The 243,793-nt window shown below is 38.8% G+C and overlaps 1 protein-coding gene and 1 pseudogene across 5 annotated transcripts; both read right to left on the bottom strand.

Annotated features, from left to right (window-relative positions):
• Window positions 1–1,856: 1,856 nt before the first annotated feature.
• Window positions 1,857–2,850, bottom strand: LOC126069686 (60S ribosomal protein L9-like; annotated as a pseudogene).
• A 121-nt stretch (window positions 2,851–2,971) lies between these two features.
• On the bottom strand, window positions 2,972–204,260 carry PHKA1 (phosphorylase kinase regulatory subunit alpha 1). Of its 5 annotated transcripts, XM_049873293.1 has the most exons (33): window positions 203,780–204,260; window positions 202,356–202,514; window positions 191,654–191,701; window positions 188,748–188,916; window positions 177,419–177,501; window positions 164,547–164,627; window positions 157,225–157,323; window positions 156,183–156,329; window positions 129,772–129,825; window positions 128,499–128,621; window positions 126,811–126,906; window positions 125,791–125,898; window positions 124,684–124,762; window positions 115,021–115,155; window positions 99,557–99,666; window positions 98,441–98,585; window positions 59,797–59,875; window positions 57,621–57,787; window positions 55,664–55,840; window positions 53,671–53,759; window positions 53,083–53,222; window positions 34,015–34,171; window positions 33,464–33,543; window positions 29,082–29,160; window positions 28,814–28,943; window positions 24,086–24,187; window positions 23,059–23,174; window positions 22,900–22,938; window positions 20,598–20,648; window positions 11,773–11,943; window positions 10,249–10,302; window positions 6,706–6,906; window positions 2,972–5,291 (listed from the first exon to the last, which is right to left on the bottom strand). In XM_049873293.1, the coding sequence occupies exons 1-33, from the start codon at window positions 203,855–203,857 to the stop codon at window positions 5,118–5,120; spliced, it is 3,720 nt and encodes a 1,239-aa protein (XP_049729250.1). In that variant the 5' UTR covers window positions 203,858–204,260; the 3' UTR covers window positions 2,972–5,117. The 5 variants fall into 5 exon arrangements, with proteins under 5 accessions (XP_049729250.1, XP_049729251.1, XP_049729253.1 ...); XM_049873294.1 differs by lacking the exon at window positions 20,598–20,648; XM_049873296.1 differs by lacking the exon at window positions 55,664–55,840.
• Between the last annotated feature and the right edge of the window lie 39,533 nt (window positions 204,261–243,793).

Raw genomic sequence — 243,793 nt, 5'->3', positions numbered from 1 at the left:
TTCAAAAGATTAAAATACAGAGCTCTTCAAGAGATCAGGCAAAATGGAGACCAAGCCAAAGAACACACAGACAAAGCAATAGAGGAATTTAGGAAGGCTATGCAAGAGCAAATAGAAACCCTGTTGGCACAGAGGTTAAAAGCTACATTTGCTAGCCAAAAGGTCAGCAGCTCAAATCTACCAGGCGCTCCTTGGAAACCCTATGGAGCAGCTCTACTCTGTCCTATAGGGTTGCTATGAGTTGGAATCGAATCGATGGCAATGAGTTTGGTTTTAAGTTTTTATACAAGAGCAAAATGTCAAATTTAACAGGCTACTAGAATCCATAGAGAGACAGCAAAGAGAAATCCAAAAGACTGACAATAAAATTCAGAATTAGATGACTCAATAGAAAGTCATAGGACCAGAACTGAGGTACTGGAAGTCAGAATTAGTGAGATTGAAGATAAAGTACTTGACACCAATTTATTTGAGGAAAAATCAGATAAAAAAATTAAAAAAATATGAAGAAACCCTAAGAATTATGTGGGCTCTATCAAGAGGAATAACCTGCGAGTGATTGGAGTACCAGAACGGGGAGGGGGGGGGATAACAGAAAATACAGAGAGAATTGTTGAAGATTTGTTTGCAGAAAACTACCCTGATATTGTGAAAGACAAGAAAATTAAAAAAAACCGGAATGGTGGGAGCCAGTGGGTGGGGGTGGTGGTGGGCCAGTGGCTTTCTAGTTGTGGCAATATAGCGGGGTTCTTTGGGAACAGAGGGAGGTGGCATATAGGGATAGATGGGAGAAACAAAAGGGAGAAAAGAGGAAAAAAAAATAAGCCACGTGGAGGGACAGGGCAGGGTGGGCCTGTAGGGAGGGGTGCTCATATTGTGTACCCCAATGGTGGGGGCTGTTGGTATGGTGAAGTTCCTGTTTTACTTACCAGAATATTAAGGGGTGGGAAAGCATGTTTCTCTGCTTACTGGGTGCTCTGTCTCCTGTTGGGAGTTCCGTGAAGTTGCCTTCCTGTTATTCCCTGTCTGGGGTCGTTGCTGGCTGTGTACCAAGATGGTGACACTGTGCCATGTTAGTTGGCAGGGGACCTACACTTTGTATCTCTCCTCATTCTGTGTTTTCCTTCAGTTTCTTCTTCCATTTGATGTTTGATCTAGTTCCTTATCCCTTCATTTGATTCTTAGGGTTCCAGGATTGATGTTTGTATCTGTTATTTAGTTTTTAGCGTCTTTGCTCCAGAGGGATGGCATGGTGCGTCTGTCTAGGGTGCCACGTTTGTGGCGCTTTCTCCATTCCAGGTTTGAAATGCAACTCAGGACCATAGTCTTGGGGACTTCTCCATACTCAATAGGTTGAAATGGGATAATTTTGAGAGTGACCGAGAACGCTATTAATAATTATGTCAGGGCAACAGGCACAAATGGGGACCACATGGAAAACCAGGACCTGAGGTCACTCAAGTTAAACAGGAAATAAAGACTATGTGTGGAGAATACTGTATTTATCTCCACTGCAACGGTATAGGTACTAGGTATTTGGTAAGTGCAAAAAGGGATGGTAGAGGTTTTGTCAGCTGTGGCTAACAATAACTTTTGTCCCAGCAGCTACATAAAATTCCAAGAATATAACAAAACCTAACTTATTAGGATGGAAAGGAGTCCTGGTGGCACAGTGGTTAATCAAAAGGTCAGTGGTTCAAACCCACCAGCTGCTCTGCAGGAGAAATATGTAGCAGTCTGCTTCCATAAGGATTTACAGCCTTGGAAACCATATGGGGCAGATCTACTCTGTCCTATAGGGTCACTATGAGTTGGAATCGACTTCATGGCAATGGGTTTGTTTTGGGTTTACCAGGATGGAACTACGAGGACACTTTTTTTTTGAATAAATGAATTTTATTGCATCTTAAAAATATCACCCGTTAAGTCTTAGGAATCATCCAGCCTCATTTCCGTAGCTGTACAACTCTTAGATCTTACTCGTCAGCCTGTTGAACAGTTCCTTTTTCAGAAACATAGATGCCATCCAAAAATTTTCAGATATCCTTGTTTTTAACTGTCGTGGCTTGTTGAATTAAAGCAGCTGAATTTGATACAAGTTCAATGTCATTTTCTTCAAGAATTAACTCATCCTTCTGGGCTTGAGATACTGAACAAGCAACACCCGACCTCATCCGAACCCTACGGATGTATTTTTCACCCAAGAAGTTTCGGATTTCAACAAGTGACCCACTCTCCTGGATAACAACGTTGATGGGGAAGTGAGCATACACAGACCTCATCTTGTAGCAGAAGCCCAGTGTAACACCCTAGATCACGTTCTGTACATGACTGCAGATAGTGTGAACTGTAGTCAGTTCCTTTCTATTTCCCCACCATTTGTCAACGCGAAGCCTCTTCTTTTTCTTTCCAAGGAGACTGAGTTCTACATTGATGTGATTGAAGTCCCTCCGCAAAGTTCCTCTGGGGCCCTTCACAATAACTGCGCGTCCCTTCAGAGTGATGTCGACATTTTCTGGAATGTTGACAGTCTGGTTGCTGAGAATGGTCTTCATCCTTGCAGTAGATGTGGCAAAGAGGCGAGGACACATTTTAATTCTTGTTTGATAAAGCCTCTCTTGTTATACAAAGGACTTAATGAGTAGTATAAATAAGATTCAGCCAAATATTTATAATACTTAGGAGTAGAAACTGTTAGGTACCCCCCCCAATACTGCAGAAGCACCATTTACACACAATTGAAATGCTGAGTAAAAATCAGTCTTATTCATTCATCAGAACAGGTTACCTAAAAACTTCAGGAATCCTCTTTGAATTTAGTAAGGTATGTACGTGATTGATAAAACTGAATTTTGTGTTAAATACATATTATACATTATGTTATATAACGTATAATACATAATGTTAACATTTTTCTATTTTGACCCAATTAATGAGCTTTGACTATACTGTACAATTAAAGAGTATGTTAAATAAAGCTATAAAATAAACTCCAATCACAAAAACACATATAAAGTTTTGCACATTGTCACCACACAAACTTAATCAGAAATTTTAATTCTTTATTCTATTTTTAAAACATAAGTGCTTCTAACAAAAGTCTAACACATCTTTAGTTAGTATCATGCACTTAAAATGAACAAAATACAAACAGATGTTTTAAAAAGTTGCTTTAAAGATTAAAAATCACTGTATGGGGATCATAGTAATAGACAATTTACTAAACCCAGAAGGGCAGCCATCAGTGTCAGTTCAGGCAAATTAGTGTGGGAGGGAATTGTGGTTTTTACCTGTGGTACTCCAGATGTATTCCCTGTGACTGGGATACACTTGCAGACAGTGAAAAGACAAACATTTTCAGAGAGGTTGTAAATTTTCTTTAAAATTCACCAGAAAACCATGTAATCAGAAAGCTACTCACCGTGTGTTTTCATTTGCTTTAAAAGAGGTATTGAAAAGGTTGGCCATCCTCTCTTTGTTTCCACCATCTGTTTTCTACCACTCTACTATGCTCACTTATTCACATGTATTCATAAGACTGTCACTGGTTCTGTACAAACTGCTTAGAGAGTCCTCCTTCCTTACCCTCCCCATTCCCATTCTTGGAGAGAAACTAGCAAAATCTGAGAGGAAGGAGGGGAGTGAAGTAAGAAGCTGTCTGAGTATAACAGAGAAATTAGCAAACTCTTTGCCCTCAAATTAAGAGGAGAAAAAATTGTGGAGAAACATTCTCCAAACAAGGCTACCTATACATGGGACCAGAAAACAGGACTTAAGATATTATCATATTATTCTTTGTGTGTCAGCCTGAGGCCACAGTCACACAGTCCCCTCACACAACATTCATATTTACATACTTACTCACATTCAAATGTATACACACACATCAAAACTTATGACATTCAGAAAAATTCCCATGTATGCTTAGACACACATGCAAATGCAGGTGTTTACAATAAACAGATATATGCCCACAGATACCAATAGATATAAAATATATATATGTATATATATATATATATAGATGTAAATACTAGAATTAGGAAGTGAAAATATAAGTGAAAGAGTTTGTGACTAGATGGGGGAGGCAAGGAGTTGGAGGGGCTGGATGCTGTAGAAAGTAAGTAGGTGAGTGAGATAGAGAACACAAGAAAGGAGTGTTCAGTAAAGCAGCTATAATCTAGATTGCTGGATTTCTCTTTGCAAGAACCAGAGGCTTCAATTATTCTCTGTGTTTTCTGTATTGGCCCACTCTTTAGAGACAAGGATTAGGTGTACTAGGCTCTCTTCAGGGAATTAATCTACCTCTCATTCCCTCTCTGCTCCCTATGTGTAAGACATTACTCAGGCATCTTCTTTCCCCTTTCTCTCTGGAACTAGGTTCCTGGCTCCATTTCTCTGGGTCATTCTGTATTTTCTGATGCAAATATACTAGCAATCTTCATAATGTGATTTTGTCTTAATACATAAATCCTTAAATAAACACACTGCACTTGCATTTTTTAATATTTCACCAAAGTGAAAGTAGGAATTGTGAGTAGATATAGAGAAGGCAAAAGCAGAGACAATAATTCTACACAGAAACGACTCCATTATTCAGTGTGGGGCAACATGTGAATAAAGAAGGAAACCATGATCCAATACTCTCGTTTCCCAAGAAAAGGCACTGAGAATAGATATTTCCAATTTCCAATTTATAGTGGCATAAAATCCAACATATTAGGGTTTACTCTTTTGAAATAATGTCCCAATGCACCCAGCCCTCATACTCACAATAAAACCACAGAAAAGGAAAACCCAAAATTTAGGAATCAGTTATTACTAATATCTTCTTAACAAATAGGAATTAGAAAACTAAGCTGGTAACAGATCTACAGAGTAAAAACACACACAAACTTCTATGAACCATGAAAGAATTAAGGCCAACAATGAAATGTCTTCTTGAGCATATGCACGCTAGAAGGGAGCCTCCAGGTAAAGTTTTACTTCTTGGGAGGGACGGGATGGAAAGGTGGTAGGGTGGAAGTGATCAGGCAATAACATTTCAGTTCCATGCATAATCAACCGAGGCAGAGACCAACTGTCACAAGGCTCCCAGCAGCCAGGACCCAAAGCCCTCACTGCATTGCACAGATGCTGTGGGGCAGGAACTCCTGCACGTAGGTGGCAGCTGCTTTGGAGAGATAGGTCATGGTGCCAAACCTGCCACTGGGTGCACTGTCATACAGAAGAGTACAGATGCCAGATGCAGGATCCTTTGCCAACATGATATCATCTGCACCGAGGGTTTTCTGTTTGATTTATAAGGATGGGAGAAGACAGGGGAAAGGAAAAATCACTAATCCTATTATTGAATGTCCTGAGTAGGGTAACACAGAACCTCCTCCCCATTACCAACTAGGTGGATCTTAGCCTATTTAGCCAGGGAGGGATAAGAGTTATGCACTAAAGGGTGAATATGAGTTTCCATAAATGTATTTTTCACTAGATCCCAAAATCATACGCAAGTTATTTTTCAACCATTGTTTAGGATTTTTCTCTGTAACAATTAATTTTGAAAGTTAAATGTAATAGTTAATGAAATGATTTCTACCTGTTAAGAGTCAAATGTTAAGACCTACAAATCATCCTAGTGACTTTGGTCTGAATCCTTATAGCACTGCTGATTTCGACATGAATAATTTTATCTTGTATTTGATCATTATTCCTTTCCAAATCAACTTAATTCAAATAGACCATAAGCTTCCCAAGGCTAGAGTGTATGCCTAAAGTGATCATGTTTTCTGATACGTGGACTGACAACAATCCAGAATATTTAAAATTAGGACTGTCCTAGAAAGTCGTGGATACTTTTAATTCCTTTTGCATTCCCACACAGCACCTAACAGAACGAAACACCTATTACATGTTTTGGAGATTTTCCTTTTGACAATAGTGCTCCTCTTCCTCATGGCTCTTTAGTCGATAGTCCCTTCATCTTACGTGCTCCTACTCTAAACCTAGGAAACATTTGGAAAGTTAAAAAAAATAGTTTTTTTTCTTTAATGTAGTTAATTTCCTGAAAGATTTATTTTAAAAAATAAGAAAAATATAGAATTAAAGTTTCATTTTAATATTTTCCTATAAGTAGCAAAAGCAAGAACAAAAAACCAAAGTTCAAACAAATCTTTTTTGTCCTTAATAGTTCAAAAAGGATATGCTACCTAATAGTCTCTTATTAAGTCCTTATAGCTACAAAAAGTAGTGTGATAAGAAATCTGAAATATGGTGAAAAGCGTAAAAGTCTCCTGAGTGCCAGGTACTTTTACCATCCAACACAACCACAAAACACATGGTGGAAGACAGAGGTCCTTTTGCAGTCTACTACTTTTGTAAAGGAAACCCTGGTGGCATAGTGGTTGAGAGCTACATCTGCTAACCAAAAGGTCGGCAGTTCAAATCTACCAGGTGCTCCATGGAAACCCTATGGGGCAGTTCTGCTCTGTCCTATAGGGTCACTGTGAGTCGGAATCGACTTGATGGCAACTGGTTTGTTTTTGTTTTTGGTTTTCTTTTGTAAATAGAGTTCAGATTCACTATAAAGGGTATCCAGGAAAGAGCTATGAGGAAGAGGGCAAAAGAAAGTGTCCTTGGCTTCATGAAGGAGCTCTGAATGCAGTCAGGTTAGTGTCAAATGTTCTTTTAGAAAACAACAGGTTTACATACCTGTTCTTGAAGGAATAAGTCATTGGCAATATGCACTATTTTTTCCACAGCAATGATGCTTCCAATGCTATGAATTTCAATATCTGCCAGCATGGTGAGGACAAGGATGGCTTCAACCAGAAGTTGACGATACTCAGGCTGAGGTACACGATTCAGGACAGACTCCACGTGAACAGAGAATTTAATCTCGCCTGGAGTCATCTGTGATAGAGAAAAAGGAAATAGCTTCCTAAGCGTCCATCATCTAGTAGGCATCAATCGCCTACTCTGAAAGGCACTAAAAATACTGTAGCCAAGAGCAATGCTTCAGCACCCTTCAAAGTAACCGAGTAAGTAAATTGGTTCAATCTTTCTGGATGGCAAACTGGTAATGCATAACTAGAGTCACAAAAATGTCAGTGCTTTCTAATTCATAATCCTATTTCTGGGAATGCTTCCTAAGGAAATGATTCAAATGAGGAAAAAGCTCTACATGCAAGAATGTTTATAGCAGCATTAGTCACAAGTGGAAAACTAGAAGTAACCTAAACATGTGAATGGTTGAGTAAATAATGTCCTATGGTATAGTAACTTCATGAATTTTTATGGAGCCATTTAAAATAATAAATATAATGACTGGATAAAGGAAAAATTTAAGTAGAACTTCAATTTGTATATATTTGATGATCAGAATTATGTAAAACATCTATATAGACTGTGAGATTAAAAATTGTTGTTGTTGTTGTTGTGTGCCGTCAAGTCCATTCCGACTCATAGTGACCCCACAGGGTTTCCAAGGAGGAGCTAGTGGATTTGAACTGCTGACCTTTTTTGGTTAGCAGTCAAGCTCCTAACCACCACACTACCAGGGCTCCAGATTGGCATTAAGGGGATTGAGAAATAATTTTTGTAAAACTGTACTACATATATACTCCAGGGAGGCAATGAGGATTTAGAGTTTGAAGACCTGGGTTCAAGTTCTGTCTTTGGCACTTAGTAGGTCTATGACCTTGGGCAATTTTTTAAAAAATAATTTTTATTGTGCTTTAAGTGAAAGTTTACGAATCAAGTCAGTCTCTCACATAAAAACTTATACACACCTTGCTATATACTCCCAATTACTCTCTCCCTAATGAGACAGCCCGCTTTCTCCCTTCACTCTCTCTTTTCTTGTCCATTTCACCAGCTTCTAACCCCCTCTACCCTCCAGGCAGGAGATGCCAACATAGTCTCAAGTGTCCACCTGATCCAAGAAGCTCACTCCTCACCAGCATCCCTCTGAACCCATTGTCCAGTCCAACCCATGTCTGAAGAGTTGGCTTCGGGAATGGTTCCTGTCCTGGGCCAACAGAAGGTCTGGGGGCCATGACCACTGGGGTCCTTCTAGTCTCAGTCAGACCATTAAGTCTGGTCTTTTTATGAGAATTTGGGGTCTGCATCCCACTGTTCTCCTGCTCCCTCAGGGGTTCTTTGCTGAGTTCCCTGTCAGGGCAGTCATCAGTTGTAGCCAGGCACCATCTAGTTCTTCTGGTCTCAGGATGATAAAGTCTCTGGTTTATGTGGCCCTTTCTGTCTCTTGGGCTCGTAATTACCTTGTGTCCTTGGGGTTCTTCATTCTCCTTTGATTCAGGTGCGTTGAGACCAGTTGATGCATTTTAGATGGCTGCTTGCTAGCGTTTAAGACCCCAGATGACCTTGGGCAATTTTTTTAATCTCTTTATATTTGTTTCCTTACTTGTAAATCGGGAACTACAATCCTATCTTATATAGCTGTGTTGAAGATCAATTAAATAATGTGTGAAAGTGTTTTGAAGACTCTTAAAGGTGCTAACAAGGTATATCTTACTAATTAATTCTATGAACATTTCAATCTAGCTTAAAGGCAAAGAAAAAACAGATAGGGGACACAGTGTTCTTTCTTAGAGAAAAGGCAAGTAGGCAAGAGTGAAGCTCTGAAGCATAGCATTAACTTTCTTTACTCTTCTGCCTTTTTCTGCAACAACTCCAGTGTTTTCTAGAATTTCCTACTGTCCAATATGACTACTCTTAGCTTCTTTGTTGATTTTGAATAAAAGCTATTTCTTCGTCATTTCCACGTGATTTGGGTAAAAAGTGAACTACAGTTAATCCTCATTATTTACGGATTCCGTATTGGTGAATTTGCCTCCTCACTAAAATTTATTTGTAACTCTAAAATCAATACTCACAGTGCTTTTGCAGTCATTCATGGCCAGGTGGAGAGTAGTGAAAAATTTGTGTCACCCGACACACACATTCCCAGCTAAGGTCGAACAAGGTGACACTCTGCCTTCTTGTTTCAGCTCTCATACTGTAAACAAGTGTCCTTTTCATGGTCTATTTATGTCACATTTTTTGAATTTTTTGCTTTTTGTTGGTGATTTTGCTGTTTAAAATGACCCCCAAGCATAGTGCTGAAATGCTGTCTAGCGTTCCTAAGTGCAAGAAGGCTGTGATGTGTGTGCCTTACGGTGAAAATACATGTGTTACATAAACTTTTTTCAGGCATGAGTTATAATGCTCTTGGCCATAAGTTCAGTGTTGACAAATCAACAATATCCATTAAATAAGGTGTCTTTAAAAGAAATACACACAAAAGAAGGTAATGCATTGACAAGCTGATGAAAGTGTTGTGAGCAGACATAAAAGAAGGTAATGCACTGACTAGTTGATGAAAGTGTTGTGACCAGAGGCTTGTAGAAACTAGCATTTCCTCTAGGAACAATGGTTCAGTATTCACTAATACAGTATTTTCAATGAGTGACTTTATAGAGTATAACACCACTCATGATAAGAACTGACTCTATGAATGTATAAAAGTGCCTGATAATCTATGTCTGTGGTTCCTCACAGTGTTTTCCAGCTATGGTTATATATCAGATTCATCTACGGAATTATTAAAAAGTAAAGATGCTCAAGCCCCGTCTATGGAGATTCCAATCCATTAAGTTGGAGATGGGTGCCCATGTTACTCTGACATATAGTTAGAACTAAGGATAGCTGGTTTATGATCTAGGTCTACAAGCATCTTAGTAGAGAAGAATGGGAATGAAAAGGATGAGGGACATGAGTAGTCATTCTTTCTTAGATTTCTATCCTTTCTTCCCTCTCCAGCACTGGCAATACTGACATAAGCCAGCCTAACTTAACCATTATAAGAAACTGCCCTTATATAATTAATGCAGTACATAATTATTCCCTAATATTCCCATTTCTGGAAACCATGGTGAGGTAGTGGTTAAGAGTTTGGCTGCTAACCAAAAGGCCAGCAGTTTGAGTCCCCCAGGCACTCCTTTGAAACCCTATGGGGGCAGTTCTACTCTGTCCTATAGGGTCTCTCTGAGTTGGAATCAACTGGACAGCAATGGGATTTTGGTTTTGGATTCCCATTTCCATTTTTAAAAATCATTACGTCTTTTCTTCAAATGCATTTCATGTTCAGTCGATCTATAAAAACATGTCTCTGTTACTTTGAAAAGGGATCACTGAAATACTTTAGCCAGACAAGCTATCAGCCAAATAAATGTGAAAGACGCAGAATCTTACCTCCCTAGTGGTGGAAGAAGGAAGTACAAAGCCTTCCACAGAAAGTCCATGACACTGCAAAACAGAAAAAACATGTTGTCACCAAAGATATGCTAACAACTGTGAGACTGTAAGGAGACACTAATCTGTGTGTGCTTCGCTGGGTATATGCTGAGTAATCACAGGCCAGTGTGAGGCCTGACAGCCTAAATGTCCTTGCCATGGGGTTGCCATTCCTATGTGCCAAGATGCAGGTTTGGGCTAGGAGGCTCAAGGTTCATCCTATATTTAGGGACTTGGAGTGGGCAAGGAAGATCTACCTTCTAGGACAGGCTAGCTCCAAATATTCAGACTACCTGGGAAGACACCATGTTACATCCCAGAGTCATCACAAATAAGGCTTCAGAAAGATTTTTGGGCTGCAGAAAAAATTCGCAAAATATGCATTTATCAGACTTGTATAGTTACTACATTTTCAAGTAAGTATCCTCCATCAGTACTTCTGATCCCCTTACCCTGTTCTGTTTTTTCCATAGTACTTATCATCTTCTTCAAGATGGTTGCACATCTTGAAGAATGTAATCAGTGTCAATGAATTTTATATGTAGAAATTGTTAATTTGGTATATGTTCTATTGTGTATATTTTTACCACAATTAAAAAAAAAAGAAGTTAGCTGGAAGGAAAGCAAGTCCTAGGTATTCCTTGAAAACCTCGGCAGAGCTGATAGTCTGAGAAATCAACATTCCTCTTCCCAAAAGATCATCTGACTCTGTCCCAGGAAGAATACTGGCATGCTGAGAGACAAAAATAATGGTTTTGAAGTCCTGGAAGAAGTGCTCTTCAGGTACTTATTGAGAGCAATGAAGCAAAAAGTGGAACTAAGAGACTATGAATGAGACCTATGAATGAGCACTACGGCCTTCTCAGCCCTCTAAATCTGTCATTATCATAGTGACGTAAAGTGCCCTTAAAAGTTTTTAGAAAAATAAACTTTTGCAAGAAAAACAAAAATTGGTCACACAAACAGTCTTTGGACTATTAGCATCATTATGATGCTGTATTTATTTAATAGTTTTCATCTAAGAAAATATATAGGTAAAAGTTCCTTACACAAACTCTTCAGATACTGCAGTTGTTTTACCAAAGTCATATTTGGTTATGAGCAGTACGCTGATACAAATAACATTTCCAATCTACAATAGCTATAAAGAAAGGAGGTCTTTAGCACCAAATTCATTCGATCAGTAGCGAATGTAGCACAAAGCCTCGAAATAGAATGTGTCAGCCCAACTATGTCCAACATCAGAGAAGTGATCATTTTAAAAATCTAATTTATAAACAACACTATAGCAACAATAATGGAGAGAAACTAAATTATCAATAATGCTACCATAACAAATTCACTGTTTTGTTTTTTTCTTCTGGGTTTTGTCCCTGTGAGTATATGCCTCTTACACAACTGCTGTCATGTTACGTTTCAGCCATGCAGACTGAGGATTTCAAGAGAGGAAATAAAGAGACATCCACAATATATTATGCTCACCTTCTGCAAAACTTTCCATACTTTTTGATAAAATCCAATTGGAACCCTGTTCAGTGCTCCATCCAGCCTTCTTCGGCGTTGCCACTGACCTTGACGGTTATCTACAGATGTCTGTTGACCATATGTGCTAGGAAAGGACCCACTATTTGAAGTCATAGAGATTCCAGGTGACTTGGAAGAAGAGAGGAAAGAACATAAATCAAACGTTATCTCTGTTCCTCTGATAAAGTAACATATTACAGCGAACAGTAAACACACTTAGATTTATCTATGCAGAATTAAAAACCATATATTATGTGTAACATCCAAGATAAAGACGTTATAGTGAAGCTAGTAGACTTATATGTTGCTAGCAGCAATGTAAATGGGTACAATCCTTTTAGAAAAAATCTGGTGATATGTAATAAGAGCCATGAAAAATATTGATGATGTGGGGGGCTGACACAGAAATTCTACTCTTAGAAATTTATCCTGTGGAAAAAACACAAAGGAAGGAAAAATGTATCTATCTTGAAGATGTTCATTAGAATTATTACAATAATAGAACATTTAGAAACAATCTAAATATCTAAAGATAAGGAGATGGATGTACAAGTAAATTATGATAAAGCAACTTAATACAATTGTATACTGAATAATTTTGAAGGCTTAGACACACGGGAATTTACTAATATAGTATTAAGAAATGACTATTTGGGACAGAGTGTGGGTAAGTTCAAGTCTAAGGGCACTCTCAAAAAAAAAAAAAATGGAAACCTTGGTGGTAAGCAACTCAGAGGAAGCTGGTAGCTCCAGAAAAGCAACAAGCTAAACCTTAGACCAGGTAGAAGTTTAACAGAGTGAATGAGGGAAAGAGACAGCTAAGATGAGCTCACCTGGGGTCAGAACAAGCTTCAAAGACTACCCCTGAAAAGGGGCTTAAATTTAATTGGATCAGGCTGTGGAGAAATTCATGTAAAAAAAAAATAGAGAAACCAGGTGGCAATTACTGGAAGCTAAGAACTGGGTATAATAACAACAGAGGATGACAGCTTAACAAAGACATGAGAGAAAGAGACAATCAAAGAGAGCCCTGCTAAAACCACTGTTATCCTAGAATGATGGTGCACATGCAGAGAGTTATGTCCTCTGAGGAATAACATCAGAGGCTGCACATTGCAGGGAAAATAGACTTCACTGAAATAGTCCAACCAAGTCACTAAACAAATAAACAAGAACAACAATGAGCCACAAAGGTGGGGGAAGTATCCAGAGTTCTTAAAATATATTATTTAAAACGTTCAGTTTTCACTACTGAAAGAAACCGAGAGATCTACATAAATGGAAAAACATACCACGCTCATGGACGGGTAGACTTAGCATTGTGAAAATGTCAATTCTACTCAAAGCAATCTACAAATACAGTGCAATTCCAATCCAAATACCAACAGCATTCTTTAAAGAGATGGAAAAACTAATCATTAACTTTATATGGAAAGGGAAGAAGCCCAGATAAGTAAAGCACCTTTGAAGAAAAAAAATATGGTAGGAGGACTCACACTACCTGATCTCAGAACCTACTATAGAGCTACAGTAGTCAAAACAGCCTGGTACTGGTATAACAATAGACACATTGACCAGTGGAACAGAACTGAGAACCCAGATGTAAATCCATCAACCTATGGTCAACTGACCTTCAACGAAGACCCAAAATCCATCAAATGGGGAAAAGACAGTCTTTTTAACAAATGGTGCTAGCAAAACTGGATATCCATCTGCAAAAAAATGAAACAAGATCCATATCTCACATCATACACAAAAACTAATCCAAAATGGATCAGAGACCTAAATATTAAAAAAAAAAAAAACTATAAAGATCATAGAAGAAAAAATAGGATCAACACTAGAGGCCCTAACCCAAAGCATTAACAGGATACAAACCATAACTAATAATACACAAACACCAGAAGATAAGCTAGATAACTGGGATCTTCTAAAAAATTAAATACTTATGGTCATCAAAAAACTTCACCAAAAGAGTAAAAAGAGAACCTACAGACTGGGAAAAATTTTTGGCTATGACAAATCTGACAAAGGTCTAATCTCTAAAAGCTACAGGAAAATCCAACACTTCTACAACACAAAGACAAATAATCCAATTAAAAAATGGGCAAAGGATCTGAACAGACACTTCACCAAAGAAGACATTCAAGCAGCTTAGAGATAGATGAGGAAATGGTTGTGATCACTAGCCAATAGAGAAATGCAAATCAAAACCACGATGAGACATCACCTCACCCCAACATTACTGACACGAATAAAAAAAAAAAGAAAATAACGAATGCTAGAGAGGTTGCAGGGAGATTGGAAATCTTATGCACTGCTGGTGGGAATGCAAAATGGTACAACCTTTTTGGAAAATGATATGGTGCTTCCTTAAAAAGCTAGAAATAGAAATACCATACAAATATGATCCAACAATCCCACTCCTAGGAATATATCCTAGAGAAATAAGAGCTGTCACATGGACAGACATATGCACACCCATGTTCACTGCAGCATCATTCACAATAGCAAAAAGATGGAAACAACCTAGGTGCCCATCAACAGAAGAATGGACAAACTATGGTACATATACACAATGGAATACTATGCAATGATAAAGAACAATGATGAATCTGTGAAACATCTCACAACATGAATGAATCTGGAGGGCATTATACTGGGTGAAATAAGTCAATCACAAAAGGGCAAATATTGTATGAGGCCACTACCATAAAAACTTATGAAATGGTTTACATACATAAAGAAACAATCTTTGATGGTTATGAGGGAGATGAGAGGTGGGAGAGAAAAACACTAAATAGACAAGTGGTAACTTTGGTGAAGGGTAAGACAGTAGACAGCACTGGGGAAGCCAGCACAACTTGTCCAAGGCAAGATCATGAAAGCTCCATAGACACATCTAAACTTCCTGAGGGAACAAATTACTCAGCTGAGGGCTCTGTGGACCATGGCCTCAGGGAACATCTAGCTCAACTGGCATAACATAGCTTATAAAGAAAATGCTCTATATTCTACTCTGATGAGTAGTGTCTGGAGTCTTAAAAGCTTCTGAGCAGCCATCTAAGATACTCCACTGGACTCATCACATCTGGAGCAAGGGAGAATGAAATCAAAGACACAAGGGAAAGATTAGTCCAAATGACTAATGGACTACAACAACCACAGCCTCCACCAGACTGAGTCCAGCACAACTAGATGGTGCCTGGCTACCACCACTAACTGCACTGATGGGGATCACAATAGAGGGTCGTAGACAGAGCTGGAGAAGAATGTAGAATAAAATTCTAACTCACACACACACACACAAAAAAAACCCTGACTTATTGGTCTGAGAGAGACTAGAGAAACCCTGAGTATGGCCCCTGGACACCCTTACAGCTCAGTAATGAAGTCACTCCTGAGGTTCACCTTCAGCCAAAGATTAAACAGGTCCAAAAAACAAAATGATACTAAATGGGCACACTAACCCAGAGGCAAGGACAAGAAGCCAGGAAATTTTGTAATAGGGAACCCAAGTTCAAGAAGGGCAGAGTGTTGACATGTTGTGGGGTTGGCAACCAGTGTCACAAAACAATATGTATATTAATTGTTTACTGAGAAACTAGCTTGCTCTGTAAACCTTCATCTAAAGTACAATGAAAATAAATAAATAAAATGTTTAGTTTTCAACAGAAAATTATGAGGCATGCAAAGAAACAGAAAAGTGTGGCCCCCAGACAAGAAGATTAACAGGTCAATCTATGAGGAAGACGTAACAATTATAAACATACATGCACCTAAAAACAGAGGCCTGAAATCCATGAAACAGAAACTGACAGAACTGAAGGTAAAAAAACAATTCAACAATGAAAGCTGGAGATTTAAATGCTTTATTTTCAATAATGGATAGACCAATGAGACAGAAGATCAACAAAATATGGAGACACAAACAATGATATAAACAAACTAGACCTAAGAGACACCTAAAGAATATTCCATCCAACAACAGCAGACTATGCATTCTTCACAAGTGTAAATGGAACATTTGCCAGGATAGATTGTATGCTAGGCCAAAACACAAACTTCAATAAATTAGAAAAAAGAATTGAAATCAGGCAAAGTATATTCTCTAACCACATGGAATTAAATTTAACATCAATAACAGTAGGAAATTTGGGGAAAATTAATATGTGGAAATTAAACAACACCTTCCTAAATAACCAATGGGTTAAGGGGAAGAAATCACAAGGAAAATTAGAAAATACTTTGAGAGGAATGAAAATGAAAATATACGAAAATTTATGAGATGCAGCTAAAGTAGTGTTTAGACAGAAATTCATGTTTTAACTGCATATATTTAAAAAAGGAAGACATATCTCAAATCTGTCTTTCACTTTTGAATATAATGTTAGCTAACCTTCTATCTTAAGACAATGGAAAAGGAAGAACAAACAAAACCAAAAGCAATCAGAAGGAAGGACATAATAAAGATTAGAGCAGAAATAAATGAAATAGAGAACAGTAAAATAATAGAGAACAAAGCCAAAATTTGTTCTTTGAAAGTATCAACAACTGGCAATTTGTTAACTAGACTGACCATGGAAAAAAGGGGACTCAAATTTATAAAATCAGGAACGAAAGAGGGGACAACACTTCTGATATTACAGAAATAAAAAGGATTATAAAGAAATAATATGAACAAGTATATGTCAACAAATTACATAACATAGATGAAATGGGAAAAATGCCTAGAAAGCCACAAACTACTGAAACTGACTCAAGAAGAAACAGAAAATTTGAACAGATTTGTAAAAATTAAAAGAACAAATGAGTAATTAAAAAACTTCTTACAAAGAAAAGCCTAAGCACTGGTGGCCTCACTGGCATATTCTACCAAATGTTCAAAGAAGAATTATTACCAGTTCTTCCCAAACTCATTCAAAAATGGAAAAGAAGAAGTAACACTTCCCAACGCATTATATGAAGCCAGTATTATCCTGATACTAAAATCAGACAAAGACATCACAAGAAAACAAAACTACTGACCAATATACGTTAATGACTACAGATACAAAAAGCCTCAATATAATATTAGCAAATGTACCATGTTTTTTATGCAAATAATGTACGCCTTCTACATTTGTTTGCCAGCTGCATCCTGCCCCCCATGATGTATTTTCGTAAGCCCTGCTATGCCAATTTTTTTTTACATGTTTTTGTAAGAAAATTAGCATAGTGCACTTACAGAAATACATAGAGGGGGGAGGGCACAGCTCGGAAACAAACATAGAAGGCACATGTTATTTGTATAAAAATACGGTAATCACGTAACATATAAAAGGGATTATACACTATGACCAAGTAGACTTAATTCCAGGATTGCAAGGCTGTTTTAAGGTCCAAAAATCAATCAATACAATATACCATATCAATAGAATAAAGGAGTAAAATCCCATCATCATCCCAATAAATGCAGAAAATATATTTAGCAAAATAGAACACCCCTTCATGATAAAAACACTCCACAAACTAGGAACAGAAGAGAATTTCCCGAAGCTGATAAAGGCATCTATGAAAAATCCACAGCTAACATTATTCTCAAAAGCGAAAGACTGAAAGCTTTTCATCTAAGATCAGGAGCAGAACTAGGACGCCCAATTTCACCACTGAAAGGATCCCTGGTGGTGCAGTGGTTAAAGTGCTCAGCTGCTAACCAAAAGGTTGATGGTTCCAACCCACCAACCGCTCTGTGAGAGAAAGATGTGGCAATCTGCTTCCATAAAGATTACAGTCTTGGAAACCCTATGGGGCAGTTCTACTTTGTCCTACAGGGTCACTACGAGTCAGAGTTGACAGCAACGGGTTTGTTTTTTGTTTTTGTTTTTTTTGGTATTCAACATTGTACTGGAAGTTGTAGCAAAAGCATTTGGAAACAAAAAGAAAAAAAAGGCATCCAAATTGGAAAGGAAAAACTAAAATTATCTTTCTTCACAGATGACATAATTTTTAGGATAGAAAATCCTAAAGAATCCACTAAACTGTTAAAGCTAATAAATGAGTTCAGCAGAATTGTAGATACAAGATCAATACACAAAAATCAGTTGCTTTTCTATACACTAGCAGTTATCAATCAGAAAAAGAACTTAAGAAAATAATTCTATATACAATAGTATCAAAAGGAATAAAATAAACAGGAATAAATTTAACAAAAGGAGTGTAAAACTTGTACTCTGAAAACTACAAAACATGTTGAAAGACATTAAAGGACCTAAATAAATAGAAATCCCATGTTGATAAATCAGAAGACTTGACATTGTTAAGATGACAATATTACACAAATTGATCTAGAGATTAAATAATATACATATCAAAATTTCAGCTCGTTTCTTTGCAGAAATTGACATGCTGATCCCAACATTCATATGGAAATTCAAGGGACCCACAATAGCTAAAACAATCTTATCTAAAAAGATCAAAATTGTAGGACTGACACTTTCTGGTTTCAAAACTTACCATTAATCTACCATAATCAAGACTGTGTCATAGGTGCATAATGATAGATATACAGATCAATGGAATAGAACTGAGAGTCCAGAAATAAACCCTTATATTTTTGGTCTATTAATTTTTGACAAGGGTGCCAAGAGAGTAAAATGGGGGAAAATAATCTTTTTAACAAATAGTGCTGGGATAACCGGATATCCACACACAAAAGAATTAATATGGACTCCTTCCTCACACCATATCAAGATTAAAAATGGATCAGAGACCTAAATATAAGGAAGTAAAACTATAAAATTCTTAGAAGAAAACAGGTGTAAATCTTCATGACCTTGGATTTGGCAATGGATTCTTAGATATGACACTAAAAGCAGAAGAAACAAAAGAAAAAAAAAATAAATTGGACTTCATCAAAATTAAAAACTTTTATGAATCAAAAGGGCACTATCAAGAAAGTGAAAAGACAACTTACATAATGGTAGACAATATCTGTCAGTCATATACCTGATAAGAGACTTGTATTTAGAATATATAAAGAACTCGTACAACAAAACAATAAAAACACAAATGGCCCAATTAAAAAGTGGGCAAAGGATTTGAATAGACATTTCTCTAGAGAAGATATATATGGTCAATAAGCACATGAAAAAAGATGCTCAACATCATTAGGAACTGCAAATTAAAACCACAATGAGATACTACATCACACCCACTAGGATGGCTATAATAAAAAAGACAGACACTAACAAGTGTTGTCAAGGATGTGGAGAAACTAGAACCCTTATATATTGCCAGTGGGAATATTAAATGGGGCAGCCACTTTGAAAAACAGTTTGGCAGTTCCTCAGAACGTTAAACATACACCCAGAAATTCTACTCCTTGGTATGTACCCAAGAGAAATGAAAACATTTGTCCACACAAAAACTCGTACATGAAGATTCACAGTAGCGTTTTTCATAAAAGCCAAAAAGTGGAAACAATCTAAATGTCCATAAACTAATGAGTGGATAATACATGTACGGAATATATGGAATATTATTCAGCAGTATAAAGAAATGAAGTAATGATACATGCCACAACATAGATGAACCTTGAAAAAATCATGCTAAATGAAGGATGAAGTACATTGGGTAAAGTGGTTATTTGACAGCTTACGGATTCAGAAATATAAAATAAAAAGAATAGAAATACTTTTCTGAGAAAAGAACTGCTCACATTTTAATTTGAATCAAATGTATAAACCACCACGGACTGCTATGTAAAAGAGAAAAGTGCCCCAAAACATTTCTATTGGCAAGTGACTGTCATACTGATCTGCCAAGTAAATGAACTGCTATTTCATTGATCTTCATTACCTTCTTTACCACCAAGACTGTAGGCTGCTAAAGTGAAGTCCACTCAGAAAGGGTATGTATCTGATAGGGTACAACCCAGATTGTGTTCAAAAGCCAAATGTCAATAGTTTTTAGATTCTCTTCTATACCTCTGTACTCTTTTTATTAATGTGGATATGACAGAGTTGACTAAGTCTTATTAATTCATTACAGGGCTATTTTGTTAAGGATAACAGAAATGCCAACATTGTTCCCAATAGCTTTCCACTTTTTTTGTGTGTGTCATCTGGCCTAAATCTGTTCAGCCTGAGAAATCTGAAATCACAGGCTATTTTGAAATTTAATCAAAGATCACTCTTCTCTAAACTATAAGCTCCAAGAGGGCAAGGACCACATTTATTTTGTTCACTATTGTATCTCCAGTGCCTGGCACAAAATGGGCACTCAATATTTACTAAATTAATTAATAATCAAAAGAATAGCTAACCCAGTAGTTTTCAAATTTAAGAACACATAAGAATTATCTAGGAAGCTTATTAAAACACAGATTGTTGGACTCCACCTCAGCCTTCTGATTCAGTAATCCTAGGGTAGGGATCAAGATTTTGCATTTCTAATAAGTTTCCAGGTGACAATGATGCTGCCTAATACAGTGCCTGCTACTAAGTAGGCATGCCATAAAGTATATTAATTGAAAGAATGAATAAACAGGTGCTTAACTGTATGTAATTTTACATTGAATTATGCTTTCTGAAATGAAAAAGAGGTTGGAGTTGAATTCCCCCCCTCCCTTTTCCTGCCTTTTTGGAAAAGATCTCACATCCATGCATTAAGTTGCTTTATACTTATTTTAGTTCTTGATTGACTTCGTTTTCCTTTTCAGTCAATTAGTATATGTCATGATTATATCACAGTATATTCAAAACACTTATGAATGGCATATAATATAAGATGACAACAGTTACCAGAAAAGATGGTGATATCAAATCTATACCCAGGAGATGACCACCATTGGGCTATAAAAAAATGGAGAACATATAATTTTAAAATGGAGTAACGACCATTATTTTAGTTTTTAAAAGTGATTAAAAAAATTTTTTTAAGTGATTAGTAGAGTGAAATTCTGGACTATTCAAGCCAGCATGTTATCATTAAAAAGCTGATGAAAAAGCCTTACTCTACAAGTCTTGGTAAAGGGTAAAATAAATAAAACTACCTGGTGGCAAAACGGTTAAGCGCTTGGCTGCTAACAGAATGGCTGGGAGTTCAAATTCTCCTAGCGGCTTCATTTGAGAAAGACCTGGTGATCTGCTTCAGCAAAGATTACTGTCAAGAAAACCCTATGGGGCAGTTCTACTCTGTCACATGGGGTCACTATGAGTCACAATAGACTCGACAGCACCTAACAACAACAACCGTACCAACATATTTTTCCCCCATAATCAGGAAAGAGCACTGATGAATGATAGAGAAAAGGGCTTAGAACCACACAAAATACAGATAAGCAGGTAAAGATGGAAATCAATATTAGAAATATAAAGTAAGGGAAATTTAGGGCTCTTAATTCTCTAAATTATAATCCAATTGATTTTGGCTCCCTTGAAGACCTATGAGCAGTGGATGTGTAGGGAAAAAAAATGATATAGCAAAGTATGTTGAGGACTAAGGTATGCCTAACCCAAGCCATGGTATTTTCAATCACCTCATATGCATATGAAAACTGGACAATGAATAAGGAAGACTGAAGAAGAATTGATGCCTTTGAATTATGGCGTTGGTGAAGAATATTGAATACACCATGGACTGCCAAAATAATGAACAAATCTGTCTTGGAAATACAGTCAGAATGCTCCTTAGAAGAGAGGATAGTGAGACTTCATCTTCTGTACTTTGGACATGTTATCAGGAGGGACCAGTCCCTGGAGGAGGACATCATACTTGGTAAAGCAGAGGGTCAGCGAAAAAGAGGAAGACCTTCAACAAGAGGGAGTGACACAGTGGCTGCAACGGGCTCAAGCATAGCAAGGATTGTGAGGATGGTGCAGGACAGGGCAGAGTTTTGTTCTATGGTACACAGGGTCACTATGAGTGGGAATAGACTGGATGGCACCTAAAAACAACAATTTATCTGGAAACATAGACTTCAAGCTCTAAATATATAATGAGCTTATAAGTAATACTGTGTGACTATAAACAACCATAATATGCTTAGCCAACCACTCTCAACCAAAACTAGGATTGTTTACCAACAATATAAATCAGCTTATTTGTTATTGAATGTAGGCCTTTCCCCTTTCAGATAGGAAAATGTGCAGATTATCTGAATTATCTGAAAAAAAAAAACTGTAAAATGAAAACTTCTCTATTACAGGGAACTTTCTTATTTTATTCCTATTCTTGTCCTTTCATAAATATAATCATGAAAGAGTACTTAAGGAGTGTACTCAAATTCAGTTTATTTCAAATTAAGGTTCAAGCATTGGCTCATTCTCCTCCTAAATGGTTTCTTAAAAAACAAAACATCCATTTTCCTTTCCTCTTCTGTATGTTCATTAATACTATATCATAAGTCTATTCTGAAGGCAGGAGAGAGAGTTTTAAGCTTTTCATAAAAAGTACTATCAGGATAGAGTAAATGAGTACTCCCTCAACTTGAAGATCTTGAAATCATATGATTTCCCAGAGTTTTAAAAGGAGAAATTATGGAATTTCATGTTAACTATTTCTTTGTGTAATGTAACAACTCATCTATTCTCACCTGTAGGGAAAACTCAGTAAGAAGCTACAGTATGGTATTTAGTGACTCCCACCAACACCCAGGCTGATTTAGATGCTTTTCCTATATGTGTCCATAATACCCTTCCTATGCTTCTATCATAAGGGTGATAAAAATCTAATTTTGGGACAATACCTGAAAATAGATGAAAAATAAGGCCCTTGCTTAGTCTTGTGTTCTACTATCTATTTTCAAAACTAAAAAATCTAAGTCTAGTTTCACAAAGAAAATTAATTTCAAAATTACATGTCAATCCTAACAAGAGGAACTCAGGGTTTCACTTTCTTGTTATTAGAAGCAGATTATTTTTCTCCTAAAATTAGCAAAATAATTTGGTCCAGCAAAAGGAAAGCTATCTACAAAATGACTGATATAAAGGAGAATCAAATAAGCTACTTGTTATCTTATTTGCAAAGAGGCCAAGAGTACATGCATGTTATATAGAACTAAAGGGAGCTTAAACTGTGTTAAGGATTTCCTAGTTGTTTCACCTGACTCTCAGTTGAGATAGACAGTCTACGGAATTCCACCTGAAAAACAAATAGTTCAAATTAAACTAGGGATATGAAACCAAAATCCCAACAAAGCCTGATTCCAAAAGAATGTTCTTAAAAGTGATAATTTCCCAGCTAATCCCCCAAGTATCTTACCTGCTTTATCTCACTTTTTAACTGCGTGATCCCAGTTCGTTCAGTTTTGGTTGCTCCAACGGCACCAATCTCATGGATAGAAATAGCAGGGCTGATATTTGAATCAGTGGGGCGAACTATAAGGTGATAGATCAAAGATAAAGGACAGTCAGGTTCAGATTTATCCCCCACCACATTAAAAGAACCTAGATGTATGTCCTTTTATTTTTAACTTAATAAAAACAACAACAAAAGAAAACGGTAACATTGCTATTCAAAGTGTGGTCTGTGGAAAAGGAGCATCAGTGTCACCCGGGAGCTTGTTACTAGAATCTCAGGTCCCTGTCCAGGTCTTGTGAATCAGAATTTTCAGGACTCGAGAAGCACTGCTTTATAACTTTCTTTTACTACTCTAAGGTCTGTCAATGCCGTGCATCCATCTCACATTACATATTTATTTGTCCTAAGCCTAAAAGTTGAGCATGGCAAATAAACTCTTTCCATTTGCTCTGCTGTTCTAGGTACTAGACACAAAATGCCACTCTTTATTCGACTGCCAAAACTTCAAGTGCAGATAGAAGATTAATTTGTGGCAGATTCCCAGATATATTTGAAATTAAAGTTGAAAGACTACATCAGATGTACTACAGCACCTACACACACATTCAACACTGGAAGCACTACTGAATTATTGCCAACTGGAATACAAGAAAGTTTCAGATGTTAAAAGCTATTAGTCTAAAGGGTTTTATGTTGAAATAGTAATATCCTAAAGTGGAGACAAGATAATGAGAGGGAATGGGCAAAACAATCAAAAAAAATTGTAATCAATCCACTTAGTTAATATATCATTAAGGAAAAAGAAATTGAGACATACAGTGGTTTTCAAATTTGTTCCAGAAGACAGCTTTGTTTTTAGCTGTTTTATATATTAGAGTTCTATTTATTTGGGGGTAAAAAAAGTTCCTTTGATAAAAGGAAAACATTTTAAAAACAATGAGACACTTAAACATTCTGAAATGGAAATGCAGTTATTCAGAAGCCTTACCGCTTCGCTCCACGCCAAACTCCTTGCCACTGAGAATGTGATGAAGGAGGCTCTTCATAGCTGAAGGACTGAGATTCATCAGGCCCTCTGTGGCTTCCTCAGCTAGTCAGCAGAGACATTAGGACAGAGGGATTTCTAATTTGCCTGCCATACCCTCCCTACTTTTCCCTATTTCCTTTCTTGCTCAGAATTTCTGAGTCCCCTGACTGCAAGAATAGAATTACAAAATAAACTTCTAGCATCATACTGCTTAGGCATTCATACTGCAATGAATTCTTAATTATTTCAGCACTGATTACCCATTTTATGCATTAACCAGGTCCTGGATTTCTTCTTCAATCCACCCCTCCCCCCCACACACTATTAGGGTAGTCAGTAGTATCTTTATTTGAAGGTGGAAAGAATGAAAGGAGAACAATGGAACTGGAGGCCATTCAGAGAAAGGCAATGAATGTAAAGGCCACTATATGAAGATAGACTAAAATAATTAAACTTCACAGTCTGAAAATATGGAGCTTAAAAGAGAATACATATGAAGCCATGAAATTATGAAGAAAATTGAGACAGGATAACTTGAACTTGTTCATCAACATCAAACATTTAGTAAGAGTTTACAATATGTAGGTCCACCACTTGTCTGTCAGTTTGTCATACTGTGGTGGCTTCTATGTTGCTGTGATGTTGGAAGGAAGCTATACCACCGGTATTTCAAATACCAGCAGGGTCACCCACGGTGGACAGGTTTCAGTGGAGCTTCTAGACTAAGACAGACTACAAAGAAGGACTTGACGATCTGAAAGAATTGGCCAGTGAACATCTTATGGATAGCAGTGGAAAATTTTCTAAGATGAGTCCCTCAGGTTGGAAGGCACTCAAAATATGACTGGGGAAGAGCTGCGTTCTCAAAGTTGAGTCGACCTTAATGATGTGGATGGAGTCAAGCTTTTGGGACCTTCGTTTGCTGAGGTGGCACTACTCAAAATAAGAAACAGCTGCAAACATCCATTTGCAGAACGTGGAATGCACAAAGTATGAATTCAAGAAAATTGAAAGTCATCAAAAATGAAATGGAATGCATAAAGATTGATATCCTAGGCACTGGTGAGCTGAAATGGACTGCTATTGGTCATTTTGAATTGGACAATCATATGTTTTACAATGCCGGGAATGACAAATTGAAAAGGAACAGTGTCGCATTCATCATCAAAAAGAACATTTCAAGATCTATGCTGAAATACAACGCTGTCAGTGATAGCCTAATAGCCATACGCCTACAAGGAAGACCAGTTAATATATGACTAATATTCAAATTTACGCATCAACCATTAAGGTCAAAGATGAAGAAATCGAAAATTTTTACCAACTTCTGTAGCCTGAAATTGATCAAATGTGCAATCAAGATGCACTGATAATTACTGGTGACTGGAATGCAAAAGTCAGAAACGAAGAAGGATCAATAGTTGGGAAATACAGCCTTGGTAATAGAAATGATGTCAGAGATTGCATGATAGAATTTTGCAAGACCAGTGACTTCTTCATTGCAAATACCTTTTTTCAACAACACAAATGGTAACTATACATGTGGACCTCATCAGATGGAATTCACAGGAATCAAACCAGCTACATCTGTGGAAGGAGACAATGGAAAAGCCCAATATCAACAGTTAGAACAAGGCCAGGGGCCAACTGTGGAACAGACCATCAATTGCTCATATGCAATTTCAAGCTGAGGCTGAAGGAAATTACAGCAAGTGCAGGAAACCAAAGGACGACCTTGAGTACATTCCACCTGAATTTAGAGACCATCTCAAGAATAGATTTGACACATTGATCACTAATGACTGAAGATCAGATGAGCTGTGGAATGACATCAAGGAACTCAATACATGAAGAAAACAAAAGGTCATTAAAAGGACAGGAAAGAAAAGGCCAAAATGGATGTCAGAAGAGACTCTGAAACTTGCTGTTGACTGTAGATTAGCTGAAGAGAACTGAGGAAATAATGAGGTAAAAGAGCTGAACACAAGATTTCAAAGGGTGACTCAAGAGGACAAAGTATTAAAATTAAATGTACAAAGACCTGGAGTTAGAAAACCAAAAAGGAAGAACATGCTCGGTGTTTCTCAAGCTGAAGGAACTGAAGAAACAATTCAAGGCTCAAGTTGCAATACTGAAGGATTCTATGAGGAATATATTAAATGATGCAGGAAGCATCAAAAGCAGATGGAAGGAATACACAGAGTCACTGTACCAAAAAGAACTGGCTGACATTCAACCCTTTTAGGAGGTAGCATATGATCAAGAACAGATGGTACTGAAGGAGGGAGTCCAAGTTGTGCTGAAGGCACTGGTGAAAAACAAGGCTCCAGGAATTGACGGAATAACAATTGAGATGTTTCAACAAAGGAATGCAGTGCTGGAAGTGCTTACTTGTCTATGCCAAGAAATTTGGAAGACAGCTACATGGCCAAACGATTGGAAGAGTCCCATATATATGCCCATTCCAAAGAAAGGTGAATCAACTGAATGTGGAAATTATCGAACAATATCATTAATATTGCACACAAGTAAACTTTTGCTGAACAGAATTCAAAAATAGTCGTAGCAGTACATTGACAGGGAACTGCCAGAAGTTCAGGGCAAATTCAGAAGAGGACGTGGAACCAGGAATATTACTGCTGATGTCAGATGGATCCTGGCTGAAAGCAGAGAACACCAGAAAGATATTTACCTGTGCTTTATTGACTACATAAAGGCATTTGACTATATGGATCATAACAAATTATGGATAACATTACAAAAAATGAGAATTCCAGAACACTTAATTCTGCTCATGAGGGGCCTGTACATAGACAAAGGGGTAGACTTTTGAACAGAACACAGGAATACTGCTCAGAAGGAAGTGAGGAGAACTATTAACACTGGAGAAGGCGCAGATGGTGAGAAACAGCAGCAGACGACTGGCAGCAGCAGTGAACCAGCAGCAACAGAACCAGGAGACCAGTGCCAGACAGTGCTGGAGCCGAACCACGGAGCGAGAGAGTTGAGTGCCTGTGGGCAGGAGGCTTCCTGGTGGAGTGGGGTGCCTCTGGGCACTTATCTGTGGAGCTATAGAGCTTTGGAACACTTGCCCCAGCAGGGCAGAAGCAGGTGTGAGGCCTGAGGGCTGAGAGGCCAAGGAACCAGCAAGCAGAAGCTGAAGAGACAAGAAATACAGGAAGCCAAGCTGCCTTAGTCTCGAGAGAGAAAAGAGCAGAGAGACATGGGGATTATGCCACCAAGAAAGCCGCACTGGGAGCAGAGCGTGTCCTTTGGACCTGGGGTCCCTGTGCCTGAGAAGCTCCTCAGCCAGGGGAAGATGGATGACAAGGAATCTTCCTTCAGAGCCAACAGAAAGAGAAAGCCGTCCCCTGGAGCTGACATCCTGAATTTGGACTTGTAACCTACTAGGCTGTGAGAGAGAATAAATTTCTCTTTGTTAAAGCCATCCACTTGTGGTATTTCTGTTATAGCAGCATTAGATAACCAAGATGTCTGGCATATAGTAGGTATAATAAAATTGTTAGCTCTCTTCCTTAAAAGGGGTATTTACAATGTGAATTATCTTACAAACCAATATATTTAGCTACTTGTTAAATTAAAAGCCTTTTGGGGAAAATTTAACTGAAACAACGGTAAAACTGAGTTTTGCAGCTGCGATTTTATTTTTCTATGCCATCTCTATCTCTATTATTTTGCCACAATTGTTGAAATCAAACAAGCACTTCATAATTATCTACATCGATGGAAAGAGAAAAAAAAGAGTCATGCCCTGAGGTTCCTTATTTCCCCTCTCACACATTATGTTTCTGCTCTGCAGCTTCCATGTTGCTGTTGTTACTAGCTGCTGCCAAGTTGGCCCCCAACTTATGGTGACCCCATGCACAATGGAATGAAATGCTGGCTGGTCCTGTGCCATCCCCATGTTCGGCTGCAGATCAGGCCATTGTGAGCCGTAGGGTTTCAACGGCTTATTTTCAGAAGTAGATTGCCAGGCCTTTCTTCCTAGACTGTCTTAGTCTGGAAGCACCTCTGAAACCTGTTCAGCATCACAGCAACACGCAAGCCTCCACAGACTGATGTGTGGTGGCTGCACTTGAGGTACATTGGCCAGGAATTGAACCCAGGTCTCCCACGTGGAAGGTGAGAATTCTACCACTGCACCACCAATGGCCCCTGAAGGATCCATAGGCCTTAACGATTTTTCTAACTAAAACTGCTATCTAACTATAGTTAATTTCAGAGAGTCCTGTCAGAAAATATTGATAGAAATATTGTCTTCTTTTATTTGACCAAGATGTTAACTAGTCAGAATACTGACACTATGATGAACTGAGCTGTGGTGTCCACTGCCTGAATCCAACCCAGTCTGTCACAGTCAAATACTATGTACTCTCCAGATCACTCTAGGAGTTAGGAGGAAATGTGGTTAGCCAAGAGCAGTTAGGTAAGTAGAATTTGAAGTACAGAGGTGGGATTTTGAAGTTTTAGAACTAATATATAAATTTGTCATCATATCAGTCCCTTGACCTGTTTAAATAGTGATGGCCTAACACGGGAATAAGATTGCTATATGAAGCTTCTGAGTTACTGATAAAAATGTTTTAGCCTTCTTTTCCTCCTGACCTAAAATTACATAAACATACCTTAAAAGTGGATTCTGCCTAAAATGGTTACTGAATTGAATACCTGAGCATCGAAGGGAGTGGGCTAGTTCTGTTGCCATAACTTGTATGATCAGACCAATTCGAAGTCGAAACATTTCAGCAAAGAGGCCAGGCTGAGTTCGCATATACATGGCTAGATATACCATTATTTCCTGTACACAGAATGGATACAGAAAAATTACGACACATATGTAACAATGCCTATTTTGTGGTCTTAGGAAATGGTCAGATCAACTGAAAACAAACTTTAAAACATCCATCGCCAGATTAGGTTTTGCAACTCTGCTTACCTGTGTAAGGATCGACATGCTTATGTCCCCTTCGCTGGCTTCATCTATCAGCTGAGTGAGTGCTTCATAGGGCAGAGGTCTGAGGAAGAAGACAGTGAAGAAAGACAAAATTCTGTCACTACCTGAACCTGTTGTTGTTGTTAGGTGCCGTCGAGTTGTTTCAACTCACAGTGACCCTATGTACAACAGAATGGAACACTGCCCGGTCCTGCGCCATCCTCATAATAGCTGTTATGGGCTTGAGCCCATTGTTGCAGCCACTGTGTTAGTCCATCTTGTTGAGGGTCTTCCTGTTTTTGCTCTCTATTTTACCAAGCATGATATCCTTCTCCAGGGACTGATCCCTCCTGATAACATGTCCGAAGTATGTGAGATGAAGTCTTGCCATCCTTGCTTCTAAGGTTGTACTTCTTCTAAGACAGATTTGTTTGTTTTTTTGGCAGTCCATGGTATATTCGACATTCTTCACCAACACCATAACTCAAAGGCGTCAATTCTTCTTCAATCTTCCTTATTTGTTGTCCAGCTTTTGCATGCATATGAGGCGACTAAAAACACCACAGCTTGGGTCAGGCGCACCTTAGTCCTTAAAGTGACATCTTTGCTTTTTAACACTTTAAAGAGGTCTTTTGCAGCAGATACACCCAATTCAATACATAGTTTGATTTCTCGACTGCTGCTTCCATGGGCATTGGTTGTGGATTCAAGCAAAATGAAATCCTTGACAACTTCAATCTTTTCTTTGTTTATCATGATGTTGCTTACTGGTCCAGTTGTGAGGTGTAATCCATATTGAAGGCTATAGTCTTTGATCTTCATCAGTAAGTACTTTAAGTCCTCTTCAGTTTCAGCAAGCAATGTTGTGTCATCTGCATAATGCAGGTTGTTAATGAGTCTACCTCCAATCCTGATGTCCCATTCTTCTTCATATAGTCCAGCTTCTCAGATTACTTGCTCAGCATATAGATTAAATAAGTATGGTGAAATGATACAACCCTGACGCACACCTTTCTTGACTTTAAACCACGAAGTATCCCCTTGTTCTGTTCAAACGACTCCTCTTCATCTATGTACAGGCTCCTCATGAGCACAATTCAGTGTTCTGGAACTCCCTGAACCTAAGTGTACTGAAAAAATGAAAAAAGTTCTTTCCAAGTCCAAGTCACTGCCTCAACATCTCATAAATACCAGTAGCATTCTGGTTCTTCCAGTGTTCAAAAGTTCACAGCCTTACGTAAAATTGCCTCCCCAAATTTCTCTGTCCCATATCAACTGAAGAGAGCTCTTACCTTTTGTCTCCAAACCTGGATTGTCCTTCTCCTTTAAATTTTATTTAAAACTCACCTGTGATGTCCTTCCAGACTAGTCTTTCATGGTTGGTCCTTAATATTTGACAGGTAATTAACTATTATAGCTACAAAGTAATACAGTAATTTTAACCTGTGCCTTTTAGAAGCCATTTTATTACTTTATATTCACATCTTGCAGAGTTATACAGGTAGTACCCAACTTACAACGTATTCGAGTTAAGACAAACCACACTTACAACTGACCTTTTTTTGTACATCTTAGTGTTAGTAATATGTACTACGCACAATGTTGCAGTACATAATTTGCTGAAGTTATCACTCTCAGATGTTCAATTTTATGACTCATGGTTCAAAATATTCAGGGGCTTCAGTTGCTCGAAAACATGGACCCAAATGCTAAAGTTGACAGATTTGGGAAGCAGTAAGATCTTACTGAGAAGCATATGGAGAAAAAAAGAAAAAGACCATATGGACAACTCTCACTAATTTTCTAAGTAGAAACACCATCCCCATTTCCAGGGATAATCCAGATGATCCAGAACCTTCCACAAGTGGAGTTATTACCACAACTGACAAAATGCCATCATCATTCAACTTTAGCATCAAAGTAAACTTTTATGATTTGTGTATTTATGTATGTCTGTATGTATTAAAATATATCTGTAAGTTTATATGTAATACTTCCAACCCCCGAAGACAAATAAAGATCAGATTTATAAAGATACTGATATAAAAAAGGAAAATAATAATGAAAACTAAAAAAAAAGAAAAAAAAAACCAAGGTATTCAACTTGTGTCGGAACTAATTTATGATGGAACCATCAGAATGGAATGCTGTCTTAAATTGAGAACTACATGTATTGATTTTGTATACTTCCATCAGTTTACACACATACAAACACACAGGCACTTTTGACTCTCCTGTTGACACTGGGGGCATGGACCATGTCATCTTCTTCTTTTGGATTGCCCACATTAGTCATAAATTTGGTCTGATTTGTAACAAAAGCTTCTATTTACCAGAAACAAGGTTAGGACTATTTTTCTGAAAGCATAACTGGGACTTCACAGTTCCATGACAGACACATGGAACCTATGAAACATGGTTCTACGATTACTTTTTTTCATGTAATTCAGAGCCCAAAGACATCAAAAATCATGGACACAAACCAGGAAGGAGATGGTATGCAGACATCAACAAAGGTATTCTTGTTCACTTCTTCCTCGTTTAGTCCTAATTATGTTCCATATCTAGAGCATGTTTTGTTTACAAAATAAACTTTTCACTACACTGGCTACAGAAGTATAACTGGTAGGTATGGGAAATGTTTGTTGTCTTGTGATGTTGAGTCGATTTCGATTCATAGTGACCCTACAGGTCAGGGTAAAACTGCCCCATAGGGTTTTTTATGCTGTAATCTTTATGGGAGCAGATCAACAGATCCTTCCTCCTGCCAAATGGCTGGAGGGTTTGAACTGCCAATCTTTTGGTTAGCAACCAAATGCTTAACCATTGTACCACCAGGTTTCTTGGTATGGGAAATAACCTTGTTTTAAATTACTCTTAAGGAAAAAACAGATTTTTCAGATTACTTATGAATGAAGCTAGAATCCCTCAATATTTTTTGGAAATATAGCCTGCTTATAGATTTAAATTTTGGCACTGCCCAAACCCACTACCCACTGCCGTCGAGTGGATTCTGACTCATAGCAACTCTATAGGACAGAGTAGAACTGCCCCACAGAGTTTCCAAGAAGTGCCTGGTGGATTCAAACTGCTGACCACTTGGTTAGCAGCCATAGCACTTAACCACTACGCCACCAGGGTCTCCTTTGGCACTGACATGATATGAAATTAAAAAGATTTAGTGTAGATGAGTTTTATTGGCATGACTAGTGGCAAAAGGAAGACTCGTGTGCAAGAATTAAACTTTCTATTCCAGACTGTCACTCTCTCCCGACTCCAGTCATAGCCTATTCTAGGGCGCTGTTTCCAATTGAAAGCTGTCGCAGAACTGAGACAGTGGCAATCTGATTATACGGTATTCTTGGAGGAATGCTAATTTATTATGTTTTGCCAAGTATCCATCCATTTTTTCCCTTTGACTATGGCTTTCATCCACTTTATTCCTTCTTGAGAAGCATGGAGTTTCATCCTCAGCCCCGTGTTCCAGCTAGACATTTTTATATATCTTCTCTTTCCAGAGTATAGCTGACTTCTAATGGGTGCTAGTTATCAAAACCCATGGAAGCAGCAGTGACGAAATCAAATGACACATTGCATTGGGCAAGTCTGCTGCAAAAGACCCTTTTTAAAGTGTTAAAAAGCAAAGATGTCATCTTGAAGACCCAAGCCATAGTGTTTTCAATCGCCTCATATGCATGCAAAAGCTGGATGATGAGTAAGGAAGACCAAAGAATTGACACCTTTGAATTGTGATGTTGGCGAAGAATATCCAATATACCATAGACTGCCAAAAGAATGAACAAATCTATCTGGGAAGAAGTACAACCAGAATGCTCCTTAGAAGCAGGGATGGTGAGACTGTGTCTCATATACTTTGGACATGTTATCAGGAGGGATCAGTTCCTGGAGAATGACATCATATTTGGTAGAGGGTCAGCAAAAAAGAGGAATACTCTCAACGAGATGGATTGACACAGTGGCTACAACGAGGGTCTCAAGCCTAAGAATTATCATGAGGATGGTGCAGGATTGGGCAGCATTTCTGTTGTACATGGGGTTGCTATGAGTCAGAACCGACTTGATGGCACCTAACAACAACAATAATGCTAGTTGCTCCATTTGTCTTATTTAGTTTCTTGAATGGAAAGTTTGTGAAAGTCAGTTAAGTAAAAAAAAAAAAAATCTGAGTTCCACTCCTTCTGAAATCTGTCTTTCTTCTACTCATGTCCTGTCATTATCAACATTCTCTCTATGAGTGTCTCTGATAGAAGTACACAAATGTAGGAAGTTATTATCCACTGACAGATTAGGGCAAGAGATTTATGGAAAGCTCATCGAGCTCTTTAAAGGAAGCTTGATTGAACCCAATGAAAAACCATACTCACGCAGAGATGGTCTTTTCTCGAGGTTCTGGGGGGAGTCCCACTGTCAAATGTTTCTGGTGAGAGAGAAGGTCTGTGCAGGCCTAAGAAGAGATAGCATAACAATTATCCTTCCCATAACACCTCAGATTCCAATGAAAATTTCTCCTGATTCTCAGCCCAGAAGACTTTGCTCCTCTTCAACTCAATGACACACCAAACTCTCTTCCTAAGGAAATATCATAAAGATTAGAAAAGAAGGATTTCTAGAAGGAACAATGAGGTATTTTTATCTCCTAGGAGGGAGGAACTGTTGCCTAGTGTAAATTCATTCTTAAGACATAGAACTCTTAGAGATCATACACGTCTATACTTCTATAACTTTTATGGCTTGGTAATGTATATTTGCCATTCACAAACAGAAACCTGAGTATCAGAAAATTTATGTGGGAAAGACAACATTTCAAATTATTAGAGGCTGTGGTTGCCTTAAGGAAAACAATATGGAAACCAATTTTTAAAAATCTCCACATTTAGTGGTATACCCAGAAAGCTTAAAGAAGAATTTATAGTACCTCATCCAGGGCTTCCACCTTCTTCCTTAAGATCCCAGAGATGTATCGGATTAGGCCCCAGTGTCGAATTTCTCCAACTTTGCCATATAGTTCAGTAAGAAGCTCTCTGACTGTAGCACTTCTTTCATCATACAATCCAGTATCCCAGTCAGGTCCTCTGAAATTTTACAGACAGGACTGCATTTAATTTTAAGTCTCTACCAACAGTCTTTTATTTCAGTGTCATAATGGATATACTTCCTTTTTTTAAAAATATATCTCTCTCATTAGGAAACAAATGTTATTTACTAAGACTCTTCGTAAAACTATGATGAACAGTCATCCCCGAAAGCCAAATACTTAGACAAGAATAAGTCTTAGTTTCATCTATGCTTTGACAAAATGCATTCCTTTACCCTCTTCACAGGCTTCAACATAGCTGAAATTAAAGACAAAGATTTAATTCAACTACTGAAAGTTTATAAAGTATGCCACACTTAGGGAATTAATGGAGAAATAAGAAGGATATGTGTTTATTTTTACATTAACCAAAACCAAAAACTGAACCCCTTATTGTCAAGTCGATTCTGACTCATAGCGACACTACAGGACACAGTAGAACTACCCCATAGGGTTTCTAAGAAATGCCTTGTGGATTTCAACTGCCAACCTTTTGGTTAGCAGCTAAACTATTAACTACTATGCTACCAGGGTTTCCACATATATATTATTGTTATAAAAATTAGTAGAAGCTAACTATGAAGGTCCATGTAAGATATATAAAGTGCTATGAAATTGGAAATTTAATATATGATAAAGGTAGACTAAACCATCCATTAAATGATGCTAAGATAATCAGACAGCCATCTGAAGAAAAAAGTTGGATCCATGCCTCGCATAGTATAACAGAATTCCAAATATATCAAAAATCTACATGTAAAAGCACTAGGAAAATATATGGGAGAACTAGTTTATAACTTAGGAGGCAGGAAGACTTAACTATGAAACATATACCAGAAGCCATGTACATGTAAAACAGCAACGATAACAAAATTCTTATTGTAAAAATCACTGTAAACAAAGTCATAGGACAAATTACAAACTGGAAAAATATCTGCAATTCATAGGCCAATTTCTTTAATATATTAAAAACTCCAACAAATAGATAAGAAAATTATAAACAACAAAAGAAAATCTGGCAAAAAATACCAATGGCTTTTAAACATAGAAAAAGATGTTTAATCTCATGCATAATAAGAAAAATGAAAATTAACACTACATTGAACTAATATTTTTCATCTATCAGGTTGACAAAAAAAATCCCAAAATTTGATAACGGATACTCTTAATGTATTGCTGGTGGGAGCAAAAATCGGGACAAAATCAGGAAGGTTATTTGGAAATATATTATCAATATTAAAAATGCCTATATTCTTTGACTTAGCAATTCTGCTTCTGGTATATCTCTAGGATAAATTCCTTCCACCATGTGAAATGATGTATTTATGTTATGAAGTTATTTGCTATAGCATTGTTTGTGATAGTGAATGACTAGAAACAACCCAAATGTCCATCAACAGGAGACTGGTTAAATAAATTATGGTACAGTAAAACCTATGAAAGCCAGAACCTGTGTAAGGTGGAAACCTGTCAGAGAAGGAAAACAAATAAATATTTTCCACTAAATCAAGCGATAGAAAAGTGGTAAGACTACACCCTATCAAAGGAGGAACACTTGCGAGACCTGGAAAAACAAGTCAGTCCTACTGAGTTCTGGCTCTCATAGGTTTCACTGTATGTTCAAACAATGGAATGCTGTGCAATCGTTAAGGAAATACGAGGTAGATCTAGAGTGTGGCAGACTGTATTTTCCAAAATGGCTGCAACAATTTTTCATCCAACATGTTCTTCTTATAATGTGGCTTCAATACTCTTCTCATCAAGAGGTAAGGTCTGTGTTCCCTCCCTTGGAACCCAGGCATGCTTCTTATGACTGATGCTATATGATTTCTGAGGTTAGGTCATGTAAAAAAATGTAGCTTCCACCTGGTCCTTTCTTTTCACTGTTGGAACCTAGTCACCAGGCTGTGAGGAGGTGGAAAGACACATGCAGAGGCCATTTGTAGGTGCTCCATACAATAGCCCCAGGGGAGGTCCTAGCCAACAGGCAGCATCAGTCCCCAGACATATAAGTGAGTAAGCCTTGAGATAACCCCAGCCTCAGATACTTGTCTGACTACAACCAAATGAGAAACCTAGCTGAGCCCAGGCAAACCTCAAAACCATAAAAGATAATTTTATTTTTGTTATTTTAAGCCACCGAGTTTTGGGGTGATTTGTTATACGCCAATAAACCAAAACAAAACCTGTTGCCATCAAGTCGATTTTTGACTCACAGTGGCCCTACAGGACAAAGTAGAACTGCCCCATAGGGTTTCCAAGGAGCAGCTGGTAGATTCAACCTGCCAACCTTTTGGTTAGCAGCCATAGCTCATAACCACTGCACCACCACTGCTCCTATACACCAATAGAAAACCAGAATATAAATAGTGATCTTCAAGAAACACAGTCTTAGTAGAAAAACCGTGGTGTGGAGCAGTGTGTATACTATGTTATCATTTGGGCAAATAAGGGTAAAAGTATACACATACATCTGTATTTACCTACATATGCCTAAAATGTCCCTGGAAGGACATACAAAAAAACCAATAGCATTGATTACCCATAAGGAAGGGAACTTGGTATCTGGGGGACAGCTGTGCATGAAAGACTTTTTCACTCTATATCCTTTTGTACTTTAAAAATGTGGAACCATGAGAATGTATTACCTATTCAATATATTAAATTTTAAAAGAACATAAAATAATAAGCGCTAGAGTCATCAATGAATGCAAAACCAGTGGGTGAAAGTTTGAGGAGTAACAGGATATTTACATAGTCTCAAAGTATGTCTACACAAGATACTTTTTAATCACAAAGGGTAAAATAATAACTTTACAGTGGAGGAAATTAGAAGATACTACCTTAACGCAGTGATAAAACCAAGAGACCAAAGTTAACATTACCAGCAATGGGACTAATCAACAGTAGGTGCCTCATGGTACAAAACAAGGAGAACTCAGTATCACTTTGATGGTATTCCTACCAAAAAATCGGTAACTTTAATTATGAGGAAACATGAGACAAAGCAAAAGTGAGTGATATTCTACAAAATAACTGGCCTGTGTTCTTAAAAAATGTCAATAACAAGAAAAATATGATTCAGGAACGGTTCCAGATTAAAGAAGGCTAAAGACACAAGAAATCAATGAAATGCATAGCTTTCGATTTGCTTTTGCTGTAAAGACGTTACTGGGGCAATTAACAAAAATTTCAATAAGATCTGTAGATCATGATCTTTTTTAATTATTATGTTAAAATATATACAACAAACACTTGCCATTTTTAACCATTTTTAAATGTACAATTCAGTGACATTAATTCTATTCACTGTGTTGCACAACCATCACAACTGTCCATTTCCAAATGTTTTTCAACACCCTAACAAGAACTCAGTATCCCTTAAGAAATAACTCCCCATTTCTCCCTCTACCCAGACCATGGTAACCACTAACAACCTACTGCATCTATGAATTTGCCTATTCTAGCTATTTCATATAAATGAGATCACACAATAACTGCCCTTTTGTGTCTGACATATTTCACTAAGTGTACTGTTTCAAGGTTCATCCATGTGATAGCATGTATCAGAACTTCATTTCTCTTTATGGCTGAATAATACTCCATTGTATGGATACTACATTTTGTTTATCCATTCATCTATTGATGACATTTGGATTGTTTCTACTTTTGGCTACTGGGAATAATGCTACAATGAACAATGGTATACAAGTATCTGAGTCCCTGCTTCTAAGTCTCGTGGGTATATACCTAACAGAAAAATTGCTGGATCACATGGTAGCTCCTATATTTAACTTTTTGAGGAATCATCAAACTATTTTCCACAGCAGCTGAACCATTTCACATTCTTGCCAGGAACAGAAGGTTCCAATTTTTCTACATCCTCGCTAACACATGCTATTTTTTATTATCAGAAGAATAGCCATCAGGGATGGCTAAGGTTTTGTGCCAACTTAGCTGGGCCAGGATTCTCAGTGGTTTGGCAGTTATGTAATGATGTAGTCTGGCAGCTATGTAACAATGTATTCTGGCAGTTGTGTAACAATGTAGATATCCTAGCTTGTCATCATGTGACCTCTGGTTCTTGGGACTTGAGCCAGCGGCCTGCTGTATTGCCTGCTTACCTTGGATTCGTCAGCTTCCACAGCCTGTGAGCCAGCAGCCTACCATCTGACCTGCTGTTCTTGGGTTTATCAGCCCCTGCAGCTATGTGACTCAGGAGAAGCCTCCATCCTGATGCCTGACCCACGGACTCGGGACTTGCCAGCCATTACAACTGTGTGAGTCATTTCCTTGAGATAAATCTCTCTCTCGTCTCTCCCTTTATATATACACTTCATTGGTTTTGCTTCCTTAGAGAACTCAGCCTAAGACATTAGGTACCAAAAGTTGTTCTAGAGAAACAAAATTTGTAAAGATGAGTTTTCTAAATTGGTTTTCAAGTCTGGTTAGTCTTAAAGACATTGACGGCTCTGCTTCCAGTAGTGAAGAAAGCATTGCTAATCCATGACACGAGGTAGCAATAGAAATATACAAAATATCATACCAATAAGTAGATCAAGTATTGGTGAGAGATGAGACTCTGGGTGATGCATGTTTGATACTTGCCTACGATTTTTTTCAGAATTAGAAGTATAAGGAAGTTGGTTGGTTGGTCCTACTTACACTAGACAAAGTGGAGAAAGAAAGAGATGTGCTCAGGGCTTCAGAGTCACAGCTCAAGCACTGCATAAACGACCTCAAAGTTGCCACTTGTGCCCTGAAAGAAAGCCTTATTTCTTGTAGTAACAGAGCTGATACTGCCAAAAACCAAACCCAGAGTCTTATCATAAGACTGGCTGAATTACAATGTCAACTGAATTCCCAACCTTGAATAGTGTCTGAAGTTAAAGTGAGGGCATTGATTGGGAAGAAATGGGATCTTGAAACGGGATGGGGACATATGGGCAGATAATCAGGGAGCTAGGGACAGTGGGCCCCTAAATTCTGTTGAATCACTCCTTCCAACAGAACCAGCCTTCTCACTCCCATCTGAAGAGATTACTCTTTGTCTACCAAACCACCCTCCCCAGTAAAATCATTAGTCCCTCCATTCCCATCTGATGAGATTAACTAAGCTGTATCTAAAGAGGCTTTGTCTGAAATATCACCGGTACGGCATCTGAGTCATCACCTGGGCCATCGCCTAAGGCAGATGACTTACAAGACATTGCTGAGTATTCTCAGAACACATTCCCACCACCCATTTTTGCTTCCAGACCTATAACTAGACTTATGTCCCAGTGGACCCCAAAAGGTGAAGTACGAAGTGTGACAAGGAGGAGGAACACTACACTCCCCCAAAAACTGCCTGATCCAGAATAAACTGAATGCTTTGAAGGCCAGCGTAGCAGGGGCAGGGGTTTGGGGACCATGGTTACACGGGACATCTAAGCCAACTGGCAAAATAAAATCTATTAAGAAAACATTCTGCAGCCCACCTTGGAGAGAGGCATCTGGGGTCTTAAACGCTAGCAAGCGCCCATCTAAGATGCATCAATGGGTCTCAACCCACCTGGATCAAAAGAGAATGAAGAACACCAAGGACACAAGGTAATTCGAGCCCAGGAGACAGAAAGGGCCACATAAACCAGAGACTATATCAGCCTGAGACCAGAAGAGCTAGATGGTGCCTGGCTACATCCAATGACTACCCTGGCAGGGAACACAACAGAGAACCCCTGAGGGAGCAGGAGAGCAGTGGGATGTAGACCCCAAATTCTCATAAAAAGACCAGACTTAATGGTCTGACTGAGACTAGAAGGACCCCAGTGGTCATGGCCCCCAGACCTTCTGTTGGCCCAGGACAGGAATCATTCCCAAAGCCAAGTCTTCCAACAGGGATTGGACTGGACAATGGGTTGGAGAGGGATGCTGGTGAGGAGTGAGCTTCTTGGATCAGGTGGACACTTGAGACTATGTTGGCATCTCCCGCCTGGAGGGGAGATGAGAGGGTAGACGGGTTAGAAGCTGGAGAAAGGAACACGAAAACAGAGTGGAGGGAGGGAGCGAGCTGTCTCATTAGGGGGAGAACGATTGGGACTATGTAGCAAGGTGTATATAAGTTTTTGTGTGAGAGACTGACTTGATTTGTAAACTTCCACTTAAAGCACAATGAAAATTAAAAAAAATGCTTGACTTTTCTAATATGTACAAACAGAAACCTGGGGAATATGTGTGGAACAGAAATTAAGGGTGTGGGATAATGGTGCAAGGAACATAAACTTGGATCAGTCTGAGTTTATTGATATGGGCCTGCTTTAAGGACAGATTCTTTATTCAATGTTTCAGCTCAAGAGGTTAGAAAGGCATCTAATAGTTTATTTGGTTGGCTTGCTGAAGCATGTATTAATTGGTGGCCTACACTAAAGCAAGGTGAAGTAGCAGACCTGCGTTGGTATACTGTAGAAGAAGGTATCCAAAGGCTTAAGGAAACTGGCATGTTAGAGTGGATTTATCAGGTAAGACCCACACGTGGAGACAAATTGGCATGAGGAAGAGGTATGTGGATAGACCTCTCTGAATGGGCCAAAGAAGTAAAGATGTTTGCATCTCATGGGAATGCTTACTGAAGGATGACCTCGGCAGAGGAGAACATTAACAATTAAGTGGATAGGATGAAGAGTTCTGTGGAAACCAATCATTCTCCTTCCCCAGCTGCTCCCGTCATTGCCCAATGGGCTTGTGAAAAAGTGGCCATGGTGGCAGAGACAGAGGTTATGCATGGGCTCAGCAACATGGACTTCTATGCACCAAGGCTGATGTGGCTAAAGCCACTGCTGAGTGCCCAACCTGCCAGCAGCAGACTGACACTTAGTCCCTGATATGGCACCATTCCTCATGGTGATCAGCTAGCAACCTGGTGGCAAGTTGATTATATTGGACAGCTTCCATTATGGAAAGGGCAGCATTTTGTTCTTACTGTAATAGACACTCTGGATACACATTTACCTTCCCTGCACCCAATGCTTCTGCCAAAACTGCCATCCGTGTACTTACAGAATGCCTTGTCCATCATCATGGTATTGTACACAGCGTCTCCTCAGGTCAAGGAATTCAATTTACAGTAAATGAAGTGCAGCAATGGGGCCATGCTCATGGAATTCCCTGGTCTTACCATGTTCCCCATCATCCTAAGTAGTTAGCTTGACACAATGATGGGATGGCCTTCTAAAGACACAATTATGACGCCAGCCAGGTGCCAATACCTTGCAAGGTTGGGGCAGTGTTCTCCAGGAGGCTGTATATGCTGTAAACCAGAGTCCAGTACATGGTCCTGTTTCTCCCATAGGCAGGATTCAAGGGTCCAGGAATCAAAGGGTAGAAATGGGACAGGCACCACTCACTATGACCCCTAGTGACCCACTGTCAAAATTTTTGCTTCCTGTCCCCATGACTCTATGTTCTGTGGGTCTAGAGGTCTTAGTTCCAAAAGGAGGAATGCTCTCACCAAGAGACAAAACACTGATTCCAATGAACTGGAAGTTAAGAATGCCACCTGGTCACTTTGGGCTGTTCATATCTCTGGATCAATAGGCAAAGAATAGAGTTACTGTATTGGCTGGTGTGACTGATCCTGATTACCAAGAGGAAATCGGATTGATATTACATAATGGAAGCAAAGAACAGTATGTCTGGAATACAGGATATCCCTTAGGATGTCTCTTAGTACTATCATGCTGTGATTAAAGTCCATGGAAAACTACAGCAACCCAATTTCGACATGACTACTAATGGCCCAGACCCTTCAGGAATGAAGGGTTGAGTTACCCCACCAGACAAAGTACCAAGACTAGCTGAGGTGCTTGCTGAGGGTAAAGGGAATACAGAATGGGTGGTGGAAGAAGGTAGTTGTAAATTCCAGTTATAACCATATGACCAGTTGCAGAAATGAGAACTATAATTGTTATTATTCTTTTCTTCTTTTATTATATTTGTGTGTATGTATACACACACATACACATATGTATATGGCAATTATTTTTGTTTTCTTTCCTTATCCTACCGCTTATAAATATAAGATGTGAATGGGGTAGTGTGTTTTCAGTTGTATGCATGTTAGTTGTATAGTGCTAGGCACAAGTATGACTTCGTAATTGTCTTTATTTAGAGACTGGGTACTGTTTAAGGAGATGTATACAGGTGCCAAGTTGACAAGGGGTAGACTGTGATGGTTAAGGTAGTGTGTCAACTTGGCTAGGTCATGATTCTCAGTGTTTTGGCAGTTATGTAATGACGTAGTTATCCTCTATTTTGTGATACAACATAATCATCTCCATGATATGATCTGATGTGATCAGCCAATCAGCTGTAAGGGAAGTTTCCTCGGGGGGTGTGGCCTGCATCCAATTTACATGGGTGTTCTGGCAAAGCTCGCTGGCTTTTCCTCACTCTGGATCCTGTATCCAGCTCATCATTATCTGACCTCCGGTTCTTGGGTCTTGAGCCAGCAGCCTGCTGTACTGCTTGCTTATCTTGGATTCAGCAGCCTCCACAGCCCATGAGCCAGCAGCCTGCCATCTGACCTGCTGTTCTTGGGTTCATTAGCCCCTGCAGCTATGTGAGTCAGGAGAAGCCTCCAGCCAGATGCCTGACCCACGGACTTGGGACTTGCCAGCCTCTAGAAATATGTGAGCCATTTCCTTGTGATAAATCTCTCTCTGTCTATATATGTGCTTCTCTTGAAAACCCAGCCTAAAACAGTGGTACCTCACTGATTTGCCTTTCCCTAATAACTATTGACGTTGAGTATGTTTTCATGTGCTTATCGGCCATGTATACATTTTCTTTGAAGAAATATCTATTCAAGTCCTTTGCCCATTTTTCAGTTATTTGTCTTTTGTTCAGTTGTCGGAATTCTCTTTATATTCTGGGTATTAAACCCTTGTCAGATATATGTTTACCAAATATTTTCTCCCATTCTGTAGCTTGACTCTTCAACTTTCTTGATAAAGTTCTTTGATACATAAAAGCTTTTAATTTTGATGAAGTCCAATTTATCTATTTTTTCTTTTGTTACTTGTGTTTTTGGTGTCTTATCTGAGAATCCATTGTAAAAAAAAAACAGGGTTTTGAAGCTTTATTCCTATGTTTTCTTCTAAGATTTTTATTGGTTTTAGTTCTTATATTTATGTGATTTTCTCATTTTGAGTTAATTTTCATATATGGTATGAGGTATGGGTATGAGGTATGTGAACTTCATTCCTTTGCATGTGCAGATCCAGTAGTCCCTGCAACATTTATTGAAGAGAGTATTATTTCCCCATTGTCTAAAATCAATTGAACATACATTTTGGGTTTATTTCTGGACTTGCAATTCTGTTCCACTGATCTTTAAGTCTATGATCATATCAGTACCAGACTGTTTTGATTACCATAGCTTTATAGTATGTTTTGCGATTAGGAAGTGTGAGTCTTCCTACTTTGTTTTTCTTATTCAAGATTGCTTTGGCTATTCAAGGCCCCTTGAGATTCAACATGAATTCGAGGACTGCTTTTTCCATTTCTGCAAAAAATGTTGTTGAAATTTTGATAGGGAATGTGTTTATCTACAGACTGTTTTGGGTAGTACTGAAATCTTAACAGCATTGTCTTGCAGTCAACAAACATGGAATGTTCTTCCTTTTATTTAGGTATTCTTTCATTTCTTTCAGCAATGTTTTATACTTTACAGTGCACAAGCCTTTTAGCTTCCTAGTTAAATTTATTCCTAGGTATTTTATTCTTTTAGATGATATTGTAAGTGGAATTACTTTAATTTTCCTTTCAGACTGTTTTCTTTTGGGGCATAGAAATACAACTGATTTTTGTGTGTTGATCTTTACCCTGCAACATTGCTAGAATTCATTTTTCAGCTCCAGTAGCTTTCTAGTGGATCCTTTGGGATTTTCTATACATAGGGTCATGTCATCTGTCTTCCCGAATTGGATGCTTTTTCTTTTCCTTGCCTAATTGGTCTGCCTAGAACTGCCAGTACAATCTTGAATAGCAGTGGTGAAAATGGACATCCCTGTCTTGCTCCTGATCTTAGGGGAAAAGCTTTCAGTTTTCCTCCATTGAGTATGATGTTTTACATGTACCCTTCATCATACTGAGGAATTTTCCTTCTATTACTAGTATGTTGAGTGATTTTATTGTGAAAGGGTGTTAGATTTTATCAAATGCCTTTTCTGCATCAATTGAGATAATCATGTTCTTTTCCTCTGTTGTATTAATGGCGTATTACATTTTCTTATGTTAAACCATTCTTGCATTCCTCGGATAGATCCCACTTGGTCATGGTGTATAATCCTTTTAATATGCTGTTGGATTCTGCTTGCTAGTAATGTAAAAAAATTTTTATTGTGTTTTAGATGAAAGTTTATACAGCAAATTAGGTTCCCATTTAACAATTTTTATACAAATTGTTCCATGACATTGATTACAATTTTCACAATGTGTCAGCATTCTCATTACTTCCATTCTGTTTGGTCTGTTACTATTGATCTAGTTTCCCTTCCCCTCTGTCTCATTTATCTAGTGCTGAAATACCATAAGTGAATGGTTTTAACAAACGGAAATTTATTCTTCCACAGTTTAAGAGGCTAGAAGTCTGAATTCAGGGCACCATCTCTAGGGGAAGGCTCTCTCTGTTGGGTCTGGGGGAAGGCCCTTGGCATCAATCTTCCCCTGGGTCTAGGAGTTTTTCAGCACAGGGACCCCAGATCCAAAGGACACACTCTGCGCCTGGCTTTTTTTTCTTGGTGGCAGGACATCCCTCCCTCTCTGCTCACTGCTCTCTGCTTTTCTCTTTTGTAAGATAAAAGATGATGTAGGCCACACTCCAGGGAAACTCCTCTTATATCAGAGCAGGCTGTGCTGTGAGTAAGTATGTTGCATCCCATCCTAATCCTTATTAACATGACCTAATCCTGCCTCATTAACATGTTGGGCAGCTCACTCCCAAATGGGACCATAACCACAGGCACAGAGGCTATGATTTATAACACATCACAAAATGGATGATAATCAGATCATAAAATGGAGGACAACCACACAACACTGGGAATCTTGGCCTAGCCAAGTTGACACATATTTTGGGGGGACACAATTCAATCCATTACACCCTCCTTGCCTTCTCATCTTTGCTTTTGGGTAAATGTTGACTGTTTGGTCTCATATAGTTGATTAAGGAACACATTACTCATGGGTGATATGTTTACTTTATAAGCCAATCTATTATTTGGCTGAAAGGTAACCCCCAGGAATGGCTTCAGTTCCAAGTTCAAAGGGTATCTTAGTGTGACAGTCTCAGGGGTTCCTCTAGTCTCCATCAGTACAGCAGGTCTGGTCTTTTTTAGGAATTTGAATTTTGTTCTACATTTTTCTCCCATACTATCCAGGACCTTCCAGTGTGTCCCCGGTCAGAACAGTTAGTAGTGGTAGCTGGGCACCACTAGTTCTTCTGGTCCCAGGTAAGAAAGGGCTGTGATTCATGTGGGTTATTAGTCCTGTGGACTAGTTTCTTCTTTGAGTCTTTGGTTTCCTTCATTCTCTTTTGCTCCAGATGAGTAGAGACCAATAGTTGTATCTTAAATGGCCATTTGCTAGTTATTTTTTGAGGATTTTTACACATATATCTTTTTTTTATTCATAAGGGATATTGGACTGTAGTTTTCTTTTCTTGTGGTATCTTTATCTGGCTTTGGTATCCGGGTAATGCTGATCTCACAGGATGAGTTAAGAAGTGCTCCCTCCTCTTCTAATTTTTGAAAAACTCTGAGAAGGATTGGTGTCAATTCTTGTTTAAACTGTGAAGCCATCCTGTCTGGGACTTCTCTTTGTTGGGAGTTTTTAAATTACTGATTCAGTCTCCTTACTTGCTATGGGTCTACTGAAATTTTCATTTTTCTTTGTGAGTCAATTTAGGCAGTTTATGCGTTTCTAGGTATTTGTCCATTTCATCTAGGTTACCAATTTGTTGGTGTACAACTGTTCATAGTATTTTCCTATAATCCATTTTATTTTTGTAGGGTTGGTAGTAATGTTCCTACTTTGATTTCTGATTTTAGTTATTTGCTTCTTCAGGTTTTTTTTTTCTTTGTTAAACTAGCTAAAGGTTTGTTGATATTATTGATCTTTTCAAAGAACCGACTTCTAATTTCACTGATTCTCTCCATTGGTTTTCTAGTCTTTGTTTAATTTATCTCTACTCTGGTCTTTGTTATTTCCTTCCTTCTGGTATGCCTGGGCTTAGTTTGCTCTTAATTTTCTAGTTACTCAAGTTGTAAAGTTATTGATTTGAGATCTTTCTTCTCTTTTAATATAAGATAATAGTATTGTTTCAGTGTTAATTTTCTGTCTTTGGCAATTGCACTGCGCTTATATAAGAGACTTCCTTGTTTTTAGGAAATACACACTGAAGTACTTAGGGGTTGAATGGTATGATGTCTGCAACTTACTCTCAAATGGTTCTGAAAAAATAATATATATTTTACATGAGTGTGTATGTACATTTATGTGTGTGTGTGTGTATATAGAGAGAGACACATACAGTAAATGTATAAGCATCTGAGCAATCTGGGATCTGGGTAAGGGACATCCAGTAATTGTTTTATACCATTAATGCTACTTTTCTTTAAGTCTAAAATTGTCAAAGAAATATGAAAAAAAAAACTTATATATGATCTCAGACTCTGGGAAGATTATTTTTATTCCTATAGATCAGCAAAAGTTTCATGGAGGTGACAGGTGAATTAGGCTGTCTTAGTTTTTGAAAACTGCTGTAACAGAAATGCCATAAGTAGTTGACTTTAAAGGACAGAAATTTATTTTTTCACAGGTCTGGAGGCTAAAAGTCCAAATCAGGTTCTCAGCTTTCCTGATTCCTTCCTTACTAGTAGCCACAGGCATTGTTTCCTTGGTGATTCTCACATGGCATCTATCTTCTTCCATGTGTGCATATCTCTAAGTATCTATGCTCAACTGAATAATGGACCTCAACTGAATAATTGATTATAATACATTAGATTATGTTGCGGAAGATGATTACATTACATTAGATGTAAAGTAATTACATTACATTATATCCTAGCACATGTATACGTGCTAGGATTCCAATACATATTTTGCGGGGGCAAGATTCAATCCATAATGTAGGCCTTGAAGGATAGCTAGAATTTCAACAAGTAGAGATGGTAAAGAAGGGTATTCTAGGCAAAGGGAGTAACATAAACCAAGGTGTGAAGGCAGACATGTATATGCTGTGTTTTGGGTATGATAAGTAGGCTGTTTTGGTCAGAGCAGTCACGCTGTGAGGGCAGAGTAATGGTAGATAAAGGTTCAAAGTCAGATAATAGAGGATGTAGATTGGGCTACTGATTCCCTATGATAGTGGACAGGGAGGATTTGAAGATGATGACGCAGTTTCAAGTCTGGATGACTTAAAATAATGATACCATGAACAGGGTTAGGAACAACAGAAGCAATAGGTTTTTTGTAAACACCATGAATTTGATTTCAGACATTTTGAGTAGGAAGACATGTATAGACGTAAGTTCCTAGTAATATTAAAAACTTAATTAAAAAAAAAATTAAAGATTAAAAGTATTTTTAAATTCTGGAAGGAAGCTAGGTAAGGCTCCTCTAGGCATATGACAGGAAACCAAGAAGCCATAAAGGAAAAAAAAAAATTGAGACTTAGCTATAAAAAACTAAACTTTTGCACAGAAAAGGCATATAAACAAAGTTAAAAAGCAAATTCTTTGGGCAAAATATCTGCAACATATGTTACAAACAAAAGAGTAATACCTAATATCAATAAGAAAAATATAAAAGACCCAGTAGAGAAATAAACAAAGGTTATGAAAGGTTGAAGGTTGAAGGTTCAGAGGCATCTTGAAAGAAAGGCCTCGTGATCAACTTCTAAAAAATCAGCCATCGAAAACCTATGGAGTACAGCTCTACTCTGATAAACACAGGGTCACCATGAATTGGAATAGACTCGATGGCAACTGTTTTTTTTTTACTGGTTTTATGAACAGGAAATTCACAGAAAAAACATTAGTCAAAAAACATGGGAAACCCTACCTCCCATTATTCTACTCTTAAATGCCCAGGAGATTTTGGAGAGAATTGTAAATGTATTAAGACACATGCAGCATGTCACATATAATCTATTCAAGGGGCCTGATAATGCCTGGAGTACTAATTTTAGAGAGATTACGGGGTTCTCTTGGATCTGATGGTGAAGGTGGTATGTATAGGATTAGATGAAAAAACTCACAATGCCAATGGGATACTATGCGTTAGAAGCAGAAGAGTTGGCAGTCAACTGCAGATCATCTGAACAGGTAGAAAAGTATGAGCTTTTCATGTAGAACTCCCCTCTTTTGCCCATCTCAGCTACCCCTCTGAATTTTTGGCTTTCATTCAAGTTATAATCATTCTATTCTTATTCTTCATCTCCTTTCACCTTCTCTACTTTTTTGTTACCCTGCATTTAGCATTTGTGCCTGGCACATAAGTAGCCAACAAATAGTTGTCGAATAGAGTGCCCTGTCTCAGATAAAAGAAAAAAAGTTATCAAAATAAGACCCATGTCTTTTCCACTTCATCATTAAACAGCATAATTTGATGATTTTGGTGTCAGATATATCAAGGTTTTTAGTCACATCTCTTTCCCTCACTGCATGACCTTCAGCAAGTTACTCAACCTTTCCAAGCCTGTTTTCCCCTCTGTAAAAATGTGGGTACCAACTATCTCATAGAAAAGTATAAGGACTAAATGAAAAAAATCCATTCATCTGACCAACCTACATTGAGGAATTACTGTAAATTAAGACTGAGTTATGTTCTGAGGCAACAAAGATAAATAAAACATAGTTACTAGCCTTGAGGTGCTTAGTCTAGTGGAGTAAGATATATACATAAAAAATAATGTGGGTATTGGGGTGTGTACCGGGCGCTATAGAGGGATACCCAAGGAGCAGGAAGTACGGGAGGGAGATGTTTCAGAGATGACTACTTGGAAGATATGTTATGAGCTGAGTCTTCTTGAATGAATACAAGTCAACTGGGTGAAGAAGAGGAGGAAGGGAATTCCATGCAGAGAGAATAGCATGAGCAAAGGCAGAGAAATGAGGAATAGCATAGTGTTGGTGGGGAACTACCAGCACTTTGGTGTTGCTGGAACATCAGTTACAGGACACAGAATGGTGAAAGGTGAATATGGAGGGTAGGGAGGAGCTTTATCATAGAGGTTCTTATAAGTCATAATAAGAATCTTAGACTTTTTCCTCTGGTTAAAGGGAAGCAAATTGAAGAATTTTAGAGAGGAGAGTGACTTGGTAAGAGAGCACATTAAAAATATCATTTTGTAGAATTAGAAGATCATGATTTTGCAAGCCTAATGAAATAGTTGGGCCAGGCAATGATCACCCAGTGGTTGTTAAAATCATCAGGAGGAAAGCTAATGAAGAATTTCATAATGGATAGATCATGCTGACAATACCTGATCAATCTTACCATGACATTTTATCTCTTCATGTGATATAATAGGAAGTACAGAACACCACCCATGAAGTTGTCTGGCCTAAAAAAAAAATAAACCTCAACCTGGATCTACCAAGCCTCTAGATTTAACTACCAATTTATTAGAAATACAAAAAACAAAACCCAAACCCAGTGCCATCGAGTCGATTCCGACTCATAGAAACCCTATAGGACAGAGTAGAACTGCCCCACAGAGTTTCCAAGGAGTGCCTGGCGGATTCGAACTGCTAACCCTTTGGTTCGCAGCCGTAGCACTTAACCACTACACCACCAGGGTTTCCAAGAAATACAAAGGACAGAGAAACATGCTAAACATTATGAGGATGCAATCAACAAAATGCATAACGTAGAAAACTCTATAGGACAAACAGCCAGTTTCTCAATGAATTGCAAAGATTAAAAAAGGTGAAATCTAGAGATTAAAATGGATTTGAGACATAACTAAATGCAATATGTGGACCTTCATTGGATTCTGAATTAACAAATCAACTGTAAAAAATACATTTATGAGACAGTTGGAGAAAACTGAACACTGACTGGATATTTGATGCTATTAAGGACTTACTTTAAAATATTTTAGATACGATAATGGCATTGAGGCTATGTTTTATAGTCCCACATATCCTTGAGGTGCTATTCAATTGTTTTCAGGCAATTTTCTCTCTGTTGTTCAGATTCAGTAATTTCTAATGTTTTATCTTCAGTTCACTGAATCTATCCTTTGTCCTTTACATCATGCCGTTCCATTTTGTTGTTAGGTGCTGTCAAGTGGAAAGTGTTGTTGTTTGGTGCCTTCAAGTCAGTTCCGACTCATGGTGACCCTATACACAACAGAAAGAAACACTGCACAGTCCTGTGCCATCCTCACAATTGTAATGCTTAAGCCCATTGTTGCAGCCACTGTGTCAATACATCTCATTGAGGGTCTTCCTCTTTTGTGCTGACCCTCTACCAAGCATGATGTCCTTGTCCAGGGACTGGTCCCTCCTGATAACACGTCCAAAGTACGTGAGATGAAGTCTCACCATCCTTGCTTCTAAGGAGCATTCTGGGTGTACTTCTTCCAAGGTAGATTTGTTTGTTCCTTGGGTCAGGCACAGTTTCATTCTGGTTACTGTACATTTCAGTTCTAAAATTTCCATTTGGTTCTTCTTTATCTTCTATTTCTTTACTGAGAATGTCCATTTTTTCATTTGTTTAAAGGATGTTCATCATTGCTTGCTGAAGCATTTTTATGGTGGCAACTTTAAAATCCTTGTCAGATAATTCCAACAACTATGTTATCTCAGTATTGGTGTCTATTGATTTTTTTTAAGTTGAAATCTTACCACATAATGCCCAAAATATGTTATCTTTGTGTTGCTGTCTATTGATTTTTTTTTTCTAATTAAAGTTGTAGTCTTACAACATAATACCCCAAAAGTCTAGGATGCCATCACTGATTTTTGATGGCATCCTGGACATTTGGGTATTATATTGTAAGACTATGGATCTTATTTAAATTTTCTGTTTTAGCAGGCCTTTTCTGACACTGCGTCACCGTGGGAAGGGGGATGCCACCACATTACTGCCTGGTGGAAGTCCAAGTTCCCCCTTCAGCCTTCACTGATACATAGGTGGAGGGGTGCCTCATTACTGCTAAACAGGGGTGAAATTTCAGGTTCTCCACTAGGGTTCTGCTGATACTACCCTAGTTGCAGCTATGTGAATCAGAAACCACCCCCAGCCTGACCCATAGACTTGGGACATTCCAGCCTCTACAACTGTGTGAGCCATTTCCTTGACATAAATCTCCCTCTCTCTATATATTTATACACCTTACTAGTTTTGCTTTTCTAGAGAACCCCGCCTAAAACAACTTGGTAGAAAGCTGTATCAATAGTCTTGGTGAGAAACAAAGGCCTGGATGCAGGCAGTAATACTGGAGGGGCAGAAGAGAAATATTTAGAGGTAAAACTGGAAAGACCTGGTGATTAACTGGATGCGGGTGGTAGAGCAGAGGGAAGTGTTAAGGATGATTACTATGTTTCTAGCTTCATAAATAAGTAGGTGTTGGTTCCAACAACAGAGATGGAGAATTTAATGGAGTCTGACTCCGTTTTTTGATGTTTGATTGTTGACATTTCCCAAGTCCCACTACTCCCTTTCCCCTTCAACCCCACATTTGGGCAAGTATTATATAAGTGAGCCAAATAATGGCCTCTTTGTATTGTCCCCAAGTTGTTTACTTGTTCATAGCAAGCTGAGGCCCAAAGAAGCCTACTGGTGCCAAACTGAAATTTGTATATATCCGATTGTTTTAAAATTGCCCAAATCAACAAATTTTTAGCCATTTAGAGCCTACCTACTTTATGTGCTCCAAGAAACTGTGCCCAACATCTGCTAGCCATAGATAAGATAAAGTCCTGTAATTATAAGGACCCTAGGATGCCACTGCCTTCACAGCTTTGTCACTCAGAGACTCCCACCTTGCTGCAGGAGGATATCACTTAGGGACAGGTAAGCTTTTTCCCCTCCCTTCTCCTCTTCCCCAGGGTTTGTTATGCACTCCTCCCCTTATGGTGGCTCCCTGTGATGCTTGTCTCTGGAAGACCACCCCCTCCATGTGGATGTCAATGTGTTGGCTCCAATAAATAGCTTGTCATGCAACACTGCTATCTCTGGTCATATCTTTTTCCTTGATCAGCCCTGAATTTCCTTCAACAGGGTACCTGACAAAAAGGAAGCACTCAAAATTGTTACTTTATTATTCCTATAAGCCTCCATTTTCTTACTTCTTTTGAGTTAAGAAATTCTACCTTTTTATTTGTAGATTTTACTAAATAATGGAGGCTTAATGGGTGGCACAAATGGTTTGTAAGCTCAGCTACTAACCTAAAGCTTGGCAGTTTGAACCTACCCAGTAGCACCACAGACGAAAGGCCTACTGATCTGCTTCTGTAAAGATTACAGCCAAGAAAATCTTATGGAGCAGTTCTATCCTGAAGTACAAAGGGTCACCATGAATTGGAATTGACTGGACGGCAATTTTTTTTTAATAACAATTATAATACTGATAATAATAGTTACCAGTTATTGATCACCTACTATGTGCTAGGTATTATATTAGGGACTTCATAGATACTATACCTTATTTAATCCTTAAAACAATTCTATGAGGTAGGTATAATCCACATTTTATAGATGAGAACAATTAACACTTTGAAGTTACACAGTGAGTAGGTTGCTAAAATGTTTTCAAATTCAGATCTGTGAGACTCCAAAGCTATGCAGTATCTACTATACTTTACTTCCTCTCTATACGAACATTAAAGTAGATTTATAATCTTCACCACTTACTTCATGGTATACAGCATGTAGAGCGAATCAGCTTGCTCCTGTAAACTTGAGCTCTCCTTTAACTGTAAAACCAGTGCTTTAAAGTCCACCTCCCCAAATTGGTCTCTAGGAAGATGTATTTCTACACGAACGGAGGGAACCTTTAGTTTGAGAAAGTAAGAAAAGATATTAAATCTGTAAGTGCTCAGTTTAAAGCCCTAGAGTGAGTCACCTTTTCAACTCCTTTTCCAGAGGAATTCCCTAAAGTTAATAAGAAGCAAAACAAAAATAATTATGTTGTTGCTAGGTGCCATCGAGTCAGTTCTGACCCATAGCGACTTAAGGTGTAACAGAACAAAACGTTGCTAGTCCTGCACCAAAACTATTATACCTTCAAGATTTATGATACATCAATCTAGTTTTCTTCAAGCCTGGCTAGAGAAACCTGCCCACTTTAAAAGTAGACTAAAAAGACCATATAACTTCATCAAGATAACATTTTGCCCTGCACTAGTTACTAACAAAAATCATAATGGCTAGTTCTATTATTTCACATAAGGATGGCAGTTTTGCAAAAAGGTGAGAACAATACCTTTTTTGCAAATTTACCTGGTCCTGTGGAGGATGAGATGAGCCAAGTAAGTTGAGTGAAGGCCGGGAAGCCTGAAATAACTTTGTAGGAAGATACATGTGAACATCTGCAAGAGGTTAACATTTATGAGAAGGTTTAGATAATTGTTAAAATGCACAGTTGATCTCAATAATGACAATTTCCTACTTAAGGCACATATGGGTCAGTTCTTTATAGAACAAGATGAGAAATTTATCCTTTCTTGGTAATATCAAAGAAAAGACATGGATATTAGGTTATTTTAAGGATGTCCAATTAATCAATTTTGAATTGTATGCCTAGAACTTAGCATCAGCTAGACATAAGAAGGAGCGCTTGTAGTGTAGTGGTTAAGTACTTGGCTGCTAATCAGAACCCACTAGCAGTCTGAACCCACCAGTCGCCCCACGGGAGAAAGATGTGGTAGTGCGCTTCCATAAGGATTACAGCCTTGGAAACCCTATGGGGCAGTTACTCTGTCCTATAGGGTCGCTATGAGTTGAGATTAACTTCATGGCAATGTAGGTTTAGACATATATTAAATTCTACTAATGGAGCCCTGGTGGTATAGTGGTTAAGAGCTCAGCTGCTAACCAAAAGGTCAACAGTTCAAATCTACCAGCTGCTCCTTGGAAACCCTATGGGGCAGTTCTACTCTGTCCAATACGGTTGCTATGAGTCAAAATAGACTCAATGACAATGGGTTTGGCTTGGTAGTGCAATCAATAACACAATGGTGCTGTCAGTGATACTTTGATAGAATATCACAAATAAGAGAAAAAGCCCAGTTATGTTTTATATTTTCTGGACTTTCCTAGGAGACTATCTGGCTGCTAGCAGATAGATTTCTCTTGAGAAAAGGTGAATGGATGATCCTACCTCGGGAATCAAATAATGTAGTGGCCAACCAACTATGATAGTCCTAAGATTTTTCCTTACAGTCCATTATTGAAATACTTGCCATGACCTCTAAGATTCCCTCGTCATTTTCACCATTTTACAGATACAGAAAGAGAGTAACAGAGCTCAAATGATTGTTCAAGCAAGTCAGTAGCAGAGCTGGGAATTAAGTTCAAGTTTTATAATTCACGATCTACAGGTATAACTTAATAAAGTTCATCTTTTCACATGCCCTTTCTCAAGGGAGCATACTCAAAGGGTATTCTAAACTTTTCCCTCTTTTAAATGTTAATTTTTTTCCTCAATGCTCATGTTTAATACCTTTGGTTAGTAATGGTCAATAAAGTTTTAGGCAGCAAGAACATGCATCTCAATCATTCTCATCATCTGTAAAATGTTAACATTCAAGTCCTCTAGGTGTGGCCAAGGAGCCCTTCTCTCCCTTCATACGTTACTACCATAAAGGCATTGAACACTCGTAGGAAACATGACTACTCCTGGCAATGTGTAGTAGAAGACATCTTCCACTTCAAATTCTACTGAAGGAAGGTAGTGGTCATGGGGAGGTGAATGGCAAAGTTGTTGAAGAATGAGTACTGTATTTGAAAAACACAGCTGTACATTCCTGGAATAACTGACTGTAAAAGTTATAGCTGGCCTCAGGGAATGGCACGTAGCTTACTTAAGGTATACTATCTCCCTTAAATTGCATGGCTATTTTGCAATAGTTCTGCAATGTTTTCTCTTTAAATAACATTACTTTCAAAGGAGCAATTTTTCCAAAGGAAAAAAAACCTTTCACCATTTTAGTAAAACTGAATGTACTCCATGTCTCTTGTTCTACTCTTCTTACCATGTTACTGGTTAAACCAGATTAAATAGCACTATCCACAGCAAATTATACACAATTCATTCATTAATCTTACAAATATTTATTAAGCATCTAATAGGTTCTAGGTATTGTTCTAGATGCTGGGAATAAATGCAGTGAACAAACCAAAGTTCCTGCTTACACTGCAATTAATGCTCCACCCTCATCCTGGTCTTCATGTTATCCTGTGCCTGACTCCAGTGAGTCATGGTATTACTCACTCTGCACATGCAGCTCCTTGGCCTTGGTCACCAAGGACATTAAGTCGCAGGTTGTTTGCACAGCAGCTCGGAACCGATCTAGCCCTCCCTTCTGTGAGGTAGGGGGTAGTTTAGGATGGGGAGCAGTGTGTGCCAAAAGGTGATCTAAATAACGAGCAACTTCATCACCACAGCGAACTGCAAGGTTAGTGGAGAGGAGGGGAAAAAGAAAAAAAATTTAACATTTTAGTAATTCATAACCTACTCCAGCAAACAGAATGACTGGCTCCTGTGCCCACACTACAGCACCAGAAGAAGGTTGTTTGAAGCTCATGGTTCTGTAATCTCATAGCTTTAAGATTCAGAAACTATAGCCATTTACCAGGACCCACCTGTTCTTCAACTTTGCTGAGACAACGTTAGGGCCCCTCAAAGCAATATGAGCTTACAACAGGGCAGGTGGAGCAAGCATTTCATAACGTGTGCTTGTGTGTGCTTTGTGTATGTGTATTGTGTATGTGACAGTAGTGGCAGCGGCAGTGGCGGTGGTGGAGGAGGCAGAGAACAGGGCCCTTTAAGTCCCACTAATGTGAGAAGACTTTTGTGGGGAGGGGCTGGGGAAGGGCAAAAATCTTTCACCTAATATTGAGCCTAGTTAAAAGCAGATTCCACAAATGTCAGCTACAGTTATAAATGAAAGAACGATCTTCATGTGAGCATGGCATACAAAGGACTACTGGCCACACCCTGGTCTTTTTAGTTACTTCATTTGTTCATTCACCAAATATTTATTGTCTACTATGTGCCAGGTGTTGTACTAGGTGCTGAGGTTTCAGCTGTGAGGAAGATATAGTCCCTATCCTCTTAAGAGACTCTTAAGGCAAAGAAATTGCCTCAAGATACAGGCTAACGGTCAAATACCAAGACAGTGAATGCAAGTAAACCTTGCTTTAGATAACTAGAAGGATAATTCTCTTATTGGCCATACTCTCTTTGGGAGTCAAAGAATTTAATGCTTGTCCTGCCTAGGTCAATATTTTAACATTTTAGGGCAGTATTTCTCAGCCATTTTTAACCCATGCCCCCGAAACGTTTTCTCACTGTATCGTGTTCGTATTCCTAGAAGCACATAAGACTTTGTTTTTCTTTATTTTGTCTAGTTTGTAATACGAAAACAAAATTTGTTGTTGTTGTTAGCTGCTGTTGAGTCGGCCCCCAACTCAGGGCAACCCCATGCACAATAGGATTGGATCATTGTGATCCATAAGGTTTTCACTGACTCATTTTTGGAAGTAGATTTCTAGGCTTTTCTTCATAGTCTTAGTCTGGAAGCACCATTGAAACCTGTCCAGTATCTCATCAACACGCAAACCTCCACTGACAGACAAGTGGTGGCTATGCTTGAGGTGCACTGGACGGGAATCGAACCCAGGTCTTCCACACAGAAAGCGAAAATTCTACTACTGAACTACTACTGTCCTCTATGAAAACTATAGGCATGCTGAATATATTTTTTCAAACTACCCTGAGAGATTCTGATATGCTCCTCTAATATTATATTTAAAAACTCTTTAATGAAATTTTATATTTTTATGCCTTTTAATGTTAAAAAGCAGTACTGCATAATTTTGCTACTACATACTTGATTCCTGATTAAATATCTCTCACTCACAAGTGCTTCCTTATATTTCAAAATCGCAGCCATTTTATATACCCAGGAAAGAAATCTTCCCTAACCTTACTGAGGCACAGCCCAACACCATAACTCTACAATCGCCACAGGGATATTAGACTAGAAACCAAAGGTAAGTAGAGGGGTGAAAAGTGAAGCCAAACAAAAGTAGAAATCTGGGTGTATTAGGTAGGTGTGAGGATGGTACACTGTGAGAATGCTGGCAGTATGAAACATTAAGTAGGATGCTAACAATATTTTGTATTCTTGTCCAGGAAGACCAGTGCCTTTATAAAGCCTCCTTACCATTACTACTTGAATCAAAGCCGTCCATCCAGTCGCCAGATTCCAGCTCATTATAGCTGTCATCATAATCATCACTGTACAGCTTACCCTCAGGCCCAGGGTCCATGAAGCTCAAGTGTGTGCGGCAAGAAGTTGTCAAGAACTCTGACAATTTACCAGTTTGAACCCTGACAATTAAGGGGTAGATAGAAAACAAAATCAGGTGAAATTCTCTTTAAAGCAACACAATATTAGTAATAAGAGGATACTTAGGATGTTTTGTTGGAGGATTACTAATATTTACATACATAAGTGAAATTTTACAGCACTCCAAGGCATCCTGTACAACATAAACGGTTAGGGTACTATGTTATTTAAGGGTCACAATTACGGGTTCAGAATCTACTCTCAAATCAGTTTTGCTCTCTTCCACCACCATTATACTATTTCCTTAACTAGGCCAAACATATAGTTAAAAAAGTCTGCACTGGCTAGAAGAGAAACTAGAAGAGAATGAAGATAAATCATCCCAAGAACATTTTGAAAATAAAAGATGGTAACTGAAAATTTTATCAATAATAGTAGACTGTAAGCCATATCCTCCCCTACTTATAAGGCCAATTACAAAATCTGAAAGTAAAGTCAGTAGTATTGACTTTCTAAAGATGTCAGCTTGAAGAAGTTCCCAATAACCAAATCTTAGATAGCATGAACACTGAAATAAGTAATGACAGATATGGATCATGCTACACTGAATAAAATAAGAGCCCATGAATTCATGCTGATATTAAATCCATGAAATAAAAGTGCAGAAGGGAAAGCTCTTTTTTACAGAAGGATTCCTACTCATAAACACGGACAGGATGACAGAAACACAAAACCACCATTTTATAACACCATTAGGTCATAACTGATTCATTCGAGAATTACCAACAGAAGCTAACCCCATTTGGTGAAAGACTGCTGGGGAAAGGATATGGAGAAATCTGACAGATACAACTTTAACCAAGTGTTCAAGGTTAACATCGCCAATAATGAGGCAAATAGAATACATCTCCTGATACTGAGGACACATCACATAGGTAATATTCCTGCCTAAAACATATTAAAAAAAAAACATATAAAAAATATAGGCTGAACTTAATCATGAGGAAATCATTAGAAAAACTCAAACTGAGGGACATTCTGCAAAATAATTGATTCACATTCTTCAAAATGGTAATGAAAACTGTCATGAAAGAGTAACGAAGGCTGGGTGGGGAACTGTTCTATAAGGATGCCAAAAAGACATGACAACTAAATGCTAATGCATGATCTTTGACTGAATTCTGGATTGGGGGGAAAAAAAACTGTGAAAAACATTATTGGGACAATCGGGTAATTTTGACTATGTACTCTATATTAGATAATAGTATCTCATCTATATTAAATTTCCTGAGTGTGATGATTATACTGTGGTTATATATGAGAATGCCCTTGTTCTTAGAAGGAAGAAACTGAAGTAATTTAAGGTTAAAGAGTTATAACGTCTACAACCAACTCTCACGGTTCAGCAAAAAAGTGTGTATGTGTACATATTATATACAGTGTATATGTATGTGTGTGAGTGCATATGTATGAGAGAGAGGGAGGGGAACAGAAAGTAGGAAGGGAGTAGAGGAGAGAGAGAACACAAAAAATGGAACAAAACATTAACAGGTGAATCTTGAGTAAAGGCATATATGTGCTCATTACAATTGTGCAAATTTCTGTAAGCTTGACATTTTCAAAAATAAAAAAGTTAGGGAAAAAAGAAAAGCAGCTGGAATTGAATATTCTGGTAACATTTTTTTTTTTTTCAAGAGTAAGTTTTCTGGTCCACTGAATTTATGAGGTCTAGTTTTTTTTTTTAGGTAAAGAGCAATCAGCCATTGAAAACCCTATGGAGCACAGTTCTATTCTGACACAAGAGTTGGAATCAACTCAATGGCAACTGGTTTACTGGTTAGGCAAAAAAAAAAAAAAAAAAAAAGGTGGAAAAAAATTCCATCTCCCGTCTGTAACAATTCCTTGATCAAACCTGTCACAGACTGGCTCCTCTGAGTAGGATAGGATTACGTTGTTGACAGATACACAAAAAGGCATCACAAGTCAGCCATTACCATACCCAGCCCAAATTTCATTTTATCTGACTAAAGAGTATATAGAGGTCACTTACCTTGCCCCACCAAAATAGCCATCCTGCATTTTTCGGAGTGCTGCCAGGATAGTTGAATTCAAGCTGGTTCCATCTTCATCTTGAAATGAAGAGAATTATAAAGCTATCTTTGTGGTTTTAACTTTGAAGTAGGAAGAATCTTTCAATAATAATTCAAACCAACATTCTCATGGTGATAGTACCAATGAGTCACACTCCTCATTGACTCCTCATTGACCACCCTGTATTTTAACAATTCCTCTGAGAGCCAACTACATTGCAGGATGGGCAAACAGTAAGCAATGATGACCTTAGTTACTCAAAGGCATGAGGGCCTGATGGTAGCACACTTAATGACTAGTAAATGCAGATAACAATAACAACAGCAACTATTTATTGATTGTATGTGCTAAGCACTGTGCTAAACATTTAACATGCATTTTCTCATCTAGTACACCTTGGTGTGTGTGTAGGCATAAAAACATATGGAAGGCTAAGCAACTATCCTATTTTACATGAAGGGAATCATACTACACATACTCTTTTATGATCCATTTTTTACAATTTTCACTATACCATGAGCCATTTTCCATGCCAGTACATATAGATCTAACTCATCCTTTGTAATAGCTAAAAATGATTCTATGGCAGACATTTAGACAGTTTTTGTATCACAAGCAATACTGTAATGAAGACTGCTGTACCTACATCTTTACATACTAGCTCTATTATTGCCTTAGGATAAATTTCTACAAGCAGAATTGCTAGGACAAATGCAATACTTCCCCCCAAATTTTACAGATTGTTAAATTGCCACCAAAAAGTTATGCCAATTATATGTCCACCAACAATATAGAAAGTGACTAATTTCTCAAACCTCTAACAACACTAGGCATTAACGATCTTTTTAATTTTTGCTAATATGATTGGTAAAAAAAAAATGACACTTTTAATTTTATTACTAATAAGATTAAGCATGTTTTCATGTACCTACAGGCCATTTGGAAACCTTGGTGGTGTAGTGGTTAAGCGCTGCGGCTGCTAACCAAGAGGTCGGCAGTTCAAATCCGCCAGGCACTCCTTGGAAACTCTATGGGGCAGTTCTACTCTGTCCTACAGGGTCACTATGAGTCGGAATCGACTCGACAGCAGTGGGTTTAGTGGTGGGTACAGGCCATTTATATATATCTCTTTCATGAATTGCCTGTACTTTTCCTTTTCTCCCTTTTCCCACTACTTTATCTTTTTTTCAATTGACTTTTAAGAGCTCTTTTTCGCTGTCATGTTGTTGTTGTTAGGTGCCGTCAAGTCGGTTCCACCTCATAGTGACCCTAAAGGACAGAGTAGAACTGTCCCATAGGGTTTCCAAGGAGCAGCTGGTGGGTTTGAACTGCTGACCTTTTGGTTAGCAGTCGAACTCTTAAAACCACTATGCCACCAGGGCTCCGTTCACTGTCATATGTTTGGCAAATACTGTTCCCAGTTTATTATTTGTCTTTCAATTGCATCCATGGTGTGTTTTTCTATAACAGGTTTAAATTTTTATGTTTTTAAATGTGCAACTGTTTTTCTTTTTGTATCTTGCAAAGGACAGCTTTCTTCAACTCAAGATCATAAAAACATTCTCCCATAGTTTGTAATACCTTTATAGATTTCTTTTTATGTTTAGTTCTTTAGTCATTTAGGATTATTTGTACACAAGATGTAAAGTAGGGGGTCTAAACGAATCATTTTCCCAAATGGATTTTATTTACTATTCTTTCCCCTCTATTTGAAATTTCATCTTTATCATTATTTTAATTACTATGGAACTAAGTCCTCAGTTTTCTTTTTCAAAAAATTTGGTTATCCTTGTGCATTTTCTATTCCACGTGAAATTTAGATTCAGCTTGTTCATAAAGCTTCATATTTGTATATTGATTTGCCATTGCACTGAATTGATAGGTAATGATAATGGACATTCTCTCAATATTAACTATTTTCACTTAGGAATATGGTATGCCTCTCTAGTAATTAAAATCTTTTCTATCCTTCCCTAGTTTTATATTTTCCTTCAGTAGTTTATGTACATTTCTCATTAAGCTTATTTTTATATTATTTACTTTTCTAGGAAATTTCTCAATTTTAACTAGATATAAAAAATTATACTTGATATCCTTTTATAATTTTTAAAGTCTCCTCTCTTTATGTTGCTATGTTCCCCTTTCTCATTGCTAGTGTTGTTTTTTATCATCTCTGTTTTTTTCTTCGTAACATTTGCTAGACTTTTGTCTATTGTATTAGTCATTTCAAAGATTCAGTTCTTGGTTTTATTTATCAGCTCAATAATTCCTGATGCTTTTTCTACTTCATTAATGTCTATATTTATATATACTAGTGGATTATTCCTTTTTTGGCTTGATTGTTGTTCTTTTTCTAGCTTCTTGAGTAGAAAACTTAAATTAGCCTATTTTTAAACTTTTTTCTTCATATTTTAATTAAAAAAAATAAAACAATACAGTTAAAATTGATGATCCTTTGTTCCTCTTTCCATTTCTCTCCTCAACAACATATGTCATTAGGGAATTACAAATTAAAACAATGGCTTAGCACTACACACGTATTAAAAAAAAAAACACGTATTAGGATGGGTAAAATCCAAAACACTGGAAGGTGAAGCCAACATGGTGCTATAGACAGAAGCACCATGCTGTCCATCTGCAGCAAAGACCCGAAAAACTAAGTAAAACAGATATAAACATCAGTCTTAGAACTCTAAGCATCTAATGAAGGAATAGAGAACTCAATTAAGTGCTGAATGGAATAAGAAACTGACAGAGAACAGAGAATGAGGAGAACTATGGAGGGGAGATCCCCTACCAGCTAACGTGGCACGGATTTGCCATCTTGGACTATAGCCACCAAGGAATGCAGACAGGGAGTATGGGAAGGGAACTTCATGGAGCTTCCAACAGGGGACAGAGCGTCTGGTAACCAGGGATACACGTTTTCCCACCTCCACCCTTCTTCCCTGTACGAGGCCCCTGCCACTTTCCAAAGGGCCACGGACACTCAGGCAGAGAGATGCCAGCTCACTGTTACATGGATTTGCCATCTTGAACTTCAGTCACCAAGGACCATGGACAGGGAGTATGGCAAGGCAACTTCAAGGAGCTACCAACAGGAGACAGAGCACCCGGTAACCAGGGATACATGCTTTCCCACACCCCCATCCTTCTTCCCTCTATGCTTTAAAAATAGACCACAGTCCTTTGGCCAGAGACACAAGCTCACTGCTGCCTGGGTCTGCGCTACGCCCACTGGCTGCCCCCTTCAATGCCATTTTTATTTTTTGTTTTTGGCTTTTTTTTATTGCTTTTCTTTCTCACTTCCTTTCCTTTCTCCCACTCAGCTAGCCCCGTGTGCTGTCCCCACCCCTTCTTGATAGGCTAGAGGCCGCCAGCACATGGCCTCTCTGGGTCTGTACTACCCCCACCAGCTGGATTGCTCAGTGCCATATGTTTTGGTATGTTTGCTTTGTATTTTTTTTTTTGCTGTTGTTCTTTTTTACTGTTTCTTCTCTCCCTCCTTTTCTTCCTCCCACCCACCTAACCCTGTGCACCACCCCCACCCCTTCTCCATGAGCTGTGCTGCACTGGAGCACTGTTCAGCTGGAGAGTGACTGGCACATGGCCTCCCTGGGTCTGTGCCGTCATCATCAACTGGCTCCCTCAGCACCATTTATTTTTTTTCTTTGCTTTTGTTTTTTGTTTCTTTTTATTTCTTTTCCTCATTTCTTCTCTCTCTCTCTCCCTTCCTTCTTTTCCTTTCTCCCACTCACCTAGCCCTGGGTGTGCTACATCCCTTCCTCGTGGGCTGTGCTGTACCACTCAGCTGGAGAGCCTCTGGCACATGGCCTCCTGGGTCTATGCTGCCCCCAGAGGCTGACTCCTTCAGTGCCATATTTTTTAAAATTTTTCTTTATTTTTCCACCTAGGACCTATGATGCCTCTGTCCCTTCCTGACAGGCTGTGCTGTGCCACCCGGCAAGACAGACATCAGTTTGCTGCCATCCCAATTCTGTCCTACCCCAATGGCCAGCTCTCCCACCACCATACGTATTTACCTATTTATTTTTGGTTGTCATTATTTTCTAAATTTTTTTTCTTCTTTGTTGGATTCTTCTCTCTCCCTTCTTTCCTTTCCTTCTCCCTCCTACCTAGCCCTGTGCACTGCCCACACCTCTTCTCGACAGGCCGAGCAGTATCACACGGCTAGAAAGCCACCGGCAAACAGCCTCACCGGGTCTGCCCTGCCCCCACCTGCCGAATCCTATCACACTGCCATTTTATTTACTTTTTTTCTTTTTCCCTTCATTTTTTTTGTGCTGTTCTTTCTCTCTCTTCTTTCACTCACACACTTAGCTGTGCACATCACATCCTCTCCCTCCCCCCTGGTCTATCTGCACCATGTACCAAGCATTGATCTCCGAGTGTCACCAAGACGGTAGCCTGAACCATTCCCTACAATGCTTCATGACCCCACCTCATCAGCCCTAGTTCATGCCACAAAGTACCCATTCCTGCCCCATACCCTTGCTGGACATGCCCTGTTGCACCATACCTGAGTGACCAGACCTGCCCACCTGGACAACGTGATGAGACATATCATGCCCATAGATGAACACCCAACAAAACACTCCCAGCCTGCCTGCCCTGACATAACCAAATGAAACAAAAGAGTGGGACAAAACAAACAAATCTACAATCCAAAAGCAAAGAAAATAATTTCTAAATGACCCGGAGACAGCAGAAAATACAAAAACATATAAAAAAAACCAGGACAGATGGCTCCAGAAAGCAACCAAAAAAAAAAAAAAAAAAAAAAAAAAAAACCCACCAGATGACCTTCCGGTAAAAGAAAAGGTATTGGAACTACCTGATACGGAATTAAACCCTAACATTCTGGGTTTTCCAATAGATGAAGGAAAATGAAGACAAAAATAAGGAAAAAAATAAACAAAATCACGGAAAATATAGACAAAATTAGGGAAAACACAGACAAAGCAATGGCAGAATTCAGGAAAATAATACAGGACCAAAATGTCAAAATAAATAAACAATTAGAAATCATACAAAAAGAGCAATTAGAAATGCAAAAGATAAACAAGATTTCAGAAATGGACAGTGCAACAGAAGGTTTAGGAACAAATCTGAAACAATGGAAGGCAAGATCAGTGACATTGAATAGAAATACTTGGATATCAGTTGGTTTGAGGAAGAAATCAGAGAAAAGGATGAAGAAACCCTGAGAACGATGTGGGATGCAATCGAAAGCAAAAATTTGTGAGTGGTCGGAGTTCCAGAATAGGGGGAGAAAACAGAAAGCACACAGAGATATCACTGAAGACATGCTAACAGAAAACTTCCCTAACATCATGAAAGATGAAAAGCCACGATTCAAGAAGCTCAACAAATCCCATACAGGATAGACCACAAATGAAAATCACCAAGACATACCATAATCACTCTCACTAAAACCAAAGACAAAGAAAGAATCCTAAGAGCAGCTCAAAAAAACCAAAAAGTCATATACAAACAGGAAACAGTAAGATTAAGCTCTGATTACTCGGCAGAAACCATGCAGGCAAGAAGGCAATGGGATGACATATATAAAATCTTGAAAGAAAAAGAAAAACTCCCAGCAAGAAAAATACATCCTGCAAAACTATCGATCAACTATGATGGAAAAATTATGATATTTCCAGAGGAACAAATTAACAGAATATGTAAAAACCAAAGCCAACTTCCAAGAATTATTAAATGGAGTACTTTGCTTAGAGAACAAACGACGTGAGAGAACAACCTGAATCTAGGACACAAGACAGCATCAGCCAGATACCAACCTAGGGAATGAATTCTCAAGGATAAAACAAAACTAAAAGATATACAACAGGGAACCAGAGAGGTCAATCTGTAAATGACAACACTAGAACTACAAAACAGGGAAAAAAAACTGTAGGCATAGAACTTTCAAACAGAAAGGAAGTTAGGGCAATATCAAGTAATAAAAAACTGGTTGAAGCTTGGAAGATAGGGGTAAATTTCAAGTTAACCACAAAGAAAGTTAACAAACCTACTCATCAAAATAAAGAAGAAAAACATAATATCTCAGTAAACACAAAATCTAACCAAAAAAGGGAAAACAATCTACAAACAAAAGGAATTCAGCACAGAAGAGAAACAAAGAAAACGTCAGCACCACAAAATAAGCACTACAAAATGACATCAATGAACTCATACTTATCAATAATTACGTGGAACGTAAACAGCTTGACTGCACCCATAAAGACACACAGAGTGACAGAACGGATTAAAAAAACAGGGCCTGCCAATACGTTGTCTGCAAGAGACACACCTTAGAAACAAAGACATATATACATTAAAAATCAAAGGACGGAAAAAAATGTATCAAGAAAACATCAACCAAAAAGATCAGGAGTGGCAATACTAATATCAGGTAAAATAGACTTTAAGGTAAAATCCACCATAAAAGACAAGGAAGAACATTATATAATGATTAAAGGGACAGTCCACGATGATGACATAATTATCATAAATATCTATGCACACAAGTCCACGAAAACGAAAGTATGACCTTGAGTATATCTTACCTGTATTTAGAGACCATCTCAAGAATAGATCTGACGCGCTGAACACTAACGGCTGAAGACCAGATGAGTTGTGGAATGACACCAAGGACAGGAAAGAAAGAAAAGACCAAAATGGATGTCAGAGGAGACTCTGAAACTTGCTCTTGAAAGTCGAGAAGCTAAAGCAAAAGGAAGAAATGATGAAGTAAAAGAACTGAAGATTTCAAATGGTGGCTTGAGAAGACAAAGTAAAGTATTCTAATGACGTGCAAAGAGCTGGAGATAGAAAATCAAAAGAGAAGAACATGCTAGGCATTTCTCAAAATGAAAGAACTAAAGAAAAATTCAAGCCTCAAATTGCAATAGTGAAGGATTCTATGGGGAAAATATTAAATGACGCAGGAAGCATCAAAAGAAGATGGAAGGAATACACAGAGTCATTATACCAAAAAGAATTGGTCGATGTTCAACCATTTCAAGAGGTAGCATATGATCAAGAACTGATGGTACTGAAGGAAGAAGTCCAAGCTGCAGTGAAGGCATTGGTGAAAAACAAGTCTCCAGGAATTGAAGGAATATCAACTGAGATGTTTCAACAAACGGATACAGCATTGGAAGTGCTCACTTGTCTATGCTAAGAAATTTGGAAGACAGCTAACTGGCCAACTGACTGCAAGAGAGCCATATTTATGCCTATTCCCAAGAAAGGTGATCCAACTGAATGCAGAAATTATCAAACAATATCACACGTAAGCCAAATTTTCCTGAAGATCACTCAAAAGTAGCCGCAGCAGTATATTGACAGGCAACTGCCAGAAATTCAGGCTGGATTCAGCAGAGAATACCAGAAGGATGTTTACCTGTGTTTTATTGACTATGCAAAGGCATTCAACTGTGTGGATCATAACAAATTATGGATAACACTGTGAAGAATGGAATTCTAGAACACTTAATTGTGCTCATGAGGAACCTGTATGTAGATCAAGAGGCAGTTGTTTGGACAGAACAAGGGGATACTACATGGTTTAAAGTCAGGAAAGGTATGCATCAGGGTTGCATACTTTTACCCTATCTACTTACTCAATCTGTATGCTGAGCAAACAATCCAAGAAGTTGGACTATAGAAGAAGAACAGGGCATCAGGGTTGGAGGAAGACTCATTAACAACCTTCCTTATGGAGATGACACAACCTTGCTTGCTGAAAGTAAAGAAGACTTGAAGCACTTACTGTATGGATTACACCTCAACATAAATAAAACAAAAATCCTCGCAACTGGACCAATGAGCAACATCATGATAAACAGAGAAGAGATTGAAGTTGCCAAGGATTTCATTTTACTTGGATCCACAATCAACACCCACGGAAGCAGCAGCCAAGAAATCAAAAGAAGCATTGCATTGGGTAAGTCTGCTGCAAAGGACCGCTTCAAAGTGTTGAAGAGCAAAGATGTCACCTTGAAGACTTAGGTGTGCCTGACCCAAGCCACGGTATTTTCAATTAGATCATATGCATGCGAAAACTGGATAATGAATAAGGAAGACCAAAGAAGAACTGACACCTTTGAATTGTGGTGTTGGCAAAGAATACTGAATATACCATGAACTGCCAAAAGAATGAACAAATCCGTCTTGGAAGACTAGAATGCTCCTTAGAAGCAAGGATGGTGAGACTGCGTCTTACATACTTTGAATATGTCGTCAGAAGGGATCAGTCCCTGAAGAAGGACATCATGCTTGGTAAAGTAGAGGGTCAGTGGAAAAGAGGAAGACTGTCAAGGAGATGGACTGACACACGGTGGCTGTAACAATGAGCTCAAGCATAACAATGATTGTGAGCATGATGCAGGACTGGGCAGTGTTTTGTTCTGTGGTACATAGGGTCGCTACGAGTTGGAATAGACTCGATGGCACCTAACCACAACAACAATGCACAGAACAATGAACACCAAAACACATAATACAAACTCTAACAGCACTGAAAGGAGAAATTAACAGTTCCACAAAAATAGTAGGAGACTTAAACAACCACTCTCAGTAACGACAGAACATTCAGAAAGAAACTCTGCAAAGATACAGAAGATCTTAAGGCCACAACCAACCATCTTGACCTCATAGACATATATGGAACACTCCACCCAACAAGGGCAAAGTATACATTTTTTTTCCAACGCACATGGAAGATTCTCCAGAATAGACCACATCTTAGATCACAAAGCAACCCTCAAAAAAAAAATGAGATAATATAAAGCATCTTCTCTGATCACAGTGACATAAAGGTAGAAATTAATAACAAGAAGAGCAAGGAAAAAAATTGAATACATGGAAACTCAATAACACCCTGCTTAAAACTCACTGGGTGTCACGGATTCAATTATGTTCCCCCCAAAAATGTGTGTATCAATTTGGCAGGGCCATGATTCCCAGTATTGTGTGGTTGTCCTCCATTTTGTGATTGTAATTTTATATTAAAGAGATTTGGGTGGAATTGCAACACCCTTACTAAGGTCACATCCCTGATCGAATGTAAAGGGAGTTTCCCTGTGGTGTAACCTGCACAGCCTTTTATCTTACAAGAGATAAAAGGAAAGGGAAGGAATCAGAGAGTTGGGGACATCATACTACCAAGAAAGCAGTGCCAGGAGCAGAGTGTGGCCTTTGGACCTGGGGTCCCTGTGCAGAGAAGCTCCTAGTCTGGGGGAAGATTGATGAGAAGGCCGACAGAGAGAGAAAGCCTTCCCCTGGAGTTGATACCCTGAATTTGGACATTTAGTCTACTTTACGGTGAGAACATAAACTTCCCTTTGTTAAAGCCATCCACTTGTGGTATTTCTGTTATAGCAGCACTAGATAACTAAGACACTGGGTAATAGAAGAAATCAAAGATGGAATAAAAAAATTCTTAATCAAAGAAGAATGAAAACACATCATACACAAACCTTTGGGACACAGCAAAGGCATTGCTCAGAGATCAATTTATAGCAACAGACGCACACATAAAAAAGGAAAAAGGGACAAAATCAAAACATTAGCTATGCAACTCAAGCAAAAAGAAAGAGAACAGCAAAAGAAGCCCACAGGCACCAGAAAAAGGAAATAACAAGGATCAGACCCGAAAAAATGAGAATAGAAAAACAACAGAGAGAATCTACAAAACCAAAAGTTGGTTCTTTGAAAGGATCAACAAAATTGACAAAGAATTGGCCAAACTGACAAAAGAAAAACAGGAGAGGAAGCAAATGACCCAATTAGGAAATGAAATGGGGGACATTACAACAGACCCAACTGAAATAAAAAGGATCATAACAGGATACTATGAAAAACTATACTCCAACAAATTTGAAAACCTAGAGGAAATGAACAAACTTCTAGAAACACACTACCTACCCAAACTAACACAAATTGAGGTCAAAAGTCTAAACAGACACATAACAAGAGATGAGATTGACAAGGTAATAAAAAAACTCCCAACAACAAAAAAAAGCCCTGGCTCAGATGACTTCACTGGAGAATTCTACCAAACATTCAAAGAAGAGCTTGCAGCAGAACTACTCAAAATACTTTAGAACATAGAAAAAGAAGAGATACTTCTGAATTCATTCTATGAAGCCAGCACAGCCCTGATACCAAAACCAGGCAAAGACACCACAAAAAAGAAAATTACATACTAGTATCTCTCATGAATACAGATGCAAAAATTCTCAACAAAATTCTAGCCATTGGAATCCAGCACCGTATGAAAAAAATAATACACCATGACCAAGTGGGATTCATTCCAGATATGCAAGGATGATTCAACACTAGAAAATCAATCAATGTAATCCGCTACATAAATAAAAAAGAATCACATGATCATCTCAATTGACTCAAAAAAGGCATTCAACAAAGTCCAACACCCATTCCTGATAAAACCTCTCTAAAAGAAATTCCTCAACATAATAAAGGGCATCTTTTTTTTTTTTATACAGCAGCCAACATCATGTTTAATATTGAGAAGCTAAAAACACTCCCACTAAGAACAGGATCAAGACAAGGGTGCTCTTTAGCACCACTCCTATTTAACATTGTGTTTGAAATCCTATCTAGAGTGATAACGCAAGAATAAGAAAAAAAAGGGCATCCACATTAGTAAGGAAGAAGTAAATGTATCCCTATTTGCGGATGACATGATACCATACGTAGAGAACCCAAAGGACTCCACAAGAAAACTACTGGAGCTATTAGAAACATTCAGCGGAGCTGCTCAATACAAGATAAACATACAAAAATCAGTTGGATTCCTATACACCAATAAAGAGAACTATGAAAAGGGAATCAGGAAAGCAATACCATTTATAACAGCCACTAAAAAAATAAAATAAAATACTTAGGAATAAATCTAACTGGAATGTAAAAGACCTAGTCAAAGAAAACTACAAAACACTACTGCAAGAAACCAAATGAGACCTACATAAGTGGAAAAACATACCATGCTCATGGATAGGTAGACTCAACACTGTGAAAGTGTCAATTCTACCCAATCTACATATACAATGCAATCCTGTTCCAAATGCTAATAGCATTATTTCACGAGACGGAAAAATTAACCATTTACTTTATGTGCAAAGAAAAGAGGCCATGAATAAGTAAAACACTATTGAAAAAGAATAAAGCAGGAAGACTTGCACTACCTCACCTCAGAACCTACTATACAGCTATGGTAGTCAAAACAGCCTGGTACTGGAACAATGCAGACACATTGACCAATGGAACAGAATTGAGAACCCAGATGTAAATCCATCCACCCATGGTCACCTCATCTTCGACAAAGGCCCGTAGTCCATTAAATGAGGAAAAGACAGTCTTTTTAACAAATGATGCTGGAAAAACTGGATGTCCATCTGTAAAAAAATGAAACAGGACCTGTACCTCACACTATAAACAAAAACTAATTCAAAATGGATCAAAGACCTAAATATAAAACCAAAAACTATAAAGATCATAGAAGAAAAAAGAGGGTCAATGCTACAGGCCCTAATACTTGGCATAAATAGGTTACACACTATAACTAGCAATATGCAAACACCAGAAGATAAGCTAGATAACAGGGATCTTCTAAAAATTAAACACTTAAAATGCTCATCAAAAGACTTTACCAAAAGAGTAAGAAGAGAGCCTACAGCCTGGGAAAAAAAGTTTTGGGTATGACAAAGCTGACAAATGTCTAATCTGTAAAATGTGCAGGACAATACAACACCTCTACAACAAAAAGACAATCCAATTAAAAAATGTACAAAGGATATGAACAGACACTTCACCAACGAAGACACTCAGGCAGATAACAGACACATGAGGAAATACTCGCAATCACTAGCCATTAGAGAAATGTAAATCAAAACTACAATAAGATACCATTTCACCCCAACATTACTGGCACGAATCAAAAAAACAGGGAACAACAAATGTTGGAGAGGCTGAAGGGAGCTTGGAATTCTTATGCACTGCTGGTGGGAATGTAAAATGGTACAACCATTTTGGAACATGATATGGCATTTCCTTAGAAAGCTAGAAACAGAAATACCATACAATCCAGCGATCCCACTTCTAGGAATATATCCTAGAGAAATAAGAGCCATCACATGAATAGACATACACACAGCCTTGTTCATTTGGAGCTCCGGTCGGGTAGTGGTTAAGAGCTCAGCTGCTAACCAAAAGGTTGGCAGTTCGAATCCACCAGCCGCTCCTTGGAAACTCTATGGGGCAGTTCTACTCTGTCCTATAAGGTTGCTATGAGTCGGAATTGACTCGATGGCAAAGGAAAAATAAAAAGTTCATTATAACATTAGTCACGATAGCAAAACGATGGAAACAATCTAAGTGCCCATCAACAGATGAATGGATAAACAAAGTATGTTACTGTCATGGATTGAATTATATTCCCCCAAAACTGGGGAATATCAATTGGGAATATCAATTGGGCTAGGCAATGATTTCCAGTATTGTATGATTTTCTTATATGTTGTAAATCCTGCCTCTATGATGTTAATGAGGGAAGATGAGTGGCAGTTGTGTTAGTGAGGCAGGACTCAACTTACAAGACTGGACTGTATCTTGAGGCAATCTCTTGAAATATAAAAGAAAGAAGCAAGCAGAGAGACAGAGGGACTTCATACCACCAAGAAAGCAGTGCCGGGAGCAGAGTGTGTTCCTTAGACTCGGGGTCCCTGCGCTGAGAAGCTCCTAGTCCAGGGGATGACTGATAAGAAGGCCAACAGAGAGAAAAATCCTTCCCCTGGAGCTGACACCCTGAATTTGGACTTTTAGCCTACTTTAATGTGAGAAAATAAATTTCTCTTTGTTAAAGCCATCCACTTGTGGTATTTCTATTACAGCAGCACTAGATGACTAGACAGTTACATACACACAATGGAATACTATGCAACAATAAAGAACAATGATGAATCTGCAAAACATCTCACAACATGGATGAATCTGGAAGGCATTATGTTGAGTGAAATAAGTCAATCACAAAAGGACAAATACTGTATGATACCACTATTACAAACACTCATGAAAAGGTTTTACAGAAAGAAACAATCTTTGATGGTTACTAGGGAGGGGAGTGGTCGGAGAGGAAAGACACTAACTAGACAATAGATAAGTGGTAACTTTGATGAAGGGTAAGACAGTACACAATACTGGGGAAGTCAGCACAACTTCACCAAGACAAGGTCATGGAAGCTTCACAGACACATCCAAACTCTCTGAAGGGCCAAATTACTGGGCTGAGGGCAGGGGATCATGGTTTTGGGGGACATCTAGCTCAATTGGGCATAACATAGTTTATAAACAAAATGTTCTACATCCTACTTTGATGAGTAGTGTCTGGGGTCTTAAAAGCTTGTGAGCGGCCATCTAAGATACTCTACTGGTCCCATCCCATCTGAAGAAAGGGAGAATGAAGAAAACCAAAGACACAAAGGAAAGATTAGTCCAAAGGACTAAGGGATCACAACTACCACAACCTCCAATAGACTGAGTCCAATACAACTAGATGGTGCCCAGCTATCACCACTGAGTGCTCTGATAGCAATCACAATAAAGGGTCCTGGACAGGGCTGGAGAAAAATTTAGAACAAAATTCAAACTCACAAAAAGAGACCAGACTTACTGGTCTGACAGAGACTGGAGAAACCCCAAGAGGATGGCCCCTGGACAGCCTTTTATCCCAGTACTGAAGTCACTCCTGATGTTTACCTTTCTGCCAAATTTAGACAGGCCCATAAAACAAGGCTAAATGGGCACACCAGCCCAAGGGCAAGGATGAGAAGACAGGAGGGGATAGGAAAGCTGGGGAACCCAAGGTGGAGAAGGGGAGAGTGTTGACATGTTGGGTTGGCAACCAATGTTACAAAATAATATGTGTATCATTTAATGAGAAACTAATTTGCTCTGTAATCCTTCATCTAAAGTACAATTAAAAATAATAATAAAATCCAAAACACTGAGAACACCAAATACTGGCACTTATGTGGAACAACAGGAACTCTCAGTCATTGATGGTGGAAATGCACAATGTTATAGCCACTTTGGAATACAGTCTAGTAGTTTCTTACAAAGCTAAGCATTGGCTTCCCATACTACCCAGCAATACTATCTATTCTAGGTATTTCTTCAAATGAGTTGAAACCTATCTCCACATAAAAAGCTAAGATGAATGCTTATAGTGGCTTTATTCATAACTGCAAAAGATTGGAAGAAACCAAGATGCCCTTCCAAAGGTGAATGGATAAACAAACTTTTGTACATCTATTCAGTGATAAAAAGAAATGAGCTACCGGGCTATGAAAAGACACGAAGGAAACTTAAATACATATTGCTAAGTGAAAGAAGCCAGTCTGAAAAGGCTACATACTGTATGAGTCCAAGTATAAAATATTCTGGAAGATGCAAAACTGGGTCTCTGGGTAGTGCAAATGGTTTACACTTGATTGCTAAGTAAAGGTTCGCAGCTCGAACCCACCCATCAAGGTTATGGAACAAAGGCCTGGCAATCTGCTTCTGGAAATATTACAGTCCAGGAAACCCTATGGAGCGGTTCCTCTCTGTAACAATGGGGTTGCCATGAGTCAGAATCGATCTGATGGCAATGGGCTTGCTTTATAGAGACAGTAAAAAAAAAAAAATCAGTGGTTGCCAGTGGTTCATGGGCAGGGTGGAGGAATGAATAGGTGAGGCATCGAGCATTTTCAGGATAGTGAAACTATTTGGTATGATACTGAAATGGTGGAGACATGACATCATAAAAAAAAAATATCGTACATTTGTCAAAACCTGTAGGACTATAAAGCACAGAGTGAACCCTGATGTAAACTATGGACTTCAGTTAACAATAAGGTATCAATATTGGTTCATCAATTGTAACAAATGTACTACTGTGTGCAGGGGGTGGAGGTGAATGGGAATATGGGAACTCTGTACTTTTCGCAAAATTTTTCTGTTAACCTAAAACTGCTCTAAAAATAGTCTATTTAAAAAAATCAATTGGCGTAACTATCTGGGTTTATTTCTGTGTTCTGTATTCTGTTCCATTAATCTGTATGTCTGTTCATCCACAAATACCACAGAGTCTTGATTACTGTAGCTATATAATAAGTCTAGAAATTGGGTAGACTGATTCCTCTCAATTTAATCTTCTTTGACAAAATACTTTTAGCTATTCTAGTTCATTTGTCTTTCCACATAAAGGTTTAAATAAATATGTCTCTATCTACAAAAAATTCTTGTTGGGATTTTGTTATTAATTGCCTTAAACCTATGGAGATTCACATCTTTACTATGTTGTCTTAAAATTCACGAATACCTATTAGGATGACTACATGAATGGTATCTCCATTTATTTAGCTCTGCTTTGATTTCTTTCATCAGTTCTTCCTAGTTTTTAGCATATAAGTCTTGTATTATATTTTTTTAAATTTATACCTCAGTATTTCATTTCCTTTCAGCAATTATAAATTGGAATGAATTTTAAATTTTCATTTCCATGTGTTCATTGCTAGTACATAACAATACAATTTATTTTTGTATGTTAATCTCGTATGTTGTGACTTTGCTGAACTCACTCATTAGTGCTAGGAGTTTTTTTGCAGATTTCTTGAGATTTTCTACTTAGACCACCGTGACATCTGCAAATAGGGACACTTTTACTTCTTCCTCTTTGATCTATATGGCTTTTATTCCCTTTTCTAACCTAATTTTGCTGCCTGGAACTTCTAGAACCTTGTTGAATAAGATTGGTGAGAGCAGAAATCCTTGCTTTGTTCCCAATCTCAGGGGGAAAGGATTCAGTTTTTCACCATTAAGTATGATGTTAGCTGTAGGTTTTTTGTAGATGCTCTTTACGAACTTGAGGGAGTTCTCCTCTATTCCTAGTTTTCTGAGAGTTTTATTATGAATGGGTATTGAATTTATCAAAATTTTTTTCCACATAAATTGATATGATTTTCTTCTTTAGCTTCTTGATATGGTGTAATACATTATTTGATTTTCAAATCTTGAACCAGTCTTTCATCCCTGAATACTACTTGACTATGCTGTGTAGTTCTTTTTGTATATTGTTGGATTTTACTTGCTAATATTTTGTTGAGATTTTTGTGTCTAAATTCATGAGAAATATTGGTCTCTAGTTTTCTTTATTTTGTATTGTCTCTGTCTGGCTTTGGTATCAGGTAATACTGGATATGGGCTGAAAGCAGAGAATATCAGAAAGATGTTTACCTGTGTTTTATTGACTATGCAAAGGCATTTGACTATGTGGATCATAACAAATTATGGATAACATTAGGACAAATGAGAATTCCCGAACACTTAATTATACTCATGCAGAACCTGTACATAAACCAAGAGACAGTTGCTTGAACAGAATAAGCAGATACTGTGTGGTTTAAAATCAGAAAGGTTTGTGTCAGGGTTGTATCCTTTTACCATATGTACTCATTTTTTTTTTCACTCAATTTGTATGCTGGGCAAATAATCCGAGAAGCTGAACTATATGAAGAAAAATAGGCCATCAGGATTGGAGGAAGATGAATTAACCTGTGATAAGCAGGCGACACAACCTTGCTTGCTGAAAGTGAAGAGGACTTGAAGCACTTACTGATGAAGATTGAAGACTACAGCCTTCAGTACAGATTACACCTCAATATGAAGAAAACAAAAATCCTCACAACTGGACCAATAAGCAGCATCATGATAAACAGAAAATATTAAAGTTGTCAAGGATTTCATTTTACTTGGATCTACAATCAATACCCATGGAAGCAGCAGTCAAGAAATCAAACAATGTATTGCATTGGGCAAATCTGCTGCAAAAGACCTCTTTAAAGTGTTAAAAACCAAAGACGTCACTTTGAAAACTAAGGTGCGTTTGAACCAAGCCACGGTATTTTCAGTCGACTCCTATGCATGCAAAAGCTGGACAATGAATAAGGAAGACTGAAGAAGATTTGGTGCATTTGAATTATGGTGTTGGTAAAGAACACTGCATATACCATGGACTGCCACAAGACCAAACAAATCTGTCCTGGAAGATGTATAGCCAGAATGCTCCTTAGAAGCAGGGTTGGTGAGACTTTGTCTCACTTCCATTGGACATGTAATTAAGAGAGACCAGTCCCTGGAGAAGGACATCATACTTGCTAAAGTAGATGGTCAGCAAAAAAAGAGGACGACTTTCAACTAGATGAACTGACACAGTGGCTACAACAATCAGCTTAAACATAGCAATGATTGCGAGGATGGTGCAGGACCAGGCAGCGTTTCGTTGGGTTGTACACAGGGTCGCTATGAGTCAGAAGCGACTCAACAGCACCTAACAACAACGACACTAGCCTCAAAAAAAAAACTTGGTATAAAAACGGCATGGGGGCAGTGTCTGACTTCCTCCAATCCTGCAATGGGGAAGTAGAACCAAGATCAACAGCTCAAGGCTGATTTCCATGAGGCAGAAGTGAGACAAGCCTTCTCTTGCTGTCATCCTTACCAGCTCTGACACCAACCGACCTTCCGACAGCACTCTGTACTTCTCTGCTGGGTTTGATAATTCATTGCAATGGCCACAAAAAACTCGCAGACCATACTCACAATTACGGGGTTTATTAGGGAAGCAACAGGTTACAATTCAGGCTTAGGAACACTCAAGGATACAGTTTTTCCATCGGGACAGCCTCTTCCCAACTGTGCCCGAGGGCATACCTCTCCCTGGCCCTAGCCTTCTCTCTCTGTGGGCTGGGAAGCCCACTGTGTTGTCTTCTGCTGCCAGGTCTCTCCTGTCGCCACTTCTCACCGTCTTCAGGGTTACAGCTTGCTCTCTCTCTTGGTCTCTTGCTTCCAGGAGCATCTCAGCGTAGGAATCCCGGGTCCAAAGGACGTGTTCTCCGCTCCTGGCTGTTCCTCTTTGGTGGTGGTAGGATCCTTCTCTCTGCTCCGGAATTGGCTGTCTTTTAAGGCAAAACTGACCAATCCCCTTGGTGGGCCACAATTACCCTATCACACAGTCCTGCCCAATCACCTGGGTGGGAGTTACAAGACCATGGCTAGAAAGCCCACACAAAAGTAATCAACCACACTGCACATGGGAAGTGCTCCCTCCTCCTGTATTTTCTAGAAAAGATGTGGAATTGGTGTTAATTCTCCTTTAAAGGTTTGGTAAACGTCTATAGTGAAACAATCTGGGCTCGGAGAGTTCTTTGCAGGAGTTTTAAAATTACAAACTCAAGTTCTTTAATAGAGGGCCATATTGGGTGAGTTGTGGTAGTTTTTGCTTTTTGAGGATTTGATCCATTTCATCTAAGTTGTCAAATTTACATGTATAGAGTTTGTAGTGTTCCTTTATTATCCTTTCGATGTCTACAGGTTCAGTGGTGATATCTCCTGTTACATTCCTGATATTGATTATTTCTATGTCCATTCTTTTTTCTTTGTCAACATGTAGAGGTTTGCCAATTTTATTGATATTTTCAAAGAACCAGGTTTTTTGTTTCATTGATTTTTCCGTTTTCAGTTTCATTGATATCTGTTCTCATTTATATTATTTACTTTCTTCTGCTTGCTTTGGGTTTATTTTGCTCTTTTTTTTTTCCAGTTCTTAAGTGGGAACTTATAGATTTGAAACTTTCCTCTTTTCTAACGTAAACATTTACTGCTATAAGTTTCCCTCTCCACACGGCTTTAGCTGCACCCACAGTTTCAATATGTTTTATTTTCATTCAATTCAAGGAGTCCCCCCCACCCCTGGAGACCTTATCTTTGACTCATGGATCATTTAGGAGTTTTTTTTAGTTTCCAAGTGTTTCTATATTTTCCTGTTATCTTTGTTATTAATTTCTACTTTGATCCTATTCTGGTCAGAGAACAACTGGTATAATTTCAATTCTTTTACATTTGATGAGATTTGGGAGGCGGGAGTAGTTGGATGCTTCCGGTGATCGCTCTTATGACAAAGACCCAAAAAAACAAGTGAATCGATTATATATATGGCAAGCTAGGAGCCCTGAACAACAAAGGCAAAGTTAGGAAATTGGACTGAGTAGCAGGGAGAGGGAGAGACAGTTCAGAAGCAGCGAGGAGTTGCCAGGCCTGACTCAGTGGGAACCAGCGGCCCTCAGGCACAATTCCTTGGTGCGACTGTGGTGGGGCTAGCGGTAGCATTTGGGATGTGGTTTCCTCAGGGAGAGACAGTGAGCCGCACAGTCTGCTCGTGCCTCCAGAAGCAGAGAATAACGGCGCTCTCAGCAAAAGCTAAGTCCCTGCATCTAATTTACCATGACCCCAGCTCCCAACCTGGCTTCAGTGGCTGTCGATTTCCCTGGGCCTATGATAGGTCCTGCTGCATGCCCTAAGCCATTCTCCTGGCCCTGGAGAAGGAATAAATTAATAATTGGGGGAAAAGATAATCTGCTGGCTCCCCTAAGCTGGGAACTCAGGGCAGAAGCAGCTCTTGACTAGCAACGAATGGTCTGTGGACTTTGAATATCTTTCACCTCTGCGTGGACCCATTTCAGGAGATTAGGCCCTTGTTACTACAATGGCGTATGTGCTTGAGATCTGACTTCAACTGTTTCAGCTGTGCAGTGGAGAGGCGGGATTTGACATTTGACATCACTTTGCCTATTAAACAGTGTCCTCACTTACCCACATCAGGGGCCTGAGGACTAGTGGCTCCACCCAAGTCACCTAGCCACCTGCGGCAGGGGTCCAAGGATAAGTGGTGTCTCCTAGTCCACACAACCAAAAGCATTGTGCGCCCTAGGGAACAGGGATGCACTTTCCTCACAGACATATTGGGGATGGGTGTCAGTCCCCTGCCTTGCTCAGCTCATGACCCCCTACTGCAGCCATATACCTGTGCCTACACCAATCACCCCTGCTGATCTAAGACTGTAAGTGAGAGCCTGCACCACATACTTGGTGACCGACTACCTGGACACCTGAGCTGAATTCATAAAAGAAAAGTGAATGGACTTCTGGGCTCCTATACCTAGTAACAGATCTAACCACCTGGTGACAAGAAGTTAGAGCTTCAAAGGTGCCAGTAATCAAACTAGCTCATTTGAGCAGCCTTTTTGGGCATGTCAAATCAAAATAAGAAGCTAGGACACAGTAAGCGAACAAAAAATAAATACAATAACTTACTGATTTCTCAGAGACAACGGTCAATATCAAATCACATAAAGAGGCAGACCATGATGGCTTCAGCAAACCCCCAAAACAAAGAATCAAGAAATCTTCTGGAAGAAGAGAACTTCCTGAAATTACCAGAAGTAGAATACAAAAGATTAATACAGAGAACTCTTCAGGAGATCAGACAAAATGTAGAACAAGCCAAGGAACACACAGACAAAGCATTAACGGAACTTAAGAAGATTAGAGAAGAGCATAATGTCAAATTTAATAGGCTGCAAGAATCCACAGACAGACAGCAAACAGAAATCTGGAAGATTAACAATAAAATTTCAGAATCAGACAACTCAATAGAAAGTCATAGGAGCAGGATTGAGGCAATGGAAGTCAGAATTAGTGAGATTGAAGATGAAGCACTTGACCTCAACATATTTGAGGAAAAATCAGATAAAAGAATGCAAAAAAAATGAAGAAACCCTAAGAATTCTGTGGGACTCAATCAAGAGAAATAACCTACAAGTGACTGGAATACCAGAATGGGGGGGAGGGGAATGAAATAAAATACAGAGAGAATAGTTGAAGATTTGTTGGCAGAAAACGTCCCTGGTATCGTGAAAGATGAGAAGATATCTATTCAAGATGCTCATCAAACCCCACGCAAGGTAGATCCCAAAAGAAAGTCACCAACATATATTATAGTCGAACTTGCCAAAACCAAAGATAGAGAATTTTAAGAGCGCCTAGGGATACACGAAAAGTCACCTACAAAGAAGAGTCAATAAGACTAAGCTTGGCCTACTCAGCAGAAACCATGCAGGCAAGAAGGCAATGGGATGACATATATAAAGTCTTGAAGGAAAAAAATTGCCAGCCGAGAATTATATATTCAGCAAAACTGTCTCCCAAATATGAAGGTGAAATTAGTACATTTCCAGACAAACAGAAGTTTAGGGAATTGGCAAAAATAAACCAACATTACAAGAAATACCAAACGGAGTCCGCCAGTTAGAAAATCAATAACATCAGATAACAACTGAAGGCTAGAACACAGGACAGAGCAATCAGGTATCAACCCAGGCATGGAAATCACAAAAATAAATCAAAGCTAAAATGCTCAAAACAGGGCAACAAAGACATCATTAAGTAAAATATGACAACATTAAAACAAAAAAGAGGGACTAAAAAATGTAGTCATAGATCTTTCATATGGAGAGAAAGTTAAGGCAATATAAAGTAATAAAAGGTTGTTTTAAACTTAGAAAAATAGGGGTAAATATTAAGGTAACCACAAAGGAAACTAACAATCCTACATATCAAAATAAAGAACAAGCAAAACAGACTCAGCAAACACAAAATCAACAACAATGAAAAAGAGGAAAAGAAAATATAAAAAGAAAACAACTCAGCACAGGAAATTGAGTGGAAAAAGAAACTGAAAAACACACACACACACATCAAAATGACCACACGAAACTCATACCTATCCATAATTACACTAATGTAAATGGATTAAATGCATCAATAAAGAGACAAAGAGTGGCAGAATGGATTAAAAAAAAAAGACCCATCTATATGCTGCCTACCAGAGACACACCTTAGACTTAAAGACACAAACAACCTAAAACTCAAAGGATGGAAAAAAAATATATCAAGCAAACAACAATCAAAAAAGAGCAGGAGTGGCAACATTAATTTCTGACAAAATAGACTTTAAAGCAAAATCCACCACAAAGGATAAGGATGGACACTATATAATGGTTAAAGAGTCAATATACCAGGAGGATATAACCATAATAAATATTCACATACCCAAAAACAGGGTTCCAAAATACATAAACTAACACTAAAAGCATTGAAAAGAGAAACAGACAGCTACACAATAGTAGTAAGAGACTTCAACACACCATTTTCAGTGAAAGACAGAACATCCAGAACACGGAAGATTTAAATGCCACAATCAACCAACTTGATCTCATAGACATATACAGAACACTCCAACCAACAGCCGCCGAGCATACTTTCTTTTTCAACACACATGGAACATTCTCCAGAACAGATCACATATTAGGCCATAAAGTAAGCCTTAACAGAATCTAAAGCATCAAAATACTACAAAGCATCTTTTCTGACCATAAAGCCATAAAAGTAGAAAATGATAACAGAAAAGGCAAGGAAAAAAATCAAATACATGGAAGCTGAAGAACACCTTGTTTAAAAACTACAGGGTTATATATAGAAGAAATTAAGGACAGAGTAAAGAAATTCATAAAATCAAATGAGAATGAAAACACTTCCTTCCAGAACCTTTGGGTCACAGGAAAAGCAATGCTCAGAGGTCAATTTATAACAATAAATGCACACATCCAAAGAAAAGAAAGGACTGAAATCAAAGAATTATCCTAAAACTCAAATAGAAAGAGAGCAGCAAAAGAAGCCCTTAAGCACCAAAAAAAGCGAATAATAAAAATTAGAGCAGAATTAAATGAAATACGGAACCAAAAAAAAAATTGAGTTAACAAGACCAACAGCTGGTTCTTTAAAAAGATCAACAAAATCGATAAACCATTGGCCAAACTGACAAAAGAAAAACAGCACAGGAAGCAAATAACCCGAATGAAAAACGAAATGGGTGATATCACAACAGACCCAACTGAAATTAAAAGAATCACAACAGAATACTATGAAAAACTGTACTCTAACAAATTTGAAAACCTAGAGGATTTGGACAAATTTCTAGAAATTCACTACCTACCTGAACTAACACAAACAGAGGTAGAATGACTAAATAAACCTGTAACAAAAGAAGAGATTGAGAAGGTAACTTAAAAACTCCCAGAAACAACAACAAAAAGCCCTGGACCTGATGGCTTCACTGGAGAATTCTACCAACTTTCAGACAAGAGTTAACACCACTACTACTAAAGGTATTTCAGAGCATAGAAAAGGATGGAATACTCACAAACTCATTCTATGAAGCCAGCATAATCCTGATACCAAACCCAGGTAAAGACACCACAAAAAAAAAAAAAAAAAGAAAATTACAGACCAACATCCCTCATGAACTTAGATGCAAAAATCCTCAACAAATATTCTAGCCGATAGAATTCAACAACATATCAAAAAAAGAATTCAACATGACCAAGTGGGATTCATACCAGGTATGCAGGGATGGTTTAACATTAGAAAAATAATCAATGTGATCCATCACATAAATTAAAAAAAGACAAGAACTAAACCAAAAGCAAGAAGTTTCCTGAATAAACTGAATGCTTCCAAGGCCAGCATAGTAGGGGCGAGGGTTTGGCGACCATGGTTTCAGGGGACATCTAAGTCAATTGGCATAATAAAATCTATTAAGAAAACATTTCATCCCACTTTGGAGAGTGGCGTCTGGGGTCTTAAACACTAGCAAGCAGCCATCTAAGATGCATCAATTGGTCTCAATCAACCTGGACCAAAGGAAAATGAAGAACACCAAGGACACAAGGTAATTACGAGCCCAAGAGACAGAAAGGGCCACATAAACCAGAGACTACATTAGCCTGAGACCAGAAGAACAAGATGGTGCCCAGCTACAAGTGATGACTGCACTGACAGGGAGCACAACAGAGAACCCCTGAGGCAGCAGGAGATCAGTGGGATGCAGACCCCAAATTCTCATAAAAAGACCAGACTTAATGGTCTGACTGAGACTAGAAGGACCCCGGTGGTCATGGCCCCCAGACCTTCTGTTGGCCCAGGACAGGAATCATTCCCAAAGCCAAGTCTTCAGACAGGGATTGGACTGGACAATGGGATGGAGAGGGATGCTGGTGAGGAGTGAGCTTCCTGGATCAGGCGGACACTTGAGACTATGTTGGCTTCTCCTACCTGGAGGGGAGATGAGAGGGTAGAGGGGGTTAGAACCTGGTGAAACGGACACGAAAAGAGAGAGTGGAGGGAGGGAGCAGACTGTCTCATTAGGGTGAGAGCAATTGGGAGTATGTAGCAAGGTGTATATAAGTTATTGTGTGAGAGGCTGACTTAATTTGTAAACTTTCACTTAAAGGACAATAAAAATTAAAAAAGAAGAACCACATGATCTTATCAATTGATGCAGAAAAGCCATTTGACAAAGTCTAAGACACATTCATGATAAAACTCTCAGGAAAATAGGAATAGAAGGAAAATTCCTCAACATAATAAAGGGCATTACACAAAATCAACAGCCAATATCACCACAAGTGGAGAGTCTGAAAGCATTCCCCTTAAGAACAGGAACCAGACAAGGAAGCCCTTTATCACCACTCTTATTCAACACTGTGCTGGAGGTCCTAGCCAAAGCAATTAGCATAGAAAAAGAAATAAAGGGCATCCAAATTGGTAAGTAAGAAGTAAAGTATCTCTATTTGCAGATAATATGATCTTATACACAGAAAACCCTAAAGATTCCACAAGGAAACTACTGGAACTAATAGAAAAAAAAATAGAAGAGTTCAGTAAATTATCAGGATATAAGACAAACATACAAAAATCAGTTGGATTCCTCTACACCAACAAAGAGAATGTTTAACAGGAAATCACCAAATCAGTACTACTTACAACAGCTCCCAAGAAGATAAAATACTTAGGAATAAATCTAACCACAGACGTAAAAGACCTATACAAAGAAAACTGTAAGACACTACTGCAAGAAATGAAGAGACCTACATCAGTGGAAAAACATAACTTGCTCATGGATAGGAAGACTCAACATTGTGAAAAAGTCTATTCTACCCAAAGTGATCTATAGACAATGCAATCGTGATCCAAAATCATTTTTAATGAGATGGAGAAACAAACCACCAACTTCATATGGAAAGGGAAGAGGCCCCGGATAAGTAGTGCATTACTGAAAAAGAAGAACAAAGTGGGAGGCCTCATACTCCCTGATTTTAGAACCTATTATACTGCCACAGTAGTCAAAACAGGCTGGTACTGGTACAGCAACAGACACAAAAAACAAATGCAAGAGAACTGAGAATCCAGACATAACTCCATCCACTTATGAACAGTAGATATTTGACAAAGGCCCAAAGTCTGTTATTTGCAGAAAAAACAATCTCTGGATATGCATCTGCAAAAATATGAAACCAGACCCATACCGCACACCATGCACAAAAACCAACTCGAAATGGATCAAAGAACTAAATATAAAATCTAAAATGATAAAGATAATGGAAGAAAAAATAGGGACAACACTAGGAGCCCTAATACGTGGCATAAAGAGAATACAAAACATTACTAATAATGCACAAACAGCACAACAGAAACTAGCTAACAGGGAGCTCCTAAAAATCAAACACTTATGCTCATCCAAAGACTTCACCAAAAGAGTAAAAATATAACCTTCGGACTGGGAAAAATTTTTTGTCCACGACAAATCCGATCGACGTCTAATCTCTAAAATCTACAAGATACTGTAAAACCTCAACAACAAAAAGACAACCCAGTGAAAAAATGGGCAAAGGATATGAACAGGCACTTCACCAAAGAAGACAATCAGGTGCCTAACAGATACATGAGGAAATGCTCAGGATCATTAGCCATTTGAGAAATGCAAATCAAAACTACAATGAGATAGTCTCTCACCCCAATGAGGCTAGCATTAATCCAAAAATCACAAAATGATAAATGTTGGAGAGGATGTGGAGAGACTGGAACACTTACACACTGCTGGTGGGAATGTAAAATGATACAACCATTTTGGAAATCGATTCGGTGCTTCTTTAGAAAGCTAGAAATAGAACTTCCATATAATCCAGCAATCTCACTTCTTGGCATATATCCTAGAGAAATAAGAGCCCTCACAGGAATAGATATATGCACATCTATGTTCACTGCAGCACTGTTTACAATATCAAAAAGAGGGAAACAACCAAGGTGCCCATCAAGAGATGAATGGATAATCAAATTATAGTATATTCACACGATGGAATACTATGCAACGATAAAGAGCAATGATGAATCCATGAAACATCTCAGAATGTGGTTGAATCTGGAAGGCTTTATACTGAGTGAAATTTGTCAGTTGCAAAAGAACAAATATTGTATGAGACTACTATTATAAGAACTCAAGAAAAGGTTTAAATACAGAAGAAAACATTCTTTGATGGTTACGAGGGTGGTGTGGGAGGGAGAGGGGTATTCATTAATTAGGTAGTAGACAAGAACTATTTTAGGTGAAGGGAAAGACAACGCGCACTATAGGAGAGGGTAGCACAATTGGACAAAACCAAAAGCAAAGAAGTTCCCTGAATAAACCGAATGCTTCGAAGGCCAGTATAGTAGGGGCAGTGGTTTGAGGACCATGGTTTCAGGGGACATCTAGGTCAATTGGCATAATAAAATCTATTAAGAAAACATTCTGCATCCCACTTCGGTGAGTGCCATCTGGGGTCTTAAAAGCTAGCAAGTGGCCATCTAAGATGCATCAATTGGTCTCAACCCACCTGGAGCAAAGGAGGATGAAGAACACTAAAGACACAAGAAAAATTACAGCCCAAGAGACAGAATCAAACTCAACCAAACCCGTTGTCATCAAGTCGATTTCGACTCATAGTGACCCTACAGGACAGAGTAGAACTGCCATACAGGGTTTCCAAGGAGTACCTGGTGGATTTGAACTGCTGACCTTTTCGTTAGCAGCCATAGCTCTTAACCACTATGCTGCCAAGGTTTCCAGAGAATCCCTGATGGAGTAGGAGAATAGTGGGATGCAGAACTCAAATTCTAGTGAAAAGACCATACTTAAAGGTCTGACTGAGACTGGAGGAACCCCAGAGGTCATGGCCCCTGAACGCTCTGTTAGCCCAAAACTAAAACCATTCCCAAAGCCAACTCTTCAGACAAAGATTAGACTGGACTATGAGACATAAAATGATACTTGGTGAGGAGTGTGCTTCTTAGCTCAAGTAGACTCATAAGACTATGTGGCAGCTTCTGTCCAGAGACGCGATGAGAAGGCAGAGGGGGACAGGAGCTAGTTGAATGGACATGGAAAATACAGGGTGGACAGGAGGAGTGTGCTGTCACATTATAAGGAGTGCAACTAAGGTCACATAATAATGTGTGTATACATTTTTGTATGAGAAACTGACTTGAATTTTAAACTTTTACTTAAAGCACAATAAAAAAAGACAAAAAAAAGATTTTAACTAATTCATATTTTATTGTGATCATGGATAGTTTGTCCTCATTGCACTAGCATAAAATTTTGGCTGGCAAAACACATTGTTGTCAGTAATGTGGGCTTTGGAAACTGATAGACGTGATTTGATGCCTGGCTCTATCAATCTGGGTATCACTTACTACCTTTGTGACTCTGGACAAGTCAGCTTCCTTACTGTAAAATGGGGCTATTAATATTAATTACCTGAATAGGGGTGTTGCAGAGATTGTAAAAGACTGCAATGAAAGCACCAGCACAGAGAAAATGCTCAATAAATATTGTAGTTATTATTGCTATTGTGGCTGTTGTTTTTGTTCTGTGATCACTATCAAGTATCAAACCTGTGTGATTTAAATCTAGATATTTAGTTTTATTCTACTTCCCACACTGTAGCTGCGTATCTCATACCAACTATTAGGTATTTAAATTTTAGTCTCCTTGCCACTACAAACTCAACATGTCCTTTACAACTGGCATCTTTTCATAGAATTTCTCTGATTCTACCAATGGCAGCATCATTTTTCCTAGTCTCTAAACCTTGAAATTATCGTAATTCATCCCTCATATCTAGTTAGTCAACACCTGACTTGCAGGTGTCGCGTACAAAACGATTCTGATATTCTTGTTTCACTTTATTTTTACCACCACCAATCCAGTGCATCCTCTCATCACCTCATATCAGGATTAGTTTCCTTGACATCAGTCTCTGCTCACTACAATGTATATTATTACCAAACTAATATTTGCTAAACATCACTTTCATCATGTCACTCCTAGCTCAAAAACTTTTGGTAGTTTCAGGCTCCCCCCCGCAAAAAAAAAAAAACCTGTTTTATATACTCCTGCATGTTTTCAAGGTCTTCATAACCTGAGCCCAACTTATGGATCCAATTTTGTTTATCATTATACTCCAATGTGCAAGGCCCACTCTATTCAGGTTGGTCTCCATCTTACTTTTTTGCTACAACAGAAATACAAGTGGACAGCTTTAAGAAACAAATTTATTCTCTTACAGTTAGGAGGCTAGAAGTCCGAATTCAGGGCACCAGCTCCAGGGGAAGGCTTTCTCTCTCTCTGTTGGGTCTGGGATAAGGTCTTTGTCATCAACCCTCCCCTGGGTCTAGGAGTTTCTCAGCACAGGGACCCTGAGTCCAAAGGACATGCTTCACTCCTGGCTCTACTTGCTTGGCAGTAATGAGGTCCCTCTCCTCCCTGCTCACTTCTCTCTTTTATATCTCAAAAAAGATTGACTCAAGATGCAATGTAGGCAGGGCGGAGCCAACGTGGCATTATAGACAGAAGCACCATGCCATACCTCCATGGCAAAGACCTGAAAAACAGAGAAAAACATCAACCCTGGAACCCTAAGCATCAAATGAAGAGATAGAGAACTCAGCCAAGCATTGAATGAAATAAGAAACTAACAGAGAACAGGGAGGAGCGATATAGAGTGGAGGTCACCTATCAGCTAATGCAGCACGGATTTGCCATCTTGGACTCCTCAGCCACCGAGAACGGTGGACAGGGAGCACAGGAAGACAGCTTCAAGGAGCTCCCAGCAGGAGACAGAACACCCAGTAACCAGCGTTACATGCTTTCCCACCCCTACTGTACTTCCCCCTGCTTGGCCTTCGCTGCTTTCTGGTGGGCTGCAGTTGTGCAGCTGGGGAAGTGCCAGCTCCTTGCCACTTGGATTTGCCCTGCCCACAATGGCCGGTTCCTTCAGTGTCATTTTTTTTTGTTGCTGTTGTTGCTTTTTTTGGCTGCTTTTGGTTTCTTCTCTCTCTCACACCTCCTCTCCCTCCTTTCTGTCAAACATCTGGCTCCATGTGCCATTTCCGCTCCTTCTTAACAGACTGTGAAGCAGCGCTCGGCTGGGGAACCACTTGCCTGGTACATGTAGCCACGCCAGTGGGATCCGTGGGGGCATTTTTTCTTTTTCTTCATTTCTTGCTTCTCTTGTCCTTCTCCCCTTTCCGTCTTTTCCTGTCTCCTGAATATCTGGCACTCTAGATGTGCTGTGCACTCCCACTCGGCTTGGGAGCCACTTCCCTGGTCCATACTTCCAAGCCAGTGGGCTCCCTTCAGAATTTTTTTTCTTTTCTTGATTTCTTGTCTCTCTCTTCCATCCATCCCTTCCTTTCTCCTGAAGAACTGGTGCTGTGTGCCATCTCTGCTCCTTCTATATGGGCTGTGCAGTGCTGCTTGGCTGGGGGGCCACAACCCCGGTCTGCGCCACCACACCAGTGGGCTCCTTTGGGGCATTTTTTTCTTCTTTTCTTGGTTTCTTGTCTTTCTGTCTTTCTTCCTTACCCTTCTCCAGAACATCTGACGTCGTGTGCCATCTCCGCTCCTTCTTGATGGGCTGAGCATTGCCACTTGGCTGGGGACCCGCTTCCGGTGGGCTCCCTTGGGGCATTTTTTCTTTCTTCTTTTTTTAAATCGGTTTCTTGTATCTCTCTACCTTCCTTCCTTACACTTTTTCTGAACACCTGGTACTGTGTGCCACCTTTGATCCTTCTTGATGGGCTGTGCAGTGCTGCTTGGCTGGAGACCTGTTTCTGGGGAGCTCCCCTGGGGCATTTTTTTCATCTTTTTTTTCTCACTTTCTTGCCTCTCCCTACCTTCCTTCCTCCCAACCACCTGGCATGTTTTTTGTTTCTTTTTTTTCTTGGTTTCATGTCTCTCTCTACATTCCTTCCATTCCTTTCTCCCAACTACCAGGCTGCATGTGCCTTTCTCTCTCCATTAAAAAAACTTTTTTTAAAATCTAGTTTCTTATCACTCTCCCTTGCTTCCTTTCCTTTCTCCTACCCAACTAGCTGCATGTACCATATCTGTCCCTCCTTGATGGGCTGTACCCCACTACCCAGCCAGAAAGCCTCCGGCACATGGCTTCCCTGGGTCTGTGCCACTCCAATGGTAGGCTCCCTCAGTATTTATTTATTTATTTATGGTTCTTGTTTCTCTCTCCTCTTCTTTCCCAAACCCACTTAGCTCAACACATCACAATCTCCCCCCCCCACCCCGCCTATCTGCACTGTGCACTGAGTATTGCACCTCCGAGCAGCACAGGTACAGTCTACCGGAAACTGCCCTGCACTGACCCTGACCCCAGTATGTGCCACAAATGACCCATCCCAACCCCTCCCCGCCTCCCGCTGGACCTGCCCTGCTGCGCCATAGCTGAGTGGCTGGCCTGGCCATTGGACAAGGTGGTGAGAAGTAGTGTGCCCACAGATGAGCAAACAACAAAGAATGCTCAACCCACCTGCTCATACATAACCAAATAAAGCAAAAAAGCAGGATAAAACAAAAAATCTACAATCAAGAAATGAAGAAAATAACTACTGAATGTCCTGAAGTCAACAATTTCAAAACATATATACACATTAAAAAAAAAAAGGACAGGATGGTTCCAGTAGGCATCCAAAATAAAACACCTGATGACCTTCCAGTAGAAGAAAAGCACTGGAACTACCCAATAGGAAATGCAAATCTCTAATACCCAGAGCTATCCAAGAGTTAAAGGAAAAAGCAGGCGAAAATAAGGAAAAAAAAAAACAGACAAAATCATGGAAAAGACAGACAAAACAATGAGAGAATTCAGGAAAATAATACAGGAACAAAATGTCAAAATAAAGTCACAACTAGAAATCATACAAAAACAGCAATTAGAAATCCAAAAGATAAACAGCAAGATTTCAGAAATGAACACTGCCACAGAAGGTTTGAGGAGCAAGTTTAAAACAGAAGACAGGGTCAGTAAAATTCATGACAAATAATTGGATACTACTTTGATTGAGGAAGAATCAGGGAAAAGAATGAAGAAAAATGAAGACACACAAAAATGTGTGAGTGATTGGTGTTCCAGAACAGGGACAAAATGGAAAACACAGAGAAGATCACTGAAGAAGTATGGACGGAAAACTTCCCTAATATCATGAAAGCTGAAAAGCTGACCATCCAAGAAGTTCAATGAACCTCATATAGAATAGGCCCCAAAAGAAAAACACCAAGGCATATCATAATCACACTCGCTAAAACCAAAGACAAAGAATCTTGAGAGCAGCTCAAGAAAAACAAAAAGCCACATACAGAGTAGAAACAATAAGTCTAAGCTCTGATTACTTGGCAGAAACCATGCAGGCAAGAAGGCAATGGGATGACATATATAAAACCTTCAAAGAAAAAATTGCCAACCGAAAGTAATATACCCTGCAAAACTCTCACTCAAATATGATGGTGAAATTAGGATATTTCCTGAAAAACAGAAATTAAGGGAATATGTAAAAACCAAACCAAACTTATAAGAATTATTAAAGGGAGTCCTTCGATTTAAGAATAAACAACATCAGATGACAGCCTGAATCTAGGACACAAAACCACATCAGCCAGATACCAACCTAGGTAATGAACTCTAAAGGATTAATCAAAACTAAAAGATTTACAACTGGGAACCAGAGAGGTTAATCTGTAAATGAGACGATGTCAGAACAATAAAAAATGGAATAAATGGTGTAGGTATTGAACTTTCAAATGGAGAAGAAGGTGAGGTGATACCAAATTATAAAAGACTGGTTGAGACTTAGGAACATAAGGGTAAATTTCAAGGTAACCACGAAGAAAGTTAACAAACGCACTCATCAAAATAAAGAAGAAAAACATAAAGTCTCAGTAAACTCAAAATTTACAAAAACAAAAGAAATGAAAAAAAATCCACAAACAAAAGAAAGTCCATACAGGTGAATAAGAGGAACAAAGAAAACGTCAGCACCACATAAAAAGCACTACAAAATGACAGCAATAAACTCACACATATCAATAATTACATTGAACATAAATGGCCTAAATGCACCCATAAAGACACAGATAGTGACAGGATGGATAAAAAAAAAAAAAAACAGGATCCATCAATATGCTGACTACAAGACACACACCTTAGAAACAAAGACATAAATTTATTAAAAATCAAGGGATAGGAAAAAATATAACAAGCAAACAGCTACCAAAAAAACAGCAAGTGTGGCAATACTAATCTCAGATAAAATAGACTTTAAAACAAAATCCACCATAAAAGACAAAGAAGGGCATTACATAATGACTAAAGGGGACAATCCATCATGAAGACATAACCATAATAAACATCTACACTCCCAATGACAGGGCTCCAAAATACATAAAACAAACTAACAGCACTGAAAAGGGAAATTGACAGTTCCACAATAATAGTAGGAGACTTCAACATACCACTCTCAGTAAAGGACAGAACATCTAGAAAGAAATTGAGTGAAGACACACAAGATCTAAAGGCCACCATCAACCTACTTAACCTTACAGACATATATAGAACACTCCACTCAACAGCTGCAAAGTACATATTCTTTTCCAATGCACATGGAACATTCTCCAGAATAGACCACATCTTAGGCCACAGAGCAATGCTCAACAAAATCCAAAACACTGAGATAATACAAAGTATCTTCTCTTATCACAAAGTCAACAAAGTAGAAATTAACAACAGGAAGAACAAGGAAAAAAAATCAAATACATGGAAACTGAATAATAGCCTGCTTAAAAACCACTGGGTAATAGAGAAATGAAAGATGCAATCAAAAAATTCATAGAATCAAATGAGAATGAAAACACATCATACCAAAACCTTGGGGACACAGCAAAGGCAGTCATCAGAGGTCAATTTATACCAATAGATGCAAACATCAAAAAAAAAGGGACAAAATAAAAACATTAGCTACACAACTAGAACAAATAGAAAGAGAACAGCAAAAGAAGCCCACAGCCACCAGAAGAAAGAAAATAATAAAGATCAGAACAGAAATAAATGAAATAGAGAATAGAAAAACAATAGAAAGAATAAATGAAATGAAAAGTTGGTTCTTTGAAAGGACCAACAAAGTCGATAAACCACTGGCCAAGCTGACAAAAGAAAAACAGGAGAAGATTCAAATAACCCAAATAAGAAATGAAATGAGGGACATTACAACAGACCCAACTGAAATAAAAAGGATCATAACAGAGTACTATGAAAAACCTATAGCAAATTTGAAAACCTAGAGGAAATGCACAAAGTTTTAGAAACACACTACCTACCCAAACTAACACAAAATGATGCTGAAAATCTGAACAGAACCATAGCAAGAAAAGAGACTGAAAAGGTAAAACACACAAACAAAAAAAACTCCCAACAAAAAAAAGCCCTGGCAAAGATGGCTTCATTGAAGAATTCTACCAAACATTCAGAGAAGAGCTTACACCAGTACTGTTCAAACTATCTGAGAACATAGAAATGAGTTCCAAATTCATTCTATGAAGCTGGTATAACCCTGATACCAAAACCAGGCAAAGACACCACAAAAAAAGAAAATTACAGATCAATATCTCTCACGAATATAGATGCCAAAATTCTCAACAAAATGCTAGCTAAAAGAATTAAGCATTATATCAAAAAAATAATACACCATGACCAAGTGGGATTTGTAGCAGGTATGCAAGGAGGGTTCAACATTAGAAAATCAATCAACGTAATCCACCACATAAATAAATTACACAATCATCTCAATAGATGCAGAAAACGCATTCCACAAAGTCCAACACCAATTCCTGCTAAAAACTCTCAGAAAAATAGGTATAGAAGGGTAATTCCTCAACATAAAAAGTGCATCTATATAAAACCAACAGCCAACATCAATCTTATGGAGAGATGCTGAAAATGTTCCCCTTGAGAACAGGAGCAAGACAAGGATACCTTTATCACCACTCCTATTTAGCATTTTGCTGGAAGTCCTAGCTAGAGCAATAAAGCAAGAAAAAAAAAAGGGCATCCAAATTTGTAAAGAAGAAGTAAAACTGTCCCTATTTCCAGATGATATGATACTATACATAGAAAATCCAAAAGACTCCACTAGAAAACTACTGGAACTAATAGAAAGATTCCGCACAGTAGCAGGATATAAGATAAATGTACAAAAATCAGTTGGAATACTATACACCAATAAAAAGAACTACAAAAAGGAAATCAGGAAAACAATACCATTTATAATGGCCCCTAAAAAAAATAAAATACTTAGGAATAAATATAACTAGGAACGTAAAAGACTGATACAAAGAAAACTACAAAACACTACTACAAGAAACCAAGAGATCTACATAAATGGAAAAACATACCATGCTCATGGATACGTAGACTCAACATTGTGAAAATGTCAATTCTACCCAAAGAAATCAAATACAATGCAATCACGATCCAAATACCAACAGGATTCCTTAAAGAGATGGAAAAACTAATCATTAACTTTATATGGAAAGGGAAGAGGCCCCTGATAAGCAAAGCACTACTGAAGCAGAAGACTTGCACTACCTGACTTCAGAGCCTACTATACAGATAAAAAAAAAAAAACGGTAGTCAAAACAGTCTGGTGCTGGTACAATGACAGATATATCGACCAATGGAACAGAATTGAGAACCCATATGTAAATCCATCCACCTATGGTCACCTCATCTTCGACAAGGCCCAAAGTCCATTAAATGGGGAAAAGACAGTCTTTTTAAGAAATGGTGCTGGCAGATGTCTATGCAAAAAAATGAAACAGGACCCATACCTCACACCATACACAGAAACTAATTCAAAATGGATCAAAGACCTAAATATAAGACCCGAAACTACAAAGATCATAGAAGAAAAAATAGGATCAACGCCAGAGGCTCTAATACATGGCATTAACAGGATATAAGCCATAACTAACAACACACAAACTCCCAAAGATAAGCTAGATAACTGGGATCTTCTAAAAATTAAATACTTATGCTCATCAAAAGACTTAGCCAATAAAGTAAAAAGAGTACCTACATACAGGGAAGAATATTTTGGCTATGACAAATCTCTAATCTCTACAGGAAAGTCCAACACCTCTACGACAAAAAGACAAATAATCCAATTAATAAATGGGCATAAGGAAATAAAGACACTTCACAAAGACTTTCAAGAGGCTAACAGACACATGAGGAAATGTTTTCGATCACTAGCCATCAGAGAAATGTAAATCAAAACCACAATAGATACCATCTCACCCTGGCATTACTGGCATGAATCAAATAAACAGAAAATAACAAATGTTGGAGAGGCTGCAGGGAGACTGAAACTCTTCTGCACTACTGGTGGGAATGCAATATGGTGCAATCATTTTGGAAAACAATATGGTACTTTATTAGAAAGCTAGAAATAGAAACACCACATGATCCAGCAATTTCACTCCTAGGAATATATTCTAGAGAAATAGGAGCTGTCACATGAATAGACATGCACACTCATGTTCACTGCAGCATTGTTCACAATAGCAAGAAGCTGTAAACAACACAGATGTCCATCAACAGATGCATGGATAAACTACAGTACATACACACAATGGAGTACTACACAACGATAAAGAACAATGATGAATCTGTGAAGCATCTCACAATATGGATGAAATCTGGAGGGCATTATGCTGAGTGAAATAAATCAATCACAGGTGGACAAATATTGCATGAAGCCGCTACTATAAAAAACTCATGAAAAGGTTTACACACAAAAGAAACAATTTTTGATGGTTACGAGGGAGGGGAGGGGTGCATATAGCAAAATACTAAATAAAAACCAAAAAAAACCCAAACCCGTTGCCGTTGAGTTGATTCTGACTCATACTGACCCTATAGGACAGAGTAGAAGTGCCCCATAGGCTTTCCAAGGAGAGCCTGGTGGAGTTGAACTGCCAACCTTTTGGTTAGCAGCCATAGCTCTTAACCACTACACCACCAGAGCTTCTAAATAGACAAAGATAAGTGGCAACTTTGGTGAAGGGTAAGACAGTACACAATATTGGGGAAGCCAGCACAACTTGTCCAAGGCTACATCATGAAAGCTCCACAGACACTTCCAAACTCTGAGGGACCGAATTACTGGGCTTTTAGCTGTGGGGATTGTGGTCTTGGGGAACACGTAGCTCAGGTGATGTAACACAGTTTATTAAAAAAAAGTTCTACAGTCTACTTTGATGAGTAACATCCAGGGACTTAAAAAGCTTCTGAGCGGCCATCTAAGATACTCTACTGGTCTCACCCCAACTGGAGCAAGGAAAAATGGAGAAAATCAGTATTTGAGGGAAAGATTAGTCCATATGATTAGTCCATTAGTCCATAGCCTCCACCAGACTGAATCCAGCACAACTCGATGTTGCCCAGTTACCATGACTGAGTGCTCTGTTAGGGATCACAAAAGAGGGTCCTGGTCAGAGCTGGAGAAAAATGTAGAACAAAATTCTAACTCACAAGGAAAAAAAAAAAGGCCAGACTTAGTGGTTGACGGAGTCTGGAGAAACCCTGCCAGTATAGCGCCCTGACACCTCTTCAGTTCAGTAATGAAGTCATTCCTGAGGTTCACCCTTCAGCCAAAGATTAGACAGGCCCATAAAACAAAACGAGACTAAAGGGGCACACCAGCCCATGGACAAGGACTAGAAGGCAGGAGGGGACAGGAAAGCTGGTAATAGGGAACCCAAGGTCGAGAAGGGGAGAGTGGTGACATGTTGTGGGGTTGGTAACCAATGTCACAAAACAATACGTGCACTAATTGTTTAATGCGTAGCTAGTTTGTTCTATAAACCTTCATCTAAAGTACAATAACAAAAAAAAGATACAACCTAATAATGTAGATTATGTCCTGCCTCATTAACATAACTGCCTCTAATCCTGCCTCATTAACATAACAGACAGCTCACTCCCAAATAGGATCAGAACTGTACCACAGGCATAGAGAGTAGGATTTACAACACACAGGAAAATCACATCAGATAACAAAATGGTGGACGATCACACAATACTGGGAATCATGGCCTAGCCAAGTTGACAAACATTTTTGGGGACACGATTCAATGCCTGACAGTCTCTCTACCCTCCTCTCACAAGACAACCTCATCCCTGCTTTCTGGCCACACTCATAGTATTTTTCCCCTTACTTTATATTACCATTTCTTCTTCCTTCCTCTCATCTGAATACTACCCATTTCAAACAGCCTAGATAAATTCCACCTCAGTCAAGAAACTTTGATAACTTGACCCCCTTCACTGTGAAATACTGATCTATTGGTTTAATACTTCTTTATATATTGTCTTGAATTGTTTTCTATTATTCTTCTGTATTAGCTTTACTTCTTCAATCAGACTTTATGCTTTCTGAAGACAACTCTGGGAACATGGTACTTATTAAATGAGTACTTGTTAATTGTCGTCTTAAAGAAGAAAGACAAACAGAAAAAAGACTACTCTACTTTCTTAACTTCTGTGCTTTTGAAGCACCTTTGAGATGTGACCTAATAGTCTAGATTTTGAATGATTTATGATAAGAAATTCTTCTCTAGTGAAGACAAAATTCTATGTACTTTGGCACTATAAACGGGCCTTTGGAAGCCTATATATATAATACTGAAGTGACCACTTCCTTTCTATGTCTTTGTATTTAACAGCAGAGACACAGAAAGGAAGTGGTCACTTCAGCATTGGCTTTAGTCCTCCAGGAACTAAAAGGAGAATAAAGGCTTTCTCCAGGCTTCAAGTCTGCAATGTCAGGAAGTCCATCCAAAAACGGAACGATAAAACAAAAGCTTTTTCACTTTTCCCTGCTAGGCTTTACTGCTTCAGTTGTCTAGGCCTTGGAAGAAGGCTGGGAACGTATAAAACCTTGACATTCCACTGGATTAAATGAGACAGATGCAGAATGTCGTAGTACTGCCTTAAAAAGGAACTGCATTAATAAAGTTTCTGCAAATTCACCTAGAAACCAGCGATCTAAAGAAGTTTCCAACCAAGTTACGCTGTTACAAGTTTTAAATCACAACATTCAAACTATCTAAAATATTCTTGTTTATTAGTTTATTTGCTACATATTTATTACCTGCCTTCACCTTCTAAAATATAAACTTCATTAGAGCAGAAATCTCATCTGCCTTATTTGATCCCTGTATCTCCAGCACTTAGAAAAGTGCCTGGCACAAAATGGGGGCTAGTAAAAAATTGTTGAAAGAATAAATGATAAGAAGTAGCTCTCCAGTGACTCTAAGAATTTTGAAGGGCTAAACGTATGATTTATTTCAAAAATGCATTCGTTCTTTGCCTGATACAGCTCTTTCTTACCAAGCATGGTGTGTGAGATGGGGAAGGTGATGATGGGCTGCCCTGTCATCCTCCAACGGCTACAGAGGTAGGAGAGGTCTGTTCTAAGCATTTCTACTATCATCTTGTTGTCCAGAGCCAGGTAGAACTGTTGCTGGTCTATGAACTGAGAAAAAAGAAATGTAACAGCTCTGAACAACTTACTCTCACAACTATCAAATTATATTTTCAAGTCCTCACATATTCACAAGGTTATACATTATCATGATATCACAGAGGTAACAATACCCCAGAATTTAATGTCTTAATACTTCTCAATGTAGCCAGTGGACAATCGGTATGTAATAATTTTTCATATTTTTACAGTATGCTACAGTTTACAGTGTTTTCAAGTACATAATTTCATTCAGTCCTATAACAACCCAGTGAAGAATTTCCTCCTTTAATTGATGAAAAATAAGGCCTTATAAGAGAAGTTAAATGGATTAGCAAAGTCACATGGCTAGCAAATATCAAAATCAGGAATGACATATCTGGTCCTTCATCTATACTTCCGCTGTGCTATTTCAGATGTAAGATGACAAATGAGACACTTAATCTTTCCAGACAATAGTTTATCTTCCCATACATACATATAATAAGGCTTGCTATTGTAGTGTGTGGCTAATAAACATCAGGGTAACAATGTATATAATCATGGCTAAAACATACTGACATTCTCGTTTCTAAGATCATAAGCAAACATTTCCATGCATGTAAAAAGGACCCCCACCCAAAACAATGAAAACCACATAATTCAGTAGCTGGAAAAAGAAAAAAAACTACTGTATTTTATTTATAGGAAACAAATACAGTCTTATTTTTAATTTTTAAAAGTAAGGAATACTTTTGTAAGCATCCCAACATTTATAAAATCCCTAAACACTGTTTCTGCAATACCCAGGACTACTCTGTGTAGTTAAAATCACTTGGCATAGTTCTGGGCTGCAAGTTGAATTCAGTTCAACTCTACAAATAACTATATTTACTGAGCCACTTAATGTGTATAAGGCCCAACTCCAGTAAATGCTTTATTTCTGCAATGTTTCTCTTTTAATTCTATTCATTTCAATAAACTTCCCAGGTTTTTCCACCCACCTGTGGAGTGAAAGTAAAGATAGTTTTTCGAATGTCATAGAGTTTTGAAGTTCCAAGGACTCCCATGTGCCTGTAGGGTCGTCCACTGAGTTTCATTCTACTGTTGCAACCTAAAGCAGAATTGAGAAACAGTCAAGGTAATTTTAGTGCACAAATGAAATTGACAAACATCTTTTTGTATTGGTTTACACTTGTTGACTGAATAAGTTCTATGTCTCAAAATTAGTGGTCATATCATGTGCAGGGCCACACTAAGCACTGAGGGCTCTACAAGAGAAAGACTAGGTAATCATCTCTGTACTTATATAACTTGATACTCTTATAAAGAAACCACATCATCTACATATCAGAGACAAGAATGAACATTAAAAAATTAATAGTTCTATGAATGACAGAATTCAATAGCCAATATCCATACACCAAATTTCATTAAAGTCCATGAAAAATGTAAAAGCTATACTGAATATGAAACTCATCAATATAAATTACACCTCAACAAAGCTGAAAAATCACCTTGTCAGCTGCCATTTTGGAAACAATTTTTTTTGAGTTGTTGTTTTCCTTTTATAACATAGGATAACACTATACACATTGTGCTAAAACTTTTTTTTCTGAAAATACATCTTGGATATACTTTCATATCAGTACTGATAGAGCTACTGCTTTCTCTCTCTTTTTTTTATATTTTGGTAAATTTTTTGTAATATAACATACATGAGGTAATGTTCACGAATCTTCAATGTAAAAACTGATGAATGTTTACTTAGTAAATACACAACCCAAATCAAGATATGGAGCATTAATAACAGTGTAGAAGCCTCCCTTGTTCCCCTTCCTAGTTATTAATCTCTCCTAGCTCCCAAAGTTAACCACTATTTAGACTTCAATAAATAGTAGAAGTTGTTCATTTTTTAACTTCTTATTAATAGAATCATACAATATGTACTTTTTTGTATCTGGTTTCTTTTACTCAGCCTTATGTCTATGACATTCATCCATGTTGTTGTATATAGAATTCATTTATTTTCATTGCTGTAGAGTATTCCATTGTATGAATGTATCAGAATTTATTTAACTATTCACCTGTTTATGGACATTTGAGTTGCTTCCAGTTTTTGGCTATCATAAGTAACCTTTTGTGGTGGAGTCAATTCCAACTCCCAGGGACCCTACAGGACAAGGTAGAACTGCCCCACAGGGTTTCCAAGGAGCAGCTGGTGGATTCAAACTGCCGACCTTTTTGGTTAGCAGATGAGCTTTAACCACATTATCACTGTTGTGTAGGGGGTCCCCAAGACCACCCTCAGGTTCAGTGATTCACTAGGAAAACTCACAACACTCAGCATATAGACATAACCAATGCTGAGATTTATCACAGTGGAAGCATACAAAGCAAAATCAGCAAAGGAAAAAGATGCATGAAGCAAAGTCCAGAGGAAACCAGGTGCAAGCTACCAAGAGTCCTCTCCCAGCTGAGTCACACAGATACACTTCATCTTCTAGCATCAAATTGTGACAACACATTGTCTACCAAGGAAAATCGCTGGAGCCTAGCAGTCAAGGGTTTTATCAGGGGTCAGTCACAGAGAAACCCTCTACCTGGCACATACCAAAATTCCAGACTCTCAGAAGGAAAGTGGTATTCAGCATAAGCCATATTGTTTGGACAGTTTAAACACAGTAAACTACCCTTATCACTTTGGAAATGGTGGGAACGCTCCCAAAATCCAAGTTTCCAGACATCAGCCAAGAGCCAATCTTTCAAGCAGGCCTTTCTAAGGATAGAAGCCTCAGGTCTTCTGAACACTTTTTCTGAACACCCGTTCATGTCTTTCAGTGCATGTATGCATGCATTTATGTTGGGTATGTATCTAGTAGTCAAAATGATGGGACACGGTATGCATGTGTTCATTTTTAGCAGATAGCGCTTAAGAATTTTCCAAAGTGGTTGTACCAATTTGTACATCCACCAGCAGTGTATGAGATTTCCATTTGTTCTGAATCTTTGCTAACACTTGGAATGATCAATCTTTTTAATTTTAGCTTCTCTAGTGGACTCTGGTGGTGTACTGGTTAAGAGCTACAACTGCTAACCAAAATGTTTGCAGTTCGAATCCACCAGGTGCTCCTTGGAAACCCTATGGGGGAGTTCTACTCTGTCTTATAGGGTCGCTATGAGTCGGAATCTACTCGATGGCAACGGGTTTTTTTTTTTTAAGTGGGTGTGTAGTATCTCATTGTGATTTCAATCTGCAACTCCCTGATGAAATAATGAGGTCAACCACTTCTCTATATGTTTAGTGCCCATTCTCTTTTGTAAAGTGACTTTGGTTTTCTACTGGGCTGTCTGCCTTTTTCTTGTTGATTTATAGTTCTTTATTCTGGATATGATCTTTTGTCAGATAGATGTATTGCAAATATGTTCTCCCACTCTGTGGCTTGCCATTTCATTCTTAATGGTTCCTTTTGATAAACAGAAGTTCTTAATTTTATCAATCATTTTTTCTTTAAGTTCAGTGCTTTCTGTGCTCTATTTAAGAAATCTTTGCCTACCCTGGTGGCATAGTGGAAACACTGGTGGCGTAATGGTTAAGAGCTATGGCTGCTAACCAAAAGGTCGGTAGTTCGAGTCCCTCAGGCACTCCTTGGAAACCCTATGGGGCAGTTCTGCTCTGTCCTATAGGGTCGCTATGAGTTGGAATTGACTCAACGGCAGTGGGTTTGTTTTTGCCTAACCAAGGTCACTAAAATGCCCTTCTGTCTTCTAAAAGCTTTACTATATTACTTTTTACATTTGGGGAACAATCCACCTGAAAATAATTTTTTATATGGTATGGGATAGGGGTCAAGGTTCATATTTTTCCACAGATAAAGAATGAATCTAGTGTAACTTACTGAAAAGAAAATCTAGTCCCCATTGCATTGATACGGCAATACGTCATAAATCAGGAGGAATCTATTCTGTTTCACTCAACTAGTTGTCTATTCTTGCCCATATTGTGCCAATACCATACTAATTGTACCATTACAATAAGTCGTGGAAACAGGTTGTATAAGTCCTCTAACTTGTTCTCGTTCTTTAAGACTGTATTGGTTATTTTTAGCCCTTTGCAACTCCCTACACATTTGAAAATCACCTGCCAATTTCCACACACAAAAAAACTTAGGATTTTGATCAAAATTGTTGAAATTAAACAGAACTGATATCTTTATAATATTGATTCTTCTAATAGAGGGATCAGCAAACTTTTTCTGTAAACAGCAGTGCTATATTTTAGGCTTTGCAGGCCACACACAGTCATTGTTACTTATTCTTTATTTTGTGGTGCTTTTACAACCCTTTAAAAACGTAAAACAATTTTTATCTTGTGGACGATACAAAAGCAGGCCACCAGCTGGGTTGGTCGATAGGCCCTAGTTTGCCAACTCCTGGACTAATCCATAAACAAGGTATAAAACCCACTGCCGTCGAGTCTCTTCCTTTATTTAGGTCTTCTTTACTTTCTCTTAGTAATGTTTTGTAGTTTTCAACGGAGAGGTATTATACATCTTTCATCAGATTTATTCCTAGGTATTCTATGTTTTTAGATACTACCCAAAATGATACCATTTTTTAAAAAATTCATTTTCTAATTGTTGCTAATATATAGAAAAATAATAGATTTTTTTGTGAATTGATCTGGTATCTGTTGTTGTTAGATGCTGTCAAGTCGGCTCCAACTCAGCGACCCTACATACAATAGAACAAAACACTGCCCAGTCCTGCGCTATCCTCACGATCACTGCTATGCTTGAGCCCATTGTTGCAGCCACTGTGTCAATCCATCTCATTGAGGGTCTTCCTCTTTTTTACTGACCCTCCACTCTACCAAGCATGATGTCCTTCTCCAGGGACTGGTCCCTCCTGATAACACGTCCAAAATATATGATACGAAGTCTCGCCATCCTCGCTTCTAAGGAGAATTGTAGCTGTACTTCTTCCAAGGCAGATGTTTGTTCTTTTGGTAGTCCATGGTATAGTGAACATTCTTTGTCAACACTATAACTCAAAGGCATAAACTCTTCTTCAGCCTTCCTTATTCATTGTCCAGCTTTCACATGCATATGAGGTGATTGAAAACACCATGGCTTGGATCAGGCGCACCTTAGTCTTTAAAGTGACATCTTTGCTTTTTAAAACTTTAAAGAGGTCTTTTGCAGCAAACTCGCCCAATGCAATGCGTCATTTGATTTCTTGACCGCTGCTTCCATAGGCATTGATTGTGGATCCAAGTAAAATGAAATTCTTGACAACTTCAGGCTTTTCTCCATTTATCATAATGTTGCTTATTGGTCCAGTTGCGAGAAGTTTTGTTTTCTTTATGTTGAGGTGTAATCTATACTGAACGGTGTAGTCTTTAATCTTCATCAGAAGTACTTCAAGTCCTCTTCACTTTCAGTAAGCAAGGTTGTGTCATTTACATAATGCAGGTTGTTAATCTAGCAACCTTATTAATTTACAAATTTAAATAGTTTATCTGTAGATTATTCTGGATATTCTACTTATATAATCCTGTCATCTATGAACAAGAACAATTTTGCTTCTTCCTTTCCAATCCTAATACTTTTTATTTCTTTTTTTTGTTGCACTGGTTAGAATCATCTGTACAATGTCAAAAAGAAGTGGTGGTCGTGGGCATCTCATTCCCAATCTCAGGTTGGGCAGAACTTTTAATATTTCATCATTAAGTATGATGTTAGCTGTATGTCTTTTCTGTACCCTTTATCACATTTAAGGAAGCTTCCCTTAATTTCTATAGTTTTTATATGAAAAAAAAATTTTTTTATATGAGTGGGTATTAAATCTAACCAAAAATTTTCATATCTGTTGAGATGATCATATGACTTTTTGTCTCTTTTGTTCTGTTTGTGGTGAAATATACTGATTTTCAAATGTTAAACCTCTCTTGCATTACTGGGCAAAACTCAACTTTGTCAGGATTTTTTATATATTTTTGGATTTGATTTACCAATGTTTTGCTTGGAATTTCTGTGAGTATGTTCATGAGAGAGATTAACCTGTAATTTTCTTTTCTTCTAATGTCCTTGTCAGGTTTTGGTCTTGTAAATAAGTTCAGCAGCATTTCTTCTTTTTCTAGTCTCTGGAAGGGTTTGTATAAGATTAGCCTGGGGAAGAATGCTGGACAAGCATCATGTGTAGAAAGGTTTTTTAATTATGAAGTCAACTACTTTACCAGATATAAAAAATATTCAGATACTTATTTCTTCTTGTGACCATTTTAGTAAGTTGTAGTATTCAAGAAATTTGTCCATTTCATCTGAATCTCTATAATTTATTGGCAGAAAGTTGTTCATGATATCCTCTTCTATGTTTTAATGTCTGTAGGATCTGTAGTGATGCTCAATTTTCATTCTTAACATTGGTATTTTTTGCCTTGCCTTTTTTTCCTCTGAAAGGAAGCAAATTCTATGGGTTTATGAATTTTGTCCTTAAGAGAACACTTGACCTTGATTGTTACTTAATACAAGTTTTTTTTTTTTCCTATTTCATTGATTTTTGCTCTGTATTCTTTCTCTCCTTTTATTTTCTTTGGGTTTAATTTGCTATTTTTTTCTTTTCAGCTTATTGAAATGGATGTGTAGGTCACTGATTTTTTAGTCTTTTTTTTCTAATATGCATACTTAATTTCCCTCTAAGTCCTGTTTTAGCTACACCCCTGAAAATTTTGACAGGTTATATTTTCATTTACAATTCAGTCCAAAATGTTTTCTAATTTCCCTTGTAATTTCTTCTTTGAGCCATCCATGGGTTATTTAGAAGTATGTTGGTTTATTTCCAAACCATCAGAGATTTTCTAGTTATGTTTGTTATTTATTTGTTGCTTAATTCTACTGTGGTCAAAGACATACACTGTATGATTTCAAGCCTCTGAAATTTGTTGAAACTTGTTCTGTGGCAAAGTATATGGTCTATTTTGGTAAATACTCAATTTGCACTTGAAAAGAATGTATATTATGCAGCTGTTGTGTATAGTGTTCAATATTTATCAATTAGATCAAGTCTGTTAATTGTACTGGTGTTTCCTTCATCTTGTTCTATTAGTTATTGACCCCAAAATCAAACCCACTGCCGTCATGTCGATTCTAACTCATGGTGATCCCATAGGGCTTCCAAGGCTGTATATCTTTACAGAAGAAGACTGCCACATCTTTCTCCTACGGAGCTGCTGTGGTTTTAAAGTGCCAACCTTTCAGTTTGCAGTCAAATGCTTTAACCACTGTGCCACCAGGGCTCCTTTAATTACTGACAGAGTTGTGTTAAAATCTCCCACTATGACTAAAGATTTGTCTATTTTTCCTTTCAGTTATGTCTTCTTTTGGCTATATATTTTTTGAGGCTATATTATTAGGTACATAAAACTTAAAGATTGTTAGAGATACGTATTGAATTGACCCCTTTACCATCATGAAATGTCTCTCATTATTTCTAGTAATATTTCTTGCTTTTAGTTTATCTGATATCAGCATAGTTAATCAGCTTCCTTTGGGTTACTATTTGCATGACATATTGTTTTCCATACTTCTACTTTCAACCTGTGTCCTTATAGCCCTTGTGAGTCTCTCTTATATAGCATGTATTTGGGTTTTGCTTTTTTCTCCAGCTTCACAATCTTTGTCTTTTAAGTATTTAGTCCATTTTTATTTAATGTAATTAGTGAATATTTGGGTTTGAATCTCACATATTACTATCTGCTTTCCATTTGTTCCTTGTATTTCCTTTTTTCTTGCCTTCTTTCGGATTTTATTATATCATTTCCCCTCTATTAACTTCTTAAACAGTATTTTATTATTCTTTTAATGGTTACTCCAGAGTAGCTCTTCTCAAATGAATTTCACCAGAGAATTATGCCCTAAAACTCTAAAACACCTATTTTACGTATTAATTTATCTTGTTCTTAAAATGGTACTAGTATCATCCTTGGAAAAACTAAAAAAACGGTTCATCCATTTTCTGTACGGCTTCATTCTCTCACGGAACCCTAGTTGAGAAAGGCTATTCTAGAGATTAAAACACAGTTTCTTGGCTTATTAGAGCCTACCTTAAATTAGTGCTTTTATCACTTCCTGAATAATGCAAGGACCTTACAACACTAACTCCTTTCACACCCTGCCTGCCTTTTTTTGCTACTGTTGTCAATTTATTTTACTTCTACTTTTGTTATCTTGTCCAGAAGACCTTGTTATTATTGTTGCTTTTGAAACAGTCTTTTATATTTAAATTTTTTTTTTATATTTACACTTTCCATTTCTTTTTATTCCTACATGTATTCCAATGATTCCTGAGTTCGCATGCTTCTATCTGATATTTTTCTTCTACATAAAGAACGCTCTTTTGTATTTCTTTTAGTGTGGGTCTGCTAGTGATACAATCTCTTGGTTTTTATTTATCTGAAAATGCCTTTATCTCACTTCATTTCTGAAGGACATTTCACTCGATATAGAATTCTAGTCTGGCAATTATTTTCTTTCAGCACTTATGGGCATCATTCAATTGTCCTGTGGCATTCATTGTTTCTGTTAAAAGTCAGCTTCAAGTTTTTTAGTTGCTCCTTTGAAAATAATGTCTTTTCTCTCTGGTTATTTTTCATATTTTCTATTTGTTTTGGTTTATATAAGGTTGACTGTTATATGTTTAGTTTTCGTTTTCTATGTATTTATCTTCCTTGCAGTTTTTCAGCCTTTTTAAATATGTAACTTGGTATCTTTAGTCAGTGCCTTAGTTATCCAGTGCTGCTATACCAGAAATATCGCAAGTGGATGGCTTTAACAAACAAAAATACATTTTCTCACAGTTTAGGAGGTTAGAAGTCCAAATTCAGGGTACTGGCTTTAGGGAAAGGCTTTCACTCTGTTGGCTCTGGAGAAATAAACTTTCCTCTTCTAAGCTTCTGCTCCTGGGCAATCTTCATGTGGCTTGACATCTCTCTTTCCCCATCTCTGCTAGTTCATTTGCTTTTTAAATCTCTTCTATATCTCAAAAAAGACTGACTCCAGACACACCCTACTAATACTATGTCATTAACATCACAAAGACAACCCATTCCCAAATGGGATTATAACCACAGGCATAGAGGTTAGGGTTTACACCACATATTTTTTGGGGGGGGGTGGGGGAGGGGGAGGACACAATTTAATCCGTAATAGTTTTGGAAAATTCTTGGCCATTCTCTCTTCTAGTATAATTTCTATCATTCTTTCCTATGCTTCTTCAATTACAGAACTTTTCACGATTTCTGTCTCATAAGTCCTTTCAATTTTTTGTCCTTTTTCTCTGTGCTTAAGTCTAGGTATTTTCTACTGATCTATCTTTCAGTTCATTAACCCCGCTCTTCTGCTATATCTAATATGCTGTTAATTCCATCTACTGCATTCTTAATTCTGGCTATTGTATTTTTCAGTCCAAGGGGATGGCGCAGGACTGGGCAATGTTTTGTTCTGTTGTACATAGGGTCACTATGAGTCAGAACCGGCTTGATGGCACCTAAAAACAAAAATAACACCAACAAAGAATTCCATTTGATCCTTTTTTTATATAGATTCCAAATCTCTGGTGAATTTCATTTTGTAATTTATTTTCTTGAACATCAAACATAGTTTTTAAAAGTCCAGTCTGAAAACTCCAAAATGTGAATTATCTGTATATATGTTTTGAATGTTTTTTTTTTTTTTCTTTTGGCTTTTATTCATTTGGTTTCTTAACACATCTGGTAATTTTTAAATATTTTTTGAACTTTTATGTATTTTGTTGTTGTTGCTGAGAATATACACAATAAAACATACACCAATTCAATAGTTTCTACATGTACAATTTCATGACATTTAATACATTCTTCAAGTTGTGCAACCATTCTTACCCTCCTTTTGAGTTGTTCCTCCCCCGTTAAAATAAATTTAGTGCCCCTTAAGGTTCCCATCTAATCTTTCAAGCTTCTGTGGGTTTGATCCTATATAGATAGTTCTTCAAAGAACATAATGCTCAAGGCAGGCATTTTTTACTGGTTCAGCTAAACTATTTGGTTTTAAGGAGACTTCAGGGGATACTTTTGGTTTAAGGTTTAAAGATTACCTCAGGGCAACAGCTTCAAGGGTTCATCCAACATTCGTGGCTCCAGGAAGGCTGGAGTCCATGAGCATTTGACATTCTGTTCTGCATTTCCCCCTTTTAATCAGGATTCGTCTATGGAATCTTTGATCAAAATGTTCAGTAATGGTAGCCAGGAACCATCTGGTTCTGGTCTCATGGCAAAGGATGCAGTTGTGCATGGAGGCAATTAGTCATGCATTTCATATCCTCTTCCTATCCCTGACTCTCCTTTTTCCTCTGTTGTTTCAGGCAAACAGAGACCAACTGTCATGCCTTGGATGCCTGTATGCAAGCTGTTAAGACCCTAGGCACTATGCATAGAACTAGGACATAGAACAGAAGCACTGCCTTAGTTATCTAGTGCTGCTATAACAGAAATGCCACAAATGGATGGCTTTAACAAACAGAAATTTATTCTCTTGTAGTTTAGGAGGCTAGAAGTACCAGCTCCAGGCGAAACCTTTCTCTGTCAGCTCTGGGGAAAGGTCCTTGTCATCAACCTCCCTTGCTCTAGGAGCTTCTCAGTGCAGGGACCCCAGGTACAAAGGACTCACATTCCTGGCTCTACTTTCTTGGTGGTACGAGGTCCCCCTGTTTCTCTGATGGCATCTCTCTTTTATATCTTAAAGAGACTGATTTAAGGCACAACCTAATCTTGTAGATTGAGCCCTGTCTCATTAACATTACTGCCCTAATCCTGCCTCGTTAACATCATAGAAGCAGAATTTACAACACATAGGAAAATCACATCAGATGACAAAATGATGGACCATCACACAATACTGGGAATCATAGCCTAGCCAAGTTGACACATATTTCAGGGGGTCACAATTGAATCCGTGGCAAACACTAAAACATGTTATTAAGCCAATTTAACTGGGATGCCCCATGAAACCAGGACCCTAAACCTCCAAGCCAAGAAACCAAATCCCATGAGGTTTTTGGTTGTACTTATCAGTCTCAGTAGCTACTTTTTTTAAAAATCATTGTTGTAAATATATCTGGTAGTAAAAAGACTACCAAATGTGTGGCAAAAGTTATCACACAACTTATGCCACATATCTGGTAGTTTTTTAATTAATTCTGAGCACAGTGTGTGAAGAATTGTAGAGACTCTGGATGACAGTATTTCCCTCCAGAAAGGATATAGTTTATCTTGGCAGGCAGATACTCTATAAGCAGATCACCTTGGTTCAATTAGGGTTTCAGAAGCTTGTCTTTTAGGCTTTGTGAAGTTTTCTGATGAATAGTCTATTTCTGGTTTGCCCTTACTCCTAGGGTGTAGCCCTCTAGGGGTTTCAACAGAAAGCTGGAATTTTTTTACCACAGTCTCTTCCACACTGGCAGGTCCTGAAATGCGATTTTTATGTCCCTATCACTTTTTATCACAGTGAGGCTTTCTCCTTGGCTTCTCGGCCCCTCATCCCATGCAAGCACAGCTTAAGAATCAGCAAATGCCTTAAAGGTAAACTGAACATAGAAATGATGAGCTTACTTCTCTGTGGGACCCTTCTCTTCAGGTTTTTGGCTTCTCAGGTCCTAGTTGCCTTAATTCTCTCTGATGCCTTCATATATCTTTATCTTCTATATCCAGCCTTTGCACTTGTTCCCAGTACGAGGGGTAGTCTGATAAAAGCTATTCTGGAAATGGAAGTCTATTCTTTTTAATTGCTGCATAATATTTTATTGTATGGACGTACCATAATTCAGCCATTCTTACTTACAGGCATTCGGTTGCTTTCATCTTTATTTTTTGCAGTTACAGAATAGATTGTAGTGAGCATTCTTGTACATATTCCTTGTACATTTGTATGAGTGTTATATACGATTCCTAGAAGTAAGACTGTTGATCGAAGGTATGTGCATTAAAAAATTTTATAGGCAATGTCAAAATTGCTCTGATTTACAATGTTAAGAGTGTCTATTTCTTTACATATTCAGCAGCACTGGATATTATCCATCATAACTTTTGCAAAACTGATGGGTAAAAAACTACAATTCATTGCTGTTTTATCTTACATTTCCCCAATCACTAGTGAGGCTGAAGCTATGATAATTTAAAAGATGTAGTACTAGAAAAATAAAAATAGCAATCAATAGACCCCAAAAGAAAGTCAGAAACATACATAAACACACACGTAAGTGTATGTATATGTATCCTAAACGATAAAATGGTACTTCAAAACAGTGGCTATAAAAACAACTATTCAGTCAGTAGTGCTAGAATAACAGAGCAATAATCTGTCAAAGAGTTAGATTCCTACCTCATAGGATAAACTAAAATTAAAATTTTAGACTAAGTGAAGAGCTAAATGTAAAAATGCAGCCATAAAGAACTAAGAGAAAACATAATGAAAACATATTTGACCTAGGGAGGGGTCTATTTTTTTAAGCATAACAGCAAAGGAAGAAACCAAAAATGGAGAAAATTTTACTACATAAAAATGTATACTTCTATAAATGAAAATCAAACACAAAATTATAAGACAATAGAAAAATATTACGAAAATAAGTGGAAGACAAAGTGTAACATCCCAATAAATCTCTTAGAAATCAATAAGAAAAAGACAATTGCCTAGTAGAAATATGGCAAAAGAATATAAGTAGACAATTTTAAAAATAAATATGAAAAAAGGCTACTTAATTTATGAAAATAAGTTTATCCTCCATATGGCCAAAAAGACGAAGAAATTAGGCTAACACTGCCATTAAAATAGTGTAGTCTGAAGCAATTTAACAAAATGGAACATGGTTCATTGATTATTTCTATGTGACAAAAAACAATTTGCTAAGTGTGTTTTTGACACTGCTTTTTTAAAAAATAGGTATGTTTCTATTGTTTAAAAAAAAGATTAGAAACAAATACATCAAAATAAAAAGAGTGGTTTCCTTTGAGCAGAATTATAGGTGATTTTATCTTTTACTTTTGGGCTTTTCTCTGTTTTCCTGCAGTCAGCATGTACATTTCAATTTCATAATCAGGTAAGTTAAAACCTATTAAAATGGGAGAGAACAAGAATAAAATGATGAAGTAAGATGAACCAAGGAGATAAAAATTTACAGTTCCTGAAGAAATGGAAGATATATCTGATAAAATGAGTATATTTGATTTTTAAAAATTTGCACAAAGGCAAATGAAATTAATTATCCCAAAGAAAATAACACAATAAGAAATACATTCCTTATAAATCTCATTGACAAATGTTTGCCATAAAACGTACTTAAAGTATTGATAAATATATATATGAAGTTGCACAGACCCAACTAGATAAGCAGGTAAAAGGAGCCAGAGTTTCAAAAGAAACAAAAAGTGAAACAAAATGGAAAATGCATAGCCTAAATGGAAATTAAACAAAGGAAAGTAAAATAACATGAAGGAATGTGAAAGGCATTATGCTGAGTGTAATTAGTCAGTTGCAAAAGGACAAACATTATATTAGACCACTATTACAAGAACTCGAAAAATAGTTTAAACAGAGAAGAAAATAGTCTTTGATAGTTACGAGAGTGGGGAGGGAGGGAGAGGGGTTTTCACTAATTTGATAGTAGATAAGAACTATTTTAGGTGAAGGGAAAGACAACATGCAATACAGGAAAGGTCAGCACAACTGGACTAAAACAAAAGCAAGGAAGTTTCCTGAATAAACTGAACACTTTGAAGGCCAGCATAGTAGGGGTGGGGGTTCGGGGACCGTGGTTTCAGGGGACATCTAAGTCAATTGGCATAATAAAATCTATTAAGAAAACATTCTTCACCCCACTTTGGAGAGTGGCGACTGGGGTCTTAAATGCTAGCAAGTGGTCATCTAAGATGCATCAATTGGTCTCAACCCACCTGGAGCAAAGGAGAATGAAGAACACCAAAGACACAAGGTAATTATGAGCCCAAGAGACAAAAAGGGCCACATAAGCCAGAGACTACATCAGCCTGAGACCAGAAGAACTAGATGGTCCCCAGCTACAATCAATGACTGTCCTGACAGGGAACACAACAGAGAACCCCTGAGGGAGCAGGAGAGCAGTGGGATGCAGACCTCAAATTCTCGTGAAAAGACCAGACTTCATGGTCTGACTGAGACTAGAAGGACCCCAGAGGTCAGGGTCCCCAGACCTTCTGTTAGCCTAAGACAGGAACCATTCCTGAAGCCAACTCCTCAGACAGGGATTAGACTGGACTATGGGATAGAAAATGATACTTGTGAAGAGTGAGCTTCTTGGCTCAAGTAGACACATGAGACTATGTGGGCAGCTCCTGTCTGAAGAGGAGATGAGAGGGCAGAGGGGGTCAGATGCTGGTCAAATGGACATGAAAATAGAGAGTAGAGGGAAGGAATGTGCTGTCTTATTAGGAGGAGAGCAACGAGGAGTATATATAGCAAGGTGTATATAAATTTTTGTATGAGAGACTGACTTGATTTGTAAACTTTCACTTAAAGTACAATAAAAGTTAAAAAAAGAAATTAAAATAACATACATATTAAAACCATTAATCTAATGAAAACAAATGATAAAAATTCACTGTTGGTTGGACAGTAAAAATACAAATGTACTGACACTACAGCATTTAGTGGGGTCACTATAAATTGGTAGGTGTTTCTCAAGAATAATCTGGTAATATACAACAAGATCTACAAAGCCGCTCACACTCTTTTACCCAGGATTCCATTTCTGGGAATATACCTCAAAGAAATTATACAAAGGAAAAAGTGATCCATACAAAGATATTTGTAGAAATACAAAAATTTTGGAAACAACTCAACCACACAATAAGGGAACAATTATTTTATGTGATGGAAAAATACAAAGCTATTTCAATATATGGAAATATTTATATGAAATAAGTAAAGAACAGAACACAAGGTAATATGCATACACTAAATATAACTATGAAAATGTATTTACGTGCACTAACAGATTAAAAAGAATTAGCATTATATAGAGCTGAATTTAATATGTATTGAGTTCTTACATTCATAAAGTTGATTAATCTCATAATTAAAAAAAAAAGTTTTAAAAACACTATGGAACTGAAAGACATGGAATACTCAGTGTTTGAGGGGAGCCAGAGAATCCTGTTTAATTAGCACATGTAAATGAATACACTTGGTGAGGAAATCTTTTTCCTTAATGGAATTATGGCTGTCATTCAATGTATGCTTAAAGCAATTTAGTTATTGTGAAACTGATGCAATAATAGAATTCCAGAGGGTCACTCATTTGACTATTAAGTCATCAGGTTTACCTCATCTATCATACCTTCCTTGACTTCCCCAGGTAAAGCTATCCTCTTTCTCCTTTGTGTTTCCATTGTATTTTGCAAATAACACCACTGTTATAGCATTTATAAGATTATGCTATAATTATTTGGTTGCATGTCTATCCTGCAATGTCTAGCCTAGAAACTAGAACATAATAAGTGAGCAATAAATGCTTATGAATGAATGAATAAAGCAAACGAAAGATCACATCAAGAAAACAAATGTAGCTTGTTGAGTCCCCAAAATGTTGGCTCATTTATTAAACTCAGGACCCATCAGTCCTTATTTCCTTTGGCTTGGAAGTAAGAACTTAATAGGCAGCCCAAAAAGAAGTCTAGGCTTTGAAACAGTAAGCAGTAAAGAGTTCATTTCTGCTTGTTGGAGAGAACTGATGTGATGCAGGCAGATTCTCCCAAGAAAAGGGAGAACACATTAAGGACACACTTGGAATGAAAATGCAATAGAGTACGATAACAGTCGCGCCCTATGTACCAAACCAAACCAAAAAACCAAACCCAGTGCCATCGAGTCGATTCCAACTCATAGCGACCCTATAGGACACAGTAGAACTGCCCGAAAGAGTTTCCAAGGAGCGCCTGGCGGATTCAAACTGCCAACCCTTTGGTTAGCAGCCATAGCACTTAAGCACTATGCCACCAGGGTTTCCTATGTACCAAAGGGTACGTAAAAAAAAAAAACAAACCTGTTGCCATAGAGTTGACTTCGACTCATTGTGACCCTACAGGATAGAACAGAACTGCCCCATAGAGTTTCCAAGCAGTGGTAGGTGAATTCAAACTGCCGATCTTTGGTTAGCAGCTGAGCTCTTAACCACTGCGCCACCAGGGCTCCAAAGGGTTCATAAAAAAAGGGTACATAGCACACTTTAAATTAACAAGCCTGCCCAGGATAAACAGGCTTGGAAACTTGGATTCCAGAAACTCTAAATTCCCTCTGAGATCCAGTTTAATAAAACAAAGCAAGATCAAGGGGGAAAAAAAAAGGAAAGAAAACAGCCTGTATGAATGTTTTGATTCTAGCACGTTGGCCAATTGCCTTACCTAAGCTGGAATAAATGTGGCTGAGAATCCGAGCTGGTTGTACTCTGATGGGGTGCACCTCAGCAATGGTCTCCACATCAACTCCTTTGTCCTTCAAAATGGCCTTGATCTCTTCTGTCTCAGCTAGAATTGACACTATAGGAAAGAAAGAAGACTACGTCAACAGATTTTTTCCCGACTGGAACCTAAAAGCTCTAAAGTCACATGATTTCCTTTGAAGGGAAGGAAAAAAAAAGTGGAAGAAATTAACAATAATTAAGGAACCTTAATGAAACAGGTATTGTGCCAGTTACTAAGCAATATTAATCTAAACAAAAAGGGAAAACAATCTCAAGTAGAGTACTAAATTTGATTTTTTGAGTAAGGACCTATATGCACCTTTATATCAGGGATTCCATTTTTAAACAGGTAAAATCCATCATGAGGTTTGTTACAGCATTGGTAAAAGTTGATTCCCCAGGCTCTTTCATACCAGTACACTTAAGATCAGGGTCAGGAATGTGAGAGCAATAAAAAAGACCTTAATGGCAGAATTGCCCTATAGCCAGAGAATGGTAGAAGGCAGGATGAGTTGGGGATAAAAATTTCCATCACTAATATAGAGAAGGTACTATAGTTGAAGTTGCATGTGAGATTTTGGGGGGTAGTAGATGGAGTAAAACTCCTCTAGACTCAGAGCCTGCAAAGTCTGGACAGCTCCCTTTTCTTCCTCTTGCACTCATATCACAGAACTGGTAAGCCTACTCACAAGGGAGGAGGCCAGGCCAGCTCTACTCACTTTTCCCTCTATGTAACAGATGCCTGGCTGAGGCCAACGATCCAAGTGAGGCCTCAGTTGGCTTGACACTAAGCACCAGGGGCAAACATGCTCTCAAAATATGCTCTGTACTCCTGCTTCTCTAGAACTGGTAGATGTGTTGGACTGGATTTATGAAAAAGAGAATGCAGCACTTGGTTCATTCCAGCTTACCACAATTCTCTATGTTGGGTTTTTGGGACAAAAGCTAGTTAACAAAGTGCTACTTTGCTTTCCTTTTCCATTTTCCTTTGTGTATTTTTCTATCCTGGGAACCTCATGGTGATGGGTTGCTGTGGTCTGGGGCAGGATATGAGGATTATAGAGTCTCCTGCACATAACACCATCTTGATTATTTCTAACTGGAAACGTGAAAATGAAGGAGGTTTTTTAGCGAAAATGTTCAGAGAGAGAATGATAGTGGCCTGAAAACTGAAAACAATCCAGAAAACTACATGTGATCATCCATTCATTCAATCAATAAACATTTACTGAACACCTTGATGGATGAGGTACTATGCTAGGCACTAGAGACATAGAGGTAAATTAGGCTCTTCCTGAAAGAGCACACAGTGTAATGCAAGTAGCTCACATAAACTGAGTGTAAAATAACCTTCTAGATACAGCTGTGCACAAAATATTATGAGACCATCCAGGAGTGACACCTATCCAGTATGGGGTTGAGTAGAGGGGTGGTTTCAGAAAGGCTTCCTGAAAGACTTGATGCCTAAACTGAGTCTGAAAAGATGAATAACAGTTAACCAGGAGAAATAAGGGGATAGAAATAGGGAAATTCATTCTAGGAAGAGGGTTTGGCATAAACATAAAGCATAAATATGAGAAAGAATATGAATTGGGGGAGGGGAAACTCCATACACCTCAATATATGCTATAGAATGAAGTACCTTGCATAGAGGCAAAATATGAATCTAGAAAGGTAGACAGAAGCTAGGTCATCATGGAGGGCATTATGTGTCACTTTAAGAATCTTGGATTTTATCCTTGGGCAATGATTTCCAAACTGTTCTATTGAGCTTTGCAGTTCTGCAGGGGCCATTGTAGTTGGTAGCAGGAGTAGATGAGACTGAAGGAAAGGCAAGTGAAAAACACGCTGAGGCCCCAGGAGCATTTCAACCCTAGCATCTCTGCTTTTTGTTTATTTTATGCTTTATAAAATATTTGTTGTTGTTGTTAGGCGCTGTTGAGTTGGTTCTGACTCATAGCGACCCTATGCACAACAGAACGCAACACTGCCCAGACCTGCGCCATCCTCACAAATGTTGCTATCCTTAAGCGCAATGTTGGAGCCTCTGTGTCAATCCATCTCATTGAGGATCTTCCTCTTTTTCCCTGACTCTGTACTCTGCCAAGCATGATGTCCTGACGTACACCTTTCCTGACTTTAAATCACACAGTATCCCCTTGTTCTGTCTTTTGACTGCCTCTTGATCTATGTAAAATATTTTGAAAATGCTAATTTAGTGGATCCTATGTCCTTGTAAGGAGTCTCGGGATGATGCAAATGGTTAAGTGCTTGACTACTAACTGAAAGGTCAGTGGTTCAAATCCACCCAGATGTACCTTGGAAGAAAGGCCTGGTGATTTACTTTCAAAAATCAGTCATTAAAAACACTGTGTAGCACAGTCCTACTCTGACACACATGGGGTCGCTATGAGTTGGCGTCTACTTGATGGCAACTGGTTTGGTTGATTTTTATGTGCTTGTTGTTGTTAGTTGCTATTGAGTCAGCTCTGACTCAAAGGGACTATGTGCTAAAACCAGAAAGCCAAACCCACTAACATTCAGTAGATTCTGACTCATAGCAACCCTATAGGACAGAACAGAACTGCTCCAAAGGGTTTCCAAGGCCGTAAGCTCTACAGAAGCAGATTGCCACATCTTTCTCCCATTGAGTGGCTGGTGGGTTCCAACTGCCAAACTTTTGGTTAGCAGCTAAGCTCTTAAATACTGCACCACTAGGGCTCCTTGACCATGTGGTAGGCATTGCCAAATACAGGGGATACAAAGACAGACACCATCCCTACCTGGAGAAAACAACACTGATATTGAGTCCTGCACAGGGCTGAATAGTATAGTCAACCTGGTAAAGGTGATGATAAAAGTGAGGGAGAAATTATGCCAGACAGAAGGAATGGCGTGTGCAAAAATCCAAGGGACAAAGCCAGCAGAGAACAAGGAAGATCTAAGAATTATAAAAAAGTTCTTTATAGCAGGAGCATGGAGTGTGAATGGGCAGTGATGAGAAATGAAGCTGGAGGGGGGTGAGGGGCCAGATCATAAAGAGCCTTGTAAACCACGTTAAGAAGACTGGCAATGAAAAGTCCCTGCAGAATTGTAATCAGGGGAGTGGTATGTCCATATCTACTTCTTAAAAAGAACATACTCAGGCTACTGTTTAAAGACTAGATGGAAAGACTATAGTAGATCTAGACTGAAGGCAGGGAGAACAGTTAAAAAGTGACTGCGCTAATGCAAGGGAGAGATGTTGATTACCTAGATTAGGATCATTAGGCTTAAAAGAGAGTCAAACCCAGAGGCTAGAAAGGGGACCTCACTACTACCAAGAAAGAAGAGGCGGGAGTGGAGTTTGTCCTTTGGACCCAGAGTTCCTGAGCTGAGAACCTCTTAGACCCATGAAGAGACACAGCTGTAACACTGGAGATGCAGAGAAGCAGCTGCAAGCATGGTAGAGAAGCAGCAGCAAGCGTAGCAGAGAAACAGTAGCAGCAGAACCAGGAGACCGGCACGAGATAGCACAGTTGGCTTCCCAGCCCATGGAACAAGGAAGCTACAGCAGACATGCCAACCCATGGAGCAACGGAGTTAAGTGCCTTCAGACAGGAGGCTTCCTGGCAGAGTGGGGTGCTTCTGGGCACTCATCAGTGAAGCTAAAGAGCTTTGTAACACTTGCCCAAGAAAGGCAGAGGCCAGGCCCGAGCTGAGCTGAGGGTTGAGAGAGGAGGCCTATCCTAAGGGGACCTATCCTAAGGGGGCCAAGAGGAGCCTGTCCTCAGGGGCCAAGAGGAGCCCTGCACAGCTAAGAGGAGCTGAGAGCACTGTCCTGAACTGAAGAAGGGAGACTTTGCCTACATGCTTCCTGATCCTGATCCCGAGTTGTAGCCTGTTGATTCTGATCCTGAAATGTAACCTGTTACTGCCCTAATAAACCCCATAATTGTGAGTACTGTCTGTCAATTCTGTGTGGCCAGTACAATGAATTATTGAATCCAGCAGAGAAATAGAGTGCCATGTGAGGGATGGCTGGTGTCTGAATTGAGGAAAAGGGAGGAGAGAGGAGGTATGTCTGACCTACATCTCATAGGAATCAGCCTTGGGCTGATGATACTGATCTTGATTGTCTCTCCTCCCCCCCTGAAGTTAGAGGAGGACCGATGAAGCCACGCTGGCATTTTCACATGCCGGTACTACAGAGAACAAAATGGATTCCAGAAATATTTATGAGGTAAAGAAGCCAGGACTTGTTAACTGATTATAGGGGGTAAGAGAGAGGAAAATATTGATAATGACTCCCAGGGTGTTTATTTGTGCAACTAGAAGGATGGTGGTGCCATCTAATGACACAGGCACATGGGAGGAAAAGCAAGTATGGATGGTGTAGTACGAGGAGGGTGCAGCTGATGAATTTTAGACATGTTGAGTTTAAAGTTCAGGCGAGACATCCAAATGGGGCTACCTAAAAGGGAGTTGGCATAGATTCAGGAATCATTAGTATAGGAGAGGTGAGATGGGCCAAGGAGAATATATAGAGAAGAGGATCTAAAATATAATCTAGAGAAATTCCAATGTATAAGGAATGGGCAGATGAAGAAAAAACCTGGGGGTGGGGGTAGGGTTCTTATCTCAGGTCCTATATTTTCTTTATGGTATAGGAGGTGTAAACGTCTTCTAAAAATGAGAGAAGAAGTGAGGAGGTAGGAAAAAGGAAAAGGTTTAGAACAGGATGAGGCTGAGAGACAGGAAAAAATATTCAGAGTAAGAAAAGCAGTGGATTAAGGACAGAACTCTCAGAAACACCAACTGCTAAGGAATAAAGAAAAGAGGAAGCCCTGAATGTGACAGAAAAATGTTTACTTAATATAGGTCAAGAAGATTCAGGAATTTGGTATCACAGAAGACATGGGAGTTAAGATTTTGTGGAAGGATAAATGACCAATAGTGTCAAACGGAGTAGGAAGATCCACTAAGATATGATTTAAATTTATCTACTGAGTTAGGCAATAAAAAGGTCACTGGCAACTTAAAAGTAATGAAGTCAGAACGTAAAGGACTACAGAACGAACGAAATATTGACAAGTGGAAGTTTGATGAGAAAGGAGTTATACAGGATAACTAGAGGGAGATGATCATGTCAATGGACTAAAAACAGAACCAAGAGAAGATGATTTTGAAGATTACAGGAAAGAGTGAATTTCTGAAGAAGGCTGGGGAACAAGATGGGCTCAAGCATCAGAAGGAGGAGATGGCCTTGAATAGAAGGAGAAATACCTCATTTTCTGAGAATGAAGAAAAGGAAGCAAGGATGGGTGAACATATAGGGAAGGAATGTTGGGAAACCGACAAAGATCAGAATATTAAGATCACCAAGTATTAAGCAGCAGGCCAAGAATGAGGCTGAGAACAAGAGGTAGGGTTGAAAACCGAGAAGAAGACTTGGAACAGCGGTTGAGAAGAATGAAAACACTGACTAATGACAAGAACGAGGACTGACAAGAGGCACTGTTGGCCTAGCTGAATGAAATACTGTGGATTTACGTTGATATCTTACTGCTCAAGGAGCCCTGGTAGCACAGTAGTTAAGTACTTGGCTGGTAACCAGAAAGCCTGCTGTTTGAGCCCACCAGCCACTCTGTGAGAGAGAGTTGTGGCAGTCGGCTTCCCTAATGATTACAGCCTTGGAAACCCTATAGGACAGTTCCTACCACCTGTCTGTCAGTTTGTTGAAACAAACTGTGTTGGCTTGCGTGTTGTTGTGATTCTGGAAGATATGCTACCGGTATTCCAAATACTAGCAGGATTACTGTGATGGTAAAGATTGTGTGTCAACTTGGCTGAGCCATGATTCTCAGTGTTTACATGCGATCACTTCCATGACGGGATCTGCTGTGAGTAGCCAATCAGTTGAAAGGGAGTTTCCTTGGGCATGTGGTCTGCATCTGCATATAAGCAGATGTTCTAGCTTTTTGTTCGCTCCGGATTCTGCAGCTGGCTCCTGTTCATCTGACCTCTGGTTTTTGGGACTTGAGCTAGCAGCTTACCTGCCAAACTTTGGATTCTTTGATCTTCACAGCCTGTAAGCAAGAGCCCTGCTCTCTGACCTGCCAATCTTGGGCTTGCCAGCCCCCGCAGCTACATGAATCAGAAGAAGCCTCTATCCTGATCCACAGACTTGGGACATCCCAGACCCTGCAACCACATGAGCTGTTTCCTTGATATAAATCTCTCTCTATATATTTATACACTTTACTGGTTTTGCTTCTCTAGAGAACCCAGCCTAAAACGGTTATCCATGGTAGACAAGGTTCAGTGGAGATTCCAGACTAAGACAGACTAGATAGAAGGACCTGGCAGTCTACTTCTGAAAAAAATGGCCAGTGAAAACCTCATGAATAGCAGCAGAACACTGAAATAGTGCTGGAAAATGAGCCCCTCAGGTTGGAGGGCACTCAAAACACGACTGAGGAAGAGCTGTCTTCTCAGAGTAGAGTCGACCTTAATGATGTGGATGGGGTCAAGCTTTTGGGACCTTCATTTGCTGAGGTGGCATGACACAAAATGAGAAGAAACAACTGCAAACATCTATTTACAGAATACGGAATGTACAAAGTATGAATCCAGGAAAACTGGAAGTCATAAAAAATGAAATGAAATGCAATGCATAAAGATCCATATCCTAGGCATTAGTGAGCTGAAATGGATTGGTATTGGCCATTTTAAATCAGACAATCATATGGTCTACTATGCTGGGAATGACAAACTGAAGAGGAATGGCGTTGCATTTATCATCAAAAAGAACACTTCGACATCCATCCTGAAGTATAACGCTGTCAGTGATAGGATAACATTCATACACCTACAAGGAAGACCAGTTAATACAACTATTACTCAAATTTATGCACCAACCAATAATGCCAAAGATGAGGAAGTTGAAGATTTTTACCAACTTCTGCAGCCTGAAATTGATCAAACATGCAATCAAGATGCATTGATAATTACTGGTGATTGAAAGGTGAAAGTTGGAAACAATGAAGGAGGATCAGTAGTTGGAAAGTATGGCCTTGGTGATAGAAATGATGCGGGAGATCACATGATAGAATTTTGCCAACAACTTCTTCATTGCAAATACCTTTTTTCAACAACATAGAGGGTGACTATACACGTGGATCTCATTGCATGGAAAACACAGGAATCAAATCAACTACATGTGTGGAAAGAGATGATGGAGAACCTCAATATCATCAGTCACAACAAGGCCAGGGGCTGACTGCAGAACAGATCATCAATTGCTCATCTGCAAGTTTAAGTTGAAGCTGAAAAAAATTTTTAAAAGGCAACAAGAACCAAAATAGGACCTTGAATATATTTCACCTGAATTTGGAGACCACTTCAAGAAGAGATTTGACACCTTAAACACTAATGACCAAAGATCAAATGAGTTGTGGAATGACATCAAACATGAATAAAGCAAAAGGTTCCTAAAAAGACAGGAAACGAAGAAAAGAGAAGATGGATGTCAGAAGAGACTCTGAAACTTGCTCTGGAACGTAGAGTAGCTAAAGTGAACTAAAGAAATGATGAAGTAAAAAAGCTGAAGAGAAGATTTCAAAGGGCGGCTCGAGAAGACAAAGTAAAGTATTATAATGAAATGTGCAAAGACCTGGAGTTAGAAAACCAAAAAGGAAGAACTCACTCAGCATTTCTCAAGCTGAAAGATCTGAAGAAAAAAATTCAAGCCTCAAGTTGCAATATTGAAGGATTCTATGGACAAAATATGGAACAATGGAGGAAGGATCAAAAGAAGCTGGAAGGAATACACAGAGTCACTGTACCAAAACGAACTGGTCTGCTTTTAACCATTTCAGGAGGTGGCATACAATCAAGAACTGATGGTATTGAAGGAAGAGGTCCAAGCTGCACTGAACACACTGGCGAAAAGCAAGGCTCCAGGAACTGACAGAACACCAATTGAGATGTTTCAACAAACGGATGCAGCACTGGAGGTGCTCACTCATCTATGCCAAGAAATTTGGAAGACAGCTAGCTGTCCAACCAACTGGAAGAGATCCATATTTGTGCCCATTCCAAAGAAAGGTGATCCAACAGAATGTGGAAATTATCGAACAATATCATTAACATCACACACAAGCAAAATTTTGCTGAAGATAATTCAAAACTGGTTGCAACAGTACATCGACAGGGAACTGCCAGAAATTCAAGCCAGATTTAGAAGAAGACATGGAACCAGGGATATCAGTGCTGATATCAGATGGATCTTGGCTGAAAGGACAGAATACCAGAAAGATGTTTACCTGCATTTTACTGACTATGCAAAGGCATTTGACTGTGTGGGTCATAACAAATTATGGATAACTTTGTGAAGAATGCAAATTCCAGAACACTTAATTGCATTCATGCAGAACCTGTACATAGACCAAGAGGCAGTCGTTTGAACAGAACAAGGGGATACTGCGTGGTATAAAATCAGGAAAGATGTGCATCAGGGCTGTATCCTTCCACCAAATTTATTCAATCTGTATGTTGAGCAAATAATTCAACAAGCTGGACTATATGAAGAATGTGGCATCAGGATTGGTGGAGGACTCATGAACAACCTGCATTATGCAGATGATGCAACCCTCCTTTCTCAAAGTGAAGAGGACTTGAAGCACTTACTGACAGAGATCAAAGACTACACTTTCAATATGGATTATACCGAAACACAGAGGAAACAAAAATCCTCACAACTCGACCAATAAACCACATCATGAAAAATGGAGAAAAGACTGAAGTTGTCTTACAAACATTAGATGCCCCGAAATTAAGCTGATTGTCAGGAAGAAAAATAAACGTTTGGAGCACTCTCCAAAGAAGCAATAACTGAAGCCACTGAAAGAAATTTATTCTGAGGGAGTAAAATACCAATAATACCAAAAAAAAAAAAAAAAGACTAAAAAACCAAGTACGGAATAATTATAAGAACATGGGAATAAAGAAGTACAAGCAGAAAAAGCAGAGAAGGAATGGTCAGAGAGAAATCAGATATAACTAGGAGGCTACACTGTCATGACAAAAGAGTTTCAAGAAGTAAGGAGTGCTTAATATTTTGGAATCCTCTGGTATTACAACACACAATTATTTGTTCATGATCAATACAATTTTTTAATGGAGTATGTATGTATTTTTTAAGACTTGATTTTTTAGAGCAGTTTTAGGTTTACAGAAAAATTGTGCAGAAAGTCCAGAGTTGCCATTTACTCCCTCTCCACTGCAAGTTGTTTCTCCTATTAACATCTTGCATTCCTGTGGTATATCTGTTATAACTGATGAGCCAATATTGATACATTATTATTATCTAAAGTCCATAGTTTACATTAGGGTTCACTCTTTGTATTGTACAGTCCTATGGGTTTTAGTAAATACTTAATGTCATGTGTCTACCAATTAATAGCAATTTTGAAATTAAACCAAATCAAGTTCATGACACACTTTTTGAGTCTAACAAAATTCAAGATAAAGAATAAAATCATAATTTACTGACCCAAAGAGGTCTTCCTCTAAACCAGACCTTTAATATAAAGTTTCTGCTGCTGGGAATAAAAATACATACCTTGAACCACAACATCTGGTTTTGGTACAGTAGAAAACCTACGATTCAGGGGATCAATTTCTCCAGGAGCTAAAAATCCCTAAAGAAAAACCATAAAAAGACATATTATTAAGAATCCAAAAAAAGCCAATGTTAGAGGAGAAACCACATTTGGATGCCCATAAGCCTGCAGTGGAATATGCAAGAGGCAGGTCTGGTTAGAAAATAAATACCTTCACTGTATGAAAATGTTTGAGCTACCAAACTCACATCCAAATTAATCTTATCTGGAGTTAATTTCTAGTGGCTACCACAAATCCTTTTTTTGAAAATAGGTAGGGTATAAACTATAAATAAACAAAAAGCATTCTGATTACATTCTCTAACTTCTCTGGATATATATATACATATATACACACACATATGATTTAGACGATCAGACCACAATGCTTATAATTAATTACTTAAGTCATTAGTCTCATTTTCTCATCTATTCATATGTCTGGTATACTTCCTGCTCAGCAGAAATCTTTTGACTTGAGTTTCTGCTATTTACGAAATAGCATGAACTCTCATTTTTTTCCTTTAAGAATAGCACTCATTTCCTCCCTTGTTCATTGCATTTAATTTATTCTAATTGAATGAGAAAGTCACTGGGTAAGGATTATTTTAAACAAATCATCTGCCCATTTTTGCAACATTCATATTCATGTCAACTAAAGATAATCAAATAGCCACAGCCACAGCAAAAAACAAAACAAAAACCCAAAACCAAACAAATTAAAAAACAGCTGCAAGTGGTAATACATACATAAACAGGTAAAAGAGTCTGGCTTCAGTCACTAGGCAAGGCAGAGGGAAGTTTTGAAAAGCAAAGATCCAGGATCCCTGGGCAGCTCCAAGTACAGAATCAAAATAGGGAGCTGTGGGCAGCAAAAAGGACATGGTTGCAAGGCAGAAAGATTTCTGTTAAGCATCGGCCATGCTCCTCATTCTGAGGACCTATAATTAAGGCAAAGTACAAAAGCAAAAGACATATCCTTCAGATTTAATGAGCTACTCACTAAACCAATTATTATGGTGACTAAGGCAGAAAAAAAATGAGAGAGCCTTGAAGTTTTCCCTTACCTCTGCCATCAAGCTTCCTAAGATGTATAAGGACTGACCCCACATGTGAGGCAACTTGCCCATCGGGACTCGATCCACGCTATGAGGATTCTGATATTCTTCATCCACCTAGGAGAAAAGATGAAGAGGCCGCCCGAGAGTAATGGAAGGTTTAAGATACTATACAATAAAAAGGCTCAGTCTGGATTCTGATTCCTACCCTATAAAACAGTCACATATGCAATGCAATGAAAAGCCAAGCACTATAGTCTAGGGCAAGGAGCCCTGGTGGCATAGCGGTTAACGTTTGGCTGCTAACCAAAAGGTCAGCAGTTCAAATCCACCAGCCGCGCCTTGGAAACCCTATGGGGCAGTTCTACTCTGTCCTATAGGGTCGCTATGAGTTGATGGCAATGAGTACAGTCTAGGGCAGGGCTTCTCAACCTGTAAGGCACATACAACTCACCTGTAGATCTTATTAAAATGTGGATTCTGATTCAGTAGGTCCAGGGTGGGGCCTGCAATCTGTATTTTAACAAGTTCTCAGGTTATGCTGCTGATGCTCCTGGGAGCTTATTCCACCCATCTCCACCGGAATGGAAGATGGCATTTCTCCAATGTCTACAATATTCTTTCGCAACGGTTAAGAGGAACAATGGTACTTCTGACTGGCATTTTGGGAAAATGAAGACAGTACATTGTTTCCCAAGCCTTATCTACTAACCAAGATACTAACCTCAAAGCAGAAATCCCAAATCCTGAGAACTCGTACAGAATATCACTCTAGTTCTGCCTACTGATACCCATATCATTTGCAACCTCAAGATTTGGTCTTGTCCTTCTCTAGCTTTGCAACAGTGTCATAATTGAGACTGTTTAAAAATTTATTTTTAAAGTGAATAAAATCCTACTTCTGTTGCCCTATAACTAAAGACAAACTTTTAAAACTTTATTAAAAATTGAAAATTATTTGACTCAAATGAGGCAGTCCTCTCAATGTATTGCTCCTCTTCTCTCCATGGACAGCACTGTCCAACTCACCTTGTCAGGAGGAACACTGTACAGCTCTGGCAGAAGTGGGACTCCATTTTTGCCCTTGATAAGGACTCCTTCAAGGGCCTCTCTATACTCTTGAACCTGCAGATAAAAGAAGGGCAGAAAAAAACTTACAGAGAGCTCCCTTGGGGATCTAAGGGGGGGTTGTAGCCAAAGAAAGTCCTGTTGCAAAGGAATTTATTCACCTAGTGAAAGGGAGAGGAAAGGGAAATAGCATTTACTAAGTGTTTGCTATAGGTGAAATACTATTGTATACTTGACTGTATTTAGTTTTAATAACCGTACTAGGAGGTATGTGCAATTATCACTCTTTCTACAGGGAAATTAAGGCTCAAAGGAGTTATAAACTTGTGGAAGACTGTACAGCAAGTACGTGGTCGAGTTCAGATTTTAGCCCAGGTCAGCCCACCTCCAAAGGCCCGTTTTTATTCACTATGTACTACCCTATGAACAGCTTCTTGACTTTAGGATGTATTGGCTTTTTGAAAACTGCATTTTTCCCTACCAAATTAAATTTCTATTAAAGTCAAGCTTATAGTCTTTGTTTAACAATTTGCTGCAGATTAGCACACATAAAAAATTTTGAAAAATCTGTAATTTATAGTAAAAAAATACATAGTTGCACTATAGCACTTGTTTTGTTCAATGCATTTGATGTACTAGAGAAAAATGTGAGCATAACATGAATTTCACATTTGCTCATGCACAATTTCATTCTGAGAGTGCACTCAGCTAAATTGAGCTGTGTAAGAATACAAAAAAAAAACACACACATGCACACACCTTACAAGGAAAATGAGCCATACCCACCCACATCTGTTGTTACAACTTTGCATGTGATTTCAGATAACGCTCCTTCCATCACTTCACAATAATTCACAAACTGTAACCCTTCTGATGGGCACCCTGGCTGCACAACCACGTGCCCTCCCCTTTCTAATCTTCCCCTTTCCTTTCAGCCTATTTTTTATTTTCCACCTCTGTCCTCTGTTCCTTTTTCCTTTCTCTCGCTGTTTTTCTCCCTCTCTTTTATTCTCTTCCCTTCACATACAGGGTGGCAGGCATGGGAACCAGCCAGGTGGGCTGGTGGAGTAAATATGGGCACACCTTCACAGACAAAAATTCGGGCCTTTTTCAAGGTAAAAGTGTCATATACACTGCAGTATTTATATATTTCTTAACCATTTAACATGTATAAAGCTATGATACTGCTCTTATTAGGTTTCTATCATTTTTTTTGTTACTGACAAAGTTTTTTTAAGTGTTGTGCCCCCATGCCTATCTTTCCATTAGCCCTGTAGTTTTTATTTCTTGATTATCATAGCATGGTGATTTTTAAGAAATGCATATGCCACACTACAGCAGAAGTGAATGTACCTTGCACTTACAAGACTTTGTGACATTCAAAGGACTTTAGAGGTTTCTTCATCTTTACTGAGTATAGAAAAAACATTCTCATCTTATAAACAGATAAACAGAAGAAGTCGATGGGAATACTTGAGCTACTCAATGGTCATTAGTGAAGCCCCACCCCGAAAAAAAATTGAAACAGAAAGAACAACAACAAAAAATCCAAGTCTCCCAATTCTTAACCTAGTGCCCTCAGCTACTAGTCTCTAGAACACACCTTTGTCTCCTCCCTATTAGGAAAAGCTCTTTCAGCAGCTCGTTACCTGTTCTGCATTGCCACTGAAGACCCCGTCAAGGATAAAGTACGTCCAGAACAATGGCCATTCACACTCAATGTTTTCAAATAACTTTAGCTCAGCTGGTTCATAGTACAGACGATTGGGATCCTGAAAAAAAAAATCCAATAAACAAAGTCTGTCTTATTTGTCTTTAGTCAAAGGTATTACAGTATGGCTTTCACTACTGATAGTTTGTTTTAGAGAAGGTGGTCAGGAAAGGAAGAGCATGTACATATTCCCTATCCTTAACAAGGAATCTGTGATGTGACTTTTAACTAGAGGAACATGGATAACAATAGCATCACAGATGGGTATATGAAGAAGTGAGACTGGTTTGCAAGAAAGTTGAATTCGGTTTTATACTTGTTAAGTTTGAGGAAGTGGCAGGACATAAATAGAAATGTCTAGATGGGCAGCTAGAGGTGAGGGTTTGGGAATTGTCCTTACAGAGGTGACACATGAAGCACAAGTTAGAGATGAACTTTGTGAAGGAGTATCAATATAAAATAAACAAACAGCCCAAGAACAGAATGTTGGTAAACCCTCAGAGTTGCATGAATGGAGGGGAGAGGAGAGGAGAAGAATAAGGATGGTGTACTGTGGTGGAATTGAAAGGGGAAAATAGTGAAATACTACAGAGAAAACAAGGAGAATAAGGATTTGATAAAAGGCTACTGGATTGGTCATTTAGGAGATTACAAGGATCTTTTAGAGCATAATTTTAGTAGATTGATATGGGCAAAAGTCAAATTCAGGGCTAAAGAATGAAGCGGAAGCAAGGTGGAAGACAACATGTTTCAGAAGAGTCTGAGCTCCATGACTTAAAAAAAAAAAAGTATAATGGCTCTTGAGCAGTGAACCTAAGCCTTAAAAGATATTTGCATTGCCAGTGGAAGTGTTTCTTCTTACAGATCATTGATTCTCTTTAATAATACTTAATTTTCCCCATTGATATTTAAAAGGGGAAAATTTGATAAGCAGAACCAAAAGAACTTTACTTTTCAAGATCAACAAACTGCTTATAACTACCTGCAAGAAGTGGAAGAAGGGGCCATGAGCAACTGCACCTTCCTCTCTACATATTATTTAATCCAGAAAGATTCACAAACTGGTAAACCCAAGAAAGGCAGCAAACATCAGTTACTGTTACCCTATGTAATGGTCTATACAAGTACATCAGTGAGTTTTTTCTCTGAAAGAGGATGAAGATAGCAGTGACCATTCTGCCTTGGGCTCATCTGGGGGAAAAGAAATCTACCTCTTTAGGAGTTTTATATCCATCTCTTAGAAAGCGACAGCAACCATAACGACCCTGGGAAAGCAGAGAAAATAGGTCAGAAGCATATATATTGGTACCCAAACCCACCCACTGCCATCGACTCAATTTTGACTCATAGTGACCCTATAGGACAGAGAACTGCCCCATAGGGTTTCCAAGGCTGTAAATCTTTAGAGAAGCAGACTGCCACGTCTTTCTCCTGTGGAATGGCTAGTAGGTTCAAACCATCAGTCTTCTGGTTAGCAGCTGAGTGCTTTAACCACTGTGTTACCCGGCTCCTCATACATTGGTATAGCCATATGTTAATTAGAAATACATGCTTTTCAGCATCTACATGTATGAACTTACCACCAATACAGAAATAATACTTAAAAAAAAAACATAAAATCATCCAGCAGTAGAAACTTATTTCAGTAATACCAAGTGAAGGCTAGGTTACAGGCTCCTCAGTAAAGCAGAGTTCCTGAAATTATCCTCTCCTAGCTGTTCCCCATAAAGTAAGTCCTTTACAACCTAATTACTAATATATGTGGTCCTGTCGACAGCTCACAGAGCTCATAAGAGACCACGGGCTTTCTTTAAAAAAATAGTTTGGTTGTCTTATAATTTGAGATTATTTTAGACTTACAAAAGAGTTACAAAAACAGTACAAAGAGCTTCTGTATAACTTTCAACCAGCATCCCCTTACATTAACATTTTATACATCTACAGGGCATTTATTAAAAATTAAAAAATTAACCTTAGTAGTACTACTGGCTGAAGTGCAGAACTTATTTGGTATTCACCAGTTTTTCCACTAATGTCCTTCTTCTATTCCAGGATACAATTCAGGATTCAACATTGCATTTAGCTGTCACACCTCCTTAGTATTTTCCAGTCTGAAAACAATTCCTGAGTCTTTCCTTGTTTTTTCATAACCTTGACACTTTTTTTTTAATCTCTCTCTTTTTTACTCTATTCCCGCGATGTATCAACATCCATTCCCTCTTTCCATCCATCCAGTTTTCCTGTCCCTTCCTGCCCTCTTGTCTTTTCCTCTGGGCTGGCATGCCCATTAGTCTTGTATACATGAATGAACTATGAAGCACGTCCCTTACTGTCAGCCCTATAGACCTGTCTAATCTTTTGCTGAAGGGTGAACCTCAGGAGTGACTTCAGTACTGAGTTAAAGGGGGATAACTGGAGGTCATGCTCTCAGGGTTTCTCCAGACTCTGTCAGACCAGCAAGCCTGGTCCTTTTCTTTGTGTGTGTGTGAATTTGAATTTTGCTCTACATTTTTCTCCTGCTCTGTCCAGGACGCTCTATCGTGATCCCTGCCAGAGCAATCGGTGGTAACTGGGCACCATTTAGTTGTTCTGGGCTCAGTCTGGTGGAGGTTGTGGTAGTTGTGGTCCATTAGACCTTTGAACAAATCTTTCCATTGTGTCTTTGGTCTTCTCCTTTGCTCCAGCCAGGATGGGACCAGTAGATGTATCTTAGATGGCTGCTCACAGGCTTTAAGTCCCTAGTTGCTACTAATCACAGTCAGATGTAGAATATTTTCTTTATACATTATATTACGCCAATTGAGCTAGATGTACCCCAAGACCAAGGTACCCAGCCCTCAGCCCAGAAGCTTGGACCCTCTGGGCGTTTGGATGTGTCTGTGAAGCTTCTATGACTTTACCCTGGTCAAATTATGCTGACTTCCCCAAAATTGTGTACTGCCGTACCCTTCAACAAAGTTACCACTTATCTACTATCTAGTTGGTGTTTTTTCTTCCCCACCCCTCCCCTCCCTCATAACCATCAAAGACTGTTCCTTTTTGTGTGGAAACATTTTCGTGTGCTTTTATAATAGTGGTCTCATACAGTATTTGCTCTTTTGTGACTGACTTATTTCACTCAGCATAATACCCTCCAGATTCATCACTGTTCTTTACCATTGCATAGTATATCACTGTGTGTGTGTACCATAAATTGTTTATCCATTCATCTGTTGATGGGTACTTACGTTGTTTCCATCTTTCTGATATTGTGAATAACGCTGCAATGAACATGTTGTTGCTGTTAGGTGCCGTCTAGTCAGTTCCAACTCATAGCAGCCTTATGTACCACAGAACAAAACACTGCCCGGTCCTGCTCCATGCTCACAATCGTTGTTACGCTCGAGCCCACTGTTGCAGCCACTGTGCCAATCCATCTCGTTGAGGGTCTTCCTCTCTTTCACTGACCCTCCACTTTACCAAGCATGATGTCCTTCCCCAGGGACTGATCCTTCCTGACAACATGTCCAAAGTATGTAAGACGCAGGCTTGCCATCCATGCTTCCAAGGAGCATTCTGGTTGTACTTCTTCCAAGACAGATTTGTTTGCCCTTTTGGCAGTCCACAGTATAGTCAATATTCTTTGCCAACACAATTCAAAGGTGTCAATTCACCTTTGATCTTCCTTATTCATTGTCCAGCTTTCGCATGCACATGACGCGACGGAAAATACCATGGACTGGGTTAAGCACAACTTAGTCTTCAAGGTGATGTCTTTGCTTGAACATGGGAATGCATATGTCTAGTCAAGTGACAGCTCTTATTTCTCTAGGATATATTCGTAGGAGTAGGATTGCTGGATCATATGGTATTTCTTCTTTTAGCTCTTTAAGGAAGCACCATATCATTTTCCAAAATGTTTGTACCATTTTGCATTCCCACAAGCTGAGCATAAGAGTTCCAATCTCCCTGCAGCTTCTCCAACATTAGTTATTTTCTGTTTTTTGGATTAGTGCCTGTAATGTCACGGTGAGATAATATCTCATTGCAGTTTTGATCTGTATTTCTCTAACGGCTAGTGATTATCAGCATTTCCTCATGTATGTTAACTTCCTGAATGCCTTCTCTGGTGAAGTGTCCCTTCATATCTTTTGCCCATTTTTAACTGGATTATTTGTCTTTTTGCTGTAAAGGCATTAGATTCTCCTAGAGATTTTAGAGATCAGGCTTTTGTCGGATAAGCCCTGGCCAAAGTTTTTTCCAAGTCTGTAGGTTCTGTTTTTACACTTTTGGTGAAGTCTTTTAATGAGCATAAGTGTTTAAATTTCAGAAGATCCCAATTTTCTACCTTATCTTCTGGTGTTCATGCATTGTTGGTTATGGTTTTATCCTATTTATGCCATGTATTAGGGGCCCTAGAATTGGTCCTATTTTTCCTTCCATTATCTTCATAGTGTTAGGGTTTTTTTCTTTCTTTTTTTATAATGCTTTAAGTGAAAGTTTACAGCTTAACATCTCACACAAAAATTTATATACAGGTGGGGCCAAGATGGTAGAATAGACAGACGCTTCTGGCGAGCCCTGTTACTACAAAGACCCAAAAAAACAAGTGAAACGAATATATTTCTGAAAATCTAGGAGTCCTGAACATCAAAGGCAAGGTTAGAAAAAGAACTGAGGGGCAGGCGGAGGAAGAGACAGTTCAGAAGCAGAGAGGAGTTACCAGACCTGAATCACCGGGAGCCCTCAGGCACCACTCCCGGGAGCAGCTGCAGTAGAATGGTACTAGTGTTCGGCCACAGTTTTCTCAGAGACAACCAGCCAGCCACACGACCTACTCACACCTCTGGAACCACAGAAGAACGGCGCTCTCGGAAAAAGCGAAATACTTGTGTATACTTTAACATGCCCACCCCTCTGCTCCCAAGCCAGCTTCAGTGCCTGATTTCCCTGGGCCTGAGATAGGCCCTGTTGAGTGCCTAGAGCCATCCTCCCAGCCATGGACAAGGAAAAAAAATCACAATTGGGGGAAAAGATAATTTGCCAGCTCCACTAACTGGGGGAGCTCAGGACAGAAGCAGCTCCTGTCCAGGCATAAACGGTCTGTGGACTTTGAGTACCTTTCCCCTCTGCATGGGCCCGTGTGGGCCTATTTCAGGAGAATAGGCCCTGTTGGCAGACTACAACTGTTTTAGCTACGCGGTGGAGAGGTGGGTGTTTGATGTTTGACATTGCTTTGCCTATTAAACAGGGTCCTCAACTACCCACAAGAAGGGTCTAAGGACTAGTGGCTCCACTCAGGTCACCCAGACACCCGTGACAGGGGTCCAAGGATAACTGGTACCTTCCAGTCCTTACAACCAAAAACATTGGGTGCCCATGGTCCGTCTGCAGAACCCACCCACCTGTATGCTCTCGGGAACAGGGACATGCTGTCATCAGAGACACCTGGGGGACGAATCTCAGCCCCCTGCCTTGTTCAGAGTGTGACTCCCTGCTGCAACCAGATACCGGTACCTACACCAATCACCCCTGACCCTCTAAGACTGTAGGACAGAGCCTGTACCACACACTTGATGATCAACTCCCTGGACACCTGAGTTGAATTCATACAAGAAAAGGGAATGGACTCCTAGACTGGTATACTTGATAACTGCTCTAGACACCTGGGGACAGAACGCCAGAGCTCCAGAGGCGAAAATAATCAAGCTAGCTTACTCAAGCAACCCATTTGGGCATATCAAAATAAAACAAAGCAAGCAGTAAGCAAACATAAAACAAACTAATAGAATAACTTATAGATGGCACAGAGACAACAGTCAATATCAAGTCACATAATGAAACAGACCATGATCGCATGAACAAGCTCTTTAAAACAAAGAATCCAAGGATCTTCTAGATGAAAGTGCCTTCCTGGAATTACTAGAGGCAGAATACAAAAGATTAATATACAGAACCCTTCAAGACATCAGGAAAGAAATGAGGCAATATGCAGAACAAGACAAGGAACACACAGATAAAGCAACTGAAGAAATTAAAAAGATTATTCAGGAACATAATGAAAAATTTAATAAGCTGGAAAAATCCATAGACAGCAATCAGAAATTCAGAAGATTAAAAATAAAATTACAGAATTAGACAACCCAATAGAAAGTCAGAGGAGCAGAATTGAGCAAGTGGAAGGCAGAATTTCTGAACTTGAAGATAAAGCACTTAGCACTAATATATTTGAAGAAAAATCAGGTAAAAGAATTAAAAAAATTGAAGAAACTAAGAATCATGTGGGACTCTAGCAGGAGAAATAACCTACGAGTGATTGGGGTACCAGAACAGGGAGGGATAACAGAAAATACAGAGAGAATTGTTGAAGATTTGTTGGCAGAAAACTTCCCTGATATCGTGAATGATGAGAAAATATCTATCCAAGATGTTCATCGAAATACACATGAAGTAGATTTTAAAAGAAAGTCACCAAGACATATTGTAATCAAACTTGCCAAAACCAAAGATAAAGAGAATTTTAAGAGCGGCTACAGATAAATGAAAAGTCACCTACAAAGGAGAGTCAATAAGAAAAAGCACGGACTACTCGGCAGAAATTACGCAAGCAAGAAGGCAATGGATTACTTATATCAAAAATTGAAGGAAACAGGAGAGGAAGCACATAACCTGAATAATAAATGAGGTGGCCGATATTACAACAGGCTCAACTGAAATCAAAAGAATCATATCAGATTACTATAAAAAACTGTACTCTAACAAATTTGAAAACCTAGAAGAAATGGATGAATTCTTAGAAACACACTACCTAAATTAACACAAACAGAGGGAGAACAACTAAATAGACCCATAACAAACGAAGAGTTTGAAAAGGTAATCAAAAAACTCCAAACCAAAAAAAGCCCTGGCCCGGATGGCATCACTGCAGAGTTCTACCAAACTTTCAGAGAAGAGTTTACACCACTACTACTAAAGGTATTTCAGAGCATAGAAAGGGACGGAATACTCCAAAACTCATTCTATGAAGCCAGCATATCCCTGACACCAAAACCAAGTAAAGACACCACAAAGAAAGAAAATTACAGACCTATATCCCTGATGAACACAGATCCAAAAATCCACAACAAAATTCTAGCCAATAGAATTCAACAACATATCAAAAAAATAATTCACCATGACCAAGTGAGGTTCATACCAGGTATGCAGGGATGGTTCAACATTAGAAAAACAATTAATATAATCCATCATGCAAATAAAACAAAAGATAAGAATCACATGATTTTATCATTTGATGCAGAAAAGGCATTTGGCAAAGTTCAACACCCATTCACGATAAAAACTCTCAGCAAAATAGGAATAGGAGAATTCCTCAGCATAATAAACGGCATTTATACAAAGCCAACAGCCACCATCATCCTAAGTGGGGAGAGCCTGAAAGCACTCCCCTTGAGATCAGGAACCGGACAAGGATTCCCTTTATCATTGCTCTTATTCAACATTGGTTGTCCTGGAGGTCCTAGCCAGAGCAATTAGGCTAGATAAAGAAATAAAGTGCATCTGGATTGGTAAGGAAGAAGTAAAAGTATCTCTATTTGCAGGTCACATGATCTTATACACAGAAAACCCTAAGGAATCCTCAAGAAAACTACTGCAACTAATAGAAGAGATCAGCTGAGTATCGGGATACAAGATAAACATACAAAAATCAGCTGGATTCCCCTACACCAACAGGAAGAACATCAAAGAGGAAATCACCAAATCAATACCATTTACAGTAGCCCCCGAGAAGATAAAATACTAAGGAACAAATCTTATCAGAGATGTAAAAGACTTACACAAAGAAAACTACAAAATACTTCTGCAAAAACCAAAAGAGACCTACATAAGTGGAAAAACATACCTTGCTCATGGATAGGAAGACTTAACATTATAAAAATGTCTATTCTACCAAAAGCGATCTATAGATTTAATGCAATTCCGATCCAAATTCCAACAACATTTTTTAATGAGATGGAGAAACAAATCACCAACTGCATAGGGAAGGGAAAGAGGTCCCGGATAAGTAAAGCATTACTGAAAAAGAACAAAGCGGGAGGCCCCACTCTACCTGATTTTAGAACCTATTATACTGCCACAGTAGTCAAAACAGCCTGGTATTGGTACAACAGTAGCTACATAGACCAACGGAACAGAATTGAGAAACCAGACATAAATCTATCCACATATGATTAGCTGATATTTGACAAAGTCCCCAAAGCAGTTAAGTGGGGAAAAGACAGTCTTTTTAACAAATGGTGCTGGCATAACTGGATATCATCGGCAAAAAAATGAAATAAGATTCATACCTCACACCATGCACAAAAACAAATGCAAAATGGATCAAAGACCTAAATATAAAATCTAAAACGATAAAGATCATGGAAGAAAAAATGGGGACAACATTAGGAGCCCTAATACATGGCATAAACAGTATACAAAACATTACTAACAATGCAGAGAAAAACTAGATAACTGGGAAAAAAAAAAAAAAAACGGTGCTGTCAAGATAACTGGGAGCTCCTAAAAATAAAACACCTATGCTCACCCAAAAAAAAAAAAAAAAAAAATGCTCACCCAAAGACTTCGCCAAAAGAGTAAAATCATTACCTACAGACTGGGAAAAGTTTTTAGTTATGACATTTCCGATCATTGCCTGATCTCTAAAATCTACATGATACTGCAAAAACTCAACTACAAAAGGACAAATAACCCAATTAAAAAATGAGAAAAGGTTATGAACAGACACTTCACTAAAGAAGACATTCAGGTAGCTAACAGATACATGAGGAAATGCTCACAATCATTAGCCATTAGAGAAATGCTAATCAAAACTACAATCAGATACCATCCCACTCCAACAAAAAAATCCAACAAGCCTGGCATTAATCCAAAAAACACAAAATAAAAAATGTTGGAGAGGTTGTGGAGAGTCTGAAACACTTATCACTGCTGCTGGGAATGTAAAATGGGACAACCACTTTGGAAATCAATTTGGCGCTTCCTTTAAATGCTAGAAATAGGAACTACCATACGATCCAGCAATCCCACTCCTTGGAATATATCCTAGAGAAATAAGAGCCTTTACACAAGCAGATATATGCACACCCATGTTCACTGCAGCACTGTTTAAAATAGCAAAAAGATGCACGCACCAAGGTGCCCATCAATGGATGAAGGGATAAAAAAATTATGGTATATTCACACAATGTAATACTATGCATTGATAAAGAACAGTGATAAACCTGTGAAACATTTCAATAACATGGAGGACTCTGGAAGGCATTCTGCTGAGTGAAACTAGTCAGTTGCAAAAGGACAAATATTATATGAGACCACTATTATAAGAACTGGAGAAACAGTTTAAACAGAGAAGAAAATATTCTTTGATGGTTATGAGAGGGGGGACGGAGGGAGGGTGGGAGAGGGGTATTCACTAATTAGATAGTAGATAAGAACTACTTTAGGTGAAGGGAAAGACAACACACAATACAGGTGAGGTCAGCGCAACTGCACTAAACCAAAAGCAAGGTTTCCTGAATAAACTGAATGCTTCGAAGGCCGGTGTAGCAGGGGTGGGGGTTTGGGGACCATGATTTCAGGGGACATCTAAGTGAACTGGTATAATAAAATCTATCAAGAAAACATTCTGCATCCCACTTGGAGAGTGGTGTCTGGGGTCTTAAACACTAGCAAGTGGCCAACTAAGATGCATCAATTGGTCTCAACCCACCTGGACCAAGGGACAGTGACGAATACCAAGGACACAAGGTAATTATGAGCCCAAGAGACAGAAAGGGTCACATAAACCAGAGACTACATCAGTCTGAGACCAGAAGAACTAGATGGTGCCTGACTACAACCAACGACTGCCCTGACAGGGAACACAATAGAGAACACCTGAGGGAGCAGGAGAGCAGTGGGATGCAGACACCAAATTCTCGTAAAAAGACCAGACTTAATGGTCTGACTGAGACTAGAAGGACCCCGGTGGTCAAGGCCCCCAGACCTTCTCTTGGCCCAGGACAGGAACCATTCCCAAAGCCAACTCTTCAGACAGTGATTGGACTAGACAATGGGATGGAGAGGGGTGCTGGTGAGGAATGAGCTTCTTGAATCAGGGAGACACTTGAGACTATGTTGGCATCTCCTGCCTGGAGGGGAGATGAGAGGGTAGAGGGGTTAGAAGCTGGTGGAATGGACACAAAAAGAGAGAGTAGAGGGAAGAAGTGTGCTGTCTCATTAGGGGGAGAGAAATTGAGAGTATGTAACAAGGTGTATTTTTAACAAGGTGTATAGAAGTTTTTGTGTGAGAGACTGACTTGATTTGTAAACTTTCACTTAAAGCACAATAAAAAAATTTAAAACAAGAAGTAAATTAATAAGCAAATTGAGTATAACTTAAAAAGTAGACACGTAAAACTCAAATATAATGCCATGAACAACAACAAAAAATTATACGCATATTGATTTGTGACATTAGTTGCAATTTCCACAATGTGACAGCACTGTCCCCATTTCCACTTGGGTTTCCCTGAATACATTCAACCAGTTCTTGTCCTTTCTGCTTCTCATCCTGCCTCCAGGCAGGATCCGCCCATTTGGTCTCGTGTATCTGATTGAACTAAGATGAACTAAGAAGCACATTGCTCATAGGTATTATTTTTTGTTTTGTACTATCGTCTAATCTTTGTCTGAAGAGCGGGCTTTGGAAATGGTTTCAGTTATGGGTTAACAGAGCGTCCAGGGGCTCCTCCAGTCCCTGTCAGACCACTGAGTCTGGTCATTTATGGGAATTTGAGTTCTGCGCCACACTTTCCTCCTGCTCCATCGGAGACTCTCTGTTGTGTTCCCTGTCAGGGCAGTCAGTGGTGACAGCCAGGCATCACCTAGTCCTTCTGGTATCAGGCTGGTGGAGTCTCTGCTTTATGCGATTCTTTAGTCTCTTGGGCTAATATTTTCCTTGTGTCTTTGGTTTTCTTGATTCTCGTTTGCTCCAAGTGGGATGGGACCAATTGATGCATCTTAGATGGCTGCTCACAATCTTTTAAGACCCCAGACGTGACTCACCAAAGTGGGATGCAGAACATTTTCTTAATAAACTTTGTTATGCCAACTGACCTACATGTTCCCCGAAACTATGGCCCTTATGCCCCAGTCCCAGCTACTCTGTCCCTCAAGGTGCTTGAATCTGTCCAGGAAACTTCTCAGCTTTTGCTCTGGTCCACTTGTGCTGACTTCCCCTGTATTGGGTGTTGTCCTTCCCTTCACCTAAGTTGATCCTCGTCTACTATCCAGTTAGTGAATTCCCCTTCTTCTCCCTCTCCACCCTCATAACCATCAAAGAACGCTTTCTTCTGTGTTTAAACCTTTGCTTGAGTTCTAATAGTGGTCTTATACAATATTTGTCCTTTTGTGACTAATTTGACTCAGCATAATGCCCTCTAGATTCATCCATGTTGTGAGATGTTTTACGGATTCATAATTGTTCTTTATTGTTGCATACTACTCCATTGTGTGTATGTACCATAATTTGTTTATCAATTCATCTGTTGATGGGCACCTAGGGTGTTTCCATCTTTTGTTGTTGTGAACAATGCTGCAATAAACATGGGTGGGCATATGTCTATTCATGTAACAGCTCCTATTTCTCTAGGATATATCACTAGGAGTGGGATTGCTAGATTGTATGGTACTTCTATTTCTAGCTTTTAAAGGAAGCACCAAAATTGTTTTCCAAAGTGGTTTACCACTTCACATTCCCACCAGCAGTGCATAAGTGTTCCAATTTCTCCACAACCTCTCTAAAATTTATTATTTTGCATTTTTTGGATTAGTTCCAGCCTCGCCGGGGTGAGATGGTAATCTCATTGTAGTTTTGATTTGCAGTTCTATAATGGCTAATGGGAAACCCTGGTGGCGTAGTGGTTAAGTGCTACGGCTGCTAACCAAAGGGTCGGCAGTTCAAATCCGCCAGGCGCTCCTTGGAAACTCTATGGGGCAGTTCTACTCTGTCCTATAGGGTCGCTATGAGCCTGAATCGACTCAATGACACTGGGTTTGGTTTTCTGGGTAATGGCTAATGATCGTGAGCATTTCCTCACACGTCTGTTAGCCCCCTGAATGTCTTCTTTGGTGAAGTATCTGTTCATATCCTTTATCCATATTTTAATTGGGTTATTTGTCTTTTTGTTGTTGAGGTGTTACAGTATCTTGTAAATTGTAGAGATTAGACCCTTATCATATATGTCGTAGCCAAAAAATTTTTCCTAGTTTGTAGGTTTTTACTCTTTTGGTGAAGTCTTTGGATAAGCATAAGTATTTGATTTTTAGGAGCTTCCAGTTATCTAGTTTCTCTTCTGATGTTTATGCATTGTTAGTTATGGTCTGTATACTATTTATGCCATGTATTAGGGCTCTTATCATTGTTCTGATTTTTTTACACGCTCTTTATTGTTTTAGATGTTATACTTAGGTCTTTGATCCACTTCGAGTTAGTTTTTGCGCATGGTGTGAGGTATGGGTCCAGTTTCAGCAGTTACGCCAGCACCATTTGTTAAAGAGACTATCTTTTCCCCATTTAATGGACTTTGGGCCTTTGTCAAATATCAGCTGCTCATAGGTGGATGGATTTATGTCTGGGTTCTAAATTCTGTTTCAGTGGGCTATGTATCTCCTTTTGTACCAGTACCAGGCTATTCTGACTACCATGGCAGTGTAATAGGTCTTAAATCAGGTACTGTGAGGCCTCCCACTTTGTTCTTTTTCTTCAGTAATGCTTTACTTATCTGGGGTCTCTTCCTTTTCCATATGAAGTTGGTGATTTGTTTCTCCATCTTGTTAAAAAATGCCGTAGGAATTTGGATCCGGATTAAATTGTATCTGTAGATCACTCTGGGTAGAACTGACATTTTTACAACGTTGAGCCTTCCTAACCATGAGCATGCTGTTTTTCCACTTATGTAGGTCTCTTCTGGTTTCTTGCAGGAACGTTCGGTAGTCTTCTTTCCACAGGTCTTTTATGTCTCTGGTTAGATTTATTCCTAACTACTTTATCTTCTTGGGGGCTATTTTAAATAGTATTGATTTGGTGATTTCCTTCTCGACATTCTCTTTGTTGGTATAGAGGAATACAACTGATTTTTGTATGTTCATCTTGTATCCCAATACTTTCCTGAAATCTTCTATTAGTTCCAGTAGTTTTCTTGTAGATTCTTTAGGATTTTCTATGTATAAGATCATTGAAACCAGAGCCAAACCCAGTGCCGTCGAGTCGATTCTGACTCATAGCGACCCTATAGGACAGAGTAGAACTGCACCATCGAGTTTCCAAGGAGCGCCTGGCGGATTCAAACTGCCAACCCTTTGGTTAGCAGCCGTAGCACTTAACCACTACACCACCAGGGTTTCCGTATAAGAACATATCATCTGCAAATAGGGATATTTTTGCTTCTTCCTTACCAATTTAGGTGCCCTTTATTTCTTTTTCTAGCCTAATTGCTCTGGCTAGGACCTCCTGTAAAATGTTGAATAAGAGTGGTGATAAAGGGCATCCTTGTCTGGTTCCCGTTCTCAAGAGGGATGCTTTTGGACTCTCTCCATTTAGGATGACGTTGGCTGTTAGCTTTGTATAAATGCCCTTTATTATGTTGAGAAATTTTCCTTCTATTCCTATTTTGCTGAGAGTTTTTATCAAGAATGGGTGTTGGACTTTGTCAAATGCCTTTTCTGCATCAATTGATAAGATCATGTTGTTCTTGTCTTTTGTTTTATTAATATGATGGATTACATTGTTTTTCAAATGTTGAACCACCCCTGCATACCTGGTATGAATCCCACTTGATCGCGATGAACTATTTTTTGATATGCTGTTGAATTCTATTGGCTTGAATTTTATTGAGGATTTTTGCGTCTATGTTCATGAGGGATATTGGTCCGTAATTTTCTTTTTTTGTGGTGTCTTTACCTGGCTTTGGTATCAGGGTTATGCTGACTTCATAGAAGGAGTTCGAGAGTATTCCTTCCTTTTCTGTGCTCTGAAATACCTTTAGTACTACTGGTGTTAACTCTTCTCTGAAAATCTGGTAGAATTCTCCAGAGAACCTGTCTGGGCCAGAGCGTTTTTGTTGTTGTTGGGAGTTTTTTTTAGTATTATTATTACCTATTCAACCTCTTCTTTTGTTATGGGTTTATTTAGTTTTTCTACCTCAGTTTGTGTTAAAGTAGGTAGTGCATTTTTAGAAATTTGTCCATTTCCTCTAGGCTTTCAAATTTGTTGGAGTACAATTTTTCATAGTATTCTGTTATGATTCATTTTACTTCAGTTGGGTCTGTTATGATATCGCCCATCACATTTCTTATTTGAGTTTATTTGCTTCCTCTCCTGTTTTTGTCAGTTTGGCCAGTGGTTTATTGATTTTGTTAATCTTTTTAAAGAAACAAGTTTTTGTCTTGTTGACTCTTTCATTTGTTTTTATTCTCTATTTCATTTATTTCTGCTCTGATCTGTTAATTCCTTTCTTCTGGTGCCCGAGGGCTTCTTTTGCTGCTCTCTTCTCTTTGTTCAAGTTGTAGGGTTAATGTTCTGATTTTGGTCCCTTCTTTTCAGATGTGTGCATTTTTTGTGATAAATTGACCTCTAAGCACTGCTGTTGCTGTGTCCCAAAGGTTCTGGTAAGATATGTTTTCACTCTAGTTGGTTCTATGAATTTTCTTATTCTGTCCTTCATTTCTTATATAACCCAGTAGTTTTTGAGCAAGGTGTTATTCGCTTTCCATGTATTTGAGTTTTTTCCCTTGATTTTTCTGTTATTGATTTCTACTTTTTTGGCTGTATGGTCAGAAAAGATGCTCTGTAATATTTCCATGTTTTGGATTCTGCTAAGGATTGTTTTGTGGCCTAAAATGCGGTCTATTCTGGAGAATGTTTCATGTGTGTTGGAAAAGAATGTATACTTGGCTGCTGTTGGGTGGAGTGTTCTGTATATATCTATGAGATCAAGTTGGTTGATTGTGGGAATTAGATCTTCCATGTCTTTACTGAGCTTCTTACTGGATGTCCTGTCCTTCACCAAAAGTGGTGCATTGAAGTCTCCTACTATTATTGTGGAGCTGTCTATTTCTCTTTTCAATGCTGTTAAAGATTGTTTCATGTATTTCAGATCCCAATCATTGGGTACGTTTACATTTATTATCATTATGTCCTCCTGGTGTACTGACCCTTTAATCATTATATAGCGTCCTTCCTTATCCTTTGTGGTGGATTTTGCTTTAAACTCTATTTTGCCAGAAATTAACATTGTCACTCCTACTCTTTTGGTTGTTAGCTTGATATAGTTTTTTCCATCCTTTGAGTTTTAGTTTGTGTCTTTGAGTCTAAGGTGTATCTCTTCTAGGCACCATATAGACGGATCTTTTTTTATCCATTCTGTCACTCTCTCTTTGTTGGTGCATTTAGTCCATTTACATTCAGTGTAACTACTTATAGGTATGAATTTACTGCTGTGATTTTGATGTATTTTTTTGTAGTGTTGACAGTTTCTTTATTCCACTTAAGTTTACGTGTTGAGTCATTTTCCTTCACGTATTTTCTTTTCATCTTTTTCATTACCGTTGATTTTGTGTTTGCTGAGTCTTTATGTTTTTTTTCCTTTCTTATTTTGGTGGGTAGTATTGTTAGCTTCTCTTGTGGTTTCCTTAAAATTTACCTTGACCTTTCTAAGTTTAAGCCAATCTTTTCTTCCTTGATATTGCCTTATCTTCCTCTACATATGGAAGTTCTATGACTACACTATTTCCTCTTTTTTGTTTTGACATTTCCATGTTGATGCCCCTGTTTCGCTATTTTCAGTCTTTTAGCCTTGACTTGTTTTTGTGACTTCCCTATCTGGTTTGATATCTGGTTGTTCTGTCCTGTGTCCTCATCTTGGGTTGTTGTCTGATATTGTTGGTTCTCTAACTGAAGGATTCCCTTCAATATTTCGTGTAATTTTAGTTTGGTTTTTACAAATTTCCTTAACTTCTGTTTATCTGGAAATGTCCAATTTCACCATCATATTTGAGAGAGAGTTTTGCTGAATATATAATTCTTGGTTGCCATTTTTTTCCTTCAAGGCTTTTTATATGTCATCCCGCTGCCTTCTTGCCTGCATGGTTTCTGCTGAGTAGTCAGAGCTTAGTCATATTGACTCTCCTTTGTAGGTGACTTTTCGTTTATACCTAGCCACTCTCAAGATTCTGTCTTTGTTCTTGGTTTTGACAAGTTTGCTTATGATATGTCTTGGTGACTTTATTTTGGGATCTACTGTGTGTGAGATTTGTTAAGCTTCTTGGATATCTTCTCATCTTTCACCATATCAGGGAAGTTTTCTGCCAGCAAATCTTCATCAATTCTGTCTGTATTTTCTGTTATCCCCCTCTTTTCTGGTACTCCAATCACTCGTAGGTTTTTCCTCTTGATAGCGTCCCACATAATTCTTAGGGTTTCTTCATTAAAAAAAAATTTTTTTTTCCTCAAATAAATTAGTATCAAGGGATTTATCTTCAATCTCACTAATTCTGACTTTTACTGCCTCAATTCTGCTCCTACTACCTTCTATTGAGCTGTCTAATTCTGAAGTTTTATTGTTAATTTTTTGGATTTCTAGTTGCTATCTCTCTATTGTTTCTAGAAGCTTGTTAAATCTGTCATTCTTTTCTTGTATTGTTTTCCTGAATTCCGCTCTTGCTTTGTCTGCGTGTTTCTTGGCTTGGTCTGAGTTTTGCCTGATTTCCTTCTTGATCTCTTGGAGAGCTTTGTATATTAATTTTTTGAATTCTATTTGTGGTAATTCCATGGCCTTATCTTCCTCCAGAAGGTTTTCTGTTTCTTTATTTTGGTCGCTTGCTGGAGCCACCCTGACCTGCTTGTGTGATTTGATATTGACTGTTGTCTCCAAGCCATCAATAAGTTATTGTATTTATTTATTGTATATTTGTTTACTATATCCTAGCTTTTTGTTTCGTTTTATTTCGATATGCCCAAGTATGCTGGGCGTGTGAGCAACTTTGATTATTGGTATCTTTGAAGCTCTCACGTCCTGTCTCCAGGTGTTAAAGCAGCAACTAGGTATGTGAGCCCAGGAGTCTGTTCACTTTCCTTGTGTGGATGTGACACAGGTGTCCAGGTCATTGGTGACCAAATGTGTGGTGCAGACTCTCACCCACAGTCCTAGACAGGCAGGGCTACATAGGTATTATCTGGCTGTAGTAGGGGGCTATGTGCAGAGCAAGGCAGGGTGCTGATGGCTGCCCACAGGTGTCTGGGTGGAGGGCTTGTCCCTTTTCCCTAGAGTGCATAGGGGTTGGGTTTTGCAGCTGGTCCTTGGGCAGCCTATGCTGTTGGCTGGAGGGACTGGGAGGCACCACTTATTCTCAGACCCCTCATGGGTGGCTAGATGGAGTGGGTGATACCGCCAGCCCTCAGGCCCCTGATGTGAGTGGGTGAGGTCCCTGCTTAAGGGCCAGGGCAGTGCCAAATGTCAGGAATCTGCAATTCCTTTTGTCTGCTGCAGTTGAAAATAGGCTTCAGGTGTATGCCCTGTTGTTTTATGCTAATGAGGGGATGTGGTGTTGAATTGGCCCGCACAGGGTGAAGGGCACTGCAAGTCCATGGACCCTTTATACCAGTGCCTAGGCAAAGAGTCAGAGCCTCCTGATCTGGCCTGAGTTCCCGGCTTAGGGGGTATGGCATTTTTTTTAAAGCCATGAGTTTGGTTTGGGGTGAACAGTCCTGAGTTCCTGGCTTAGGAGGTGTGGCTTTTTTATAAAGCCAGGAGAATGCTTTGGGTGATAATAGCCCTGAGGTCTGGCATAGGAGATATGGCAGTTGTTGAATATTGCTGGACTGGTGGGGGGTGAGGGGAAAGAGGCACTTCTCTGCTGTGAAACTCCTAGAGGGGGAGGGGTTATTTTGACCCCTTGCAGCAGGTTAGACAATTGCACTTAACTTTCCCAGGTCTAGCACCGCTTTCACCTGGCTCCAGAGGCCTGTGCAGACTCCCCAATGCCCAGCCTCACCCGATGTGGTGAGATGCATCCTGAACATTATTGCTCGCCTCAGCCCATGTGTACTGGCTGGTCCAGCCAGCAGGGTGCTGGCAACCTCACAACTGGCACTTTTTCACTGAATTTGAATTGTCTCTCCTTTCCCCTGCCACTCAGTTGGACTCTTCAGCCTTGTCTTTTATGATCAGGGCTCCTAGACTATCATATATAATCAACTCACTTGGGTTTTTTGGGTATTTGTTGTAAGAGGGATGAAAGGAAGTATATGGCTATTCTGCCATCTCGGCCCTGCCTGCTAGTTTTAGGTATTATATTTAGGTCTTTGATCCATTTTAAATTTGTTGTTGTGTATGGTGTGAGCTATGGGTCCTGTTTCATTTTTTTACAGATGGACATCCAGTTTTGCCAGCACCATTTGTTAGACTGTTTTTTCTCCATTTAATGGCCATTGGCCCTTTGTCAAAGATCAGGTGGCCATAGGTAGATGGATTTACATTTGAGTTCTCAATTCTATTCCATTGGTCAATGTGTCTGTCATTGTACCAGTATCAGGCTGTTTTGACTACCACAGCTGAATATTAGGTTCTGAGGTCGGGTACTATGTGGCTTCTTTTTTCTCAAGCTGCTCTCAGGATTTTTTGTCTTTGGTTTTAGACAGTGTGATTATTATATGTCTTGGTGACTGTCTTTTGGGGTCTATCCTACATGGGGTTCACTGAGCTTCTTGGATGGTCAGCTTTTTATCTTTCATATTAGGGAAGTTTCTATCAGAAACTCTCTGTTCTGGAACTCTGATCACATGCAAATTTTTGGTCTTGATTGTAACCCACATAGTTCTTAGGTTTTCATCATTTTTCTTCGTTCTTTACTCTGATTATTTCTCAAAGTAGTGTCCATGGATTTGTCCTCAATTTCACCTATCTCATCTTCCATTGTTTCAAATTTGTTCATAAAACTTTCTATTGTGCTGTCCATTTCTATTTTTTTTTTACCTTTAGGATTTCTACTTGCTGTTTTTGTATGATTTCTAATTGTTTATTTATTTTGACTTTTCTTTCTTGTATTAATTTCATGAATTCTTCTATTGCTTTGTCTGTATTTTCTTTAATATTGGCTATGTTTTGGGTGGTTTTGTCTGTTTTCCATGATTTTGTCTACATTAAAAAAAAATCTCTTTCCATCAGTGGGATGCAGACCCCAAATTCTCATAAAAAGACCATACTTAATGGTCTGACTGAGACTAGAGGAATCCCGGCGGTCATGGTCCCCAAACCTTCTGTTGGCACAGGACAGGAACCATCCCCGAAGACAACTCATCAGACATGAAAGGGACTGGACAGTGGGTAGGAGAGAGATGCTGATGAAGAGTGAGCTAATTATATCAGGTGGACACTTGAGACTGTGTTGGCATCTCCTGTCTGGAGGGGGGATGGGAGGATAGAGAGAGTTGGAAGCTGGCAAAATTGTCATGAAAGGAGAGACTGGAAGGGCTGACTCATTAGGGGGAGAGCAAGTGGGAGTACAGAGTAAGATGTATATAAACTTATATGTGACAGACTGACTTGATTTGTAAACGTTCACTTGAAGCTCAATAAAAGTTAATAAAAAAAAATCTCTTTCCTATTCTCTTGGAGAGCCCTGGATATCAGACTTTTGAACTCCCTATCAGGTAGTTCCAGTGGCTTTTCTTCTGTTGGAAGGTCAACTGGTTCTTTATTTTGGTTGCTTACTGGAGCCATCTTGTCCTGCTTTTTTTTTTTTTAATATGCTTTGGTATTGTCACCTGTCTCTAAGACATTCAGATATTATTTTCTCTATCGATTGTAGGATTGTTTTGGCATGCTTTGCTCCTTGCTCGTCTGTGGGCGCGACAGTTCTCACTACCTTTTCTTGATGTGCAGGGCTGGTCACTCAGTTACAGTACAGCAGGGCAGGTACAGCAGGAAAGGGAAGGAGCACAAATGGGTCATTTGTCAGCAGGGTGAACAGAGCCGAGGTCTGGACCAAGCCTGCCACGGTCTGCAGGGGGGCCCGAGCTGTTAAGGAAGGGCAGTGGGTCTGGGCTGAGTACCCTTGGGGCTGTGGCAGGCAATGGAAGGGGTCTGGGGTCCAGGCTGGGTCCCCTCAGGGCCATGGGCAGCAGGGCAGAGGAGAGAGGTGGGAGAGCAAAGGCAGGGCAGAGGAGGCTAGATGGAGGAGGACAATAGGGTGGGATGGTACCATGGTTCCCCGCAGTCAAGGTTGCTGTGATGGGGGGTTATAGTTGCTGTCCATCAGAGGTGTGGTGGCTGAAGAGGCGTGCTCCTGTGGTTACTGGGTTAGTGAGTCTGGGCTTCTCCTTGAGTTACAGCCAGCAAACGTGGTCTTACTTAGTCCTGGGTGTGTCCACACCATACCTTTATCTCCTATTGGGAATTCCATGGAGATGTCTTTCTATGTGCAGGGTATTTGGCTTTATTCCAAGATAGCAATGCTGACTCACACTGTTTGGTCAGGAATATCCACTCTGTATCTCTATTCCTTCCCCATTTTCTATCAGTTTCTTCTCCAATTTAATACTTTATCCCTTCATGTAAGGTTCAGAGTTCTATGACTGATGTCTGTATTTGTTTTACAACATTGGTGGTATGGATTGAACTGTGTCCCCAAAAATGTGTGTCAACTTGGCTAGGCCATGTTTCCTAGTACTGTGTGGTTGTCCTCCATTTTGTACTCTGACATAATTATCCTATGTGTATTGCAAATCCTAACCTCTAAGATGGTAATGAGGCAAGATTAGAGGCAGTTATGCTAATGAGGCAGTACACACTCTACAGGGCTAGGTTGTACCTGGAGTCAGTCTCTTTTGAAATATAAAAGAGAGAAGTGAGCAGAGAGAGGGGGACCCCCTACCACCAAGAAAGAAGAGCCTGGGACAGAGCACTTCCTTTGGACCTGGAGTCCCTGCGCTGAGAAGCTCCTAGACCCAGGGGAAAACCGATGCCAAGAGACATGGAGATCTCCAAGGAACGCTGGGCCCACAGATGTTGAAAGGAGGCAGGAATCTTCCACCACAGCCAACAGAGGGAGAAAGTCTGATCCTATAATTGGCACCCTGACTTGGGACTTCTAGCCTCCTAAACTGTGAGATAATAAATTTCTGTTTGTTAAAGCCATCCACTTGTGGTATTTCTCTTACAGGAGCACTAGATAATTAAGACAAATGGGTTCAAACATACTGATGATTGTGAAGATGGTGCAGGACCATGCAGTGTTTTGTTCTGTTGTGCTTGGGGTCACTATTAGTCAGAACCAACTCAACAGCTCCTAACAACAACAACAAACTATTTAATATTTGGGGGAAGGTATTTTGGGACTGTGCAAATATTCTCTTCTGCTTAAATATTTGCACACTGATTTTAGCATCCGTCAGTAGATCATGCCTGAAACATTTATCATTGTGATGTCTGCCTAATTACAATTTGGTGCTTCCTTTATTCCTTCAACATTTATTAACTGAAATTCTTCTTAAGGAACATGTGTCTTGTGTCTCCAATTTATTCATTTTCTCAGTTATTTATTTATATCTGTATGGACTCATGGATATTTTGTTCATTCTTTAGGTTATAATCCAATACTATAACAGTTATTTTGACCAAATTGTTTCGGCTTTGGCCACTGGGAGCACTTTCAGGTTGGTTCCTGTATCCTTTTACATATTCCACCCTTTTTAAAGTAGTTTCTTACTGCCTGGGACCACAAGATGCTCCAGGCTCCTCTTGTATCTTCTCTGCCTCAGTCCTTGAAACAACTGCTTCTGCTAGGAGCCCTGGTTCCTTTTATTGAGAATGAGTTTAGAAACCAAAATTTGGGTACTAGGTGTGCTCACTGCCACTGGGGTGCCATTGGATCTATGCATTCACAGCAAAGCTAGGAAATATATGTAGGTAGATAAGCATGTCTGTATTTCTCTCTCTAAACATGCACGTGCGCACACACACACACACACACTCACACACATCTCTATTCATAACAGATACTGGCTTGTAGTTTTCTTTTCCTGTGGTGTCTTTGTCTTGTATTGGTATCAGGGTTATGTTTGCTTCATAAAATGAACTAGGAAGTATTCCTTTTGCTCAATCTTTTGCAAGAGTTTAAACAGGATTGGTGGTAATTCGTCTGTAAATGTTTGCTAGAATTCCCAAGTGAAGACATCTAGTTCAAGATCTGTTGTTGCTGCTGGGAGGTTTTTGACCACTGATTCCATCTCCTCACTTGTTATGGGTCTGCTGAGACTTTCTATTTCCTCTTGAGTCAGTCTAGGTAGGTTGTGTGGTTCTAAGAATTTGTTCATTTCACCTAGGTTATCCTTTGTTGCCGTATAGTTTGTAATATTCTGTCATAATTCTCTTTATTTTTATTGGGTCAGTTGTAATGCTTCCTCTTTCATTTGTTTTGCTTATTTGTATCTTTTCTTTGTCTAGCTAAGGTATGTAAATATTACTGATCTTTTCAAAGAATAAACTTCTAGTTTTGTTGATTCTATTGTTTTTCTGTTTTTGATTTTGTTTCTGCGCTGATCATTGTTATTTCCTTTCTCTTGGTAGGTTTAGATTTAGTTTGCTGTTTTCAGTTCCTGTAGTTGTCAAGTTAGGCTGTTGATTTGAAGATCCTTCTTTTTTCGTGTAGGCATTTATTGCTATAACTTTGTGAGAACTGCCTTCACTGCATTCCATAAGTTTTGGTATGTTGTGCTTTCATTTTCATTTGACTTAAGAAATTTGTGATTTCTCTTTTGATTTCTTCCTTGACCCATTTGTATTTTAAAAGTGTGTTGTTTAATTTCCATATGTTTGTGTACTTTCCAGTTTTTGTTTTTTTCTTCTGTTATTGATTTCTAACCTCACTCCATTGTGGTCAGAGAAAATGTTTTGCATGATTTCAATCTTTTAAAATTTGTCAAGACTTGCTCCGTTACTTAACATGTGGTCTATCCTGAAGAATGATCCATGTGTACTAGACTAAAATGTATATTATACTGTTCTATATGTCTGTAAAGTCCAGTTGGTTTATACTGTCATTCTAGTTCTCTGTTTCATGGATGATCTTCTTTCTAGATGTTCCATCCTATATTGACAGCAGTGCATTGAAGTCTTCAGCTATTATCGTAGTGCTATCTGTATCTCCAATTCTATCAGTGCTTGCTTTATATATTTAGGTGCTCCAACCTTAGTTGCATATATATTAATGATTGTTAAATTTTCTTGATGAATTGATCCTTTTATCACTGTATAAAGTTCATCTTTATCTCTTCTAATGGATTGTCTTAAAGTTTACTTTGTCTGATATTAAGATTGGAACCCCAGCCCTCTTGTAGTTATTGTTTGCATGGAATAATTTTTTCCATTATCTCACCTTCAACCTATTTGTGTCCTTGCATCTAAGGTATATCTTATAAACAGCATAAGCTGGATAATTTTTTATACATTCTGCAACTCTCTGCCTTTCGATTGGAGGATTTAGTCCATTTATATTCACTGTAATAACTGATAAGAAGTGACTTACTTCTGCCATTTTATTTGTTTTTTGGGAGTCTTAAGCCTTCTTTGTCTTTGTCATTCACTACCTCTTGCTTTTGTTTTGTTGGTTTATTATAGTGAGCCATTTGGTTCCCTTCTCCTTTCCTTTTCTGCATGTTTTTTTAAGATATTCTCTTAGTGGTTACCATGAATATTACATTTCACAGCCTGTATTTATAATATCCAAGGGTAAGTTAGTACTAACTTAACTTCAGTAGCATATTAGAGCTTCTATACCTATACCATTTCTCCCCACCCTCATTTTGTTGCTGTTATCACTAATTATGTCTTTATATTTCATGTGCCCTGTAACATAATTTTATCCTTGTTTTTTATACCTTTGTTATAAGAAGCATGTAGGACAAAACAATTAGAATAACCAAGCATGAGTACCTTATTGCTAGCCCTAATACTTGTCCATGCAATTCCCTTTATTAGGGATCTTTCTTATTATATATGGTTTTGAATTACTTTTTAGTGTCTTTTCCCTTCCATCTGCAGAACACCCATATTAGTATTTTTTGTAGGGCCAGTCTGGTGAATATGAACACTCTCAGTGTCTGGGAATCTTTTAATCTCACCCTCTTTCTTAAAGCATATTTTTGCAGAGTATAATTTTCTTGGTTGATTTTTGTTTGTTTTCTTTCAGTACTTTAAATGTATTATTGCACTGCCTTTGGCCTCCAATGTTTCTAAGAAGTAACTGGCACTTAATCTTATTGGGGATATTTTATGTGACTGCTTCTCTCTCAGTGCTTTCAGAATTCTCTTTATCCTTACTTTTTGAGACTTTAACCATGATGTATCTTGGTGTAAATCTCTTTGGCTTTATACTGCTTGGGGTTCTTTGAGATTTTTGGATTTATAGATTCATGTCCTCCGTTCTTGTTGCTCTTCAGCCTCTGTAATTTTAATTATCTCATTCTCTAATTCGCTGATTCTTTCTTCTGCCTAATTAAATCCGTTGGTAGGTCCTATTATGTTTCTCATTTCAGTTATTATCCCTTTTAGTTGCAAAATTTCTGTTTGGTGTCTTTTTATCTCTTTTTTCAGATCCTCATTTTGTCCTTGCATTGCTTTCCTTATTTCTTTCACATCTTTGTCCATGTTTTCCCTTAACTCTTTAATTATGTTTAACATTGTTGTATTATAGTCTTTCATTCTTTTCATTATTTTGTCTTCTGTAGGTGTGCTTTCACTCCCTTTGTCATGTTCATTAAGATGGGCTATCCTTTCTCTTTTCTTTGTGTGCCATCTGATTTTTTTGTTGGGGCGCTGGATTTTTTGAGGGTGATAACTTTCTCAGTTCTCAGTATTTGGTGTCTTGCCTGCACTATTTTCTGCAAAAAAAAAAAAAAAACCACCTAGGCAGTCAGAGCTTTTGGCCTTTTCTTATTCCCTCTCCCTCTCTGTGATAGCTCCCTTTCCTTCCCTGGTTTAATTAGGATTCGAAAGTTCCAGATCTTGGTTTTTAACTTTCAATGTCTCCCCAAAACACCAGAGAACATGTTGTGGCCAATCTATCCACTAGGTGGCACTGTCACTCAGGTGAGATATCACACACTAATCAATCCATCCACCAGCGGCATAGTCCTCTCTCTGGTTATTATTCCCTTCCCTTCTGTTTCTGCAACCACTTTTCACTCAAAAACCCACATCCAGTGAGCCCTCTTGGGGGCTGGATGCCACCCTTTGGTTTTGCCCAAGGCTTCCTTCCCTGCTTTGTGGGGGCGGTTTATACTTGAGCTGGCATTCAGGGGCAGGCAGCACAGGCCAACTTTCCTCTGTTTCAGGAAGAACAGGAGCTGGCACTCTCCAAGAAGGACTTCTGAGAGATCTGTCTTGTTGGTTTCAAAGCTCCAGTGGCCCTGTGGTGGTGGGGGGAGCAGTCTCCTCTTAGGTGACCCCCCTCCTGGCTTCACTGTAGGAGACCTTTGTAGGAGTTCATATTAGTCCAGCAGTCAAGAGTTACCAAGTGGGGGAGGGTCTGTCACACTCTGAACAGACCCCCGGGAGGTCTGCCTTCTTAATATCAGAACCCATCCCATAGTAGGTTGGCTGTGGATGTAGCCTCCACTCAAGACGCCTGCTTCCTAGCACACAGCAGCCTCAGTCAGCATTCCTCAGTGTCAACAGGAAAGGAGAGCAGGCAGACCCAAGCTGATACCCTGGGAGATCTGCCCTGTTGGTTACTGACACCTGAGCTACGGGGTGCACAAGGAGTCAGGTAAAGTGTTGACTATGGGTGCAGACTCCACCAAACTGGCCTTCTGTAGCAATTTGTGGCAGTCTTGTAGCTGATAGTGTCTGGGTAGTGGAGGTGCTGGCATGCTTCAAACAGGCCCCCAGGGAGTTCCGCCTCGTTGACTTTAGAGTAAAAGCTTGGAGTTCTGTGTCTTTGTACAGGCAGGGGGGTGTTGTGGCTAGGGCAGCAGGCTCTTTTGCTGGCACTGCATCCTAAGTTCACAGCAGCCCGTAGCCCTTGTGGCTGAAGAGTGGGGTAGGGATTGTGGGAGACAATTTGTGACTTGATGATTCATTGACTTTTGCCTGTCTGCAGCTCCCCGCTGCTGTCCCCTGCTCCCTGATTCAGAGTTCCCCTAAGCCAAGCACCATTTCCTTGTTGTATTTGTGCAGGAAGGTTGGAATGATGGTATATTTATGCCACCATTGCCCCAAAATTCCCCCTTCTTTTTCAATTTACTTTTTATGGTATATGGCTCCATTATCTTGACAAATGCATTGATCATGTGTCAACCAGCACTGTTTCACAGAGAACTGTTCCATTACACTCAAAATTCTCTTGTGCTATTCCTTTATACATAATCTCTCCTCACAAACCTTAGAAAACATTGTTCTGTTTTTCTCCCTATAGCTTTTCCATTTCTACTGTCATATAAATGGAATCATACAATATGTAGACTTTTGGGTATGGCTTTATTTCGCTAAGAAAAATATACTTAAGAATATCCATTTTATTGCTTAGATCAATAGCTCATTCCTTTTTATTGTTGAGTATTATTCCATTGTATGGATATAGTGCAGTTTATCTAGTCCTCTGTTGAAGACGGCTTCCTGTTTTTGGTGATTACGACTAAAGCTTCTGTTACAGATTGAATTATGCCCCCCCCCCAAAAAATATATATAGCACATCCTAACCCCTACACCTCTGGTTATAGTCCCATTTGAAAATGAGTTTTCTTTGTTATGTTAATGAGACAGTATTAGTATAGGGTTTGTCTTAAGTCAGTTGCCTTTGAGACATAAAAGAGCACATTGAACCAGCAACCAACCAAGCAAGCAGAGATGAGGCAAGACATGAGATCTCCAAGGAACCAAGAAACAGACGCCAAAAAGAGACAAGGACCTTCCCCAAGAGCAAAGAGAGAGAGAAAGCCTTCCCCTAGAGTCAGCACCCAAAATTCAGACTTCTAGCTTCCTAAACTGTGAGAAAATAAATTTCTGGTTATAAAAGCCACCCATTTGTGGCATTTCTGTTATAGCAGCACTAGATAACTAAGACAAACCAAAAACCCTCTGCCGTTGAGTTGATTCCGACTCAGAGTGACCCCACAGGACAGAGTAGAACTGCCCCATAGAGTTTCCAAGGAGCACCTGGTGGATTCGAACTGCCGACCTTTTGGTTAGCAGCCGTAGCTCTTAACCACTATACCACCAGGGTTTCCGATAACTAAGACAGCATCTATAAACATTTGCATGCATATTTCTGTGTGAACAGAAGTTTTCATTTCTGTAGTATACTTACCTGGGAGCCAAATTATTTTCCAAAGTGGCTATACCATTTTGCAACCCTACCAGCAATGACTACAGGCATTTTAACACCTTTTTAGACAGGGTTTAAAAGAAACTATTTATAAAAGGACAATTGAAAATATTAAATGGCTCTTTAAATCACTGACACAGGTCATGGTCAAGACCTCAAAATACTCTAATTCCCCCTTAAAGTCACAGTTCCACAGAAAAGAAAACATATATGAGCATACCTGAAGCTTGGTGATGATCTCCTGTTTTGTAAGCTCTACCAACTGGCTATCCTCTACTGCAAAGGCTGGGAAGGAAATAACTGAAAGTAGACTAGCATCAACCTCTTTGGATGTTGAAGCCCGGGGAAGTATCGAGTTCAGAATAGACTAAGAGAAATGAAGTCAAATGTGGCACATTAGTAAATACCTTGGGATTATAAATGAACAGCTTCAGTTTCGAAAGATTTATATGGAAGAGGATCATTCCGATGAAAACCCAAAGCTTAGAAAACTAGCTATTTCTGTAAGTCATCATGATCTTAATCCTGCCATCAATGCTTCCCTATCCCGATGCTTAAACAGCTGCTAATGGATAAAGGACACTCTAACATTATAATCCCAACCAAATCATGTTGTTCCATTGCAACTATTTAAGCATAAAATTGAGAGATCGTGGAGCTGCTGAGAAGCAGGATGGGGAAGGCTCAGCTCCTATTCTCCTGACACATAAAATTTTGTGTTTTCAAAATTAAAAGGTGAGTTATAATATTCACTAGAACACTACAGGTATCTTGAATCAGGAATGAGATGAGCTTTAATCTTTCAAATACAAAGAGTAATCCTAAACAAAACTGAAGATACCTATTTATCACTTAAACAGTCTAATCTCCAAATGTCTAACCCTAGAGCCAACCAGAGATGTGAGAATGTTTCCAAGCCACTATCAAGAAAAGCACTGTAAATTTATCACCTTGTATTCTTTTTGTATATTTAGAAAAGGAGATACTCATGAAGATAGCATGACAGCAGTGCAGGATTCCATGTGCTATGGTGGGATACCTTTATAACACCGGTTTAGAAAACAGGACTATAATCTACATTATAACCCATGCTATATCAAGCTTATCTCAATATAGGATATTGATAAAACATATTTTGATACATGGTAATAAATCAGATGACATACTCTTATTCCGGATTTCTTAATCTAAATCCCATGCTAAGTCTGAGTCTGAATAAGAATATAATTTGATAGAACGTAATCAATCCATTATTCTCTTACCTGGCAGTGCTGCACCTCATCAGTCAAGACGTGGATAACCGATTGAGGCCCACCTTTCACACCAAAAAGGTCCAGTTCATCCAATGCTTCCAGGGCTGCCTGTGAGGAGCAAAGAAGGAAAGCATAATTTCAGCATTAGAAATATATATTATATACACACATGAGTGTGTGTGTGTGTGTAAAGGGTATAGACACACACATATAAAATTTCTTCTCCCTGTAACCCAGTATCTCATCAATGCACATGATGTTACTTTTGAATATACTTAAAAGAAAATACAATAGCGTTACTCTTTTCCCCCAGGGGTCTCCGAGTTTCCCTTTGTACCCAATATTGTCCTAGACATAGAGTTCGTAAGATGGAGATGTAGCACTATCGAGTGAAGCACCAATCAATTTGACACATGGCACAGATGAGTTTATCATAAACCATTCTTTTGACAGGGAAGCACCAAGAAAGATACCAACGTGTAAGAAATCCTAGAAGTCGTACGGCTAGAAGATACTAACGCAACAACCATTAGATGTTGTCCCATAGCTGAGTTTCCATAAAAGACACTATGGGTGTTTGACTTAAAGATGCAAATCATCTGTCACCAAGACAAAGGATGTTTTTCTATATTTTTAGATAGAATTTCTTTATTAATTTCTTGCTTTTCTAAATATACTTTCTGATTATAAAACTTAAATCCTTGTAAAATATTTTGAAAGTACAGAAACATATGCAAAAAGAAAAAAGCCATCCAAAACAACCACTGTTCACATTTTTTAAGTTCCCTATTAGATCTTCTACACGTATTTGTATATATCAAGATTTGGTATCTAACTTTTTTCAATTAACACTATAGCATAAGTGTTTCTCTATGTTATCAAAAACTATTTCTGCATAATATTCTCTCATATATTTAACTATTTACCAATTGTTGGAAATTTGGGTTCCTCTAATATTGCGCTCTCAGGAACAGAGCTTTGATAAACATCTCTTACTAAGAATACAAATTCCATAAGGTCAGGGATTGTGTTTTTCACCTTAGTTTCACCAATGCCTTGCACACAGCGTGGCACATAGTAGGCTCTCAATAAACATTGTTAAACTAACAGGATTATCTGTTTTCATTTTGAATTATTTCCTAAGTATTAATTCCCTGAAGTAGAATCATTAGGTCAAAGGGTATGAATAAGTTTTAACACTATCACATAAGGCTAAATTACTTCCCATGCAAGTTATACCAAAATAACCACCATCAGCAGTGTATGACAGTATCTTCCTTAATGCAAAGTACTACCTTAAAATAGTTTATTAATTTGATACAAAAAAATAGTGTATCTGCTGCATTCATTGTATTAACTTGCTAACAAGGTTGAATTTTCTTTCAAATATTTATTAGTTATCTGTAGTTCCTCAATTATGAGACAGACCTGGCCTAGTCCTGCAGGTAGGGGACAGTTCTGGAAAGCTTCCCAGAGAAAGTAACATCTAAGCTAAGACCTAAAAATACACAGAAAAATAGAAATTTTAGAATGGAAAAATCTGGCAGAAACTACCTTAATAAAGTGATCAAAGACAACATTCAAAAACAAGAATGACTTTATCACCACTCCTATTTAACATTGTGCTGGAAGTTCTAGCTAGAGCAAGAAGGCAAGAAAAAGAAATAAAGAGCATTGAAATCGGAAAGGAAGAAGTAAAACTACCCCTATTCACAGATGATATGATACTATACGTAGAGAACCCTAAAGACTCCACAAGAAAACTACCGGAACTAATAGATTCAGCAAAGTAGCATGATACAAGGTAAACATACAAAAATCAGTTGGATTCCTATACACCAATAAAGAAAATTACAAAAAGGAAATCAGGAAAGCAATACCATTTATAATAGCCCCTAAAAAAAAGTAAAATACTTAGGAATAAATCTAACCAGGGATGTAAAAGACTGATACAAAGAAAACTACAAAACATTACTGCAAGAAACCAAAAGAGACCTACAGAAATGGAAAAACACACCATGCTCACGGATAGGTAGACCCAACATTGTGAAAATGCCAGTTCTATCCAAAACAATCTACGAATACAAAACAATCCCGATCCGAATACCAACAGCATTCCTTAATGAAATGGAAAAACTAATCACTAACTTTATATGGAAAGGAAAGAGGCCCCAGATAAGTAAAGCATTACTGAAGAAGAACAAATTAGGAAACCGCACACTGCCTGACCTCAGAATCTACTATATAGCTACGGTAGCCAAAACATCGTGGTACTGGTAACAATGACAGACATGCTGACCAATGGAGCAGAATCGAGAGCTGAGATGTAAATCCATCGGTCTAAGGTCACCTGATCTTTGACAAAGGCCCAAAGTCCATTAAATGGGGAAAAGACGGCCTTTTTAACAAATGGTGCTGGCAAAACTGGATGTCCATCTACAGAAAAATAAAACAAGATCCATATCTCACACCATACACAAAAACTAACCCAAAATGGACCAAAGACCTAAAAAAAAAACACAAAAAACTATGAAGATCATAGAAGAAAAAATAGGATTAACAGTAGAGGCCCTAATACAAGGCATTAACAGGATACAAACCATAACTAATAATACACAAACACCAGAAGATAAGCTAGATAACTCGGATCTTCTAAAAATTAAACACTTATGCTCCTCAAAAGACTTCACCAAAAGAGTAGTAGAAGAATCTACAGACTGGGAAAAAATTTTTGAGTAGGACATATCTGACAAAGGTCTGATCTGTAAAATCTATACGAAAACTAAATACCTCCACAACAAAAAGACATAATCCAATTAAAAAATAGGCAAAGGATATGAACAGAAACTTCAGCAAAGAAAATATTTCGGTAGCTAACAGACACGTGAGGAAATGCTTGCAATCACTAGCCATTAAAAAAAATGCAAATCAAAACTACAATGAGGTACCATCTCACCCCGACATTACTGTCATGAATTGAAAAAACAGAAAATAACAAATGTTGGAGAGGCTGTGAGGAGACTGGAACTCTTATGCACTCCTTCTAGGAGTACAAAATGGTACAACCATTTTGGCAAACGATATGGCCCTTTCTTAGAAAGCTAGAAATAGAAACACCATATGATCCAGCAATTCCACACCTAGGAATATATCCTAGAGAAATAAGAGCTGTCAGATGACTAGACATATGTACACCCGTGTTCATTGCAATGATAAAGAGCAATGATGAATCTGCAAAACATGTCCCAATGTGGATGAATCTGGAAAACATTATGCTAAGTGAAATAAGTCAATTACAAAAGGACAAATACTGTATGAGACCACTATTATAAAAACCCATGAAAATGTTTACACACAGAAAGAAACAATCTTTGATGGTTACAAGGTAGGGAAGGGATAGGGAGGGAAAAACACTAACTAGACAATAGACAAGTGGTAACTTTGGTGAAGGGTAAAACAGTATACAATATTGGGAAAGTCAGCACAACTTGACCAAGGCAAAGTCACAGAAGCTTCACGGATACACCCAAACTCCCTGAGGGACTGAGTTACTGGGCTGAGGTCTGGGGGCTATCTTCTCAGGGGATATCTAGCTCAAAAAGCATAACATAGTTCATAAAGAAAATGTTCTACACCCTACTTCGGTGAGTAGCACCTGGGGTCTTAAGAGCTTGTGAGCAGCCTTCTAAGATACATCTACTGGTCTCACCTCATTTGAGGCAAACGAGAATGAAGAAAACCAAAGACACAAGGGGAAGATTAGTCCAAAGGACTAATGGACCACAACTACCACAGCGTCCACCAGACTGAGTCCAGAACAACTAGATGGTGCCTAGCTACCATCACTGACTGCTCTGACTGGAATCACAATAGAGGGTCCAGGACAGAGCTGGAGAGAAATGTAGAACAGGATTCTAACTCACAAAAAAGACCACACTTACTGGTCTGACAGAAACTGGAGAAACCCCGAGAGTACTGCCCCCGGACATCCTTTTGACTCAGTACTGAAGTCACTCCTGAAGTTCACCCTTCAGCCAAAGATTTGACATGCCTGTGGAACAAACTTAACACACGTGGTTGAGCCATGGATATGAGACTAAATGGGCACACCAACCCAAAAGCAAAGATGAGAAAGCAGGAAGGGGCAGGAAAATTGGACAAATGGAAATGGGGAACCCGAGGTTGAGAAGGGGAGAGTGTTGTCACAACATGGGGTTGGCAACCAATGTCACAAAACAATCTGTATATTAGTTGTTTAATGAGAAACTCATTTGCTCTGTAAACTTTCACCTAAAGCACAATAACATAATAAAAATAATAATGGGACAAAATCTACATCATGTGCTTACTGATGATATACTGAGGATACAGCATCACCTGTATGGTATTCTTTCAAAAACTATATATATCCTGAATCTAATCATGAAGAAAAACCACACAAAACCAAATTGAGGGATATTCTATTAAAAAAACTGGTCTGTTAAAAAATACCAAAGTCATGAAATGCAAGCATATCCTGAAGAATGGTTCCCGATTGAAGGAGACTAAAGAGATTGCTGAAAACAAAGAGACTAATTGAAAGATGTTATCCTGGATTGGATCCTGAATCACGAGAACTTTTTTTTCTTTTTTTGCTAAAAGTGACATTATTAAGACAATTAAAGAAATTTGAATGGGATATGTGGATTTGGTGGTAATGTAATATCAGTGTTAATTCCTTATTTTGATGATTATACCATAGTTATGGAAGACTGTCTTTGGAGAAATTCACAGTGAAGTATTCAAGAGTAATGGGGCATCATGTCTACAATTTACTCTCAACCGGCTCAGAAAAAAATAAGTGTACATGCGCATGTATATATAGAAAGAGAGAGAGAGAAACAAAGCAAACATTAACAAGCGAGGAACCTGGGTGAAGGGTATATGGACTTCTTCGTACAATTCTTGAAACTTTCCTCTAAGTCGGAAATTATTTCAAAATGAAAAGTAAAAAAGAAGTGTCAGTGATTAAAAAATTGTTTGAAGTCAAATTATTCAAAAATATTGATAATATCCACAGCTAGTGAGGGTTTAAGGAAAGCAGAACTCTCATATATGGATGGTGAAAAGTGTTAAATAGTGGAGGAAATTTAGAAAGGCAATTTTAAAGTGTACATCCCTTGACTCAGTGGTCCCACTTTTAGGAACCTATCCTACAAGTTCACCAGGATATATGGAAAAGGATCCTTATTAAAGCATTATTTGGAATAGTAAAAAAGAAAAAATAGAGATAATTCCATTAATACGGAAATTATTAAATAGCATACAGAAACTGAAAATAATGAACTAGATTTATCAGTATGAAATAACATGGAGGGATACTTATGTTGTTCAGTGAAAACAACAAATAATAAAAATTAAAAAAATCAGGTTACACATAAGTAGGTATAGTATGATCTCATATTTTAAAAATAAACAATATCTGTACCACTTTTAATGTTTTTATAATTAAAAAACATTAAAAAAAATTTACCTAGAGGACATTTTATAGGTTTAATAATTTAACCATATTAACTATTATGATGGTTATTGCTATGTATCAACTTGGTAGGCTATGATTCCCAGTGGTTTGGCAAACACTATGTAATCATCTTCCATTTTGTGATCTGATGTGAGCAGCCAATCAGTTAAAAGGGGGAGTTTCCTTGGGGGTGGGGCCTAACTCCAGTATATCAATGGATGTTCTGGCAAAGCTTGCTTGCTTTTGATCCTGCACTTCTTCTCATCCCCTGACCTCCAGTTCTTGGGACAAGAGAAGCTTTCAGCCTGCTGCTTGACCTGCAGATTTTGGATCCACCAGCCATTGCAACTACATGAACCAGCAAAAGGCTTCAGCGTGCCAGAAGTCTTTAGCTTGCTGCCTGACTCATGGATTTGGGACTTGACAGCCCCCACAACTGCATGAGTCATTTCCTCACAATTGTCTGAGCCATTTCCTTGAAAAAATTTCTCTATATATCTATATACACTTCACTGGTTTTGCTCCTTCAGAGAACCCAGACTAAGACAGTTGTATAGTTCAAATTTTCTATGATCTTATTTTTAGTCTACTTGATTGCCTGGCAATGTTTTTTGTTAAATTATCCCATTTTATTTGTTTTGCCTCATATATTTAACATATTTTGCTCTATATTCACTGAAACTACATTCCAGATCAGACTTTCTCATTATGGGTTGTGCCTTTTTAAGTTCTATCTTGCCCCTTTTTGTCCTCTTTGTTCTATGTAATACGTTTTCTTTCTTTCTTTCTTTTTTATTGTGCTTTAGGTGAAGGTTTACAGAGCGAATTAGTTTCTCGTAAAATAATTAATACACATATTGTTTTGTGACACTGGTTAACAACCCCGTGATGAGTCAACACTCTCCCCTTCTCAACCTTGGGCTCCCCATTATCAGCTTTCTCATCCCTGCCCCTGGGTTGGCACGCCCATTTAGTCTTGTTTTGTTTGATGGGCCTGCCTTATCTTTGGCTGAAGGGTGAAACTCAGGAGTGACTTCAGTACTGAGTTAAAAGGGTGCCCAGGGGGGCCATACTCTCAGGGTTTCTCCAGTCTCTGTCAGACCAGTAAGTCTGGTCTTCTTGGTGAGTTAGAATTTTGTTGTTCTATGTAATAATTTTTGTTTTGAATTCTCCTGCTCTTTTTGTCTGCCAGACTTTACTTTGCCCATCTTTCTGTTTTTTAATCCCTCCAATGGCTGATTTTTCCCATTCCTGTTTTTAAATCATGCATATTTATCATCACAATAAATGTTTGATCCTATTTCTGCTATCGTATTCTATGCCTTCTTGGTATTTCCAGAGAAGATGAGACATGGAGTTAAGGCAGTGGCTGTGGGAATGGAAAGAAGGAGCCAAGTGGAAAGGTAATAATGATGATAATGAGGAGGAGGAGGAAGGAAGAGTGAGGGGAATGGAAGACTCAGAGATCATTCCCTCATACCAAGCTTTATCAAATGGGTATATGAAAGGAGTAAGAGTCTCCTTTTCTTTGTTTTTGTAATAGTGGAGATGATGAGTTTAGTTTAACATGTTTTTTTGAGGTCCTTATGGCACATATCAGTAGAGAGGTACTATAAAAACAGTTGGGATATACAAATCTGAAGTTTATGAAAGAAGTTTTCACCTACATATTCATAGTTCTATGGGTGAATCTGAATTTTGACTGGGATTTAAAAGAACATTTAACTTAATGATGGTCCACATTCACTTTAATTCTTTATCTATGGCAACTGTCAAAGGTGTTCCAGTCTTCCTTAATCAATACTTGATACAAATAAGCAAATAAAATTACCTTGGCCATTCCAACTGAACTGGCATTCAATTCTGAGATACCTTGGTTGGTCTTGTCTCCACGTTCCCAAATCCCAAAGTCCTGGCATAAAATAAAAACACACATCACCATTAGCAATTCATAGCCATTAAACATCCACCAGATAGATGCACAATCCTTGAATAAAAGGCACTAATAGTAGCAAATGTACAATACATATGTGTACCCACAATGCATATTAAGGAATGCCAACAAGTTGGTTAGCCACTGCAGCTACTTTCCTGATAGGCTTAAATCCTATTGGGGCCTCCAAGGAGGTGGAAGGCCCCTCAATAGTTGATTAGAAGGGCTGAGAATTGTAACTCAGAGAGAAAATTCTAGGCCTATGCATCTAGAACTGTGCTTCTCAAAATTTTTCATCAAAGCAGACATCCATGGGATCTAAGAGATGGAACCTTAACATTGGGCCATTATTTTATCTTAAACATTCATTCTAATTTTATTTTCTATCAGCATTGACAAGGTAACATGTACTAACCTATGCACTTTACATTATTATCTTACTTAATCCTTACACTTTTTAGATGATGAAACTGAGTTGCAAAGAGAGGTTAAGTGACTCACTCAAGTCACATAGCTAAAAAGTGCGAGGGCAGGATTAGAGTCCAAGTAATCTCACTGGAAAGTCCACATTCTTAATCATAACACTATACAGCCCCTCAATAATGAAGATAATATTTAAAATCACTTCTAAAAGCTTTTATTTTGAAATAATGTTAGACTTACAGACAAGTTGTAAGAACAGTACAGCAAGTTCCCATATATCCTTCACCCAGCTTCCCTAATCTTAATGTCTACCATAAATACAGTACTATTGTCAAACCTGTCATTATTAGCAGCAGCATTCATAGGGCAAAAAAACCTAGAAGGATACACATCAAACTTTTCATTGCTGATATCTTTGAGAGAAGGGACTGGGTAGAGTTAAATTTTCACATTTGACTTTATAGACATCTACATTAATTAAATTTTTCATAATGGATATGTTTTAATTTGCAAACCAAAAGAAAGCTATGAGGAAGCATACTCCTCTGAGTAAGAACAGGATCTGATCAGTAAGGAAGGAGAAGAAAGTGGAGCAGATGGGCTGAGAGAAGCAGAGATGCGGTCTCTAGAGAGACAGCAGAAGAATATGGCTGCCAAGATTTGGGATGAACGGTGTTCCATCTCTCAGAAAGCAATGTGATGATTTGTTTATGAAGTTGTGTTCTATGTTCTTGCAAAAAAACAGCCTCTTCCTTTTTTTTTTTCAAATCTTAAACTAGTAGAAATGGGTTTTTGTTTCTGGTAGCCAAACCAAATAGCTGACAACTGTGAACATATACTCAACCTTATTAAGAATCAAAGAACTACAAACTCAGAGATATGAGTTCTGAAAAATACTAAACAAATTGTTAAATGCCCAGTGTTTGTGAGGGTGGTAGAAAAGAGTCAACATTCACACACTGCTGTTTGCCCTTAGATCTAGAAATTCCACTTTGAAATATTTTCCAGAGAAAATTCTTGGGCCAGTTCACAAAGACCTCACTTCAAAAACGATGACACTGTTTATATTAGAGAAAAAATTAGAAACCACCTAGGTATTCATTAATAAAAGGATAGTTAAATAAATGGAACACTGTGGCAGATAAACTCTAAGAAAATCCCCACAATCTCTGCCTTTAGGTAGTCACAGCATTGTGTAATGGCCTCCCCCTGACTGTGGGCAAGACTTATAACTTGCTTCTAATCAATACAATACCTCAACTTTGAATGGATATGACTTCTGTGATTAGATTACAAAAGATTACGATTTCTGTCTTGCTAGTAGTCTTTCTCTTGCTGGCTTTGATGAAGCAAGTTGCCATGCTGGGGAGGATTACAAGAGACGGAACAGAGGGCAGCCTATGGCCAAAAGCTATTGAGGAATGCTAGGCCTTAGTCCAACAACCCAAAAGGAACTGAATCCTATCAACATCTATGTATGATGTAAGTAAACTTGGAAGTGGACCTTTCCCCAGTCAAGACTTCAGAAGAGAGTACAACAAGGACTGAGACTTTGTAGTGGAGCAAAAGACCCTGAAGCAGAGGATCCAGCTAAGCCACGCCCAGATTGCTGACCCATGAAAAAACAAAAATTGCAAGATAATAAAAGTGTTATTTTAAGCCACTAAAAAAAGAGACTACTACTATAGACACTATATACTGTCTCCTTCTCAGTGTCTCGTATCAGGTGGTACATTATGTTGATATGTCTTATTACCAGTGATATTACTCTTTATCACTTGATTAAGTTGCTGTAACTGATATTTACAATTAAAGAATATCTTGGGAGAGAAACTTTAAGACTATGCAAATGTCCTGTTTCTCCTCAAACTTTCATCCACTAATTTAGCGTCCGTCAGAGAATATTGCCTCCAGCACTTATTACAGTGCTGTTTTGGGAAACCTTGGTGGTGTAGTGGTTGAGAGCTACGGCTGCTAACCAAAGGTCGGCAGTTTGAATCCACCAGGAGCTCACTGGAGGCCCTATGGGGCAGTTCTACTCTGTCCTATAGGGTTACTATGAGTCGGAATTTACTCAGTGGAAATGGGTTTTTACAGTTTTGGCTTTTTTTTTTTTAATGTACAGGTAGTCCCGGACACATGACATACTCAAGTTACAACAAATTGCACTTCTGACTTTTTTTTTGTACATCTTATCATTAGTAATATGTACTACACACAATGTTGTAGTGCATAATTTGTTGATGTCATCATTCTCAAGTGTTTACTTGCAGATGTTCAAAGTTATGATTTATAAGGACACTGATAATAAAAGGCAATAATAATGAAAACTAAAAAACAAAAGAGATACTCAACTTACGTTACAACCGACTCATGATGGAATCATTGGAATGGAACCCTGATGTAACTCAGGGACTACCTGGACTAAATTTTTTCTTTAATAAATTTTTAAGTTTGAAATTGAATATTTATATAAAATGAGAAAGAAATCACAACAAAGTTTATAAAGTTGAAAAATACTAAGAAGTCACACAATCCAGAAAAATAACAAATTACTGTTCTTATTTTATTGCTTGACATTATTCTATATTCTATTCTAGCTTCCCTCCTCCTTCTCGCAATATCTGTGAAGAGAAATCTTGTTGATTGCCTCTTCATAAGACAATGATTTTGTAATGACATTTTCTACAGAGAGACTAAAAAGATAATTTAGTTTTTACTCTCACATACCCAGACCCAGTGCCGTCGAGTCGATTCCGACTCATAGCGACCCTATAGGACAGAGTAGAACTGCCCCCGTAGAGTTTCCAAGGAGCACCTGGCAGATTCAAACTGCCGACCCTTTGGTTAGCAGTCATAGCACTTAACCACTACACTACCAGGGTTACTCTCACATGGTTGATCGAAATTCATTTTTTTATTATTGGTAGTTTAGAACTCCTCTTTTTTAGCTTCACAAGTCCTTATTGGTAGTGTCATATCCGTAACTTCCTCTTTTGTTGTTTTTTAAATAATATTTTATTGTGCTTTTGGTAAAAGCTTACACAGCAAATTAGGTTCCCATTCAACAATTTTTCTACACAAGTGGTTCGGTGACATTGGTTATATTCTTCACAACTCCTGAACATTTTCATTATTTCCTTTCTGGTTTTGCCATTTCCATTAATCTAGTTTCCCTGCCCCCTTATATTCTCATCTTTGTCTTAAAGTAATTGTTGACCATTCAGTCTCATAGAGGTGATTTTTAAAGGAGCACAGTACTTACAGGTGATATTCCTTATTTTTTGAGCCAATTTGTTATTTAGCTACAAGGTGACCTGTCATTGATTGAATTGTGTCCCCAAAAAATATATGTATCAATTTGGCTAGGCCATGATTCCCAGTATTGTGTGACTGTTCACCATTTTGTCATCTGATGTGATTTTCCTATGTGTTGTAAATTCTACCTCTATGATGTCAATGAGGTGGGATAGGTGGCAGTTATGTTAATGAGGCAGGACTCAATCTACAAGATTGGATTGTGTCTTGAGCCAATCTTTTTTGAGATGTACAAGTGAGCAGAGAGACAGGGGGACCTCATACCCCCAAGAAAGAAGCACTGGGAGCATAGCGCATCCTTTGGACCCTGGGTCCCTGTGCTGAGAAGCTCCTTGACTGGGGAAGATTGATGACAAGGACCTTCCTCCACAGCTGACTGAGAAGAGAAAGCCTTCCCCTGGAGCTGATGCCCTGAATTTGGATTTGTAGCCTACTAGATGGTGAGAGGATAAATTTGTTTGTTACAGCCATCCACTTGTGGTATTTCTGTTACAGCAGCACTAGATGACTAAGACATGACCTCAGGGGTTAGTTTCAGTTCTTCAGGGCTGTTTTATGGTAATTTCCCTTATACCTTTTAGAGTTATTAATTAGATTTCTTCTGCAAAGGAAAACTATCCCTTCTTCCCCATTTATTTATTTATTTATCTATCTATCTATCTATCTATTTATTTATTTATTTATATCAGTATGAACTCATGGATATTTAGTTTATTCTCTGGGTTATAACAAAATACTATAATTATTTATTTTGTTGCACAAATATTTGACCATTGGGAGTTCTTTCAGGTTGACTCCTGTGCCCTTTTGATAAATTCCTGTAAAAAAAAAGATGTGGAGTTGGTGTCTGACCTCCTCTAACTTCACAAGGGGGAAGGAGAGACAAGATCGACAGCACGAGGCTGATTCCTGTGAGGCAGAGGTCAGACATGCCTCCTCTTTTCGCCATCTTTACCAAGTCTGATACCAACCACCCCCCACCTCATGGCACTCTCTACTTCTGTGCTAGGTTCAGTAACTCACTGCAATGGCCACACAGAACTCACAGACAATATTCACAATTATGGGGTTTTAGGGAAGTAACAAGTTACAATTCAGGTTCAGGGACACTCAGGATACAGCTCTTCCATCAGGATAGCCTCCTCTCAGCTGTGCTCGCAGGCACACCTCTTACTGGCCCTAGGCCTCTGCCCTACTCAGGCAAGTGTTGCAAAGCTCTTTTAGTCCCTGACAATCAGCGCCCAGGCACACCTCACCTTGCTGCACCAGTAAGCCTTAGCCCAAAGACACTCAGCTTTCTTGCTCTGTGGGCTGGGAAGCCCGCTGCGCAGTCTCTCGCTGGTCTCTCCTGCCATTTCTCTGCCACCGCTTCTCATCGTCTTCAGGGTTACAGCTCGCTGTCCCCTGGGTCTAGGAGCTTCTCAGTGCAGGGATCTCAGAAGTACAAAGAATGCACCCTCTGCTCCTGGCTGTTCTTCCTTGGTGATGGTGGGATGCTCTCTTTCCTGCCTCTGGGATGGGCGACAATTACCCCAGTTTGCATACTATCACCCAATTATTGTGTGTGAGTCACAAAAACCATGGCTAGAAGGGCCATATTATGTAATTCATTGCACTGCAGCCCCCCATCTTTTTTTGGGCAGTTCCTGACTTTCTGGCTGCAAAGCATGCTCCAGGCTCACCTTGTATTATCCCTGTCCCAACCCTGAAATCAATTGCTTATACAAGGAGCCCTGGTTCCTTTTATTAGAGAGTGATAGTTAGAAATCAAGACCTGTGCATGGCGTATGCTCACTGTTATTGAGGTATTGTTGTTTCTAGGCCCTCTCAGTGAACAGAGCTTGGAAATACATGTACACGTACACACATACATCCATATTCATTTCAGTTATCTATCTTAAGTTACTTTTCATGTTAAATCACTAAGTTAAAAAGCAGCTTCAGGAAAGCAAACCATACTTATTTTGTGGTTGTCCTCATATGACCTCACATGCCCCCTTCCCCAGCTGGACCTTAGATTGTGAGGCAAAGATTAGAGTGTGAGAAGGCACGGATATCATTATTTCTATTGATGCAACCCTTGACTGCAATGAAGGTCAGAGGACCCCGACATCAAAGAGCCCCAGGCCACTGCAGACCTATGGTATCAGAAGGAAAAGCAACCAGTCAACAAACAATGTCTGTTCGCGTAAAAAGTACCTATGTTAGACTTACACTTCTGGCAAATATGGAGTACAGGGACTGGTTTTACTCTCCCACCTGAAACAACTAAAAATACTGGGCAAGATATATGAAACTGCAGTGTTCAATACACTGGGCATTATGCAATGAAGGACAGAGATCCCTGAGAGAGGGGATACAAACAGGGTGAGCTCTATGATTGCCCCAGCTTACTGTTGTGAGTTTCCAGACAACAGTGTAAAGAGGGAAACCCAGAAAGCCTGGCAGATTCCCCTAGCTGACAAGATAAAGCTGAGAATACAGGAAGACCAAAGTACCCATAGTTTGTAGAACACAGTAATGGAGAAGACAGAGGTATACAGACAGAGATCCCAGAGATATGCAGAGGATTCCCCTCAAGTATTCAGCAGAACAGTGATCAGTACGTGCATGTAAGGAAATAATTGGAGGCTAGGGAAAGAACACCCAAAATAATTAGAGGAAAAAATACCTGGTGCTCACACAGGACTAAAAATAGTGCCTATTCCAATCAGCCAGACTAGAAAACCTCATAATTTATGGGCTATTAGGCAGAGTACTCAGAAAGGTCTTGCATAAATAGTGAGGAATAATTAGACCAAGACTAAACATGACTCGCAACCTGCCTAACATATCTTAAAAGCAATAAAGGATCAGACTGTTTCTGGGTAACTTCTTTGGGTTCCAGAACAAAGCTTGAGAATAGCAATAAAAAAATACCCAGGCCCCGAGAAGGTAAAATTCACAATGCCTGGCAGCCAGTCAAACATTACCAGGTATGCAAAGAAAATGGAAAACACAGTCCATAATGAGAAGAAAAATCAATCAATTAAAATGAACCTGGAACTGACACAGATGTGAGAATAAGTATACAAGGATATTAAAATATTTATCATAACTATATTCTATATGTTCAAAAAGTAGGCACATAGAAGATATAAAAAAGACCCAAATCAAACTTCTAGACAAACTAACATAAAATGATGTTGAAAATCTGAACAGACCCATAACAAGAGAAGAGACTGACAAGGTAATAAAAAAACTCCCAATAAAAAAAAAAAAAGCCCAGGCCCGGATGACTTCACTGCAGAATTCTACCAAACATTCAGAGAAGAGCTTACACCAGTACTACTCAAACTATTTCAGACCATAGAAAAGGAAGCGATACTTCCAAATTTATTCTATGAAGCCAGCATAACCCTGATTACCAAAAGGAGGCAAAGACACCACAAAAAAGAAAATTACAGACTAATATCATTCATGAATATAGATGCAAAAATTCTCAACAAAATTTTAGCCAATAGAATTCAGCATCATATCAAAAAAATAGTACACCATGACTAAGCAGGATTCATCCCAGGTATGCAAGAATGGTTCAACATTAGAAAATCAATCAATGTAATCCACCTCATAAATAAAAGGAAAGAAAAGAATCACACGATCATCTCAATCAATGCAGAAAAGGCATTTGACAAAGTCCAACACCAATCCCTGATAAAAACTCTCAATAAAATAGCTACGGAAGGGAAATTTCTCAACATAATAAAGGGCATCTATGCAAAACCAACAGCCGACATCATTCTTAATAGAGAGGGGCTGAAAACATTCCCCTTGAGAACAGGAAAAAGACAAGGATGCCCTTTATCACCAATCGTATTTAACATTGTGCTGAAGTACTAGCTAGAGCAATAAAAAATAAGGCAAGAAAAAGAAATAAAGGGCATCCAAATTGGTAATGAAGAAATTAAACTGTCCCTATTTCCGGATGATATATGATACCCAAAATACTGTACCAGAAAACTACTGGAACTAATAGAAAGATTCAACAGAGTAGCAGGATACAAGACAAACATATAAAAATCAGTTGGATTCCTATACACCAATAGAGAGAACGATAAAAAGGAAATCAGGAAAACAATACCATTTATAATATCCCGTAAAAAATTAAATACTTAGGAATAAATCTAACCGGGAATGTAAAAGACCTATACAAAGACAATTACAAAACACTACTGCATGAAACCAAAAGAGACCTACATAAATGGAAAAACATACCACGTTCATGGATAGGTAGACTCAACATTGTGAAAATGACAATTCTACTCAAAGATATTTACGAACACAATGCAATCCCGATCCAAATACCAACAACATTTTTTAAAGAGATGGAAAAACTTATCATTAACTTTATATGGAAAGGGAAGAAGCCCTGGATAAGCAAAGCACTACTGAAGAAGAAGAATAAAGTAGGAGGACTCGCACTACCTGACCTCAGGACCTACTGTACAGCTGCAGTAGTCAAAACATGCCTGGTGCTGGTACAATGACAGATATATTGACTGACGGAACAGAATTGAGAACCCAGATGTAAATCCATCCACCTATGGTCATCTGATCTTCGAGAAGTCCAAAGTCCAAAGTCCATCAAATGGGGAAAAGACAGTCTTTTTAACAAATAGTGCTGGCAAAACTGGATGTCCATCTGCAAAAAGTGAAACAGGACCCATACTTCACGCCATATACAAAAACTAACTCAAAATATAAAGCCAAAAACTATGAAGTTCATAGAAGAAAAAATAGGACAAACACTAGAGGTCCTCATACATGGCATTAACAGGATACAAACCACAACCAATAACACACAAACTCTAGAAGATAAGCAAGGTAACTGGGATCTTCTAAAAATTAAACACTTATGCTCATCAAAAGACTTCACCAAAAGAGTTAGAAAAGAACCTACAGACTGGAGAGAAGTTTTTGGCTATTACAAATCAGACAAAGGTCTAATCTCTAAAATCTACAAGAAAATCCAACACCTTTACAACAAAAAGACAAATAATCCAATTAAAAAATGAGCAAAGGAAATGAACAGACACTTCACCAAAGAAGACATTCGAGCAGCCAACAGACACATGAGGAAATGCTCCCGATGACTAGCCATTAGAGAAAATGCAAATCAAAACCACTATGAGATACCATCTCACCCTGGCATTACTGGCACAAATAAAAAAAACAGGAAATAACAAATATTGGAGAGGCTGCAGGGAGATTGGAACTCTTATGCACTGCTGGTGGGAATGCAAAATGATACAACCATTTTGGAAAACGATATGGTGCTTCCTTAGAAAGCTAGAAATAGAAATACCATATGATCCAACAATCCCACTCCTAGGAATATATCCAAGAGAAATAAAAGCCATCACATGACTAGACATATGCATGCCCATGTTCACTGCAGCATTGTTCACAATAGCAAAAAGATGGAAACAACCTAGATGCCCATCAACAGATGAATGGAATATCAAACTGTGGTCCATACACATAATGGAGTATTACGCAACAAGAAATAACAACAATGAATCTGTGAAGCATCTCATAACATGTATGAACCTGGAGGACATCATGCTGAGTGAAATAAGTCAATCACGAAAGGGCAAATATTGTATGAGACTATTACTGTAAAAACTCATGAAAAGGTTTACACACAAAAAGAAACAATCTTTGATGGTTATGAGGGTGGGGATGGAAAATCAAATAGACAATAGATAAGTGGTAACTTTGGTGAGGGGTAAGACAGTAAACAATACTGGGGAAGCCAGCACAACCTATACAAGGCAAGGTCATGGAAGCTCCATAGACACATCCAAACTCCCTGAGGGACCGAATTGCTGGGCCAAGGGCTGTGGAGACCATGGTCTCGGGAATATCTAGCTCAACTGGCATAACACAGTTTATAAAGAAAATGTTCCACATTCTACTTTGGTGAGTAGCATCTGGGGTCTTAAAAGCCTGTAAGCGGCCATCTAGGGTACTCCACTGGTCTTACCCCTTTGGGAGCAAGGAAGACTGAAGTAAACTAAAGATACAAGGGAAAGATTAGTCCAAAGGACTAACGGACCACGTCTACCACGGCCTCCACCAGACTGAGCCGAGTACAACTAGATGGTGCCCTGCTACCATCACTGACTGCTCTGACAAGGATCACAATAGAGGGTCCTGGACAGAGCTGGAGAAAAATGTAGAACAAAATTCTAACTCAAAAAGAAAGACCAGACTTGCTGGCCTGACAGGCCGGAGAAACCCTGAGAGTATGGTCCCCGGACACCCTTTTCAGCTCAGTAATGAAGCCATTCCTGAGGTTCACCCTTCAGCCAAAGGTTGGACAGGGCCCATAAAACAAAATGAGACTAAAGAGGCACATCAGCCCAGGGGCAGGGACTAGAAGGCAGGAGGGAACAGGAAAGCTGGTAATAGGGAACCCAAGGTTGAGGAGGGAGAGTGTTGACATATCGTGGGGTTGTTAAGAACAATGTGTGTATTGACTGTTTAATGAGAAACTAGTTTGTTCTGTAAACCTTCACCTAAAGTGCAATAAAAAAAAACTTCTAGTGTGAAACTATGTCTGAGATGAAAAATATACTGGGTGGGATTAATGACAAAGAAAGTAGGCACTGCAAATGAAAAGATTAGTGAACTTGAAGGAACAGCAATAGAAATTATCCCAAAGTAAACCCAGAAAAGAGGAAGGGGGTGGGCAACAGAAAAAAGATAGGAAAAAAATAATCGCTGAAAGCTTTTCACGAAAACTACAAATTCATAGATACATGAAGCTAAATAAATTCCAAGTACTAAAAACACGAAGAAAGCTACACCAAGGGCCATCATAATCAAATTGCTTAAGTCAGTAATCAAAAGAAAATTCCTAAAGCAGCCAGTGGGAAAAGGCACATATGTACAGAGGAACAAAGACAAGGGTGACAATAAATTTCATGTCAGAAACAATGCAAGTGAAAAGGCAATATCTTTAAAGTACTGAGAGAAAAAGAAAAACCCACCAACATAAAATTCGATACCCAGTGTAAACATCTTTAAAAAATGCAGGTGAAATAAAACTTTTTCAGTCACATAAAAGCTGAAAGAATTTATCACCAGCAAACCTGTACTACAAGAAATGTTAAAGGAAATTATTCAGGCAAAAGGAAAATGATACTGATGGAAACCTGAATCTACACAAAGGAATGAAGAGCATCAGAACTGGTAACTATGAGTAAATAACTGAGATGTTTTCTTTTTACTTAAATCATTTTAAAAGGTAATTATCCACTTAAAAAAAAATAATGTATTGGTTGTAAAGGAGAAGGCTGGTTAGTTAAGAAATGGAAGCAAAGGAGCTATCAGAGAACTCTGGTAGTATGTCTCCAGTACTGTCCTGGAATGAGTTATGACATTTATTTATTCCACAAATAATAATTTTTTTATGTTTATTGTAGGAACTGATCTCTATTTTTTGTAACTGATGTACAAAATCTGTACATATTTAAACTGTATTTTAATATATATTTACACCCGTGAAACCATCACCCAATCAATATAATGAACATTTTCATCACTCCCCAAAGTTTTCTCATACCCCCTCCATCCTTGTCACGAGGAAACTACTGATCTGTTTCCTGTCATTATACATTTATAGAATTTTATCTTAGTGGTATCATACAGTATGTACATTTTTTATCTGGCTTCTTTCACTAAGCATGCCTTTGAGATTCATCCATGTTGTTGCATGTATCAATAGTTCGTTTCTTTTTCTTGCTGGGTGGTATCCCATTGTATGGATATAACACAATTTGTTTATCCATTTACCTGTCGAAGGATATTTGGGTTGTTTCCAGTTTGGACAATTATAAATAAAACTTCAGTGAACAACAGCAAAAAACAAACAAATGCCTATGTTAAAGTGAAGGAGAAAATACATATTCCTGTACAGTGTTGCTTTGAGATTGATTACCTTTTTGTGTGGCCTTTCAAGCCACGGTCTTGTAACTACCACCCAGGTGACTGGGTGGGACTGTACGATAGGGTAATTGTGGCCCACCGAAGGGACTGGTCAGTTTTGCCATCCCGCTGGGCTTGAAATGAGCCACCCCAAAGGCAAGAAAGAGAAGAGTCCACCACCACCAAGGAAGGAGAGGCCGGCAGGAAAGAATGGCAGGAGATGGGGCAGTGGGCTTTCTGGACCACGGAGCAAGAAAGCTAAGTGCATTTGGGCAGAGACTGAGAGCCAGGGAGAAGCCTATGCCTGACCCATGAATTTAGGACTTGCCAGCCTCCCCAACTGCACGAGCCATTTAGTTCTGTGAGACATTGCAGCTAACTAAGGAACCCAAAGACGGGAGGGAGAGTGCTGACAGGATAGGGAGTAGTTGATGTTAGAGATGATGGAGTGCTACAGCAGCTTGGAAAAGTTGGACACTTGGGACATCTTTAATCTCCACTCATAGGAACCAGCTTTCTGCCGATCCTTGCAAAAGAAATTATTCGTTTAAGTGTCTAACATATCATTTTATAGAGAAGATGTTAAATATATTATGATTTAATAGAAACCTACTTTATATGGTAGTTTTAAGAAAAAGTAACCTTTTTGTACAGTAAGCTCTGAATCAATGCTTACAAATAGAAAAATATGCCTAAGTTTCATTTCTAAGTAGCTAACTGGTTCATAATACTCCTAATCATTTTGTCCCTGTATAAGATGTTGTTAAACTATTAAAATAAGATCACCATTTAGCCCCAGGTTGCCAAATACATACCATGAGATATCATAGAATATGTCAGGAATGAAAGCACAGCACCTTAACCCTTTTGGCTCCGTAATCCCCTTGGGGAGAAGGGAACAAAGGATGACTGATACTAGCAAAGAAAGAGGTTGAAGACAGCTTCTGCCAGAAGCCTTTTAGATTGCTTTACTATGAAGGGTAGCATTAACAGTTTTAACGTAGTCTTAAACACAAGAACATCATATGTTTAAAATCCATTCCAAAATGAGAACTTACAGCAGTTTTATATGCAGCTTCAATGTAAAACACAAGGTTCTGTATGAAGTTGACTTCATCTAGGCTGTGGATGATATGGAGGCCTGAAGAAAAAGGGAATAAGGATATAGAGCTGGTCAGTTATCACTATAAGCTTTATACGCAGCCATAGTAACCAACTGACCTTACTACTCCTAAGTACACCTACTCCTCCTTAGGAACAGTGGAAGGCATTTGGATTCCTAAACCATAAAAATAAAACCACAATTTAGTCCTAAGGTAGTCTCCAACTAAGTGAGATATCAGCATATTTTAATGTGGAGGAATTTTAACTGTTATTTCTAGGTTTTAGTTTAGAGTCTCAGAATTCTGATTCTACAGGTAACTAATTTATAATGTACTTAAATGTACAAATCTGGGCACCTGGAAAAAGAAAAAGTGATATTTCAAAACAGAGTTGGAGGGAGTCTAAACATTAAGCAAGAAATAGATTAAAAATTATGATTTTAGGTAGAAAACCATGTTTTTTTGGATTAAAAATTATAGCTATTCTAAATGTAACCTATACAAAAACACTTATACCTTACACAGGGAATGCTCTGAATGCATTATTTATTTAATTTTTGCAACAACCCGAAGGAGTGGAAACCTGTTTTCTCCATGAGGTTTACAGAGGCTAAATATTTGTCTCTCTAAATATTATAACTAATAAATAGTGGAGCCAAGACTCAGTTGACCGTTGACTTCTGTTTCACTTCAGAGACTGAGGGCCTAAGCAAGAAGCTATAAAACCAAAAAAAAAAAAACAAACCCAGTGCTGTGAAGTCGATTCCAACTCATAGCGACCCTATAGGACAGAGTAGAATTGCCCCATAGAGTTTCCAAGGAGCACCTGGCAGATTCGCACTGCTGACCCTTTGGTTCGCAGCCACAGCACTTAACCACTACGCCACCGGGGGTTCTGCAAGAAGCTATACTGCCATCTTAATGTGTACCCTATGGTCTGTTTGTTTAAAAACTCTTTCTCTAAGCACACACGCAGAAAAAAAGGACTAGAAAAATATATACCAAGATTTTAACGGTAGTTATCTCTAATGGTAAGATTGAAGGTAGCTTTATTGTGTTTTGCACATCTTTGTAATTTTATAGTATTCAACAATGAACATGTATTATTTTTAAAATTTAAAAAGTTATATAAAAAAGAAAATTCATTAAACAAGGCAGAACGTGAAAATAATTTATAAAATTATAAAAATAATCTATAAAATTTTACCAAATCCTGAGCACTGAAACTTTTTACTGGTGTAAGCTTTATTAGGAGTCCCTGGGTGGTGCAAATTTAACATGCTCAGCTGCTAATTGAAAGGTTGGAGGTTCAAGCCTACCCAGAGGCATCTTGGAAGAAAGTTCTGGCGATCCACTTCTGAAAATCAGCCACTGAAAACCCTGTGGAGCACAGTTCTACTCTGACACATATGGGATCCACCAGGAGTTGGAGGTGACTTAATGGCAACTGGTTTACTGGAAGTTGTATTAAGCAATTAAATTTTAAAACATCTCTATTGCAACAATAAGTATTACTATGTACATATTATCTAAAGCCTTTGTTTTTAACATATTATCTAAAGCCTTTGTTTAGGACACTTGATTCCAAACTAGAAACCATTTCAGTATTGAAAAATCAGGAAGTTTATTTTTCTTTTCCAGCCTATAAACAGGAGAAAGAAGTGAAGACCAGGGAGCTGGAGAAACTAAAATTTTAAGCTTCTCACATTTTTCCTGGCCAAAACTATTTTATTAAAACAAAATGTTTATATTCACAGTTGTCATAAAAATAAGTATGTTGGCTTTCTGGAAATGACTACATGTGCCAGCTATACAGTTGTATTATACCCAGACAAGGCGAAGAGTTTCCGGTTTGCTAAGAAATGAGCAGAACCTACAGCAATTAGATCTAGGTAGTAAAGCTTCTTTAAGAGGACTTGGGAATGGAAAGATTTCTCTGACACTCTTAGAAACATGATGGAAAGCAGCTGTCAAATGTTTCTTAATGTCAGCTTTCAAATGAACTCCCCCTTAACCTTCTTGCGTGACACTCATTCCAGTCCAGAAACAATTCTTAGAACAAATAAGTCACTTGCACCAAAAAAATTCAAACTGTACCAAAAGGTATACAGTGAGTCTTCCTCCCACCCCGAATCACGTCATGCTCTACTCCTGCTAGTTCTCTTCTCCAGAGGAAACCACTGTTACCAGTTTCCTCCGTATCCTTTCAGAGATATATTATGCATATGTAAGTATATGTATAGTAACCCCCTTTCTTTAGAAAAAGGGTAGTGTGTTATACTACACCTTGCTTTTTTCATATACAACTTGGAGATAATTTCAAATATTTATCTGCCTCATTTTTTTTAAACTGTTACATAACATTCCACTGAAGGGCTGTTCCTGTAACCAGTTCCCTGTTAAAAGACACTTGGGGTGCATCTAACCCTTTGTGACTATAATCAATGCTGCAGTGAGTTTCTGTGTCTATACATCTTTGTACATATGTGGTAGTATATCATCAGAGGAAATTACTAGAAATACAATTGTCACATCAAAAGACTTACACATATTATTTTTTCCAACATTTTATTATGATATATATCAAAAAAAAAAAACAAACCAGAACAGATAAAAGAATTTTACAGCCAACACCCATGTCTTAGTTTCCTAGTTCTGCTGTAATACAATTACCACAAGCAGGTGGCTTTAAAGAACAGAAGTTTATCCTCTCACAGTTCAGGAGGCTTTAAGTCCAAATTCAGGGTGTGACTGTAGGGGGCAGGTCCTTCTTTGTCCACTTCAGCTTCTAGTAGCTGGCAGCCCTTGGAGTTCCTGGACTTATAGGTTCATTTGCCTCTGTAGTCAGATAGCTACTGTCTTCCTCGTGTCTATGTGCCTGTGTCTAATCTGTTCTTTTTGGAACTCAGAAGTAATTAGATTTAGAACTCACCCTACTCAGGTACAATGTAATTAACGTAACAAAGAAAGCCCTATTTTCAAACAAGATTACATCCACCAGGTATAAGGGTTAGGATTCCAACACATATTTTGGGGGATACAATTTAATCTATAACCACCTGGATTCCACCATTAACATTTTTTTTTATATTTTGTTTCTCATATATCTATCTATCCCTTTACCCATTCATAAATCCACCTTATTTTTTGATACTTTTCAAAGTTGTAGATTACCTGTACATTTTCCCCTAAACACCTCAGCACATGTACATTAAATTTTGATAATTATCACCAAGTTTCTCTGCAAACAGGTGCCAACCAACATTGACCACTGTTTCCCTACACTATTGCCAACACAGGCGATAATAGAAGTTTTTGATCTTTGATCTCGCTAATGAGTAAGAAACAGAGCCTTCTTCTAGTTTAGTTTGGAGTTCTTTTCAACTCAATTTCTACTGAATTGCTGGCCTTTCTGTTATTGATATTTTAATGAAATTAAGAAAATTACCCTTTTGTATCTCATGTGTTGGAAGTAGTTTCCCTAGTTTGTTTAAACAGTTATTTTGTATACAGTATATTTTTCTTCTCAGAAACTTTTACGTAAGTTTTATCCCATGTTTCTAGTACTTTTATGGTTCTACTTTTTAGATTTAAATCTTTGACCTATTGACAGATAATTTAAATCAAAGAACTGTGAAACTTCAGACCTAAAATGATCAGTATGATCAGTATCAACCAATTACAAACTCCTCCTGATCCATGGCTCTGCTAAAATGGCAACCATAGCACAGGGCAGGAGGAGCAGGACAAGGATCTTTCTTATAGCCGTAATAATCTTAACCTCTTAGAGAGGAAAAAAAGATGAGCGTGATACTGGACATCAGCTTTATAATCTTGTCACCTTTGCATGCCAAAGTGAGCAGAGGCTGAGAAAAGGCAGAAAATGTGAAATTGGTCTTGTCAATCTCTAAGACTTGTGTCACACCTAACTAATCACTATATCACATAAATGTCACACATTTCTACCACCTGTCCCTTTACTCATGCTATTCCTGCTGTTGAAATGGCATTCCCCTCCTCTCCACATCTTGAAATCCTACCAATCTTGCAAGTTCCAGCTGAAATGTCATCTACTCTGTGATGCTGTTATTAATCACCTATTCTGTGCTTTCATAGACTTTTTCTTTCTTGCTCTTATGTACCCGAGTGTGCAGGGAAGGACCATATCTAAGTATCCCACATAGTATTCTGAATGGTATTAAACAGTACTGAACAGCAGATGTTCTATCTGCTGAATGATTTTAAACAACTCCCTTAACTATAGCGGAAACCCTGGTGGCGTAGTGGTTAAGTGCTACGGCTGCTAACCAAAGGGTCGGCAGTTTGAATCCACCAGGCGCTGCTTGGAAACTCTATGGGGCAGTTCTACTCTGTCCTATAGGGTCGCTTTGAGTCGGAATCGACTCGATGGCACTGGGTTTGGTTTCGTTGGGTTTTTAACTATGGCAGTGGGACCTGGCTATTGAGCCAAGAGCAAAGCTACAGGACCTCTGGATTCTTTCCCTTCTGTAGAGCCAAGACATTGCTTGTAGAACAGAGGGTGCAGAAGTGAATACCTGTGAAATTAGGTAGGGCTGGGTTAGGCCAAAGTGTTATACAAAACATTCTAAAATACGCAGGGCTCCAGAAAAGGGGCTGGTTAGTACTCTACCTCACTGAGGACTGACCTGAACTCACCTGTTTAATATTAAGCCTTTATCTCCCTTATTTTTTAAAAACTTTATTTCATGTACCATACAATTCAATGTGTGCAACCATCACCACAATTTTTTAACACTTATATCACTCCAGGAAACCCTGGTGGCATAGTGGTTCAGTGCTATGGCTACTAACCAAGAGGTCGGCAGTTCAAATCCGCCAGGCGTTTCTTGGAAACTCTATGGGGCAGTTCCACTCTGTCCTATAGGGTCGCTATGAGTTGGAATCGACTCAACGGCAGTAGGTTTTGGATATCACTCCAAAAAGAAACCTCGTGCTGATTAGCAGTCAATTCCCATTTTCCCCCAATCTCTTTTTCCTCCTCACCTTAGGCAACCATGAATCGACTTTCTGTCTCTATAGATTCGCGCTACTGGACATTTCATAAAAATGGAGTCACACAAAATGTGGCCTTTTGTGTCTGGCTTCTTTCACTTGGCATTGTTTTCAAGGTTCATCCATGTTATAGCATTATCAGGACTTCATTCCTTTTTATTGCTGGAAAATATTTCATTGTATGGATATACCACCTTTTTTAAATTCAATCATCAGTTCCTAGCTTAGCAATATTAAGGCTTTTGATCCATGACCATGGAATGTCTTTCCATTTATTTAGATCTTCTTATTTGAATGAATTTTTTTGTGGTTTTCAGTATACAGTCTTGTACTTCTTTTGTTAAATTTATTCCTATTTTATTCTTTTTGACGCTATGGTAATAGGAATTATTTTCACTTTTGGATTGTTCACTGCTAGTGTGTAGAAATACAACTAATTTTTTTATATTGATCTTATACCCTGCTACCTTATGGAACTCATTTGTTAGTTCTAGTTTTTTTTTAAATGATTTTCTTTATATAAGATCATGTCATCTGCAAATAGAGATAGTTTTACTTCTTGCTTTATCTAACGCCTTTTATTTCTTTTTCTTGCCTAATTGCCCCGGCTAGGTAATGCTGGCCTCATAGAATAAAGTTGCAAGTACTGCCTCCTCTTTTATTTTTTGTAAATGTTTGTGATGAATTTGTATTAATTATCTTATTCTTTAAATGTCTGGCAGAACTCCCCAGTGGTCTCAGGATAGGTGAGGACATGGTTTGTGTGGGCTATTAGTCCTGTACAGTACTTGCTTCTTTGAGTCTTCAGTTTCCTTCTTTCTCTTTTGCTCCAGACAAGTAGAGACCAACAGTTGTATCTTAGTTGGCCACTCGCAAGCTTTTAAGACCCCAGACACTACTCAGCAAACTAGGATGTAGAACGTAAACTTTATAAACTATGTTATGCCAATCAACTGAGTTGTCCCGTAAGTCTAGTAAGATTTGTTTTAAAGTCTTTTTTACCTGAGATTATTAGAGCCACTGCAACTTTCTTATGGTCACTGTATGCGTGATATATAAATATCAATCCTTTTACTTCCAACCAATTTATACCTCTGATTCTAAAACATGTCTCCTGTATGCACCATGGTGACACAGTGGTTAAGAACTCAGTTGCTAACCAAAAGGCTGGCAGTTTGCATCCACCAGCTGCTCCCTGAAAACTCTACGGGGTGGTTCTACTCTGTCTTATAGGGTCGCTGTAAGTTGGAACCGACTCGATGGCAATGGGTTTGGTTTGGTTTTTTATAGATACCATGTAGTTGGATCTTGTATTTTTACACAATCTGACAATCTGTGCCTTTTGATTAGATTGTTTAATCTTCTTACATTTAATGTTATTATTGATATAGTTGGATTTATATCTGTTATTTTGCTTGTTTTCTATATGCCTCATGTCTTTTGTTCCCTCTGTTCCTTTACAGCTTTATTTTGCAGTAAGTGAATATTCTGATTTATTTTTTCACTATTCTTAAAGTTATTTTCTAGGTCTTATAATACAGATCTTAACTTGCAGAATCTACTTCAGATTTATACTAACTTAATTCTGGTGAAATATAGAAATATTATTCCTATATAGCTCTTTTCACTTCTCCTTTTCCGTGCTACTACTGTTACACATGTTACAAATTCAACAGTACATTTTTATAATTATTACTTATGTCTTTTAAAGAAGTTGAGAGAAGAAAGGAGAGCAATCACATATTTATAGAGTTTGTTATAGTAACCCTCTCATTTACTCTTTCTGGTTCTCCTCATTTGTTCCTTTGGATTCAATTTACCATCTGGTATCATTTATTTACTTCAGTATAACTTTGCACCCATCTACTTCCTTTGTGCTTCCTTTGTGCTATTATTGTCAAATACATTATGTTTTTATATGCTATAAGCCATCAATACAATTATAAAAATACTGTTTTATACAATTGATTTTTAGATCATTTAAGAGAAGAAATATGCAATTATACTGTTTCTTATATTTACTTTTACTGGTAGTCTGGCTTTTTGGATGGATTTGAGGTACTGCCTGGGGCCACCTACTTTCAGTCTGAAGAACTTCTTTTAAGTATTTCTTCCAAGGCAAGTCTGCTAGCAACAAATCTTCTCAGTTTTTTTGCCTTTGCTTCATTTTTGAAAGATAGTTTTGCTGGATATAAGATTCCTGGTTGACAGTTTTCTTTAGCCCTCTGAATGTGTTTTCTTGCTGCCTTCTAACCTCCATTGTTTCTGATGAGAAATTAGCTGTTAATCTTATTGAGTTCCCTTGTACATGACAAACTGTTTTTCTTGTGTTGCTTCCAAGATTTTCTCTGTCTTTGGCTTTCATCAGTTTTACTATAACGTTTCTGGGTGTAGATCTCTTTGCGTTTATTCTATTTGGAGTTTGTAAAACTCCCTGGATGTGTAGATGGTTTTTACCAAATTTGGGGAGTTTTCAGCCATTATTGTAGGACCTCTGGATACTGATATCTGTCGCTGGGGCTTATTTTTCTTTTTCTTCTATTTGTTTAGTGACTTGGCTGGATTATTTCAGTGAACTCTATTTACTGTGCAGTGTGCAGGCTGTGATATCATTCCTTAGAAGGTGCAGCCTTGGGTATGCATGCCGTCACCCTGGGAGGACAGTGGTTTTGTCAGGGACCTCTTGGACTCCTTCTCTCTCTGTTGTCTGCCTCTGTTGGTAATATATACGGCTATTAAAACCAAAAACCACACCTGCTTGCCATTGAGTCGACTCTGACTCACAGCAACCCTATAGGACAGAGTAGAACTGCCCCATAGGGTTTCCAAGGAGTGGCTGCTGGATTTGAACTGCCGACCTTTTGGTTAGCAGCCATAGCTCTTAACCACTGCGCCATCAGGGCTTCATATACAGCTGTTAGACTCCAATAATGGCCAGCAGATTATTGTTTTCAACAGTCTCCTGGAGCATAAGTTGTTCTACATTCTGATCCAATTAAATTTGGGCCCCTTTTCAATCTTTGAAGCTTATTCCAACCCCAAGAAGGATCTTCTTAGCTATCTCTTGCCTTGGTTCTCTCTGTTAAACTTCTAGCTGGTCTACCATTTAGTTTGTTGCTCTTACGTTACTCTTATGGAACTATGAGCCTCCTCTTAATTCTTTACAACCAAAATCTCCACTGTTTTTGAGTACCATTAGGCTTGAACTTCTATACACTCTGCTCCAAATGAATTCAGTTCCCTTGGGAAGAGCTATGGATCTCTCTGTTCTTACAGCCTCCCTTTCCCCTGGGCAAACCTCTGTACCAGTGCTCCAAAGCTGGGGGTAGGAACATTGGCCCACTTCTCTCAGAGGGACACTTCTGCTTTAAAAGCAGGATGCTGACCAGGGGTGGTAGTCTCTGGTCTTTTTAGCTTGCTTCTCCTGATGTGGAACCTCTGTTCTACTAGTGAGCTGGGCTGACTACTAGTCAGCCTGTCCTTACTGAGCTAAAGTTTCCACTCTCTGCGTGGGTCTGGGTGAAAGGAGACCAGACTTCTCCGTTGCTCTTACCTGGACTATAATTTCTGTAACACAGAGCTGGGGAAGATGAGAAATGCTGGCAGCCTGTTCCTCCTGGGGAGATACCACAGTCTTAGATTGGCAGCTAGGAGAGGGATTGGGTTGGGGCTCAAATGCCACACTCTCTTTCTGCCTTCACCAAGATTTAGATTTCCTTGAATAAATGTTTCTCCACTTACTGTATGTATGCCTTTAAAAGAATTTCCAGTGGCTTTAAATGGTTTGCTGTTATTCATAATTTCCACCATTTAAGGTTGTTTTGCTGGGAAGAGGGTTCACGGAGCTTCTCATGCCACCATCCTGGAATGCTGGTCACCTTCTGTCTAAGCCCCTCTTTTAACAAAGGTTGAAATTTTTAAGAACTCAGAAACGTACAGATCATTACTAAATCTTCCATTACTATCTTTCATACTCTACCTATCGATTATCTCTCACATCTGTCCTGTCCATTCTCAAGGCGACTGACTTATATAAATTCTGCATAATTTCTTGCCTGAAGTATTTTACTAACCTCCTAACCAGTCCTCCATATTAACTTTCTCTCTCATCCAATCTATCCTCCAGCTACTGCAGTGAATCAGCGGCTCTACTGACTACAGACTAAACTCCAAACTCCTTACAGCCTCCTTTACATTCCACATTAATGTAAAATACTACACGTGCTTTAAAAAACTAGCTCCAACTTCCTACCTTCATCTTTTGCCATCTTTTCAGATGTATCCTACACTCTAACCATAGAAGACACCTAGCCTTAATGTTAGGTGTTGAATGCTGTCTCCCAAAAATATGTGTTTTAAATCCTAACTTCTATGCCTGTGGTTATAATCCCATTTTGGAATGGGGTGTCTTTGTTATGCTAATGAGGCAGGGTTAGTGCAGGGTGTAGCTTGAGTCAATCTCTTTCAAGATATAAAAGAGATTAAACATGCAAGCAGAGCAGAGACGGGGGAAGAGAGATGCCAAGAACATGAAAACTGCCCAGGAGCAGAAGCTCAAAAGAGACAAGGACATTCCTCCAGAGCCAAAAGAGACAGAAAGCCTTCCCCTAGAGTTGATGCCCTGAACTTGTACTTCTAGACTCCTACACTGTGAGAAAATAAATTTCTGTTTGTTAAAGCCATCCACTTGTGGTATTGCTGTTTGTTAAAGCCATTTACTTGCAGCACAGAAGCACTAGGTAACTAAAGACACTTACCTTGATGCCCAGTAACTTTCAAACTTCTGTGCTGTATTCATGCTATTCCCTTCCCTTCTTTGACTTGTGAATTTCTACTCATTCCTCAAAGTTCTGCTCAAATAATACCTACTTATTTGCCTTTATATTCCATGCACCTATAAAAGTCAGTTGACTGAGTTGAAAATCAAACATTAAGTCAGAAATCAATAAACATTTGTTGAATGAAAGAACATGTCTCTTCTAAGTCTCCTTATTTCTGCTTCCATTCTGGGCTCAAAAAAATGGATATTTAGACACTGCTTGCTCTATAGAAAACACTCCAGAGTGGTATTAAAATAATATTAGAAATGGAGTTATAGCTGTCACTCTATTTAAATAAATAAAACCTAAAATGCATATTTATTCAAGGAGGAAACTTCACCCCCCAAAAGAAGAGAGTATATGGGAAACCAGTTCCTAATTTTGAGAAAAGGTTAGCAGCCTCTGGTCTGTGTGTTCTACAGGAAGAAAAGGAAGACTTTATCACTGAATATTTGTTTCTGCAAGAACAGGAGAACAACATTCTGGGAAAATTCTCACCCTGAATACCTTTAGTACCAAGGATCTCTGTAACCAGACAGGAAGATAAAGAAATGGAAATATCAAACTGTATTATTAGGAAAAGCACACTTACATACTCAGGATGATCTGGGAAAGGTCCCATTTCATTTGCAAACTGGGTACAGTAAGATTCACTGTCTCCCCAGTTTAGAAAAAATAAAAGGGAACTGGGTTGTTTCCTACATTTTCCTTTTTCAGATAAAGCATCTAAAGCTAATTATAAAACCATCTGTATTATGCAATAGTAAAAAATAAATATTTGATTTCTAATTCCTAAGCTAATTAGCTTAACATAATCCACATTACTATAGACAGATGTCTTGTTTATAATACATTTATAAGAGAGTACGATAAAAGTAGGTGGTTACATTTATATTTATACTAACCGCAGATTTGTCAATGCACAGTATGAGAACAAGCAACAAATCCTACGCCTTCTTTTTCCATCTCATAGTATCTAAGGATTAATGAAAACCAAAAAAACAAACCCAGTGCCATCGAGTCGATTCTGACTCATAGCGACCCTATAGAACAGAGTAGAACTGCCCCATAGAGTTTCCAAAGAGCGACTGGCAGATTCGAACTGTAGCACTTAACCACTAGGGTTTCCAAGGATTAATAAAAGGACAAAATACCCATCTAAACAAAATCTACCCTAGACTCCCTGTTTCTCAATTTAAGAGAATATTAATCAGTACCCCAGCCTTGTTCCTCAATATAAAAGAATATTAACTAGACCTCAAAGAGTTTTTTCTCACTCTGTACAAAATTAACAAAATGTTATATTTCCATGGTTTCCATTTCTGAGCTATGTAAACATGTCTTCTGTTCAATACCGTTGGAGAAGTCATGTGTACCTGACCAATTGCTCCACACTGTGGGAGCTTCCATTACTTCTCTCTTGGACTGACCTGAAGCAGTCATTTGTGCTAAAAAGAGCAGGTACACAGAAGTAGCATCCAATTGCAGGTGTCCCCATTGGTCATCACCCACTACTGTGGCACAGGTCTTGGTGTTGTACTTGGCATGGAGGCTATCCTTGGTGCTCTGACTATACTTGAAGGATTCTACTTTATCCACCTGAAAAAAACAAAAAAAAACAGTAAAAGAATGATACGCTGAAAAATCAACCCATGCGTCGCACTTCTTTAATACTCTCGCAAATACTACTGCATTCTTTCTTTAGGCAATTGTGAATATTTAAAATGCATTTTCACTTCTTTTTCCTACAATAATGCTGTTGGGAAAGTCTTTTTTTTTTAATTTAATTAGAAAGTAATACCAGTCAAAACTACCTCTTTCCTATTCCTTGCCTCTCTTTCACTCTTCAGATGATTGTTTTGCCACAGGGTAGATATATAAAGTCCCTGAGTGGTGCAAACGGTTAACGTGCTAGGCTGGTTAGAGTCTACTTAGAGGCGCCTTGGAAGAAAGGCCTGGTGATTTACTTCCAAAAACTCATTGAAAACTCTACAGAGCACAATTCTACTAGGACACAAATGGGATCACCATGAGTCAGAATTGACTCAATTGCAATTGGTTGGTTACATATAAACTGAGATTCAGAGTGGCTGAATGAGAAAAGCTTAGTAAGAGATAACTGAGTGTGAAAAACAGACATTTGTTCCTGAAATAGAGGTAGGATTTTGAGGTAAATCAGATCAAGAGAGTATATTTTGGAAAACTAATAAAAGGAACTAGTGATAGAGAAAAGGCATGACAGAAAGCTGAACCATTGGGCAAGGGCAAATGAAAGACCTTAATTTCTGAAACTTAGATTTGATTATATGTGCATCTGATATACAGTAGCGTGAAATAAAATTAAAAACATTTTACGTTTATTTCAAAGAGTTATTTTTTTTTTACCCGCCTAACCCAAACCCGAAAAACTATTAACTTGGGTTTTTTATGTGTTTGTTTTTTACCAGGAACTGCTAACTACTCTGCAGCATAGCCAATTTACCTTTTCTGGCTCAAAAAGTGTAGTCAATAACAAACCCATGTTCTTGTGATTTCATGAAAAAGACTGTGTGTGCCAGCAATTTTAATTTCAAGAGGTCTCATAGGTACAAATGTGCAAGGGGACAACTTTTGCTGTTACTTTTTAAAGCTAAATCAATAACCTATAAGTACTTTGTCATCAAGGAAATTTTAATTAATTAAGCAAAAAGTTAGACCTAAAGATTTGTACAACTTAATGCATCCCCTTCTCAGGCCAGTGACCACCTAGTAAACCAGATGCCAGCTGAGCTGAGTAAAGGGGAGGGCATGGCTCAATCAATCATGTTAAGATTAGCCAATGGTTGATCTTCTATCCTAGTCCCTCCTCTTCTCTTTAAAAGCTTCATTGTAACTAGCCTACATTGAGTAATTTTTTTTTAGAATCAGAATGATCTCCCTATATGCTACAGAATAACTGAATAACCCCTATGCTTTAATTTCTTTGTGCTTACCTTTAACAGCAGTAATTACTGTATCTTTAAATATGGTTTATGAAATTAGTGATTTTTAAACCTATTTGGTAAGTTTAATGCAATCTAATATCCCAAAAAGGGGGAGGGGGTTGAAAATGAAAGTGAAATAGCCCAATAGCAAGAGTACTGATAAAGAAGTTCAGAAGCCTGGAATTGATTTCCTTCTACTTTAGACTTATGTGCCCATAGATGGTAACTTTATCAATCTGGCCCTCGATTTCTCCTAATAAAATAAAATCTTGATCTCAAGAAAATACAGCTCAGAATCAATGTGTGCAACACACTTTAAAGTCCCCTAGGGGGGAAAAACACACTTTTGTATGAAAATATCATAAACTCAAAAAATAAATGATAGACTGCTAAAAATATCTGTAATACATATGAAAAAGATTCATATCCATAATATACAAGAACTCCTTATAATAGATAGGAGACAACCCAAAAGAAAAACAGGTAAATATGTAACAGGCAATTCACAGAAGATGAAATGCAAATTTGCAATTTACAACTAAAAGGATGCTCAACTTCACTCAAGGTCAGGAAAAAGCAAATTGCTGCAAGGAGATACAAGTCCATGATCCTAAAATTTAAAGCACTTTGAAAAGAGTTTTTCCCCCTGAACTTTGCACCAAAATTCATTTGTAGGCAAACTGTGATTCAACTTTACAGGGGACTATTTTTTTTTTTTATAGTCTGTATTTACTCCACTGGAGCCCCTGGGTGTCCTAAACACTTAAGTGCTCCACCACTAACCAAAAGGTTGACGGTTCAAAACCACCCAGAGGCCCTCGGAAGACAGGCCTGAGATATGCTTCTGAAAGGCCACAACCTTGAAAACCCTATGGAGCAGTTCTACTCTGCACACGTGGGGTCGCCATAAGTGGGAATCAACTCCATGGCAACTAATGACATTTATGCCTGTTTCCCTACAGAGATATTAATTTTTTGATTACAGAGTGCTGTCCTGGGCTCACTGGGGCATAAGATAATACATGGCATATGGCACTGTGCTACCTTTTTAAAATCTTAAAAATTCTGAATTCTAAAGTTTTTCTGGCCCTAAGGGTTTCAGGCAAGGACTTATAGACTTGTACGATCTTTGCCCCAATACACATGATTGCATGTACAGTAATGATGAGGCATGTTAAAAAATCATGTAGAGAAAAAAAAGACTAGAAACATTTCAATGGGTGCCATTTTCCCCCTTGACTTTCCAAATTTTCTAAAATTAGTGTGTACTATTTGTGAAATTTAAAAAATAAAAGCTGTAAACATTCTCTAAGGGGTAGAGATCGTATTTTACAATATGCTTTTATTAGCAAGGAAGCCATCAACCGTCATACCTGTCTGATCATGCAGTGCAGCAGTCCCCTCATCAGCTTCACTACACTCTGCAGAAATAAACGGAAACGAGACGGTTATAAACATCCCTAGATGCAGGAACACTTACTCAGCAACTGCAGTTGGTACGTGACCTTTCGAGAACAAGTAACCCTATCCTGGGTTCCTATTTACATGGCATTTACTTTATAGGTACACAGAAGAGCAGATTGCAGCTAAAAGTGGGAATCTAAACCTGCAGTTTGTGACTCCTTCAAGTTAAAAAGAAAAACACCAAGCTCCAACAGGTTTCTGTAAAAATAAGCCAACCATTCTATAAGAGGACATTTCTCCTGGGAAAAAGAGCAAGTCAGCTCAAAAATCATACGGCTATAAGAGTATTCTAAACCATACCCTATGACCTAGAAAGGCTTCACTATGACATCACTTTTATTTTTTCTAAGCCAGCCAAGACTTACCTTTAAGAGGTCACAGAAATAATCAGACATTTTACCTAAAGAGTAAATTGAACTTCAATTCAGAATAGGTATAAAAGGGAATTGTTAGTGTGACTCGACTCCTTCTCCCATGGGGAAAAAAAGTTACAAACTTAAGTCTCAAAACAACAACAACAACAAAAACCTGTTGCCTCTGAGTTGATTCCGATTCTTAGCGACCCTATAGGAGAGAAATAGAACTAGGGTTTCCAAGGACCGGCTGGTGGATTCGAACTGCCAACCTTTGAGTTAGCAGCCAAGCTCTTAACCACTCGCCACCAGAGCTCCATTCCTCTCACTAGAGCCTGATAATTTCTAAAGCAGTTTGTTTTCCAATCATAACACCCCAAAATTCTGATAACCAACTATATTCTACACAACACTAGAAGGACCGTCAACAATGGCATGGGTAGCCAATATGTTTTGGAAGAACACAGTGCCAAATAGCTTCTCCATTTCTCTTAGAAGCTTTCTGTTTCACAGCCCAGAAGAAATACAGCTAGGTTACTTCAGGGAATGCTGGCTCAGAGGTAGCTTCAGGACACCTCTGAAAACTAATCTACTTGGGAGTCACATCATTCTATTATTCCTTCAAAACACATTCAAAGTTGAACCCTACAAGCAATAGTCATGAAAAGACTAAGTGCCTGTTAAATTATGCTCCAACTCTTTTTTTAATTTTTAAAAACTTTTTATTATAGAAAACTTCCAAACCCATACAAAAGTACAGCATACAGTACAATGAATCCTAATACACTCATTACCCGGTTCGATTATCAACTTATGGCCAATCTTGTTTCATCTATATTTCTGGAAACCTATTACCCCTTCCCCTAATTCTTTTGAAGCAAATTCAAGGCATTACAGTGGTTCTCAAACTTTAGCACGGGTCAGAATTATCTGGAAAACCAAAAAACCAAACCCGTTGCTGTCAAATCGATTCCGACTCAAAGTGTCTCTATAGGACAGAGTAGAACTGCCCCATAGGGTTTCCAAGGAGCTGCTGCTATTTTGGTTAGCAGCTGACCAATTAATCACTGTACCACCAGGGCTCCGAATCATCTTGAGGGCTTGTTAAAACACAGATTACTGAGCTCCACCCTCGGAGTCTAATTCAGTAAATCTGGGATGGGACCAAGAATTTGCCTTTCTCATAAGTTCCCAGGTGATACTGATGCTCCGGGTCTGGGGACCACACTTTTAGAATCACTGTACTATTTCATCTGTACATATTTCAGGAGCCCTGGTGCAGCAGTGGCTAAGAGTTCAGCTGCTAACCAAAGGCCAGCAGTTCGAATCCACCAGCCGTTCCTTGGAAATCCTATGGAATAGTTCTACTCTGTCCTATAGGGTCACTCATGAGTCAGAATCGACTTGACAGCAACAGGTTTGGTTTTGGTTTGTACATATTTCAGTAAATACCTCTAAAAAGAAGGACACACCTATTTAAACATAATCACAACTTAACCACAATGCACAACAGCAATAAAAATTCTTTAATATCATATTTTCCCAATTGTCTTCTAAGTGGTTTTATTTTTTTTTAATTTTACTTATTTTGTTGTTGAGAATATACACAGCAAAACATACACCAATTCAACAGTTTCTATGTGTAACATTTAGTGACACTGATTACATTCTTTGAGTTGTGCAACCACCCTCATCCTCCTCTTCTGAGTTGTTTCTCGCCATTAGCATAAATTCACTGCCCCCTAAGGTTTCTAACATTTCAAGTTGCTATGTCAATTTGATCCTAGATAGTTCTAAAAAAAGCTAACGCTCAAGTCACATTTTTTTTACTAGTTAAGCTATTGTTTGGTTTTAAGAAGACTTCAGGGGATATTTTTGGTTTAAGGTTAAAGATTATCTCAAGGCAATAGTTTCAGGGGGTCATCCAACCATCATGGCTACAGGAAGTGTGGAGTCCATGAGAATTTGAAATTCTGTTCTTCATTTTCCCCCTTTGATCAGGATTCTTCTGAGAATTTACAGTTCTAACAACTTCCCATGTGATGCTAATACTGCTGGTTAGGGATCAATCCTGAGAACCACTAGTAGGGCAGTGGGTCTCAAAATTAATTATACATAAGAATCACCTGGGGGATCTTGTTAAACTGTAGTTTCTGATTCAGCATATCTGGGGTGGAAACACAAATTCTCAGCAGGGGCTCAAACCAGAATGAACCAGTTTGAAGCCTTGATCAAAATGCTCAGTAATGGTAGTTAGGCCCCATCCAATTCTTCAGGTCTCATGGCAAGGAGGCATTTTTCACGGAGGCAATTAGCCACACATTCCATATCTTCCTTCTATTCCTGCTGCTCCTTCTTCTGTTGCTCCAGGTGAAAACACTAATTGTTGTGCGCTGGATGGCCACCTGCAAGCTTTTAAGACTCCAGACACTACCCAATGAATTAGGAGTAGAACAGAAGTACTAAACATGTTATTAGGTCAATTTGAGATGCCCCATAAAACCATGACTCCAAACATCCAAACCAAGAAACCAAATCCCAGGAGGTTTCTGGTTGTACCATAAGCAGCCTCAGCAGTTACTTCTTTTTTTGGTTGTTGTTGTAAATACATCTATTGCACAACTTTTGAATTTGTTTTTGCGTATAGTGTAAGGCACGGCCCGTTTAATTTTTATACCCTTTACCTTAGCTGTCCTAGTGGGAATGAAATGGTGTCTCATTGTGGTTTTGATTTGCATCTCTCTGATAGCTAATGATGCTGGGCATCTTTTCATGTGTTTGGTGGCCATTCGAATGTCCTCTTTGGGGAAATGTCTATTTGAATCTTTTGCCCATTTTATGACTGAGTTGTCTTTTTGTTGTTGTCAAAGTTGCACAGATATTTTGGTTATTAGATTCTTATTGGATATATGGTTTCCAAAGATATTATCCCATTTGGTAGCTTGTCTTTTCACTTTTTTGGCAAAGTCTTTTGATGAACAAAAGTTTTTAGTTTTTATGCGGTCTCATTTATTTTTTTCTTTTGCTGTTTGTGCTTTTGTTATTATGTTAGATAATCCATTGTTAAAAGCTAGGCTTGACAGCGTTGCCCCTGCTTCTTCTAAGAATTTTATGGTTTATTTTGCATATTTAGGTCCTTAATCCATTTTGAATTTGTTTCTGTGTATGGTGTGAGGCATGGCTCCTATTTCATTTTTATTCTCCAATTCTTTATGAAGCCTTTTATTGAAGAAAAATAAAAATTGATTCCTTGGGAGAATTCCCTTTCTTAAGTAATTTCTATTCATAAATGGTCCCCTTCCCTTACAGATTAAAGGAACCCAAACCCACTGCCATCGAGTCCATTCTGACTCATAGTGACCCTACAGGACAGAGTAGAGCTGTCCCATAGAGTTCCCAAGGAGAACCTGGTGGATTCGAACTGCCAACCTTCTGATTAGCAGCCATCATACTTAACCACTACACCACTAGGGTTTCCACAGATTAAAGGAAGAAATATAAAAAAGAGAAGGAACAGGCAGTGCCTGAGTTCATCACTTTTAAAGAATGAAGCATTTATCATAAAGTAATGAAATTGACTGTAACCCCTACAAGAAATCTCTAATCTTCCCTAGTGAAAGAGACCATCCCTTTAATATACCCTGTTACATAAAGCACTTAAAATTCTCCACTCCATGGGAAGACTTCTTCAATTCTGAATTGCCTTCTACATATCACCACAAACTCACAAGTATTTTTCTTTTAATCAGATCCTTTATTTTACAACATTCAGTGAATTAGATTGGGAAGCAGAGGCAGGGGTTTGGACAGGGTCTTTTCACTATATCAGTGGCCCAAAGGATCTCTCTCTCTTTAAGCATACTGAGGGCCTATGATCAGCCAGCATGGGACTCAACTTTTACACTATTTTGTTAAGAAGCTTGCACCCTGGATTCATTTCATTGGCTTTTTTGTTGTTCCACTACCTAATCACTTTTCTCTCCTGCCCACCCATCAACCCTCTTTACTATCCAGGCCCCCATACTCCCACTTATATTTTCTTTAAAGCCTGAGGAATCACAGACCCAGTAGAGGATCCTGATTGCCATCCACTTTTGTCCTCCTGGAATGGCAATTACCAGCCATTTCTGTACCCAAGTTTTAACTTCCCAGTCAGGAAGCGTGAGGAATTAGGAATGATGGGAGCTACCTGTACTCTGTATTCTCCCAAACTGGCTGTTTTCTGATTCAGGCGCAGTAGTTGACATTAATTATATATGAGCACTCATACATCAGAACATAAATGTTAGGTTATTAAGAAATTGTTAGAGGAGTAATGAGGACACCGACCTAGCTAAAACTGGGGGTATAATGGAGGGTAGCAGTGTGACAGAATATTGAAAAGTAGGTTAGGACTGAACTCTAGAGAGCCTTGATAATCAAACCAAAATGTCTAGACTTGTACGGAAATGAGAGCTATAGAAAGATTATTGAGGACAGAAATGACATAATTTAAGTGTGAAACCACTTAACAACTGTGTGAGGTGATAAGGGTTTAGACTAGTGTTGAGGCAGAAAGAAACTGAAAGGAGGGGACAGATTCAAATTATACAAGTCAACAGACCTTGGAACCTTGCGAATGTACAGAAAGGCAAGGACAAATCTAAAATCACTCTAAGGGTGGCAGTTTTCAAACACAGTTTTATAGAACACTAGTCCAAGAAATTCTGGAGAGGCTGTAAAATTCACCCCCATATTAGATTAAAAATGCTTGTAGCCCTAAACTTAGCTGACCTAGTATTCCATGGAACACACCATGGGAAATGCTCCAATTAACGTTGCCTGGGTGATTGGTAGAACAGGGACACCAATAAAGAAAAAGGAATGTTTGGTGAGTTGCTGTTGCTTCGTAGTTTAGTTTGTTTTTAGTTGGGAAGGGGGGTTATAGACATATTGACTTTGAGGAGCCACAGGATATGTAGGTGCAAATGATCAGCAGACAAATGGAAACCAGGGTTAAAGATGAAGATTTGGATGTCATTCTCATAAAGAAAATAGTTATAAGTCATGAGGAAATATGAGAGACTACCTAAAGAAAACAAAACCGAAGAAGTAAAATTGGAGGCAATCAAATAGATATCTCTATGTGTGTGCCTATTTATTTTTTATGGGTATAATTCTGTATCTATGTGACTAACAGAGGAGATAAGGCATTTGTAAAAACATTTATGTGTATAATTCTATTCTCTATCTAGGATGTGACAATCACCTAAACCCTTTTCATTCAGAATTCTCTTCAACTTTCTGACACTATTTCTCACAAAAGGGAAACCAAGGTAAGAGTTGGAAGAAAGCGTAGAAATGATTAACAATCAATGTTTTGGAAAAAAATCCACATAGTACTTGACGTGTTCTTATATAGGGGGGAAATATGGATTACTCTGTGCATTTAATCTATGTCCATTTATTAGCTACGTATCAGTGGTTATTAACCCTGGCCACACATTAGAATCACCTGGGTACTTAAAAAAAAAATACTGATGCCTCCAGACTCTACTTCCAGAGGCTAGTCTAGGGCGGAGTCCAGTAAGGGTATTTCTTAAAAGCTTCTCAAATTATTCCAGTGTTTGGCCAGAGTTGAGAACCACTCATCTAGATTAGGAGTCAGCAAACTGCAACTCTCTGGAACAATCTAGGCCACCATCTGTTTTTGCAAAGAAAGTTTTATTGGAACATAGCCACACCCATTTGTTTATGTATTGTCTCTGGCAGCTTTTGCACAACCACAAAGCACAGTCATTACAGCAGAGGCCACACATGGCCCACAAGGCTGAAAATATTTACTATCTGGACCTTTACAGAGGCAGTTTTGCCAATCCTTGGTCTAGATTAATTCAGAGTCACATTTGAGAAAAAAAAAAAATGAGACCTAATAATAAAATCTGTTTTAATCCATAATGCAAGTTCATACAGATCTGAGAATTCTCACAGAAACAATTTCTTGAAATGTTTCTTTTTAAAAGATGTTTCCTATTGCCATACTGTTTTTGAGATATTTCAAACTTATTATTGGGGTGGTATGAAATGTATTTTTATGTTATGTGAAAAATTATTTAATGTTACATTAAAATTTTAGAATGGGCCATTCAATGCTCCCCTATCCCCCCTCCCCCACCATTAAATTCTTTCTACCAGGGTCACATAAGGAAAAATGTCAACTTTGCAGAATGATTGCTATTGTTGTCATTAGGTGCCATCGAGTCGGTTCCAACTCATAGGGACCCTATGTACAGCAAAACGAAACACTGCCTGGTGCTGCGCCATGCCCACAATCGTTGTTATGCTTGAGCCCATTGCTGCAGCCACTGTGTCAATCCATCTCATTGAGGGCCTTCCTCTTTTCTGTTGACTGTGTACTTTACCAGGCATGATGTCCTTCTCCAGGGACTGATCCCTCCTGATAACAGGTCCAAAGTATGTGAGACGTAGTCTTGCCATCCTTGCTTCTAAGGATAATTCTGGCTGTACTTCTTTCAAGACGAATTTGTTCGTTCTTCTGGCAGTCCATGGTATATTCAATAGTCTTTGCCAACACTACAACTCAGAGGCATAAATTATTCTTGGGTCTTCCTTATCCATTGTCCAGCTTTTGCAAGCATATGAGGCAACTGAAAATATCACGGCTTGGGTCAGGCACACCTTAGTCCTCAAAGTGGTATCTTTGCTTTTCAACACTTTAAAGAGGTCTTTTGCAGCAGATTTGCCCAATGCAATATGTCACTTGATTTCCTGACTTCTGCTTTAAGGGCATTGATTGTTGATTCAAGTAAAATGAAATCCTTGACAACTTCAGTCTTTTCCCATTTATCATGATGTTGCTTATTGGTCCAGTTGTGAGGATTTTTATTTTCTTTATGTTGAGGTGCAATCTATACTGAAGGCTGTGGTCTTTGATCTTCGTCAGTAAGTGCTTCAAGTCTTCTTTGCTTTCAGCAAGCAAGGTTGGGTCATCTGCACAACGCAGGTTGTTAATGAGTCTTCCATCAATCCTGATGCCCCGTTCTTCTTCATATAGTCCAGCTTCTTGGATTATTTGCTCAGCATACAGATTGAACAGGTATGGTGAAAGAATACAACTCTGACGCGCACCTTTCCTGAGTTTAAACCAATCAGTATCCCCTTGTTCTGTCTGAACAACTGCCTCTTGAGCTATGTACAGGTTCCTCATGAGCACAATTAAGTGTTCTGGAATTCCCACTCTATGCAATGTTATCCATAATTTATTATGATCCACACAGTCGAATGCCTTTGCATAGTCAGTAAGCCACAGGTAAACATCTTTCTGGTATTCTCTGCTTTCAGCCAAGATCCATCTGACATTAGCAATGATATCCCTGGTTCCACGTCCTCTTCTGAAACCGACCTGAATTTCTGGCAGTTCCCTGTTGATATACTGCTGCAGCCACTTTTGAATGATCTTCAGCAAAGTTTTGTTTGCAGGTGATATTAATGATATTGTTCGATAATTTATGCATTTGGTTAGATCACCTAACTTGGGAATAGGCATAAATATGAATCTCTTCCAGTCGGTTGGCCAGGTGGCTGTCTTTCAAATTTCTTGGCATAGAAGAGTGAGCACTTTCAGCTCTATATCTGTTTGTTGAAACATCTCAATTGATATTACATCAATTCCTGGAGTCCTGTTTTTTGCCAATGCCTTCAGTATACCTTGGACTTCTTCCTTCAATACCATTGGTTCCTGATCATATGCTACCTCCTGAAATGGTTGAACGTTGACCAATTCTTTTGGTACAATGACTATGTATGTTCCTTCCAGCTTCTTTCGATGCTTCCTGCATCGTTTAATATTTTCCCCATAGAATCCCTCACTATTGCAAGTCAAGGCTTGAGTTTTTTCTTCAGTTTTTTTCAGCTTGAGAAACGCTGAGCGTGTTCTTCCCTTTTCTATCTCCAGCTTTTTACACTTCTCATTATAACACTTTACTGTGTCTTCTCAAGCCATGCTTTGAAAGTCTTCTGCTCAGTTCCTTTTGGTTTAGCTACTTGACATTCAAGAGCAAGTTTCAAAGTCTCTTCTGATATCCATTTTGGTCTTTTCTTTCTTTCCTTTTAAATTATCTCTTGCTTTCTTCATGGATGATGTCCTTGATGTCATTCCACAACTCATCCGGTCTTTGGTCATTAGTGTTTAATGCGTCAAATCTATTCTTGAGATAGTCTCTAGATTCAGGTGCATTATACTCAAGGTCATACTTTGGCTCTCATGGACTTGTTCTAACTTTCTTCGGTTTTAACTTGAACTTGCATATGAGCAATCGAAGGTCTGTTCCACACTTGGCCTCTGGCCTTATTCTGACTTATGATGTTGAGCGTTTCCATCGTCTCTTTCCACAGATGTAGTCGATTTGATTCCTGTGTATTCCACCTAGCGAGGTCCATGTGTACAGTCACCATTTATGTTGTTGAAAAAAGGTATTTGCAATGAAGACATCGTTGGTCTTGCAAAATTCTATCATGCGATCTCTGGCATCATTTCCATCACCAAGGCCATATATTCCAACTATAGATCCTTCTTCTTTGTTTCCAACTTTCACATCCCGACAACCAGTAATTATTAATCCATCCTGACAGCATGTTCAATCAATTTCAGACTGCAGAAGCTGAAAAAAATCTTCAATTTCTTCATCTCTGGCCTTAATGGTTAGTGTGTAAATTTGAGTAACAGTCGTATTAACTGGTCTTGCCTGTAGGCATATGGATATTATCCTATCAACATGATTGGTCAACAGAAAAACAACAGATTTCTCCTGATAGTATTGAAAAAAAATTGGTCAAATTGTACCAGAGGTAGAATTCCAGTTCCACTGATACTGATTTCTAGCAAAACAAATCAACCAACAAACCAAAAACTGAAATGAAAATAGCAAAACATTAACAGTAGGCTGAAGGATGGGTGGGGCAGGATTGCAGGTAATTTTTTAATGCCCCCTCTATATTTTCCAAACTTTTACAAATGGTATATATCATTTCCATAACTTAAAAGTCATAAAATATTGATATGTACTTCCTGGGCTAGACAAAAAACTCTTAACAATTTTTTTCAGTGGACCTAAGTATTTCTCAGTAATGGGTTGAAGGAATAAGAAATGCCTGCTGTTGCAAAGGACAATACAGTGAAACTTCCCTACTGCCAAAGACTGCGACTCTGCAATATGTTGGAGCCCTTGAAAATAAACAAACCTTAAACCTTGATTATAGATGAAAACTGGACCACAAATTGCATAAGTCTGAGAGGGGTTTCAGGAGAAAATGGCTGGTGTGGACAGACTCTTCCAAGTTAATGGAAAACAATTCATATATATCTTACAACTGACAGCAGAGTACCTCAACATTAAAAGTCTCATGCAGCCCAGAATACTGTTTTCTTGGTGGTTCAAGAGGGTGTAGCACCCTGTATATCTAAGCAGTTCTATAAAGGATGCTTTTTTACTGAGTAGAAGTGCTTTAAATGTTGGCTTAAAGGCATCTGCTGACTCTGACCTTATTTTGCTCTCATCTCTCTCTTCAAAACGCAACAGGCTCTGGAACAGTGGCCATAGATATAGAAAAAAATCAATCAACGAACTTTTTACTTGTGTCTTCTGAATGAGGTCTGCTGACTTGTATCAGTTAATCTCATACGAATACCATAAATCATTCTCAAAAAAGAAGTAAAATGATAGAAATCTGCCCCCTAAACATTATTCTCAATGAGAATAAATATGCCAGAGACCGCAAAATACATTCACTTAGAAAGAGGATTATAAACTTCAGGAAAGATCCCAGAATAGGATTTTCCACTGTAACTCAACAGACTACGCCCTCTCCCCCGAATCAGCAAATTTCTAGTTTCCACTGCAAAACAATTCACTACAATAATGTTTTTTGGAATGTAATTTCAGGAAGGTTACCAAAACAAATCAAACCCACTGCCATCAAGTCGATTCTGACTCAAAGCAGCCCTATAGGACAGAGTAGAACTGCCCCATAGAGTTTCCAAGGAGCACCTGGTGGATTCAAACTGCTGACTTTTTGGTTAACAGCTTTTTGGTTAACCACTACGCCACTAGGATTTCCTCAGGAAAGTTAAGGGTTGGCAAAACACAGTTCTGTTACCTCCTATAGGCTACATTTCCTTCATCCCTTCTCTGACCCCACTCCCTTCTCACCCTACCCCCTCCCACAGCTCCAGACCTCTTTGTATTTTTATTCTGAGTACCTGCTCCAGTTCGTAGGCCTTTGCCTTATCCTCATCCCGGTCTGCATTCTTCCGATAGGCCAGACCCAAACCCCACACGGCCAAGATGCTGTACACATTATCCCGGACCCAGGCATCTTTCTGATCAAAGCTGGCTGGAAGCAAGCCGGTCACTGGATTCTGCAAGGTCAAAAAAAAAAAAATGAGGGTAGGCAGGTGGCCAGGGAGTGTTAATATCAGGAAGCAGATTCTATGGATTGGGCTACTTAGAGACTTTGGTCTTTCTTCTACTTCCCCGCTCCTGAGTTTTATTGCCTCCTCTTCTGACTGAATGCAAGCAAATGCTATTTGAATAAGGCAAAGAACTAGCTGAAGCCTTGCAAGTCTGAAATGTAGGTATTATTAAAAGAAAGGCAATGTTATAACTTTCCTTTAGAAATAATGAGCTACTAACCAAAAACCAGAAGTAAACGAGTAGAGAAAATATAATTAACAGTATATACAAGATGCCTCAGACATTCACAATAGTGTACTCTTAAGATAGCTAAATGTTCCTCTACCTCTTTTTTTTCTCTGTGGTCAGGGGAAGGAGATGAAGGCCAAATGGGCTGGGGTGCTGTTTAACAAGTTTCAACCCGTCTTCCAAGCAGTGGCATCACTAGGGTTAGTGTCACCCCCCCATGCTAATTACCACAATGTTGTAGCTAAAATGCGAGAAAATTTGACAAAATCAGCGACTATAAAAACACCAGCAGCAACAAAAACAACAGTGCTGGCTTGCAGCACATGCAGACAAAACCACATGATTCAAAGTGGCACTGTAATTGGGTAATAATGACAGCTCCGACCCGCACATTAGAAGGATCAGAAAGTAAAATTAGCATAGAATTTTAGCCTTGTAGGTATATTGATACATGTAAACTGCGCTTTCTGTCCTATAGGGTCGCTAGGAGTCCGAATCGACTACTCGACGGCACTGGGTGGGACTGGGTAAACTGCGCTTAGGAAAAAAAAATTTGGGGGGTTGTTATAACCATAGGGATATTTTTATTTAAAAAAATAGATTTCTGCTGAAACAATGCACAAAAATTTTATAGACATTTTGTTGTCACCCTCTCTGACAGTGTCACCCGGTGCTGTTCGTACCCCCCCCCCCCAGCGACGCCACTGCTTCCAACTCTGCCCCAGGAACCTAGCTGTGACTTAGGGGCGGGCGAAGGAGGGGATTCAGAAGCCTAGGCACACCGGCTCCCGGCTAACGGTGTCCGGCTCTGGTTCTGTTCCTGACCCAACGCCTGCCTTTTCTTCAGGGCCCTTTATGGCCTCCCCAGCTAGGGGGCGGAAGAACCTGCTACACACACACGCTCTGGGGTTCACCTAGGCTCCTGGTCCAGACTGTCACACTCCACAACCTTGGTAATTACAGGCGACACCCCTACACCTACCTGATGGCACAGGATGGTCTGATGCACCAGCCTAGCGTAACCGTCCAGCCGGACTCCCGAGTTACTCCGGCTCCTCATCGTGCGGTGTTTCCAATTCCCTCAAAGAAAAGGCCCAGGTGCCGCCGGGGTCCTTAGTCCCTAAGGAACAAGGGTTCAGCGCAGCTCCACTCTCGCCGTGGGAAGCCCAGGAGTGGAGCCTGGGGCTGGAAGGTCCCGCGTAGTCCTCTTGGCTCCGGAGGCCTCCTGAACCCACCACACGCCAGCGCGGGCCCGAGCCACCCACCGTCTAGGCCCAGCGGCAGCGCCCCCGTCGCTCCTCTTTGCCACCCTTACGCCAGTCTGGCCTCCGCATGCGGCTCTGGCATTCTCCGCTCAACTCCTCGAGACCGCCGCGGCCCAAAGCCGGCACTTGCCGGCCGGCAACAGGTCACCCGCCGCAGCACCGCCTCCACTTCACTAGAGACGCCGCCGGGAGGCGGAGCCGACGCCCTGGGTCCTCGCGGCTGCGCGCTGGACCCCAGGGGGCTAGCCTCGCCAGGCCCCGCCCCCAGCACCTCTGCCCTCCCCGGGGCTGCTAAGTGTCACCGTAGGCAATGTGCTTTCAGAGGTTTATTTTCGAAACACTTTAAGTGACTATTTCAGTTTTCCACACTTAGAGGAGACTGTATTTTTCCATTTCTTCTGCGTGACTAGTTTCAGAAGCCTACGGCAAAGGAAAGACACCTTTGCATTCAAGGCCTAAAGAATTGAATCTCCAGGGTCGTTATTATATATTTATACTTCTGACTATACACTTAGATTAAACTCCTCACACCGACCTGAACCAAACAACAAAGAATTCCAAGGGTACTTTATTCCTTAGAAAGTGGCGAATCGGCGGACTTTCGAAGGAGGAAGCACTGGTGCGTTTTAAGGACGAGAGTGCCCCAGGCAGGGAACTTGAGCCGGAGGCAGCAGTGCCTATGAGCAGGCTTGGCAGGAGAGGACCTGGAGGAGATTGTATAACTGCTTTGGAAGGCTACTTCGTGCGCAAGTAGGTCACAAGCCTAAGGCAACAAAGACTCAGCTGAAAATAAAGGGGGAAGGGAGGCTGAAAAGAAACCTGGAGGTAACGCAGATCACTAGACTGAGAGAAATTGGCCCGCAACCGGCCAGGCATCCCGGCCTCAGTGCCTTTGCTTCCTTCATTTACTCGCCCTCCTCCCACCCCTTGTCTCTGCTTATCCAAACCGTACACGTGTTTCAAGGCTCAGTTTAAGTACTACCTGCTCTCTGAATCACCGGGTAAGGGAATTAGAGCGATTGACCCTTGAAGGCTTCCAACACAGAAAATCTGTGATTCTAAGCTTTCCCTACCCTCCTTACCCAGGCTACAGTTATTTTGCATTTTCATTTATCTTTTTATTTCTCTAAATTTTGTCTCTGCATGTAAGCTCCCTCTCCTCCATTTCCCTCACCCCGGCCAAACTTAGAATAGAGCCAGGCACCTAGGAAGTGAGCTAAATATTCTGTAATGAAGATGATGAAGGAGGAAATCCTCAAGAACTCAGATGTGGGGCTTTCAACAGCCAGTCAGTGATACAGTTAGAATTCGCAAGCAGAATGTTTCCATTGCTCTCACTAGCAATGCAAATATCATGACTGGCAAATAACAAGTCACTTCAAGGCTCAGGTGTACAGGGAGAGAAGAGGTTTTTGCAGGGAAAGCTACTCCATTTGAAGAAAAAAAAATATTTTGGAGGAAAGAGCTGTCCCAGCTCTGACATCTTCACCTCAGCCTGTAGCCTCAAAAGCCTTTTCTGAACCCTTGTCCCCTTTAAGCTACTGCCATCTCTTTCTTCACCTCACCATCATTTAAAAAAAAAAAAATTAAACATTAAAATAATAATGAAAACTTGGAAAATATAGACAAGATGGAGAGAAGGGTAAAAGCCACTCATAATTCCATCATACACAACCACCTATTAATTTTATGGGTTTTTTTTCTAGTCTTTTTATTCTTTCTGCATAAAGCTTTATACTACTCCCCCGAGTTGTTTAAAAGTTTTAATAGGTTAGGTATGCCAGAAGTGGTATTGCCAAGGAACTATCAAGAGTCCCGTTGGAGGACATTATCTTGGTGATTTCAGCCTTGGTCCAGATTGGGCCTTCAGTCTTGCAGTTCCAGAAAGTTATCTCCTTAGTGTCCCAGAGTTGTCAGACTCAGGAGGTTGATGCATGCTGATTTCCTCACAAGAGACTGGTGTATGAAAACCAGGATGCTGGCAGATAGTAAGAAATAGAACTCTGACACGGTTTATATTGGCCTGATCACCACATTACCTCCTTTTAATAACATGTTAGCCTTACTAGGTACTAGGTGCTATTTTGTTTTATACAATAACCCTATGAAGTAGTTATTATTATTTATCTCATTTTAGAGATGGAGAAACTAGGGCACACAGAGATTAAGTAACTTGCTTAAAATCATAGAGCCTGACAAGGCTATTCTGTCAGTCCCTATTGATCTCACCAACTCTCCCTTTTCTATGCCTCCATGGCTCATTGAGACATTGTTTCTTTAGATATGTAAAAATTCTCTACCAGGTTATAGTCAAGTCTTGACAGTCTAGAAGGGATTGCACTTCTTGATGGTGACTGAGGTGTGATTAATTACTTTTATGTGTGGCTTTTCTAGCCAAAGTCTTTTAACTTCCACACAGATGACTGTGTGATAGGGTAATTGTGGCCTACCAAGGGGATTGGTGAGTTTTGCCTTAAATAAGAGCCAATTCCAGAGCAGAGAGATAGAGCCCACTACCACCAAGGAAGGAGAGACCATCAGGGGAGAGCCGGCAGCAGGAGATGGCACAGTGGGCTTGCTGGCCTACGGAGAGAAAGCCTTTGGGCAGAGGCATGCCTGTGAGGACAGCTGGGGAGAGGTTGTCCTGATGGAAGAACTGTATCCTGAGTGTTCCTGAGTCTGAATTGTAACTGTTACTTCCCTAATAAACCCCATAATCATAAGTGTGGTCTGTGAGTTCTATGTGGGCATTGCAATGAATTATCAAACCCAGTAGAGAGTGCTTTGGGAGGGACAGTTGGTGTCAGAATTGGTAGAGAAATGGTTGAGAGAGGAGGCGTGTCTAACCTCCACCTCATAGGAATCAGCCTTGGGCTGTTGATCTTGGTTCCCCTTTCCCCTTGTGGAGTTGGTGGAGGTCAGACTCCTCCCCCATGCTGTTTTTACAGTGACTTTTCTCTTGTTTGATTCACTTTACATTACTTGTATAGCTTTACTCTCAGAATAAATTTCATTTCCAAGTTCCTGGAAGCATTTTATTGTTGCTCCCTTATAATACCTAAAATTTTAATCATACTGTCAAAAACCTAAGTGCTTAGAGAAACACCAAGAATTAGTGTAACAGAATATATTTCCTGTGAGTAGATATGATGCAAATCATGCTGTGTGAAAACTGAAAGTGGGTTATATAGGTCATTGTTATGTTAATTTCTCAAGAGGTAGCATCAAAGCATAGGGCAGGTTACAGAAACTGTCACTAAGGACATGCCATACCTCCTAAAACAGCCTCTAGTCAGACCCTGGAGTTTGTGCTTATGGAAGCTGGCTGTACATAGATAATTTTCCAAAAGAATCCAATGCCTAAGGCCAAATGGTCTCCACTAAGCTGCTTACTAACCTATTGTTTGTGCTGAAGGTAAATCCAGGGAAACAATTCCTTCAAGGTTCAAAAGGACACCTAAGGATGGATGGCCTGGGTGGGTCACCCCAATTCCTTGAACCCGGAAATCTAGATCCCAGGAGAATCAAAACAATCTTATCAATACTTATATTTAAAAATAAAAAATTGAAACTTCATATATTATAAGCATTTTGTATGGTTTTACATTTTGTGTTAATTTCTGTATTAAATCTTCCATCTAATAACTGTTCCACACTTTTCTTAGCTATTCTCTTATTAATTGAAAATAATTCTTTTGTGAGAGGTGGGGACAAGATGCTAGAATAGTCAGACACTTCCTGTAGTCCCTCTTAAAACAAAGACCCCCCAAAACAAGTGAATTGGTTATGTATGACAACCTAGGAGTCCTGAACATCACAGACAAAGTGGAGGAGTTGGAACGAGTGGCAGGGGAAAGAGAGAGTTCAGAAGCAGTGAGGAAGCACCAGACCTGACCTAGCTGGCACCCTGCAGGATGGACCGTTTGGCACACATTGGCTGAGGCCAGCAGTAGCACTCAGGACACGTTTTCTATGTAGGAAGAAAATGAGTGGCAGAGAGTCTGCGCAAGCCTCCAAAAAAAAAAGGGGGAAGCAGTGCTGGATCTGCAGAAGTTAAGTGTAAGTGTCTAACCTACTGCATGGGATCAAAATAACCCTTCCCCCTCTGGGAAGTGCCTCTCTTCCCCTTACCCACTGCCTCTCTGCTCTGCTCTAGTCCCAGTTAGGAAGTGTTCAGCAATTGCCACACCCCCAGACCAGAAATGGGGTCTGTCGCGCTCCTGAGCCAGTCTCCTGGCTTTGGAGAGGGAACAAATAAACAAATGAACAAACAAGAAAAAAAGAAACCTCTGGCTCCCTTAAGCCAGGAAATCAGGGCAGTCACTACCACTTTGCCTAGGCACAGGCATGAGGGATCCATGGACTTCAAATGCCTTTCATCTCTGCCTGGACCTGTGTGGGCCCTCATTAGCATAGGCCCTCATTAGCATAGTACAACAGGGTATATACCTGAAGCCTATTTTGAACTGCAACAGCTAAGGGGGAGTGGCAAATTCATGACATTTGACACCACCCTTACCATTAAGCAGGGTCCTCACCTACCCACATCAGGGGCTTGAGGACTGGTGGCTCCACCGACTCCACCTAGCCACCCACAAAAGGGGTCTGAGAATAAGTGCTGCCTCCCAGTTCTTAACACTCAACAGCATTGGGTGCCCAAAGTCTGGCTGAAAAATCCACACACCTACATGATTTAGGGGACAGGGACAAGCCTCCCACTTAGGCACTCAGTGGCAGCCATCAGCCCCCTCCCTTGCTCAGCGCATAACATAACCCCCTACTGCACCCAGATACCTGTGCCTGCTCCAATCACCCCTACGTAGCCCTGTCTGTCTAGCACCATAGGCAAGAGCCTGCACCACACACTCAGTGACCAATGACCTGGACACCTGAGCTGAATCCACACAAGAAAAGTAAGTGGAATCCTGGGCTTAATACCTAATAGCAGCTCTAACCACCTGGTAAAAGGACATGAGAGCTTCAAAGATGCCAAAAATCAAAGTAGTTTACATGCACAGCCTATTTGGGCATATCAAAACAAAATGAAACAAGGAACTAGGACACAGTAAGCAAACATAGAATAAGTAAATATAATGACTTACTGATGGCTCAGAGACAACAGTCAATACCAAATCACATAAAGAGGCAGACCATGATGGCTCAAACAAGTGACCAAAACAAAAGGATCAGGAAACCTCCCAGAGGAAGATAAGATCTTGGAATTACTGGAGGTAGAATTCAAAAGAATTAATATACAGAGATCTTCAAGAGATCAGGAAGGAGATCAGGCAAAATACAGACCAAGCCAAGGAACACACAGACAAAGCAAGAGAGGAATTTAGGAAGGCTGTTTTTTTTTATACAAGAGCAAAATGACAAATTTAACAGGCTGCTAGAATCCATAGAAAGACAGCAAATAGAAATCCAAAAGATTAACAATAAAATTTCAGAAATAGAAAACTCACTAGAAAGCCATAAGAACAGAATTGAGGCAATGGAAATCAGAGTTAGTGAGACTGAAGATAAAGCAATTGACACCAATTTATTTGAGGAAAAATCAGACAAAAGAATTTTAAAAAATGAAGGAACCAGGAGGCGGGACCAAAATGGCTGACTAGGCAGAAGCTTCTGCTGAACCCTCTTGCAAAAAAGACTCAAAAAAACAAGTGAATCGATTACATACATGACAATCTACGAACCCTGATCATCAAACACAGAACTAAGGAATCGACCCGAGTGACAGGGGAGAGAGAGACCGTGCTGAAGCAGCGGCTGGTTCCAGAGCCCAGCGCACAGCACCCCAGCCCTGAGCCCTTGGTGTGGTGCTTTGCTGCCAGTGTGGTGGGGCTGATCCTGGCTTCCTGAGACAAGGCAAGCACGGGACACAGCCCTAACACCCTGGGGCAATCTCACTGGGGACCCAGGAAGCTCACACAGGCTACATGCTGCTCTGGAATCTCAGATAAAACCGCCCTCACCACACAAGATAAATGATTTTGTCTATTCTACCTCACTACTCTCTCCTATCTATCTGATCCCTCCCCTCCCTGCCTCCAGCTGGCTTCATTAACATTCGAATTCCCTGGGCCAGAGAGAGAAGTCCTCTGCTTTTTTTTCCCCCTCTAACCCATTCTCCTGGCCTGGAAAAAGCAGCAATTAAAAATCAGAGGAAAAAATCCTTTCCTAACTTCCCCAAACTGGAAGATCAGAATGGAAACAACTCCATCCAGGCATAAGAGATCCACAGTCTTTGGCTTTCACACCTACATAGAACCAGGTGCATATTATAATGCAAAGTCAATTCTGTTAGAGGTCTGACTGTAATTGCTTCAGCTGAGCAGTGGAGAGGCTGGTTTCAGAGGTCTGATTACTGCTCTACCTATTACGCAGAGCCCTCACGGACCCACAGCAGGGAACTGAGGGCGGAGGCTCCATCTACACCACCTAGCCACCTGCAGAAGTAGTCTGAGGATAGTGGTGTCTACCTGTCTTTAGAGGTACAAGCATTGGGTGCCTAAGGTACAGCTACAGAGCCCATCCACCAGAGCACTCTAGAGAACAGAGACGTTCCTTCCTCACTGGCACTTGGGGGAAGGCTGTCAGCACCCTGCCCTCCTCAGAGCATGACCCACTGCCACTACTAGAAACCAGTGCATACAACCACCACCACTACTCCTCCAAGATAGTAGGTAAGAGCCTACACTACACACTAGGTGACCCACTATCAGGACACCTGAGCTGTTTCTATTCAAGAATAGTAAATGGACTCATAGACTCATATACTGGTAACAGCTCTAACAATCTGGTAGCAGGACATAAGTGACTCAAAGTCTCCAACAATCAGGTTAGTGCACTCTAGTAGCCCATCTGGGTGTATTGAAAAAGAACAAAACAAGAAGATAAGACTCAGTGAGCACAGATAAAATAGATCATTACAATAACTTATAGATGGCTCAGATACAGCAGTCGATATCAAATCACATAAAGAAGCAGACCACGATTGCTTCTACAACCCCCCAAAATCAGAGAATCAAGACCTTTCCCAGATGAAGATGTAATCGTGGGATTGTCAGATGTAGAATATAAAAGGCTAATATACAGAATGCTTCAAGACATCAGGGATGACATCAGAAATGAAATAAGGCAATCTACAGAAAAAGCCAAGGAACACAGATAAAGCAGTTGAAGAAAACAAAAAGATTATTCAAGAATATAGTGAAAAATTTAATAAGCTGCAAGAATCCATAGAGAGACAGCATTCAGAAATTCAAAAGATTAACAATAAAATTAGAGAATTAGACAACTCAACAGGAAGTCAGAGGAGCAGAATTGAGGAATTGGAATGCAGAATTGAGGAGACAGAGGATAAGGCAATTGTCACCAATGTATTTGAAAAAAATCAGATAAAAGAGTTAAAAAAAAAACACAAGAATCATGTGGGACTCTATCAAAAAGAATAACTTGCTTGTGATTGGGATTCCAGAACAGGGAGAGATAATAGAAAATACAGAGAGAAATGTTGAAGATCTGTTGGCAGAAAACTTCCCTGACATCATGAAAGATGAAAGCATATCTATCCAAGATGCTCATCGAACACCATACAAGATAGATATCCCAAAGGAAAGTCACCGAGACATATTATCATCAAACTTGCCAAAAGCAAAGATAAAGAGAAAAATTTTAAAAGCAGCCAGGGATAAACGAAAAGTTGCCTACAAAGGAGAATCAATAAGAATAAGTTCGGACTACTCAGCAGAAACCATGCAGGCAAGAAGGCAATGGGATGACATATATAGAGCACTGAAGGAGAAAAGCTCCCATCCAAGAATCATATATCCAGCAAAACTCTCTCTCAAATATGAAGGTGAAATTAAGTAATTTACAGATAAAGAAAAGCTTAGAGAATTTGCAAAAACCAAACCAAAGCTACAAGAATTACTCAAGGAAATTCTTTGGTCAGAAAATCAATAATATCAGATATCAACAACAACGCAAGGACGCAGAACAGAACATCCTGATATCAACTCAGATAGGGAAATCACAAAAACAAAATAAGATTAATTTAAAAAAAGCTCAAAACTGGGAATCATTGATGTCATTATGTAAAAGATGACAAAAATCAATAAGATGACAATAATCAATAAACAGGGACTAAATACATGAGGCATAGATCTTCCATATGGAGAGGAAATCAAGGCGATATAGGATGATACAAGTTAGGATTTTACTTAGAAAAATAGGGGTAATATTAAGGTAACCACAGAGAGGACTAACAATTCCATACTTCAAAATAAAAAGCAAGATAAACATAAGGACTCAGCAAAAAAAAAAATCAACTACAATGAAAAAGAGGAACACGCGATTTACAAAGAAAAACTCAGCACAAAAAAGTAAGTGGAAAAATGAAATACTCAACAACACACAAAAAAAGGCATCAAAATGATGGCACTAAACTCATACCTATCTATAATGATTCTGAATGTAAATGTACTAAATGCACCAATAAAGAGACAGAGAGTTGCAGATTGGATTAAAAAAACATAATCCAGCTATATGCTGCCGGCAAGAGACACACCTTACAATTAGAGACACGAACAAACTAAAACTCAAAGGATGGGAAAAAAATATATCAAGCAAATAACAATCAAAAAAGAGCAGGAGTGACAATACTAATTTCTGACAAAATAGACTTTAAAGTTAAAGCCACCACAAACGATAAAGAAGGACACTACATAATGATTAAAGGGACAATTTACCAGGAAGATGTAACCATATTAAATGTTTATGTGCCCAATGACAGGGCTGCAAGATACATAAAACAAACTCTAACAGCATTGAAAAGTGAGACAGACACCTCCAAGATTATAGTAGGAGACTTCAACACACAACTTTCGGTGAAGGACAGGACATCCAGTAAGAAGCTCAATAAAAACATGGAAGATCTAATTGCCACGATCAACCAAGCTGACCTCATAGACATATACAGAACACTCCACCCAACAGCTGTGAAGTACATTTTCTTTTCCAGTGCACATGGAACATTCTCTAGAATAGACCACATATTAGGTCATAAAGAAAGCCTTTGCAGAATCCAAAATATTGAAATATTACAAAGCATCTCCTCAGATCATATGGCCTTAAAAGTAGAAATTAATAACAGAAAAACCAGGGAAAAGAAATCAAATAGTTGGAAACTGAACAATACCCTGCTCAAAAAAGACTGGGTTATAGAAGACATTAAGGAAGGAATAAAAAATTTATAGAATCCAATGAGAATGAAAACACTCTCTATCAGAATCTTTGGGACACAGGGAAAGCAGTGCTCAGAGGTCAATTTATATCAATAAATGCACACATACAAAAAGAAGGGCCAAAATCAAAGAACTGTCACTACAACTTGCACAAATAGAAAGAGAGCAACAAAAGAAACTGTCACTCACCAGAAGAAAACTAATAATAAAAATTAGAGCAGAATGCAATGAATTAGAGAACAGAAAAACAATTGAAAGAGTTAACAAGACCAAAAGCTGGTTCTTTGAAAAAATTAAGAAAATTGATAAACCATTGGCCAGACTGACTAAAATACAAGAAAGGAAACAAATAACCTGAGTAAGAGATGAGATGTGCCATGTCACAACAGACCCAACTGAAGTTAAAAGAATCATACCAGATTACTATGAAAAATTGTACTCTAACAAATTTGAAAACCTAGAAGAAATGGATGAATTCCTAGAAACACACTACCTACCTAAACTAACACAAACAGAGGTAGAACAACTAAATAGACCCGTAACAAAAGAAGAGATTGAAAAGGTAATCAAAAAACTCCAAACAAAAAAAAGCCTTAGCCCTGACGACTTCACTGAAAATGTCTATCGAACTTTCAGAGAAGAGGTAACACCGCTACTACTAAAGGTGAAGGTATTACAAAGCATAGAAAAGGATGGAATACTCCCTAACTCATTCTATGAAGTCAGCATATCCCTGATAACAAAACCAGATAAAGACACCTAAAAAAAAAAAAAAAAAGAAAGAAAATTACACACCTATATCCCTCATGAACATAGATGCAAAAATCCTCAACAAAATTGTAACCAATAGAATTCAACAACATGTCAAAAAAATAATTTACCATGAGCAAGTGTGATTTATACCATGTACGTAGGGATGGTTCAATATTAGAAAAACAATTAATGTAATCCACGATATAAATAAAAGACAAGAACCACATGATTTTATCAATTGATGCAGAAAAGACATTTGACAAAGTCCAACACCCATTCATGAAAAAACTCTCAGCAAAATAGGAATACAAGGAAAATTCCTCAACATAATAAAGGGCATTTAGAAAAAGCCAACAGACAACATCATCCTAAATGGAGAGATTCTGAAAGCATTCCCCTCGAGAATGGAAAGTAGACAAGGATGCTCCTTATTACCACCCTTATTCAACATTGTGCTGGAGGTCCTAGCCAGAGCAATTAGGCTAGGAAAAGAAATAGAGGACATCGAGAATGGTAAGGAAGAATTAAAAGTATCTCTATTTGCAGATGACATGATCTTATACACAGAAAATCCTAAAGAATCCTCAAAAACACTACTGAAACTAATAGAAGAGTTCAGCAGAGTATCGGAATAAAAGATAAACACACAAAAATCAGTTGGATTCCTCTACACCAGCAAAAAGACCATCAAAGATGAAATCACCAAATCAATACCATTTACAATAGCCCCCAAGAAGATCGAATACTTAGGAATAAATCTAACCAGAGATGTAATAGGCTTATACAAAGAAAACTACAAGGCACTACTGCAAGAAACCAAAAGCAATCTACATAAGTGAAAAAATATACCTTGCTCATGGATAGAAAGACTTAACATTGTAAAAATGTCTATTCTTCCAAAATCGATCTGTAGATACAATGCAATTCTGATTCAAATTCCAGCAACATTTTTTAATGAGTTGGAGAAACAAATCACCAACTTCTTATGGAAGGGAAAGAGGCCCTGGATAAGTAAAGTATTACTGAAAAAAGAACAACAAAGTGGGAGGCCTCACTCTACCATATTTTAGAACCTATTATACCACCACAGTAGTCAAAACAGCCTGGTACTGGTACAACAACAGACACACAGACCAATGGAATGGAATTGAGAATCCAGATATAAATCTATTGACATATGAGCAGCTGATATTTGACAAAGGCCCAAAGTCAGTTAAATGGGGGAAAAGACCGTCTTTAACAAATGGTGCTGGCATAACTGGATATGCATCTGCAAAAAATGAAACAAGACCCATACGTCACACCATGGACAAAAACAAACTCAAAATGGATCAAAGGCCTAAACATAAAGTCTAAAACGATAAGGATCAAGGAAGAAAAAATAGGGACTACTTTAGGAGTCCTAATACATGGCATAAACAGAATACAAAACATTACTAAAAACGCCGAAGAGAAACCAGATAACTGGGAGCTCCTAAAAATCAAACACCTATGCTCATCCAAAGACTTCACCAAAAGAGTATAAAGACTACCTACACACCGGCAAAAAGTTTTCAGCTATGACATTTCCAACCAGTGCCTGATCTCTAAAATTGACATGATTCTGCTAAAACTCAACCACAAAAAGATAACGCAATTAAAAATGGGCAAAAGATATGAACAGGCACTTTACTAAAGAAGACATTCAGGCAGCTAACAGATAGATGAGGAAATGCTCACGATCATTAGCCATTAGAGAAACGCAAATCAAAGCTACAATGTGATTCCATCTCACTCCAACGAGGTTGGCATTAGTCCAAAAAACACAAAATAATAAATGTTGGAGAGGTTGTGGAGACACTGGAACACTTATACACTGCTGGCGGGAATGTAAAATGGTACAACCACTTTGGAAATTGATTTGGCGGTTCCTTAAAAAGCTAGAAATAGAACTACCATATGATCCAGCAATCCCACTCTTTGGAATATATCCTAGAGAAATAAGAGCCTTTACACGAACAGATACATGCACACCCATGTTCATTGCAGCACTGTTTACAATAGCAAAAAAGTGGAAGCAACCAAGGTGCCCATCAATGGATGAATGGATAAATAACCTATGACACATTCATACAATGGAATACTACGCATCGATATAGAACAATGTTGAATCCACGAAACATTTCATAAACATTTCATAACATGGAGAAATCTGGAAGACATTATGCTGAGTGAAATCAGCCAATTGCAAAAGGACAATTATTGTATAAGACCACTATTATAAGAAGTGGAGAAGCAGTTTAAGCAGAGAAGAAAATATTCTTTGTTGGTTATGAGGGGGAGCAGGGAGGAAGCGAGGGAGAGGGATATGCACTAATTAGATAGCAGATAAGTTTCATTTTAGGTGAAGGGAAAGACAATATACAATACAGGAGAGGTCAACACAAATGGATTAAACCAAAAACAAAGAAATTTCCTTAATAAACTCAACACTTCAAAGGCCAGTGTAGCAGGATCAGGGGTTTGAGGACCATGGCTTCAGGGGACATCTAATTCAATTGGCATAATAAAATCTATTAAGAAAACATTCTGCATCCTACTTTGCAGAGTGGTGTCTGGGGTCTTAAATGCTAGCATGCGGCCATCTAAGATGCATCAATTAGTCTCGAACCACCTGGAACAAGGAAGAAGGAAGAACACCAAAGACACAAAGTAGTTATGAGCCTAAGAGACAGAAAGGACCACATAAACCAGAGATCACATCAGCCTGAGACCAGAAGAGCTAGATGGTTTCCCCACAACAACCGATGACTGCCCTGACAGGGAACTCAACTTAGAACCCCTGAGGGAGCAGGAGAGCAGTGGGATGCAGACCCCAAATTCTCGTAAAAAGACTACACTTAAAGGTCAGACTGGGACTGGAGGACCCCGGAGGCCATGGACCCCAGACCTTCTGTTAGCCCAGGACAGGAACCATTCCCAAAGCCAACTCTTTAGACAGGGATTGGGCTGGAATAGCATTGGAAAATGATACTGGTGAAGAATGAGCTTCTTGGATCAAGTGGACACATGAAGACTATGTTGGCATCTCCTGTCTGGAGGGGAGATGAGAGGGCAGAGGGGACCAGAAGCTACCTGAATGGACAAGAGGAGAGTAGAGGGAACTACTGTACTATCTCATTAGAGGGAGAGCAGTTAGGAGTGTATAGCAAGGTGTATGTAAATTTTTGTAGGAGAGACTGACCCGATTTGTGAACTTTCACTTAAAGCACAATAAAAATTAATTAAAAAAAATGAAGGAGCCCTAAAAATTATGTGGGGCTTTATTAAGAGGAATAGCCTACTAGTGATTGGAGTACCAGAACAGGGGGGAATAACAGAAAATACAGAGAGAATTGTTGAAGATTGGTTGGCAGAAAACTTCCCTGATATCGTGAAAGATGAGAAGATATCTATCCAAGAAGCTCATCAAACCCCATGCAGGGTAGATCCCAAAAGAAAGACACCAAGACATATTATAATCAAACTTGTCAAAACCAAAGATAAAGAGAGAATTTTAAGAGCGGCTAGGGATCAATGAAAAGTCACCTACAAAGGAGAGACAATAAGACTATACTCTGACTACTCAATAGAAACCATGCAGGCAAAAAGGCAATGAGATGACATATACAAAGCCTTGAAGGAAAAAAATTGCCAGCCATGAATTATATATCCACCAAAACTGTCTCTCAAATATGAAAGTGAATTTAGCGCATTTCCAGATAAACAGAAGTTGAGGGAATTTGTAAAAACCAAACCAGGAGGTGAGGCCAAGATGGTGGAATAGACAGATGCTTCTGGCGAGCCCTCTTACAACAAAGGTCCAAAAAAACAAGAGAAATGAGTATATTTATGACAAGCTAGGAGCCCTGAACATCGAAGGCAAGGTTAGAAAATGAACTGAGGGGCAGGGAGAGGAAGAGACAGTTCGGAAGCGGAGAGGAGTTACCAGACCTGAATTGCTGGAGGCCTCAGGCACCATTCCCAGGAGTGCCGGTAGCAGGCTGGTAGTAGCATTCAGCCGCGGTTTCCTCAGGGAGAAGCAGCCAGCCACACAGCCTACTAACATCTGTGGAACCGGACAAAAACGGTGCTCTTGGCAAAAGCTCAGTACTTGCATATATTTTACAGCGCCCCTCGCTCCCAAGCTGGCTTCAACAGCTGATCACTTCTCTGGGCCTGTTATAGGCCCTGTTGAGCTACTAGAGCCATCCTTCAGGCCCTGCAGAAGGAATAAATTCGCAACTGGGGGAAAACATAATTTGCCAGCTCCACTAACCAGGGAAGCTCAGAACAGAAGCGGCTCCTGTCTAGGCATAAATGGTCCATAGACTTTGAATACCTTTCTGCTCTGCATGGACCCGTGTGGGCTTATTTCAGGAGAATAGGCCCTTGTTGGCAGACTACAACTATTTCAGCTGTGCGGTGGAGAGGTGGGTGTTTCATGTTTGACACCACTTTGCCTATTAAACAGGGTCCTCGCCTACCTACATATGGGGTCTAAGGACTGCTGGCTTCACTCAGGTCAGCCAGACACCTGCGACAGGGGTCCGGGGATAACTGGTACCTCCCAGTCCTTACAACCAAAAACATTGTGTACCTATGGTCCATTGGCAGAATCCCCCCACCTGTACACTCTAGGGAAGAGGGACATTCATTTCTGAGAGACACCTGGGGGATGATTCTCAGCCCCCTGCTTGTTCAGAGCGTGATCCCCTGCTGCAATCAGATACTGGTACCTACACCAATCACCCTTGCCCCTCTAAGACTGTAGAACAGAGCCGGTACCACACACTTGATGATCAGCTACCTGGACACCTAAGCTGAATTCATACAAGAAAAGTGAATGGACTCCTAGACTGATATACCTGATAACAGTTCTAGCCATCTGAAGACAGGACGTCTGAGCTGCAAAGGTGAATATAATCAAGCTAGCTCACTCAAGTAACCCATTTGGGCATATCAAAACAAAACAAAGCAAGGAGCTAAGATATAGTAAGCAAACATAAAATAAATTAATACGATAACCTTTAGATGGCTTGGAGAAAACGGTCAATATCAAGTCACATAATGAAACAGACCATGATCGCCACAACAAGCTCTCAAAACAAAGAATTAAGGGATCTTCTAGGTGAAACTGTCTTCCTGGAGTTACTGGAGGCAGAATACAAAAGATTAATATACAGAACCCTTCAAACATCAGGGAAAAAATCAGGCAGCATGCAGAACAAGCCAAGGAACACACAGATAAAGCAGTTGAAGAGATTAAAGAGGTTATTCAGGAACATACTGAAAAATTTAATAAGCTAGGAAAAATCCTTAGACAGCAACCAGAAATTCAGAAGATTAACAATAAAATTACAGAGTTAGACAACTCAGCAGAAAGTCAGAGGAGTAGAATAGAGCAAGTGGAAGACAGAATTTGTGAACTTGAAGATAAAGCACTTGGCACCAATATATTTGAAGAAAAATCAAATAAAAGAGTGTAAAAAAATGAAGAAACCTTAAGAATCACGTGGGGCTCTATCAAGAGAAATAACCAATGAGTGACTGGAGTACCAGAACAGGGAGGGATAACAGAAAATACAGAGAGAATTGTTGAAGATTTGTTGGCAGAAACTTCCCTGTCATCATGAAAGATGAGAAGATATCTATCCAAGATGCTCATCGAACTCCACATAAGGTAGATTTTAAAAGAAAGTCACCAAGACATATTATAATCAAACTTGCCAAAACCAAAGATAAAGACAGAATTTTAAGAGCAGCTAGGGAATAATGAAATTCACTTACAAAGGAGAGTCAATAAGAATGAGCTCAGACTACTGGGCAGAAACCATGTGGGCACGAAGGCAACAGGATGACTTACATAAAAAATACAAGGAAAAAGATTGTCAGCCAAGAATCATATATCCAGCAAAATTGTCTCTCAAATATGAAGGTGAAATTAGGACATTTCCAGATAAACAGAAGTTTAGGGAATTGATAAAAACCAAACCAAAACTAGAAGAAATACTAAAGGGAGTACTTTGGTTAAAAAAATCAATAATATCAGGTATCAACCCAAGACTAGAACACTGGGCAGAACAATCAGATGTCAACCCAGACAGGGAAATCACAAAAATAAATCAAGATTAAAAAAAAAAAACTCAAAACAGGGAAGCAGAGATGTTATTATGTAAAAGAAGACAACATTAAAACAATAAAGAGGATCTAAGAAATGTAGTCATAGATCTTTCATATGGAGAGGAAGACAAGGTGATACAAAGAATTAAAAGTTAGGTTTAAATTTAGAAAAATAGGGGTAAATAATATGGTAACCACAAAGTAGACAAACTATCCTACACATCAAAATAAAATGCGAGAAAAAAATAGAGACTCAGCAGACACAAAATCAACAACAAATATGAGGAAAAGAAAATATATAAAGATAATCTACTCAGCACAAAAAATTAAGTGGGAAAAAGAAAATGTTAACAACACACACAAAAAGACATCAAAATGGTAGCAATAAATTCATACCTATCCATAATTAGGCTGAATATAAATGGACTAAATGCACCAATAAAGAGATAGAGAGTGGCAGAATGGATTAAAAAACAGGATCCATCTATATGCTGCCTACAAGACTTAGAGACACAAAGAAACTCAAACTCAAAGTATGGAAAAAAAATATATCAAGCAAGTAATAATCAGAAAAGAGCAGGAGTGACAATACTAATTTCTGACAAAATAGACCTTAAAGTTAAATCCATCACAAAAGATAAGGAAGGACATTATATCATGATTAAAAGGACAATATACCAGGAGGATATAACCGTATTAAATATTTATGCACCCAGTGACAGGGCTGCAAGATACATAAAACAAACTCTATCAGCATTGAGAAGTGAGATAGACAGCTCCACAATAATAGTAGGAGACTTCAACACACCACTTTCGGTGAAGGACAGGACATCCAGAAAGAAGCTCAATAAATACACGGAAGATCTAAATGACACAATCAACCAACTTGACCTCAAAGATACATAAAGAACACTCCACCCAATAATTCCTTTTCTAGTGCACAGGAAACATTCTCTAGAATAGACCACATATTAGGTCAAAAGCAAGCCTTAGTAGAATCTAAAACATTGAAATATTACAAAGTATCTTCTCTGACCATAAGGCCATAAAAGTAGAAATCAATAACAGAAAAAGCAGGGAAAAGAAATCAAACATTTGGAAACTGAACAATATCCTGCTCAAAAAAGACTGGATTATAGAAGGCATCAAGGATGGGATAAGGAAATTCATAGAATCCAATGAGGATGAAAACACTTCCTATCAGAACCTTTGGGACACAGCAAAAGCAGTGCTCAGAGGTCAATTTACATCAATAAATGCACACATCCAAAAAGAAGAAAGGGCCAAAATCAAACAAATATCCCTACAACTTGAAGAAATAGAAAGAGAACTACAAAAGAAACCCTCAGGCACCAGAAGAAAGCAAATAATAAAAATTAGAGCAGAACTAAATGAAATAAAAAACAGAAAAACAATTGATAGGATTAACAAGAACAAAAACTGGTTCTCTGAAAAAATTAACAAAATTGATAAGCCATTGGCCCCACTGACAAAAGAAAAATAGGAGAGGAAGCAAATAACTTGAATAAGAAATGAGATGGGCGATATTAAAAAAGACCCAACTGAAAGTGAAAGAATCATACCAGATTACTATGAAAAATTGTACTCTAAGAAATTTGAAAACCTAGAAGAAATGGATGAATTTCTAGGAACACGCTACCTACCTAAACTAACACAAACAGAGGTAGAACAACTAAATAGACCCACAACAAAAGAAGAGGTTGAAAGGTAATAAAAAAAACTCCCACCAAAAAAAAGCCCTGGCCTGGACGTCTTCACTGCAGAGTTCTACCAAACTTTCAGAGAAGAATTAACACCACTACTACTAAAGGTTTTTCAGAGCATAGAAAAGGACGGAATACTCCCTAACTCATTCTGTGAAGCCAGCATATCCCTGATAGCAAAACCAGGTAAAGACACCACACACAAAAAAAGAAAAGTACAGATTTATATCCCTCATGAACTTAGATGCAAAAATCCTCAACAAAATTCTAGCCAATAGAATTCAACAACATATTAAAAAAAGAATTCACCATGACCAAGTGGGATTCATACCAGGTATGCAGGGATGGTTGAACATTAGAAAAACAATTAATATAATCCATCATATAAATAAAACAAAAGACAAGAATCAAATGATTTTAACAATTGATGCAGAAAAGGCATCTGACAAAGTTCAACACCCATTCATGATAAAAAAAACTTTCAGCAAAATAGGAATAGAAGGAGAATTCCTCAACATAATAAAGGGCATTTATACAAAGCAAATAGCCTGAAAACATTTCCCTTTAGATCGGTGAAGAATGAGCTTCCTGGATCGAGTAGACACTTGAGACTATGTTGGCATCTCCCATTTGCAGAGGAGAGCAGTTAGGAGTATATAGCAAGGTGTATATAAATTTTTGTATGAGAGACTGACTTGATTTGTAAACTTTCACTTAAAGCACAATAAAAATTTTTCTCTAAAAAAAGCAAAATTACAGGAAATACTAAAGTGAGTCCTTCAGCTAAAGAGTCAGTAATATCAGATAACAACTCAAGACTAGAAAACAGGACAGTATAACAAGATATCAACCCAGATAGGGAAGTCACAAAAATAAGTCAAAGCTAAAAAAAAAACCCAGTGCCGTCGAGTCCATTCATAGCAACTCATAGCGAATAAAACACAGAAAATAAGGAAACAGAGATGTCAATATATAAAAGATAATAATATTAAAACAAAAAAGAGGGGCTAAATAATGTAGTTATAGAACTTTCATATGGAGAAGTCTAGGTGATATCAAGAAATGAAAGATTGGTTTAAGCTTAGAAAAAAAGAGGTAAATTTTAAGGTAACCTGGTCCTCCTCACCAACCTGTGTGCTGCTAAGCTGGAGAGAGTCAAACTTTGAATGCTTTTGTCATGATTGAAGAAAGCGAAGACACCTCAGTGACTAGCTAGCCCTCTGGAGAACTAAAGATTACCTTGAGACACTCTGAGGGCCAGAAGCAGACAACATCTGCAGTAGACAGCTAGTCCCACAATCACCGAACAAGACCATATACATGTTGCTGAATTTGTGAACTTTGCCTAATAACTTGTTATTTTAACGCTGCTAGCTTTGTTATATTACTGTGGTTTAATCTCCTGGTAAGACTTGTACAACATGAAATTCTGTTTAAGCTTTGTTCTTCTCTTCATGGTAATTCCATCTGGGGCTCGGGCTGAAAATGCTTTTGTTAATTTGGCCCAATCAGTAGACAATGCCAGTGATTTGATGGTATGTTGGATCTGTCACCCCAGTCCATGATCAGGATGTGAAAATTGAGATTCACTAGTGTCTCCAATATCAAATTATAGTCTTGTGCCTGAAACTATTGTTAATCTTAATGTTACCTTTAAATGAGCTATAAGCATCATAAAAAATTCAAGCCTCGAGTTGCAACACTGAAGGGTTCTACAGGGGAAGTATTAAACAACACAGGAAGCATCAAAAGAAGTTGGAAGGAATACACATAGTCACTATACCAAAAAGAATTTGTTGACGTTCAAACATTTCAGGAGGTAGCATATGATCAGGAACTGATGGCACTGAAGGAAGAAGTCCAAGCTGCGCTGAAGGCACTAGCAAAAAACAAGGCTCCGGAAATTGATGGAATACCAACTGAGATGTTTCAACAAACAGATACAGCGTTGGAAGTGCTCACTCGTATATGCCAAGAAATTTGGAAGACAGCTACCTGTCCAACTGACTGGAAGAGATTCATATTTATGCCTATTCCCAAGAAAGGTGATCCAACCGAACGCGGAAATTATCGAACAATATCATTAATATCACGTGCAAGCAAAATTTTGCGAAATCATTCAAAAGCAGCTGCAGCAGTATATTGACAGGGAACTGCCAGAAATTGAAGCCAGATTTAGAAGAGGACATGGAACCAGGGATATCATTGCTCATGTCAGATGGATCATGGCTGAAAGCAGAGAACACCAGAAAGATGTTTACCTGTGGCTTACTGACTATGCTGGCATTCAACTGTGTGGATCATAATAAATTATGGGTAACATTGTGAAGAATGGGAATTCTGGAACACTTAATCGTGCCCATGAGGAATCTGTACATGGATCAAAAGGCAGTTGTTTCAACAGAACAAATGGATACTGCATGGTTTAAAGTCAGGAAAGGTGTGTGTCAGGGTTGTATCCTTTCACCATACATAATCTGTATGCTGAGCAAATAACCTGAGAAGCTGGATTATATGAAGAAGAACAGGGCATCAGGAATGTAGGAGGACTCATTAACAACCTGTGTTATGCAGATGACACAACTTTGCTTGCTGGGGACTTGAAGCACTTACTGATGAAGATCAAAGACCACAGCCTTCAGTATGGATTACAGCTCAACATAAAGAAAACAAAAGTCCTCACAACTGGACCAATAAGCAACATTATGATAAACAGAGAAAAGATTGATGTTGTCAAGGATTTCATTTTACTTGAGTCTACAATTAACACCTGTGGAAACAGCAGTCAAGAAATCACAAGACTCATTGCATTGGGCAAATCTGCTGCAAAAGACCTCTTTAAAGTGTTGAAAAGCAAAGATGTCACCTTGAAGAATAAGGTGCTCCTGACCCAAGCCAGGCGTTTTCAATTGCCTCATACGCATGTGAAAGCTGGACAATGAATAAGGAAGACCAATGAAGAATTGACACCTTTGAATTGTGTTGGCGAAGAATATTGAATATACCATGAATTGCCAAAAGAATGAACAAATCTTGTCTTGGAAGAAGTAAAACCAGAATGCTCCTTAGAAGCAAGGATGGTGAGACTAAGTCTCACATACTTGGGACTTGTTGTTAGGAGGGATCAGTCCGTAGAGAAAGACATTGTGCTTGATAAAGTAGAGGGTCAGTGAAAAAGAGGAAGACCCTCAACAAGATGAATTGACATAGTGGCTACAACAATGGGCTCAAGTATAGCAACAATCGCGAGGATGGCACAGGTCTGGGCAGCGTTTTGTTCTGTTGTGCATAGGGTTGCTATGAGTTGGGACTGACTCAACGGCACTTAACAACAATAAGTGTCAGACTATGATATCTCCCTGGATTGTTGGCTCAACCTCAGGTACAATGTTTCAATTTAATCCATGTTGTAGACTGGATACTGAATTGTTACAGATGTAGAGATTTACCTGGCAGTTTTAGTAGATTACTACAGTATTGCCAAACTGATATCTTGATCCGAACTGCTGATTCCCCTAGATATTTCAATACCTTGTCCCTGCATGCAACTCAATTGCCGTATTGTCTAAGTGGAAGCCAGACAGATCCTAATAACCTCTGTACTAAACTCTGGAACCCAGTGAGATTAGGATGATTACCCATTTGTGACAATTCTCTTACTGAAATGGCTTGAGCAAGTTAACAGAACTATTCCTTTCCCAGATAATGTTACTGGAAACAGGATTATTTGTGCTCCCCATGGATATGTATTTTTATTATGTGGAGGATCCAATTACAGCACCATAGGAGAGCCTAACCCTAGTGATGAGCCCTATGCTTGGGCATTGCCCTGCTTAGATGGTTGGAGAATGTGGGGTCAATGCACATTAGGGCTTTTAGGAATTTAGGGACTTTAGGAATTCCCCTAAATATTCACTCCTATAATGAAAACAGAAACCCTGTTGGCGCAGTGGTTAAGTGCTATGGCTGCTAACCAAAGGGTTGGCAGTTCGAATACACTATGTGCTCCTTGGAAACTCTACGGGGCAGTTCTACTCTGTCCTATAGGGTTGCTATGAGTCAGAATCGACTTGATGGCACTGGGTTTGGTTTTATAATGAAAATATGCATTGGACCAGTGATTTGAAAATTCTCCTTAAGAACTGAAGCATCCTGATTGGTGGAAATCATTGGTGCTTGGGAAGGTAATGCATACCTTTTGGGAACATGGAAGCTTTGCGTTGGGGACCCTTCCAAACTTCACCATACGTGTTTCTTCATTTGTTATCCTTTTTTCCTATAATAAAACTATGATTGTAAGTATAGTGCTTTCCCGGTTTTTTGTCAGTCATTCTAGTGAATTATTGAGCCTCAGGGGTAATGGAAATCCCTGAATTTGTAGTGAGTAGGTCAGAACTGAAGGTTTTTTTTTTTAGGTCAGAACTGAAGGTGTCATGGGGACCCGTAAGCTTATATTTGGCATCTGAAGTTTTGGGCAGACTTGACAGTCTGGAGAACTATGCACTTTAACTTGTGAGATCTGACCTAGCTCTGGTGGTTAGGGTTAGAGGAAGAAGTACTCCACTTGCAGTTGGTGTCAGAGAGGAGAGTTAGAGTTAGGGTGTGCGTTGAAGACATACAAATAGGCACCCATACTCTTTACACATATATATGTAGAAATGGATATAAAATATGTAATATTGTTTTCTGTGGATTATTTTATTGTAAACAATGTTATAGTTACATTCTATTCTGCAGATTGCTTTACTCACCTATGAAGATGTATTAATGTTGTTACATAGAGAGATCTATCTAATATTCCAGAGTTTAGGTAGTCATTCTTCTATTGACGAACACTTAGTTTGTCTCCAGGTAGAACTCTTGAAAACAGGGCTTCAGTGAACATACATATATGTCTTCTTGTGAATGCATAGGGGTGTTTTTGAAATAGGTATTTGAAATTTTGATACAGTCAAAATGTCATTTAAACAATCTACACCAACCAGTAATGTATGAAAGGCCCCAGTCCCCCAACCCTTACCAATAGTTGATATTATTAAACTTTAATTTTGGTGAATCTAATGGGTACATGCAAAATGGTATCTTATTTTAATTTTCATTCCCATGAACACTAATGTCATTGAATATGTGTTTATTTGTCATTTTTTCTTCCTTTGGTTCATACTTCTTCATATCCTTTGTCATTCTTCTATTCAGTTGTTTGTCTTTTTCCTATGATTTATATATCCCTGGTGGTGCAGTGGCTAAGCATTTAGCTGCAAACTGGAAGGTCGCTTGTTTGAATCCACCAGCTGCTCTGAGGGAGAAAGATGTAGCAATCTGCTTCTGTAAAGATTTACAGCGTTGGACTGCACTATAAACGGCCCTGCCCCGCCAAGTGCCACACACCTAAGTGGCACCAGTGTGAGCCTCCAGACTCCCAGACCATGGCCTATGAGCCCCCCAGGTCGCCCCATTGAGCATCACACCCCTCTCTAAGTGGTACCAGCATGGATCTCTAGACACCCAGACCCACCCTGTGCTGCCCCCTGGCCCTGCCCCACCAAGTGCTGTGCCCGTGAATGGCACTGGTGCAGATCTGTGGACACTCATACCTCAACCGACACCACCCCCCTAGTGTTATGCCCCCAAATGACACCAGCACAGACATCTAAAACCCCAGGCCCTGCACTGCCCCCATTCTACAACACTGAGTGCTGCACCCACATGAAGGGCCGGCATGAACCTCTATTCCTTGGCCCCACCCAACCACACCGCCCCCAGACCTGACTTGCTAACACTGGTTTGTGCTGCAGACAAATGACCCATCCCTGACCTTCTCCCTCCCAACTGGACATGCCCTGCTGCACCATACCTGAGTGACCAGCCCTGCCCACCTTGACAAGATGGTGAGAACTATCATGCCCACAGATAAGCAAGGAACAAAGCATGCCCATCTTGTCCCTCCCAGAAAATAACAAATAAAACAAAAAACCAGGACGTAACAAACAAACCTACAATTAACAAACAAGAAAATAACTCCTGAATATCTCAGACAGAGCAGACAATATTGAAACGTAAAAAAAAAAACAAAAACAAAAAAAAAACAAAACAGGACAGGATGGCTCAAGTAACAACCAAAATAAAACACCAAATGACCATCCCATAGAAGAAAACGGACTGGAACTACCTGGTAGGGAATTCAAAAGTCTAATATCGAGGGCTGCACAAGAGATTAGGAGAGCGATCAAGGTAAACACAGGCAAAACTAAGGAAAGAAATAGACAAAATCATGGAAAATACAGACAAAGCAATGGAAGAATTCAGGAAAATGATACCAGAACAAAATGTCAAAATATACAGTTAGAAATCCTACAAAAACAGCAATTAGAAGTACAAAAAATAAACAAAAAAATCAGAAATTGACAGTGCAGCAAAAGGTTTTAGGACCAAATTTGAAACAATGGAATATAGGATCAGCAAAATTGAAGACAAATCCTTGGATACCACTTTGTTTGAGGAAAAATCAGAAAAAATGAAGAAATACGAAGGAAACTTAAGAACTATGTGAGATAAAATCAAGAGCAAAAATTTGTATGTGCTTGAAGTTGCAGAACAGGGGGAGAAAATGGAAAACACAGAGAGGATCTTTGAAGATTTGCTGACAGAAAATCTCCCTAATATCATGAAAGATAAAATGCTAACTGTCTTAGGCTGGGTTCTCTAGAGAAGCTAAACCAGTAAAGTGTATAAATATATATCTATACATAAAAAAAATCAAGGAAATGGCTCACCCGGTTTTAGGAGCTGCAACGTCCCAAGTCCATGGGTCAAGACAGAGGCTTCTCCTCATTCATGTAGCCACAGGGGCTGGCAAACCCAAGATTGGCAGGTCAGAAGTCAGAATTTTGGTCACAGTCTTAGAAGATCAATGAATCCCAAGATCGGCAGGCAAGACCACAGGTAAGCTGCTAGCTCAAGTTCCAAGAACTGGAGGTCAGACAAACAGGAGTCAGCTGCAGGATCCAGAATGAGCAAAAGCCCTCAAGCCTTGCCAGAATATCCACTTATATTCAATGCAGGCCACATGCCCAAGGAAACTCCTTTTCAACTGATTGGCTACTCACAGCAGATCCCATCATGGAGATGATCACATCACATCAAATCACATCATGGAAATGATCACAACATCCTATGACTGTCACACCACTGAGAATCATGGCCCAGCCAAGTTGACACACAACCTTAACCATCATACTAACCATCCAAGAAGCTCAACAAACTCTATATAGTATAGACCCCAAAAGAAAGTCACCAAGACACATCATCATTACACTCACCACAACCAAATACAAAGAAAAAATCCTGAGAGCAGCTTGAGAAAAATGAAAAGTCAGAAACAAAGAGGAAACAATAAGACTAAACTCTGATTACCTGGCAGAAACCATCCAGGCAGGAAGGCAATGGGATGACATACATAAAACCTTGAAAGAAAAAAAACCTGCCAACCAAGAGTAATATATCCTGCAAAACTCTCACTCAAATATGATGGAAAAATTAGGACATTTCAGATCATCAAAAATTAAGGGAATATGTAAAAACCAAACCAAACTTAAAAGAATTATTAAAGGGAGTCATTCGATTAGAGAACAAACAACATCAGACAACAACCTGACTCTAAGACAAAGGACAGCATCAGACAGATACCATCCTAGGTAATGAGCTTTCAAGTATAACACAAAACTAAAAGAGTTACAACAGGGAACCAGAGATATCAATCTGTAAATGACAACAATGCCAGAATAGGAAAAGGAGTAATTTATGGTGTAGGTATAGAACTTTCATATGAAGAGGAAGTCAAGGTGATATCAAGTAATAAAAGACTGCTTCAAACTTAGGAAGATTGGCGTAAATTTCAAGGTAACCACAACAAAAGTTAACAAACTTTCTTATCAAAATATAAAAGAAAAACAAAGTATCTGTAAACACAAAAGCTACAAAAACAAAAGAAATGAAAAGAAATTTCACCCACCAAAACAAACTTAGCACAGGAGAGTAAGAGGAACAAAGAAAATGTCAGCACCACAAAAAAAACACTACAAAATGACAGCAATAAGCTCACACCTATTAATAATCATGCTGATATATACATATATATAAAGAGACAGAGAGTGACAAAATGATTAAAAAAGACCCATTATATGCTGTCTACAAGAGACACACCCTAGAAACAAAGACACAAAATGATTAAAAATCAAAGGATGGAAAAAATATGTCAAGCAAACAGAAACCAAAAAGAGCAGAAGTGGCAATACTAATCTGGGATAAAATAGACTTTAAGGCAAAATCCTCCATAAAAGACAAGGAAGGACATTATATAATGATTAAAGGGACAATCCACCACAAGGGCATAACTATAATAGATATCTACACACCCAATGACAGGGCTCCAAAATACATAAAACAAACTAACAGTACTGAAAAGATAAATTGAGAGCTCCACAATAATAGTAGGAGACTTCAACACATCACTCTTGGTAAAGGACAGAATATCTAGAAAGAAACTCAACAAAGATACAGAAAATCTAAAGACCACAGTCAACAAACTTGACCTCATAGACATATACAGAACACTTCACTAAATATCAGCAAAGTATACATTCTTTTCCAACACACAAGGAACATTCCCCAGAATAGACCACATCTTAGGCCACAAAGCAGCCCTTAAAAAAATAAAAAATAAATTGAGATAATACAAATCATCTTCTCTGATTCCAATGCCATAAAAGTAGAAATCAATAACAGGAAGAGCAAGGAAAAAGAGTCAAATACATGGGAACTGAATAACACCTTACTTCAAAACTACTGAATAATAGAAGAAATAAAAAATGGACTAAAAAAAAATCCTAGAATCAAATGAGAATGAAAACATATCATACTAGAACCTTTGGGACACAGCAAGGGCAGTACTCCAAGGTCAATTTACATCCCTATTCATGGATGATATGATACTGCACATTTTGTTGTCGTTAGCTGCTGTTGAGTTGGCTCAGGCTCTTAGTGACCCTGCGTACAGCATAAAGACACACTGCCCAGTCCTGTGCCAGCCTCAAATCCTTGTTATGCTTGAGCCTTCCTCTTTTTTTCGATGATGCTCACTTTACCAGCCTGATCTTATTCTTCAGGGACTGATCTCTCCTGATAACACATCCAGAGTATGTGAGACAAAGTCTCACCAACCTTGCTTCTAAGGAGCATCCCTGCTGTACCTCTTGCAAGACAGATTTGCTTGTTCTTCTGGCAGCCCATGGTATATTCAATATTTTTCACCAACACCATAATTCAAATGCATCAATTTTTCTTTGGTCTTCCTTATTCATCGTCCAGCTTTCACATGCATATGAGGCGATTGAAAATACCATGGCTAGGGTCAAGCACACCTGGCTCCTCAAGGTGACATCTTTGCTTTTCAACACTTTAAAGAGGCCTTTTGCTGCAGATTTGCCCAATGCAATGTGTCATTTGACTTCTTGGCTGCTGCTTCCATTGGTGTTGATTGTGGAAAAAGAAAATCTTTGACAACTTCAATCTCTTCTCCGTTTTTCATAATGTTGCTTATTGGTACAGCTCTGAGGATCTCTGTTTTCTTTATGTTGAGGTGTAATCCATACTGAAGGCTGTGGTCTTTGATCTTCATCAGTAACTACTCCAAGCCCTCTTTACTTTCAGCAGGCAAGGTTTTGTCATCTGCATATCGAAGGTTGTTAATGAGTCTTCCTACAATCCTGATGTTGCATTCTTCTTGTAGTCCAGCTTCTCGGATTATTTGCTCAGCATACAGATTGAGTAAGTATGGTGAAAGGATACAACCCTGATGAATACCTTTCTTGATTTAAACCATACAATATCGGCTTGTTCTGTTTGAACAAATTCCTTATTGTTTATGTACAGGTTCCTCCTGAGCACAATTAAGTGTTCTGTAATTCCCATCTGTCTTAATGTTAACTATAGTTTGTTATGACCCACACAGTCGAATGCCTTGTTTGCATGGTTAATAAAACACATGTAAACATCTTCTGGTATTCCCTGCTTTCAGCTAAGATCCATCTGACATCAGCAATGGTATCACTTGTTCTACATCCTCTGATTCCAGCTTGAATTTCTGGCAGTTCCCTGTCAGTGTATTGCTGCAGCCACTTTTGAATGATCTCCAGCAAAACTTTACTTGAGTGTGATATTAATGATATTGTTCCATAATTTCCACGTTCTGTTGGATCACCTTTCTTTGGAATAGGCACAAATATGGATCTCTTCTAGTCAGTTGGCCAGGTAGTTGTCTTCCAAATTTCTTGGCATAGATGAGCAAGTACCTCCAGCACTGCATCCGTTCGTTGAATTTTGAATGCCTTCCAACCTGAGGGGTTCATCTTCTGGCACTATATCAGACAATGTCCCGCTGATATTCGGAAGGTTTTCACTGGCTAAGTTTTCAGAAGTAGACTGTTAGTTCCTTCTCCCTAGTCTGTCTTAGTTTGCAAGCTCAGCTGAAACCTCTCTACCAAAGGCGACCTTCCTGGTATTCCACTATAGATAGGGAACCCTGAAGACTCCACAAGAAAACTACTGGAACTAAGAGAAAGATTCAGCCAGAAATTCAAGTTGAATTCAGAAGAGGATGTGGAATGACATATATTATTGCTGATGTCAGATGGATCTTGGCTGAAAGCAGAGAATACCAGAAAGATGTTTACCTGTGTTTTATTGACTATGCAAAGGCATTTGACTGTGTGGATCATAACAAATTATGGATAACATTGCCAAGAACAGGAATTCCAACATTTAATTGTGCTCATGAAGAACCTGTATATAGACCAAGAGGCAGTTTTTGGTACAGAACAAAGGGATACTCTGTGGTTTAAAATCAGGAAAGTTGTATTCTTTCACTATGCTTATTCAGTCTGTGTGCTGAGCTGATAATCTGAGAAGCTGGACTATATATGAAGAAGAATGCGGCATCAGGTTTGAAGGAAGACTCTTTAACAACCTGTGATATGAAGATGACTCAACCTTACTTGCTGAAAGTGAACAAGAACTTGAAGCAGTTCGTGCTGAAGATCAAAGACTACGGCCTTTATTATGGATTACATCTGAGTATAAAGAAAACAAAAGTGCTCATAACTGGACATCCTCACAAGATCATGATAAACGGAGAAAAGATTGAAGCTGTCAAGAATTTCATTTTACTTGGATCCACAATCAACGCCCATGGAAGCAGCACCCAAGAAATCAAAGGACATATTGCATTGGGCAAATCTGCTGCAAAAGACCTCTTTAAAATGTTAAAAAGCTTTTAGCCAAGCCATGGTATTTTCGATCACCTCATTTTCTGTGAAAGCTAGATAATGAATAAGAAGACCAAAGAATTGATGCCTTTGAATTATGGTGTTGATGAAGAATATTGACTATACCGTGGGCTGCCAGAAGAACAAACAAATCTGTCTTGGAAGAAGTACAGCCAGAATGCTCCTTAGAAGCGAGGATGGCGAGACTTTGTCTCACATACTTTGGACACTAGATGGATTGACATGGTGGCTACAAAGATGGGCTCAAATATAGCAAGGATTTCGAGGATGGTGAGGGATCAGGCAGTGTTTCATTCTGTTGTACATGGGGTTGCTATGAGTTGGAACTGACCTGATGGCACCTAACAACAATGACAGCTACACACGCACACACACACATATATATAAATTTCCATAAATCAGTAAAAAAGAGAAAAAATTTAGTAGATAAATGACTAAGGATATAAACAGGTATTAATCAAAAGGAAAAAATAAAATGACAAACATATAAAGATTCTCAATAACAGTGTTCATGGGAATGAAAATTAAAATAAGATAAAATTTATGAGTCTTTTCCTTTATGTCTTATTTTAGAAGTCTTTTGTAGTGGGTTGATTGATAGCCCCCACCCCCAAAAGATATGTTGGAAAAAAGATTTCTAAAGATTTAATTAACTTAAGAATCTGGAGATGAGATCATCCTGGTTGATCTTGCTGTTCTCTCAGTCTAATGATGGGTGTTCCTAAAAGAGAAAGAAAAGGAGAAGACACACAGGGAGGAGAAGGCCACGTGCAAAAAGGAAGATTGGAGTGATGAGTTTACAAGCCAAGGAACACTAAGGATTGCTGGCAGCCCCCAGTTGCTAGGAGAGAGGAATTGGACCAAATTCTCCCTCAGAGTCTCAAAAAGGAACCAATCATGATGACACCTTGATTTCAGATTTCTGACACCCAGAAATGTGAGAGAATAAGTTCCTGTTGTTTTAACCCACCCACTTTGTTGTAATTTGTTACTGCAGCCCTAGAAAACGAATATAGCCTTCCCGCCCCAAGACTATCAACACCGGAGAATTCTGGGATCTAAGATCCCAAACCTTCCCAAAAGAATACCAATAAAAGCAACTAGAACCTTGTATTCGGCCCTGTAAGAACTCTGAAATAGTGTACAAAAAATGGCAGCAAGAGTGGCAAACTGAACTGAATCCTATGGTAGGAAAAGTGCTTCTTCCATGGTTCTGCCCCTCACCCTTTTGGCACAACAGTCTGAGGGCTCCAGCTGTCCGGCAGCAGCCCCTCACCACCAGCCAACGCACACCTCTCCTGTGCACAAGGAAGGGCCTCCATCTCTGGCTCCGAAACTAATAGCACAGATCTCTCAGATAGACTGTTCAGGGTGGCTCTGCCCCTCCCCCTCTAGGCCCTGCAGACAGACAGCAACAGCTACAGCCCTGGTCAACCAACAGCTTTCCCATTCAGGGGGAAGGGCCCCGATCACTACAACCACTGTCTCTGAAAAAAAATTGGACAGATCTTGCTAGTGGACTCTTCAGGAAGTGTATTCTGACCGGTCTAGAAAAAAAAATTTTTTTTTTTTTTAGAGGCAGCCTAAAAGACTGAAACTGTGTTCCTGCCAGACTTGTAGCCTTCAAAAGCAGGGGAGGGAGCAGTGGCCAAGGGCATTTATGAAAAATGGATAGCTAACATCATATTCAATGTAGAAAGACTGAGAGCTTTCCCCTTAAGATCACAAACAACACAAGCAGGTCTGCTCTCACCACTGCTATTCAATATTGTACTGAAAGTCCTAGAGACAGTAATTAGGCAAGAAAAAGAAACAAAACTATACAAATTGGAAAAGAAGAAGTAAAATTATTATTATTTTTTTTGCTCATGACATGATCCTATATACAGAAAAACTAAAAAGGATCCACAAAACAGCTACTAGAGCTAATGAAGCAATTTATCAAAGTGGCAAGATACAAGGTCAACACACAAAAATCAGTCAGGTTTCTGTACATCAGCAATGAGCATTCTGAAAAGTAAATTAAGAAAACAATCTTATTTATAATACCATCTAAAAGAATAAAACACCTAGAAGAAATTTAACTAAAGAAGTGAAAGACTTGTTCACTGAAAATTCAAATCATTATTGAAAGAAAATATAGAAGACCTAGGTAAGTGAAAGGGTATTCTGTGTTTGAATTGGAGGACTTAATACCATTAAAATGTCAATGTTACCCAAACCAATTTATAGATTTAGTGAAACCCCCATCAAAATTCTAACAGGCTTCTTTGCCTAAATGGAAAAGGTAAACCTCAAATTTATATGGAACTGCAGAGGAGTGGTGAATTATCAAAACAATCTTGAAAAAGAAGAATAAAGTAGGAGGACTCACAATACCCAATAACAAAACATACTATAAAGCTACAATAATCAAAAGAGTCTGGTGCAGGTATAATAATAGACAAATTAACCAGTGGAATAAAATTGTAAGTCCAGAAATAAACTCACACATATATGACCAATCGATATTTTTTCAAATAATATTTTATTGTATTTTTGGTGAAGGCTTACACAGCAGTTTAGGCTCCCATTCCACAATTTCTACACAAGTTGTTCGGTGACATTGGTTGCATTCTTCACAGTGCATGAACATTCTCATTATCCATTCTAGTTGTACCATTTCCATTAATCTGGGTTCATTGCCCTCTTATATTCTCATTTTTGTTTTAAAGTAATTTGAGTTTCTGTTCCATATTTTTTCTCCCATTCTATCAGGGTCCATCTATTGTGACCCTGATTATAGTGGTTGGTAGTGGTACACAGGCACCATCTGGTTCTCCTTGTCTCAGAGTAGATGAGGTCATGGTGCCAACCGATTTTTTTTTATTGTGCTATAAGAGAAAGTTTACAGTTCAAGTCAGTTTCTCATACAAAACCTTATACACACCTTGTTATGTGACCCTAGTTGCTCTCCCTACAATGTGACAGCACACTCCTTCTTTCCACCCTGTATTTCCCTTGTCTATTCAACCAGCTCCTGTCCCTCTCTGCCTTCTCATATCACCTGCAGACAGGAGCTGCCCACTTAGTCTCAGGTGTCTACTTGAGCTAAGAAGCACATTCCTCACCAGTATCATTTTATGTCTTACAGTTTGGTCTAATCTTTGTCTGAAGAGTTGGCTTCAGGAATGGTTTTAGTTTTGGGCTAACAGAGAGTCCAGTGGCCATGACCTCTGGGGTCCCTCCAGTCTCAGGAAGATCATTAAGTGTGGTCTTTTTACTAGAATTTGAGGTCTGCCTCCCACTTTTCTGCTGCTCCATCACGGATTCACTCTTGTGTTCCCTGTCAGGGCAGTCACTGGTGGTAGCTGGGGACCATCTAGCCAGATACCATCTAGTTCTTCTGGGCTCAGGCTGATGGAATCTCTGTTATATGTGGCCCTTACTCTCAGGCTCATATTTCCCTTGTGTCTTTGGTGTTCTTCATTCTCCTCTGCTCCAGGTGGTTTGAGACCAATTGATGCATCTTAGATGGCCGCTTGCTAGCTTTTAAGACCCCAGACGCCACTCACCAAAGTGAGATTCAGAATGTTTTTTAATAAACTTTGTTTTGCCAATTGACCTAGATGTGCTCTGAAACCATGGTCCCCAGACCCCCGCCACTGCCACTCTGTCCCTTGAAGTGTTTGGTTGTATTCAGGAAACTTCTTAGTTTTTGGAATAGCCCAGTTGTGCCAACTTCCCCTGTATTGTGTTCTGTCCTTCCCTTAACCTAAAATAATTCTTGTCTACTATTTAATTGATGAATACCCTCTCCCTCCCTCCCCACCCTCGTACCCATCAAAGAATGTTTTCTTCTTTGTTTAAACATTTTCTTGAGTTCTTTTGCCACTAATTTCACTCAGCATAATGCCTGCCAGATTCCTCCATGTTATCAGATATTTAACGGGTTCACCATTGTTCTTTATCGTTGCTTAGTATTGATTGTGTGAATATACTATAATTTGTTTATCCATTCAACCGTTGATGGACATGTTGGTTGTTTCCATATTTTTGTTAGTATAAACAGTGCTGCAATGAACATGGGTGTGCATATATCTACTCGTGTGAGGGCTCTTATTTCTCTAGGATATATTCCGAGGAGTGGGATTGCTGGATCGTATGGTACTTCTACTTCTAGCTTTTTAAGGAAGCACCAAAACGATTTTAAGGAAGCACCAAAACGATTTCCGAAGTGGCTGTACCATTTTACGTTCCCACCAGCAGTGTAAAAGTTTTCCAGTGTCTCCACAACCTCTCCAACATTTACTATTTTGTGTTTTTTGGATTAATTCCAGCCTTGTTGGGGTGAGATGGTATCTCATTGTAGTTTTGATTTGCATTTCTGTAATGGCAAATGATCATGAGCATTTCCTCATGTATCTGTTAGCCACTTGAATGTCTTCTTTGGTGAAGTGCCTGTTCATATCCTTTGCCCATTTTTAATTGGGTTATTTGTCTTTTTGTAGTTGAGGTTTTGCAGTATCATGTAGATTTTAGAGATTAGATGCTGATCAGATATGCCATAGCCAAAAATTTTTTCCCAGGCCGTAGGTTGTCTTTTCACTCTTTTGGTGAAGGCTTTGGATGAGCATAAGTGTTCGATTTTTAGGAACTCCCAGTTACCTTGTTTCTCTTCTGGTGTTTGGGCATTGTTAGTAACGTGTTGTATACTGTTTATTCCACGAATTAGGGCTCCTAGCATTGTCCCTTTTTTTTTCTTCTTCCGTGATCTTTATTGTTTTAGATTTTATATTTAGGTCTTTGATCCATTTTGAGTTAGTTTCTGTGCATAGTGTGAGGTATGGATCTTGTTTAATTTTTTTGCAGATGGATATCCAGTTATGCCAGAACCATTTATTAAAGAGACTGTCTTTTCCCCATTTAATGGACTTTGGGCCTTTGTCAAATAGCAGCTGCTTGTAGGTGGATGAATTTATGTTGATTCTCAATTCTGTTCCATTGGTCTATGTATCTGTTGTACCAATACCAGGCTGTTTTGACTACTGTGGTGGTATAATAGGTTAAAAAATCAGGTAATGTGAGGCCTCTCACTTTGTTCTTTTTCAGTAATGCTTTACTTATCCAGGGTCTCTTGCCTTTCCATATGAAGTTGTTGATTTGTTTCTCCATCTCTTTAAAAAATGCCATTGGGATTTGGATCGGGATTGCATTGTATCTATAGATCGCTTTGGGTAGAATAGACATTTTCACAATGTTGACTCTTCCTATTCATGAGCAAGATATGTTTTTCCACTTATGTAGGTCTCTTTTGGTTTCTTCCAGTAGTGTCTTGTAGTTTTCTTTGTATAGGTCTTTTACGTCTCTGCTTAGATTTATTCCTAAGTATTTTATCTTTTGGGGGGCTATTATAAATGGTATTGATTTGATTTCCTTTTTAACATTCTTTTTGTTGGTGTAGAGAAATCCAACTGATTTTTGTATGTTTTTCTTGTATCCTGACAATTTGCTGAATGCTTCCATTTGTTCTAGTAGTTTTCTTGTGGATTCTTTAGGGTCTTCTGTGTATAAGATCATGTCATCTGCAAATAGAGATACTTTTACTTCTTCCTCACCAATTTGGATGCACTTTATTTCTTTTTGTAGCCTAATTGCTCTGGCTAGGACCTCCAGCACAATGTCGAATAAGAGTGGTGATAAAGGGCATCTTTGTCTGGTTCCCATTCTCAAGGGGAGTGCTTTCTGCCTCTCTCCATTTAGAATGATGCTGGCTGTTGGCTTTGTATAAATGCCCTTTATTATGTTGAGGAATTTCACTTCTATTCCTATTTTGCTGAGAGTTTTTTTTTTTTTTTTATCATGAATGAGTGTTAGATTTTGTCAAATGCCTTTTCTGCATGAGTCAATAAGGTCATGTTGTTCTTGTCTTTGTTTTATTTATGTGATTGATTACACTGATTTCTTTCTAATGTTGAACCATCCCTGTATACCTGGTGTGAATCCCACTTGGTAATGGTGAATTATTTTTTCAATATGTTATTGAATTCTATTGGCTAGAATTTTGTTGAGGATTTATGTGTCTATGTTTATGAGGGGTATTGGTCTGTAATTTTCTTTTTTTGTGTGGTATCTTGACATGGTTTTGGTATCAGGGATATGCTGGCTTCATAGAATGAGTTTTGGAGTATTCCGTCCTTTTCTATGCTCTGAAATACCTTTAGTAGTAGTGGTGTTAACTCTTCTCTGAGAGTTTGGTAGAACTCTCCAGTGAAGTTGTCAAGGCCAGGGCTGTTTTTATTGGGAGTTTTTAAATTACGTTTTCAATCTCTTCCTTTGTTATAAGTTTATTTAGTTGTTCTACCTCTGTTTGTGTTAGTTTAGGTAGGTAGTGTGTTTCTAGAAATTTGTCCATTTCCTCTAGGTTTTCAAATGTATTAGACTACAATTTTTCATAGTATTCTATTATGATTCTTTTAATTTCAGTTGGATCTGTTATGATTTCACCCATCTCATTTCCTATTTGGGTTATTTGCTTCCTGTCCTGTTTTTCTTTTGTCAGTTTGGCCAGTGGTTTACCGATTTTATTGATCTTTTCAGAGAGCTGGCTTTTGGTCTTGTTAACTCTTTTGATTGTTTTTCTATTCTGTATTTCACTTAATTGTGCTCTAATTTTTATTATTTGCTTTCTTCTGGTGTCCGAGAGCTTCTTTTGCTGTTGTCTTTCTATTTTTTTCAAGTTGTAGGGTTAATTCTTTGATTTTGGTACTTCCTTCTTTTTGAATGTGTGCGTTTACTGCTATAAATTGACTGCCGAGCACTGCCTTTGCTGTGTCCCAAAGCATCTGGTAGGATGTGTTTTCATTCTCATTTGATTCTATGAATTTCTTTATTCCATCCTTAATTTCTTCTATAACCCAATATTTTTGAGCAAGGGGTTTTTCAGTTTCTAGGTGTTTGATTTTTTCCTTTGTTTTTTTCTGTTATTGATTTCTACTCTCATGGCTTTATGGTTGGAAAAGATGCTTTGTAATATTTCAGTGTTTTAGATTCTGTTAAGGCTTGCTTTATGGCCTCATACGTGATCTTTTCTGGAGAATGCTCCATGTGGGCTAGAAAAGAAAGTATACTTGGCTGCTGTTGGGTGGAGTGTTCTGTATAGGTTTATGAGGTCAAGTTGATTAATTGTGGCATTTAGACCTCCCACGTCTTTACTGAGCTTCTTTCTGGATGTTCTGTCCTTCATCAAAGTGGTATGTTGGTCTCCTACTATTATTGTGGAGCTATCCTTCTTTTCAACGCTGTTAGAGTTTATTTATTTTGGAGCCCTGTCATTGAGTGTGTAAATATTTATTATGGTTATGTTCTCCTTGTGTATTGACCCTGTAATCATTATATAGTGTCCTTCCTTATCCTTTGTTGTTGATTTTACTTTAAAGTCTGTTTTGTCAGAAATTAATATTGCCACTACTGCTCTTTTTTGATTGTTGTTTGTTTGATATTTTTTTCCTTCCTTTGAGTTTTAGTTTGTGTCCTTATGTCTAAGACATGTCTCTTGTAGGCAGCATATAGATGGATTGTGTTTTTTAATCCATTCTGCCACTCTTTTTATTGGTGCATTGAGTCCATTTACATGCAGTGTTATTATTGATAAGTATGGGTTTAGTGGTGTTATTTGGATGCCTTTTTTTGTGTGTTGTTGACAGTTTCTTTGTTCCACTTAATTTTCTGTGCTGAGTTGTTTTTCTTTATATATTGTCTTTTCCTCTTTTTCATTGTTGTTGATTTTGTATTTGCTGAGTTTTTATGTTTTTCTTGTTTTTTATTTTGATGTGTAGGATTGTTAGTTTCTTTTGTGGTTACCTTAATATTTACCCCTATTTTTCTATGTTTAAACCAATCTTTTATTTCTTTATATCGCCTTGACTTCCCCTCCATATGAAAGATCTATGACTACATTTTTTAGTCCCTCTTTTTTGTTTTAGTGTTGTCATCTTTTACATAATGATGTCTGTTTCCCTCTTTTGAGTGTTTTAGCTTTGATTTTTTTTCTGTGATTTCTGTATCTGTGTTGATATATGGTTGGGTTTATGGCATGTCTCTTGTAAACAGCATATTTTTAAAAAATCTATTCTGCCAGTCCTTGCCTTTTTATTGGAGCATTTAGTCCAATTACAATCACTGTAATTAAAAGATCAGTTCCGAGCAGACCCGAAGGCACATGTAAGTCACATGAGAAGATTGTCCAAATGCCCATGGTCTCCACTTCTGTCACATTACTTTCCATCTTCCAGTTTATGCTTATGATCTCATGGAGAGTTCCTTATGATCAGTTGACTGAGGAAGAGAAAACTCATGCCTGGTTTACAGATGGTTCTGCACAATATGCAGGCACCACTCAAAAGTGGACAGTGGCAGCACTACAGCTCCCTTGTGGTACCTCCCTGAAGTACAATGGTGAAAGCAAATCCTGCCAATGGGCAGAACTTTGAGCAGTGCACCTGGCTGTTCACTTTGCTTAGAAGGAGAAATGGCCAGATGTACAGTTGTATACTGATTCATTCATGGGCTGTGGCCAATGGTTTGGCTGGATGGCCAGGGACTTGGAAAAAACATGATTGGAAAATTGGAGACAATGAGGTATGGGGAAGAGGTACGTGGATAGACCTCTCTGAATGGGCCAAAGATGTGAAGATATTTGTGTCTCATATGAATGCTCACCAAAGGGTGACCTTGGCAGAGGAAGATTTTAACAATCAAGTGGATAGGATGATGCTTTCTGTGGAAATCAGTTGTTCTCTTTCCCCAGCCACTGCTGTCCTTGCCTAATGGGCTCACGAATAAAGTGGTCGTCGTGGCAGGTATGGAAGTTATGCATGGGCTCAGTAACAGAGACTTCCACTCACCAAGGCTGACTTGGCTACAGCCACTGCTGAATGCCCAATGTGCCAGCAGCAGAGACCAACACTGTGTCCCCAATATAGCAGATACCTTGAGGTTTATCAGCCAAAAACCTTGTGGCAGGTTGATTTCATTGGACTGCTTCCATCATAGAAAGGGCAGCATTTTGTTAGTACTGGAACAGATACTCTGGATACAAATTTGCCTTCCAAGACCTCCATGCTTCTGCCAAAACTACCATTCATGAACTTATAGAATGCCTTATCTGCTGTCATGGTTTCCTGGACAGCATTGCCTCGGATCAAAGGACTCATTTCACAGCAATGAGGCGCAGCAATGGGCCCATGCTCATGGAATTCACTGGTCTTACCATGTTCCCCATCGTCCTGAAACAGCTGGCTAGATGGAACAATGGAATGGCCTTCTAAAGACACAATTATGATGCCAGCTAGGTGGCAATACCTTACAGGGTTGGGACAATGTTCTCCAGGACACTGTATATGCTCTAAACAAGCATCCAATATATGATGCTGTTTCTCCCATAGCAAGGATTCATGGTTCCAGGAATCAAGGGGTGGAAATGGAAGTGACACCACTCACTATTATCCCTAGTGAACCAATTGCAAAATTTTGGCTTCCTGTCCCTGCGACCCTATGCTCTGTGGATCTAGAAGTCTTAGTTCCAAAGGGAGGAATGCTCTCCATGTGGAAACACATCACCGATTCCACTGAACTGGAAGTTAAGAATGCCACCTGGCCACTTAGGTTTCCTTATGCACCTGAATCAACAGGTAAAGAAGGGAATCACCATATTGGCTGGTCTGATTTATACTGATTACCAAGAGGAAATTGAATTGATTTTACTTAATGGAGGTAAAAAAGAGTATGTCTGGAATCCAGGAGATCCCTTAAGGCATTTCTTAGTACAACCATACCCTATGATTAAAATCAATGGAAAACTACAGAAACTAAATTTCAACATGACTACCAATGGCCCAGACCCTTTAGGAAAGAAGGTTTGGATCACCCCACCAGGCAAAGAACCATGACCAGCTGAGGTGCTTGCTAAGGGTAAAGGGAATACAGAATGGGTGGTGGAAGAAGGTAGTTCTAAATACCAGTTACAACCACGTGACCAGTTGCAGAAATGAGGGCTGTAATTGGTATGAGTATTTCTTTCTTGTATGTGTGCATCAAATATTTTTGTTTTTATCACTTATAAAATATAAGATGTAAAAGAGGGTAGTGTATTTTTTGTTGTATCCGTGTTAGTTGTGCCATGTTCAGTGCAAGTATGACTTTATAATTGTCTGTATTCAGAGATTTTGCATGGTTTAAGGAGATGTTTACAGGTACCAAATTGACAAGGGGAGGACTGTGATAGTTAAGGTTGTGTGTCAACTTGACTGAACCATGATTCTCAGTGATTTGGCAGTTCTGATGTACTTTGGCAGTTATGTAATGATGTAATCATCTTCCTAATAAGACCTGATGTAATGTAATCACCTGCATGATGAGATCTGTGAGCAGCAAATCATTTGAAAGGCAGTTTCCTTGGGGGTGTGCCCTTCATCCAATATATGTGGACTTTCTGGCAAAGCTCACAGGCTTTTGCTTGCTCTGGATCCTGCATCTGGCTC

This window comes from Elephas maximus, chromosome X (assembly GCF_024166365.1).
Source record: "Elephas maximus indicus isolate mEleMax1 chromosome X, mEleMax1 primary haplotype, whole genome shotgun sequence".
NCBI classification, from domain to species: domain Eukaryota; kingdom Metazoa; phylum Chordata; class Mammalia; order Proboscidea; family Elephantidae; genus Elephas; species Elephas maximus.
Note: the sequence above shows the minus strand (reverse complement) of the source record. Positions and strands in the feature narration are given on the sequence as shown.

Bases quoted from the DNA above. Each gene is read 5' to 3' on its own strand.
- PHKA1 (XM_049873293.1), bottom strand. From the start codon at position 203,857: ATGAGGAGCCGGAGTAACTCGGGAGTCCGGCTGGACGGTTACGCTAGG. The intron at 115,156-124,683 runs GTATGTATTTTT...TCTTTCCTATAG, and splicing joins ACCAGATGTTGTGGTTCAAG to TGTCAATTCTAGCTGAGACA. The intron at 99,667-115,020 runs GTAAGGCAATTG...ATTCTGCTTTAG, and splicing joins CCACATTTATTCCAGCTTAG to GTTGCAACAGTAGAATGAAA.